A 288,358-nucleotide genomic window follows, 5' to 3' on the forward strand; every position below is an offset into this window, starting at 1 on the left:
ATAATATATTTTCAGTTTCCTAGGTGATCTGGAGGTGCCACAAAAATCACTTCAATTATGTAATTTATCATTGTTTCACGTTTTTCGGTATAACTAACCATAAATTAAAAGAATAAAAAAGTCTTTACGAGTATAAATGAATTTATATGTTTACATTAATGATTATTCAATTCTAAATATCGACATCACAGTATACTATACAACTTAACAATCCCAATTCAACAAAAAAATCTCTAATAATTCACGTTCGGCATATGCATTTACGACAGACGTATAAATATAAAAATAGATTGAACGTGCGAACAGAGCATCGTGCTCTGGGATTAGTATTGTCCGATCTTCGATAGAAAAAACAAGTATCAAACGAATATCCGTCGGAAGATTTTCAATCGGTCAATGTTTACGTTAACAGCGTTCGCGATGTTTTAGCGCAGTGTCATGGTGAGAGTGTGTAATATCAGACATATTGTGGCACCACGACAAAGGTGTCCTTCTTCGCAGTGAATACGTAAACCTGTGTCTTCAACGGGTCGAATTGAACTAAGTTCGATTCACCCCACTCGGAGATTCGCCCCAGAGAGTTCTCCATTTCAGACACAAGTTTAGATCGTCTCTCTTGCACCACGCTCCGAGAAAATACATCTTTTATATACGAAAGTGTTTAAAACGAACCTGAAGTGATTTGTTATTTAAAAAAAAAACTATAAATTCGTAAAACTATAAGTGACAATTATGCATGTGTGCATTTTATCGTATTCAAAAACTTGCTATGAATAAAAAAGGGAAATACGTGAAAGATATAGCAAATACAGATAAAATGACGTATTGAAACATATGTGTTGCAAAGTTATGAAAACGATATTACGTTTTTTTCATCACACATATCGAGAGATGAGAGGTTATTTGGTTTAAACGACGTTTCGCTTAATGCGCCACATTTATCCTTGTAATTAGAGGTCCGTTTTATTTGATACTAGCTGACCCGGCAGACTTCGTAGTGCCTCAATCGATAAATAAAAAACCTAAACTTTTGTATAAAATAAACTTAAAACAAACAAAAGGAATCCGTCCGACGGGGGACACATCAAAGGAAAAACAAAATTGTTTGTATTTATATAATATCCCGAGCTTTTTTATATTTTCTCACCTTTTAAACCTTTTCTGGATTTCCACGAATAATTCAAGACCGAAATTAGCCTGATCCAGCCGTTCCCGAGTTTTAGCGAGACTAACGAACAGCAATTCATTTTTATATAAATAAAGATTAGTATCAACATTTTAATATGTTTAATTGAACTTCAACCAACTTTTTCCGAATTTTAAACTTTAAATGGCCCTCCTGTAAAGTTACAAAAGTGTCGTTTAATCCTAATAGCTTTTCACCCCTCGATATAATAATAAACTTTTTCGGGCATATTCATAAAGTGCAAAGTGTATAGTGATTTAACGTTGTTTTCCAATAATAAATAAACATAATGAAGAGACGAAAAAAAGAGAACAATGTTCACGTTCGTTTTAACATCAGCCATATCGTGAGTAAATTTTATTAAGTAAAATTATTTAGACTTTGATTTTGTTATAGAGATATGAGATAGACTTTGTTAGTTATAGGCACTTACTAAAACTAGTTACTACTTTTTTACTGGTGGCAGGACCTCGTGTGAGTCCGGGCGGGTAGATATCACCACCCTGCCTATTTCTGCCGTGAAGCAGTAATGCGTTTCGGTTTGAAGGGTGGGGCAGCCGTTGTAATCATACTTGGGACCTTAGAACTTATATCTCAAGGTGGGTGGCGCATTTACGTTGTACATGTCTATGGGCTCCAGTAACCACTTAACACCAGGTGGGCTGTGAGCTCGTCCTCCCATCTAAGCAATAAAAAAAAGGATGTTATTTATGAGCTACTATCTAATACTCCGGTCTCCGTTTTTTGTTGTAGCCTAATCGCGTTATTCCTTTTTCGGGTAGATATTGATCCCTGAGGCCGATTAGTTCAGATCACCTGAAGACCCAATCGTTCGCGACCACAAAAACTATAGAGTACATATTTCATTAGAAAAATTGGTACCCGCCTGAGATTCGAACACCGGTGCATCGTTCAACACGAATGCACCGGACGTCTTATCCGTTAGGCCACGACGACTTCAGAATCCTCTAGTAAATACAATCACCACGTATCCAGGAGATGTGATATTTTGCAATATTTTTTTCTACTAGCGTATATGAGTTCACAGTTATTTAAAAAAATAGTTATAATCAGTTGGTAACTACCGTCATTCTGCATTTTTGACACTTTAAACAGAATTAATACGCATTTTTTTAAATTACCACCCAATCTTTAATCAGGGTCCACTCTATTAATGAAACGTACTAATCGAACCAGTGACTAATTTCCATAGCCAGATAAAGAACAAATAAAGCCACAAACCGGATACCCTTATCTTAGTAGTAAGAGGCGCTAACGAGAGCCTCAAAAAGTTAGTCGCATTATGTACCAACTAGTTGCCGAAAAACTCTTGACCGAAAAGAATAGAATGTAAATAAAAGACCTACCTATATAGTGAGCATTGGGTTTTTTTTATTGCTTACACGTGTGGACGAGCTCACAGCCCACTTGGTGTTAAGTGGTTACTGGAGCCCATAGACATCTACGACGTAAATGCGCCACCCACCTTGAGATATAAGTTCTAAGGTCTCAAGTATAGTTATAACGGCTGCCCCACTCTTCAAACCGAAACGCATTATTGCTTCACGGCAGAAATAGGCTGGGTACTTACAGGGTGGTAAGTGCGCGCAGACAGACAAGAGGTCCTACTACCAGTAAGTATATGTCCAGGTGACAGAGGTTGAAGAGAGAGAGAGTTGCTGGGTATGCGTCTGATCAGTAAAAGTGGTTCCATGAGTAGCTTCCATAAGACAACTGGACATCAAGCCGCCCGAGTTCTAATTTATGACTTTGAAAGTGCTTTATGTAATAAAAGCCATTTTATCTCATCGATGACAGCGGGAAATCGTAAAATGCGTTAATTCATTGAACTCTGACGATGTTTTTGACGGGAATTCGGTCAATAACAATAATTCCGGTGAAGCTATATTATTTTAAGTTATAATCGATTTTTTAAATGCATTATAATACCCACAGATGGCATTTGTACCGTTCAGGAATACTCACAACTGGCAATCTACTATTTGTTGTATGCTGTGGTATTGTTGCAGTATTGGCTACTAATATCTTCTCACCATTTAGGCCAAGCTCATTTGCTCTGCTAATTCAAATATATTTATAATATAATCTAAGTATTTACTTAATCTTGTTTTAAATTATCCAAACTGGTTACTGGTGGTAGGACCTCTTGTGAGTCCGCGCGGGTAGGTACCACCGCCCTGCTTATTTCTGCCGTGAAGCAGTAATGCGTTTCGGTTTGAAGGGTGGGGCAGCCGTTGTAACTATACTTGAGACCTTAGAACTTATATCTCAAGTTGGGTGGCGCATTTACGTCGTAAATGTCTATGGGCTCCAGTAACCACTTAACACCAGGTGGGCTGTGAGCTCGTCCACTCATCTAGCAATAAAAACTAAGTATTAACTGAACCTTGTTTTAAATGATCCAAACTACACATAATCTTTACTGTAGTGATATTTGTTGCTTTTTTTTGGTATTTTTTATTTTATTGCTTAGATGGATAACATAAGTATGACTTACATTTCCGTAACGCAACATTTCGTTTTAAACAATTCCAATGAAACGTATTTTTTGTTTACAAAAATGATCAAACGAGTGATGTTCTATATCTATTTACGTCATACGTATATTACGTTTTCATTTCAGAAGCATAGTATCGGCAATTTTTATTTATGAACTTAAATTATCGATTTTTTGTTTAAAAATATCCGCACTATTCGATCGCGTATTATAATGGTATTTATATTGGTTTTAAAAGCTATAGTTTACTTATGACTAATCTTTCAACGTCCTTCGATCAAAAGAGTTTTAAATTTAAAACATTGAATTTCAAAAGTGAACGGTTTAGTGGAAAATGAATTGTTTCTTGAGAGCAGGAGGCAGTTAAATCAATACCGTTAACTGCAAGACGAAAGCTCGACTGAAAGCGCACTCGCATTTATCTCCCAAAAGCACAACGATAGATTTTAGATCACTATTAGTTGTCAAACCATTGGTTAGAAGATTTTTAAATACTGTCTTTGTATTATTGTAACCACATAATAAAAAAAAAAGACGAATGTGACTAGGAGATGTATGGAAATGGTAGTGCAAGGTAGAGAGGGAAGAGGTAGACCGAAGAAGACATGGATGGAGTGTGTGAATGACGATATGAGAGAGAGAGGAGTGAGTGTCGAGATGACGGCTGATAGAAGAGAATGGAAGAGAAAAAATTGCTGTACCGACCTCACCTAGTGGGATGGAAAAAAGAAGAAAACTTCATATAAAATAAGTAGTCGAACTCCCGGCCCACCTTGGATTATGTCGTTATCACAATCAGACCGATCAGTCAAGGTCTCAATGGAGACCATTATGATCACAGCATGAACTCCGCCACCTACATTGAAATGAGAGGTTCATATCTCGAATTAAATCAAATTAACACTAGCTTTATTGACGTTGAACTAATTTATATGCCAATAAAGACGGTACGAACTAAATAAAAATACAACTCAATAAGCAATCCAAAAAACATACATATATAAAGTACAATAGCCGCGTCGATACAAGACTCGCGCAACAGAAATCTTTTTTCTCGGTCAAAATTCGAAATAGAACTTCTTAAACATTATTTAAACGATTGTCTAGTAAACTAGCATTAGCTTCAGAATAACATTAGCCTTTTTTTATGGCAGGCGCGTTCTACATATTCGCAAATTATGACGAATGAGTGTTTATATCAATAGGAACTCACGAACAAGAAAATAGGCGAACAATGTATTTAAAATATTCAAACATGTAACGGGTAAAGACAGCGAGCGACCTCTTTGCAAAATACATGCAAATTTAATATCGCTTAAGAAGCTCTTGGGACGTAAAAATAAAATTAGCTACAAGAAAACAAAAAACGTGTATTTAATTTGGCTAATTTTTTTTTAAGTCATTGAAATGGCCCTTACTAACACACATACTCCACACTACATACTATTGCTAATAATACTTTAAATGTGAATTTCTGTTTGTTTGTTTGTTTGCCCTTCTTTCACATCGAAACGAAGCAACGGATTTCCATGATTTTTAAAGTGATAGTTTTAAGTCCAAACCGTGACATAGGCTACCGTTTATCCCGAAAAAACATCTCTTTCCCACGGAAAACTACACTGACGCTCGTCCTTGACCACGCGGGCGAAGCCGCGGGTAACATTTAATGCATGACTTTTTTTCTTATTGGAACTTTTCAAACCGAAATAAATAATTAAGGTCTTAAGGTAGGACATATCGTGAGCCCATAGCGTGAAGCAGATATGTGTCTCGATTTGAAGGTTGAGGCAGCCGTTATACTACAAAACTAAGACTAAGAACATCATATCTCAAGGTAGGCGGCGGTATTTACGTTGTTGATAGACATCAATGATAGACATAATTATTACCACAGCCCATGACTATGGGCTATAAAACTAAAAACCAGGTGGTCTTTGGTCGTCTACCCATATAAGCAATAAAAATATTATTTACGCAACATCCTGTATATTTAATACAATGTTTTCGAAATTCACAAAACCAGTCAGTCGACACTTATACCTGATCAAAATTCTACACGAATCTAACATAAATCAGTGTGGATTACGTCGTGTTTATGACGTTAAGGAGATCTGAAGGCTTCACGTGACGATTCTTATACAAGCTGAGACGACACCCTTTATACTGTAACAAATTATTGTGAGCAATGCATTACTGAGGGCATTACTGACGCTTTTTTTAATTTTGTATATCAAAAATTATTATCGCTTTGATTTCGCTGACTTTGACTATTATGTTGTTTGTTACGAGAATCGTGATCGTAAACTTTTCAGAGAGTTAATGGAGTTTCCATTAAATCACCATAGCGGGTAAAGCTAATCTCACCAAAACTGCGTTTCTAGATTTTTCTGCCTTAAGCTACATAATAGCTTAAGCTATATTATAATACTTTCGGATGAGATCTCTTTCTCTAAATTAACAGAGCGTTATGAACAATAAAAAAATCCGTTGGTGTTGCCAGCTTCCGTGACCTAAATTAGGTAGTAACTATCAGTAATCATCATGTGACCCGCAACCTCCCCGGGCTTAATAGGAAAATGATTCCTACCGTTTACGGAGCCCTTAGAAACTACAACCTAAATACTGCAACTCAGCCTAAGACATAAGGTCTAATGTTCAGTGGCATGCCATATGAAGAATACCAGCGCATAACTGATTTTTGAAAATAACATTTACATGACTATCTTCAATCTGTACGATTTTAATGCTTCAATTGGTGCTGCAATTGAAGCCTTCGTTTCAATTACGGAGGTTTTTGTATTCAATTTTGATTGTATTCAACGTTTACAATCGTGCAATGAAATTTTAATGATTGTATGTCAGGTAGGCATTCAGAAACGGTAAATTAAAGATCTTTTGTATTTTTCTTTCATACTATAAAAAGTATATTATATTTATTTTAATATATTACTCAAATACCAATTTTTTTGCATGGCCTACTTAGTTTTATGTGGTTACCGGAGCTCATAGACATGACGAACATAAATACCGCTATCCAACTAGACACGAGTTCTGAGTTTTGGTTTTTACAATACAACTGCTGCCCCACCCTTCAAACCAAAACGCATTAATGCTTCACGACGAAAATATTAAAATTTTTATTGCACTAATCTCACGAGACAAAAAAAAATCCACCTTGTCACTGGCGACGAAGGGCTCGGCGAGTAAATTAACCCACAGACACAGCCCACTGAGTTTCTCGCCGGATCTTCTCATTGGGTCGCGTTCCGATCCGGTGGTAGATTCTGCGAAGCACTGCTCTTGCTAGGGCCAGTGTTAGCAACACCTCCGGTTCGAGCCCTGTGGGCTCACCTATACGCTGGGGTAACGCTGATATAGCCTCTCAAGACTACCAGCATACACCAGCAACAGATACTTAAAGAACATCCATGAATACTTGTGATTTTTTTTCGTATACTATAAAGAAACAACGGACGAGAGTTTTCGGTCAACAATGCTTAATATTTGCATATCATTACATTGAGTGTGTTTGTCTTGTCCGTCCGTAAGTTTGGTCGTGTTATTTTAGTAGTACACGTTTATTTTTTTACGACATTATGTCTCGAGAAATACAAGTATTTTATATTGATATGTTCAGCTGGTATATTTCTTACACCGATATTAGCAAAATGATTGGTGTTTTTAATACGCTTTTATTAGCTTCAGACGCATGTATGTTTGTAACGGAATCTTTGAACATGATTTTGACCCCCTTCAAAACGTCGGATTAACTCAAAATTTGGTATACTTATTAAGGACCGATGACAAGTCAATATTTAAAAAAAATATTGAAATTCAACTAAAAAATGAAAAATTAATAATAGTTTAAAAAAACTAACAAAATACGCTTTTATAGAAAATCCAACTAAAAAGTAAAAAGTAAAAAAATTTATAAATTTAAATTAAAAATAGTGTAAGAAAAAGTTATTTTATTGTAAAAAAAAGCGTGGGGTGCTTTTCAGGATATTATCAAAATAACCATTCTACTCATCTGTTCATAAAATATTTATAACTACTGATACCATGCACCCCAAGCTTTTTTATTTATATTAAGAATAAATTTGACTAAGCATTTCTAAGTTCCTTCCTGATTACGTCTACGTTTGATGAGTACCATAGCGAGTATTACAATGTGACCACGACAAAGAAGGGGCGGTAGATATAGATAGGATTCTGAATATTATAATGATTTGACTGACTCGATGGCGCTGTAGTAAGCGCCCCTGACTATTACGCGAAGGGTCGTTAGTTCGATCCTCCATCGGGCAAACATTCATATGATGATGAGGTTTGTTTGTTCTTTGTCTCAGTGCTTATTATCTATATATCTAAAATCTCGGTAACAAGAGTCAATGTTTCTAAAGGAACATGTACCGAACACGTGTTTATGAACGTCTTTTGCAATGAAGGTTTTTTTTATAGCCCTTGTAGGCAGACGAGCATACGGCCTACCTGATGGTGAGTGGTTACCATGGACTTCAGCAATGCCAGGGGCAGAGTCAAGCCGCTGCCTACCGACATGACATGACATGATATTGTATTATGAAAACGAAATTGCTTTTGAATGATTTGCGCTAAGGCTAGGCTGTATAATTAGGTTCGAACGGGTAGATACCACCAGGTAAGGCATTCTGATTTCTAGGGTAGGACGGTCTTTGTAGCAATTTAGATGACAATCTAGTCGGGTAGCTTATACATTGTAGTGTCGATGGATTGCGGTAACTTTTTTTTATTGCCCTTGTAGGCAGACGAGCATACGGCCCACCTGATGGTGAGTGGTTACCGTCGCCCATGGACTTCAGCAATGCCAGGGTCAAAGCCAAGCCGCTGCCTACAAACTAACCTAACGATGGCCCTGAAACTGCGATACTATAAGAAAAATATTTTTCTTGTATGGAAACTATCGACATCTTGTGGCGGATGCCCCTAAACTTATACGTTGCTAAAGTTAAGACATTTAATTATTGCGTGACTAAACACAGAAAATAAAAATAAAAATTAATAAATCATACAAGTCTTTATTTGTTATAGACAAATAGATTAAATTTTATCAATTAGTGGTTTTTGAAAATTTACAAAATCCTTAATTAAAAATAAAATATAGGATAGGCAATATGTTACTGGCATTTACAGGAGCAATGAGAAAACTAATCGAAGCGAAGCCATCTAGTGGTCGATGCCCTTAAACATTGTTGTTGAGTGCTTGAGTTGCTTATCTATAACTAGTTTATGTGTATTATCTGTCTGCCTAACATCGAGTCATCATGGCCCAAAGGATAAGACGTCCGGTGCATTCGTATGTAGCGATGCACCAGTGTTCGAATCCCGCAGGCGGGTACCAATTTTTCTTACGTGCTTAGCAAATGTTCACGATTGACTTCCTCGGTGAAAGAATAACATCGTGTAATAAAATCAAACCCGCAAAATTATAATTTGCGTAATCACTAGTGGTAGGACCTCTTGTCCGTCCGCACGGGTAGGTACCACTGCCCTACCTATTTCTGCCGTGAAGTAGTAATGCGTTTCGGTTTGAAGGGTGGAGCAGCCGTTGTAACTATACTGAGACCTTAGAACTTATATCTCAAGATGCGTGGCGCATTTACGTTTTAGATGTCTATGGGCTCCAGTAACCACTTAACACCAGGTGGACTGTGAGCTCGTCCAACCATGTAGGCAATAAAAAAATAAATAAAAAAGAGTATCTGTGTTCGTCTGTGCATCACTTCTCCGATCGTAACAGTTAAAGAAATGATTCTGTCATGATCATTTCTATCCGTTTTTTTTCTTTTTCAGACAAGCATGAACCGCGGCTCCAGAGAAGAGCTCCTGGGTAGCTCCCAGGAAGCCCTGAGGAACAGTCAGCATGACCTTCGCTTTACTTGCGAGCGCCCTCTGACAAGAGTCGAGAAGACATATCTGCTGCATGCTGACAGAGGGGACTACGTCACAGTAAAAAGGTATAAAAAAATTAAAAGTGATTTCAACTTGGAGTCTTCAAAGGCTCTTTTGTGTAACAATTTAAATTATTTTACAGAAATCTTATGTAAAAAATTTCAATTTTAATTTAAACTACAAATCTATTGAAGTTGCCTAAATAATGTCTGACAAATCGATACACATTTTTGCTCCGCTGGATATTTTATAAATTCGTATCTTATATTAATGAAATAACTCTGGTTGAACCTACTTAATATAAATTTGACAAACACAACTGTTTAGTTGTAGTAGTGTACTTTTACACTGATTCTAGTAAGCTCTCCTCTTTTTATTATTTTATACATTACTAGCGACCCGCCCTCGCTTCGCTTCGGAAACATAAAATTTTATTATTGATTATTTACGACATCACATTAGAAACCTCAAAAATAACAGTATTTCTCCACTATTTAATGGATGTTATTATACATATAAACCTTCCTCTTCAATCACTCTATCTATTAAAAAAAAACGCATCAAAATCCGTTGCGTAGTTTTAAAGATTTAAGCATACATAGGGACAGACAGATATAGGGACAGAGAAAGCGACTTTGTTTTATACTATGCAGTGATTGTATTTATGTTGTACAAAAAACGAAACCGAAAGAATATCTAAATTATGTACTGTTACATTATTCTGAACTGGTACGTAAGCTCACAGGGCTCGAGACATTGCTAACTAGTCGTTCGCTAAAAAAAACATTCTTGATACAACTGAATTCTAAGTTAGCATGTCTTGGTCTTTCTTATCGCAGATCTTAAATAACCTCTTATTTAGATAGATATTGAACTAACAACAATTGTGTTAAAAAGGCAAGAAATCGAATTGGATCAAAATGGACATTCAGTTTTTTCTTCTGTTTTTCACGAGTGGTAGTCATAATTACTAATAACTACCTATTCAATTAAAAACGCGACCACGAAAACTGCATAACTATTACTATTCAAAACATCGGAAATAGTGTTGCAACAAAATACGTGACTAAACCGTATAAATAAGTTTTAATTAAAGTTTTCTTGTCTTCGTTCTTCGAAGGTGAATTTGGAAACAAGTCTTCAAGTTAATCGCACATCTTGAAGCTAATCAAAATTAAGCTAAGCATTTCCATTTTTTTATTTTTTTTTATAGCTTAGATGGGTGGACGAGCTCACAGCCCACCTGTTGTTAAGTGGTTACTGGAGCCCATAGACATCTACAACGTAAATGCGCCACCCACCTTGCGATATAAGTTGTAAGATCTCAGTATAGTTACAACGGCTGCCCCACCCTCAAACCGAAACGCATTACTGCTTCACGGCAGAAATAGGCAGGGCGGTGGTACCTACCCCTGCGGACTCACAAGAGGTCCTACCACCAGTAAAAATATATTCCATAGCGTAGATATAATTATACATTGCAAGCTATACAATTAAATCATATTAAGATGCTATATAAGAAACAATGATTCCACAATTGTCAGTTGTACATATAACAACATAATGATATCTCAACGGCTGTTACGTACACAAAGAAAATTAATTATTAAATTAAAAATTTCGGAAAACGGAAAATTACCTTTATTTTACACAAAAACAAAAAAAAATATCCATCCTGCATGAAACGAAACCTTATTTTGAACTCAGCCTCGGGCAGTTTTCAAACATCGGAAACATTTTCCTTTGAAAAAAAAAAACATCGAACCTCTTACAATAACAAGTTAAGGTTTTTAACCGAATAGCATGTTGTGCAATTAATTAATTTTTCAAAAATATTCTTTATTTATCTGAGTTATAGTATTATTTTTTTATCTAGAAGATAATGGTAATACTTGATTGAATGACGATTCTCAGATCAAGTCGGTGATTAAAAAATAATGATAGGAACATTTTTTCTTTTTAAAAATATCTCCAAAATTTAAATTCAATCCAGATACCCATCGTTTGGGACGGCGGGATGGATGTAATACGCTCTGCGTAAACCCTGTCCCGCCGTCTCAATAGCTCCGACTGGGTTCCCGCCCGGTCCGGGGTAGGGCGCCGGCTGTGAGCGGCAGGAGTTTTTGGTGAGGTTCGACTCCCACATACCCCACCTGCCATGCGGGTGGGGATCCGGCGATTTTCTCCTGTGAAAAAAAAAAGATACCCATCGTTTAACCCACTTTTACCGCGAAGTTATTCATTAATATTAACGATCCTGTGATCCAATTTTAAGGGTTCCGTTATATGAAACAATTTAGACTTCAATTATACGTCTTAATGTATTCACTCAACGATTTAACAGAACTGAACTGAAAATTTGCTTAGTAATCTCTTAGCGCTAAGATGTGTTTTAATCTAAAGCGTCGCGTGCTTTGGAGGAAGCTGAGTCCAACAGTGGGCTAAAATGGGCTGTTATAGCACAATCCATAGCGTTACAAAGCACGTAACTCCGAACAAAAACCAAACGGTTGACGAATTGGAGCACGCAAAGGAATCCACGCGCTTAATGAAATTGATAAATAGGATTAGTCTGCTCTTGTAGTGATTCTGATCGGTTGTACAAAGAATAATTCCAATTTCGGAAAGCACTTGTAGGTTTTCGTGTTCAATTATGTACAAACGATGTGTGCGTACGATTGGAATCGAGTTTTTTTTCGCTGTTTACATTACTCGAATAAAAAATCGTGCTATCAATCTATTTTTTTATTTTTTATTTATTTATTTATTTAATCAACAATGTTTCAACAGCATTTAACTAGACACAAGGTACAGAGGATGTTTTCCCAAACATAAGCCAATTAAAGAAACACATTATGGTTCTAAAAAATGTTAACATAATTAATGAACACAGGTAGTCCAACTAAGGTAAAGGTAAGGCAGTTAAATAGGTAGATAAATTTTGTCGAATGATAACTTGCAGAATAAGTTTGAATATTTTTGAATTTTTATTTATCTTTAATTTATTTATTACTTTTATCTATATCTAGTTATTAATAGTCGAGCGGGAGAACAGAATCTTCCATTATTTTCTACCTAGTCCTTCCCCTAGCTTCTACCTAATGTACTGACATAACTGTACTTACTAGTTTACCATCACTGTCTTGGTTATAAACGCTGAGAAATAATATGTATTTTATATGCATATAGTGCAGGTGTAAAGCTAGTATTTTATTTTGTGTGACGAAAATACACATTTGAGAAAAAAACAAATGAATACACTAAGATATCGAATACTTGCTCATATAATTAATAAAAATCACGCCATAGATCGCATCGGATAGTAGGCTTTGGATTGACAGTACCTAAGCTAATAACCTTTAGAGGCTATGTCGGCGTAGCCTAACAAGTAAGTTAGTTCACGGGGCTCAGACCTGACGATGTTGCTAACACTGGCCCTAGCAAGGGCAGTGCTTCGCAGAACCTACCACCGGGTTGGAAACGCGACCCAGTCAGAAGATCCGGCGAGAAACTCAGTGGGCTCAACCAACATGGGTCCACTGCTGGGCATAATCCTCTGAACTGCACCCTAGCATACCGTAATCGGCATTCAGCGATTGTAGAAAAAAACTTTGAGTGGATACAAACACTATCCAATTGAGATTTCGATCTCATATCTCAATGTGGATGACATTCGCGTTGTGAAGTCTACGAGTTTTTGCGACCACCAAATATCAAATGAATCGCAACCCGAACACCCATCTAAAGCTAACAAAAAAATTAACATTCATATTTCAGTGACAGTCCATTAATATGTGTTGTAATGCGTCAATTATTTTTTAGTAAAAAAATGGTAATATCTATATATCTATATCTATATATATAAAAATGAATTGCTCTCCGTTTATCTCGCTAAAACTCGAAAGCGGCTGGACCGATTTGGCTAATTTTGGTCTTGAATTATTTGTGGAGGTCCAGAGAAGGTTTAAAATTTAGATAAATATGAAAATACTCGGAATTAAATAAAAATAACAATTTTCCGAACGGATTCCTTTTGTTTGTTTTAAGTTTATTTTGATACAAAAGCTTAGGTCTTTTGTTTATCGATTGAGGCACTACGAAGTCTGCCGGGTCAGCTAGTCGTTATATAAAAATCTCACCTTCCAGAAACGCCCTTACACAAATCATGAACGCGCCACTGAAATCGCGTAATCGATGTATCGAACGCGTTAGGTAGCGATAGATACAACGAGATGTTTCAATTGAAGATCAATTTAACTGTCCCATAAAAATATCGGCAGTCCGGCTAATGCTCGTGAGTGACATCAGTGTTTATGTTAGAAAACGTTTACCTAGCACGATGTAAAAATAGAAATATACGTCCGCAGACTATCCGAAGGAGACTAATTGCCGTTCAGTAGGCGAAAAACGCACGGATTTGAATTAAATTATTCCTTTTTTATATAATTTCCGTCCTTTTTTTTTTTTTTTTTTAAATTGTTGAGTGATTTTTGTTAGTTTTTATTTTCAGTTATATGTAACTAAGAGCATAGTTAGTAAAATTTATTTAATAAATAAAAGTCAGTCTCTAAAGACTTTTAACACAACCGACCTCATGCATGGTGTGTTCACATCCAAAAAGGGTAAATTAAATTGTGTATCAATTTTTTATATTTGAGTTAAATATTAATGTACGTAGATTTTAGCGGTAGGCAGCGGCTTGGCTCTGTCCCTAGCATTGCTGAAGTTCATGGGCAACGGTAACCACTCACCATCAGGTGGACCGTATGCTCGTCTGCCTACAAGGGCAATAAAAAAAGATTTTATATATATTATTATTATATTATTATATTTGTGCACCATCAAATAAATAAAAAATAATAAAAATATACACCAAGTAATTTTGATACTTACAGGAAGTTGAAACTAAAACGCCGGATTGTTCTAAAACTCAAAATGGGACTTTCTCTTCTAGTAGTGATTTTTCTCTTTACTAACTAAAACACTAAAAACATAATATGCCTTAAAATTGATATGTCATTATCTGAGAGGTATTTTTATGCAAAAAACATTCTCCCGCAGGTTGATTGAGCAGAACCTTGGAAAACCAGAGGTACTGGACATCAACTGTGTGGATCCACTCAATAGGTCGGCCCTCATCGCTGCAATTGAGAACGAGAATATTGAACTCATCAAACTACTTCTTGGATCGGGAATCAAAGTTAAGGTATAAAATGATTAATAATATATTAGTATAATAATAATATAGATAAAATACATACCAAACCCTTATGCCAAATATATAGATAAATCTAGAAGTTACAAAAAATCATGACTCGGAAAACGTCTACCGGCTTAGCAATGTTAAACAGTAACATATCAATGTCGGTACCCTTCAAATGATCTTCCGCCGACATTTGTGTGAGGGGGGGGGCGCCTTATGACCCCCTACTGCCTACTAATACTACCTACGGGTAGTAGGTACAACCACCCCGCCTATTTCTGCTGTGAAACAGTAAACTGTTTCGGTTCGAAGGGTGCGGCAGCTATTGTACTGTAATAACTGAGATTTAGAACTAATGTAGCCAGGTTTTGATATATATGGGCTTCGGTAACAAAAACCAGAGCCGTGAGTTCATCCACAAATATAAGCGATAAAAAAATAGGTGGAGTAATGTGCACACTAGCATCAGAATAATTAGAGTTCATTTAAAAGTATCACAATAACATTTTGAAGAAAAACCAATAACCATGTCATAAAAGACATGACAAACTACATTTGGAATTTCAATCTTAGCTTTTAACGGTAGGCAGCGGTTTGGATCTGCCCCTGGCATTGTTGAAGTCCATGAGGAACGATAACCACTCACCATCAGGTGGGCCGTATGCTCGTCTGTCTACAAGGGCAATTAAAAAAAAGCTCCTCAGCCACGAGTTCAAACCTTACAGAGAAAAAACACATACATATCTTAAACAAATCCCTTTTCATTGGACTCTGTAATTTTCCTTTTACTACCAACACAGAGCAAACTGTCCTGACGACCGTCGGGAGACCGCTTATGAAGGTCTTATACACTGGTTATTAGATTCCAAATAGCTGCTTGAACATTTGCTGAACAAAAACACGTAAAAATCTCTGACACAAATAGACTTAAATGAAATTTATTTTCATCTCACCGCGTTTTTAATTACAAAATATTTTAAATGTTGTTAGCTTGAAAATCGTTAATTAATTTTGGCATTTCTTAAATTGCCCTAGATAGATGAGAACGCTAAAGAGCCTTCTGATGTTATGTGGTTATAGATGTCACAACAAGAAAGCCATCGTGCAACCTAAGACGTAAGATCAAGGTCTCGATTGATTTGTATAAGGCCGTCCCAATCTACAAGCCGGCACGAATGTATCCTTCGCATTAGAAGTATGATGGAAATAGTTTAAGTACATTCAATATTCCTTAAATTTCAGGGCTCGTAAAAGAAATCATTAAAAATGCTTTCCTATTTACATTCACGTGCATCGCGACGATTTACGATGGTCGGTCACACACGTGACCACAAAAATTGCAAAGTACTTGAAACTTCGTTATAAAATGAAGAAAAAACGCGAAATTAAACCTGTCGATTATGTTAAACAAAATAAATGCAGAAACATATTTTTCTATATTTATGCAAACAAAGTAGCACTTATAAATCCGTTGCCCATTCGGTTTTGTCTCAAAAAAGGCGTATTTCTTAGTATTCGATTCGCGGAGATCTTTGTCCCGCGGGAAATCATTGCTCGGATAGTTTGCATGATCACATCTGCGGTATATTTTCATAAACGGCTACAGATGTCGATACAGTAACTCAGATTTATTCATATTTAGCATAGAGAACTATGAAGTATGGATTATGAGTATAGGGGCTAGGATTCTTGCTGATTCTTTTATTAGCGAAAATATAATATTGAATGGAAAAATAATAATGACATAATAACCTCTATAAAGACTTGAATAAACAACATCATGTCTTTGATCGTTCGTTTTGTCTTTTTTTCGCAAATGATGACAACAGAAGAAAATTTAAAAGTAATAGAATAGAAAATTATCTCATAGATAAGTAATGGTCACTTAAAGTTCCGGACTAGGGCTGTTCCAGCTATAACCCGGTGGAAACTGTTCATGCTTGGATAAGTTTGCCAAATATTATCTCCCAAATACTTTTTAATAGACAGTATTAATGGTTGACCCACTGTTTCTCGCCGGATCTGCTCAGTGGTTCGCGATTCAGATCCGTTAGTAGATTCTGCGAAGCACTGCTCTTGTTAGGGTTAGTCTTAGCATATTTCCTCAGGCTCTGAGTTCACCTACCAATCCGCATGTAGCTGCAATATCCTCTTAAGCTACCATAAGCGAATAGCTGGGGGAAAGATACAATAGAATTTAATTTCTAAAATCACCCTTTCCGCAGGTCGTTTTATGGCGTTATTCTCTCACATGTGTGCGACAGAGACTTTTATTTGAGCGCCTTCAACAATCAGATTAAAGAGAAGCTGGGACTGGTTTTAATTTTATTTTCAACATATGCGGACCACCTTAGGTTAATTTGTGTCGGAGCTAGTGATGTTTATTTTTACGATTTCATTATGATAGCGGTTGATAACTTATTATTCTTAAGACCCAAATAAATTCACTGTCAACAAAAAAGTGTCGCTTTCGCTTATCGCTTTAATCTTGGTCATCATCTGAACTATGTCTTTAAATATATCAAATTTAATAAGAGACACTTTGAAATGTTTTTTTTTTAATTATAGTCAACACGCCTTTTACCTTTCAGCCAAGTTACAAGTTTTACTGATAATATGCATATTAGTCGATGAAAGTGATGAAACGTAAGAAACCTCTTGACCTATGTTTGAGGTTTACTTTAAAATTTTACGCATACATACATAAACAGTGACAGAATTATGAATTTAAAACCCTAAACAGTATCTATCTACATCGACACTGTTTATGTATTCAGTTCTCTATTTTTGAAGAAAAATACATTTATTTTCCTATTGATTGTAGCTTGAGAGTTTGATATTTGGCGGGAATTCTAACGCTAAAGACGCTGGTTCAAGGAGTATTTTCCGACTTTAATATGATAGGATAAATGACGTATCGTAGGCCTGAGAAACCAATTATAACTAGAATTGACAACTGTCAGTTGCTCCGTAATTAGTAGCCTTTTAGCCAAGATTGACCAGACTTTCCTCGACGTGGATGATTTAGTCAGTGGCCCAGGCCCAGCCAGGCAAGACATCTAAGGACCGGTGACTAAACTGTGCCAGTTAGATGTTTAGATTTTTTTTTCCTACATTGTAACTTTTCAAATAAATCATTATTTGTAAGAATATTTTGTGATTCACAATAAACTTTCTTCGTATAATAAATACGTCTACACTAATTGTAAAGCTTACGAAATGACCCATAAATGCATCGCATTTGTAAATAATTAGTTTCAAAACTATATACATATATATGTGGGATTTTAAATTCGGGGTGGGCCAGTGAAACGCTCGATCACTTCACAAAAACTCGATTATTTATTTCGTCTTATTATATCGTCTTAAGTTACGTCTTTCGTCTTCCGGGTTACAATGCGTCTGAGTGTCGTCGCGTCCGGAAACTACTCCCTGTGTTGCTTACGCAATAAACTAGATGTTCCGCATTCATCCGCCTCCTTTCTTACTTCCTAACACGACATCTCCTATCTTTCTCACTCAGTCATGCTCCATATCTATCATTCCTCCATATCACTCCGTTCCGTTTCTACATACCTATATAGGTATATATCTATATATGTATAAACACACTTTGCAAGCAAATGGTGCGTTTAATATAAAATAGTGTAATTTACTGCTAGCCGTTGTTATGTTAATTACGGAACTTACTTTTTCTATGTAAGCAATTTTGAAAACCGTACAAGACATATTCAAAAATAAAATTGTAAATTTCATGTCACCGACTATTAGCGTACCGATATTCTCCAGTTTAACAATTTTCATTAAGGAGAGAAAATATGAGATACACGCAATCTGCCGCGTAAAGCACATACTTCATCCGAATGTTATTGGATTCTGTACACTGTTTCGCAAATCGTAAAATACTAATATTGCCGGAACTAAATCATAAAATAGTTCCATGAAAACTTTCTACGATTATTTGAGAAAAAAAATGATAATGAGATTCTTGTGGAAATCAAAATTCAAATAACAATTTTCTTGTGCCTGAAAAATACTTTTCATTGTTTTTCATAAGTTTTTGGATATTACAATCCATACTACAGATCCATATTACAATTATTATTACAAACACGATAGTGAGTTTGTTTGTTGAGATTTCACGGCTCGATTTCAATCACGTGCGTTCACGAACGGTTACGGTTTAATCTTGCTTTTATTATGGTATGATTGACGAAATTTTAAAGTCTTTAAATAGAAAAGATGTCTGATAGAAACGTAAATGTAAATCAGTAAGGTTATATAAAATTAAAAACAATAGTTATAACGCTTTAGATGTCTATTTCAGCCGCAAAACCATGGCATCGGGTTCATAGAATCTGATAAAATATTGTAGAACACATTCGTATTCCGACTTATTCCTGTCTGCGTTCAACACTTCTGTGGTTGCTCTGTCTGCAAGAAATATGATTGAATGTCTTACAACATTATTTCGATCAAAATATATAACGTTTTAAATTGTAAATACATATTAGATGATTTGAAGCCCTCATAAGAAGAAAAAACATTCCCTACTAAACTGATCTAGCCACGACAACAATGGACTGGCGTTGTTTCATTCATAATTCGAAATCTAAGAAACTTCGAATATCAAAGTTCATCTATGACTTCGCAGTCTTTAAACATTCGCAGACTCAAAGTAGCTTAAGAAATAATAACAATTTTAATGAGAAACTTTAGTTTTAAACGACCATACAACATTTAGTGATTGTTTGATGTTGAAAGACTTTTCATTACATTTCATCAAGAGCTGTGTTTCAATAATTGTTTAAATTCGCTTTTATTGAATGTATAAAATAATCAAAGAACTATTTCAAGTTTAAAATAGTTTGACCTATTGGGACGCCCGATGTATCTCGTAATAACAAGTGAGACAGTCTCTGATTCCTTATTAAATACGTATTGAAAGTAAAATAAAACTTCATCGTCGAAGTAACAATGTCGTGCTAATAGTATAATTGATGAGTTTCATTTCAATATATTGTAGCATAACGTAAAAATCCACAGGAACATGTGGTTCACTGTTTACTCATTACTTCTTAAACAACCTTATCACATTCTTATTATTCTAGGATGCTCTGCTCCACGCTATCAAAGAAGAATATGTGGAAGCTGTAGAATTGCTGCTGCAATGGGAAGAGGAACATTATGAGCCTGGAGAACCTTATGTAAGTAGATAAATCACTACATTGCAACATCTGCCGTGAAGCAGTAATGCGTTTCGGTTTGAAGGGTGGGGCAGCCGTTAACTGTACTGAGACCTTAGAACTTATATCTACAGGTGGGTGGCCCATTTACGTTGTAGATGTCTATGGGCTCCAGTAACCACTTAACACCAGGTGGGCTGTGAGCTCGTCCACCCATCTAAGCAATATTTGTTTAAAAAAAAAACACGTATTCCCTAAATCCGAGAAGTTTTCTAAAATTAAATGAAAGCCATCCATTAGCTGTTTTATATTTATACCGCTATTAATAAGTCGTCATAATCATAGTTTTATTAAACAATGTTTATTTTAAATTGTAAATGGAAAAATCGTTACTTGACCTTGTTACTTGACTTGACTAGAATACATTAGTAATATTTTCAAAGCAATTCCTCGTGCACTATGATTTTTATACAGAATTATTTCGGATTTTTTGACTTCTTGATCTATCAACGGCAATGAAAGTATTCAGTTTCGTTCTATTGTAATCATTAAACTAAAATAGAAAATACATTGATAAAGCAATACAAATTCATAGGCTTATTTTTGTTAGACCTTCTTGGAAACGGTTTTAAACTTTTACAAGAAACCGGTGCTTCAATCAGATAAAAAAACTGTTTTCGATAACTTACTGGTGCTAGGACCTCTAGTGAGTCCGCGCGGATAAGTACCACCGCCCTGCCTATTTCTGCCGTGAAGCGGTAATGCGTTTCGGTTTGAAGGGTGGAGCAGCCGTTGTAACTATACTGAGATCTTAGAACTTATATCTCAAGGTGGGTGGCGCATTTACGTTGTAGATGTCCATGGGCTCTAGTAACCACTTAACACCAGGTGGGCTGTGAGCTCGTCTACCAATCTAAGCAATAAAAAAATAAAACTTAATAACTTCTTATTATAGTGCCCTGCGTACCCTAAGTACCTATAACCGTACCCTACCGTACCGTACCCTAAGTACCTATACATATACTTACTGTTATACCCCTTCACAGGAAGGGATAATGCTTCTATGCAAGACTGTCGAGAGAAATCAGCTATCTTGCCGATTAATATACTCGATTCCAATCTAAGGAAGTTAGTCTGTTTCCCATCCCATTCGAGAGCGGTTGCCTTCTCTTAATAAAATCTCGTGTCAATTTAAGGTTAAATAAATATGTATATTTTTTAAAAAGGGATTTTTAAGTTCCCCTTTAACAGTACGCTACCAACACACAACAACAAACTACCAAAATAGCCGCGGCGCGATACTATTTACATACTATTTCTTTAAAAAAAACATGTAACGCAAATATCTATCATTAGTGCTTTACTTAAAGATATCTCTAAACATAGATTCCTCCAACTCGAAGATGTTCACAATGACCATAATCTATTATATTACGAAAGTAGGTATTTTTATTATTATAATATAATAAAATTAAATGAAACAGGTAAAGGGTAGTGACATAATTTTTATTTAAATAACTATTCGGCCTTTTTGGCGGGAACGCGAGGAGTGAAGTTGTGTGATTTGTTTTATTTTGTCTATTTAGTGTTTCTTCGGGTTTAAATGTGTAATAACGGTGGTTTATTAAGTGTTTAATATATGTAAAAGTGCACAAATGTGGGAAAATGAAACAAAGCCGCTGGACGCTTCTCGGGGTCCTCCAAAAAGTCCACTGAAAAAATCTTAGTAAATGACCACCATTTTAATAAGATTATATTTCATTCCATATCATCTCATTTCATTTAATTTCATCCGAGTTGATTAACGTCTCAAATTAATCATTTTCATTTCATTTCACTTCATATTATCATTTTTCATAAAAATAAGAATATAAATTAAAATAAGACATGACTTAAAGGTCTCAGTTACCAGGTCATAAAATCTCTTAAAATAAATAAAAAATAACTATTCAATTACATTTTGATAATAATTCGAACAAAAAGATGAAAGCAGACTTTCAGAAACAATTCTTAGTCGCAGCATTTTTTTTGTAAAAGAAGCAATTAACACATAACATTGATATGAAAGAATGTGTTTACTCCAAACATGTGTCTAAAAGCCGCCAATAAAATAAGGACAACATTTACGTTATTAGTAACTTCATATTACTCTAATAGAAATTGAATAAGGAAAAAAAAAGAAACAAATCGATCTCCTCACTCGAGATATTAAATGAATGTGCACTTACCTAATTAATTATGTAACGTATTATACCACGTTCCCGCCTTCAGCGCGGTGAGCTCTAGCTTCTAAGTCTCAGTTCAATAATACAACCCTTCAAATTATAACGCATTACTGCTTTATTGCTTAAATAAGCCGTTTGGTGGTACATATCCGTGCGAACCCACAAAGTAAACCACTTTGACTGAGTTAGTACAATTGCACAGATGATACAGCATAAATTTAATAATAAAAAATATAAAAGCAAAAAAATAATAAATAAGAATAATAACTGAAATTTAATAAATAGTAAAATATAAATACTTTTAGCAACGGCTTAATAATTTAAAAAAATAAAAAAAATACAAAAGTGGGTAGGAACGATCTACACAGAATATTAAATCTAAGACAAGTGAACGCTGCGCGCGCTGCTAGCCAAAATCATCCGAGGTGGCGTGATGTCCCCGCTGGTCGGTCGGTTGCCCCTCCAGATGACGTCACGAGTCCACGTGAGTGCTCGTCATCAATGGCTCCGCCCATCGACTTTGACTTAAGAGGAAGTCGCCTCTAATAATACATACAATAAATAAGCTAGCAATATACACACACACATTTTATACATACACAAACACGCACACAATTTAGAAATCGGTGATTTACTAAAAGCAGTCTACTTACAATGCTTGTTCTAAGATAAACTATTTACAAAAGATTTATGGTTTGTGGGTGGGTGGAAATTGTAAATGATGACTTCTCTTAATATCTAAATCCATTCAATAAAGATTCATGTTTTCTCATGTTTGTTTGCTACTATAACTAGTCGATTTTTTTAAATAAGACCTTTTTTCGATTTGTTGCCTAAATAATAATATATCAGTAATTTCGATCAGTGTATCATAGTATTATACCGTGCGAATCATTTTCAATAACAAGTCTCGGTTACCGTCCTCGTCGAACCCGTCGCTTGCGATGTAGGGCTCGACGAGCGAATTAACCCATAGACACAGCCCACTGGATTTCTCGCCGGATCTTCTCAGTGGGTCACGTTTCCGATCCGGTGGTAGATTCTGCGAAGCACTGCTCTTGCTAGGGTCAGTGTTAGCAACACTCCGGTTTGAGTCCCGTGAGCTCACCTACACACGTTAGAGTGAAGCTGAAATAGCTTCTCAAGGCTATCAGCATAGGTAGGAATAAAAACAAGTCTAATTCATATTAGGATATTAATGGCAAAGCTTAGCCTTGATTTAATCATTATTACTCTATTAACGTATTAATTTTATTAAATAGAGTTGGGAATCAGTGGATTCCGACGGTGCCACCTTCACTCCGGATATCACGCCCCTGATACTGGCAGCGCACAGGAACCACTACGAGATCCTTAAGATCTTATTAGACAGAGGAGCGACGCTCCCGGTACCACACGACGTCAAGTAGGTACAGGTCTTTCTGTCAATAATCACGTCTTCCAACAATAAAAAGTCTAGAAGTTAAACTAGTTTTTAAGTTGCCAGATACACATATACTTGAATCGCGAATACCCTTCAATACGTACTGTAAACACCAAATATGTTTATAATTTAAAAAAAAACCAGTCAAATACTTATTTCCTATCACGTAAGGCTGAAGGTAAGAGGGACTAAATCGCCTCTGAGATTCTGCTGTGGAAAGACACGGGAACCCACCACTTGCAATTTTCCCAAGAAAACCTTTACGCATGTATTCCGTAAAGGTCACGATCCTCAGCACTGAGGAACACGACGCACGGAGGAAGTGGCTAATGTTGGTCATAGACATCATTGATACTAGACGCCGCTACTGGACTGCCGCTGTCCACTCAGTCCTTTTCGAACCTCATTCGAATAAGAACATGAAAAAGCGCCCAGAAACATGTAGAGGGGAGTACAAATTCCAAAAGATTGCACGTGGTAAAAATGATTTGTTCAAAAGCATTACGAATTAATAGATTCTTGGTAATAGAAATTAACTTTGCTCTAGAGTGATGGGTGGTAATAAGTAAGTCCCTAATTTAATAAGACTGTTTGTGAGCTCCCGTGAACTATGAAAAGCTTGAACCATCACCGTCCGGTTTTGTATTCGAAAAATATTTACCATCACATTGTAATTTCTATAGGCTCTGATAACCAGTTTACGCCGGGGAAACATGAGGACCTCTACCCTTCAGCACCTACAATAAAAAAACTTAATATATTAATGCAGCTGCTGTTTCAACGCAATCGGTACTTCATTGAACAAACCAAGGATATTTGTGATCTGGATTTTCTAATTAAAGCTTTTAAAAACTATTCAATCAGATGCGGTTGCGACGAATGTGTGAAGTCCTCACAAGAGGATTCTCTGCGGCATTCTCAGGCTCGGATTAACGCATATCGCGCGCTTTCTTCGCCTTCACTCATAGCGTTATCGTCAGCTGACCCACTGCTGACGGCTTTCCAGCTGTCTTGGGAGTTGGGACGTCTGAGTCGAATGGAAACTGAGTTTAGAGTTGAATATAAGGTAAGCCTATGATAGGTTCTTTGTGAGTTTCCCGCTTCGCGATTTTGCTTAGGTGGGTGGACGAGCTTACGGTTCACCCAATGCTAAGTGGTTACTGAAGACCAGAGACATCAACAAAACCAAATGCCGCCACCCACCTTAGGACATCAGTTCTAAGTCTCAGCTTTACAAGATAACGGTAATATATCCTCACTGCACTGTTTGAAATTTATTTTACTGATTGTTTAATTCTATTATTATTATTTTAAAGTTCTACGAGATATAATGCAATGAGATTTTTTGGAACAATTCATTTGTTTCTTTACTTGCTTTTGGGTTTACGTTCACAATATTTGTGTATCATATTTTGATTTTAATTCAGGCTTTACGTCAACAATGCCAAGAATTCGCCACCTCACTATTAGATCACACCAGAACCTCAAAGGAGTTAGAGATAATGCTCAACTACAACCCATGGGATTTGGACTGCTGGGAGCCCGGGGAAAGGCAAACACTTGGACGTCTCAAATTGGCTATCAAATACAAGCAAAAAATGGTAAATCAATTAAAACTAAAACATAACGAATGGTGATTTGTGTAAAGTAAATTTTTTGATAACGAAAATTTCTGCATTAAATTTTTTTGGTGTCCTTGATACTTTTAAACAAATTTAAGTGGAAAATATCAAATAAATGATATATCACCAGATATTAAAACGATATCAAAATGTACTTATTTAAAGTTATAAGCTACAAGCCAATAACAAAGAGGATACTTTAACTTTTGCTCGTTATTATTTTTGTGTTGAAAAGAGGGTACCTTGTATCTCGTTTTTTTTTTATTGCTTCGATGGATGGACGAGCTCACAGCCCACCTGGTGTTAAGTGGTTACTAGAGCCCATAGACATCTACAACGTAAATGCGCCACCCACCTTGAGATATAAGTTCTGAGGTCTCAGTATAGTTACAACGGCTACCCCACCCTTCGAACCGAAACGCATTACTGCTTCACGGCAGAAATAGGCAGGGCGGTGATACCTACCCGTGCGGACTCCCAAGAGGTCCTACCACCAGTGATTACGCAAATTATAATTTTGCGGGTTTGGTTTTTATTACACGATGTTATTCCTTCACCGTGAAAGTCAATCGTGAACATTTGTTGGGTACGTATTTCATTAGAAAAATTGGTACTCGTCTGCGGGATTCTTATCCTTTAGGCCACGACGACTTGATTTTACCAGATGTCCCGGTATTACTTTACAAATTAAAAGTATGTATAATTTTGTCTTTGTATTACCATTGAAATCTACACCTGATTTTCATTACGCAGATACTTGAGCGCTTTAACTTGCTCTTGACAAGAAACAACAAGTACGAACCTAGCCCGTTGCAATTTGGACATAAAGTAAAAATTTACATCATGGTCTGAATTTTTAATCAATAGTCAAAAAATATTCATCAACTGTAGTCAATTAGTAGTCGACTAGTACACCAAATTTAATCACAATTGGATTATGAGCATATACAGCATCAATGGATCATAGCAATAATAATTACAAGCATCAATCAGTGATATTTATTCATTTGATTCCCATTATAGATAGACGAGGGCATGGCCCGCCTAATTAGACTGTCACCTGACAACCAGACACCTACATTAGGTTAATTAATGAAAAGCAAATTAGCAGTAAGCGTATTTAAAATATAAATAAATTTGAATTAAAAATAGTGTAAGAAAAAATGATTTTATTATAAAAAAGTGTTTTTTAGCTATTATTCGTTTTCCATTGTTTAGTTGAATTTTAATATCTTTTTTAAAATTTTTCAAAAATTTCATCTGAATCATCAGTCGGTAACTTATCCGAGAAATAGGTGATCGGCGTGCCTGGTAGTTTCCCTTCTTGGTCTTGACGCAGACACTAGTCAGTAGACAAAACACAAAAAATCACTAATCCTGATTATCCTAGTAAGGATAACGGATCAAACTGCTTAAAATATTGAATTGTCATCGATTCTTAATAAGTGTGCCAAATTTCGAGTTAATCCGACGTTTTGAAGAGGGTCATAATCATGATCAAAGATTCCTTTACATACGTAACATACGTATGAAGCTAATAAAAGCGTATTAAAAAGACTAACGCTCAGATAATGGTCGGATATTCACTCGAAGAGGAGGACGAAGTGAGGCACCGCTTTGTGCGTGTGTGCCAAAGCCTATGCCGCCATCCAAATTAAGATATGACGTGACATCATAGATAATTCCCTTCCAATATTCAGGAACAAAATTATAAAATTTGTTGTTGAACCTCAGCCTTGGCCTTGGTCTGAGTACTCGGGTATTACTGTCCTTGTTGTCTTTCTTTTATTTTATTTTATTATTATTAGTATTGTTAAATCTCTGTTGATATATTAATGTAATGCATGCTGTGATTATTTCTAATTAGAGTTGCAGCTATCAATTGCTCTATACATGTCAATGTTATTTTATGTCTTACTATAAACCCTGTTGGTAATCCTTAAATAAATAAATAATTGTCTCGATCAATATACTAAAATAGAGAATTGGGGATTGAAAATGTATATGGTAACTTATATAGGAAGACGTGTCGAATTCTATATTCAATACTCTTTTATAAAAATAAAAATAAAATAGAGAATCTTATAATTATTATTCAGTCGTTAAAAGTTTTAAGGATCGCAGTTAATATAGAAATTAATAAATTAATTATATTATAATTATATTTTTGTCTACTATAATTAAAATTAATTATAGTAGACAAAAATGAACCTTAAAAATGATAGTCCACAAATAAATCAATTTTATAAAGTCATATAAAAATCGGGAACGCATAAAATCGTTCGTAGATTCCTTTCGATGACCTAAAATCGGCGGAGCGACGTGTTTGTTTATTGAGATTTTTTAATAGTTCGATCTCTCTTCTGGATCAATTTAAATCTTCATAAACAAACATTCGAATTAATGGTCTGTTTACGATTGATTTCGTTTAATCCACCCGGCGTCGACGCGTCGGTCTGTCAGTGAGAATACTCAAACAAATCTGAACTAATTTTATATTTTATTTCGCTCCTTCGATATATTACTACGATACAGATTTGTATTATGTTAATTTTGAAGACAAAGAATCCTGTCTTAACAAGTTAAAGTTTTCTCAAGATCATTTTTACATCCAACACGTTGTTTGGTCGTTGCAAGACGTAATATCTAGTTGTTGTAAAGATTATTTTGGTGCGATGGACGGATTAAGGTCCTAAAACAAGTTATACGGTAACTAAAGTGCTTTAGCAAGCTGGCAAGAGCTGGATGAGTTGGAGAGATGAGGAGAGGCGTATGTCCAGCAGTGGACTGCTATAGGCTGGTGATGGTGATGATGAAAGCGCACTAATATGAAATTTGCTTTTTTTATATCAAATTTTACGTAGATGTTACGTTACCGAAGCCTATAGACATCTACAACGTAAATTCGCCACCCACCTTGAGATATGAGTTCGAATAACTCAGTATAGTTACAAAGGCTACCCTACCCTTCAAACCGAAATGCATTACTGCTTCACGGTATAAATAGGCAGAGTGGTGGTACCTACCCGTGCGAACTCACACGACGTCTTACCACCAGTAAAGACATTATGGCGAACAATCTTCGATTATAAACTCCTATATCAAATATGGAAAATAGATGTTGATTGTATGTACTGTTGACCGAAACGCCTAATGCAAAGTGAACATATCGACGCTTGAAAGGCAAACGTGACTAAGCGACAATAACTGATTTATACATAAATTCGATTCGACGCGCAAAAAAAAATATTTCTAGGTCTATTAAAATAATTTCAATCCTACAGCTAGATTCGTTAAAATATAATTTTTACAGGTATTTCAACTTTAAATTACTCTACTGTAAAGTTCACGCATTGTCGCTTAGTCACGTTTGCCTTTCAAGCGTCGATATAATTTTAATTTCAGTTTGTAGCACATCCTAATGTGCAGCAGTTATTGGGAGCAATCTGGTATGAAGGACTGCCGGGCTTCAAAAGGAAAAATATTTTCGGTCAATGCGTTCAGGTACACTATCTCTATATACTAAGTTTGATTGGTTATAGATATATATTTTTATTTGGTATACAGTACAAGACTCGATTGCTTAATTGCATTTAAATATATTTTGTTTCATCATCAAAACACTTAACAAGTGAACAACTCTTCTAAATATAAATTTTAATTTACAATCGACAAGTTGTTATTTTAATGCTCAAAGATAATTCAATTACAAGCTATATTTCATTTATTTTATATTGTATTTGTACTTGATTAATTTTTGCTATTTCGAGATTCCTTTTCAGGTAGCAAAATTGGGGGTGATGTTTCCTGTTTACTGCACAATATACATGTTGGCCCCAAACTCAGAGTACGGCAGATTCATGAAAAAACCATTCGTCAAGTTTATTTGTCACAGTTCCTCTTACATGCTTTTCTTGAGTGAGTTATTTGAAATAGTACAACTAAGTAACGGGAATCTTGATAAAAATATAGCCTAGAAACATTTGAGAAATTAAAAAAAAACTCCTTAGTAGTACACCCCAACATACCTGCTATATCTTTATCTGTCCAGAATTTCGGGTAAATAAACGGTTGTCTGGAAGACATCGCTTTTAGCGATAAGACCGCCTATTGTACAAACGTATCTGCTTGTTGACTGTTTTCTGATGTTACTTACTCTCTCTCTCCTTAATAAAATCAATCAATCAATTATTCCCACGATAGGATTGGCTATTAAATATTGTTTTTAAAACATGTAAATAGCTTAATGAATTTCAAGCATATTTCTTTTTATTTTATCAACTATGTGGTTGCATTCAACTCTAAATTGTTTCACTTCATTAGTTGAACATTTATTTTATTACTATTTAATTATTTTATATCAATATATTCGAATTGCTTATATGTTACATACTCTTTTTACAATTTGTTTCCCATTATTCTTCACTAAGTAACATAAACAATTAACTAATGTTCACCAACGATATTTTCCAGCGTTGCTCTCACTGGCATCCCAAAGAGCGGAATATGTAGTACTAGAGTGGTCCAATGTAAGCTGGCTACAGGAATTAGTGGGATACTGGAAGGACCACGAAAGAGGATCTCTGCCTGGAGTCATTGAGTTCGCCGTCATTATCTACATAGCAAGTAAATTTGAGTTTGTTGGCATGCAATCTTTAAATCAATGTTATTTTAATAGTAAATCTTCATCTTAAGCGTCTGCTTCTTAAATTAAAGCTCTGAGCTAAACAACATCATCAGGATAATTCCTTAGAGACTAATATTAACACGGAATGCATCGGTCTCTTTTGCTTTTAGTCATTGTAAAAAAGCCGTTGTGGCCTAAAGGATAAGATGTCTATTGTATTTGTTTCGACTGTGCCTGTGTTCAAATCCCTCAGACTAGTACCAATTTTTCTATTGATATACGTTCACGAATTACTTCCACGATGAAGGAATAAAATCGTGTAACAAAAAATAATATTCTCAATAATTATGTATAATTTTCGTAATTACTAAGTGGTAGGATGTCTTATGAGCTCACTTGGGTAGATATTACCATTATCATATTGGACCAACTGTTGTACTATAAAACCGTAGGTAACTTAGAACTCATGTCTCAAGGGGGGTGTCGGATTTCATCGCTAACCTCTATGGGCTCCGATAACTACTTAACAACATATTGTTTTTTTTTATTGCTTAGATGGTTGGACGAGCGCAAAGCCCACCTTATGCTGGAGCCCATAGACATCTACAAAGTAAATGCGCCACCCACCTTGAGATATAAGTTCTAAGGTCTCAAGTATAGTTACAACGGCTGCTCCACCCTTCAAACCGAAACGCATTACTGTTTCACGGCAGAAATAGGTAGGATGGTAGTACCCACCCATACGGACTCACAAGAGGTCCTACAACCAGTGACCGTAAGCTCTTTCACTTATCCTAAAAAAAATGCGGTAAAGCTTATAAAAGTACTTTATTAGTTGTTAAGTCAATGTATTACTCGTTTAGATATTTAAAATTTCTTAGAAAATTAATTAATATATTAATTAATTACTTAATTCTTAGAACTTCTTAATACTTCTTCTTAATACTTAGTTCTTAGAACATTTAAATAATTTTAGGTTTGATTTGGGCGGAAATCAGGGCTCTGTGGACAGGAGGTCTAACGGAATACATCAGCGATCTATGGAATATCGTGGATTTCATTACAAACATGTTCTATATCGCGTGGATTTCGTTGAGAATATCATCTTGGTATATTGTTCAAGTAAGCATCTCTTATAATATTCCAAAATTGATAAATATCTTATTTAAAATATTAATTTGAACAGTGTGCTCAGTGCGAGTTTTTTAACGTTCTCGATAGCGTAAAAGTTACCTCAAATTTGAAGGGAGTTGGAACGTTCGCCTACGTTTGCCGCTAGGGGCGCTGTTCCAATTGCATAGAAATTATAGTTAACTTTTACGCTATCGAGAGCGTAAAAAAAACTCGCACTAAGCACACAGATGCTTTATTGTTTCTATAAAGTAACTTCGAAATATCGTGAGCGCGTAACGGACTGAAGTTTTTTTCTTCAGCGAGATCACCACAGTGGTTTGGATCCTTGGTACCCGCGAGAACGTTGGGACTCCTACGATCCGATGCTGTTATCTGAAGGAGCGTTTGCAGCCGGCATGATATTCTCGTTTCTGAAGCTTGTTCACATCTTCTCAATAAATCCTTATCTGGGACCACTCCAAGTATCTCTGGGACGAATGATACTGGATATATTAAAGTTCTTCTTTGTGTACATGCTTGTGTTATTCGCATTTGGATGTGGTGAGTTTAGTTAAACAAATAAAGTCTGTATGTAATCGATCAAAGTTCCCCAATTGAAATTGCTAAAAAAATAAATAAAAAAAAAACCGGTTGTCTGTAAATTCGGTTTACTGACGATAGTTGAACGTGACAACGTCATAAGAAAATACTGATGGGTTGGTTTCATTTTTCAATTATCGCAGTGATCGTTGCTATAAACAATTGACACCACATTCGCTTTTCACTGAACTTCATACTTGACGAAAACATGTAAATGTACTAATGTATGGCAGCTGTCTACGCGGATGTATCGCTCACTCAAGTAGGAGAGAGACAGATGTTGAACGCTGCCGAACGCGGAGGCCGATTGTGCCTCTTTGTTGCTCGTTGCGCGCTCTCGTTTGCACTTTAAGCCTTAAATGGAACTCCTCAGAGCGAGATAGCACCGCATGAGTCATGTTTTTTCGTGCGTGCAACCCACGGAATAGTTAAATAAGGTTGGAAAGGCCTTTGCTCTAATTTTGTATTAGAACCAGTGTCGCCGTTTCATCCCCACTATTTTAATTTCTACACATACACATACTGTGATTACAAGTATTTCGCACACAACAAAAACACCCACACATAAATCTCAGGACAGATATTCGTTCGCAAACTAGAACAAAACACCCGTAGGCATACACACTCACACACGCAAAAAGGCAATGAAATGTTCATACACGCTAGTGCTTGATAAAATTATCTGATGAATGAATGGAGAAAATGAACATGAAATAAATATTGAAAAAGAAAACTATTTTACTTTTATTAATTACAAATAGTCACTGTCCCTGGAATAAAACGTATTTGTTAAGCAGTTGGTGCTTGCTATTAATTGCGAATGAATTTTTCAAAACTAAGTGTATTCTGATTTTTTTATGGTAAAATCATTTTCAGTAAAATGTTTAGAGCAAATAGTACTCGACTTTGTCTCCAGTTTCCTCTACCTGTCACGTCAATCCATTGTTCGCTGGCGTTAGGTTCTTTAGGAAACCTAAAATTTTTAATTAACTGCATAAGTCAAATAGCATTTTACTCAGATTTTAATACGTCTAAGACAATATAGTAAATACCCGTAAATGAGAGGTCTACATGTCCCTTTATATTATACCTTCACATTAATTCAATGATAATAATTCAATAATAATAATACATATTTATTTTACTCAAAATACGTCTCACTAAGAATATACTAGGTATCATTAATTAAATATAAAATAATGCAAAAATTATCCATGTCAAATATAAATATAGTCGAGAATTATGTCGATGATTTTATTTCACCACATGGTCACCTCACTATCGACAACTGCACCACGGCCAATCAGGGCAAACGCCGAAATTTCAAAGATTGAAGTGTAGAGAACGCAATGCATGTAGTACATTGGAAGCTGACTTGGTCATTGCGTTCATTGGGCGAGTACACATCGCGCAATGTATGCTATTTATAACTTGCTGCAATAATATTGTTAATGTTTGGAATTTCATAATGCTCAGTATATTTTTATGTTTTAGACAAATAATATTGTAATTAAATGGTAATTTCGACTTACCGATCGAAAGATATACCTCCTCGCTCTATACTTGAGGTCTGTTTTTTTGTTTTACAAGTTATAATTGCACAACACGGCACTATAAAGCGGAAATCTGTTCGCCCGAGTAGTCCGAAGCGCACTAAATGCGGTGAATGAAAGAATCGGTCGAGTTATGTTTGTATAATCATAACTGTGGCACGCTTGCCCCGCCTACATTACCATTCCAACCTTATTTATCTATTCCGTGGTGCAACCGGCTCCATCGAATTATAAGACGTTGTCACGTCAAAATCAAATAATTATAATCGTGTAAATTAGACGAATTTGCAAGTTTGTAAACATTTATTTATGAAATTCAGATGATTTCTGTCGATACTAACGTATATGTAAACTTCGCAGGGCTCAATCAGCTAATGTGGTATTATGCTGAACTAGAAAAAGACAAATGTTACCACCTTCCAAATGGGTTGCCAGATTTCGATGGGCAAGAAAGAGCCTGTTCAATTTGGAGAAGATATGCTAAGTTAGTACAGTATCTCGTGTTCTTTCAATCATCTCTTCACTATTTTAGAACTTATTTTAGAAAGGTTTTTTTTATTTTATGATTAAGGGTTTACTGGTGGCCCGAAGGCCTTTCCAGTTTCACAAGGACACTTGGGCGAGCAAGGGCTCAGCCAGAAGGGGCGGCATTTGCTAATAGCTACCCGAGCGCCTCCAATATAGAAAAGTAACACAGAATGAAATGTATAACAAACAGCAATTACCTCTCGGATTCCCGTACATGTATTTCTGTAGAAAAAAAAAAACAACCTTATTATTTTAATATACCTAAATAGTATTTAACTATAGTCCATGTTTATTTCACAAAAGTATTAATGTCTAATTTATTTTAATAAATCAAATGCTTTGTAGTTAAGATATTAGGGTCATGGTAATAGCGCTACATACTTCTTACAGTTTGTTCGAGACCTCTCAGTCGCTGTTCTGGGCTTCTTTTGGGCTCGTCGATTTGACGACGTTCGAGTTGACCGGTATCAAAAGTTTTACAAGATTTTGGGCTCTTCTGACTTTTGGATCGTATTCCGTTATTAACATAATAGTCCTGCTCAACATGCTGATTGCCATGATGTCGAACTCATATCAAATAATTTCCGTAAGTATAAGGAAACAGCTAAGATTCTAATTACATTTTTTTTATATAATAATATACTGATGTATTTAAAAGTACTAGTGGTTCTGTAGTAGTCGAAATTCGACTATAATTAATTGAAATTTGACTTTAATTAATTGAATTAATTGAATTTTGAAGTCGTCGTGGCCTAAAGACGTCCGGTGCATTGGTGTTGAGCGATGCACCGGTGTTCGAATCTCAGGCGGGTACCAATTTTTCTAATGAAATACGTACTCAACAAATGTTCACGATTGACTTCCACGGTGAAGGAATAACATCGTGTAATAAAAAATGAAACCCGCAAAATTATAATTTGCGTAATTACTAGTGGAAGGACCTCTTGTGAGTCCGCGCGGGTGGGCACCACCACCCTGCCTATTTCTGCCGTTAAGCAGTAATGCGTTTCGGTTTGAAGGGTGGGGCAGCCGTTGTAACTATGAGACCTTAGAACTTATATCTCAAGGTGGGTGGCGCATTTACGTTGTGGATGTCTATGGGCTCCAGTAACCACTTAACACCAGGTGGGCTGTGAGTTCGACCACTCATCTAAGAGATAAAAAAAAATTTATAGGTTTCAACATTATTATGGTTCTATTGTCAAAGACTATTTCTATATTTCTTTATTGACAGATTTCGGCAAGACCACACTATAGACAAATAATATTAAAAATAAACAATATTAACTTATTCTCAATTTGACCACAGACTTTAAGCAATAACAAAAATTTGACAATAAACAAAGAGTATATATAATATATGTGTGTGTGTGTGTGTGTCACATGGTAATGTGTGTAATGTACCCATTATTAATGCATAATTTTTAAAAAATATTAACATCCTGCACTCCTTCTCTATATGCTCTATAAGTGTGGGAAATTTCATATTACTCCATTCCCACAATTTTCGTAACAAGTGGTACAAAGTCTTTGCTTCACGTATTATTATATAGATTTCATGGCGTAGTCGGGTTGTTTTCAAATTTGGGGCCAAAAGCGAGTTATTTGATTTAATTCTCATCACCTTAATGTTACCGTAATTATAAGTACAGTAAATTTGTTGTCATGACAACAGGCACGTGGCCCTATAACTATAATTTCGTAAATACTGTGAAATTAGAAGTTATACATTAAAAACTACCCAAAATCTCATTCGTATCACTGGTTCGAAATTCATCTTCTAACTTGTTTGCTATTTTTCCAGTAATGCGTGTTGAAATTCGGCAACTTTATTTAATCAGTATATAATTCAACAATAATAAAGAAAAACTAACTGGATATTAGAACATTATTAAAAACAAAAGAAGTACGATTTGTAAGCTTTTTAAAAAAGTTCCTATTGGAATTGTCATTCGTGTTGGCGTTATCAAATGCGTAAAATGAAAAATATAAATGAATATTGCATAATATTATTAATAAATGAGTGATTTGATTGTGATGAAGCATTTTTTTATTCTCAACATGCCTAAATACAGAAAAATGATGGAAAGTTAGAGAAAATTTAAATTCCTGAAATAGTTACTTTTTTGGCCGCAAAATTGAAAACGAACCAGTTACAGACTAACTAAACCTTAAGTGTTGCTCTTATTCATTGTGTCCGGTTGATTCCTAAATTCCCAAACTTCATCTCTCCATTATTTCCTTTTAGGAACGAGCGGATACTGAATGGAAATTCGCCCGCAGTAATCTTTGGATGTCTTACTTCGAAGATGGCGACACCGTCCCGCCGCCGTTCAACATCATACCGACGCCAAAGCATTTCTTTTGCTGGATCAAAAGCTATTTTAACAAACGAGAAAGGCGTTCAATACTCGTAATTACTTTTAATTTTTCGACCTAAAATACACTGTTAAAGTTACATACTTTCCTTTCAAACTTTTCATATTTTTCTTTAGTATCCGCCTTGTATGAATATGAATTTCGATACAGAACGGCGAAAAAACATCACGTGTTTTGATTTAAGTTTACTTGTTTTGACTTATATAAACTTACTTATATATTAATAAAATAAATTAATATATATACATATATTGTGTGTATGGATGTATGTGTGTGTGTGTGTGTGTATATAAATATATTTCAATCGATAGGTACAGCGCGTGTAATTTGTTTCCTAAAGTGATTCTTGTCCACCTGATGGTTATCTGGAAGAGATCACTCTTTGCGATAAGACCGTCCATGAAAAAAAATTTTTGGTATTAAATGTTTTGCATTTTTATTTATTTTGTGTACAATAAAGCATACTATCTCTCTCTCTCTTATTTATTTATTAATGTTTATAATTATCAAGTTTCTAAGCTTCTAGGCCATCTTTAATTATTTGATAAAAAAAATTGGAAAACCTCTTGTAGATAGCTTAAGACGTTTCCATTAGGTATCCAAGTGGAAGCTGTGAAATAATCTATGAAACCTTAAAACAACATTTTCACAGAACAAATCTCGTGAAAAAGCTAGACAGGAACACGAAGCGGTAATGAGGATATTAGTCAGAAGATACGTGACAGCAGAACAAAGGGCTAGAGATGAAGTAGGAGTCACGGAGGATGACGTTATGGAGATCCGTCAAGATATATCCACACTCAGATACGAGCTCATTGATATACTGCATAACAATGGAATGAAGACACCAAGAGTCAGCTTGCAGGATACTGCCGGTAATAATTATAATCTTAAAATTTCGAATTATCTACACTACCCGATGATTGTTTAAGGACTCATAGATTCAATGAAACTATTTTTTATTGTATATTGTATACAAGTCCTAATCTTTATATTACTTAGTTGGATGGATAAGTTTACAATCCACCTGACAAATGTCACTAGCCACCTTGGGACTTGAGTTCTAAGTCTAATTTTTTTATAGTACAACGACTGTCTACCCTTTATAGTGAAACGCTTACTGCCACACTGCAGAAATAAACAGAGTGGTGCTACCTAATCATTTGGGCTCACAAGACACCCTACCATCAGTAATTACGTAAATTGTATTTTTTGCGGATTCGATTTTAATTACGTATTGTTACTTTCTTTATTGTGCAAGTCATTCGTGGACGTGCGTCCGGTAGGTATTGCATTACAAAGAGAGATTCGAACACTGGCACAGTTGCATCACTCGTCAAGAATGCGCCAGACTTATCCTTTAGGCCACGACGATTTTAGCTATGACCATTGGCATCCTCCTTGCGTCAATAATCCTCAATGCTGAGGGTCGTGGCCTCATGAGGCTTTTTTGGGAAAAAGCAATGGTGGGGTTTCGCGTTCTTTCTACGGAAGTGCTTCTGTCAGAGGTTTAGTTCTTCGTAACCGCTGAAGCCTTATTTGGGTCCGGCTAATTAAACGACACCCAACATTCGGCGTTGACTCTTTTACGGTGGAAAGGTCGAACACCAACTCAATCCTCCTCTTTTATCATCCGGGCTTGCGACCGGCAGATTAGACCATTAGCATGGAAAGCCTTTATTAACTATGCGCCTACCGCTGATTTTTTACCTTCAGCTTAATCAAAATTAAGATCAAAAATCAATTATTTTTTCACAGTATCGGGTAAAAAGGGAAAAGTAATGGAAAGAAGAATACTGAAAGACTTCCAAATTGGAATCGTAGAAGGAATAATCAAAGATGTAATATCCAAAGAGAATAAACCTAAGGATGTATTTAGTCAGATAGCGAAAGCTATTGTCAGAAGGTCAAGCACAGATAGGTACAATTATCAAATATTTATTTTATTTATCTATGTAATACAGACACCAGACGTCATTACGATCACGAGAGGTCACACTTGTAAGCTTTCAGTTTCAATTTCACTGTATGTCAAGCGGACAGTGTGTTTCAGAGTGCTCACAGGTTATTGACTATGTGTTTTACATTGACATTGTCATGACATCTGTGAAGATGGTTCTCAGTCACCTACGACTCTATTTTCGTAGATTACTTGTAGGAAAAACAAGACGTTGAATTGCCTATATGGAAAATAAACAAAAAGCTCAAACTTTTCAAATTAAAATTACAGCAAAAAACGTGATTGGAACGCTCTGGTTCGAACTAATACAGTACGCAGGGATCCTATCGGTACCGCCGCTGAAGCTGAAATACGAAGAAGTAGACAATCCCTAAGAGCTCATATCTTAGAAAATGTTCAAAGTCGTACCATTGACCCACAGAAGCTACTACGTATGTACTTTAAAATATCCATTGCTAGATTCAAAACACAGAGCATAGCTGATATAAATAAATCGTTAGACAGACTATTATTATATTTTAGAGGAAGTTATTTTTACTCGAAAGTGTTTAATAACACACGTAATTATAATAAAACTGAGATAATTACATTTTGATCATTCAAAGGCCTTTGAGAAATGTAGGCTTTTTTAATAAAAAAAAATACATTTTTCAATACTGAAATAATAATATTTATAATATGAATATTGGTTTTCAGAATACAATCCCAAACTATCAGAGCTGACACCTACTACGAGAGTTGCTTATGCCAAGTTTATGAGAAGCAAGCTTAGGTCCGATTTTAGTGAAAAAGAGCGAAACAAGCGAAAATCTGATGAATCAAGTCTCGACGGCGAAGATTTCAATGACGAAGTCCTCGAAGCTCCACAAAGACATGACCAAAAGCGACCAGGTACACTAAAAAATAATTTTTTTTTTTTTTTATTATAAATCTAAAATAGATTCTCAATTCCTACATATTTGTCGCCAGTTCGATCGTTTCGTAGCCGAACACCCATACCAGAAATGTCAGACGATGAAGGACTTAGAGAAAACGAAATTACAATCGAAGTCGACGTTGAAGACCAAGGTATATTGCCAATCCAATTTTAACAGCTTTTATTTTCTAATAATTTTAAGATTTCCGATATAAAAAAGAATATATATATTTATATATATATGTGTGTGCGTGTGTGTGTGTGTGTGTGTGTGTGTTTGTGTGGGTGTGCGTGTGTGTATATTGTACTATATCTTCTCGCATTTTTTTGTTGTCTTTATATTATTTCCAACCCTTCGAGTACTATACAGTTTTCATAGTCGTGTAAGCAGTTTTAAATGTGTTTCAAATTCTAAGCGAACCATATTTTTGGTAATTTTGTCTCTTGCTCACTTGCTAACACGATACTACAATATAATCCCCTACGATGCATTTCTAAGCATAACCATCTGTTTTTACTTGCTTAAATTAGGCTGGTAGGTTATAGAATCTGAAGCCTTGTAAACGATGATGCCCCCCATCAACCTTACAACGTATCCTCCAACGTATCCAACCTTATAACGTATTTATTAGTATAATGACCATAAAGACTACAGAGCGGTCGAAGTAGACAATCTATAACCAATTCATTTCTAATCGCAATTTTCCTAGTTTCAGATACAGACTCAATCAAGACAAAACCCTTGAAAATATATTCTGGAGATCATACAGAACCGAACACACCATCTATGGATGGAAACTATCATCATTTCCCATCACCAGAATCCCAAGATCATGTAATACAAATCGAACCCGATACACCCACCAAAAACCTCTTACTTATGAAGGAAGAAGAACGTAACTTACAAGACCCAACAGCTAAATCTCCTAGTTTAAAACAAAATGAACAAATATTATCAGCTTCTGCTTTAGAATCTCAATATACACAAGCAAGCTCTTCACGAACGTCAATCACTAAAGGGGGAACTGAAAAACTCCCATATAAATCATGTTTGAAATACACGAATGACACTCCAAAAAATGTAGAGTCTGCAATACCTAGCACATCAAGGTTGTCAAGAAAAGATTCTAAATTGGTTTCAGCCTCTTTACAGTCACAAATGGCTCCATCTAGATTTTCTCAGAGCAACGTAACTAAATCTCCCGATAAATCATTAGCTAGTTCTAAAACTTCAAGTCCCAAATCGTTGAGTCCGAGGTCACCCAGAGTTGTGCCTTCGTCTCCAACACCTTCTATAATGTCAGCGGGTAAAGGAAAATCCAAAGCTACTGGGCGAATAGTTTCTGGGTGGCTTTGAAGTAAAACCATATGTAGTTTTTTTTTAAAAACATTGTTTTACACAGCTTGTTAACTATTAAACCTCTTTCCTAGCTCTAACCAGTTTCACGATAATCGAATAAAGAGTATTTGAAACATAAGACCTTCTTTTTTACTTTCAAAGGGGTATTTATTTTATTTCTTTAACTACCTTGCCCGGTAACCCTGATACAGGTGTTAAAGTTTTAAATTATTGACTTATTAGTGAGATGCTACTGATATGCTGCTCGACACATGTATGTAGCAATAACTAGATGTATTATGACAGCGATCATTCTCCTTTAAACGTTTTTAACATGAAATTAAAAAATATAGTTTAATTTTAGTCTTATATAAATCGAACACGAATTGTCCTCCTACCGTATTATTATATTGATTTGGAAGTTTTGTCATAATAGTAGACTTTATAATATGAGAATTATATTAATTGATTCTGTCAATGTTTGTCTATGCAAATGAATCTGTCTCAGCAGAATGTAGAACAGTCTAGTCAATTACGTTTTCAAATATATTTTAAGTGCATTACACCAGTATTTATAAAATATCAAAGAGACATATTGAAAACCTGAAACCCATGTGCCTTATGAAGCAAATTATCATTGTTACACATAAAATTATATTTATATAATATTTACAGTAAATAAAGTTTGCTTTAGACATACGATGCGAGTTTTCTTTTATACTTTACTGGAAGTAAGTACTTCACAAGAACCTTGAAGAATTAGCCTGGCAATCAACAATGACATCGGCTCTATTAAACAGGATATTATGTTGATTTATAACATATAATCGTTTTGAGAATAATGAGAGTCCTGAACAAAGCGAAGCGATACTCACAACCGAACAAACACATGTTTTTATTGTCAAGCAAGCAGACGAGCATATGGTTCACCTGATGGTAAGCGGTTTTCGTCGCTCATGGACGTCAGCAATGCCAAGGGCAGAACCCCGCTGCTTACCAAGCCGCTGCCTAGCAACTTTACAAAGCACAACTCCGGCCTCGCATGGACCACTGCTTCCACCTCTGGGCCGGGGCTCCCAAATACCAGCTACTTCCATTTGACTTCATACAGAAGGGAGCCGTTCGGACTGTCGATGATCCCATTCTCACAGATCATTTGGAACCGCTGGATCTGCGGAAGGACTTCGCTTCTCTCTGTATTTTGTACCTTATGTTCCATGGGGAGTGTTCTGAGGAATTGTTTGAGATGATATTGTCAGCTCGGTTTTACCATCGCACCGCCCCGCCACTGGAGTAGAGTTCATCCGTACTTCTTAGAACCACTGCGTTCATCCACAGTGAGCTAGAAACGAGGCTCGTGGAGAGTAGGCAGCAGATTGGCTCTGCTCCTAGCATTGTAGCGATAGTAGTACGCTCGTCTGTCCACAAAGGTGTTAGTAAATTTAAAAAAAATGGGTAAGGTTACTTTAAGTAGTCGACATCTGTAGCATAGAGAGACATGATAAGGATAAAAAAAATTTATTAATTATAAAAAATAAATAAAATTATTAATAAAATTATTAATGAAAAACAAAAAGAATAGAACAAGAATACTTGTATGTATGTGCGCCCGCGTATGTGTCTGTGAGTATGTGTGTGTGTGAGAGACACAGAGTGAAAGACATAGAGGGAGAGAGTCAGAGAGAGAAAGAAAGAGAGAGAGCCTTTCCTGGGTCGTGATGCAGTCTCTGCAGCGGTTCCAAGTTGAAGTGTTTGTACGAAAGTAACACTATATCAGGCCGACTGCAGCACCCTAGTTCTGACCCAGTAGAGTATCCCAGGACACCAGGAGCAGCGACTGGAAGGCTTGATGGGCTGCGATACTGAGACGGCCGACCAGAGCTTTCGATTTGCCTCGAAGGCTCCGTTAGCCGGGCTTCCTTGTAGTGATCCGCGCATATGATTGTACTGTAGACCGCGGTAGCCTCTTTACCCCACCCAAGATCTGACCTCGGGGAAAATCGGCACCTTAGCGAGAGTGCAGAGTAGTCGTTTAATGGGTAGTGCTCTAAATTTCATTAAGCCCGCGGTCCGCTCCTAACATCTACGGACCGTCCAGTCCCACTTACCCCGCGCGCCCCCTAGACACACCTGTAGGAGGTTCGGCCTCGGCAAAATAAACAGATCTGGACTTCAGGATCGCTTCTTCCACTGCGTGGCGTGAAACATGGTGATGTTATTTCTTCGATTTTCTTCCAATTTTAATGACCTCAATATAGCTTCTACCCGAGTTGGTTTAATATGAACATGGAAGTCGTCGTGGCCTAAAGGATAAGACGTCCGGTGCATTCGTATGAAGCGATGCGCCGGTATTCGAATCCCGCAGGCGGGTACCAATTTTTCTAATGAAATACGTACTCAACAAATGTTCACGATTGACTTCCACGGTGAAGGAATAACATCGTGTGATAAAAACCAAACCCGCAAAATTGTAATTTGCTTAATCACTGGTGGTAGGACCTCTTGGGAGTCCGCACGGGTATGTACCACCACCCCGCCTATTTCCGCCGTGAAGCAGTAATGTGTTTCGGTTCGAAGGGTGGGGTAGCCGTTGTAACTATACTGAGACCTTATAACATATCTCGAGGTGGGTGGCGCATTTACGTTGTAGATGTCTATGGGCTCCAGTAACCACTTAACACTAGGTGGGCTGTGAGCTCGTCCATCCATCTAAGCAATAAAAAAATAAATAAAAAAATGGAAAAAACGAAATTTATCTTTTCGAATATATTTAGGTACCTAGGGTAAACTGTCCAGCCAGGTAGGTCCAACTTTCCAAAATAGGTCAATAGTCGAATCCAATTCAGATACGTAGAATGGAAATCTACATAGACTCTTCTGATCACAAATAGTACAATTTCTCAAGATACATAGAGCACTGAGACGTGGTCGCTCAGAATATGCCTTAAAAGAAGGTTCAAGGTCATGCCAAGAGTAGCGAAGAGAGTTATGCTTGGAATTTCCTTGCGAGATCAAATCAGCAATGAGGAGATTAGTGGGAAGGTCATGGTAGCCGACATAGCCCAAAGGATTTTGAGACTGAAGTGGTAGTGGTTAGGACACGTTGCTCATGGAACAGATGGCCGTTGAGCCAAAAAGCTCTCAAGTGGCGAATGCGTACCGAAGGACATAGTCTGGATAGACCTCCCATACACTGACGACCTGTTAAAAGTCATAGGAAACTGGACTGGCTGGACAGCTGGATGACGACAGTGCAGGACCGATCATCGTGGCCAGACTTGGCATATGTCTAGCAATGGACTTTTGTGAACTGAAAGATAGATGGATAGATATGTGGTAATTGTTTTAAATCATAAAACATAATCTTCATATGTACATACTGACTTTTTATTTTTTCAATCAATGGTCCATCATTGTGCATTAGTAATATTTGATAGGCATATTGTGACCCCTTATGTTACGCGTCGTATATGTCTATAGGCTCTAGTCACTACGCAGTCGAAATAAATCATTGATTCGTTTGCAGATATATCGAAAATACATAAATTACATACAAGGATTTGAAGATTTAAATCAACAATTAAAAACTTGTAATATTCTAATATCTAAACAAGCATACACGTTCATGATCCATAAGTTGGACATAATTATCTCTGTCTGTCACTACCTAAAAACATGATTCAAATAATATTATAGTTAGTTCACACAATAAATACATGATCAAACAAAAATCCATTTAAAAGAAATACCACAAGTATTTTATCAGCATTTGACTTTGAAACATATAAGCAAACTGCATGGAACTGGGTTTGTTTGTGTCGCCTTCTTTAATTGGATCAAACTTTGTATAAAAAGGAGGTGAGGCGGCATCGCGCAGGAGTGGCGTCTCGTCAGCCTTAGCGATTGTTTTTGTGAGTAAAAACTTTTTATTTTCACACGTAACGAACACAAAAAATGGTTTAAATTTCGGAATAGTGTTGGTAATAATCAAATCGTCATCATATGTAGTTTTTAATATAATGTAGTTTTTTTTTGTGTATTACACATCATTAATCGATTTATTAAATTTAAAAAAAAACAGTAGCATTACTGTAATAAGCTCTTGAATGATCGTTAAAGTCATTAAAACGCTTTGTTTTCAGTGGTTGACCACTAAAATTTAATCCAAATTCATGCTCGAGCATAGTAGTAGTAATAACACAATGCAAGATGGCGGATTGAGCTAGCTAGTAGTTGTTTTTAATGGGTGTAGACTACCAGCCTATCTGATGTTTAGCGATTAGTATTCCGTATACACTACAATAAGAATACCACCGATCACCTTGTGCCAGAAACATTGGTGGCACCCACGGATTCTTATAATATATTCTTGTTGTTTTTCACGTATATTATATATTATTATGTATATGTATTATTATTTCTCAATCTGATTTTTTTCGGAACGTTCCGCGCTTACCAAATATCTATGCTGGATTTTCTTAAATATTAAGCCATGCTATAATTAAAACATTTTTTTTAAAATATTTATTATTCTTATTATTCGTTTAATTTCGCATTTATTATTTTTATTATATTATATCCGGCTTTTCGACTATTTTAGTTTTTAAATATTACTCGTAGGTATAGCTTATTTTTTCGTCATCATGGACGACTAAGATGTTATTTAATCGTCGACATTTGAATATTCGATAAAAAAATAATTAATCAATTTAATTGAATATCCGGTTGCGGTATTCAACAGAAAATTAATTTTAATTATGTCTACGACTTGCGGAATCCAAATATTATAACAAGCTGTAAGCCAAGAGGAGACGCAAAAACTTACAAGATGTTGGGTGACATAGAATGAATATTGATTTTAGGTAGTTTTGAATTAAAACTTTAGTGACTTTGTTATGTGGCGTTTATTTAAGAGAATATTAATAATAGATTCTTCTCTTAATGCATCTCTTTCGGTAAAACTCCATATGTCTGGGTGAAAATCTGAACTTTCCTCCTTATTTCTCAAGGAGGACGGCGTCATTTCACTGTCAGTCTTCACACTCATGTAAAACGTGAACTCAAATAAAACGCGAAAAAAAAGAGAATGTTAAAATACAAAATGGCATTATTTGAATTATTTTCAATTATAAAAGATCAATTTTCTTGACCTTGACCTTGAACTTCAAATATTTCATTTCTTTATGTATATTAACATGGGCATATTATTCGTGATAGCATTTACGTGTTAAGTTGATATTCTCTGCTTTTTTTTTCGGGCCGGGGTCCTAACCTCATATGAGGTCCCCGCGCCTAGGGGGGGCGCGGGGTCTGTGGAACTTGACGATCTGCAAGGTGGCGAGAGCAGACCGCGGGCCCAAAGAATTTTAGGGCCCTACCGCACTAAACGACTCCCCTACACTCTTACACCCGACGTCCGATCTCCGTCCGGGGTCAGAACCCGGTTAGAGTAGAGGAGCTCCCGCGGTCAACACTAGAACCAGACTTGCGGCGGCACCCCGAGGACGCCCGACCGACAGGTCGTCGACGACCAACGACGCCGGTCTCCGCGGTACGGCGATATTCTCCGCTAACTCAATAACCGTATTCAATTTTAAATTTAACTTACTTGCTAAAACATAGGAGACATTGAATGTTCCACGCTATTTAAATATTTTAGCGGGAAATCGCTTGTCAATTACTTTTCAACAACGTTAAAATTCCATGTTTGGAAAAAAAATGAAAAATTGGGAAATCGGAGGCTTTCCTTATATCAGCTTTTTATCGTAATCGCGTTTCTCTTCTTCTTGAAGCCTATGAAAGTTGGTTCTCGTCAACGACCACTGAGCAAAAGTTTGCTAGGTAAGTAGGACGACTGGGTATTACTGGGGCAAAGACATCTAGTACCTCCAGTTTCGATAACCTAATCAAATTACAAGCTGACGACTGTGAGGTAATCGGCATGTCATAAAGGATTATTGCCTTTGCGAGGCTTCAGTTTACGAACGGCCTCCCTGTGTAGGTTTCTAGCAAAATTGTTTTAAATTCCAAGTCAGAATGAACAATTAGGTAATTATCACGATTTTATATGCCTTATCAGGGTTATTCTGTAATTAAATATGAGTAAGTAAGCTTTCTAGGGCTGTTGTATCTGAAGGATAAAAATAATTGGACGCATCGGGAATTCGAAAAATACACTTCAAGTTAAGTAAATGTGAAAATGAGTAGGTACTACAATCATATCTTTTTCTGCCGCGAATTAGTCATTTGGGTTTGAAGGCTGGGACAGCTATTATGCAAATCAACCTCATGTCTCGTAATGAGGTGTGAAATTCACGGTGTGGTATTTAACCATTTAACACCTGTCGGCCGTGAGCTGGTTGACCACGAAATAAAAATAAGACATGCCTCTTCCTTCACTTCCCTCTAGAAAACCAATAGACCTTTGTCCAACAGTGTGAAACTTTAACAGTAATTCATCATCATCATAGTCTGTACTCTTGGCAGAGCAGTCATAGTCATGTGGAATCCTTGTTTATTAAAGCCTTGAAAGTTGTTCTTCATAGTTCGCGAACTGAGGCTTGAGGCACGCACTCATTATGTAAGGTTTTGGTAAGGATTTTCACTTGATAAGTCCAGTGCATTAGGCCAGGGCTTAATCACGAGATCTTTTTCCGTTGACCCTACCCTTAACATTTAACATTATATAATAATATATAATAATAATAGCTAGTAGTCTAATAATAATATATGTATAGCTAGCTATACTTAGTCTGGCCATAAATACTGTTACAATTAAAAATAAACAAAATGTTACATTTGAATTTGGAATCTGTCATTTTTATATGATTGCTTATTGAGTTTTCTCATTTTGGCGCCAATACATTGCACAATATTTTGCCATATTAAAATGGAGTGGGGTGATAAGGAGAACCGAATCGCTGTGATTGCATTACACAAAGTAGGTATGGAGCCAAATGCAATTTTTAAAACTCTCCATACGCTTGGTATTAGTAAAATGTTTGTGTACCGGGCTATTAATAGGTGCAATAAGACCTCCTCTGTTTGTGACAGAAAAAAATCTTGCCGTCCACGTATTGTTCGTACGAAAAAGGTGGTCAAACAGTAAGGGAAAGAATTCGAAGAAATCCTGTCCGAAAGCAAAAGATTTTATCTCGGGAGATGAAGATAGCACCTAGGTGCGTTCTAGAACCATGTCGCGTGTTTTAAAAGATGACTTAGGACTTGCAGCCTATAAAAGACGTACTGGTCATTTCTTAACTGATAATTTAAAAGAGAATAGGGTGGTAAAAACGAAACAACTACCAGCAAGACGCGGCGCCAGCTCATAAAGATCGGTCTACACAGTCTTGGTTGGAAACGAACGTTTCGGACTTCATCAGAGCTGAAGACTGGCCGTCGTCTAGTCCCGATCTTAATCCGCTGGATTATGATTTATGATCAATTTTAGAGAGTACGGCTTGCTCTAAACGCCATAATAATTTGGAGTCCCTAAAACAATCCGTACGATTGGCAGTGAAAAATTTTCCCATGGAAAGAGTGCGTGCTTCTATTGATAACTGGCCTCAACGTTTAAAGGACTGTATTGCAGCCAATGGAGACCACTTCGAATAAGCTTTTTATACTTTAAATTGTTTTATATTTATGTATTAAACGAACACACTGTAAAAGTAATAAATGTTTTTGCAATAGATTTTTTTTTCCTTTGTCTCAGTATTTATAGCAAGACTAGGTAATCGATACGTAAATCGCGCAACATTCGCGCTTCTACAATTTCATGTAAGAATTATACAATGTAATAAATATAAAAAAATATGCAATCAACTCTAAACTTAAAACTAAAAACCTTACAAAATAACAATAATAATAATAATTTAATATATTACTAAAGGGACTCTCCCTTTAGGCAAGATTCCGAAGATACTGACAGCGTTGCCCTTTTGAATAGCTAGACTAATTCTTTGTCCAAGGTAGCTGCTAGTAATATATTATATTAATATAATATAATAATTAATAAAAAAGAAGGGAGATAGTATTTAACATTACTTAAATACATGACAGATCGCCTGGGGGACGGACGCTGCTTCGGCGACCACTCGAAGTAAACCATCAAAATGGCCGAGAAGAAGGATTTGGAAGCCGTAAGTAATAAAACAAATATCTTTTTAAACCAATACAACACCCGACTTACTCGTATCGAGCGATGTTTGTGTGGATACCAATTCTTCTAACAAGATATTCATCTAGAATGTGCTACGAACAAGTTCCGGAAATTTTACACAGTTTAATTGATTACAGAATATGTTAGAGGAAGTCTGAAAGTGGCACCTGTGACAGAGAAGCTGAGGAGTACGCGTTTGGGATGATATGGACATGTGATGAGACAAAATGAAAATGAGGTTGGTAAGAGAGTATTAACTATGAATGTGGAAGGATATAGAGGAAGAGGTAGACCTAAGAAGAAATTGATAGATTGTGTGAAAGATGATATGGGTAAGAGGGGAGTGAACGAAGAAATGATATATGATAGAAGAGTATGGAAGGAAAAAACATGTTGCGCCGACCCCAGGTGACTGGGAGAAGGGCAGGATAATGATGATGAATGATGAAGTTCGATTTTCCTTCCTTTTATTGTAACTATTTTGGTTAACAATAGACTTCGGCTTGTAAAAATTATTGTCAACCAAAAACTTCATGAGGTCGTAGTTTTATAGAACATTCTACTTCAAATCACTAGGGTTGTGGATTATAATAATCCGTAATAAACTAGACGCGCCTTAATATGCTTTTAATATGAAATATGTGATAGGGCGACCCTGAATTGGAATGCGTCCGGAAACCAATGCCGTTACCGGTGCTCCCAAAACCACTTACTTTGGAAGAAAAGAAGTATTTGCTGGCAGTCGAGAGAGGAGATATGGCAAATGTGAGAAGGTTAGGTCAAATCAATATTTTTAGTTTAAAATTTTTTTCTACGTCTCAACGGTGACAGCTCTGAATGTGGTGCTAACTATTTATCAGAATCCCAAAGAAACGAATCTCTTGGAAATAGAAAATGAACCACTATAAATAAACTCCCATCGCTGTTTGTCTCTGACAACCCAAAATTCTATATTAACATTATATAGATAGCCCTGTCTTTTACATTTTCACTCCCAAACCGTTGAAGTGATCTTCATGAAACTCCGTGTGGAAAACAGCTTTAATGCTGGGAAACAATATTTAGGCTACCTATGATACTCTTGTTCAATATGAATCTCACCCGTGCGACATAAATCACAAATCACGGGAACGTATCTTCGGGAAAGGTAGTTCTTGATAAATACGTAGGTACGTGTGGTCATTTTCTTGGCGATCTTTCAAGACCTCAGTCACCTTATTCAGACAATATCCGCATCGCAATATATCACTTGTTCAGTTCATTCAATCAGTAGTAATGGAGAGACATTTACGATTTTGATTACTTTATGCGACTTAGACTTTAAATATTTGTTTCAATTAACGAATAATACTTCTAATACGAGAAGTTAGAAAACAAATGCATTAAAAATTCGTTTTATTTGAACATTAATGCTAACGTAAATTGTTTCTAGTAATAAGCTTTACGGATTATTTTAATCCAATTGTTTGAATCAAATGTAATAAAATTAGTCCAAGTTAGTAGTTATGTTAAAAGCCAAGATTCAACAACAACGTGTACCTAGAAACTATATAATTTAACTGGCTGCTACCCGCGGCTTCGTTCGCGTGGTCAAGGGAAATGTCAGTGTAGTTTCCCGTAGGAGTTAGATGTTTTTTCGGGATAAAAATAGCCTATGTCACTGACGTGACTTATAGCTATTACTTTTAGAAATCATATCAATCTCTTGCTTCGTTCATTGCGAAACTAGATGATTTTTTTGATAACGCCATCCTGTTGTGTCTTTAAAGCGGTTAGTTGCCCTCAATTAAGAAAAATAGTATTATTATTCACCAATAGATGTCGGGAAGAGTTGATTATTGAAAACACGAATAAAACAACATTTTCTGAAAATAAATCGTAGCTAGATCGATTTATCGCCCCCGAAATCCCCTGTATACTAAATTTTATGAAAATCGTTGGAGCCGTTTCCGAGATTCAGATTATATACAAATTGCTCGTTTAAATGTATAAAATAAAGGTATAAGATAACAACAAATAAACACACTTTGTTTTTAATGCTTAGATGTGTGGACGAGCTCACAGCCCACCTGGTGTTAAGTGGTTACTGGAGCCCATAGACATCTACAACGTAAATGCGCCACACACCTTGAGATATAGTTCTAAGGTCTCAGTATAGTCACAACGGCTGCCCCACCCTTCAAACCGAAACGCATTACTGCTTCACGGCAGAAATAGGCGGGGTGGTGGTACCCACCCGCGTGGACTCACAAGAGGTCCTACCACCAGTAAAACACACTTTCGTTTACATTTACACTTACGTAAAACTATTTTAATTTCGTTGGTTTAATCTCGTTTTTTTTTGTCATTTAATTATTTCTGACGTTTTGAATATATAACAGTTGACGTAGTCACGACCAAGACACAAGTCGTCACTTTAAGTCGACTTTTGAAAATTGTTTTTTTTTCCTATCTGTTCGCTGGTAACTTAAGGGGCTATTCCAGCTACTCACGAACGAGTAGATGAGCTCACAGGCTCAAACTGAAAGAATTTGTAACACTACTCCTATCAAGAGCAGTGCGTCGCAGAATATACCACCGAAACGGAATCGCGACCCACTGAGAAGATCTAGCGCGAAACTCATTGGACTTGAATAACATAGTAATTAAAGTATGACACTGACATTTTTGTCGCCATTTAAAAAAAAATCGATTAACTAATTTAACTACTAACAATTTTAACTTAAGATATTACGAAATGTTCATAAGTTTGATTTCATTCAGCTTCTACAGTATACGTGAGGAGATACCCTACTACCCTATTATTGGCCAGTAAATCCTTGGACAAACAAAAAACAGAAAAGAAAAGCAATTTTCTAAAAAAATCTTACGTTGCCGATTGAAACCGTCATTCAATTACTTTCAAAAGACAAAAATAAACAATCGTGTATTACCGTCGATCTCTTTTTAATTAAATCGACCTTGTACGAAAATATTTCGAGAAAACGTCTTTGGCCTTAAGTTTTAATGGTATTTTCTTTAACGCCTATATTTTTAACTGTGAATCCTAAAATGAACACACGTTTGTCACCTTCGCCTTCGGCTCGGGTCGTAGTTTTACACGCGGTAGGAAATGTCCAACTTTTCTCCCTTGGTGCACATACTATTTTTTCTCCTATCAGGCCGAAAGTTCGTGGAGTACTGAGCCGGGGTCCAGGGGCGAAGCCCTGGCAGGGGTAGGGGGGGCGGAGCCCCCCGACTCATAAAAAAACAATTTAACTGTTTTTTAATTTTTAAATTAACTACTAATAATTAAATAAGAACTGTCGATGAACTCATCTTTGTTTAATACTTCACTATTAAATTTTATTGCCTTTTGTTTATTTCACTTTTATACTAAACACAATATTGCAAATTACCCGAGCACAACAATGGAGGAGAATTTTAGATGCGTGAGAGCAGACGTAGACACTAACGCGCATGCGCACTTGTACCCAGGAAGAAAAAGTAACACTTTCTTTCCTGTACAGCAGGAGGAAAACCGAACTTTCGGCGTAGGTAGGAGAATAAAAAATTATCCGTGTAGCTGGCCTTTTGATTTTATGTTGATATCGTCTAATTTACATATTATATTTCTATTGTACATATTATATTATGCATATAAATTTCAAACTATTATAATATATTTTTTATATAATTATGTATTTTGATTGCTTTAAAATGATTTTGTTTTACACAGATTACTCCAAAAAGGCCACCGCAAAAAACACATCGACATCAATTGCGTAGACTCTCTCGGTCGCGGGGCTTTGACCTTGTCAATTGACGGGGAGAACTTAGAGATGGTGGAACTCCTCGTCATCATGGGAGTGGAAACAAGAGACGCTTTGCTGCAAGCAATCAACGCGGAGTTTGTTGAAGCAGTTGAATTGTTACTAGAGCATGAAGAGTTAATTCACAAAGACGGTGAACCATACGTAAGACCGATATATTGTACATATGAATTTTATTATTTCTTAAAAAAAATTTTTTTTGTCGCTCATTACCCGCACTGAAAAATAAAATTTAAAATTTCCATAGTTATAGTTGCTACAGCTAAATTACATATGTAATCAATCAATCAGTCTGCTTTTAAAATTACAAGTACTGCAAAATAAATTTTAATTATTTTAACAGAAACTACATCTTGCCAATCAAAGTTTCTAATATTGAAATATGTTCTAATACGTGATAATAACTCCTGATTATCCAACAAAGCTAGAATGTCAGCTTAAAAATTGGGGAACCTGTCATCGCAATATCTTACATATTATGTATCTTAAGTTGGACATCTGCGTTGTTACTGAAATGGCTTACAAAACTCGTGGCTTTAAATGATTTGTGATATTTAGTTGTAAGTGATTTCCGGAACTCAAACACCACATGATTCATGCCCAAATTGAAATAGATGGTCGAAGTGTCTATACAATAATCAGTATGAAATTACGGTTATCCTCTTATTCAAACGGTGGTATAAGAACGTTCTGTAAAACTAAACAGGCAGTTAGTCTACCGAACAAAAACACCCGGTCGATAAAAGATTTCATGTCTGAAGTAATTTACTATTGACTGATAGAATTGTGATTTTCACACTAAGCTGTTACTGCATCACCAACATAATCTACCGCAGCTCTGACAGTCACTACGTCCACTGAAATACTGGTACTTATTATTACCATTTATAACGTACTAATTATAAATCCATTTATAGAGCTGGCAAAAAGTTGATCCAAACACAGCAATGTTCACTCCGGACATAACACCTCTGATGCTGGCGGCTCATAAGAACAACTATGAAATAATCAAGATACTTCTAGATCGTGGTGCCACTTTACCTAACCCTCATGACGTCAGGTAATTTTATCATCATCCCCTTTCTTTTGGCTAACTATTGCCAGTAGCCTCGAGACTTATTCTGATTTAACTGGGTGTGTATCAATTAAGTAAAAAGACTGAAAAATATGTATCAAATCTGTTATTTTGCTCTCTGATAGTGTATATTTATTCTTTATATTTTCTATCCTTTCTGCTCTGTAAAGATTGATATACATCCCTGACTACTCTCTATTTAATTATCTTTATGTTTTACTGTAAAAAGTATCTCTTCTCCCATATTACGAGCTTTTGTGTGTACCGTGTTAACTGTACTTTTATATCAATCCCAAATTTTCAAGATTATGTGTATGAAATAAGTTAGATAAAAATGAATTTTATTTTTATTTTTTTTATAGCTTAGATGGGTGGACGAGCTCACAGCCCACCACACACAGCACCCAGCACACAGTGGTTACTGGAGCCCATAGACATCCACAACTTAAATGCGCCACCCACCTTGAGATATAAGTTCTAAAGGTCTCGAGTATTGTTACAACGGCTGCCCCACCCTTCAAACCGAAACGCATTATTGCTTCACGGCAGATTTATGTGGACAGACTAAAGTATTGAATTTTGATTTAATTAAAAACAGTTTTCGATTAGATGTGGCTGCGAGGACTGTATCCGACAATCTACTGAGGACTCTCTGCGACACTCACTGGCACGCCTCAATGAATATCGAGCTTTGGCATCTCCGTCGCTCATAGCTCTGTCTTCTACAGATCCTATATTAACAGCCTTCGAATTGTCTTGGGAACTGAGGAATTTAGCCTTTGCTGAACAGGTTTGTGTCTTCGCTTTTTCATACCATATTTTCACGCCATAGGCAGGATATTGGCTATGCTTTTGGCATTGCTGATGTTCATAAGTGACGGTAACCACTCACCATCAGATGGACAGTCAGTTCGCCAGATTTCCATGAAAGTATTAAATTACGTACAGCAGTTGTTTTACTAAAAACAGTATCTAAGGCAAAATTATTTGTGAAAAATCACATCTATAGCCGAGCTATTCTTGGCTTGTATGTAGACAAATATTAAACTTGTTTTTTTAGGAAAGTAAAGCGGAATACCTGGAACTACGGAGACAGGCGCAACTGTTTGCTGTAGATCTGCTCGATCAATCCCGAAGCTCCCAAGAGCTGGCCATCATTCTCAATCATGATCCTGACGAACCAGCCTTTGTTGACGGAGAACACATGAAATTAGCACGTTTGGAATTGGCCATTGATTTTAAGCAGAAAAAGGTACGGGAAGATTTTTCCGATTTGCATTTAACGTTCTTACAAAATACTTTATACCAAAATGAACTCGAATAATACTAACAAGGATTATCTATTCTAAAAGGACTCAATGACACTTTATTTAATAATTGTAGCCACTGCTGTTTTCTTTCTGAAATCTATACAATACAATTTGTGGGACAGTACTTTCAATTGAATTTTTAACAGTTATATCTTTCCCGTTTTCATTTACTTTTTACTATTCTAATACTCCTCTCGTGGGTCTCCAGGAAGAGTTTTAGTAATATAGATTTTACACGGGAATTTCTTGAAACAATGTGTTGTCGTTTTCTGTGCGTTTATAAATTAAATGTTTGATTATTTTAACAGTTCGTAGCTCACCCTAACATCCAACAATTGCTGGCCTCTATCTGGTACGAAGGTGTCCCTGGATTCCGTCGTAAAACTACAATGGAGAAGATCATGATCATCTGTCGCGTCGCCCTATTGTTCCCTTTCTACTGCACTCTGTACATGATAGCCCCAAACTGCGCCACCGGAAAACTAATGAGGAAACCTTTCATGAAGTTCTTAATTCACGCTTCTAGTTACTTATTCTTTTTGTGTAAGTAAACAATAAATATAGCGCGTAAGATAATTGCTCCAATACACTAAATGTATTTGAGATGCAAAACAGGTCAACTAGAAGATAGTTTATTAGCAGCAAACGTCAATATTTGATTAGTTCCAATTCAAGCCATTGAAAACTCAGTTCTATGCGATCGCTGCGAAAATGTCCTATTGTCATAACACTCCAAATCAAAGCGTTAGCTAAAGGTCTCTTATATTTGAGATTTGGCTTATTCTTTCATGCAGTTTTTAGTATTGCAGTAATTTTAGTACTTGCAGCCTCTGGGCTACCAATCACCAGTTTCATCCAATTGATTCTATGGAGAATGAAACTGTTCTAAATATTAAAATAATACTGTTCATTTTCCTGATTAGATTTCGATTACAGTTGATAGCAACCTAGTATGGCTGATGTCTATAGGCAATGGTAACTATTTACCATCATTTTGGCGACATACTAATCTACTACTACTACTACTCTTCAAAATACGTAATAAAGCGATGTTTATTTTTCAACACTGCTAATTATTAATTCTTCTGACTTTTGTTATCAAAGGGTTATTATAACGGATCCAACATTTTTTGCAATTTTCTAAAAACTTCGTGAAGTCTATATTAAGTAAATACATTAACTAAAAATTTGGCCTGAAAATTATTGGTCTATTCTTGTTTTAAATGAACATGACGCAAAGGAATAAAACTATTAATTTTTTTATCGCACTGTATATAGATGAACTATCTCAAGACCAACCAGGTGTTAAGTGGTTACCTCAGACTTCACATCATCAATGTATCCCATTTTGAAATATGGGGTTGAATTCTTAATGTTATTATATAAAAGTTGCTCACTCCTCACACCAGCAGACATGGACGCTCCGTTGCAGAATTAATGAGGACGGTAACAAGTACCCGTGCACAAAAGGATCTACCACCAATAAATACTAAATTTAAAATTTGCGTGTTTGAATTTTATGACACAAATATTTTTTTGATACTTGAGAACTCATATCTGAAGTTGTGTGGTGGTACATCGTTGGGCTCCGATAAACACTTAACACCAGGTAGGCCAGGTAGGCCAAAATTGGAGCTCATCCACCCAAATAAATCAATAAAAAGAGCATTAATTATATCGCTACCAAAAAATAACACTATTTTACACTTTCCATAGTAATATTGATCTTGGTGTCACAAAGAGCAGAGGTACAAGCTATACAGCTCTTCGGGCCGGAGTGGATGGTGAAAGAATTAGAAAAAGAACTCCTGAAACAAAGGGGAAACGGACCTACATACTTGGAACTCGTTGTGGTTGTATATGTACTCGGTAAGTTATAATAAGCGGAACATTTTTAAATGTTATACCTTTAAACGAGCAATTCTTGTATATTAATATATATATAATCTGAATCTCGGAAACTGCTCCAACGATTTTCATAAAATTTAGTATATAGGGGATTTCGGGGGCGATAAATCGATCTAGCTACGATTTATTTTCAGAAAATGTTGTTTTATTCGTGTTTTCAATAATCAACTCTTCCCGACATCTATTGGCGAATAGTAATACTATTTTTCTTAATTGAGGGCAACTAACCGCTTTAAAGACACAAGATGGCGTTATCACTAGATGAGATCATACAGGTCTTTTAGGAAACTCATTTACTTTCTGAGATTAGACTTCTATTGTCGTCTATGTTCTTCAATATTCGTCGTACTATCTAAATCGCTGAAGTTAGCATAAATTATAATGAAAAGCAAATACATTAAATATTATATAAACAAATGCACACAGCTTTTTAATAAAAACTCCAATTGACTTAACTATTGAGCCGTTCATAGGCCAAGGTAACGGGCCTAATTGTCTATTTTTTTACTATTTTTTTATTGCATAGATGGTTGGACGAGCTCACAGCCCACCTGGTGTTAAGTGGTTACTGGAGCCCATAGACATCTACAACGTAAATAAGCCACCACCTTGAGATATAAGTTCTAAGGTCTCAGTATATTTACAACGGCTGCCCCACCCTTCAAACCGAAACGCATTACTGCTTCACGCAGAAATAGGCAGGGTGGTGGTACCCGCGCGGACCCACAAGAGGTCCTACCACCAGTAAAATGACCTATATGCCATCACTACATAGTATAAAACAAGTCGCTTTCTCTGTCTCTATATCTGTCTATCCCTATATATGCTTAAATCTTTAAAACTACGCAACGAATTTTGATGCGGTTTTTTTTAGTAGATAGAGTGATTGAAGAGGAAGGTTTATAATAATATGTATAATAACATCCATTAAATAGTGGAGAAATCAATAATAAATTACAGTTTCCGAAGCGAAGCGAGGGCGGGTCGCTAGTTTCTAATAAGTAAGAGAAGGTCGTCTTGAATCTCCCGGTTTCAGCAGCCGTTCCTTTCAGGCTTCATCTGGGAGGAAACTCAGGAGATATACATCGAAGGCATCCGTTCATATCTCCGTAATATGTGGAACTTCATTGATTTCACTCGGAACTCGTTGTACGTGGCGGTGGCTTTGCTACGTTTCGCGGCGTATCTCCAGCAGGCCGCTGAGATACGTAGGGATCAGCAAACGAAGTTCATACCGAGAGAAAGTTGGGACGCGTTCGACCCGCAACTTATCGCCGAGGGCTTGTTTGCGGCGGCTAACATCTTCAGGTAAAATTTTACGGGAACACTGTATTTATTTACCTTAAGTCTCCATATAGTACGTTAAAACGATTTAAAATATTATTATTGTAAATTATTAATATTAACTATTATAATATAAAATATTATTATTTTAAGTCGTCGTGGCCTAAAGGATAAGACGTCCGATGCATTCGTATCGTGCGATGTACCGGTGTTCGAACACCACAGGCGGGTACCAATTTTTCTAATGAAATACGTACTTAACAAGTGTTCACGATTGACTTCCACGGTGAAAGAATAACATCGTTTAATAAAAATCAAACCCACAAAAACTATAATTTGCGTAATTACTGGAGGTAGGACCTCTTGTGAGTCCGCACGGGTAGGTACCACCACCCTGCCTATTCCTGCCATGAAGCAGTAATACGTTTCGGTTTGAAGGGTGGGGTAGCTGTTGTAACTATACTGAAACCTTAGCACTTATATCTCAAGGTGGGTGGCGCATTTACGTTGTAGATGTCTATGGGCTCCAGTAACCACTTAACACCAGGTGGGCTGTGAGCTCGTCTACCCATCTAAGCTTTAAAAGAAAACGGCTGATAAAAAAAAATGTTTTTTAACAATACTGTCATTATTTTTCATCCTTCTTTAAGAACCATTGTTATTAAGTTATGTTTATTATTTATTAATTATTTACTTATTGTCAATCTGTCAGTGTTTTGTATTGTTGATCACTATGCTGGTGCAACTAAATAAATAAATTACGGACAGATTTATGAAAACGCAACACATTGTTGAATTAATAAGTGACATTATCATAGTTAGGACACACATATACGGGAAAGTAATAAGTAACACGATTTTTTCCTTAACCTGGTATATGATTTATATGAACTTAAAACGTTTGAACAGTTATAATAATATATATTTTTTATTGCTTAGGTGGGTGGACGAGCTCACACCCCACCCGGTGTTAAGTGGTTACTGGAGCCCATCTACAACGTAAATGCGCCGCCCATCTTGTAAGTTTAAGTTCTAAGGTCTCAGTATAGTTACAACGGCTACCCCACCCTTCAAACCGAAACGCATTACTGCTTCACGGCAGAAATAGGCATGGTGGTGGTACCTACCCGGGCGGACTCACAATGTTGTTGCTTACACTGTGTTAAGAACATCACTAATGTATTTTTCCGTTTAACAAGAATGATATGGGTTAAAAATGGTTATACTACGTGATGTCACATGTTAGTTATATTCAAAATTATCAAGCTTGGAGTCAAAGTTAGCAAGTAATTTATTAAAAACATCAATATTAATAAGACGACAAAAGTAGATGTAAGATAATTTAAATACGTCAAAATTTAATCCACAGTGCTCTGAAACTGGTCCACTTATTCTCTATCAACCCTCACCTCGGGCCGCTGCAGATTTCTCTTGGTAGAATGGTCATAGACATCGTCAAATTCTTCTTCATTTACAGCTTAGTGCTGTTCGCTTTTGCTTGCGGTGAGTACAAATTGAACTGAGCATTTAAAACAGATTTGACACATGTTTTTCTTCTTCGTCGCTTTCTTCATTGCTGAAGGTCGTGTCCCTGAAACTTGACCGTTGCCTGTCTCGTGAGCTATTTCCATCTCGTCCGGTCCTCAGCTGCTCGAATGGCGGTTGCGACTGGCAACCCAGTTAGAGCGGTTACTTGATCATACCAACGGCTAGGTAATCAGCCGCGGGTGATGACATGACACACTGCTTAATGCAGTACTCACACGCGTCACAGTTAGTATTATTGACAACTAAACAAATATTATTTACGCCCGTCAGCGACTTAATGAACATATTTGATTTTTTAAATTTATAAACTTTTTAAAATAAAGAAGAAGAATGAAATCTTTTATTTGCTAAGCATAGTGAAGATGAGTTATTACATAAGTAAGTTAAAAGCAGCGTGTATGCTTTGTCATTATTTGACATGCGAATTTTAGTGCAGTGCAAGATATAATGATATTATATAATTTACCATTCATTCATCCATAATTCAAGTAATAATTAAGTAATCTATTTATTTTCAATGTCGTGCCTAAGAAAATCATTTATGTGATAATATTTTTCACTAATAACATTATCTTTTAGTTCTTTCTTAAAATGAAAATCGTCTAGGTCTCTTAATTTCTTTGGTAATTGAAACTCAGGTTTAAATCAACTGCTCTGGTACTTCGCGGATCTGGAGAAAAAAAAATGCTACGTCCTACCCGGAGGACTTCCTGATTGGGACAATGCCGGAGACTCTTGCATGAAATGGCGAAGTTTCGGAAAGTAGGGACTTTTGGGTGTTTCGAATTAAAAGCCAGAAAACAGCATTTGAAATTAATTAACCGTCATGCTTATTCGAATTTGTATCAATTTACACACAGCATTTAAATTAGGGTTTTGAATGTTTACATCATTATTTTTCTTGTTAAAAAAAACATTGTAGAAATCGCTTATTTTAGCTATAATGAAATAACTTACGTAGTTGTATTTATGGAACGCATTGGTAAAATCATATCATGTAGAACGCATCAAATAGTTTCCATGGTGATAGTTTAACTGTTGTATCGATTGAAGTCAATTCGATTTTTGACAAACATTCCGTTGCATTGAATCATTAAACAATAACCAATTTCCACAACATAATTACAATTAAAATAGCTATATAAAATGGGCGAAGCACAATTCGGCATACGTAACGTAATTGGAGCACCAATCGCTACAACCAGACTATCAGAGCAGGCTTTAGTATGTATCCCACCAAGGGCACCAAAATTTACGATACACGAATGGAAAGTGAGCAACGATTTGCGCTGCAGAAATGCAGAGGACCAGCAACAACTAGCGGACAGGATCCTGGGCGAGTGTAAAAGAGTCCGAGAGGAGACTGGCGAAAGATCGGAAATCATGAAGGCCACAAGCGATAGACGAATCGAAGAACGAATCGGAGATATTGAGTTCAACAAAAGTGAATTGCAGATTCAAAGGAAAGAAATTTGTATCGAATTGGAAGCTCTAGGCGTGTACAAAACTCGTTTGCAAGATTGTCTCGCTTCTTTACAAGCTAACGCTTTGAATATCTGTCGAAAATGTCTCATGCTGAGAGATGGAAGAATTGGTATTGATTTAGTTGTTGACGAGGTTGAACAATGTTTGCAACAAGAGATCACTACAATTGTTGGAGGTCAAAGTCTTTTGAAACGTGTATTAGAACAACTTAACGAACAAATGCGTCGACTAAGAGCTACAAGATATTTGCTAGATCGTGACTTACAATACAAGCAGGCCGCTATCGATATCGATAAGGGTTCCTTGTCTCTGAAACCGACTGACTTGTGCCTTTCTGTATATGAAGGGTATACCAATCTTGATCCTGCCAATATATTTGCAGATGAATATAACGCTTATTCAGCTAAAAATATCCAAATGGCCGCTAGAGAGGTAACAAGTGCAAGACCTATTCGCATGTTCGTTGACACGATCTTGAAACAAGTAATTGACGATCTTTGGACAGCTTACAACAAATGTAATCACGCATTTCATGAAAGAATTGAAGATACAAAACGTACTAAGTCAAAGCTAGAGGACATGCACCGTGATACAACACAAAAGATTGTTGAAATGCAAAACAATATACTTCAATTGCAAAAGGCGTTATCTGATAAAGAAGGACACACGGCTTTAGCTCACACTAGATTGGGGAAAAGGGCTCAAAGAGTAGGAGCTGAGTTAGTGAGAGATCCACCCGGTCAAGCTTTGTACTATGAATGTGAAATGCTGCGTCACAGTGCAGAACAGCTCCAACAAATGCTGCAGGAAGCAACGGCTTCTCTACGCTATTTGCTGCAAACCCAGATACAGCTTGAAGAAGACATAAATGTTAAAATGAACACGTTGAAAATCGACGAAGTGGACTGCATGACTCTGAGAGCAACCATGGATTACCACGCTTATTAAATTAAATTAAGAAACTCGCGAAATTTATCACAAAACCACTTTTTATTCTTTAATGTTTGTAAAGGCTATTTTCGCAAGCACTTTCATATCACAAATTATTATGTTTGATATACACTTTTTTTAATGGTAATAAAGTCACATTTTCAAACAAACGTTTAACTGAGTTAGTAAATAATATACGAAGGACAATTAATAATACTGTATGCTAGTAATAAATAGAGCTATATTAAATACTACTGTATTAATAATATTTTAGGAAATTCAATTGAACCTAAAAACTTTTTAGTATCAAATTTTGACACAATTTCCTCTACTGGTTGGGAATATTTAAACAATAAACTGTACGTCTTTGCACCAGCGTCTTCGAAGCGTCACAATCTCTTTTTTGGGCGTCTTTCGGCATGGTCGGGCTTGAGAACTTCGAGCTAGCTGGCATCAAAAGCTACACCCGGTTCTGGGGTCTCCTGATGTTTGGTTCATACTCCGTGATCAACGTGATCGTCCTATTGAACCTGCTCATCGCTATGATGTCTAACTCTTATGCTATGATCGATGTGAGTACTAGATTTTTATATTTTCTAACTTTAAGTCAGTTAAGAACAAAGTTTGTTTTCCTATCTATTCGTTGGTAGACTAAGGGGGTATTCAAACCATGACCTGCGACCAGCTATGGCTCAGCCTGGGAGAGTTTGCTAACACTGACCCTAGCAAGAGCAGGGTTCGGTTGGTATGGGCAATTTAAAATTAATTTACTACCTTCTTAAAGTTCTAACTTGCCCACTAATATTTATATAACAATAGATACCAATGATAGAAAAATAACGAACGAGATTAAAATTTTAATTGCGAACGTGAATAAAAAATCTTGAAAATGAATGGTATGAACGCCATTCAAAGCAAACTACATTAATATAAAAAACTGTTTGATTTTCATTGAAAGGCCGAGGTATTTAAATATTAACAAATTGCAGATCCCGCCTTGAATGCAAGGTAAATAGAGTCAGAAGCTGCTTTATATTAAAGACATTTCACGGGTCAGAACTTGAAAATAGCAAAATTAATTACGTACAAAAGGCTCCTTTGCTGGCTTAAAATGAACGAGTGATTTTGACACTAAATAACATTTTGTATTCGCTTATTAACATGAACTTGCGAAACGGGATTGTTTTTATCTTTTTCCTTGAAAATTGCTTTTGGGGACCGACAATGGCAGAATTAATTATCAGGGAAGCTTTGTTTGTAGTTTCTATTAATTTTGGACGATATAAGCGTGTTTAACAAATCCTAGGACACTCCGCATTATACATGACTATTATCTATATATGTATTCTAAATATAATACAATAAATACACCGGCAACTTTAAATAAAATCTCATTTTTAATCCGCTTTTAACTGATATATAAATTTCAATAATACATTGATAATTAATATAGTAATATTGACCTGGCCTTATAAGGAACCCGGGAGGCGGGTGATGGAACCCTCTCATGATATAGCATTATATGCAAGACTAGCGACCCGCCCTCGCTTCGCTTTGGAAACATTAAATTTTATTATTGACTAGCGACCCGCCCTCGTTCGCTTCGGAAACATTAAATTTTATTATTGATAGCTGAGTTCCGCGATGTTACCCGCGGTTATTGTCGTACCGCAGGTGACGCGGGGCGAAGCTTGTCTTTAAAAGTAGCCTAAGTTACTCCTTATATCATCAGCTACATGTCAGTGAAAGTCCCGTCAAAATCGCTACAGCCGTTCCAGAGATTAGCCGGAACAAACAGACAGACAAAAATTGTAAAAAATGTTATTTTGGTGTATGTACCGCATATATATTCATATGCATGTAGTAAAAATCGGTTATTTCAATATTACAAACAGACACTCCAATTTTATTTATATGTATAGATATCAGAATATCAATGCCGCCTACGCACCCACCTGAAGACGTTAAGTCGAAATCTCAGCTTAACGTCTATTTCATCAAAACTCGAACGCACAAAAAAGTTTCGCGATAGAATTAGGCACGACAGTGGTAGTCGTGTGGAATTACGCTTTGTCACCTGAAAATTCTGTACCGATAAGCTTAAGTCAATTAGAAGCAAGAAATAATTTCAAATGATACTATACATGTAGACATAAATTCAGTTGGGACTTCCTTTTCCTTATTCCTTCCTCAATCCATCATCCACGCCATCTGTTGACGCTCCAAGAAAGAACTACGCATGTTCAAAAGATACCTAAAACACGGTGCCACAAATAAATTTAAACTATAGTGAGGGGTAGATCTCAGGGGTATTTAAAACTATGGGTTAGTCACCAGTATCGAATTTCGAATTCTTATCTTTCTTTAACACAAACAATTTTCAATTTTAAACGATAATTACATTCAGACGCGGGCGCACGCTATTCACACTCAAAACGTAAGCGCCCGGAACATAGATTATACACTGTAAAAAGATGGGCATAGATACTATGTATAGCGAGCGGGCATACGGCCGCGAGAGTGACGTACCGGTCGGTTTTGCTATAAAACTCAATATACATTCAATGACTATTTTAGATTAAAGCTATGTATTTAATTTACATTTGCTAACGAATGGAACGTTCATTCTAATATAGGATTTTTTTTCCCTATTAACGTTACCAGAAAAAAAACACTCCCCACAAACAGGCACACTTAGATCCTGAATAACAGATATTAAAACTTAATTATGGTTTTCGTTTGTACTCCAACATACATACCTACATGTGTGTATAGTTTTCTAGATATGTAGGTCAATATAATAATTTATATTTATTGTTGTATCTCCTTTTAAAATTGCAACACAGCGTAATGCAACATTGCGTAATAACATTATTTCTGATAATATTAAAATGAAATAAGAAACAACGCAGTTTCCTGGCTTCGTTGTCTGCACCTGTTCTTAGTGAGAGAAAAATTATCTTTGTTATGTGGACATTTTTCTGAATGTTCTAGATGCGTGAACGACTTTTCATCTGGTATTAACTGATTATCCTGAATACCGCCACTCATTTTGTGAAATGAATGTGGTTTAAATTCCCTTATTTTTTAGTATAACGGCTATTTGACTCTCCAAACTAGTGGTGGTACGTATGCCTGCAAACTTACACCGTGGCCTAGTACTAGTAAGAATATTGTATTTAATGGGTTTAATTTTGCTAGGCGATATTAAAACTGTATTAAAGCACTAGTGACCCGCCCTCGCTTCGCTTCGGATACATTAAATTTTATTATTGATAGCTGAGTCCCGCGATGTTACACCGCGAGGCGAACCTAGTCTTAAAAAAGTAAGCCTAAGTTTTTTTTTTTTTTTTTTATGATTGTAAGTTTACTGGTGGCCCGAAGGCCTTTCCAGTTTCACCAGGACAGGTGGACGAGCAAAGGCTCAGCCAAGAGGGGTGGGATTTGCTAACAACTGCCCGAGCGCCTCCGAAGGAGACCTAACAACTCAAGAGCAATTGTTTCGCGAATGAATCTACTACCGGATCGGAATCACGACCCGCTGAGAAGATCCGGCGAGAAACTCAGCGGGCTGATGCATGGGTTAGGTTGCACGTCGACCTCTTTGTCGAGTTCGACGAGTACGGTTACCGGGGTCCCTAAGCCTGCCCCTAGTATTAGAGCTGAAGGCATCTAATGCAAAGGTTATTGGATCTGATGGATCCGTAAGGACGTGTCTAGGGCGTCGACGGTGACTGGCTCCTGCATGATCAGGATTCGGGGAGTAGTCAGCGGCGGCAACGATAAGGCGATTATCATGACGCATAGCCTTATCGAAGTATCGTTCCGACGCTGACTTCATGTATTTCCGAATTGATTCGAGGCCCAGGTCGTCGTGTAGGTCAACGTTCCTCACGAACCACGGAGCCCCGACAGCTAACCTGCAAAAGCGGGATTGTAGGGATTGGAGGGTGTCTATGTGTGTGCGGGCCGCGTGAGCGAACACCACACTCGCGTAAGTCATGACGGGCCCTATGCAAGTTTTGTAAAGTGTCACCTTGTTCCGAAGGGACATTTTACTCCGCTTACAGATCATGGGGTAGAGTCTACCGAGAATAAACGCGGCACGGTCACGGACTGTTTTTATATGCGGGCGGAATGTCATCGATGCATCCAGGGTAACGCCCAGGTACTTGACCTTCCTGGCCCAGGGTATGGGTTGTCTAAAGAGAGTAATCGGGTGTGTGAGATTCCTCCTCCTAATACGGGAGGAAATCCGTGTGGAGCTTCCCCTCTGAAATAGCACCGCAGTACTTTTCGCTGGGTTGATGTCTATGCGCCATTTTCGGAACCACTGTCCTAGGGCTAGGGCTGCGCTCTGAAGCTTCTTCGCGATTAGGGACTTATTTCTACTAGAATAGTAAACAGTCGTGTCGTCGGCGAATAAAGCTAAATGGGTCGGCGGCGACCGGGGAATATCGTTGACGAATAAGCTAAATAGGAGGGGTGAGAGGACAGAGCCTTGCGGGACTCCAGCTGTGAGAGGTCGTGGGGAGGAGCGGGTTCCCTCGACTCGATATCGAAAAGAGCGGTTCGACAAGAAGTCCCGTATGATGAGCACGAGACTATCCGGCACGCCCATGTTGAATAGTTTGAAAATCAAACCATTGTGCCAGACTTTGTCGAACGCTTTTGCGACGTCGAAGAAGAGAGCTCCCGTGTATAACGGTTTTGGTCGATTAAGCCCCACAAGAATGTGCTCCGTGAGGCGGTGCACCTGTTGAACGCATGAGTGATTTGTACGGAATCCGAATTGTTCATCGATGAGAATGCCCTTGGATGAGACGAAGTCTCTGAGGCGTTTGTAGAGCAGACGCTCATACAGTTTGCCTAGAGACATGAGGAGGCTAATCGGGCGGTAGCTCGTCGGATGATTTTTTGGTTTACCGGGTTTATGTATGCCGATAACGTCCGCTTCTTTCCACACCGCGGGAAAGATACAGTTCGCCATAGCGGCATTGAAAATATATGCCAACATCACGATGAGTTGGACGGGTAGAAGTTTAATAACGCGGTTAGATATACCGTCGGAACCGGGAGCCTTGCGAGGACGTAGGTCTTTGATCAAGTCTTTAACTTCTATCGGGGTGACGGGTGGTAACGCATCCGATGGTGGCAAGGAGGCTCTGCGTTCTACCTCACTGTCTACTAATTCTACATGAACAGGGTCCACGGATTGAGTGCTGGGCGTGCACTGGGTTTGCAATGTATCGGCCAGCAGCTCTGCTTTTTCGTCATCATCGAACGCCGCGAGTCGGCCTGAGGGGCCTACGAGGGGGGGCATAGTTACTACCGTATCCGATTTGAGAGTACGAGCTAAGCGGTAGTAAGACCTTTGGGAGGGCGCGAGTCCTTCTAAGAAATCAGACCATCTGGTATCTCGGACTTCGGCGATGCGAGACTTTACGTCGCGTTGTAGGGCACGCATTCGAATACGATTTTCCGCGGTAGGATACCTGTCGTAGGCGCGTATCGAGGCGTTCTTAGCTCTAAGGAGTTCCCTAATATCGTCGGACAATTTGAAGCGGTGAAGGAAGTCCTCCGCTACAGCTTGTTTCGATGACCTATCTAATGTCGAGGTGATGTGTGACGTTAAGATGTCTATGGCTTCAGCGGTATCCTGAGGAGACGGGATAGAGTCCGGGTTAAACGGGAGCGATGGTGGATCAGATTCAGCCAGGCTGATGCCCAGCGTGTGCCAATCCACCACAGTCCTCGTGACGGGAACGGAATCGGGAGCGCGACCGAGCTTCATAACGACGGGACGGTGGTCTGAATCTAACTCTGAAACTACTTCGATCGAGTGTAAGCGCAGAGTTACGTTTTTTAATAACGCTATGTCGAGTATATCCGGGCGATGCGCGATATTTAGCGGGTAGTGAGTCGGGGTTAGCGGAGCGACGATATCGAAGGCGAGATCATCGACTAACGCGTCAAGCCACCTGCCATTCGGGGTTGTGGTGTGTGAGTTCCACCTGACGTGTTTACAATTTAGGTCGCCCGCCAGAATGACAGAGCTTCCCATGCCGAGCAGCGCCTCGATATCACTGCTTAGAACGATCTTATCCGGTGGAAGATAGACGGACGCGATAACGATCGGCGCGTGTCCAGTCAGTGAGATTTGGCATACTGATGCTTCGATGTTAGAAAGCGCGGGGGGGTCGAGAGGGACGCAGTGCAGGGCTCGTCTATAGTAAATGACGGTACCACCACCACGAGCAGAGAGCCTGTCGTTCCTGACCATGTTATAGTTCGCGATTTTAGGGTCACGGCGCGCGGGCTTAAGCAGGGTCTCCTGCACCAAAAAGATGTCAATTTGATGGTCACGCAAAAAATCACAAACCTGATCAAGTTGATTTGCGAGACCGTAAGCGTTAAAAAATCCTATCGTTACGGATAGGGGCTTTATTCTACTTATGTACGCCATTGATTACCGGCGGAGTGAGGGGAGGACGTACGTATTTAACGACGCGTATACGTCAGCGTATTCTTGCACAACGGCGATGAAGTGTTGTGCAGTGGAGGCGGCGCGAATGGCGTCACCCAAAGCATTAACACGCTCAAAGTTGATCGACTGAAAAAAGTCGATCGCTAGAGCGAGATTGTCGGACGCGGTCGGAGGGCAAGTCGCGGGAGAGGGACGAGTCGCGGGGGCGGGACGAGTCGCGGGGGCGGGACGAATCGCGGAGGAGGGAATTGTAGCCGTGTTCATATACGGCAGCGGTTTCGCCCAGGCCGAGACACTGGGCACCGGCGCCGGAACGAACGCTGGCTTAGCCTGCGACACAGAGGGTGCCGAGGCTTTGATGTCTGGGCCGGAAGCTCGGAGGCGGTTTTGGCGGGCGACGCGGCGATTTATTTTCGGGGCTCGGGGGCATCCGCGGTAATTTGCGGGGTGACCCTGTGTTTGACACAGGACGCAGCTAGGCGGTTCCGTCGCGGTTTTTTGGTCGCGAGCGCAGAGGGCCGTGGCGTGATCGCCCAAACACTTAACACATCGGGGGCGCGCGTGACAGTTACGGGAAGAGTGCCCGTACAGTTGACAGTTATGGCACTGGCTAGGAGTGCCTTTTTTATGGGGGGCTTCGACGGCGATACCGGAGAGCCTACAGACGGCCTGTGTGTTGAAGATTTTCTTACCCTCGGGGGTAGGCTGGAGGGTGACTAGAACCATATTATATGGCTCCCTACCGCGACCGGTGTGCATACGGTGCACAGAATTCACTGGAAAGCCCTGTTCTAACAGATCGGCCTTGACGAGCTCTACATCTAACTCTTTAGGGATTCCGCGTATTACAACGCGGAGTTCGCGCTCCTCCTGGAGCGTATACGTATGGAAACTTATACGTTCCTTACGGAGGTAAGAAGAGAGGGCCCTATGGTCGTCGGGTGTTTGAACCTTAATTTGAATGCCGTTCGCGAGGTTACGGGCATTCGTGAAATTTATATTTTTGGCCTTAAGGGCCAGGCAAACTCGATCCCAAGCTGCCTTCTCCTGAAGGATAACCGGGGGAGGGGCCTGGGTTTTATTTTGTGCCACCGGACGCGGCGACGGAGTGGCACGGGCTGGGGGCGCAACGGGAGTCTGAGGGCGGGGGCGCGACGCGTTCGCGGCTTTGCTAATTTTAGCGGCCGCGGGAGCTCGGGACTCCGCGGCACGCTTCTTACCCTTCTGTACCAGGGTGAATCCATCCGTCGATGAGGCGAGGGCGAGGTCGACCTCCATGTCCGAGTCAGAGTCGGAGCACGAGGAGGCGGGTGCAGGCGACCTACGAGCAAGTGTAGGTGTTTTAGAGGGCGCGACGGAGGCCGCGGATGACCGCTCAGCTGAAACGATGGTCACAGCGGACGACGCAGCAGCTTTACTCGCCAGTATAGGCGACACGGGAGCGGCAGGCACGACGGAGGCTGCGGTGCTCAATGCAGAAGCTTTGCACGCAGGTACAGGCGACGCAGGAGCAGCGAGCGCGGCGGAGTCCTCGAGAGGGCTCGCAGTGTGATTGGCCTTGAAGGCCAGAAACTCTGAGGCGAGCTGTGGGTGGCGAAGTCGGAGGAATTCCGCGAATACAGCGTCCATGATCGCTGAGTACCCAGGTGGGGCGGCCCCGGGTCTTGAAAACACTCGCCTTGCGGCGAGGCCCCAACTTCTCGGACCTGAGCGGTTCTATTGAACACAGGTGGCAATGCGGCGCGATTACTACAGGACAAAGAAAAAGCAAAACAAATCAGAAATAACAAAAAGAAACAAAACAAATAATTACTTGCAGGAAACCACTTTGTCGGCAAATGTTCCACGAACACAAAAATAACTAAAACAAAACAAATAAAAGCTTCCAGGAAAAACACTTGGTCGGCAGATGTATCACGAACACAGGCCGCGCGAACAATGGCCGGGCTAACAAAAGCCGGGCGAACAAAGACCGGGCGAACGAGTGGTCGATGAGCACGTCCGCACGTAACGGGTGCCTCTATCGGAATGAAGCCTAAGTTACTCCTTATATCATCAGCTACCTATTAGTGAAAGTCTCGTCAAAATCGGTTCAGCCGTTCCAGAGCTTAGCCGGATCAAACAGACAGATAGACAGACAAACAAAAATTGTAATAAAATGTTATTTTGGTGTATGTACCGTATATATATTCATATGCATGTAGTAAAAAGCGGTTATTTCAATATTACAAACAGATACTCCAATTTAATTTATATGTATAGATGACAAACACGTGTTAGGTAGATTTTTCTTCACAAAAATTGGTATCTGCCAGCGTGATTTGAGCACAGCATATTCGTATCGGTCATGATAACTACAATCGTAATGAAAATCTATTATTCTTTACTTCAACTCATGAACAAAATGCAACCACTATTTTAATTGCAAAGTTTACTCTCTGAATTGGATTTCCGACGAAGAATTAAAAAAGAAGGTGATTTAACAACCCTATTATCCTTTTTAAAGTAAACTTTAATTTTTTTAAGTGGTAAAACAGCTTTTGACTCCTGATAGAAAGTGGCCACGGCTATCCCTGGATACCAGGAATGCTAGGGAACAGCTACACTGCTTCCGTCAATTACAAATTTGTAATCCATGGTGTTGGATCCGTAGGAGCACTCGGATGTTGAATGGAAATTTGCCAGGACACGCCTTTGGATGAGCTACTTCGAGGAGAGTGCTACTCTACCACCACCATTTAATATCATGCCAACTCCGAAACTCTTCCTAAAGGTGCTTGGACTCCGAAAGAAGGATAAATTAAGAAAGATGAAATTAAAGGTATTTTCAAAATACATTAAAATTTTGTTATCGTTATTTTTACAATTTTAAAATCAAAGAAACAAAGTAGGTATATTTTGAAACAAAACCTTAAAGTTGGAACACACACAAATTTAAATAAAACTTTGGAAACTAAGATAATACAATTAATCCTTAAAAAAAATTTATACTGGCTGCAGATGTATTTGATTACCCGGGTGTATAGCATATTATATTGTATTTGTCGGCACAGCTCGTTTCTCTATCTCTCTCTCTCTCTCTCTCTCTCTCGCGGGCGATGAAGATGGACGTTCTCTTACAATTCCAATAGCTGCTACGGTCTAATAAGAAATGTACATATGAATGAGGGGTACATTTCCGCTTAAGATCATAATACGCTATCCATCTAACGCGTAAATGACAATGATCAACAATGATAATACATCGATTACCAAACGGGAGCGTATCGACTCAAATTAAATGATCTTTATCTAGAAAAGCGACATTTTTTTTCCATCATATGTTAATTTTAAACCATTTAAAATCGCTTCTACCAGGAACAAAAAGAAAAAGAACACGATGTCCGTTACACGGCAGTGATGCGTGCGCTGGTCTGGCGATACGTCTCCGCCATGCACAGGAAGATGGACGATGAGCCAGTGACAGAAGACGATATCAACGAGCTGAAAGGAGACGTGTCAGCGTTGCGATATGAACTCCTCGAAGTGTTCGATAGGAACGGAATGGATGTATCCTTCACTGACAAAAAAGAAAAGAGTAAGGATGTAGTATCTTACTGTTTTAATAACTTTGGGCTGGGGTAAATAATTGAATTATTATTTTATGCCACTATAACAAATGAGGCCGTATGCGCAAAAGTGGCCTAAGCTTATCATATTTAGTATGGAGATAATGGTTTGAATTTACTTTTACACTGCTTCGTAAGCAATAATATTATGCGCAAAAATATTGTTTCCAAGCCATCTGCTATCTTTGGGTGAAACTATGGATAGGCCGGTTTTCCATCAATATTTGTTATAATTTAAATAAATTGCAATATATAAGCAATGAATATGAAAAATTTTGGGTTAGGCCACTTTTGCGCGGATGGCCTCAATTATAGTAAGGTTCAACGTAGCAAAGATTATCTGAATTTCTGAATATCATTCTTATTACTTCACAGCTGTTCTCGGCAGCAAGCAAAAAGTTTGGGAGCGACGTCTAATGAAAGACTTCCAAATTGCCGTGGCGGGAGTCGAAGAGGAGAAGCCTGCAAATGAAGATGGACTCTCTAGGTTCCGCAGGATTGCCAAGATGGCGATCGCAAATACTACCAACGCTAAATGGGACCAGACCCTGGCGGGAACGGGTATTTCGTAAGTTAACATGCAATACAGAAACGTCTAAGTGTATTCTATAGGATACATAGAAGAATAAATTACTAATCTTGACTGTTTTTTGACGTGACAACGTCTTATAATTCGATGGAGCCGGCTGCACGCACGAAAAAACATGACTCATGCGGCGTTACCTCGCTCTGAGGCGTTCTACGACCACGTGGCTAAGCTGGCAATAAATTTCTCCAATTATTTGACGACAACAAAGACGCGATCATGGAACGCCGTAGTCAATTCGAGTCTAATTTGAACATTGAAAACGTCATGAGAGAAATTGAAGCGTTACGATCAATTCAATAGTGATTTCCATTTACCTCCTTCTCTATATCCATACAAAATATCTATCAAACAAATAAAATTAAAATTTTCTTTTGAAAAATGAAACCATACCATCTGTATTTTCTTATGACGTTGTCACGTTCAACTATCGTCAGTAAACCGACTTTACAGACAACCGGTTTTTTTTTAATTACATAGATGGGTGGACGAACTCACGGTCCATCTGGTGCTCCGTGATCACCAGAGCCCCTAGACATCAACAACGTTAACCCCGCCATCCACCTTAAGACACGAGTTCTGAGTCTCTTCTATGTTTCTTATACATATTTTTAATTAATCTACAATTAATCATACACAAAGTCTATTAATCTGTCTTATATCTCTATTTTTATATTATTGTAAAATAGTTCAAATATTTTGTTAATAGTTCAGGATCAACTCGCTTTTTTAGTGGTGATGAAAACCTCTTGTGACTCCGCACAGGTAGGTACCACTGCCCTGTCTATTTCCGCCGTGAAGCAGTAATGCGTTTCGGTTTGAAGGGTGGGGCAGCCGTTGTAACTATACAGAGACCTTAGAACTCATATCTTAAGGTGGGTGGCGCATTTACGTAGATTTCTATAGGCTCCGATAACCACTTAACAGCCAGTAGACCGTGAGTTCGTCCACACATCTAAGCAATAAAAAAACAAAAAAAAACTACTAGTTAGCACTCCAGTCACTTTTAGATCAACGATGATATTTAAGGAATTTTGTTGTCAACAGATCTCAAATCGGACGTTGTCGCAGTCGGGAATCCTTCAAGAATCAACAGAATCTACAGCGCGCTATGGAAGAGGCCAGAAAACTTGTCTTACGGTCTCCCCTACCAGGTACATGATTTTTTTTCCATTCGTATTTATGGTTATACATTTGGACGTAAGCCATGTTGGAGAGAGGAGGGGTTGTATTTGTTTGTATCCAGCGGATCCCCATCATGATGTAAGCCTTGTTGGGATCCGCTGGATGCAAACAGCGCAGGACCGATCAATGGGACTTGGGGGACGCCTGTGTCCAGTAGCAGATGTCTGTGGGCTGAAAGATAGACAGAGAGTTAGATTTTAGATGTCTCGGGAACTGAACCAATACAGAAGCTATGATATAATCAATAGCATCAAAGATTACGTGACTATGTCGCGGTTTCGTGTGTATAAATAGAAATCAAGTTAGGTAATTTTACTGGTGGTAGGACCTCTTGTGAGTCCGCACGGGTAGGTACCACCGCTCTGCCTATTTCTGCCGTAAAGCAATAATGTGTTTCGGTTTGAAGGGTGAGGCAGCCGTTGTAACTATACTTGAGACCTTAGAACTTATATCTCAAGGTGGGTGGCACATTTACGTCGTAGATGTCTATAGGCTCCAGTAACCACTTAACACCAGGTGGGCCGTGAGCTCATCCACCCATCGAAGCAATAAAAAAAAAGGTAAGCTAAGGAAATTATTTTCATTTGGTCTCGCACAAGAAAGTTTAAGAAATTAACAAGCAATCTCAAAGTGGACAAAATTTTTAGTGATTCGAAATTGCGACAGACGAAATTACCATACTTACTCATACACATAGTTACTCAGCCTGTTATCTAAATTTTATTTTGTACAGGTTCTCGCGCCGGTACTCCTATAGAAATGCCAGTGACTCCCGGACACACCCTGCTGGAGCTGATAAAAGATATCTCAACTGAAGTAGGAGAGCCAGTCGACATTAATTCTCCTGCCACTAAATCCCCTATGAAAGTTTCAGGTGATCTTTCGTTTTATTGTCTTATATAGTAGGTGGTGTTTAGTGATGATGTAGTATTATAAACCAGGTCCACCTCGTTAACGGCCCAAGAAAAGGCAATTTTGATTCAATGTTATCTTTCCAAATTTATTTTATTTATCCTATGGCATTCGTTTACACTGCGTGGTGATAATTAAAATTTACAATTTGTGATTAGGGTTTTATAATTGACGCAGTGTAGTTGTAACCGGGAGATCCTCAGGAGGACAGTTCGGTTGCCAGGTTGTTGCACTATTAGCACCACCCAGGCGTCACGTGTAGGGTAGCGGTGGGTAATCTCCTACGGACGTTATGCAACTTCGACAAATTAATAATATAGATAAGATTTAGATGTGCAGCTTTTGACGTGGACGATACGTAATCATCAAAATTAACCTTAATGGTATACATACCGAAAGGCTAATGTTGTTATTTAAAATTTTCATCTCACATTAGCAACGTATCAGACATTATTTCAATAACTTTAATATAATATAACTTTTTAACTTTTTAATACAATTTTGCATTGTTCTAAATCAAAGCCCCTCTAAATAAACATAAATAAGACTTTTATTTCCGGGAGATCTAAAAGACTTCAGTGATTGCCTAGAAGCAAGTTGATTGTCAACTTACTCGCCTAGTATTTACTTTTGTAGAAGTTGCGATACAAACATGACTGAGGTTGAAGATACGATTTACTTGATTTAGGAGAAGATACAGCTGGACTCCTACTGTCTGCTGGTGGAGCAAGTCGACCTATCACTCCCAAGCCACGTACTCCAAGTCCTGTGCCTCCCAAGGTACGATTTTTTTTTTTTACAAAACAATTACTAGTATTTAAATCAATTGATCACCTTTCTCGATATTTTTTCGGGTGACTCGCGAAATTTGGATTTTTTCAACAATTTTATATCTAGGGGCAAAAGGCGGTTTAATCGACATATTGCTTAAACCCTGGTGGTTGATGCGTTTTATTTGGTATTAGCATGAACAGTTCGAATTGAACTTCGATTGAGTTCACTCTATTGCAATAGCTGAAGAAGATTATATTTTTTAAAGTAAATTATCTTTTGTCCAAATTTTAAGCTTTAAATGGCTCTCCTGAAAATTTTGTAAAAATGTCGATAAATTTACATGTAAAAAGAAGTTATTTTATTATAAATAAACCTGAAAAATAAATCTTTGTAACTGAATATTGTTAACAGCCACTGGCGAAAGCGGCCTCGCCTGATCCATCATCACGGGGACCTAGCCCAGTGCCTAAAGTAGTCAGTCCGGTACGCGAGTCATCAAGTCCTGTGCCAAAATTGAGCAGCCCCACTCCTGAGGGAGCGACTTCTCCACAACCTGGTATATTCATTTTACACTTAAATATACAAACCAAATAAAAAGGTGATCCGTGATGCTTGATGAACGATTTGCACAAACAATCACATATGCATATGTACAAGTTCAAATAAAATTAGCTATTTAGTTAAATTAATGTCTTCCACCACAAAAAATACTTATAAATCTTATGATTTCCAAGCGTGTTTTAAGTCGAGTTCGTTTCTTTCGTAGAACCAAGTCCACTGAAGGCAAAACGTGTTACCGGCGAATCACCTCCGAAGGTTATCAAAAGGAAAACACCAGGACCCCCGTCACAAGGTGACCACCAGGTATGACATGAAGAAATATGCTTTAATGTAACTTGACATATATGTCGTTTTATTTTTTTATTGCTTTGATGTGGGGACGAGCTCTCAGCAAACCTTACGTGGTTACTGGAGCCCATAGACATCTACAACGTAAATACCGCCACCCACCTTGAAACGCAAGCTTTAAGTCTCAGTTTTGACAATATAACGACTGCTCCGGCCTTCATATCGAAACGCTTTACTGCTTTACAGCAGAAATAGGTAGGGTACCTACCCGTGCGGACTCATAAGACCTCCTACCACCAGTAAAAGTAATTAGGTATTATGTATAGGTAATAAAATAAAAGTGTTTTGTAAAAAGTTTATATTCTTAAATATTTGCGGCTAGATCTCATTGGATTTAGGTATACGACATTTTGCGCTGCGATGGTAAAATATGAACAGACAAACGGTTGATCCGGTTTTCCCTAGTATTTTAACGGTATCTTAAATAAAAAAAAACGTTTCTCAGTTTGGGTTTTATAAAATTACGTAAAAACTATAAGTCAGGTCAGGTCAAATGAGCGCAAATTCAGATGATGATCGGCTTAATCAAACAGCTTTAAAATATCAAAAACAAATTAGATAGTGGCCTTTACAAAGCAGTTTGCATATCAGCAGGCGTCAGAAACAACTGTAGATGACGGTAAGACGCCAGAGGATATAGCCGTCGCGAGACCAGTAGCCCCGGAGATCAAGCCTACTGAAGGTGCCATACCGCCTCCTCCACCGCCGCCAAGCAAACCAAAGGTAAGGAACAACACCTTTTCTCTTTTAGATTTTTCCAAAACTTAGTCAACATATTTGGGCTCAGAAGATAGAAGTTTTAACTATGAATGTGCAAGGACATAGAGGAAGAGGTAGACCTAAGAAGATATGGATGGATTGCGTGAAAGACAATATGTGTAAGAGGGGCGTGAGCGAAGAAATGGTTTACGATAGAGGAGTATGCAAGGAGAAAACATGTTGCGCCGACGCCAGGTGACTGGGAGAAGAGCAGGAGAATGATGATGATGAGAAGATAGAAGTTTTAATTGTATTATGTTACTATCTTTCTCTTCACATTAACGCCCGGCCACCATTACTAGCAATGGTACATTACATTACGGGCAGTGAAGAAATAATTCAGAAAGTAAAAGGCAAATCAGTAAATAACACTGATACTAGAATGAACTAGATGAATGTAGTAGACGCTAGAGGTGAATGAGGTCGTTTTTACATCTACCCTAATGAATAGCCGGACGCTGTATTACCAGGCCCTAAGGTCCAGGTAGCGTCCCACCTGATAAGCAGTAAATCCTTAAAACACGACTTCGAAGTCTTGTTCACAGTGTAAGACGGCCGCACCGCTCTCCAAACCAGAAAACATGATTGCTTCACAGAAAGAAGTTATTTATTGCTTAGGTGGGTGGACGAGCTCACGGCCCACCTGATGTTAAGTGGTTACCGAAGCCCATAGACATTTACAACGTAAATGCCGCCACCTACCTTAAGATATAAGTTCTAAGGTCTCAGTACAGTTACAACGGCTGCCCCATCCTTCAAACCGAAGCGCATTACTGCTTCACGGCAGAAATAGGCAGGGTGGTAGTACCTACCCGTGCGGACTCACAAGACGTCCAACCACTAGTACGTAATTACGCAAATTATAGTGGTACATGACCACGCGATGAACCTGCTTCAAACACGATCTATCAACAGCAACATTTTTAAATAACAACTGTCCTTTATTGACTACTGGAAACGACTGATGTGCCGAATCTATAGAAATACTGGTGATTCGTAATAGTTAGTAAACATAGCGAGTAAACAATTACAAATGTTCACAGGCGCCGCTAGCTCCAAGCATGGAAGTGACACCATGTACTCCTCCAACACACGCCCCAGCTCCAGTGACTGATTCCAAACCTCCTTCTCCACCGAAAGCTGTTACTCCAAAGCGTGCCACTTCCCCACAGCCATCGACTTCCACATCCACGGTATGCCACTAAAATCTGTCGTATTATTATTTTCTAACCAAATTATAACAGTATTAAGTTTCAATTTATTCTTTCAATAATTCGTTATTAATTCAATAATTACAACATATATTTAATTTATTAATAACTAGCTAACCCGGCAGACTTCGTAATGCCTCAATCGATAAATAAAATACCTAAGCTTTTGTGTAAAATAAACTTAAAACAAACAAAAGGAATCCGTCCGGAGGGGGGAGGGCACATTAAAGGAAAAAGAAAATTGTTATTTTTATTTAATTCCGAGCATCATCATATTTATCTACCTTTTAAACCTTCTCTAGACTTCCACATATAATTCAAGACCAAAATTAGCCAAAGCGGTCCAGCCGTTCTCGAGTTTTTGCGAGACTAACGAACAGCAATTAATTTTTATATAATATATATCGATGTAGATAATAGATAATTTACAGATTTACAAAATGTTTAGAGTTTTAAAATTTACTGCGTTTAATTGAAAGCTCAGCACTCAGCACTCAGTATCGATTCATTAACTTCAATCAAATTGCTAAATGTCATTACATTAGTAAGAAGGCTCAAATTACGCGCGAAAACATTTTAAAAATCCCTAAATGATATAATAATATTTTCTACGTTTAATTTATTTAATACAGCGACCACCGACCCCGCCTTCGCCACCGAATCGCCTAACATCAACATCAAGCACCGAGCAACTCATACCACCAGCATCGCCAGAGCCGCTCCGTCCAGTCAAGAAGATTGAAGAAGTCAAAACCATTAAGCGTCAACCGAAAACTGGATGGCTATAATTATTAAACATACTGCAATTGGTACCACAGTAAAATTGTTACAGAGTTTTTATAAGTTTTTTTTTTTTCAATTTTATTGTCCAATTACCAAAATACCAAATTTTAACCAATACTCGTCCTTTATACAACCTATTTTCGAAAAACCCAACACAAACCAGGTTGGTAAATAAAAAAACCTTTATTCACGAATAAAAATTGAAATGCATCAATAACATCGGAATTATCGGATTGACAGATGCGAGCTGAGTGGTAGTGTCAGAGCGTCAAATTCGCGACTAGTGTGAATGTCTGATAGACCGCCGATGTCGCTCTATTACACCCGACATTCGATATCCTATTGATCAATGACAATTTTTATGTCGTAAGGTTTCGGATCACGTCTACTTAAAATGTCGTTGTCGGTTTTCAGGCAAGGACAATCTTGATTTGATTTAAATTTAAATCAGACTTTTTGTTTCACATTTATTAGATTTCTTTTCGATCCGAAAAACATTTAAGAAAAAGCGTTTCTTCTGCCATAAAGCCTTTTATTTACTTTTTGATGTACATACCTTGGTTTTACTGCGTAACAATATTTTAAAATACCTAGTCTAATTTCCTGTTTATTTAATTTTAAACACACTGTCATGCTTTATGTTATCCTTAAGCTTAACGCATATTGAACTAAAAAAAAAATCATATTTAAAAAAATGTTTTGCGTTATATTTTTCTTCCCTTCGTAATTGGAAAGCATTTAACATTTCAATGTTCGACGGAAAATTTTAATGGCTTATCAAAGAACCCGTCACTAGACTTAAGAGCCTTAAAAATTCTCACTTAAAATTTATTTTCCTAAAATTTAAGTTATATTTTTCTTTGACGACCGTCACGGAGTCAAGTACCTATTTTATGTCTACTTGAGACAATTTTTTCTTTAAAAAAGCTTGTAGCGAGAATCTTAGAAACAAATAAATAATTAATCAGCATCATTTACAATTTTATTTTACGCGTTCACTATAAACATTGTTATGGCTAATTTTATTTGATCATTTGATAATTTACTTACAAATTTACTGTTATGGATTTAAAAAAAGATAACCCCAGTTTTATATTGTATCGTATCATGGAAAAAAATATGAATAAAAGTTTCCCAAAATTGTTGTTTTATTTAATACCTTATAACTTTAAACGAGCGATTCTTGTAAATATATATAATAGAATCTGAATCTCGGAAACGGCTCCAACAATTTTCATAAAATTTAGTATACAGGGGATTTCGGGGGCGATAAAGTAAGTAAACTAAGTACGATTTATTTTCAGAAAATGTTGTTTTATTCGTGTTTTCAATAATCAACTTTATCGATAATCAACTTAAACATAAACTTTTTTTTTATTGAAAGAAAATAATATAATATAATATCAATATGTAATTCGTATTTAAATATACATTCTAAAAAATACAATTTATCAAAAAAAAAAAAGGGCAAAGCTCAGTATTTTCAAAGTCATTATCTAGTGTAGGTATATTTAATATGAAATTATCTCACAATATGCTCAGTAAGAGTATTTGAGATTTAATTAATATTCAGTGCTATTTTCCAATGTCTTAGTAATACTGTCCTTCTCTTATTTACTACTTAACCTAAACGACACAAAGCCCGGTACGAAGGTGTATCGAGCGATAAACTGTGCTGGTGTTCGAATCAAACAGGCAGTTGCAAACTATTCTAATGAAATACGTACTTAACTTATTTCACGTGCTAATTAATTTGCTGGTGGACAGGGGGCATCTTACAAGCCCGCACGGATATATACCGGTTTGAAGGTTGAGGCAGCCGTTGTACAACAGAACAGACTTAGAACTCACCTCTCAAGATGGGCGGTGGTAGTATTTATGTTGTTGATGTATATATATTAGTTCCATTCAATACCAGGAGGGCCGTGGGATATTTTTTTTTTATTGCTTAGATGGGTGGACGAGCTCACAACCCACCTGATGTTAAGTGGTTACTGGAGCCCATGGACATCTACAACGTAAATGCGCCACCCACCTTGAAAAATAAGTTCTAAGATCTCAGTATAGTTACAACGGCTACCCCACCCTTCAAACCGAAACCGGACCGGTGGTACCTACCCGCGCGGACTCACAAGAGGTCCTACCACCAGATAGTTTGTCCATGCTAAAGAAAAAAACTTAAGCGCATTAACACATCCCAAATCTACAATTACCAAAGCCGATCAATCGGCTTCGGTAAGCTACTTTCTGATGTCAACATCAGAAAGTAGCTTGGTCATAAAACAATGCACATACCTAATAATAATTATATAACTTGCGACTGTACTTACGTAAAATGCGGCCCAAAATTAAAAAGCAATTTACAATTTTAAATCTTAAGAGTCTTTTGGTAAAAGTAACTATAATAAAGTGAATAAATTCTCTACATATCTCTCTCTGATCCTTGGTATTTAGATAAGCATACCCTTTTCATTCTTATCTTGGAGAACGCAAAGGATTAACTTCTCCACGATTTTAGTCAAGGTTAATCTAAGTATAAATCAGTCTATACATTGACGTATCGAAGAGAATTCGTTCATTGATTGAGGTAAAAGAATCTTAAGTTTCTAACAAAAAACAATTAATAATCAACAATGTAATGACAACCGCATTCGCAGACCTAGCTACAATCTAGAAACACGTAAAACGTGGTAACAAAACTCCAAACGGTTTTATTTCGCAGTTACGAATTTATTAGGCGAAGGGTGATCCATTTCACTTCAGTTTACGTCACATATAAACCGGACGTTATGTGAGGTTGGATATTTATAGATACTGAAACAAAAGACCATGTGGAGTAGTTAATTTTCATTACCATCAGTTAACGTTAACTTAAATTGTATATTGCGACCTGAGTAGGGTAATAATACAAAGGGTCTCAAAATGAAATAGTTTAGCTTACTGCATCAACGCATAGAATCTGAGGCGCGGAGGCATACTTGTATGTAGTCCCACTTGTGTAAAGCTCTCCCTCTAAGAACGGTTAGCTGGTAGATAACTCAATTGTTGAGTTAAGCTCGCCTTTTTTTTTATTGCCCTTGTAGGCAGACGAGCATACGGCCCACCTGATGGTGAAGGATTACCGTCGCCCATGGACTTCAGCAATGCCAGGGGCAGAACCAAGCCGCTGCCTACCGCAAATTTTATGACCTTTCGCAATTATTTTACTGTCTTAACTGTGTGTACAATTAAGAATAAAGAATAGTCTGGCTACTTGAAAATTCTGTCGATATGGAGCGTTTCTCGGGCTAGAGCCTTGATTTTGTAAACAACATACATATTCGGATAAATCTCATTATCACCTTAATGGAAACTGCCGCTATTGGGGTGCTACGAACCTAAAACGCAAGCATGAGAGGCCGGCCACTTCTTTCACCAAATGACAGTATGGATTGCAATGTCAGCGCAAAAAATTATTAGTCTTCATTTTTGAGAATGCAAAATATTCGGATACAATAAATTCAGAGCGTTATGCGAAAGTATAACCAAAGAATTTGGTTGAAGCAAAATAGGGCAGCCTCAAATACTCCAATGAATATCTGCCGCGAAATTATCGTGCTGAACGTGAAATTTTCCTAGGAGAGACGCCATAAACTGACCTCCACGCCCTCCTGATTTAACTCATTTGCTTTCTGCCATGGGATTATCTCAAGTCTAAAGTTTAATAATAAACTGCCTTTTCTGCCAAGTTTAATGAAAATTATTCACTACGAAATCGCAACCATCACGCAGTCGATCTGCCCAGCCGTCATTGGAAATCTTACCGGTCGACTAACTCAATCCCACGAACGCGAAGACTTACATTTACACGAACCGTTTTTATGAAATAAATTCCCAAATACTGTACTTTGAAAATTAATAAACATTTATTTATAGACACTTTATTTCATTGATTCAGACAAAATACTTTTTTAGACACCCATTATTGTCTCTGCATCAAGCCTTCGTGACTAATAAAAAACCTATTGAATATGCTGATAAAAAAAATGTTTATTGCTTAGATGGGTGAACGAGCTCACAGCCCACCTGATGTTAGGTGGTTACTGGAGCCCATAGACATACAATGTAAATGCGCCACCCACCTTGAGATATAAGTTCTAAAGTTTCAAGCATAGTTACAACGGCTGCCTCACCCTTCAAGCCGAAACGCATTACTGCTTCACGACAGAAACAGGCAGGGTGGTGCGCGGACTCACATGAAGTCCTACCACCAGTAATTACGCAAATTATAATTTTGCGGATTTGATTTTTATTACACAATATTATTCCTTCACCGTGGAAGTCAATCGTGAACATTTGTTGAGTACGTATTTCATTAGAAAAATTGGCACCCGCCTGGTATTCGAACGCCGGTACATCGCTCAACACGAATGCACCGGATGTCTTATCCTTTAGGCCACGACGACATTCAATAAGCCATGAAGTTGTTTAAATGAACTTTTGACAAACACCCTGAAAGATGAATGAATGTTTTGCTGAAGTCATGACCCGTGTCTTCTTCATCTTTACATTCACGAAAACAATTTTCTTTTGCCATTTATTACTTCGTGAACGCAAATATATACCGACATGTCGGAAGTCGGTCAACGGAGATACACGCGTCAGCTAATCTTTATGAATGTATTAGGGACAGTAGTAGTAATTAGTAATAAGTTTATTGTTCCATTTAACATTGTCTCTGCCTATTCCTTACAAGGAACATTAAAAATTATATATTTGCCATCGGGCATAGCTCGATTAGCTATCGAGCTAAACCATACTTATAAATATATAAACACTGTTACAAAGAATAATGATATAGCGAAAACTGAAATTATAGTCGATTGGGTTGAAATAAAATGAAATATCCCACTAAAGTGATGCAAGTTTACTGAGACTCCAGTGAACTGAACCAGAGAAGCCATACATGCCCACTTTCAGATGCCAAATACTATTTATTATTCGCGGTTTAAACTTCAAGAGACGCTAAAATAACAAAACAAAACTCTCAAAACAACAATTCTCAAAACGCGGCTCCTCGCGTTCCCGCCTAAATGTCGTTTTTCTTGTTACAATCCTCTTTAGATTATTTGCTTCTGCTCGTTTAAGTGCACAGGTAAAGGAAGCATAGTCCGTACAGCCAAATTTTGCGAATATGTATAAGGATTTCATGTGTATGTATGTTGGTGAAACACGAATTATACATGAACAAGATTGGTTCTGGTGGTTCGTATTGCCTTCTGCAGATATGTAATATGTGTGCCCAGAAGCCTCAGGGCGACACTTTTGCTCGCGTTCACCTCGGTTTTTTATTAGATTAGACTATATACTATATAAATTTTTTTATTGCCTTTGTAGGCAGACGAGCATACGGCCCACCTGATGGTGAGTGGTTACCGTCGCCCATGGACTTCAGCAATGCCAAGGGCAGAGCCAAGCCGCTGCCTACCGCAACTATATGCTTATATAGTGACGTGAATACCGCCATCCGATCTGAGAAATGGGTCAAAGTCGATTATATGATAATATATCGTCCACCCCACCTTTCAAACCGGAACACATGAATGCTGCGTGGCAGAAATAAGCAGGATAGTAGCACTTAGCTAAATTGTCTTAGAGTACGTCTTAACTCAAGTAAATTTTTAATTAACAACCTGTTGGGAATCCTAATCTTGAAATGAAATGTTATTAGGACTCAATAAATTGGGTTAAACGCCATTTAATTTCCCCAGGCGTCATACACAATGACCCGTACATGTTTGAAGTCTTACTCACAAATTATTATGGATTTTGTTTGTGACTATCAATCCAACTTATAATTTTTAAATTATTTTTTTATTAATTACCATTAATTCAAAGGGTTGATACAAAATAAAATATTCAAAAAAATATTTTATTAAACACACATTCTCTATTCAATTCATATTTAACAAACCAGACTATTATGTAATATGACTAGTGCAGTTCCAAGATATGTTCGTACATTTTAATAGGACAGTTTTAATCGCGCGCACTTAAAAGCATAGGTAAACTTATATTTTAGTAAAGTACAGGGTGTAAAGAGAACGTTCCCGAAGTTGGAGCAGGAATCTACTATTGTAAACAAGAAACATAATTGATTCACTATACTAATATATATACTATTTGTTTTAGTCTTTAAACATTTAGTGAATCTGCAATAAGACATGAAGGTAGTTGGAAAACGCCCCCTTCAAGACGGCGTTGTCCCCCGCGACACTTCATTTTTAATTACATTGCTTGCGATACAAAAACCATTAGTAAATATATTATGAAATGTTTTAGTGTCATCGTGTTCGAAGTTAAAAGCTCCACCTTCCTCCTTTCCTAGAAGTGTTCTACTAAAATACTAAATACTGAACTGAACAACCTATACTAATGCATGATATTGTGTTCATTACAATAATTTCACGTTCACAAATTTATTTATTCAGTGACTATTTAAGGGCTTTTTCCTCTAAAATCCATCTAAAATTTTATGGTAACACTGATAGGTATATTATAAGAGATGATACAATTATTACTTTTTATAAATTTCCAGCCCGATCCTACTTTCGAATGCTGTACAAGAATATAGTAGAGCTGAATAAGAAATGACAGGAACTAACTCAAAATAGTTTTCATATTTAGTCTTTTTTTTAATTTCCATATCCGAAATTCAATTCAATACATCCTCACTACTATATTTACACATTACATAAACTCTAACAAAGATCATCCCTGCAAAATTTTGAAAATTATTTACACAATTTTATGTTGCACATACAAATTTTGCTCCCTAAGAACGTAAGAATATACATATATTTCAAATAACTAGTTGTATGTTTTAATTATATAAAAATATATATGTTATTGAAGATTTTTCTAAATAATTAAAAAGCAAAAAAGAAATACAATGTTTCAAAATGCAAAATTATAAGATGTGTTGCCAAACCTTCAAAAGCAATCTACCTATTTAAAGCCAATTACATATAATAATTTGAATAACTAATCCAGTAGAATAAGATACCTATTACACAAACAGTATACTGTTATTCCTTATTAAAAACCTTTTTGTGAAAACAACATCGCATGCTATCTCTCTCTCACATAGTGACGTTAGTGTTCAAAAGTTGCTCACCACCAGATTTAGATTCAAACTAAGTAATGGATGGATTCTAATGGATCTACAATAAGATTTATATTTTAAATTAAATTTTTTATAAAAAAAAATTTGAAAAGCTCTAATTTTTTTTGCCAATAATAAATACATGGCGTTACTGCAGAAATATATTAATTATGTTTTAAAAACAGACACGCTATTCTGTATTAAAAGATTATTAGTTTTTCATTATTTTCGCAAAGACATCACATTAGACCTGAAGGAAGATTACAAAAATCCGTATTTATTATTTGGAACAAACTACAAGTTTTCGCGGCACTTACAAAAAAACACTAACTTTACAAACTGTCCTACATTAAGTCACCAAACGACTATCACAAAATATTGCACACAGTGAAGGAGTATAGGTACATACTAGGAACTAAAATTACATCTGAGGGTGAAGATGTGCAATCATATTAAAGCTTTAACGTATAAAAAAATTTCAAAAACATTTTTACAAAACTGGTTTTCGAATCTTGGCGCAAAAGGCGAAAGGCCAGGTCACACTTTATTAAAAAAAAATTAAACTTTACATCACGTACATTCAGCTCAAATAATTTGAAATATCGCGTCCCTTGTCCATAAAACGATTTCAGAGAAAAAAACTTTTTGAAATGAATGATTTAGAATTTCCGATACTATCTCTAATGGAGAGGACATATTTTATTATATTTATACCCGAACCACGAAACAAACCAAATAAATTCTTTACATTATTTACACAAATATACATTATTTTACACTATCTCACTTAATATCTTCATCTTCGTCTTCCGCGTACAATAAATCGTCCATTTTCGTCATGAATTTGCTGTTTAATTCTTGTTCAGTGGGCAAAGGAACATCCTGTAAGAATAAATAAAAAATATATAATAAATCGACATAGACTTACTCAACCTACGTTAAATAAATAACACAAAATATTTACCACGTAGACTTGATCAAACAGGTTTAATTGTCTTCATTTCATCATTGAAGTATAAAAATGCTAGCTGTTTACTTTGACGTAATCAAATAAACATATCGACGCTTGAAAGGCAAACGTGACTAAGCGACAATAACTGCTTTGTACATAAATGATAGGCAATAACCATATTTGATGCGCAAAAAAGATATATTTCTAGGTCTATTAAAATAATTTCAATCCTACAGCTAGATTCGTTAAAATAGATTTTTTTTTCAGGTATTTCGACTTTACATTAGTCTACTGTAAAGATCACGCATTTTCGCTTAGTCACGTTTGCCTTTCAAGTGTCGATATGTATAATAAATAGTATTACATAGGTAGGTATATTTATGCATTCAAAGTGACCAGACTTACTAAGATTTGGTCCGACCATATATTCCTTAAAAGATGGAATTAAATTTGATTGACTTTTCATTCTGTTTTAACTATAAACTAGAGGTCCCGCAGTAGTCGAAATTCGACTATAATTAATTGGAATTGTAAGCTTGTACACTATTAATATTGTATTTTATAATTCTATAATCATAAATTTCGCAAAGACTACACTATAAAAAATATTAAATATGACAAACAATATTTAATCTATTCTCAATTTGACATCAGACGTCAAAAACAAAAGTTTGACAATAAATAGTATGCATGCGTGTGTGCGTCAAATACATGGTATGTAGTGTGTGTAATGTTTTCTTTATTGATTTAATGTATCTTTTATGCATTACTTTAAAAAAACATTAGCATTGTGCACTTCTTCTCTATATTCTCTATAAGTGTGGAAAATTTCATACTCCTCCGTCCGCGCAATTTTCGTAAAAAGGGATACAAAGTTTTTGCTTCACGTATTAATATATAGATGAACCTTAAATGAATAAACGCGTTATTATACAAGCGTAAATAAAAACATTAACATGCATTTGAAACCTTTTATTAAGCAAAAAAAACCCTAGTGATGTCACAAATCAAAAGCCGTGCTGTAACTGAAAACATATCATTGTAAAAAAAACCCATCACGAACCATTAAAATATCCTGCCTAGGTTCAACAATCTCATAGACTATGGTAACAAAAATAAAGCTAAACGTAAAAAACGTAGCTAAACGTCCGATTTCGGTAAATGATTAAAATAAGCATTACACTAAGCCGTAAAGCTTTTTAATCATCTCCTGTCAATAATATAATCATGATACAAATGATCGCATGTTACCAATAGAAATCCGTCGAGAAAAAGAAAGGATGTCATAGTTCAAGCAATCAACGGACCTGTTTTTTAATGCATTTTAACCGGAAATGGCGATTAATTTAAATATTTTGAGCATAATGAAAAAAATAATTCTTCGTATCTCAAAGTCATTTTGTATAGCTTTTCTTTTATGTGGTCATTTTTTATTAAAAAAAATATATCAAAGATTTTTCTTTTTTAACTAAATAGTGATTGATAAATAAAAAATACATGCGATAAAAATACAAAAAAGCATGCGATAATACAAAAACCTAAAAAAAAAATTAATCATTCATCATAAGTTGTTTACATTCAAAGCTATTCTGCACATTCAATATATAGATTTAACATAGAACTTAATAAACAGGACATAACAAATTACTCAAAAAAACAAAATATTTTAAAGTTTAGGTATAAATACATACATGATTCTTCTAGAAGTAAGCTTTATTTTTATAGTTTTATAGTGCATTAAAACAAAAACATGCAAACATTAATCGGTTTAAAATGTTTAATTGAATATAACTTTACACAAAATAACTTAAATGTTATTATTAAAGTAATTGAATCACTAAAATCTTTATTCCATTCATAAAAAAAAAAACTTTAATTTATCTTTTAGGTTATAGTTTTTTGGCGCGTTTGGGAAAACAAATTATGTATATAGTGTGTATTTAACATGTAAAGTAGCCATAACTGACATTATATTTTTATTATAAAATTGATGCTACATTTATATAATTAGTGTTGAAGAGTAAATGTTTAAATGAATAAACACATTAATTTTGTTAATGTTGAGTAGGTAGGTGAATAATTCAATTACCGCAAATAAGTATAATTTTTAAGTGCGTATTTTTAACACGTTGAACGCCACATGAAAAATCGAGTAATTTCATTCAGGCCACGGTGTTCACCGGTGAGCCTTACCTTACTGAACCCTTCGGGCCATGAGGGTCACCCGTTAGCCGCGTGAGGGTTCCAACGTAAACACTTCCTATTATAAACCACAGATTGTAGCTATCAAACAAATCGCGTATGGAGGTGAGCCGCGTGGCCCTTTAGCCGAATCAAAAGCTTTAGTTTTCAAATCCAACAGAAATTTCTAATTATTATCAAGATTTAAAGACCTTTTAAAATATCCTAAAAATTAGACGGCAAAAGTACAAATTGTTATCTTCCTTGCAAATTATCGCATTTTTTTAATTTTAGAAAAAAAATCTCAAGTTGATAAAAATTACCGATTCCCTAATTTTAGCTTGCCCCGAATGGCATAGTACGCTAGGTCCACCGGTGGGCCGCATGGCGTTCAACGTGTAAAGTAAGTCCACGTTCTTGTACCCGCTGACGATTTAGCTTACTTAGCATTAAAATCTCAATACTATTTACACAACTGTTGGATGTCTTAACCTTCAAACCAAAACACCTGGTTGTTTCGCGGCGAAATCAGGTAGAATGGTTTGGTAAATAACCTGTTAATAACGAGTGCTCTTGAAATAATGTCTGCATGTTTTTGTTATTATATCATTTCAGATTGTACGAATAATAATTGAAAATAAATTTAAATTGCATTACATTTTAACAAATCAACGAGACACTAGTAATTGTTTCTGAAATTAAATTCAAGAAATTTTGTATACAGTAACATTCACATTAGTATAAAGAGTTGAGATCACAGCAATATTTAGGTTATGAATTCTTTATTGTTCGGCAACAGAAGGGTCGAGGTTTGGCTATAGTCGATCTTATAAGAATTAGACTATTTTTTAGACTGTTTTTAAGTTATTATTAATTCCAAATTAAAGCCAAATTAATTCCAAAAAAAAATTTGGAATACTTAATTTGAAAAATTATGTAGATTTTTCACCTCAAATTCCCCCTCTATTTTCTCATTTGTTGGATGTAGTTTGCGCATCGAAAAAAACAGTTAGCAAGCTAAAAGTGTTATACATCATGCAATGGAAATAGTAACATGCACTAGTACCGTTTTGTGAATAGCACAACTTTATTTTTTTATATCATTAATACGACACAATGGAATCATGGTGAGTACTTATTTTTTTAATATTTCATAACGGCAACACCGTCATTCCCATGGCACTCCTCAGTCTTACAAAGTTTCAAATAAACATCTTAATGTACTATTAAAAATGTATAAACACCCAAAAATAATGTTATGAAAGTACGAACCCACTATCTTTTTATAAATTATTGTTGATTCTAATAATGAATGTTGCCATCACCGGCTTAATTTTATTATTCTATAACAGATAATTTTAATAGTTATAAAAATTAATGTCTGTATTTTATTTACCTTAAAAAATAGGTAACGGTACCCAAGAACTATGGATTTGATAAAATTAACCAAAAACTATTTTAATTATTTGAATAAAATGAATAAAACAATTTAGGAGCTGGACGGGTTCTTTGTCTATTCAATTTACAATCCATTTTAATAACAGTATCATTTGAAGAAAAAGATTCAAAATTTAATGTTTGTATCTGTGCATTCAATCTGCAGCATGAACATAGAAAAATATGAAAACATTGCGTCTATACTTTGTGTAGTTATATCGATTAAATTAATCTCAAATTTGACTTTAAATTTAAAACAAAATTCTTAAAACATGCTTTTCATAACGAACTTCCAAGCTCCATGTAGTACGTAAATCATAAAATTTGCAGATGCGACTTCATTCTTGGGGATCGTCGATATAATTTTCTTATATATATATTCCACAAAGCAACCAAATGACAATAACAAACAATCACAGTACAGAAACAAAAATGTTAAATTAAGCTTGTGCATGCAGGTGGCGACATAAACACAAAAATGTTAGTTATACTGTGTACATGTTTTCTTTATTATATATATTTTTTTGTATTATTTAATTTTTATTTATTAAATATTCGCCAATGATTGTGTGCTCTGCGAGTTTTGAAGTAGCAATATATTTTTTTTTTCTTTTTCCTTAAATTATTATTTGTTTAAAAAAAAGTATCACAGTCAAGACATAGGTCTGTACAGTTAAATCTTGGTTTTCATTTAGGCGATTTTTTTTATATCAAAGTACATAGTACAATCATTTTGTGTTTAGTCTAGATATTTATTTCGTGCAATTGTATCATTAAGAGAATCGCCGGGACGGGGTGAAGCTCCAATAGCTTGCAGGTGTCGCTTGTAGCGACGTGTCCAAGTACTGATACGGACACTGCGAATTTGAAACGTGAGTTGTATTACTCGTGGTAGAAGATTATATATATACTAATATTATAAAGAGGAAAGATTTGTTTGTTTGTTTGTATTGAATAGGCTCCGAAACTACTGAACCGATTTGAATAATTCTTTCACTGTTTGGAAGCTACACTATTCCCGAGTGACATAGGCTATAAATCTTTTCTGAAAAAAATTAGGGATCCTTACTAAAACTCAAATAATATAACCCAAGGTGTAAAAAATTTACCTAAAATATTATTTACATCGCGTGATTTACGTCAAATATCGTTGAAATTTTTGTTAAAGACCCGAGCGGAGCCGGGGCGAACCGCTTGTATGTTATATAATGGCACAGCCCATGTGTTCCAATTTGAAACGTGAGTTGTATTACTCGTGGTAGAAGATTATATCTTATATAATGGCACAGCCCATGTGTTCCAATTTGAAGAATTACTGTCGGTTGGATATTATGTAAGGGAATAAATTTGAAAAATAGAACTATCGTTATATAATTGACTGATGTAGTATGGAATTGTTGGGGACTTCGGATTGTGAGGTCTTTACAGTCAGCTATCCACTTATAGACTTAACATATAAGTGTGGATCGGGAACAAAAAATGTTTGTCATGATCGAGTTTCATGACTAATTTCGAATAAAATATATGCGGTATTGTAATGATAAAAGTCGATATTTAACAATTAAATCTAATACGACAACATGACTCAGTTATTTTATATCTTTAATTTGTTATACTATTATGTTATACTATCTTAAAAGATACGACGTCATCGACACAGGATACAAAAATATGTACCTAAATATTTTTATTATTTTTTTATTGCATAGATGCGTGGACGAGCTCAAAGCCCACCTGGTGTTAAACGGTTACCGGAGTCCAGAGACATCTATAACGTAATGCCACGACCCACCTTGAGATATGGGTTCTAAGGTCTCAGTATAGTTACAACGGCTGCCCCACCCTTCAAACTGAAACGCATCACTGCTTCACGGCAGAAATAGGGGGTGGTGGTACCTACCCGTTATTTGTTAAAGATATTCAATATACATCGTCAAAAACACCTAACCCAATATAATTTTACTGTTCTACTGTCCCCATTCGAGTATTAACATTGGCATTTGGGTTTGTATTGGACAAAAATTTTATTATTAAAAAAAAAACATTATTTATTTTTTAGTTTTCATAGTTATGTGCGACTGACAACAAAAAAAAATTTGGAAATTATGTTTTTTTATTATTTTTTTATTGCCTAGATGTGTGGACGAGCTCACAGCCCACCTGGTGTTAAGTGGTTACTGGAGCCCATAGACATCTACAAATGTGGTAGAAAATAGTTTTAAGTATTTTTACGACACACAAAAACCAAACAAAAATACTAAAATAAAACATGCAAGAACATGCAGTATAAATTTATGAAGCAACACGCAATATCTTTTTACTGGCATTCCCAAACAAAGTACAAACAAGGTCACAGTCATAGGGCATAGCCGATAGCGGCTTTCATAGCTATCGCAGCGTAAAATGTCACGAAATGATAAACAATACAAAATCGAAGTATATACACAGTGGTGGTCGTATAATTAGAAATAATATTAACGGTCCTTGACATTATATGTAAGATACTTCACCGCAATCGTTTTTATTTTGAAATTAAACAATAAATAGGACAACAATATGTTCAACGATTTATTATAATAATATACTAGTTAATGACCGGTATTTTTTTTTTGGTAAATTGTGTTTTTTAGAAATTATATTTAAATACGAATTACATATTGATAATATGATGAAATATGAATATTTTTCGATCTTACCGACAGAATAATAAAAACATATGAACTGGTTATTTAAAGAAAAAATCTAAATTATCGATAAAGTTGATTATTGAAAACACGAATAAAACAACATTATCTGAAAATAAATCGTAGCTAGATCGATTTATCGCCCCCCAAATCGCCTGTATACTAAATTTTATGAAAATCGTTGGAGCCGTTTCCAAGATTCAAATTATATGTATATTTATTTATACAAGAATTGCTCGTTTAAAGATATAAGATAATATCTATACAACATATTTATTGTAACACTTTTTTGCGTTCTCTTACCGTCCAATTAACATATTTTTTTTGTGAATAATAATCACTTCTGTCGGTGTGCTTGGTAAAAAGCAGTACCTTTCGAGAGGTTCTTCCAAATAATTTAGCTTCCACTAAGCCGTATCAGTCTTGACGAGATGTTTCTCGGGTCATCAGGCGAAAAAAACTTCATTTTTAATCTGGTTGGAGCCTTTAATTGGGTCTTATTTAGCATTACGAACGATTAGCGTATCTTCTCTAGGAGAGGTTTTTCTTGGCCGAGCCTTCTAAGAACATTTTCAACAGTTCCACGTGTTTTTTTTTTTTAAAAAACATTAAATAAAAACATTAAAAACTTTCTTAAATTCAATTAAATTCAGTTAATTAAATTCTCTGAGTTAATTCAGCTCAGCTATTCTTCCGTACACCCACTTATTATCTATATGTAAATTAACAATTACTTGCTTAATTGACGCGTCACAACTTTTATTTTTGGCCATTTTGAACAAAATAAAAGTCAGATAAAATAATTTTTATTTGCCGCCAAAATAATAGAAAAAGCCAAAAAAGAAATGTTATTCTCCAATTTCAAAAAGAGAACGAGCTATGGATGATTTTTAAAATGTTTGTAAATACCTAGTCAGGTCATAAGTATTGTCACACAGTAAAAACTTTTCTTTTAGAATGCTGGCCACAAAAAAGTTTATTGAATTCGAATTTCGAATTGTTCATGAAAATAAAAATGTATACTTTTAGAATTTTACTCATTTTTAAATAGGGAGTGGACGCTTAAAGAAGACCGTGTTGCAGTTATTGCGTTGCATCGTTGCGGTTACGCGCCAATTCAAATTTTTAACATACTGAAAATTTTGAATATAACCAATTCAAATTTTTAACATACTGAAAAATTTGAATATAACCAAAAGCTTCGTTTGTCGTGCCATCAAACGATACAATGAAGACTCTAGTGTAGATGACAGGTCAAGAAGTGGTCGCCCTCGGTCTGTTAGGACTCCAGCAGTGATAAAAGCTGTGAAGGCGCGAATTCAAAGAAATCCCAAACGTAAGCAGAAACTGTTGGCTCTTCAGATGGGGTTAAGCAGAACCACGGTGAAAAGGGTGTTAAATGAAGACTTAGGGCTTCGGGCATATCAAAGAAAAACAGGACATCGTTTGAATGCTCGTCTAATGGACCTGAGACTGAAGAGATGCCGCGCTTTGTTGAAGCAGTACGCGGGAAAAATATATCGGGAAATTCTTTTTCGGATGAAAAAATTTTTACCGTAGAAGAGAGCTACAACAAACAAAATGATAAGGTGTACGCACACAGTAGTGAAGAAGCGAGCAACCGTATTCCGCGTGTCCAACGAGGTCATTTTCCATCCTCGCTCATGGTATGATTGGGAGTTTCTTATTGGGGCTTAACAGAGGTACATTTTTATGAGAAAGGTGTAAAAACGAATGCAGTTGTGTATCAAAATAGTCCTGACGAACCTTGTGGAACCTGTTTCTCATACCATGTTCAATAACAGGCACTGGGTATTCCAACAAGATTCGGCGCCAGCTCATAGAGCGAAGAGCACACAAGACTGGCTGGCGGCGCGTGAAATCGACTTCATCTGGCACGAAGACTAGCCCTCCTCCAGTCCAGATTTGAATCAGTTAGATTACAAGATATGGCAACACTTGGAGGAAAAGGCGTGCTCAAAGCCTCATCCCAATTTGGAGTCACTCAAGACATCCTTGATTAAGGCAGCCGCCGATATTGACATGGATCTCGTTCGTGCTGCGATAGACGAGTGGCCGCGCAGATTGAAGGCCTGTATTCAAAATGACGGAGGTCATTTTGAATAAACTTTAGTGTCATAAGAATCTATTTTTGTTAAGTTCATTTTTGTATATGAATGGTTACATAATGAATAAACTTGTTTCAATTATTTTACATTAAACATGTGACAGAATTTATGACCTGACTAGGTAGGTGTCCAAGCGGCCAGTAACAGAAAATAAACTCCTACATTGTGTTACATGTAGGTAATACTTACGTTGTAATTAAATGTAAGATATGTTTCATATTTTATGTATTTAATGAGTTTTTTTATTTCAAGGGCTATATTATTGCATGATTATTAATTATTGAATGTGTATTTATTTATTTTATTTATTTCATTTACTTCAGATTGCATCCATATTACACTTCATTACACTGCATTAACATTTCATTTATACTAGAATTAAATAAAAATAATAACTAATATTTTTTATGAACACATTATGTACGTTGAAGTTATACTTTCTTTATTCATAAGAAGTGTTTCTAATTATATGACCACCACTGTATAAATTAAGTTTCAAATGACCAGTATTTAGAAACGGGAGCTTCGTAGGTAAAGGTTCCTAATATCAACTATTTGGTACGTTTGATGCGTTCGCTAATCGGAGACTTGTACTATCATTAATTAAAAGCAGAATGACGGTACATAGAAATATATTCAGTTGTGCATAGTTTCGAATTGTTTTCCCGCCATATTTTTCATAGTTATTAAAAGCACTTACTACTAACACACGTTCCTTGAAGCCTTCCAGAACTTCACAGAAGAAGAAACTTCACAATATGTTTAGATACTCACATGTGGCGCCCCCCTCGGGAACGGCGACAGACAGACAATGACCACGGTCATGTTGTCGCAGCCGAGGCCGCCCGTCGCGCAGTTCGGCGCTAAACATCGCTGCATTAACGCCTCGCAGACCGCGGCCGGCTCCCAGCCGCTCAGCAATCGAACTCGACAAAAAGATATCACCTCCTGAACAAGATACGCGAGTGTCATGTGAATACATACACTACTTTTTTTCAAAAATACCACTATATAACTCGCGTGGAAGTTATGTATTGCCAGAGTATAGTTTATAAATATCTTCAGTTATAAATTTTTTAAGGGGTTTTATGACGTGGTAACTGAGACCTTTAAGTCATGTCTTATTTTAATTTATATTCATATTTTTATGAAAAATGATATTAAGGAGTGAAATGAATTGAAGATGGTTAATTTGAGACATTAATCAACTGGGATGAAATTAAATGAAATGAAATGGGATGAAATATAATCTCAGTAAAATGGTGGTCATTTACTAAGATTTTTTCAGTGAACTTTTTGAAGGATCCCGAGAAGTTACGTCCAGCGGCTTTGTTTCATTTCCCCACATTTGTGCACTTTCACAGATATTAAAAAGTTAATAAACCACCATTATTACACATTTAAACCCGAAGAAACACTAAATAGTCAAAATAAAACAAATCACACAACTTCACTCCTCGCGTTCTCGCCAAAATATCCCTACATGCACCTAGGAATCATCACAGATTTATGTGAGGTGATACTAATATTTTAATCACCTATATATTTGCATGTGTTCTGATCGTTATCAAAGCATAAAACCCAATCGAAAAAACAACAACATAATATTTTTTATTTACCCGCAATGTATATTAATATTAGGAAATCAATGTACAAAAAATTCATCTTATTCAAATTAAAGAGCTAAATCTAACAAACAACCTAATGTAACAATATTTTTAGTGACTGACCTCATTAGTGAGAACTTCCCAAATACCGTCACAGGCTATGACGATAAACTCCCAGTCTTCGTTTACATGACGCACTTGCACGTCGGGATAAGCTGTAAAAGTTTAAGATTGATTATTGTAAATTGAAAATTTTGTTTTTTAATATATGGACGATTCAGTTCACAGATTATCAGAGCCTGTAGGTTTAACAACGGAATGTCGCCACACATACCCGAAACAAGAGCTTAAAAAAAACAAGTCTCTATTATGTTGCATGACGGCCTACCGTTCAGAACGGAACGCAGAATGCTTCGCAGCAGAAATATTGACAATGGCGGTACTTAGCGATGGTATATTATGGATTATAAGAATTGGTACAGTTTGCATAAAGCTGTCCAAATAGGACAGACAGCCAAACTTACCAGTAACAATCTGCTCTTGAGGGGATAATCTATAATTCCTCTTGAACACGTAGTCTCCCAAGGCTCGAGACAATGCGAGATTACCATTCACACGATTCAACTGGACCCAACCACCACCAGCTATGATCCTACGTAGCTCCTCTTCGTTGTTGGGCTTGTGGTCATATGACAGTGTCTCCACCTGGGACACAAGTGATAAGTGATAAGTTAAATAATATGAAATATTAAATTTAAAGGAACGAACATCCTCAAAACACACCCTGCACTCCAGCTTAAAGAATGATCATTGTAACATTTTAATAGTCTCTGCATTTTTTTGGTTAGTTAAGATAAGGGATTTCATTTCATATTTTTTGTGTTATGACCTGGTAACAAAATCTTTAAACCAATTCAGGTCATTTTAAATTGACCATTGCAAAAATGAAGGGTGCATATTTAAAAAATTTAATTAAAAAAAACTTTAAAGATGACAAAAGGTAAAAATAATACTTCTTTATTTTGTTTTACATGCGTAAAAGGTTGCTTGATCTTTTTGTGAACCGATAATGCCAAGCCAAGGGCGAAATGTAAGCAGTTTAACACAAATTTTAAAACTTTTATTATCTCTGGGTGGTCAAATCGAAATTAAAAGCATTAGCATTCCTGTATATAAGTAACACTCATGGTCAAGGGGTGATTTAGTTAAATATGTCGCAAATTTAAATGGGGCAGCCAATATAAAAACAAATCTTTTAACATATTCAATAATTAATTCTTAACCTATTTAATGGTATGTTTGAATTTTTGTTTTATTGCTTATATAGGTGGACAAGCTAACAGCCCACCTGGTGTTAAGTGGTTACTGGTACCCATAGACAACTACGACTTAAATGCGCCATCTTGACATATAAGTTCTAAGGTCTTAAGTATAGTTACAAGAGCTACCCCACCCTTCAAACCGAAACGCGTAACTGCTTCACAGCAGAAATAGGCAGGGTGGTGGTACCTACCCGCGCGGACTCACAAGTGGTCCTACCACCAGTAAAAAAACATGCATATAACCATAAGAGTTCCTCACCACACCCCTGACACTAGCCACGGCTCTGGAGTCGCCTACATTAGCGCAGTACAATGTGTTGTCCTTGATAAGCACCACCACTGCTGTACTGCCTGCAACCTTTTCTTGCAACATATCTTCTTCTAGCATTGCTCGATCTAGATCTAGAAAACCCTGTAGACAAAACAATTTTCAAATGAACTTCTTCAATTTAAGTCGTTTTGCTCTAAAAGATAAGACGCCCATTGCATTTATGCCAAACGATGCAACAGTGTTCGAATCCCACGGGCAGGTACCAACTTTTCTAATGAAATACGTACTTAACAAACGTTCACGATTGACTTCCGCGGTGCAGGAATAAACTCGTGTAATAACAATCAAACCCGCAAAATTATAATTTGCGTAAATACTGGTAGTAGGACGTCTTATGAGTCCGCACAGATAGGTACCACCATTATCCTTATTTTTGCTCTGAACCAGTAATGCGTTTCAGTTTAAAGGGTGGGGCAGCTGTTGTACTATGGGCTCACTTAAACACCAGGTGGGCTGTGAGCTCGTCCACCTATCTAAGCAATAAAAAACTGGGTTATCTGATTAAATAAACGTGAGCAAAAAAACGACACGCCTTCTTGTTTTCTGATAAAAACTGAACTTTTCTGTGAATCTTAGCTAAAACTTAATATTAAATTATGTAATTTTATTAGTTTATATGATATGTTATGACTTTATCATGCAATTTTGCGGTTATAGTGTAATTAAATGAAATACAATCAACTAACAACCACAAAAAGTTTTCCAGTACACAAAATTGGCCAACTACTTACTAGACTACAACAGATTGATCCATGTAATTGGGCAGTACAAAATAGACATTTGAGATCATTTTGATTGTGATATCTATCTAATAGGCTTTGGCAACAACTTATCACCAGTGAGTATATTTTCATTATAAGTGAATAAAAATTACCAACAATTATCAACCACAACTTAATTCATTTATAATTAATATGTTTACCTGTTTCAATGCCTCTTCAATGTTACCAAGGTGGTACTCGGGTCGTGCTGTTATATACTTATGTAAATGTTTCCCAGCATGTTCTGCTATGTTTGAACCTTAAACAACAATATTGATAATATTAATTTTTTTGTTAAAATTTTAGTGTACCAGTTTTTAAATGTCTATCTATTGATGAGATCTAATGATCACTTAGGATTTTTTATTTTATTTTGAATAGACAGTTCACCAGGGTTAAGTGGTTACCAAGACTCAAAGATTCACAATGTGACTGTTGCTTGTGTGACGTTGTGACCTTGAGACACAAAGTCTAATTCCCATCTGTATAAGAGTACAAACTCTGTTCAAACTGGAAGGCAATACTACGTCACATCAAATATTGACAGTATTGGTTAGAAATACCTTACTGCTTAGGAGCAAGCGCAAGACAGGATCAAGTGGAGACAGCTTGTGAGGGCCCTGTGTACCAGCAGGGTACCCTAGGACTATAACATACAACAACATACCCATGCAGTAAGGTATTTTTATACTCATGCTCACAAAACTCCACTACAAAATAATTTATGCAGGTCTGATGTTTATTACACATGTTGTTCATTCACCATTAAAGTTATTTGTGAACATATTAAGTACACATTTGAACAGAAAAATTTTCACCTGCCTAAAATACCTCTAGATAATTATTGAAAAATCTATTCCTTTCAAAGCCTTTTAGAAACTATTTTAAATACCTCCATGACCATCGTAGACTGCAAAAAATGCAGTGCCCGGATCATCAGGTAGTGACAGTATATGTGTGTGTGAGTCATCCATGGACACTCGCCAGCCTTGCATGCATGATGATCCGACCAAGAACCTTGAATCTTGACATGTTGCTGACTGCTTCTCTGTCACAGGCTCAGAAAGGGTTTGCCCCATAACTCTGAAAAATAAAGGTTTCTTTTTATTTACTATATTAGAGCAAATCTTATTTAATTTAGATATTCCACTGAGAATAAAAAAATATACAAGAATACATGAAAAACTTAATAGATTGTTTTTACAATTTAAACTTTATTAGTTCAACAACATTATGTGGAATGTAAAGATCCTTCTGTTATATGGTATTTGCCATTGTATTCTCATATTAATGTTAATTGCACAAATGACAATTAAAACCTTTGTTTGTGCCATATTTAACCCAATATTTTTTTATTAATATATCTATATGCTTAGACATTTTTAATTTGAATTTAAGTAAATAGTCAAAAAAAAATTTCAACATCTCAATTATTTTAACTGCTAAATAGGAAAAGTATTTCAACAGCTCGAAAACATTATCTAGGGTGGACCCGTAATCCATTTTCATTTACCAGATTAAATGATAAGATAGTAGAAAATGTTTGCTACTCTAAAGTATCGAAGTTTAAAATGTAAACAGTGTAAAGTTTTGTGTTATAAAAGTGTACGCGGAGAGGTGCTAAATGCTCAGAATCATCAATGATCAAGATCTTTCGTGACTAACACCTGATGTCATGCACTCAAAAAGTAACAAAAAATCTATGTTTTTACTTTTTCTAAATATTAGAGTTTTTGTTGAAATAATGAGGATAATCTTTAAAAAGGTATTCCTAATGAACTTACAGGTAATAGTTTCCGTGCAAATTAGTGCTATGTATTATTAGTATTGCAACATAAACATGATAATACTACTTCAATTTCGTAAGTTAGAATGACTTTTTCGTTATTACTTGTTACTCACATTTATTTTCAAATGCACTTTTATGATCACCGGTTCTGATACCTCTGTTGATAGCTTATTTTACAGTTTATTTTTAACAATTCCTCCCTAATGCGTAGGTAAATAATGAAATGTACGGTAGGTACCTACCTCTACTCAATGAATATTTCAAAATGTCAAGTAAAATGTGACATTTGATTTTTTTTAAGGGATTTTATGACCTGGTAACTGAGACCTTTAAGTCATGTCTTATTTTATTGTAGATTCATAAATATGAATATCCATAATATCATTTTTCATAAAAATTTATGAAAAATGATATTATGGAATGAAATGCAATGAAGATGATCAATTTGAGACATTAATCAACTGGGATGAAATTAAATGAAATGAAATGGGATGAAATATAATCTCAGTAAAATGGTGGTCATTTACTAAGATTTTTTCAGTGTACTTTTTGGAGAAGTTACGTCCAGCGGCTTTGTTTCATTTTCCCACATTTGTGCACTTTCACAGATGTTAAACAGTTAATAAACCACCATTATTACACATTTAAACTCGAAGAAACACCAAATAGACAAAATAAAACAAATCACACAACTTCACTTTCAGTTCAGTTCAAGTGAATATACGTACTTATTACAAGCGTCTACCATTTAGCTTATTTGTGATTTTTTACAGCTCGGAAAAATGTCTCAGTTTTGCTTTATTTGCAATAAACTTTTAACTGAAGATAAAACAGTAGTGGTTGATCGTGGAATGCCAACTTTAATCGAGGCTAGTATCGCGAGAGGTGATGAGCTTACTGAGTATTTAAGAACTCAAAAATCCGTTACGTGGATTCCAGAAAATCATATACCCGGAAAACTTCAATCACTCCAGTAAAAAGAAAACCTGAAGAGGAACAGGCTAGTACTTCAAAAATAATTCCATGATGAATTTCCAGATGTCCTCATAATTGAAACAGCAATAGAAAAATTTAATGCAACAAACACAACAATTGTAGTTGAAGATGTTGATTTGTTAATACTACTTACTGCAAGAACTCCAATGGATAAAATTATTTATTTCCTGAAACCTGGAAGGGCTCAACAACAAACAGTAATATATTTTTCAAAAAGTTTATCTGCTTATTCTAAATGCCAAAACTATATTTTATTTTTACATGCGATAATCGACTGCGACACTTTATCTACAATGTACAGAAGAGGCAAAGCGGCAGTATTTAAATTATTCGAAAAAAACAATAATTACGGAAGGAATTCGGTTTCTTCTTGCGGCTTAAGGAGCTCCAAAAAAAATTACTTGCATTGATAAATTTCGTTACTTAGCTCTGGAACCGATTCAAACTTTACTCCCACCTGCTCCAGAAAAACTCCTCACACTATTTTTTGCAACTGCAAAAAAGGTTGTAGTGCCCAATGTGGCTGTAAAAAAGTCGAGTTGCTGTATTTCCCAGCGTGTACCAATTGCCAAGGTCAGTCTTGCTCAAATGTCCAGTTGAGTACAATAGAGGAAGAATCCTGTGATTTTAATGAAGAGACCAATGATTCAGCCAAATTTGAACAATTTATGAACATCCAGCAAGAGGAAGAGGAAGAATAGGAAATCGAAGAAGACATTACTGTTGAAGTAGACTTTCAAGAGTAGGACTATTTTTTGCAACTGCAAAAAAGGTTGTAGTGCCCAATGTGGCTGTAAAAAAGTCGAGTTGCTGTATTTCCCAGCGTGTACCAATTGCCAAGGTCAGTCTTGCTCAAATGTCCAGTTGAGTACAATAGAGGAAGAATCCTGTGATTTTAATGAAGAGACCAATGATTCAGCCAAATTTGAACAATTTATGAACATCCAGCAAGAGGAAGAGGAAGAATAAGAAATCGAAGAAGACATTACTGTTGAAGTAGACTTTCAAGAGTAGGAATCTGATTAAAATATCTAAAGAAATCAAAACAATAGCTAATCCAATAACCAATAGCAATATCAATAATCAATAGCAATAATAAGGTAATATCTAGAACTTGACGAGTATTGTTCCCTCTTAAAATTGACATGACAGTTAGTGGAGTAGGCATACAGGAGAAACCACGGTAAAAAAAAAATGCGCCGAGTACACTACCTCACAGGTGGCGTGGAAATGTGTGCATATCATGTATAATGTGACTCTTAGAATCGCGATATCTCAGGAATGGTAACTCTTAAGAAAAAAATCATAAAAACTATTTTTGTAGAGAATTTGAAGATCTACAACTTTGCTTTGAAGTTTTATTTTGATAAAACTTACCGTTTTCGAGAAAAATACAAAAAACCTCAAATTTTCACCTTTGACCTCGAATAACTTTTCTAGCACACATGGGATCGATGGGGATTTTTAAACCTTTATTTGTAATGATAAACCCTAGCTCTCCACCAATATTTGGCTCTCCGGCAATTTTTGTTATTTCAAATGTCTATATTGACCGGGCTATAGGGAGTAGGGAGTCCAACACTCATATAAATATTAGCTTAAGCCATTAAGTACATGAATTTTCTCCATGGATATCAAGTTTCAAGTCAATCGAATGCATGGTTCAGTAGTTATAACGGAACATCCGTAAAAACTGCTGTAGATTTATACATTAGTATAGATTTAGAAAATACGATATGAATAGAGATACATATATGTATAAATAAGGTTTGTTTTATTACCTAAAGATCCTCGATGCTGAATACATAGTCATTCTCGTGATATTTAATACTAAGCTGGAAAATAGTGCTTGATTAAGTTTGATTTCCCCACAGTAATAATTAACTTAGAAAAAATATTTTGGTTGCGAAAAAACACTTGTTACACAATTTTAATATCACAAAAAAAAACATACAATAACAAATAAATTTTGACACGCTAAATGCGTCAGTCAATCAACTAATAGAGAAAAGGTTATAGATTTAATTCTATTAAAAAGAATGTAAACACTCGGTGACCACATTCTGTATTGAGTTTATGTTTTGTATGAAGTTCAATAAAACCAACAACTTCTATGAATTCATAAGCTTCCACCTATCCGAGACGCAATAGCTCTTTGAAAATTTGGAACAATCCGGTCATAAGGTTGTTACGCCACTACAATCACAAAATGGGCCCGCTTTCTATGCTTTAAGTCCTTCATATAACGTAGTGATTACTTGCTCAGTGGTCCTTCCAAGCTCTTGTCCGATCACCGTTCAAGTCGAACTCGGCGACAAGTTTGATGTGCTAGTTAACTCATAGACAAAATACCTATACCGAGTTTGTCGCCGGATCTTCTCAGTGGGCTACGATTCCGACCCCTTAGGATATCTAACGAAGCACTGCTCCTCTTGCCCACAAACGATAGTGAAGCCAGAATAGCCCCTTTATTCTACTGGCAGACAATTGGGCAAAAAAAGTAAAATGGGTACTCTGGGTTATCTTGTCAACTTTCTTTTCCTACCTATGATAGCCTTGAGAGGCTATATCAGCGTTACCCTAGCGTGTAGGTGAGCTCTCGGGGCTCTAACCTGGGGGCATTGCTAACACTGACCCTAGCAAGAAGAGTGCTTCGCAGAATCTACAACCAGATCGGAAACGCAACCCACTGAAAAAATCCGGCGACAAAATCAGTGGGCTGTCTGTATTAACCTACACCTAACCTACTGTATTAAGCTACCGAGCCCTTCGTCGCAAGCGACGGGTTCGGCGAGGACGATGACCGGTGCTTGAGGTACCTAAAAGCACCGGTAATGGATCGGGACGATCCGTGATGACGTGTGAATGTAACCCTCAATTGAACGAAATTATAAAACTAAACTATCTAGTTGAAAGGAAACGAAGTTTAAAAAATATATTCTAATGGCTAATATAAAATATTGAGATTCAGTGAATCTCAATTAGATGAGTTTTGCGCAGGAAAACTTTTGAAAGAAAAAAAAATCAATGTTCATTTAAAATCATTTGCTAGAATTTCGGCCAGTTAAAAGTGAGAAAACAACTGTGTCATAATTTTCTAATTTATCGAACCAATCTCCATGAAGACCATCCATCCATGAAGATTCAAAGAATGCGGAAGCTAGGATTTATTCACACAGAGACTATGTAATTATAACGGCGCAGATTAATTTAATTTTGTTTCGAATAATATATTACCGGTCTATGTTCAAACTTCCTGCGTGTGTTATCAATACCATTTTTACTTAAAGCTTAAGGCATTACCCAGTTTATTTGGTTCTTTGTATTGACGAACTACGGGAAAAAATTACAGCCGATAAGGGTCGTTTTTTTTTGTCATAATTAAAATCAAGTTTCTCTCGTGGATACATTGCCAGTGGATTTATAATCGAATATAGCCGAAAGCTACGCTCAGTAGGGTATAAATGTAGCAGTTTAATGATGAGGTTTCACTCATTTTCGTATTTGCCTGAATGAATTACGACTTTATTAATATGATATTTAGATAAACGCATAGCGCAATGTGTAAGTCTACCTACAGCTCTTAAATATTAAGCGTATTATCTATGCTTATTGGCAACATTCTCGCTCGACCTACATTGTTATGGTCTGTGGTAGAGACAGAAAGCCCGCCAGAACTGAAACATGCAAAATTGCACTCATATAACAATTTTTATTAGAATATTGCATAATGTTAAATATAACTTCCATAATAATGGTTCTGTATATAAACGTCAACAAGAAAGTGATACGTCGACACTACGAAACGAGTTTAAGCGCCTCACTTTCCGGCTCACGCAGGTGCTCACTGGGCATGGTTGCTTCGGTGAGTTCCTGCACCGGATCGGAGCCGAGCCGACGGCAGAGTGCCACCATGGTGGTTGCGACTTGGACACGGCAGAGCACACGCTCGTTGCCTGCCCCGCATAGGAGGGGTGGCGCCGTATCCTCGTCGCAAAAATAGGAAACGACTTGTTGTTGCCGAGTGTTGTGGTATCGATGCTCGACAACAACGAGTCGTGGAAGGCGATGCTCGACTCTTGCAGAAGGAGGCGGCGGGACGCTTGAGAGACGAACAAGCCCGCCGCCGTCGAGCGGGGGCCAGGGAGGCGGATCTCGCTCAAGCCTTGGCCCTCTGAGTGTTTCGGGTCCCCTTCATATGTCGGTCTGGGGCCCGGCGAAGGGGGCCTAAGAAGACGACTTGCAAGCTGCTCTGCACGCGTTTTACGCAAGAGCATCCGGGTGATGGATGGCCGGCTATCCTCGACCCACGCTGGCTCTGACCCAGCCGGGTATTCCGTAGGATAACTAACTCTAACCGGCGCCATCTAGGCGGGCTTCGGACAGCCTGCCGACCGAGAGAGCTAGTGGTCGTGGCGCCGACGACCGCCGGTCTGGCGTCCCGAGGGGGATGGTGATGGGAGAGATGTGGTCCGCGCTAAACGCTTCACTCTCCCCCCTTTGCCTTTTCATGAGTTCTGCCTTATGAGAGGCTCGGACATGGGTTGTTGAGCGACAGGAGGTTTTAGTCGGTTTGACTTCGACATACCCCGCCCGCCATCCCCAGTGGAGGGTGGGAGTCCGGCGATTTCCTGTGTTTTTTTAAGCAAAGAGATTTTTAATCTAACCCGTGTTTTTTTTAATTTCCCCACAGTATAACCCTTCGAACATTATTCTTCGGTCATTTATTTATTTATTGCCTGAGTGGGTCGACTATATCACAATACATCTGGTGTTCATTAGAGGGACATGATTGCATACGGCCAACCATCTTTAGATTTAAGATAAAACTCTCAAATTATATTACGGCTATCGCATCCTTCAAACTACAACGAACAACCGATCATTAATTTTATAAATTTATAAATATTGCGTTTTTTTTTCTTCTATATTTTATTCTATTGTGACCGTCGTTTGAGAAAACGTGTTAAGTAGGTACATAGTGTATTTCTATAGAAAAATTGGGACCTACCTGCGAAATTAGAACATAACATAGTTATATCGATTGATACTATTACACTGTACATGTTACCTTTGGCCATGACGACTTCTTGTCATATTTTATGATCGTAAATAGTGAAAGTTTTGACTGCACTTGCCAAAGCGAATATTCGTTGAAGATAATAAAAATTAGTGAAGTCAAGATCTTATAACAATCAATAACCTTTAAGATATCTTCGGGTAAAGAGCCATTCCGGTTTAATAATTACAACGGGAGTACCTTCACGCTCCATAAATAACAACAGCTATTCAGTTTTGCCTTGACATTAGGGTCTTGGAGCTCTGAAATATTTCATTAAGTTTCTAGGTTCTATGGTCCTTTTTTCATACCTAATCATCGGTAGCCTCAAGAGAATCCGGCTTCACGTGACTGGTAAGCGAACTCACAGAGCTCAGTCTGAGAGATCTCCAAGAGAGTTGTCATGAAAGCTTCTTCTTCTGAGTATGGAGGCTAGAACCGGTTTTCCACGTGTCTCGTGTCACTTGTCACGGCATGCCGGTAGGTGGTCCTATCAGTTTTGACCAACGGGTATCAACCTCGAGGTCTTTTCCCATCGACATGACCTACTAACATTTCTGTGTAAAGTAGCTTAGTACGTGCTGATAACAGATTATAGACAGCCTAGTTACTATGTGGAGCTCTTCGAGAATGGACAAGTTTTTTCGCCGAGCGGTCTCTTTTTTTTTGTTTTTTGTTTTTGTTTTCATACCTATTTTAGTAACGTCGAGCGTTATTCTAGATTCACCGAACTAGTAGGTGAGCTTGCGGGGCTCAAACTTTTTGCTAACACGAACCCTAGCAAGAGCCGTGCTTCGCAGAATCTACCACCGGATCGGAAACGCGATCCACTGAGAAGATCCAGCGAAAAACTCAGTGGGCTGTGGCTGTGTCTGTGGGTTAATTTACTTGCCGAGCCCTTCGTCGCAAGCAACGGGTTCGACGAGAACGATGACCGGTGCTTGAGATACCTAAAAGCACCGTTAGTGTATCGGGAATCGGGAGGATCCGAAATAACGTGTTTTGGGCCTATTTCTCAATAATAGGAATAGAAATGCAAAGTATTGATTTCGAAATAATAGCATATTTATTTATTAAGTTTTAGTTATGGTTAATATTATGTCTAGTGTATTGTATTATTTATTTACTGGTGATGATAGGACCTCTTGTGAGTCCGCACGGGTAGGTACCATCACCCCACCTATTTCTGCCGTGAAGCAGTAATGCGTTTCGGTTTGAAGGGTGGGGCAGCCGTTGTAGCTATACTGAGATCTTAGAACTTATATCTCAAGATGGGTGGCACATTTACGTTGTAGATGTCTATGGGTTCCAGTAACCACTTAACATAAGGTGGGCTGTGAGCTCGTCCACCCAACCAGCAATAAAAAATAAAATAAAACACGTGTGGCACTTGGGGACTGCCGCGGTAAAGCTATTGCAAAGCATTTTTTATCAACTTATGCAATTACAATTAGACAATAATAATTTAATAATAAAACAATAATAAAAATAAGACCACGCTATATTTAAAAACATTAACAAAAGCAAAACATTAACTGTCCCCTTCACACTCATAAGCTAGACCGCGTGAGAGAGAGATGGGCAAACTTTTCATGATGCTCATGCAGTGCGGCGTCACGCGGCGCGCTTATTCACAAACACTACACCAGCGCAACGTATGAATGTGTTGAACGCTAGCTACATAGTAGGCGTAGTGGGGTGTCAGGTTATTTTCGTTACGGAATTTCTTGATTCAGTCGCCGTACTCAAAGTCCGCGATAAAAGCTATGCAATATCTTAAAAATCTTAAAATTTTCATTTACATTCCAGATATTGTTAATTAGTATAGAAATAATGTGTAGACGGAACCTATCTCGGTGAATAAACTCTATTTTTAATTTTCGCGGTTTTCACTTGTCTCGATTTCATTGGTTAGTTGGCGTCGTCAAACACCTACACAGAAGTTTGTAAAAAATATGTCTCCTATCGCACTGTTACTATATACTCGTACTTAAGTATATATCGATCTAAAGTACATGCTCGCACTTTAAGAGGATTTTTAAACCAATCGATTTGAGCTTGTATTTGCTCTGAGATAGTGGATGGGGAATTTAGCAACTAAAAAGTTTTAAATTTTGGCGTATTCTGTATTTATTCTTAAATATTTTCTAACAGCTTTCACAGAATTTGGAAGTTCAATTATTCGACTTAAGCAAATTACAAGCTTTGTCGTGATTTTCTAATGAGAACCTTTTTGTTTTATAAGAGCATGAGATTTTTTTTATCACTCGGTACACTTTTAAACTTCTACAAGTCTAGCTTCTCATTCGTTAAAACAAATTTTGTATATGTAGAATGTATTTACGTTCTTATCAGTTAAAATATGACGCAAATAAGAATCAACTTTTTGTTCCATTATTACGAAAGATGACGAAATTGAGGTCTACGTATAATCATTAATAAATAAATTTACCATTCTAATTACGGGCGTCTAATTTAATTACTGTTATTCGGTACGTACGGTATTGGACTTCGTTTGACTTTATTTATTCATTCGGTAATATGACAGGTTCGTGAAGTCAGGAAAAAAACAGAATATGATTATTTCCAATTGCGAATACAGATACACTAAAAACTTATGTTGAAACTAGCTTTTGCCCGCGACTCCGTCCGCGTGGAATAGTTCACAAATAATGCTTTATTTTAGAACAAATTTGATTAGCATAAATAACGTTATAGTGACCAACCTTAACATATAGACATGCTGTAGCGGACTTTTTTTAGATCTTTTAAAGGAGAACAATTCTGTCATAAATTATTTTAGCGAAACTTTAACCGTTTCTGAAGCGCACGCAGCGGAAGCTCTCAAAAGGTAAAAATAACCCGGATTTTGAAACATTCTTTATTGGTGCTCCGCTTATATTGGTCTTAGCGTGATGTTATATAGCCTATAGCCTTCCTCGATAAATGGGCTATCTAACACTGAAAGAATGTTCAAATCGGACCAGAAGTTTCTGAGTTTAACGCGTTCAAACAAACAAACTCTTCAGCTTTATAATATAGATTACAATTGCTGTCTAAGCTCACGTGCTGTACCACACTTGAAAATACGAAATTACCAGTGACGTTGTTCTGGGTTTTGACGAACTGGACGGGTACGTGCACAGGAACACGCCGTACTTAGGGACCACGGTCGGCCGCTGTGCCAACGGGATCGGCGGTGCGGAATTCATCATCGACGGCACGACTTATCAACTCGCTAACGACATTAGGAAAGATCATTTACATGGCGGGATTAACGGACTTAATAAGGTGATTTGAAACTGTTATCCCCTGTAATATCATAAAGGCAGCTTTAGAGTTTCTCGTCAAATCTTCTCAATAGGTCGCGATTCCGATGCGGCGGTAGATTCAGCGAAGCACTGCCCTTTTTAAGGCAAATGTTAGCAAATACTTTCAGGCTGAACCCCGTAATGTATGCAAAACAAAACGAGCGATGTAGGTAAGAAGAAAAAAAAAAGCAATACAATCTTTGGTACATACTACTTCAAATTTTCTTTAATAATTAACTTACTGGCGAACTTACTCGACGTGTTATCAGGCTCATACCGCAACGTTAATCATACTGCAGTCCACCTTCAGACATGAGGTTAAGGTACCCTTTACATTGTAATAACGGCTGTTCTGCCTATCAAACCGGAATGCGTCATTGTTACACCACGATTACACTAAGAATGTTAGCTCCAATATTTACCGGCTCACATCACTTCTTACCACAAGAACTGCTATGAAATTCAACGATGTTCGTCAGGATGTTTTTTTATGAATATGTTCATGATGTTTCAATTAGTAATAGATTGTAATTAAATTAAGAGAGTTCAAATTTTTATTTTGCTGCTAATGCGTCCCGTCTGAATGTTATTAGTGACTTTGCCTTTTTTTCTTTCCTAGCTATTCCTGCGTAACCGAGCGAGTAAGTGAGCTCTCGGGGCTCTAACCTGGGGGCATTGCTAAGACTAGCCCTAGCAAGAGCAGTGCTTCGCAGAATCTACCACCGGATCGGAATCGCGATCCACTGAGAAGATCCGGTGAGAAACTCAGTGGGTTGTGTCTATGGGTTGGTTTACTCTCCGAACCCTTTGTTGTAAGCGACGGGTTTGACGAAAACGCTAACCAAGTCTTTGTCAATGAAGCACAGTCGAAACACTCCCTCCATAATAATAATAATAAGCGGTGACCGACATGTGGAGGGTGGTATCTACAGAAATAATCCCGGTAGTTTTATCGGTGAATGGTTTGGTCCCTGAAAGCCTCTCAAAACATCTCGAGAGGCTTGGTCTCAACAAAAAGTCGGTGGTGGCCCAAATGCAAAAAGCAGTCTTGCTGGACAATGCCCGTATAGTTCGCCGGTTTCTCTCCCAATAGTCCCTAACGCTCCGGCTGATTGTTACCCACCTCGCCGGAGTGTATCCTACCGTCTTCCCAGGCGAGGCAGTGCTTAATACACATAATAATAATAATGAACCCACGTCTTATCTTATTGCAAGCTCGAGAACGATACTTTTCTTTGCGTGAGAGCTCCTTTCAAAGCGCAGAAATAGAAAGAAACTTTTTAAATAAACTCATTCGGTTTTCTCGTTCTAAATTCAACCATATTCCTTCGAGTTAAAGTAGAAGTCATGAATTTAATATGCTCTTCATGTGCTCTCTCACTCTTTTAACTATTGAATCGAGATCCAATAAGTTATTTTCTTTCATTCACTCACTGTCCGACGGCCACGCGGTGCACGTATCTGTGTCAAGTCTTGTCGCTACATTTAATCAATAATTATAATTAGTGAACTAAAAATAAAGTCAAAACAAATAGTGCATTGAAATGGCGTGTCCTATGAGGTGAGCGTTTTGTTGCTGATTGTTAAACTTTTTATTAAAATTTATATATTTCTTTTTATTGCTTATATGGGTGGACGAGCTCACAGCCCACCTGGTGTTAAGCGGTTACTGGAGCCCATAGACATCTACAACGTAAATGCGCCACCCACCTTGAAATAAGTTCTAAGGTCTCAGTATGGTTCAAAGTAGGATAGTGTTTTCAAAGTAGGAAAACAGTGAGTTTTCTATTTTTAATTAACAAAAGCTTACAGCCCGCCTGATATTAAGCGGCTACTGGTAGATAGAACAATATGAGTGTGCCTAACCCACATTGAGACAAGTAGAAAATGGATCTTGTATTTCAAACCTTCCTGATGAAACCGAAAAGGCCCTCGGGCCATAAGTAAACCTTCCGTCTTCAAATAATAAAAAAGTCAAAGCAACCATTATTATAAGGTTTTAATTAATTAAGATGTAAATAAATATATTAATACTTTATGAATCGTAGCATTTACTATGTTATTTAATTAAAAATTCTAACTTTATGACTAGTTTACTTAGCACGAAAACGCGATTCAATGTTTATTTTATCTTTACGACTTGAGTTAATTAAATAAAATTACTAATGTAGTCGGTTCATCGTATCGAAATTTGTCGAATTGTTTTCGGCCCCAATTTAAATTTTTTTATCACGCAATTCTACTTATATATGATACACTTCGGAAAATTCTTGCGTGTTGCAGTTTCAACGTAGCTTACTTCAAATCTTACATCATCGTCCCGAATGCCATATAAGACGGACATAGCTATTTTGTAAATAATAAAAAAAAACCTTTGAGTTATTTATTGATTACCTACCTATTTACTTCGGTTTTTAAGATGATGTTCTATTTTTTCAAACAAGCGACACAAACGTAATTAATTCCGTACAGCCTATGACAATCTCTAAAAATAAAAAATTTTGAAAATTTTTTTAATAAATGATTTAGATAAGACTATTTTTTTCAGAAAACAATATATTTTATACCTTTTTATATACCTTACATATTATATATCATTATAGACGCCTTAGATTTACGTAAAGATATTTATTAAGATTTACTAAGATAACAGAAGAAGAAAACAGTAAAAAAAAAGAATAGAATAAAAGGGAATGAACTGAACAAAATGTATTTGTGTGTAACTGTGTATTCAGCTTCTAAAGAAATTGCTAATTTACTTATTTAAAAACTCCGTCGTCATATTGCCCCAAAATTTCGGTAACAACAACGTGTTGTAATTACGAAAATAAAATTGAAAGAGGAATTAAATTGAATAAAGGTGTTTCCCACGGGCTTACCCTATTTTCATACCGTATTCCGTCAAAATCGGTTCGGGGTATCGCCGTGAAAGTGTAACAATCGCTAATTTTTAATCACTTTTTTTGCTACTTTTCATTCTAATGAATTCTATACGTTGCTCCAAATAAGCCTCTGTCTAAGTTTTATTACTATTGTATGTGAAAGCCCATACAATATTTTCGGAGTTACGCGCGAAAAAACAAACCGGTAGATCAACAATATAAATTAATATACACGATCGCTGGTTTATGTTCTATTACCCTTTCTAGCTACCCCCTTTCTGTTTCATAACCTTTCTTTAATAGGCACGTCAGATTCTGCAGTTTTGTCGTATTAATTGATTGTAAATTTAAATCAAATCCATCAATAATTTATTCAATAAAATATTGAAATTAAATGCTAACTTACTTACTGAATAATGACTAGACCCTGTCCGGAATTGTACCTTTAACTATACGAATACCGCTTGAATCTTTTTCTTATTCTAATACATATAACAAGGCGTAGCTGCAATATTATTACATTCCGTTTACAATCTGTAAAGGGTTTCGATTTTTAAACATGGAATTCGTAAGTCCATTAATGAGTTGTATAATTTTGAAGTCATATGACGTAGTGATAAGATGAGGTAAGATTATGGAGGTGAAAGGAAGATAGGGAAGCGGTTAGTAGTAGCTGGATATTGTAGAAGTCGTTGACCTGTGTGTTCCGATTGATTACACGATAGACTATCGCTTGACCTCTGAACTTCTATGACTAAATGAAGTATGTTAGCAATAGAATACCTACTAAGTTTTATAAATCTTTATATAAGTATATAATTGTATTCCTCTGTGCCTGTTTATGTGACTGCTCTCCTCCTAAGCGGCTGGATCGATTTTCAAGAGATTTCTTGTGTGTTTAAATAGATTCAAAAATGATTTAGATTCATAATTTGGTCAACTACAAAATGTTTTTTTTAAAATAGTATATAAGTGTTTAAAAATTTCAGATCTAAGACGTCTGTCTGTACAGCACGACGTCTGTCGAGTTCGCTAGTAGTAAAAATTGGTTCAAAAGCTATAAAAATAAAGTTGAAAAACAAGCCGAACTAGATATAAGATATTTAATAATGATATTTTTTCACCTTAGTGATTACGACTCTTTTCATAGGTATACAAATTTTCCATATAATCAGATGTTAGTAGTGTTTGTGCATATTATAACCCTTAGATATGTCTATTTCTGCCGCGAAGTAATTATATTAACTGAGATTTCGATCTCAGATGTCAAGGCGAACGGTGGCATTTAGGTTGTGGTGCCTAAAAGCTCCGCAACCACTTAACATCAGATGGGACGTGAGCTCGTTTACCCACCAATGCAATAAAAAACTTGAAGTCGGTGAAAATTAGATTAAAGGTTTCCGCTACACAAACAGATACAGGTCAAACCAATAAAAGTATGTTAAATAGATGTAGTTTTTTAATTTATTCTCTAGAGCTTTGAAGTCGTAAAATAGAGTGTATAGTGTACCTACTTACACAGCCTCAGACGCTGTTGACGAACAGGTAATTCAGGTTCATTATGTTTAAAAAAAATACAGTCAAAGGCATGACAGTTGAACGACCTGTGTGGTAACAAACACTCAATGTAGTTGTGACTTTATATTATTACTACATACTATACCAGGGGTGGCCAACTTTATTAGAACCATGATCTACTGTCTTCCGACGAAACACTCTGCGACCTACCAATGACCTTTCATGGAATTTAATGAAACAATGTAGTTCAGTATACAAATAAGTAGCATATAGTCTTCTATTAAAAAGATTAAAATAAACCTGAAATTATATATTAGAAGAGAATTATTATGTAGAAGAGAGGATGAATGATGTGACGTAACGGTCATTAACAAATGATACAAGATGAAAATGATGCGCGTAGTTGTTGGTGATTACGTTGCGCAGTCTGTTCTATGTATTTATATTTTTTGTCTTACCACGATCGACCGGTCGATCGTGATCTACCGGTTGGCCAATACACACTATCCATGTTTACACTTCGACTTTATGTCTAGATGTCTCAGGAAGCTATTATACTTAGACCGACCGGGGGCTGTCCGCTGGCCTGACCAAAATAAAGCAACAGAAAATTACGGATGAAAATTTAAAACAAAGAAAAATTCTTTGGTTTTCTCTATCTTTGCCAAAACAATTTTAATGACACCAAACGACCGTGCATTTCATATTTTTAAGCAAATATTACAAACACGTCCAATAAATTAAGCAAAAATACAGAAAAACGAATAAAATGTCATATTTTCTCTTCATATTTCTAGTGTGAATGTTTATGATAAAAAAAATACAAACAAAAACGGACTGAGTAAAAGAGACACCAAAATTCCCTCCCCATAGCATATTTCAATGATTATGCTACTGGTGATATAACACAAAGAGGGTTATCGTCAGACAGGCGACCGGTCGTGAAACTAATGCCTACTCCTTATGCAGTATCATATAAAGACTTGCTGAGTTGCTGCGCCAAACCCACGTAATGTGAAATAAAGACAAGAAGTAGAAGAATATAATATAGTTAAAATACAATAAAGTACGTTCATTTGCGTCCAATGAGCGGTGTCTCTATTAGTCTCCAATCATCAAGGCTCGATGATGAACGATCTCACGTTGCCCATATACAGCAGGTTTCCCCAATCTACATCACGACTTCGGTCCAACTTGTGTGAGGCAATCCAATGCTGGGTTGTCAGTTCGCGGTCGCCTCATTAATTTTTTGCCCTCCGCAGCCTTTACTTTAATTTCGAATAAATGTTTTTAAACTTATCGGCGTAAGGATAGTAAACTTCCCTAAGCTGCCAAAAGTAACCATACCGAGTTTCAAGTTAATCGGTTAGGCGATGTTCGAAAGTATAGATCACGAGTAAGCCTTAAATTTTTTATGAATCACATTAAGAGGTAGACGAACAACCATAATAAAAAAAAACCTGAAAATTCCTTGAACTGATTAGGTAAATTGATGTTTTAAATAGTTTTTAACGTTTATTGCTATAGTTTACATTTAGTAAAGAAAATGTTTATTTTAAGATCTATGATTTTTGTTATATGTTAAAAGTATATCTATTTTAAGACAAAATTTACCAATACCATCCGTAGGGTACACCATGTTTTGAATTAGGTACGGAGTTACATATTTAGGCTCTACAGGAATATGCTGCTTATGGGAATATGATTACGTCAAGGCTAATCAATATTATGTCAACTAACATTTAGCCGCCAATTTTATCGTATAGCTGGGACTAGTCAGCGGAAAATGGAAGGAGCAGAGCTCAAATCAAAAGCGAGGAGAATGTCCGGATCTCGATTGAGAAATCGTAGGTTTATTTCTGTACCAGCCATTTTCGGCTTTACTGAGTGTTATTATTAGGTAGATACGTTTAGGAAATGTGCTGTCATCTGTCGTCGTTGCGGATTGAACTCAAACTGCAGCATAGGAAGCACTTATTTATTCCAAACGCACCTTAAAATCGGATACATTGATAATCAACTGGTTTTTATATATTTGAATCTTTTGAAACGTAGAACGCAATTTTTATCGGTAGGCAGCGGCTTGGCTCTGCCCCTGGCATTGCTGAAGTCCATGGGCGACGGTAACCACTCAACATCACGTGGGCCGTATGCTCGTCTGCCTACAAGGGCAATAAAAAAAAAACATGATGTTTATCTCTCAATCTGACAGCCTGTCTTTTTTCTTAGGGAAGTCTCCCGTTGCTAGTGCTGTGTGTGAAAAACCATTTAACCAACCATAAATAATCATGGTTTCGAGGGATATCACCATCTGATTCTGTCTTAGAATGCAGCGAACTCTCTCCCTCTAGTTAAAATATGGTGAATCTCTCGCGAATAGGAGGGATTGACTTTGTGTTGTCTGTGAGGTTCGATAACCATTTGACAACCAGGTCAAGCCTGAGCTCACCACTCAAACATATTTTTTTTATATATACTAGCTGACCCGGCAGACTTCGTATTGCCTCAATCGATAAATAAAAGATCTAAGCTTTTGTATAAAAAAAACTTAAAACAAACAAAAGGAATTCGTCCGACGGGGGGCACATAAAGGAGAAACAAAATTGTTATTTTTATTTAATTCCGAGCATTTTCATATTTATCTACATTTAAAACCTTCTCTGGACTTCCACAAATTCAAGACCAAAATTAGCCAAATCGGTCCAGCCGTTCTCGAGTTTTAGCGAGACTAACGAACAGCAATTCATTTTTATATATATTATATATTTTTATATATTTAATAAATAGATAGATTATTTTGTACTCTTTGACACAGATCAGCGATCGACGAAATAAATGGCCAAGAAGGCGCGCACCTTGGTAACGAGGCCGGCATGCTATACGGGGAATATTTGATGCTGGATAAACTGCTGTCTGCGCAGAGGATGCTCAGCGCTGAGTCCTCTAAACCTGTACACGATGAGCATCTCTTCATCATCACACACCAAGGTAACGTCCATATCCATAAAAATAGATTACAGTTGCTATTTTTTACTGATGGTAGGACCTCTTGTGAGTCCACGCGGGTGGGTATTATCACCCTGCCTATTTCTGCCGTGAAGCAATAATGCGTTTCGGTTTGAAGGGTGGGGCAGCCGTTGTAACTATACTTGAGACCTTAGACCTTATATCTCAAGGTGGGTGGCGCATTTACGTTGTAGATGTCTATGGGCTCCAGTAACCACTTAACACCAGGTTAGCTGTGAGCTCGTCCATCCAACTAAGCAATAAATAAAAAACTAGCAGTCGTCAACGACGAGTAATTTAAATCTAGTTTCTTTAACCAAGGTCAATAATTACACTTCAATACCCATAATAAAGGCTTTATTAGCCCAAGTACACTATAATTACTGTATCACTACTTTTAAAATAGGTTTGCATGTAAAACTGATTTAAAAACATCATGTAAATTTCAGTGCATATTCCATATTCTTTGAAGAATTTTAAGTATAAGATCTTTCGTCCCGTTAAAAAAAATTAAGTACCTAAATGTATCTTTTGAAGCGATTTATTAATTTAGATTATATTTTTTACTGTTATCACCATATATATATGTAAATATTATGAAATAAAATACAGATATGTAATAAAATTCAGATAATTTTTATTGTTTGTTTATTGATATAGCGTCAAGAAGTTTTTATTTTTTATATATTAAATTTAAATTCACCGCTTAAACGCTATTAAATTTAATTAGATTGGCGTACCTACACATTGATCTGCGAGACTATACAACAAACGAGTATTCAAATTTGAAAGTATACTTTTACGTCAAAATGCATTTCCGACAACGTTGCGACCGAGTTACCGAATTATGACAACCAAGCGTAATTTACGTAATCGACCTAAATCACATACATGCTGTATATCATCAGATAAATATATTGCTCACCGAAACTCGTATAGATAATACAAGTGTGCGTATTTATAATTTAAAACAATATGATTTTGACACTAAACATACCGATAACGAGTCAAATGACCCATCTTGAACTTTTGCATTTAAAATTCACGTATCATCTTAGTGCTTTATCACATTTGACTTCCCGATTTTTTCTTACCAATTAATCTACAGTCATTATACTATTTTTTTTTTTTTTGTTTAGTTTTGTTTATTTTGAGTAATACTTGTCGTATACCGTTATCTACCCGCTATTGTACAAAAAGGTACCAGTGAGTGTGAATATGATTAGTGTTAAATAATTAAGCCCTGCCCATTTGTGCCAAAGTAGTGTTGAATTTCGATCGCATAGAAAGGACAGTCGTGTTTTTTTTTTATTGCTAAGATGGGTGGACGGCTCACTGCCCATATGGCGTTAAGCGATACAGGATGATGGTACCTACCCGTGCGGCCTCAAAAGACAATCAGAAAATTTTACTTCGACGGCGATTTGTCAAAGTGAGTGACGATCACTCATGCTATTTAATATAGCTTTATATACCTACTTAATAACAACTGAGTTGTCACTAACGATAATAATAAAAAAATCATTAATGTAGTCGAAGTCAAAAAGGAAAACTCAAAAACTACTAATCGAATTTTGATTAATTTCACATGCACCGGCTTTCAATTAACAGGATCATTGAATTCGGTTCGCCTACAAAAAAGTTCTGAGGTACACACATAATATAGAAAAATACAGGCGCACCGAAAACCTCTCCTCCTTTTTTAAGTCAATTAATAAAAATAATAAAAAGTTAGAAGAAATTATATTTCCGAAATGTAAGTGTAAAATTATGAAATATTTGAACCTCAAAAGATAATTAATTAAAAATTAATTCACACTTTCTCCATTGCGTAATAATTTGATATAATTTTTGTAAGTTTGGCAATGCGCTTGTGTACAAAGGCAAAGTGTACGCCACTTCAATGGACAAGTCATAATATATAAATGTAATGTAAAAAAAATGTAAACATTTCCTAACAGTTCCTTCTGGTTTACAACTGGGCTGGATATTTGTTGAATAACACTAAGTTCAGTTTCAACTTACCATCAGTAAATAAAATGGACACATTTTTAAATCTAATCCTCCTCCTCCTCGAGTCGTGTTCCTCATGTCTGAGGGTCGTGACCTCCATCACCCATGAGCTTCAATCTTAGGATTTTTTTCCACTCACCCCTGTCCACGGCGTCATGCAGCGCGCTGTACACTGTACTGTCCAAAGCGGTATATATAATAGACTAATAGAAAAATTATCTTATTATCAAAAATCTAATAGACGAACATTATTTTTGTAAGGGAACATTTTTCCCATTCTGTATATAGTAATCAAGTTACTCATATATAACCTGTTTCATAGACAAATTGCTTAATTGTTGCCACAGCCTACGAACTCTGGTTCAAGCAGATAATATTTGAAGTGGATTCTGTGAGGGCATTACTTAACGTGGAAGGCTTGGACGAAAGCCACACCATGGAGATATTGAAGAGACTCAACAGGATTGTGCTCATCTTGAAAGTGAGTATCATTTCTTATCACCTAAACTTCCGTTGTCAAATAAGTACAAGATGTTATTGTATTATTTGACGATAATATATCAGTAAGCATTGGAACAAATAAAATCGATTAATAACTAAAAACTTTACGAGATAGGATCATAAGTTTCAACATGCGGCGACGATCACAGCTCTATACGATGACCAATCGATTATGAGCTACCACTAAAAACATGTTGTTAAATTCATTAATGATAACGCATCCGTCAGTATCAAACATAAATATATCGAACAAGCTACGCATAACCGCCAAGATAAGCCGAAACCCTGACAGTTGACTCGAAACAATAAATTTTTTTTTTATATATCTAGTTCAAAGAGGTTGCGTTGCACGGTTTGTTTTCTGAAGTGTCTTCTAGATACACGCCCGTTCTATATACTAGTATTAACCGGTTGTTGTAGTAAGATTTGCCTATGTCCAGCCATTGTTGACATCTGTCAGGTGAACAAGAAGACAGAGAGATACCTACTTTAACCAAATAAGATCGGAGATTGTAGTACTTAACGACCGTCTGGTGTAGTGGTAAGTGACATGGTCACTACACAGGGGGGTCGCGGGTTCGAATCCCGCCAAGGGAAGATATTTGTATGATAAATATAAATGTCTTTTCCAGGGTTATGGATGTCTATTAAATATATGTATGTGTATAATAAAAATCTTACATGTATATCCGTTATCTGGTACCTGTAACACAAGTTCTTTACGAACTTATCACGGGACCAGTTAACGTGGCGTGATTGTTAAAAAAAAAAAAAACTATAGGACGCAATTTGATCCAATTTTCATGCAGACAAAGGAAAGTTAGCCGTCATCTTGTGGCAATGAGAGAGCTACATACATTTAGCCTCATTTTTCGATCCCACAGAAGCTCCGGTGAAGCTGTTATTGAAATATTTAAAACTACTAGAGGTCCCGCAGTAGTCGAAATTCGACTATAATTAATTGGAATTCTAAGTTTGTACACTATTATGATTGTATTTTATAATCACAAATTTCGCCAAGCCTACACTATAAAAAATATTAACAAAGACAAACAATATTTAATCTCAATTTGACAACAGACGTCAACAACAAAAGTTTCACAATAAATAGTATGCATGCGTGTGTGCGTCAAATACATGGTATGTAGTGTGTGTAATGTTTTCTTTATTGATTTAATGTATCTTTTATGCATTATTTAAAAAAAATATTAACATTGTGCACTTCTTCTCTATATTCTCTATAAGTGTGTCAAATTTCATACTCCTCCGTCCGCGCAATTTTCGTAAAAAGGGATACAAAGTTTTTGCTTCACGTATTTAATATATAGATTCTGTCACAAAAACGTCCAAGATGGTTAATCGTTATCAATATTAAATTAATGTCGCCGCACATAATGTGTCAGTATTTACGATGTTGTACGCAAGATAGCACTAGTGAACCTATTAATAAGCAGTTCTGTTTGTACTAATTGAATTGAACGCACTTTTACAAATGTAAAAGCGAATATTTATTTTCTATTTACCGCAAGCTGATATCTTAAATAGATTTACATATTATTATGTAAATATGATATTTATGGAGCGATGATCTTTATTTAATTTTAGACACTAGCGGATGACCGGATTTTTTGATAAATTGTGCTTTTTAGAAATTATATTTAAATACGAATTACATATTGATATTATATTACATAATTTGTTATTTTCTTTCAATAAAAAAAAAAAAAGTTTATGCTTAAGTTGATTATCGATAAAGTTGATTATTGAAAACACGAATAAAACAACTTTTTCTGAAAATAAATCGTAGCTAGATCGATTTATCGCCCCCGAAATCTTCTGTATACTAAATTTTATGGAAATCGTTGGAGCCGTTTCCGAGATTCAGATTAGGTATATATTTTTTTTATTTTTTTTTTATTGCCTTTGTAGGCAGACGGGCATACGGCCTACCTGATGGTGAGTGGTTACCGTCGCCCATGGACTTCAGCAATGCCAGGGGCAGAGCCAAGCCGCTGCCTACCGAAATTATATATATTATATATATATATTTATTTATACAAGAATTGCTCGTTTAAAGATATAAGATATATCGTATAATATTTTTTTTCATACGTTTATGGCTTTATCTTGTGAGTTAAATGTATTTATTGGTTTCAAAGAATGGGTGTCGTATATAAGGACGGATATCTATCAATAGAAATGCTTTAAATAACCATTTTTATATAAAGCTTTTTACGTAAGGAGTGGACCGTTGATCTTGAAAACCAGTACGAACATAATAAAAATTACTTTTACGGTTAAATCCCGCATTTTATAAAAAAAAATTACATGAACACTCATAAGAATTCGAATTGTCGTAAATATTATAATAACGATAAAAAAAAGTCATCCTAAAAAGATTTCGGTGGCCTGTCTGAACGAGGATATGCGAGAGAAGAGTCTGAATGCAGAGATGACGTATGATAGGTCTGAATGGAAACAGAGGACATGCTGCACCAATCCCATATAGTTCGATAAGAGGAACAAGAATAAGAAACCTGATATTAAGCCGTAATAACTAATTTGAATTGTGTCCACGGCTCGAGAAGACCGAAGAAACTATTAATTATGTAGTATGAAGATCAGTATCTGTTTCTATTTCTCCTTAGAATGTTGGGTCATCGAGACGTTAATCTATATATATATATATATATATATAAATGAATTGCTGTTCGTTAGTCTCACTAAAACTCGAGAACGGCTGGACCGGTTTGGCTAATTTTGGTCTTGAATTATTTGTGGAAGTCCTGAGAAAGTTTAAAAGGTAGATAAATATGAAAATGCTTGGAATAAAATAAAAACAACAATTTTGTTTTTCCTTTGATGTGTCCCCCGTCGGGCGGATTCCTTTTGTTTGTTTTAAGTTTATTTTATACAAAAGCTTAGGTATTTTATTTATCGATTGAGGCGCTACGAAGTCTGCCGGGTCAGCTAGTAAATAATAATCTTTAGCTCAGAAATCGAGGATAAATTCTGATGATTATGCTCCTTCAGAATGTAACTCGCCGATTTTATCTCAGACTATTCCGAGACCTGTGTCTACAAATTAAATAAATAGTTTGTTTAAGAACTTTAATTATGTACAATTTTATGTGGCGACTGGATTACCTAAAAGTGTGCGATATATTGCTTTTTTTATTGCTTAGAGGGATGGACGAGCTCAAGGCCCATCTGATGTTAATTGGTTACGGGAGCTCATAGACATCCACAATATAAATGCCGTCACCCACCTTGAGACATGAGTCCTAAGTCACAGTTTTACAGTACAACGACTGCCGAATGGTCAAAGCGGAACACATTACTGCTTGACGCGCAAAGATAGGTCGGTGGTACCTAGTAAAATGAAACCCGCAAAATTATAATTTGCGTAATTACTGGTGGTAGGACCTCTTGTGAGCCCGCGCGGGTGGGTACCACCACCCTGCCTATTTCTGCCGTCAAGCAGTAATGCGTTTCGGTTTGAAGGGCGGGGCAGCCGTTGTAACTATACATGAGACCTTAGACCTTATATCTCAAGGTGGGTGGCGCATTTACGTTGTGAATGTCTATGGGCTCCAGTAACCACTTAACACCAGGTGGGCTGTGAGCTCGTCCACCCATCTAAGTAATAAAAAAAAACTATAAAAAAAACCTACCCGAACTAGCTCATAAGAGACAACCTCCTGACAATAATAACGCAAATTAGAATTTTTGCGGGATTCAATTTTTATTACACACGCTGTAGTTTAAAAAGTAAAAAAAACACACTTTCAAAGCGAGCCGAATTAAAAATAATTACGTTTTTATTCTAATGATTCTGGTTTTAGCCAAATTATTGAATCTTTTTCTGTTATCGTGGGTCGTGTGCAAATTGAAAAATTCATTTAAATAAATAGATAGACAGAACGACGGAGGTCAAAGTAATAAATATTATAATTTTCGTTCGCGTTCTCATTGGCTTTAAAATATTTTAAAAGACATATTGTTTTTGCGTATTTTCATGTCTTTTTCATACTACTGTCTTTGTTACGGTAAAAGTAGTTTTTTTTTTATTGCCCTTGTAGGCAGACGAGCATACGGCCCACATGGTGAGTGGTTACCATCGCCCATGGACTTCAGCAATCCCAGGGGCAGAGCCAAGCTGCTGCCTACCGCTAAAATGTACACACATTTTCCGGTAAATATGCACAATTGCCTCCTCGTTTGGGTAATGTGCATACAACTAACATTTACAATTTCAAAGAAGGGAAATGTACATTGAATTCACAATGACCATGTCGTTTTGGTAAATGTGAGCATGGCATACAAAAAAACTAAATCGCAAGTGCTAATAATGTGGTGCGCATGAGCTTGCGCACAATTACAACCTAACCTAACCTACGACATATTATCATATAAAGAAAAGTATGCTTTGTTTGTCATTTATATTTTTGAATTAAAATAATTTTCGTTATTAAAGCCTTTTGTATTATTATATGTTTATTTAAATAAATATTTTTTTACTGCAACAACATTATTAATTTATTTGTATTCCAACTTTTCTTAAAAGATGAAAGTAAGAGTATACATTTATCAAAACGTGAAGGCAAGAGTACATACACATTTGTCGGGAAATGTACATATACATTGTATTCAGTTCACATATACCTAACTTTTTGGCAAATGTGCACATTTAGCGGTAAAAGTGTACATTTCCCAAGAGTGTACATTTACTGTAACATATGAGTCGACTATTATCAAAGCCGGCAATGTGACTTTTGGACAATTATTGGTAAATCAGAAAAACGAATTATTGACTTTGTATTCCATTGGCAGTCACAAAACTCTTCTGAACGACATCTTAGATAAATAACAGGTTAAGTATTAACCTTTATTTAATGCAGGTTTTGAACCGTATTCTTTGAAGGAGACGATTATATTCAAATTAATCTGTATTGACATATCAATAACATTTTTTTGTCCAAATGCACAGATTGCCACCTTTGATAATAGACGACTCATATATAACTAGAAGAACTTTGTGACGTGTACTTTGTTTATACATATAAACATACAGTATCAAATGTTAACTTTCCACTTCGACACCAGACACTGTCTTATTTCAAATTCACTTTCTTATAATGTACAACTATCAAATTCTCTTGCAATGTTGCTGCGATACGTGAAAATATTCTAACTATATAAAACTATTCACGAATAAACTCGTATTCTAAATATAGGGTGCAGTTTTTCTTAAAATATAAAATATAGATACAAATATAAAATATAAATATGCAATCCAATTTACTTTAATTTCAATAAAATTGAGGAACTTTTTCAAAATTTAATCAAACAATTAAATACATTTGTTTTGTTTCATTTCCTAACAATATACAGGATGTGATATTTTTAACAAAAGAATTATTTTTGAAAATTTAAAACGAAAGAATAAAATTAAAGGGTTTTTTTTTTGGGATATTTTGGTTTGGCTATTTGTTGGCTTCTGGTATCTTTCGTGGCATTGTCTATCGCAGAGCGCACTCGAGAAACAGCGGTAAAGTTAACTAGGGTCATTCGCACTGATGTCAATGGACTCCTATAACCATTCACACCAAGCAGCTCTTGTGCTATCCGAAGTACCAAAAACCTTGTATAAGTAGTTTAAAATAGTTACACCCCTTTTACAGACAGACTTTCATTTCTCTCTAGCTCTTAATTGAGCTAACCACCTAATTGATTTAAATAAATTAATATTCATAACATAACATCTCCAAATACATTTCCAGCTGCTGGTGGATCAAGTGATGATTTTGGAGACGATGACACCGCTCGACTTCATGGATTTCAGGCACTATCTCCGCCCAGCATCAGGTTTCCAGAGCTTGCAGTTCAGACTACTAGAAAACAAGGTTAACCAATACACTCTATAACATAAATAAACAGAGACGAAAAAATCAAGTACCATTTCCGATTTTGATCATTGAGCATACACTACCGGTGGTTAGACCCATAGATTATACACTTAATAGTTAGACCTCTTGTGAGCCCAGGGTGGTGGTATACATGTGCGCTATTTCTGCCGTGAAGCAGTAATGCGTTTCGGTTTGAAGGATGGGGCAGCCGTTGTAACTATACTGAGACCTTAGAACTCATATCTCAAGATGGGTGGTGGCATTTACGTTGTAGATGTTTATGGGTTTCGGTAAACACTTAACACCAGGTGGGCTGTGACCCCTCCATCAATATAAGCAATAAAAAAAATAAAAACTAATGTGCTATTTGGTGGTTAAAAGTTAGCTAGTTGTAGTGCCAATTGTAAGCCCGCTTTATCCGTATTTCTCATCCCGCTAATTGGATCGAAGCAGTCACGAGTAATTGTGACATTGCCGTTGTACATAATACACATGAAACATGGACTGCATTTGAAGTTGCGTAGGAACATTCGCGTTGTCCTGTATGCACCATAAGGTCAGCTGCGTACCGAGAGCAAATCACCAAATCGATACCAACTTAATCCATAAAATATACGCTTTAAAGGCGATTGCATGCAGCAGAGACACGAATGCTGCGATGGATGTGTGGAGTAACGAGAATGGATAGAATACGGAATGAATATGTTAGAGGAAGTCTGAAAGTGGCACCTGTGACAGAGAAGCTGAGAAGTGCGCGTTTGGGATGGTATGGACATGTGATGAGACGAGATGAAAATGAGGTTGGTAAGAAAATGTTAACTATGAATGTGGAAGGATATAGAGGAAAAGGTAGACCTAAGAAGAAATGGATGGATTGCGTGAAAGACGATATGGGTAAGAGGGAAATGGTATATGATAGAAGAGTGTGGAAGGAGAAAACATGTTGCGCCGACCCCAGGTAACTGGGAGAAGGGCAGGATAATGATGATGATACGCTTTAATGTTTTTTTTTAGCTTGGTTTGAAACAAGCCCTGCGCGTGAAGTACAATCAAAATTATCAAACCGTGTTTGGCGACGACCCTGAAGCTATGGACTCCTTACAAAAGTACGTTTAATTTTATCTATATTGTCTTATTAGAGGGCGTCATGGCCAAAAGGATAAGTGGACCGGCATACAGGTATCAAGTAACTATTTGTCTTCTTCTTCTATATCGTTCCGTCACTGCTGAGGATCGCGCCACATGTGACATTCTTCCATTGTGTTTGATCATGGGTGGCATGGACCGCATGGTACAGACTACCACCAAGTGCTTGTCTTACTAGATCTGACCGTCTGGCTGCCCTCTATGCAACTATGCCTGGGTTCTAATCCCGAATGGAAGCAATAGTTTTTTAGGTGCGAAATATCGAGACCTTTTACAAGAGCAATATTTTTAATATTTTTTTTTGCAAATTTTGTGTGACCTTCTGCGTGACTTCGATATTGAAAGACAATGAAGCTTGTTCTTTTTTTTTTTTTTTTTATGATTGAAAGTTTACTGGTGGCCCGAAGGCCTTTCCAGTTTCACCAGGACAGGTGGGCGAGCAAAGGCTCAGCCAAGAGGGGTGGGATTTGCTAACAACTGCCCGAGCGCCTCCGAAGGAGACCTAACAACTCAAGAACAATTGTTTCGCGAATGAATCTACTACCGGATCGGAATCGCGACCCGCTGAGAAGATCCGGCGAGAAACTCAGCGGGCTGATGCACGGGTTAGGTTGCACGTCGACCTCTTTGTCGAGTTCGACGAGTACGGTTACCGGGGTCCCTAAGCCTGCCCCTAGTATTAGAGCTGAAGGCATCTAATGCAAAGGTTATTGGATCTGATGGATCTGTAAGGACGTGTCTAGGGCGTCGACGGTGACTGGCTCCTGCATGATCAGGATTCGGGGAGTAGTCAGCGGCGGCAACGATAAGGCGATTATCATGACGCATAGCCTTATCGAAGTATCGTTCCGACGCTGACTTGAAGCTTGTTCACGAATGCTCAAAGTTGCCGCGCCATATAACATAGATGCTAATGCTTTGCGACATTACAAACTAGTTACTTATATCGTCTTTTGACATTAAAAGTGTACAATTTCCAAAAACATTCGAAATTGAATTAATATGCGGAATCATTTGAATACCAGTATTTTTCTCATAAATACTGTCAAGAGAGCGTAGTTTAGTTTTAGTTGTTTTTTTTTAATTTACCTATGCTTTGACTTCTATTATTAATTACAAACATTCAAACAAAATTAATACATAATTTTATCATTTTCATCTTACTTTAAAAGACAGATAATGTAACTGGTAAAAATAAAAAGAAATGTTGCAAATATGATTAATATTTAAAAGATCACATAAAACTTTAAAACACTCTCCTGTAAAATTAGTAAGTTTTGAGTTATATATATATATGTTAATATATAAAGCAAAAACTTTGTATCCCTTTTTACGAAAATTGCGCGGACGGAGGAGAATGAAAATTTCCCACACTTAAAGAGAATATAGAGAAGGAGTGCACAATTTTTTTTAAATAATGCATAAAAAATGCATTAAATCAATATAGAAAACATTAGGCACACTGCCATGTATGTGACACACACACATATCTATATTATATACTCCACTGAAGTATGATATAATCTTTGTTTATTTTCAAACTTTAGTTTGTCAAAAACTGTGGTCAAATTGAAAAAGGTTAATATTGTTTAACTTTAATATTATTTGTCTATAGCGTAGTCTTTGCGAAATCTGTGATTATAGAAGTATAATAGTCTTTGACAATATACCTAACCATAATAATGTTCAAAATTATAATTTCAATTAATTATAGTCAAATTTCGAATACTGCGGGACCACTAGTACAGTTTTAATGCGAGAAGACTATGTGTCAATTCAATTTATTCGACAATTATAGATCTGAACAAGAACCTGCACTGCTAGCGCTGATCGAGCGTTGGCTGGAGCGTACTCCCGGATTGAACACGCACGGGTTCAACTTCTGGGGGAAATTCCAGGCAACAGTCAATAAAATGCTGAAGGAAGATATAGAGACTGCTAATGTAAGTTAATTTTATGAATACCGAGAAACACAAGTTCTATATACAATACAATAATAGCTTCAGGACTTTGTTGAGACTTGCACCCTATTGTAGTGCATCAGGTATGTGCACCGATGCATATATTGATGATTATTTCGTGATAATACGCAAAAAAGGTCGCATCCAGTAGGAGGTAGCACCAACAACGTCTTGAAAGTATTAGCAAAAAGGCTGGACCGTCCCTGGGTAAGTTCATGCTCTTAGAAAAAAGGCTGAATGACCCGACCCTGGGTAGGTTCATCAAGTTGCACATTCTGCATGCTGCTTGATGAGGCTGCCAAGGACGGATTTGATATATTTAGATTTACTTAAATACTAACATAGTTCATTAAGTTATTTATTTATTTATTATAATAACACACTGTGAGACTATGATGTCCCGAAATAAAAGATTTTATTTATGTAGTTTATATGTAATTTGGCTAAGTTGAAACACAATATAAGTCATAACCTAACGTGTAAAATACTCTTATCAAGTTCAACAATTACGCTAGGATTTGAATTAGGCTGTAACCGATTTATTTAGTAAAAATGTCGGAACTTCAAAGATTAATGAATAAAATGTAATGATCTTAAAAAACACTGTTAAATCGTATTGAGACCATATGTCAATGATAATTTATGGAGTACAGCAGAGGGTGATAAGATATCACTGCAAGCCGTTATGTGCAGAATGTTTAAAATGTTCTTTATTAAAAAGAAATGACACATTATGCTATATATGCAGAAGAAATATAGGTATAAGAGATAATGACGCGTGTTAAAAGTTATAGAACGTTAGAAAGTTATAGCGGTAACAATATGGCGGACATATTTCGCGCGTTACGCATGTAAATTGTATTGTAATGTAAAATTTACAGCTTGAGTCCATAGACGCTGTGCGCCGCCATCGGCTTCAAGATGTGGAGAATAGAAGGGAGATTTATCGTTCGATATTTGATCCGACTGTGCATGACGCGCTCAGGTCCAGAGGAGAAAGGAGGTATGCAGATAATTATTTTAATAGCTCTTAGACCCAACCGTGAGGGGTTTTGTGGTAGGAATTGTCCAGTTGCGCGGGAATCTTGATGTTAACGTGATTTGATATTTGGTAAAATGTTGAACACATCAGTACCGTTTTAGATTGAAAATTGGTGTAAATTAAAAATAGAATTAACACAATGCTATTCCGTAGCTGAACTTATTAAATTTTGAATGGACCAGTTGATTGTTAAAAAGTGCGTCTTTCACGATTCAAAGCTCCATTTACTTAATAACGGTATTTATAATGAATTATAAGTACCTACGTTTTAAAGCTAGAACTATAATTAAGAGTTTCTTGCATGAAACTGATCAGTGAAATACAACGAATATCGCTTCTGTCGCCTATGAGAATATGGCTCTGACTATTACGCAAATATAAACGTTGCCAGTTTGAGTGAAGATGAACTAGTCTGGCAACAATAAAATGAAAACTATAGCTTGGTTGGTACATGGGTATTAGCAACGTCGGGATCGCGACGATGCTAATATCGGAAGGACTGTTAAAACCTCGTTTGAAGATTCGCAACGACCGCGCTTTGGAAACGCCAAATAAATCTAGAAGGAAGACACAAAATTTAGGGCGACACAAATGGTTTTTACTTTTTTTATTTTTTATTGCCGTATAGGCAGACGAGCATACGACCCACCTGATGGTGAGTGGTTACCGTCGCCCATGGACTTCAGCAATGCCAGGGGCAGAGTCAAGCCGCTGCCTACCGCTTAATACTCTCCACAAGCCTCGTTTGAAGAAGGACATGTCATAGCGCTCGGGAAACACCGTGAAACACCGCGTTCTTGAGAACGTCTCTCTTAATTTCAGGCTGTCACATAGAGCACTCCAAGGTGCAATCATGATCACGTTTTACCGCGACGAGCCTCGGTTCTCGCAGCCGCATCAGCTCCTCACTCTGCTGATGGACATCGACAGTCTCATCACGAAATGGCGTTGTGAGTTATTTATCTTTATACGTGAAGCAAAAACTTTGAACCTCTACGAAAATTGCGCAGACGGAGGAGTATGAAATTGCCCGCACTTACAGAGAATATAGAGAAGGAGTGCAGAATGTTATTTTTTTTTTAATTATGCATCAAAAATACCTTAAATCAATAAAAAAAAAATCATACATACTACCATGTATTTGACAGAACACATAATAATATATTTAAACTCTTTGTTTATTGTTTTAAATCTGTATTCAAATTGAGAATAGATTAATATTGTTTGTCTTTAATATTATTTGTCTATAGTGTAGTCTTAGCGAAATCTGTGAATAAAGAAGTATAAATAATCTTTGACAACCAACCAACCAATAAAAATATTCAAACTTAAAATTTCAAACAATTATAGTCGAATTTCGACTACTGAGGGACCACTAGTATTTGTAATTGTGAGAGCTGTTGCAATATTTACATGGCGTAAAAGCGTATGGATGCAGGTAATCAACCACTACAGATCATCTGAAGTTGCCGAAAAATATCTAAATCAGAAATTAAGCCGCATCCCATATATTTTTAAGGCTTTTTATACGATATATCGAGCTTCAAACTGAGACATTTATGTGAAGAAAATCCTTAAAAGTCCTCATCTCGGCAATACCTGTTTTCGAAAACGGTAAGCTATTTAATATATATAAATAAATATAAAGATACAAAATAGGCACTCACAATCACTCTCTAAAAAAAAAGTGATTGTATTTTCTATTCGCAGAATACGAAATAATTTAACGATTTTAAATATAAAAAAGTATGTTGAGAGCGGCGAGTTCAATTTCTTCATCAGTATTTTTTCCAGCAAATCGAATAAGTGAAGAGACGAATGAACAACAAAAAGAATTTATATTTAAATTTGTCGTTCGTTTAAGTAGTCGTGACTCTATTTTACAGACAACCACGTTATAATGGTGCAAAGGATGATCGGGTCGCAACAGCTCGGGACCGGGGGCTCGTCTGGCTATCAGTATCTACGGTCAACATTAAGGTAACTTAAAACATACGTTAATTCTCGCTATGACAGTACACTCCCAGGACTTAGTCACGTGAACACGTTTGAAGTCGTCGTGGCCTAAAGGATAAGACGTCCGGTGCATACGTGTTGAGCGATGCACCGGTGTTCGAATCTCAGGCGGGTACCAATTTTTCTAATTGAAATACGTACTCAACAAACGTTCACAATTGACTTCCACGGTGAAGGAATAACATCGTGTAAAAAAAATCAATCCCGCAAAATAGCCTTCCTAAATAAGTAGACTATCTAATACTGAAAGAGTTTTACAAATCGGACCAGTAGTTCCTGAGATCAGCGCGTTCAAACAAACAAACTCTTCAGCTTTATAATATCAATAAAGTATAGATTGAATAGAAATATTTATATATATGTATATAATGTATTTATTTATTTAAATCAAAATACAGTTTAGCTTTGTAAAACTATAGCAATTGAGTTGCTCTTATAAAGAGAAACAACATTTAAAGCTATTGCTTCACCATTATTTTTATATCTTTTTATATATTAATATTGCAAAAATGCTCTTTATATGTCTAATATTCTAATGTTTCAATAATCGAAATTCTATTTATGTCATCTATAGAAGAATGATATAAATAACATATTAACCTCTTTAAGGATTAATCGTATAGAGGTTACATATATTTATATATATTTATAACCGTTTATTTGTTTGTTTGTTTACGTAATAAATAAAAATGTATTTATTAATTACAGCGATCGTTACAAAGTCTTTCTTGATCTGTTCAATTTGTCCACGTTCCTGTTGCCTCGTGCCCTAATACCGCCACTGGACGAAGACATGAAACGCAGCCTCAATCTCACATGGGGAGACAACGTCAGGGAAAACGGAGATGAGACGACCCCGCAAAACGGCCTTGAAGCTTCTTTATAACGAAAAATTATAATGTGTCCTGACAATATTTTTAAGACATATTTTATTACATTTTTAATTCAAACGATGTATTTTTTTATGTATCCTCTTTTTTAACGCGAATGAAAACTTTTTTTTTATTGCCAAGTTGGGTGGATGAGCTCACAGCCCACCTAGTTTTAAGTGGTAACTGGAACCCATAGACATCCACAACGTAAATGCACCAGCCACCTTGAGATATAAGTTCTAAGGTCTCAAGTATAGTTACAACGGCTGCCCCACCCTTCAAACCGAAACGCATTACTGCTTCACGGCAGAAAAGGCAGGGTGGTGATACCTACCCGTGCGGACTCACAGGAGGTCCTACCAACAGTAATTACGCAAATTATAATTTTGCGGGTTTAATTTTTATTGCACGATGTTGTTCTTTCACCGTGGAAATCAATCGTGAACATTTGTTGGATACGTATTTCATTAGAAAAATTGATACCCGCCTGAGATTCGAACACCGGTGCATCGCTCCACACGAACGCACCAGACGTCTTATCCGTTAGGACACGACGACAAACCTTTACGAATACTCGGGGTTTTAACAGATCGGTTCATGTTCATGGACGCCGATTATATTATTATTTTATATTATATTGCAATCAATTATAATTATCCACCTAATAATATAGTTGATAGCACTGTGTGTCAGTACTCATCATGGCAGCAAAACAGATGAAAGTAAGTATTCATACTAAAATTTAAATTTTACTTTAAATACTATCTTTAATTTCCGAATTTATCTGACTAATTTGTAACTGACAAAAATATTGTTATTCTGTTATTACTGTCACATAAAATGTGAAGAGACTGCTACTGAAGATAATCTATATCTATACTAAAATATAAATCTACAGTGGTATTTACGGATGTTCCATTATAACTACTGAACCATGCATCCGATGGACTTGAAACTTGGTATCCATGTAGAAAATACATGTACTTAATGGATAGGGTAATATTTATCTGAGTGTTGGATTCCCTAATAATAATGACAGTCTATCTATCTATATATATATATATATATATATATATATATATATATATATATATATATATATATATATAAAAATGAATTGCTGTTCGTTAGTCTCGCTAAAACTCGAGAACGGCTGGACCGATTTGGCTAATTTTGGTCTTGAATTATTTGTAGAAGTTCAGAGAAGGTTTAAAAGGTAAATATGAAAATGCTCGGAATATAAATAAAAATAACAATTTTGTTTTTCCTTTGATGTATCCCCCCGTCGGACGGATTCCTTTTGTTTGTTTTAAGTTTATTTTATACAAAAGTTTAGGTCTTTTATTTATCGATTGAGACACTACGAAGTCTGCCGGGTCAGCTAGTCGATACTAAATTAGAACCTAATAAGACCTCTTAGTACCTTAAATATTTTTTTAACTTTTTAATACTAAATCATCAAAAACTTGACTGCTTTCGTTCATAACATTGCATGTTATTAATGACGAGATTAAAATCAAAAAGTTTCAAGAATGCAGTTTGTTTATTAGGTCATCGAAATCGTGCTCGTTCACGCAGGCAAAACAATAGGATACTGCAGCTTTTCTGCAGCAGCAGCAGCAAATCTGTACACCACTTTATGTTTATACACTTCGCCAGGATACAGAACTGCTCTCGGGAAATTCGTGTGATGGACAGCGTCCGGGTAATTTTGGGTCTCGAGACAGAACGCGCCGTGACGTCTGTAGCCAACTCCCTGTTTACCAACCAGAGCAGACTCTTGAGGAGCAGGGAGGGAGTTAGAGGTGTAAAACTGGACTCCGGGCTGATCGCTGTAGACTTCGAGAGTGCGTCCCGATGATGGATGAAGGATCCGAGACACGAAATTTAATGACTGCAATAAATGAATTATTATATTAATTAAAATTAAAGCCACATCATAATGATCATTCGTGTGTATGAGATGTTCTATTTAGGCTTGTTGAAAAAATATCGATACATCGAAATATCGATATTATTTTTTCAATTTATCGATTTTTTGAGCGATATTTTATATTTCGATACATCGATGTATCGATATAAAATTCCAAGTATCGAAAGGGTATGAAAATCGATATTTTTCAGACCAACAAACATTTATATGTTCCCGGGTTTTTATTTTTATGAAATTTCATGAAATTTCATGAAAGATTTTGAAATTTTATGAAATTTCAGAAAATTTTATGAAATTATACTATTAAAATTTTATAAAGTTTCATAAAATGTCATTAAAAATTATGTCTATTGATTAGCGCGAATATTCTCTGTCAAATCATACCGATATATCGATATTTTTTAATAAAAATATGTATCAATATCAATATTGATATTTTCAAAAAATATCGATCCGATATATATCGATACTTTATTGCATTTCAGACATCCCTAGTTCTATTAGAGCAGGGTTGGCCAATCGGTCGATCGTGGCAAGACAAAAAATATAAATAAATAGAACAGACTGCGCAACGTAATCACCAACAACTACGCGTATCATCTTCATCTTGTATCATTTGTTAATGACCATTACGTCACATTATTCATCCTCTCTTCTACACAATAATTCTCTTTTATTATATAATTTCAGGTTTATTTTAATCTGTTTAATAAAAGAAAACAAGCTACTTATTTGTATACTGAACTATATTATTTCATTAAATTTCAAGAAAGGTAATTGGTAGATCGCAGAGTATTTCGCCAGAAGACAGTACATCTTGGTTGTAATCAAGTTGGCCACCCCTGTATTAGAGCATACTCGAACCGATTGTACTCAATGTGCTTAGTGCGAGTTTTTTAACGTTCTGGACAGCGTAAAAGTTAACCCAATTATGTGTGCAGTTGAAACAGCGCCCCTAGCGGCAAACGTAGACAAAAGATCCAATTCCATACAAATATGAGCTAACTTTTACGGTATCGAGAACGGTAAAAAACGCGCACTAAGCACGCAGATAGTAATAAGTATTCGAGTTCTATTCGTCTTGTGGCAACCAGTTAACGAAGTGAACTCTCAGAGAACATCGCGCGATTTGCATAATTTTTTTATAAATATTATTATTTACATAACAATAAAATCAAATCTTAATTAATTCATTAAAATTAGCTGATATCTGATTATATGAAAAAATATCATCACGGAGCTATGGCCTCTTAATTTCAATGCTTTAACGGGCCATTACTGTTAAGTGTAACAATTGATCACCCTTACTTTATTTGTGTACGTTGAGATGCAGAAGTTGTCATCGAAACCGTTCCCAGTTTTATTTATGACGTCGCCGAGTTTAGTTGGGACGCGAAGATCGTAGGGCGTTCCTCCTACGCTTATAAAACCACCAGTCGGAATCGATCCAGAATCCGTCTCCGTGATCCTGAAAAGTTTTGTCTATTTTATCACATCTGTGAGGTTAACCCTGTTCATAATGTGGATTTGGCGATCCGATCCATTTCTGATGGGTAACAATAGGTGTTAGTTCACAGCAAAAGAATTCGGTATCGTGTCTATATAGGCAGGGTAAAGAGAACTGTCTTATATGAATATCAATCATCAAATCATAACTCAAAACGCTTTCGACCGCCACCGTTTTCAATCACAGAAATTGTAATCCTATGTTATGTCTATGTTACCTCCATAGTATATTACTCGTAGATGGTTAGATACGGTGCGTAGATACGGTGCTGCCACAAATATCACATTAAATACAGCTTTGAAATGTGTGAAATCTCACTTTTGCTGTTCGCAACACTTAAAGTTTTATCACGATGTACGCATTAAAAAGCAAAGAAACATATGCAATCTAAGACTGCAGATACCAGTGATTGCTTTCGCACTATCAATACCTACCCTGAATGTAATACTGAATATTAAAAACTGGCTATACGGACCACCTTGAAGCATGAGACAATATTCCATGGAATTGGCATAATATTTTATTTCCTTCGAAAGTGAATAAGGGTTGCTTCAAATAAATAAGAAGGAACATAATAGAACCGTGTTCACAACAAGCTACCTACCGCAAACGATTATGTTAGTAATTGAAAAATTTGGAAGAGGAATGCGATTTTCATGGAATTCACTCTGAACTTTCTTTTAGTACATATTAGTGATAACAGAAGATAGTTTATATCGATGAAAAATATTAAAGTTCGAATTGGAATAAAATAAGAACATATCATCATCATCATCATCATCATTATCCTGCCCTTCTCCCAGTTACCTGGGGTCGGCGCAACATGTTTTCTCCTTCCATACTCTTTTATCATATACCATTTCTTTGCTCACTCCCCTCTTACCCATATCGTCTTTCACGCAATCCATCCATTTCTTCTTAGGTCTACCTCTTCCTCTATATCTTTCCACATTCATAGTTAACATTTTCTTACCAAGCTCATTTTCATTTCGTCACATGTCCATACCATCCCAAACGCGCACTTCTCAGATTCTCTGTCACAGGTGCCACTATCAGACTTCCTCTAACATATTCGGAATAAAATAAGAACATAATAAACGCGAAATTTAAACATTAAAGTATTCTTAATTTAGCATACTATACATAAATACGAAATGTTTCAACTTACTTGTCAGCGTTTATAACAAAGATATGGTTGTAGATCTCTTGGACACCAGTTTCGTGGCCAGCCAAATTAAAATACGAATGGTTTGTCAGATTTACAACGGTCTTTTTAGTTGTCGTCGACATAAAGTCGACATGCAAGGCATTGTCCTCGGTAACTTCATAAGTAATGTTAGTAATAAGATCACCCGGGTATCCTTCTTCGCCGTCCTTTGATAGATAACTAAATATCACTTTAGTACCGTCAACGGTGGAATTCCAATTCGCCTGAAATTAATAAAAATAAAGCGTTTCTATTTTATAAATTATTTTTAGTAAAATAGCGCAAACCACACGAGGCCCGTATTGTTATAAAAATATCTATACGCAAACGCACTGCGGCTTTTTGCGTTATCAGAAAAATCGCACTTACAGTCGGTATTTGACGTGTCAACTGTAACAAATAGGAGCGTTGCAGCTGACAGGCGTAACTGACGCTGCAATACCACAGAGAAGTCGTTTCCAATTATTATCGTAACTAGAACCCATCAGCATCTTTTTTCACGTACTATTTACTTGCCTACCTATGCTGATAACCTCGAGGGGTATACCAGCTTCATCTAACTTATAGACGAGCTCAGGGGATTCAGCCCGGCGAATTCGCTAACACTAGCCTTAGCAAGAGCAGTACTTCGCAGAATTGCTGGTAGTAGGTCGTCTTGTGAGTCCGCAGGCACCACCACCCTGCCTATTTCTGCTAAAAAGCAGCCGTTGTAACCATACTAAGATTTTAGAACTCTTATCTCAAGGTGGGTGGCGGCATTTACGTTGTAACGTTGGGCCGTGAGATCGTCCACCCATTTAAGCAATAAAAAATAAAAATAAAAATCTACTACCAGATCGGAATCGCGACCCACGACCCACCCGCGAGAAGATCCGGCGAGAAACTCTAAAGTTACCTTTATGATATTAGAGGGAATAACAGTTCCAAATCACCTTATTAAATCCGTTAATCCCGCCATGTAAATGATCTTTCCCAATGTTGTTAGCGAGTTGATAAGTCGTGCCGTCGATGCTGAATTTTGCTCCGCCGATCCTGTTGGCACAGCGGCCGACCGTGGTCCCTAAGTACGGTGTGTTTCTGTTCACGTACCCGTCGAGTTCGTCAAAGCCCAGAACAACGTCACTGGTGATTCCGTATTTGTCCGGTACCTTGGTGAATTATGTTTGATATTAGAATTCTTTTTTTTTTTTGGAAATTTAATAAGCACAATAGTCTTTATAAGTCGTTAAACAAAAACCGGAATAAGGGAAAAATGCCTTTACTTTTACCTTAGGACATCTGAAATACTTATCTGCTTGAAAAAAAACTAAGAGGACCAGGTCAAGCAGCTCTGATTCTGACAGATAGAGATACATAGTTTTTAATCTAGTATGAACTTCAAATTAAGAAAAAATAGATAAGTCTTGAAATCGCTCGAGTTTGTAAAGGCCACCCAAAATATAATTTCTTTGTAGCAACCCTTTGCGGTGCTATCAATTTCGGTTGCAGAACCTTTAACGATCTTAAAAAAATAATCATCTAACTCGATAATTTCCGAGGAATCAAGACTGACACCGAATCAATTTATTTTCATTGTAAAAAACAAAACATATCATAAAAGGAACCATTCAAAAACGTGCAAAACGTGAACTTAACTCTAAGAGTTCGTTTTGCTAAGCAATGGAATTAATTTAATTTAATCGCATTAGATGATTGAATTAATTAGCAGCAGTTTAGCAGTGCCCAGGACATTTCTACAAAGTCTCTCAAGTCTAATTTCGTATGTCCAAAAAGGCAATAAAAAACACACGCTACGTAATGAGGTTAGCGATGCCGTAAAAGAGTATTATGTCAATTACCTGAATTGACTGTATGGTAGCCCCATATGAAATGACGGACACTGAGAAGCCATCAGATGCCCTCCATGTGAATTTTGAAACCGTCTCTCCATGATGCTGTCCAAAATCCTCAACATTCAAAGTCACCATGTTTATTATTCAAAACTGAAAACCGAGTAAGTAAAACAGCCACATGAAAAATAAGTATTCTTGACTAAATTTCTGTTTTCCTTGTATGTTGATGAACAGTAGACAGCAGCTTGACTGTTATTCTGTTATTGTCGAAGTCAATGAACGACAATAACCACTTACCACCGGCTGTACACCACAAATAAGCTCGTCAGCCTTCGATGATGATAAAATATGGTCCGTCGAGCACCATCTTAGACTGAACTAAATAAAATGTTGTGTTTGAGGAGTTCAGATTTTTTATTTCGCATCGAATATGACGAGAGCTAGAGACTGTGTAGTTAGTAATTGCTGATACTAAAGAGTAAACAGTGAAAACTGTCATAACATTAGTGATTAACAGCATTAACCTGATTAGTAAAATTAAATTACAAATGAATTTCGTTTCAGTAAGTTTATAAGAACAAGTAAGTTTATAATTTTGTTTTAATACCACAAAACTAAATTACAAAAAAAAACAATAGCATTAAAAGTAACCGGTCATGCTGCTAATAGCAAATTTACTTATAAACATATAATTATATGTATAATATAATTTTATAGGCAGATTACACAGAGCTTGTGTTATCTGCCTTTAAAATTATAAACACAAAGATACGTTCTACATACATATCCAATAAAAACTTATGACGACACAATATTGCGGATACAGAATAAGAATTAATGAAATAAATAAACTCATGGGATAGAAAGGAACAAGTTTTTTGTTACGAGCAATGTAATGCGTACAAAAGTATTTTACGAGCGATACTCGCGCTCTACCAAGTAGTGTATCCTGCTGCTTTCTACTAAATTAATTTCGTGTGTACAGTGTGCTTAGTGCGAGTTTTTTAACGTTCTCGATAGCGTAAAAGTTAAATCAATTTTGTATGGATTTGAAACGTTTGCCTACGTTTGCCGCTAGGGGCGCTGTTGCAACTGCATACAAATTTGAATTACTTTTACGCTATCGAAAACGTTAAAAAACTCACACTAAGCACACAGTTCAAAATATAATCTTCGTCAATGTAATTATACAATCGCAAAGTTTATATTATCTTAAATGTTTGCTGTAATAAAAACTTATAACACGATAACAAGCGAAACGAAAATTTATTTATTCTTTATTGGACACACAGTTAATATTACAGTAATTGCGATAAGATATAAAAATGGCGAGCTTAACTCAAAAACTGAGTTTTCTACCAGCTAACCGTTCTTAACGAAGGAAAGCTTTAAATGAGTGGGTAGAAGAATACAATCTAATCAATTTACAATCTAAACAATAACAATAATAAAAATAAAAATAATATATCAGACTACATATATACATACACACATAAATCATGAAGATAAATCATCATCATCATAAATTATGAAGAGCATTTAAAATACCATTACTCAATTATGTTCGACCGTACCACACTATTCAAGATCAATTAACAAGCTAAATTACAGCATAAAGACTAAAAATTACATGTAATTGAATATAGTAATAATTTTGTCATTGATAAGTATTTATTACCGACTCACCGAATGATTCAAGCGGCCATAAACAATTAAGAAAACAATCCTATGTGATGTACGCGTTCATCACGCGACTGGTGAATGCGAACTACAATTATCATGATAATGCCGGCACATATATATCAATATACGATACAATCAAACGGTGACAATCGATTGCATCGTGTGGGAAAGAAGTGTACGCTCCATATTCCTCCATTGTTTTTTTTAAAATATAGAATAAAATGCTAAGAAAAATACCAAAAGAGCCATAAACTGATAAAAATAGTGTAAAAAAATGTGTTGAAATGAAGTTGACCGCAATTTGATAGCACTCAGAGTTGAATGACCAGCTCCTGCTAACAATCTCAAGGTCACATCGAATGTTCGAGTGTAAATGAAAACATTGCTTGATGTTTGAAACACTGAGTAATATGCCTGAAGTGCTGCTCTGAAATTAAAACATAAAAAAAAACACAAAATTGAAATAAAATTTATAATAAAAAATATACTTTTACGATTTAATCTTGAATATTTGATTGTCATTTTATAATTTCCGGCGTTTCTAATACTTAATACTTTGAAAAAAAAAATACATTGATACAATATTGAAATGTCGACGAATAGCTCCTGTGACTACTTAACACCAGGTGGGCCGTGAGCTCGTTCACCCACCAAAGCTATACAAAAAAAAATTACTAACATCTTAGTCGTCCGTGACCACAATAACAGAAAAGTAGTATATTCTAAAAAAACCGAAGAAATTACTAAAATGGAAATAATACATTTAAGGAGAAGAAAAATTTTGCGTTCTATATTTTTTCAGTACAACAACATGGAAGTTGGTTATCAATCAGCATTTATTGTTCACTTTGATACCCAAAGACTTCTGAATGTATTATAATTGATATCGTATTGATACAAATTGAACGTTATTTTGTTCCACGAGTTCTGCTCATTAAACCTTAAATTTTAATTCTATGTATTTAGTAGGTATGTAATTGTAACATTCTAGAAATTATGACTTTCCTATTTCCTTGTTAGTACGTAGTCAACGAGTTTGCAAATGACTTAAGCGATGGATTCCACCTATGCAGGTTTATATTCATGGTACATATTTGATTCAGAAGTGTGTAACTTATAATTATATAGTAACTTTTTTTTCTATAGGGGATTTTCTTTATTCTATAGACGGTTAGACGAGTTCTAAACTGCCTAAGATTATCCCAAATATCCCAATAGTCCCAAAGTAAGTGACAGCACCTTGAAAGATAAGGACGAAGTGTCAATCGCTTTATACATATGTATAATGACTAATCCACCCTTCAATCTGGAAGCTGGCCAGATTGCTTCTATTGCAAGACTGGTTGATTATCAAAACCTAAGAGCAACCTACTTATGCTCAAAAAAGATCGTATCATATAGTGATAAAACATGGGGAATCTCAGTAAACATACCATATTAAAGTTTCTGTATCTATTTAATAAAATTGGTCCGCACAAAGCTGGAATTCCTGTAAATATGTAGAACAAAAAAAAATGTTAAATGTTTATGGTTTTACAATGATTGTAGTTGACCACATTTCATCTTTTGTACTATGTCGTTCAGAAATAAAACAACCCTATCTAATTATAGTGTATGCCTTTATTAACCAACAAATTATTTCAATTATAGTGACAAAAATATACCTACTATAGTTTATTGTTATGGTGGTACTGTATTATAAAAGTTAGTTGTTACATTTAAATTTTAATAGTATTAAAAGGGAAATACGAAATCAAAGCATGCATTCAATTCCTCTTCGAATATACAGTGACCGGCGATAAATATTGCTCTTCGACCTTTTGAAAGAAACAATCGGCTAATTTCGGCTTCATAGAGCGCTATCTCTGTCGTACAATTTAACGTTTGCGACAGAGATGCTTTACTATGGAGGGTAGTAACTCTGTATGTAAAAAGTGCCCGTTAAAATCTGCTAAATAAGGGTGGCACTACAGTAGCAACCGGGTAAATAAAAAAAAAGGCGCTGAAAGTTATTAGAATAAAATAGAGAAATAAAAAAGGACGAAAGAACTGTAAGCAAACTACAAAATCACAAAAGTATTCTATTTAACGCTGATAAGAAAATGCAATCGATGTCTCCACGTTTTACCACAGCAATAATTTTAGGTTATATTGACGAAATTAATTTGGACTACGTAAACATGTGAGGTCTTGTATATTACACTGTGACTAACTACTCTAGTCATTATATATATTAAATTTCCTAACTCAACATACTTCAATCAGTTAACAACTGCTCAATTCATATCATACCCTGTGCCTATGCTAGCGCCATTCTGGAGGATTTTTGAACTGTTATTTAGTGCTGAAAGTGGGACACTCTTTTAAGCTTCTCCCATATGAGACGATTCTCCTTACCTCTACCCTCCATACGCTTTACGAAGCCGAAGTTAGCAGATTTCCCAATTAAAACTTCCAAGATTATAATACTAACTAAATTAAACTAGCTATCTTAATTTCCTGAAGTTAATAATTTAACTTTGACACGTTTTAATAAACTGTCAAAAATGCCACATCATCAGCTACACCGCAAATGTTGCGGTACATGGCGAGCTTTACATAGCCCCCGATACCGAAGTCGGCACCGTAAGAATTGCGCACTATATAGTAGGGTACACTGCCCCGCGCGTTGTAGCCGACTATTTGAACGGCGTGATCCAAAGTGGCTCCGTCTTCACTGCGCCTATACACAGAAAAAACATAACTGAAATCTATCTTTGTGCTTAATGCGAGTTTTTTAACTTCTTGTTAGGACCTATAGGGATAGAGGTAAGGAGCACCCTCTTGTATAGGAGACAAGTTGCAAAAGTGGTCCATCTGTAAACAGCATATTATTGTTCGAAGATTACCGAAACATCGCTAGTGTAGGAAGTGGAAATGCTTTGAATATAGCAGTTTTAAACAGAGTGAAGTATGCTAGGTTGCACTGAAGTGTGATAGTACATGGTGCCATTTTTTAAATCTTTCCTCTTGCTACTATGGCGCCACCTTATTTGGCTCCGCTCCGCGTGATGATGCTCCTTACTTCTACCCTCCATAAATAACTAGAGTTGCCACGAATAGTGATTTGGCCGAATATTCGGCACAAAGTACATGTTAGTTAGTTGAGCGCGTAGAGAATAATACGACAGCTCGGGACCTGTCTCCATCGTGCGCGGGCGGTCCGGGCATTTGACTGTTCCAGTTGCGAGTAAATCACGTCATTTTTCGGCATTCGGCCGAATAATAGGTACTATTCGGCCGAATACCGAATAGTAGCCGAATATTCGGGCATGTCTAAATAAAACAATGAAAATTGCGTTTCTTTTCGCATACAAAGAACTAACACGGTCTCAAACTAATAACTATTTTTATAGGAAATTGAACGAATATTTCAATATTAAGGAATAACAATTCAGTCCGTGAGCACAAAAACTGTAACGCGAGCTTCAACTGTAAAGCAGCTTTTAACTTAAGATTTATTAGATACACTTACATACAACCGCGCTGGATGATGCCTCCAAGATAATTTATCCAGGGCTGAGCGTTCACCTTGACTATGACGGGTCCATGGTGGGCTATCACGCGACGTAAAATATTTTCATCCATAAAACTGTTTAACAAGACATCAACGAATTACAACAGAATTGATTAGAAATCGCAAATTTTATAAAGCGTAGTTCACCATTCTGGCTGATACAATTTAAAAATTTATTCTAGTTTTAACGGGTAGCCGTCTTTACATCTCAAGTTTGGCATTACGCCCGCGGGATCCGTGAACTCAAAACCACAACAATCTTATTGACATATTCAGCTGACCCTGCAATCCGTTTCAGGCAGATAATTGTGGTGGAAGAGCTCACAGCCCTCCTGGTGTTAAGTGGTTACTGAAGCCCATAAACATCTACAACGTAAATGCGCCACCCTGAGATACCAGTTCTAAGGTCCTAGTATAGTTATAACGGCTGCCCCACCCTTCAAACCGAAACGCATTACTGCTTCACGGTAGAAATAGGCAGGGTGGTGGTACCTACCCGCGCGGACTCACAAGATTTCCTACCACCAGTAAAGCATTTTAGAATAGAAACAAAATTTAGCTTCCGGACCACTCCCTTCAATATTTCTGCGTTTTAATGGAAACCTTATCCACTTGGGCTTACGTTTTTTTATTGCTTAGACCAGTGAAGAGTTCACGTCCAACATAACGTCAACTGTCAACAGGAGCCCCGTAGACTTAAGCACCGTAAATGCCGCCATGCGCTTTGAAACATAAACTCTACGAAGTACTACACAGTACAACGATTGCCCGTCCTTAAAATTTGTTGTTGTTTCGCGACAGAAATAGGCAAGACGCTGCTACATCAAGTTCCTTACCTGTAATGCCAGTACTCCTTTATCTTTCTGCCCTTAAATGTACTGGAGTTGCAATTTCCACGACTTATCCCAAGAGGATAGCTATCTTCTGTTGTAACCACGGTATCATTAATACACATTTCATTCAGAGCCTCCTCGACGTGGCCTTTATTACAGCCCTCACAGACACTAACGCAGTCTAGTAATTCCTAAAACAGATATCATTTTTAAATCAGATTTATTTAAAATCTAAATTTTGTTTGGGGCCAGGTATACTGAAAGACCCTCAAAGACTCCGTCTAGCGGGCGTCCTTGGTTGAACCGCGCGTCTGGTTGCAGTGTTGACTGCAGTAAACCCCTTACCCGGCCCGGGTTCTGACCTCGGGGTACATCGGAAGCTTACGCGAGAGTGCAGGGGAGTCGCTTAATGGGTAGTTCCCAAAATTACATCCTTAAGCCCGCGGTCATCTCCTAACACCTGCGGGCCGTCCAGTCCAACATAACCAAGGCCCCCTAGGCGGTGACATCGAAGAAAGTGGACCCCCGACCCAGAAAAAGAAAAGAAAAGGTTTACCGAAAGACCCGTATTCCATATATCGCGATGCCAAGTATTGTGAACCCGCCCACTAGATGAACTTAATCGCAAAAATAATGAAAACTCAATGAATACGGATTGCTTCAAACCAGTTCCTCTTAAAATTTGTGTACGTACGCTCGTAGCAGTAAACTACGTGTTATAAATTTATGAATCAGTAAAACTGACTTATTTCCTGAGTAATGTAATATGTAAAATAAAAACAAAAAACAAAAATCTTACGTTACGGACGTTTTTCCCGGTTAGGGTACCCCTCCGCATCGTCTTATAAGGAACTTCGTTCCAAAACTGAACTAACAATTAATATATTCTTATCCTGTTGATCTCTGTCATGATATTAGAGCAAAGTTATAAATTTATGTATTTTCGTCGATACTTGATGCGGGTACATATTTTCAAGTTAATTAACATGTACTTCTTCAAATGAGGTTTGCGGAGAGCACTCGGCGGTAGGCAACGACTTGCATATCTGACGTTAATGAGCAACTATAACCACTTACCATGACGCGGTACCTATACTCGTCAGCATACTGAGGAAATAAGAAATTATACTAAAATAAAGGCAACCTGTTTTGCTGTCAGCATAAAATGCTTAAATTAGCCAACCTGTATGCTAAGACGTGTGTGACTCATTTTCTGTTTTACAGCCATAGACTCCATGGTTTCAACTATGCTGTATGCCCAACAGCCATTGCAATTTCCTTGATTCAAAACAGGTCCGATCATTCCCTCTTCTCGCCTTAAATAATCATGTTTTGATAGATAAAACTTGATTCTATTTTTAAATTATCTCTCTGAATATGATAACCAAAAGACCGTGCAACAAAATCAATTCCTTTCGGAGTACACGACATCATGGCTTAAAATAACAATAGTGGAAATTTTGCTCCATTTTTAATAGAAAATAACCCTTTACCATACTGTTCGTAATAAACTAATTGACACACAATAATTGAAAACACAATAAATGCCTTAAGGAAATGACGTATTTATTTACTGTGTAGGTGGAAAAAATACAATTATATGCCAGTTAACATATTATAGACAATATTATTTCCAACGCCAGTAGTATCAACATTTAAGAAATTTGCATTTCAATAATTATTCTTGCATTCAAAAACAATTGATTTTAACGCATGGTATCTTTAAAACAAGTTCAATTCTGAAATTTGATTGAATATTTACAATAGAGTGTATGTTATAGTTCAATTAGATAAATTTTCTTTATAAAATTCTGAAATTGCTACCGTCAGTGATAAGCATTTTCAGGGCTCAACCCTAGTCACTGCATGTACTTCCAAAACTACGAGCCTGCTTCAGATAAGTCTGTACTCACCAATCCTTATAGTCCGGTAGGTCTTCCGAAAATAAATTGTCAGTAGCTAAATTCTGGTAAATTTTACCGCTGCAATTGCTATACGTGTTTTTTAAGCGCGGCGCTATTCGAGATTGAGTAATGAACCGTCGACGTATTTCCGCCTGAGATCGATCCGATAATACAGATAGACCATAAACGGCTCCCGTTTCTCGATTCTTTTTCGCGATATCCACCAAAGCTGCCTGCCGATAATACGAATTTTATTTTAGCCAACGCAATAAAATAGCGGGAAAACATGTTCGTAACTTGGTTCAAAACAATACTAAACGTGACTCACAAGATTACCATAACAACAATTATAGAACACAACATGTGACGAAATCAAATATATACGTTACTAATCGCTAAAGAAGTAAATAAGTAGAAAAAAATATATAAATAGCATTTTTTGGTATAACGGTATTGGTATATATATAAAATGCTATGTACAGCGCAGCGTTGGGCGTCCCCCTGCCCGTTGGACCGATGACTTGCGGCGATATGCTGGGAGAGATTAGATGCGGAAGGCGGAGGATCGTTCATTGTGGCGGACTATGGGAGAGGACTACACCCAGCAGTGGATAGATACAGGCTGATGATGATTATGCTATGTACATTTATATTTTTTATCAAATATGTTGTTTCAAACGGTAAGAACATGGGACTCGTATGTCTTCCCTATAATTATCTCTTAGCGATGAGTCGCTCGTTGTAGGATTTTTATTCAATAATTAACAATTGTGTACTAGTAGTACATTAAAAGATCCACTCACGTAATTCCAACGGTAAACTAGACCACGGAAAAACAAAAGAAAAAAAAGAAAAAACTCTGTCATACGAAGAATGCAACTGTGCGTTTGTAATATAATTGAGACTCAGTATTCGCTGTGCTTAGTGCGAGCTTTTTAACATTCTCGGTAGCGTAAAAGTTAACTCAAATCTGTATGAACTTGGAACGTTTGCCGCTAGGGGCGCCATTTGCATTACACACATACAGTGTAATATTTGAAATTCACTATATTATACACTACTAATTTTATCTATTTAATACAAAATATATAAACATGTAAAAATATATTTGTACTGAAACAATAGAAAAAAATAAAAAAAATAAACTTACCCTGAAATATTTCAATCGTATTTTGTATTCTGCTTCGGTGTAACTCTTGTTAAATTTCTTTAAATACGCATCGAATACTTTAGACGTGGGAACGTTTTCAAAGTGTTCATTTTGATCGAGTTCCCTCGTAAAAACAACGTTTAATATTAAAACACCACATAGGATCAAAATTAAAAAAGACAGGGGCACTACAAATTTTAATGTGTTTCTGTTCATTTTTATAGTTGCTTATATTTCAACTATAAGTCACTATAATGAACGTAACAGGATAATTTGCAAAATTAATACGACTATACGTGTACAATTATATATGTATGTACATGAAATACATTAAATTTATAGATTAAATGGGGAGGCTTATGTCTAGCAGTGAACGTTTGTGGTCTGAAAGAATATATGTATTAAATATTATATAAAAATGAACAATCATTTCAGTTTTTTTTTTTCACTTTACATTATTATTATTATTATTATTAGCGGGAACGTGAGCGGCGAAGATGTTTTTATTTTTATTTTGTTCATTTGGTTTCTCCAGATTGAAATATGTAATAACGATGGTTTATTAACTGTTCGGTATCAGTGAAAGTTCATGTGTGAAAGATGAAGGAAAGTGCAAGGAAGTACATATTTGCATGTTAAGAAAATGTGAAAAAATTAAATAAAGTTGCTGAACATAGCTTCATGGGTTCCTCTTAATGGTCCACTGAAAAAAAAGTCAATAAATAACCATCATTACTATGACTATATTTTATCCCGTTTCATCCCAATCGATTAGTCGCAAATTTATCAACTTCATATCATTTTCCATATTATAACAGAATATATGTATGTATTATACATATATAAGACTTGGCTTAAAGGTCTCGTATCCAGGCCATAAAATTATATAAAAAAAGGTAGTTGGACTGAGTGCAGTCGCTTCATTGGTTTTGTATTGCAACATAATTGCAACGAACTGAATTTATTAATATTGTCCGGTGTTCGCGGTCTACGTGATGTTTCTGGTCTAATGTGTTGTGTCAGCATATCATTTTGCAAAGAACCGTTAACCGTAAACTCCCCCCAATAGAGCAGCATCAAAAAATATAAATAATAAAACATTTACATAATTTTTTATAAATCCATTTATTGAACATTTCTTCATACGGTTTCAATATATGTATAATATGCAAAATATGAACTTGACCTTATTAAAATAAATGAGTAAATGTATATAAAAATTGCTTTATGAAACCGCTTATTTACAATCACAGTATTTGGCAAGGTTTTATGGCTTTAAATTCGTATTTATGATATATTATTTTATAAAGGCACTTCAATAACAAATAACAATACAATTAAAAATTATTAATCTAAAATGGTCCCACCTTTAAATTGCCTAACTTAATCCATCATTAAACAATACAGGACAAATCACCAACGATCATTTGGCCCTAAGCTAGGATTCCCTTTACAGAACCAGCACATATACATACATAAATATACAATTATATTTATACATATATAAATTCGTTTACATTTTCACTTCAAAGCATTTATGATTAATAAACGTCCATGTACTTTAATGATCTCAGGTCGCATGAATTATAAAACATGTCAATTTCATTAAAATCTTGGCAAGAAAACGTTAACTAAAAGAGTTCATAATTATTTAATTATTTCGAAAAGTTAAGAATTATTACTCATTTCAATGTGAAATAAAAATTAGCTGCATTTAATGACACTTTAAAACAAATCTTCGCAACAAATTTTAAATATTAAATATGTGTCATGTTAGATTACAACTTATATTATAATGTATCATTATTCATATTATGGCAACACTATACATGGCGTAAACAGTTTAGTAAGGTATGATTTGGAAAAACGACTTAACAAAATTTAAAGTAAATTTTACAAAAATAAGCCTTATCAACATATGTTTTTATGTAATGCATAATAGAAATGCACTGTGTAATTGATATTAAAAAATTTGAAATACTTGAAACTAATTATTAATAATCGAGTCCCGAAAATGTTTGTGATTTTTTTTCAGTAAAAATTTAACAATACAAAAATATCCAGACACGCGGGTTCACGACCTAGTGCGATGCGGGGAGCTAGCTGCCTCCATTTCAGTAAGCTGATTGACGAAATCTGAACTTATTAGACTAGTATTTACTCTGAAATTGGCAAACTAATTACAATCGTCATGTTAGTACATTCGTATTGAGCTTTAGAAATGATTACCCTACGCCCCGTGAACATTTGTAAAATATATGTAATATCAACAAATAAATCTTAACATTAAAAATACATACATAGATTAGGACGGAGTATTTATTGTCTTAATTTTTAGACTTTAACATTTTAGCTTTTATACTCTGTAATCGATCTAAAGGCGGTCCCTAGATCTAGCGATTACAAAGATCTTTAAACATAACAATCACCCATATTATTAAAACTAACATGGTATTCGAAAATGGTTAACAAAAATAACTAATTGCCCCATTTATATTTAAATCTGCGGTATCTGTTAATAAATGTCAAATATGTCAACGTCAACATACGTCACAACTTATCATAGATCACAATACAGATATCGGCAAATGGAAACCCAATTAGCTGGAAGTAGAGCATTAATTTCTCTCCTACGCTAAAACTATTACATAATTTTACAAGTCATGACAGACTTAATTATACAAAATGAGTATCCTTATTTGTTATAGAGAGAACGACGTTTACAAATTACTATTACAACAAAAACTATTAAATTATTACCTAAAAAAATGGTCCCAATTGTTCGAATCCCTTTATGTAATGAAAACTATTTTATAGAACGTCTACGGTCGCGACTTCGTTGGCCAGACCACAAATGTTGGTGCCCACGGCCAACATCAGATAGCCACCGTTTCCGTAGTCGGCTCCCCACGAGTTCTTGGCGATGTAGTAAGGCACTTCGGCCGTCAAATCGTAGCCAACAAGTTGGACCGCGTGATTCAAGTCAGCCGGTGCACCGCTGGAAAAGACAAATACGAGATTTGCATTCAGGATAAAAGGTAGCGTGTCTATTTCACTATGCTGTCAATCGTTTCGAAGTGAAAGAAGGACAAACAAACACATTTTCACGTTTATAATATTAGTATGGATTTGTGACTTTGGTAGAGTACACGTACTACTTGAGACAACATCAACCAAATCATATACAAATCTAAAGACGAAATGTGAAGCGCCAAGGTTTTGTTATCAGAATAAATAATAACTGGGTATAGAGTAATATTATGGGTAGGTACCACCGGTCTTCGTATTTCTGCCATAAAGCAGCAATTAATTCCCAATTTAAAGGTGGAGAGAGTTGTTATTTTTTACTGTTGAGACTTCTACCTAATGTCTCACGGCTAGTGTCGGTATTCATGCTGTCAATTGTGTCACTTGTCAGAGTAATACAAATTTGCTTTTAAATCGAAATATTTGTCATAGAAGGCCACGTACGGGTTGAAGTGTCTAGAGGATTTGATCGTGGAGCTACGAGCTGGTATCTATTTCAGTCAGCAATGAAACAACATTAACGGGGAGTCAATACCAAATATTAAACATGAAGAGATGTTAAATTACGATCGGCTCTATAGATTCTCTGTTATACGAAGCGCTAACAGTGAGACACCTATAGAGCTGTAAAACAATTTTTTTTTATTGCTTTGTTGGCTGGACCAGCTCACAGCCCACCTGGTGTTAAGTGGTTACTGTAGCCCATAGACATCTAGAACGTAAATGCGCCACCCACCTTGAAATATAAGTTCTAAGGTCTCAGTATTGTTACAACGGCTGCCCCACCCTTCAAACCGAAACGCATTACTGCTTCACGGCAGAAATAGGCGGGGTGGTGGTACCTACCCGTGCGAAATCACAAGAGGTCCTACCACCAGTTATGTTACTTTTCAATATTCGATTTATTGTCAGTTAAATACTTCTTAACGCCTATCAAAAGAACTTTGATAACATACAGACGAGTCTACATAAAACATGATTGTGAAACAAGCGCATATCTAAACTTCTATTGTTGTCGAGTATTATACCTACAAAAATAGAACGAATTATAATCTGAACTATTAACCTGCAATGATACTGTATGACTCCGCCGAGATAATTCTGCCAAGTTAGGGCGTTGACAGCGACCGTGACCGGGCCGTGTGTGGCCAACGCTTCCAATATCTTCTCCTCTGCACCGACGAAACTGAAATTTACATATACATAGTCACATAACTACCAGTATCGATAGTATATCGCGTAAGGCGAAAATGAATTAGCAAATTTAGTTTTTTTAAAGTAGAGATAATTTCTTATGGGAGGGTAAAGCGCTTCGTTACGTAACGCGTTACGGCGCCAGTCTCTCTGGCGTCCCTTTCTCGCACGCAGCAGCGCTACTGCGAACGTATGTAACTCCTAACTATTTATATATATTATTATTTTTTGCAATTTATGTTACAATTTTCCTTACATTATCATTTTTATATACATAAAACTTAAATAATAACCTAAGCTTTTAAATTAAACAATTTCAATATTATATAGTTCAACTTAGATCACTTTTAACGGCCATCCCGAGATGCAGTTTTTTTTAGATTTATTTGATGGCAACACTGTGCAACACGAATGATAACCTGGGCTTCAATATTACTCAAAATTACAATTTGAAACATGGTTGACTTATTATCCATTTTGCATCCGAGAATGTGAAATAATTAAACAAAATCTCTGGACGCGATTTATCGGGTTCTTCCAGCAAAAAAAACCACTAGAGTCGCTGGAAACTCCCACTTTTAATTTAATACTATTAAAAATATTGTTTAACTCACTCGTCACAAGTAAAAGTGGATATTCGCACGCCGGTCGCGTTCTTAGTGGCCTTGCATGCGCCGCTCATGAGACGGAGCGGGTACTCTTTCTCGTGCTGTATAGCCGTGTTGGTTATGGTCAACCAGTCTAGCAAAAGACATATGTCCCCACCCGCGCATCCGCTGTTGCCTAGACCGGCGCAGTCAATCACTTCCTGCAATACAATCCGTAAGCTTATTTATTTACCTATGCTGATAGCCTTGATAGACTATTTCAGCTTTTCCTTGACGTGTAGGAGAGCTCACGGGGCTCAAACCGGGGTGTTGCTAACACTGGCCCTAAACGCGACCCACTGAGAAAATCCGTCGAGAAACTCAGTAGGATGTGTCTATGGGTTAATTTACTCGTCGAGTCCATCGTCGCAAGCGACGGGTTCGGCGAGAACGATGACCGGTGCTTGAAGTATCCGTGAACTTGAAGCATACGTCCTTATAATAGCAGGTCACCGGGAAAGCGATTAGGGTTTTAGTCAATAGGGGTCCATTACACCTGTATGACTCGATTGAACACACCGGCAATGATCACAACCGAATGATACCCGATCCTTTCTGAAAAAGTTATTACCTTTTTCTTATTGCTTAGATGGGTGGACGAGCTCACAACCCACATGGTGTTCAGTGGTTACTAGACTATTTTGGAAAAAAAAACAAACAAACAAACATCCAACCTTCAAACCGAAACGCAATACTGCTTCACACACACAAAACGCTCAGAAAACTTCCTATCACCAATAATTACGATAATTCAAATACCTGCACACTGAGTGGCATTAGAGTGCCAGTCTTGATGGCTTGCATAGACTCGATAGTGCCAACTGTACTGAACGCCCAGCACGCTCCACATAGACCCTGATCTCTTACAGGTCCTATAACTCCTTTCGTTCTCCTAAAATTGTAATTCATAATTGGTTCATTTCGTCAATATTAAAAGCAAGTGTAAAGAAAAATTGAGTCAGCAGCAGTACAGCAGTAGAGAACTTGAGTATGACACCTGGCATAGCTAATGTCCATGAGCAGTAGTGACTATGTACTTATAATCAAGCAGGCCGTAGAATCGTCTGCCTGCTATGGCAAGAATAATAAAATAAATTAAATATTTCTAGCCATTTAGTTTACAGATGAAAAGTTTTCAACTAAGACAGAGAACACTTTTTTTTTCTAAAAGATAAAAAATGCCTGCAATCTAAATCTTTAAACCTAAAGTAATGCATTACGAGAACCCTAAAGAAGGGTTAGGATACACGTAACATTGATAGCCTTTACAGTGGGATTACATGATAAAAACAAAAGGTCACAGCAGAAATAGGATCCATTCCGCTTCTTAGGTAGGCGTATAGCGCGTGCTTCCCTAAAATGGTTATTGATTCTAATCGTTTCAGAATAACTAATTTTTTTAAGTTGGTTTTGTACAATGATATCAGCAAATGAGGTTCTTTAACACATTATGCGCGAAAAAGACAATCTCCTTGTCAATACGATCAAAATAAAGCCTCTGTTGTACGTTTTTATAAGAGAGGCCTACAAAAAGAATATCATCCACCGGGTGATTTTATTAGATCAATCAGAATGTTGTTCGGCACTTAAACATATGCAAATTTTCTCCAAACTATCGTTGGCGTGATTCGGGTTTTTTGATTGGATACTTTTAGATGGCAGACAGAATACCGCTACACTTCCATCACGGAATTTTATTAGTCGATTCGTAAACTTTTTTTGTAAAATACATTTTATATTTCTTTTAGAATAAAATAGCGGTATTTATTTACCTAAATATACGCTTAGCTACGACTTTTCGCTTAAATAAACTCGACATTATTTAATTACACCACTTATTTACATAGAATTAAAAATATATTATATAGTATATCAGATATTTTATTAAACCGCATAACGTAAATTTCGACAGCATGTAAATTAAAAGTAAAATTATAAAATTTAACAATTAGAATTTGATTTGGTCATAATATTTGCTTGTATTCTTTTGTGATAGAAGTGACATTCGAAATTTTAATAATGTGAGGACATCGTGATAGTCAAAAGAAACAAGTCTTTAATCGTAAAATAATCATTTCTAATTTATTTTATAGTTTACTCGTATTCGACAACAGGTTTGGGCGCAGACCGGTTTTTTATTACATCGACGCGGAAACTGGAGTTCTTGTTCACAATTATATTAGGTACTGTTATAATTTGGTTGTATGTTGTCTATTTCTAACACAAAGAGTGTATTATCAACCCGCAAGGTTAGGTTAGGTTAGGTTAGTTAGGTAACACCACCCTGCCTAATTGTGACAATGCAATCGTACGGCCCTATTGGAGGGTGGTAGGACAAAATTTATACTTTAGAATTGTAAACTTCATCCTCATGTCTAAAGGTGACTTATTACTAAAAAGCCATGACCTCGTTCGACTTATGTAACTATTATAATTTGGTTATATGTTGTCTATTTCTAACACAAAGAGTGTATTATCAGCCCGCACGGTTATTAGGTAACACCACCCTGCCTATTTCTGCGACAAAGCAATCGTACGGTCCTATTGGAGGGTGGTATACATTACAATTGTGAACTTCATCCTCGTGTCTCAAGGTGGCTTATCGCTAAAAAGCCAAGACCTCTTTCGTCCACCTATCTAATGTTTTAAAAAGATCTCAAGACCGAGTCACTAGGACAATAAAAATATATATTGTTATTATATTATTTAAATAATTTGCATTCATGGTTTAAATTATTAAAAATAAAGCCCTGAGGTTTGTTTACGAGAATTATACCTGTTATTGGTTTAAGGATCTGAGAAAAGTAATTAATCGGACAAACTAAGTAGGAAATTAATATTTTAATAATAATTAAACCAATTATTTGAGGTTTGTTGTGTTATATAATAGTTTTTGAAAAAATCACCCATTGTCTTTTTAAAGTGGATGAAATTCACGTGATCATTTAAGTTCGGTTTTAATCAGATACATTATTAAATAAACAAGAAAACAAGTTTCGATGTCTCTCAAGACTTGTAATATATTCAAATTTCGACAAACGACACCTTGGTAGATAGCTCAGATACACTTCTGTAATTGTGATATAAAAGTAATAAGCCTGAAATTCGAACGTAGGATCAATTCTCTTAAACATGTTTAACTCAACTCATTGAAATCGTTAATTGAATGCCTTTTACAATTATTAATTTACTAGCGACCCGCCCTCGCTTCGCTTCGGAAACATTAACACACATGAAACAAAAAAAAAATTAAAAAAGTAGCCTATGTTCATCAGGGACAATGTCGGCTTCTAATGGAAAAAGAATTTTTCAAATCGGTCCAGTAGTTTCGGAGCCTATTCGAAACAAACAAACAAACAAACAAATCTTTCCTCTTTATAATATTAGTATAGACAATTAATGGAAAACGTAGTTTAACTCTGTTGGTATATTGCCTGAAGCCGCCTGGCCCGATGTTTTTTTATTGCCTGTGTAGGCAGACGAGCATACGGCCCACCTGATGGTAAGTGGTTACCGTCGCTCATGGACGACAGAGCGTCGACGGTAGAGCCAAGCCGTAGCCTACAGGTTTGGCATGAAATACTATGATAACAATTACAGAAGTTAGACAACGTCCACAGGGACCTATTATTCCTCAATGTACATTGCCATGACTGTATTTCGCAGAAACCTTGCGAAAAAAAATACCATTTTATGTCACGTTCTAATATTAGAACGAAGTTCCTTATGGGACGACGCGGAGGGGTACCCTAACCGGGAAAAAACGTCCGTAACGTAAGATTTTTATAATGCACACAGTGTACGGCTTAACTTTGTAATAACGTACAAAAAATAATATATTTTTTATCATTCATTGACCACGATCTCAGAGCGTTTGTTTGCGCAATACACTAACTCTTATGCAAACAACCGTGAATGAAGTGTACCACAATAAGTTCGCACGTTACCGACTGAACGTGGGTTGTTGCAAAACCTCCAGTTTTATTTTCTTTATACCTCGAATAAAACTTAAAATTAATATTTTTATAAGGAACTTCGTTCGTATCCGGTGTCCCACGACATCACACATCTTTTTGTTTTTAAATTGCTTTTCGGGTAGTGAAGCATGCGAATCATCTTGCTTGGTAGTTACCGAAACGCTTACACGTCAGTCAGTCTGTAATTAGAAGATAAATCGGATACGCCCTGACAACTACGCTAAATTTTTTTATTGCCGTATAGGCAGACGAGCATACGGCCCATTTGATGGTGAGTGGTTACCGTCGCTCATGGACGTCAGCAATGCCAGAGGCAGAGCCAAGCCGCTGCCTACCGTTTAATACTCTCCACAAGCCTCGTTACTACGCTACTACGATCTTACCACAAGTCTTGAACCTATAGACACAGATTATTATATAATATAGATAATCATATTATTACCACTATTATGCCTATTTCTGTCATGAGGCAAGAATGCGATTCGGTTTGATTTATAAGATTTGCCGTCATTCCACTACTAGTTAAAGCGACATGTGTGGGTGTAATTTGACTGTATTTATATAGCTAAATCTTGGTCTGTATCTACTTGTGTAGTACGAATATAATTAATCGTATTCAATTTTTTTAATTTGAATTTAATTCCTTTTCTAAATTAGACCAGTATTTGAAGTAAAATATAAAAAATAAACTTTATTACTACGTCACAAACACTCCGAACGCAACATACGTATTATCTCTATTGCGTCGGAGCAATGGAATGTCTATGTTAAGCATACAACATCATAAAAAAATGAAATTTAGATATTGTCCAAAAAATATGTCGCATATTACCTACCATGCGGGATTCATTTTAAATGAAAGGACTACTACGTTAAAACTGAAAACTTCATACTTTCTTTCCTGCTACTAATCAAGTTTATATCATTAAAACTAGTAACAACCCCTGACAAACCCCTCCTGAGCAGTGACCTCGAGACACTGTTCGGTATGGGGGACGCGGTCATCCTGGCAGGCGATTTAAATTGCCACCACACTAGGTGGAACTGCCATCGCACGAATGTGAACGGTAGGCGTCTCGACGCGTTCATAGACGACCTCACATTCGAAGTATTCAACCCCCCGACCCCCACGTGCTATCCGTACAACGCCGCGCGTCGTCCGAGCACAATAGATCTGGTACTGCTGAGGAACGTAACTCTGCGCTTACGCTCCATCGAGGCAATGTCAGAACTCGACTCAGACCACCGACCTGTCGTCATGCAGCTCGGTCGCCCACTCAACCGCGAACCAGATACGAGGACCATGGTGGATTGGAAGAAGCTGGGCACGTGCTTAGCTGACACCGCTCCACCAATCCTCCCTTGCGGCCCGGATTCAACTCCATCCCCCGAGGATACCGTCGAATCCATAAACATCTTCACTGATCACGTCTCGACGGCGATCATAAGATCCTCGAAACAAGTCGATGTGGAGGACTGCTTCCACCGCATCAGACTTTCCCCCGAACTTAGGGACCTCGTTAGAATTAGAAACGCGGCAATCCGGGCCTACGATCGATATCCCACGGATTCAAACCGGACTCGGATGCGTCGCTTACAGCGGGAGGTCAAATCCCGCTTAAGCGACGCCCGAAACGAAAACTGGGATAGTTATTTAGAAGAACTCGCGCCCACTCACCAAGCATACTGGCAACTAGCTAGGACCCTCAAGTCCGAAACTATAGCCACTATGCCGCCTCTCGTACGCCCCTCAGGCCAACCACCGGCTTACGATGACGATGACAAGGCAGAGTTGCTGGCCGATGCACTGCAAGAGCAGTGCACCACCAGCACTCAACACGCGGACCCCGAACACACCGAGTTCGTCGACAGGGAGGTCGAGCGCAGAGCTTCCCTGCCGCCCTCGGACGCGTTACCCCCCATTACCACTTCCGAGGTCAAGGAGGCGATCGATAGCCTACAACCACGGAAAGCTCCCGGCTCCGACGGCATCCGCAACCGCGCGCTTAAACTGTTACCAGCCCAACTGATAACGATGTTGGCCACCATATTAAATGCTGCTATGACGAACTGCATCTTTCCCGCGGCGTGGAAAGAAGCGGACGTTATCGGCATACACAAGCCGGGCAAACCGAAGAACGAAACCGCGAGTTACCGCCCCATCAGTCTCCTCCCGGCGATAGGCAAACTATACGAACGGCTCCTTCGTAAACGCCTCTGGGACTTCGTATCCGCGAATAAAATTCTTATAGACGAGCAGTTTGGATTCCGCGCCAGACACTCGTGCGTCCATCAAGTGCACCGCCTCACGGAGCACATCTTACTAGGGCTGAACAGGCGGAAACCCATTCCGACAGGAGCCCTCTTCTTCGATATAGCGAAGGCGTTCGACAAAGTCTGGCACAACGGTTTGATATACAAACTGTATAACATGGGAATGCCAGACAGACTCGTGCTCATCATACGAGACTACTTGTCGAACCGTTCGTTCCGATATAGAGTCGAGGGAACGCGTTCCCGGCCCCGTCACGTCACAGCCGGAGTCCCGCAAGGCTCCGCTCTCTCCCCGTTACTATTCAGTTTGTATATCAACGATATACCCCGGTCTCCGGAGACCCATCTGGCGCTCTTCGCCGATGACACCGCCATCTACTACTCGTGTAGGAAGAAGGCGTTGCTTCATCGACGACTTCAGACCGCGGCTACCACCATGGGACAGTGGTTCCGGAAGTGGCGCATCGACATCAACCCCACGAAAAGCACAGCGGTGCTCTTCAAAAGGGGTCGCCCTCCGAACACCACGCTGAGCATCCCCCTCCCGACTATGCGCGTCAATAACCCCGCCCCCGCCGTTCGCCCAATCACGATGTTCGACCAGCCCATACCGTGGGCCCCGAAGGTCAAATATTTAGGCGTCACCCTCGACAGTAGGATGACATTCCGCCCCCACATCAAGACGGTACGCGACCGTGCCGCCTTCATTCTAGGACGTCTCTACCCGATGATATGTAGGCGAAGTAAAATGTCCCTTAGAAATAAGGTGACACTCTACAAAACTTGCATACGCCCCGTCATGACCTATGCAAGTGTAGTGTTCGCTCACGCGGCCCGCATACACTTAAAATCCTTTCAAATTATTCAATCCCGTTTTTGCAGGATAGCCGTCGGAGCCCCGTGGTTCGTCAGGAACGTCGACCTCCATGACGACCTGGACTTAGAGTCCATCAGTAAGTATCTGCAGTCGGCGTCCATGCGCCACTTCGATAAAGCGGCACGACACGAGAACCCTCTCATCGTGGCCGCCGGTAACTACATTCCCGATCCTGCGGACAGAATGGAAAGCAGTCGACGTCGCCCTAAACACGTCATCTCGGATCCTCCTGATCCACTAACGGTGCTTTTAGGTACTTCAAGCACCGGTCACCGTTCTCGTCGAACCCGTCGCTTGCGACGAAGGGCTCGACGAGTAAATTAACTCTCAGACACAGCCCACTGAGTTTCTCGCCGGATCTTCTCAGTGGGTCGCGTTTCCGATCCGGTGGTAGATTCTGCGAAGCACGACTCTTGCTAGGGTTCGTGTTAGCAACATCGTCAGGTTTGAGCCCCGTGAGCTCACCTACTAAAGTTAAGGCTACGCTGAAATAGCCGCTAGGGCTATCAGCTTAGGTAGGAAAAAAAAAAAAAAAAAAAAAGTAACAAATTCAAAATAGAGTAAAATAATCAATATTATTATGCCAGAAATATAATTTCGACAAATGATATAAATATAATCATATATAATCGTATCTATAAGAATAATCTATAAATATTTTATCTTTCTACCAAGTGTCACACTGTGTTACACATCCACATAGACATATGACAACAAACAAATATAAATCATCCTAGTGTAGATCTTGATATGTAATTTAAAACCAAATGAGAACTTAGTAATGCCCCTGACTGCAAGGATAACTGGCTAATGAATCCTAAATTAAACACAACAAATTCTAACATATGAATATTATTAAAATATCTTTTAAAAAACAACTTTTACATCATAAGTGTTGATGTGGAGAATAAAAATCACTATGCAAAAAAAGCAGCAAACATTTGACGCTTAAAGTCACTATAAATATAAATATAAATAAATATAAATATTTTACTAACAATCACGCCACGTTAACTGGTCCCGTGATAAGTTCGTAAAGAACTTGTGTTACAGGTACCAAATAACGGAAATAAATGTAAGATTTTTATTATACACATACATATATATAATATACATCCATAACCCCGGAAAAGACATTTATATTTATCATACAAATATCTTCCCTTGGCGGGATTCGAACCCGCGACCCCCTAGTGTAGTGACCATGTCACTTACCACTACATCAGACGGACGTTAAATTACTTACAATTTCAAATTCATTATACTCAAATTTTTATTAATATCATCATCATAGCTGATGACTTTCCTCCTAAGATTCGCCATATTGGCTAGTTATGTACTTTCCTATGTTCAGCAGATTCTCTTAACCTTCAACAGGTTATCAGTCTTTGTGCGAAGCCTACCCTTGCTACACTTTCATGTTTTGTCACCACCAGAGCACTAATAAGTATAAGATAATTAATGTTTTCTAGATGACTGTCTGATGTTTTTTTACCCAAAGTCTACTTGTTCTGCAACCACTGACATTAAATTACAATAATTTTTTTTTATTATAAGTTACCACAATTTTATGTGGCTCTTATAGGTAGACTGGCAAAAGTGTTATTCATAATAATTTGTCAAACATGTCAGCACTTTAACACAAATAGAGATACTGAATTAATTGTTAAAAGACAACTTTAAGTATACTTGACGTTCCAGTAGCTATAGTGCATATCTTTTAAAAACACAAATTTCACACATTTTGTTCTGAATTTACAAAATTTCGACAAATACTAAAAAAATGATAAACAGAATCCAACATTTATTTCCAATCTTGAAATACTGAACCTTGAAGTCATTGACTTAGGGCATTGGCATAAAATACAATTGGATAAAAATATCAACAGAAAAACAGTCTTATAGTAACTTCACTTTATCAATTATTAAAAACACTTATATTTGACCACTTTTTATTTTCATGAATCAATAAATAGTCTATAATTTTCAAAAGAGCTAATAGGCATAAAATGATGAAAAACAAAAACTGCGAAGTGTTTTTTACTGAAGTCTATGAGTACAACTATCAAAAATAAGATTGTTAATTATCTCAGGAATAAAAAAAATCTCAAACAGAAGATCCTTTTGCCTGCATTGAAAAAAGTTTAGTTGTGTGCATAAAGATAGTGATATCGATCAGCCCATACTAGTTCACCAAAATAGTAGAGATTCAAATATAACATATTTAAGTTAAGGCACAGGGGTTTCCAAACATAGGGATCAGAGGGTATAGCGTAAAACTGATATAATATTATATTATACATTAAGTAAACACTAAAAACTCATATTCAATTTTGAAAAATCTCTGTGATTTAAATGCTATGATGCCTTAAAAGATATTTAATGACTGAAGTGTTTTTTTAAAACACTATAAATATCAATTAAAATATAATTTCATTTTTAAACATTTCAGGAATGAGGTGTCAAGATTTTCTTATCTTCCCTAACACAGAGGTGGTAAGTCTAAAATTATTGAAAGTTTTTCAGACATCCATATGTTGGACAACATAAAATGTTAGCAGTTTATAGATTCTCCTAACCTCATAGGACTAGGTGGTAAAAAATATATGCTAGTAATAAAATTATTTTAATGCATAGATAGGTGAACACATGAGAACACAAAAGCTGCCACACATTTTGTGGCATAAGTTCAAAGTTCAAATGATTTTTAGAATAAATGTTTCTTTTATTGCCATTATAGGCATGAGGATATCGACCACTAGATGATAAATGATTATTATCACTCATGGACATGAGCAACACCAGGGGTACATGCCAGTCACGCCGAACTACTGCGTACTCTCAACAAACTTTGTTTAAAGAAAGACAATAAAGTTACACCATTTAAACCTGAATGTAGAGCTGCATTACTACTGAAATAGGCAGGCTGAATTTACAAAAGCTGATATTTTTATTTATGCTCTCAACATACTTTTTTAATATTTGAGTCGTCTATTATCAAAGGTGGCAATCTGTGCATTTGGACAAAAAAAATTATTCATATGTCAATACAGATTGATTTGAATATAATTGTCTCCTTCAAAGAATACGGTTCAAAACCTGCATTAAATAAAGGTTAATAGTTAACCTGTTATTTGTCTAAGATGTCGTTCAGAAGAGTTTTGTGACTGCCAATGGAATACAAAGTCAATAATTCGTTTTTCTAATTTACCAATAATTGTCCAAAAGTCACATTGCCTGCTTTGATAATAGTCGACTCATTTATTCAGTACAATTTTCAAGGTTCTACAAATAAATAAAAACTCACCAATCGACCTTCAATGGAAGAGTAGCACGTTTTTTCCTAATTATTACATAAACATTATTATGAGGTTCATTTGCACATGGCGTTCTATTTCTCTGGTGGCTGCTGTGGGGTGTATCATTATCATCATTTCCAACAGTATTTTCAGGTTTCTGATCTCTGAACTTGCTCCAACTCTTGCCATACAAATGAGGTGATTTCTTAAGTCTCTCATCTGATAAGTGAATCTCTTTGTATTCGAGCTTGGACATATCCGAGATTCTGGTTAAACCATATCTGGCTCTGTGCTCCTCAGGGCCACGCGCAGCCGCATTTAGTTCTTCAATTTCGCGCACAGATGCCTAATTTTTTCAACAAAAAGCACAGTTAGTGATTGAAGGTATTGCATGTTTCAAGTGTTTTATTAGTTTTTGGTGTGAACCGGCGAGGTGTTACAAAAGTAAAGTAAAAGGATTTTTTCAAAGATACTCACCACAAAATGTTCAAATCTCACTGCGTATTCATCGGGTTTATTTTTGTAACTTTTATTATACTTTTGAATATATTCATCAAACATCGGCTTTAACTCTTCTTTGCCTTTTTGATTGGACAACGTAAGAGGAACAGCTACGAATAATAAACAAATCAAAGCAAAACCGAGTACCCAGTTCCACCATTTTTTCATTTTGTAGAATAATTATAATTAGCACACGAATTAATATAAGTTCATTGGCCGAGCTTAGGATCAAAATCTAATTAGTAAAAAATTTGTGGTAATTATTAGATTGATTTAAGTTCAACAGTTGTTGTTTCAAGTTTCAATATTTGTTTATTAATAATTACTGCACACTGCACAGTTTCGTAATTCGCTGCGGACGGAAGGAACTATGTACTGAACTACTGAGTAAAAAAACAACTAACAAATTTTAATAAACAAACTTGTGAGTAGTTGTGACTTGTGAGTTGGGCGCGAAGGTGAACTTTAATTTTTTAAGGGATTTTATGACCTGGGAACTAAGACCTTTAAGTCATGTCTTATTTTAATTTATATTCTCATTTTTATGAAAAATGATAAAATGGAGTGAAATGAAATGAAGATGATTAATTTAAGACATTAATCAACTGGGATGAAGTTAAATAACATGAGATGATATGAGATGGACTTTTTGGAGCATCCCGAGAAGTTACGTCCAGCGGCTTTATTTCATTTTTTCACATTTGTGCACTTTCACAGATATTAAACAGTTAATAAACCACCATTATTACACATTTAAACCCGAATAAACACTAAATAGACAAAATAAAACAAATCACACAACTTCACTCCTCGCGTTCCCGCCAAAAAGTCCTGAACTTTAATTTTAATCATATGCACCATTAGTTGATACACTTATAATATGCACCATGTAACCGTACCATGGAGTTAATAAGTACCCTCTATGAACCGTACCTACTGCTCAAGTGCTTAAATACTAAGTATATTATCTATGATACTGACCCATAAATTTCAACGGACTTTTCATTTTTATAAAAATAGGAATATAACCTAAAATAAGACGACTTAAAGATCTTAGTTACCAGGTCACAAATCACTTAAAAAAAATTCAACTACTTTTTGGCGGGAACGCGAGGAGTGAAGTTGTGTGATTTGTTTTATTTTGTCTATTTAGTGTTCCTTCAGAATTAAATGTGTAATAGCGGTAGTTTATTAACTGTTTAACATCTGTGAAAGTGCACAAATGTGGGAAAATGTAACAAAGCCACTGGACGTAACTTCCCGGGATGCTCCAAAAAGTCCACTGAAAAAATTTCAGTAAATGACCACAATTTTACTGAGATTATATTATTTCATCCCATATCATCTCACCTCACTTCATTTAATTTCATCCCAGTTGATTAATGTCTTAAATTAATCATCTTCATTTCATTTCATTTCACTCCATGGTATGTATTTTTCATAAAAATAAAAATATAAATTAAAATAAGACGTGACCTAAAGGTGTTAGTTGCCAGGCCATAAAACACTTTTAAAAAAAATTACTTAAATTAGACAAATGTTGTCTATAAATATTGCCTACCATTAAAACAACAATAGAAATTTACATTATTAATACCTAGTTTTATTTTAAATTAGATCAATTTATAGATGTGGTAAGTGCTGAACTAATTGAGAACGACAATTTTTCGTTTCATCTTGTTGTTGCTTATATTCTTTTCTGTATCGCTATTGTGTCTTAATTCCTAGTTCCAATACTCTACCAAAAGAGTTTGAGAAGAAATCTGAGGTATTACCTTTTACTAAATATGGATTGTCTTCTATCGAAGAATTCAGTCGGGCAGAGGAAGAAGTGCGGCATTTAGAGTTACTGAAAAAAGCGGGTTTGACTACTGACGAGATCAAACTATATCAAGAGAATGAATGTGGTAAATTAAATCAGCAAAATAAAGTTGAGACGGGTGTGTTAAAGCAAAAATTGCATTATATTTACACAAGAATACAAAATCTTAAAGAGCAAGTGTGAGTCGTTTTTAATTTAACACTAAATAAACAGTCTTAAGTTATTGGGGTGTCCAATCTGGTAGAATTGGTTTCCTTGTAGGTAGGTACTTGAATATTCATAACAATAATAAAGTTTGGCGTTATCATAAAATATTTGGTAACTGAATTGAGTACATATATTATGTTGATAAATTTAATCCTATAACATTGTTTGGAAAAAGCAGGTTACTACCTATTATACAGCTCTGGTATGAGTATCATAAGTATGCATTTTTATTATTTAGTATTATTATTTACTTGATTATTATTGGAAGTGTATTCATTATCATAGATAATGTTTTTGATCTTTCACATCTACCTACATTATAACCACTATTATTTAATGGGTTTTTAGAACAATTTTCACCTTTAAAACATAAATCATAGTTGTAACTTGTCAACTATAGTGTTTACAATAAAGGTGATACTAGGGTGCCTGACCAACCACCACTAATAGTTCTTGAATTCTAGGTTTGAGTTCTGACTCTATTACTTTCAAAACTAGGTAACATGTTTTTATACCTAAATTGGCCAACTTGACACTGAAATAGTTCAGCATGTATTACCTTATTTATTAGTTTATCATCAATAAAACTAAACATCTTCAATTGCAATAAAGAATGGGTGCTGCATTTACTTTAATACAATTTAAATAATTATAATTTTAGAAAACAACAAAATAATCAACCTTCTACATCTAAAACTGATGTATCAATAAAGAATTTAGAGAGAAACATACCTAAAAACACATATTGTGATGGACATCCTATGAATGATATAAAAACTTTAGAGAATTGTCTCTTTGCGCATCTTAAGGACGACATTTTACCTTTGAGCAAAAGAAGAAAACTATTACGACGTTTAGAACGTAAAAAAGAAAGAATTTTATCTCAGAATAACACAGTTATACTTGATAACTCAAATAGAAAACCAGTAAATCGTCCAGGCAGCCTTTGGGATGTTAAAGAACTGCAACATAAGATAAGTGATCCAGAAAGAAATAAAGATAAACTCATTGGACCAGTAAAAAAGACATTATATACTATTAAAAATAATAAAATCGTAAGATTAGAGCCAATGGATTCTTCAGAAAATAGTGAAGACGAGTACAGAGCAGTCAATATTGTAGTGCCTATAAACAATGCAGAGGCACAATTGCTTGAGGGCACAAAAATGAGTATAGATGATATCAAGAAAATTGATAGATTTAAAGATTATGAACCTGGTACACCTTCAAAGGTATTTGTTTATATTTGTATTTTGTTATACACTATTGAATTTATTATATTTAAAAACTAAATTTCATGAGACATAGAATTCACCCATTCAATTTGAAATAATTCAGAAAATTAAAAGCAAAAGAATTGGATAGTAATTATTTTAGGAGATTAATTAGTGAATGATACATTTACAGGTTTTATATTTGAAGAATATAGCACCAACGGTGACACAACAACAATTGTCTGTGCTCTTCAATCAGTTTGTATTGGACAACGGTGGGCCTATTGATGTTCGACTTATGACTGGTCGAATGAGAGGGCAAGCTTTTGTGCGATTCCAAAGTAAGCTTATATCTCTAATTTATGTAAAGATACAAACGAAGTACTTTTGTCTTTATTTAGGTCAGTTAGTACTTTTTATTTTAACTTTATGATTAAATCCATCAATTTATTATAATTCATAATAATATGAAGCTTGTTGTGAAATTGTCTTTGGCTATGCATCCAAAAAAAAAACCTGTACTACCAACCATTGAGAAGTTCCCTGGTCAGGATTCAAACTTTGCAGCAATCACATCTTGGTAGGGTACCCTGGATCACATTTTCTTCGACTACCCCAACATCGTATCCCCTCTTTATGATATCCTTCCCAATAACATTCCCCGGTCTATTAATATTAATTGTTTATTAACTTGAGTCTATTCTAAACATGTAAATACTCTGTACATTTTTATCTGCTAATAATATTTATCTCGAAAGTAGTTAGTCTAACATATATTTGTGCTGTTCTTAAAACCACAGATTCGCGTATGGAAAAACTGACCAAATTTATTTGTATTTAGATTTAATTTTTTCCCTCTCTAAGCACCTGTCATTTTTGTAAATACTTTGACATTGGCAAAATCAATGCCAAAGGCGTTGGAGCCAAATCATTTAAATTAATTAAAAAAAAATTTTTTTTTATTAAAACTGCCTATCATGGCAAACTGTACCCAAAATTTCATGTTCATGCTGTTAACAGTTCAGTTCCTATACCTATCTGGAGTTTATGCTGAAGTCTATTCAAGACATGTTTACCATAACTAGGCAGTATAGGCAGGCAGTATTGTCGAAACTTAACAGGCATGTAAAATTCAACTCCATTAGAAAAGAAAGCAGTTTAAATTTATTGTAAGATTTGACCACAAATATTCATCCAAGGTTAATTAAATATAAGATTGCAAAATTATGCTTCTTCTTCTTAATGTACTCTAATAAAGCCCAGTAACCACCTAACACCAGGTAGGATGTGAGTTTCTATGAGTCTATGTAAATCAAAATATTATTATGTTAACCATTAAGTACATTTTAGTAACAAAACATTTAGGACTGGTTTACATAGGTACCACACTGCTTACTGCCTATAAAATAGAGTTCTTGAAGTGGAGTTTGTTGTTAAAAATGAATGAGGAATTAAAGTAGTTCAATGTATTTAATTAACACATATTTTTCACTGTGTTTATTTATTCCAGATGAGAACTTAGCTATACAGGCGCTAACAGAAATAAATGGTACAATTGTATGTGGTCGTCCCATCATAGCACAATTCGGACGAAATACCAACAGGGTACAGCGCCACGAGCGTTAAGAAACATAATCATTATAATTAATTTAAAGTGATATTATTTACTAGTTAAGTTTACTCTATTATATTATGTAACCGTAAATAAATTGTCTATGACGTTCTAATTGTTTTCTATTCTATCTTTTAAATTTAAGAATTTCCTTTATACTAACTTAGGGCTACCAATCTAATGTTTCGCCAAAAAATAAATAACATTTCAGGGCAAAAAAATAATACATACACAGCATGTTTTTGAGAGAAGCAAAATTCCACCTTTTTTTCTAAATTAAAGCACTAATATAATCTACATCCACTTACAACAACCAAGTTATGTAATTTTTATAATAATAAAAATATGGTGAACCTGGAAAGTTAAATTACTGTTAACCTCTTTTTTATATTTTTTGCATATACAAGTACACAGGCTTACAGTCTACCAGGTATTAAGAGATACTCGCAACCCTTGACCATCAAAATATGAATCTAAGCAATAAAAAAAAATATTCAAACTGGAATAGATGAACCGAAACCAATGTTCATGATTGCAAACAGACAGGATAGTAGTACTCAGCTGTGCAGTGTTAGAATACGCCTTACGATCTCTAATTCTATAAATTTTCATTTGTACCTACCTACATACCTACAGGATTGGAACACTGGCACTGTCGCATCCTTTGATACGAGTACACAAGGCTTCTTAACCTTTAAGCCACGACTTCTATATATTCGACTCATTAGATTCGTCTTAACGAGTACTATACACAAATGGTGCATTTAAACTACACTTTATTATAAACTTATATGGGTTCTTGCGATTTTAATCAAAACGTTGACATATAAAAATACTGAGAACATTCCCATCATGTATGTTACACTTTAATCCTTATTCAATAATTCTATCCTAATTCGATTTGTAATACAATCATTTTAACTTTTGAATTTGAAGAATAAAAATTTGATTTTGTGTAAAAAGTAATCTAAATGAAATTATGAACTGTGTCTCCGTTATAAAAGATTGTTAGGTCCCTCTCCTCACTTTTTCAATATAAAGGTACATCAACTTCGATAGTCAAAATATTGATCACTCAGTATAATTTTTCACTATAGTCTGTTCACTGAGTGTTGTCCTTCGGGGAAGGCTTGCGTCGTCTTTTGACGACGCGTTTAGGCGACGATCATTCATTCTCTTTCTTAGGCTGTGGCTCCTCCTCTGTGAAACAAATCATTTAATCAAATCATTGCTTAACTCAGTAAAGATTAAACACAGACGAAATAACACGACATGAACGCAACCATTTCTGTATTACTGTTACATAACAAAAACAAAATCGTTAGTCACCCATGCAAACGGATATGAATTAAGACCCAACAAGTGTTTATTTTCATGTGAATGATTAAAAAAAATGAGCATGCATATTTACAACCAAATACGTGTGAAAAAGTGCCGCAGTATTATTGATCACTTTTCTATGTTACCTTTTGGTTTAGATGTATATTTATCCGTTTATTGACGTCATGGCAGAAAGTTATCATGATCTCCTCTAACCATAGTCCGCTCGATGTCACTAGGGCATCTCGTGTATTCGACGCCTACCTGGTACAGTACTCACGTTTGACGTCGTGATGCTGTGGAGGCGCGTGGTGCGGTAGATGCGCGTAGTGTTCGGGCGGGGCGGCGGCGGGGTAGTATGGGTGCGGCGGGTGTGGGGGGTGCGGGGGGTAGGCACCGGGGAACCCGCCCCCGTACCCGCCGTAGTACCGGCCGCCGTACGGGGCGCCGTACGCCCCCACTGCGCGTACATTTCATACTTATTGTGATAACACGACTCCGATTACACCAGTCTTAGTGTGGCTCACAACGTTCTTTATCTGAGATTTTAACCTAGCATCCGACCGATCTTGTGTGATTTTCTATTAAATGAAATATCCTTCAGTTTTTTAGAAAAAAATGAGTGCCCACTATTAGTCGTCCATAATACTGACATATCTATTTTATTTGTATAATATTTTTAATAAAACATAGATACAAGGCATATTAATTAGTAAATCACTGAAAACTATTATAGATTATTTGGTTCATCGAGCAAACCTAAATTTTAAATTAATGTTTCTATGAACATTACGAATACTCATGATATTTGTTGTCTCTTGTATCTACGAAATTTGTATAGCACCATTGGTTTCTTAAGAACAATTCAGATTAGCTTTTCCATTGCATACCGTTAAGACAAACGACCATCATCATGAAGCATGTTTTATGAACCACAGCTGTGACTCCAGAGTGCTACCCGCAATATATTTGTGCGCATTAAAACTCCCTTATAAATGTGAATACCATATTTACACCGTGATGATAGAAAGACGTGAGAATGGACAGCGACCAAAGTGCTCGATTGATGTGAGAATATGTTAGTCACGAGTGAGTTTATAGTACAATATGGCACCTGTTGGCGGTGGAGGACCCCCGTGAGCTGGCGGGCCAGGATGCGGAGCAGTTGTAGGATTCGACGCCATCATCATTGCTGTATTAAACGTATAGTTATTAATAATATAAAAATGAATTTCTGTCCGCTAGTCTCGCTAAAACTCGAGATCAGCTGGACCGATTTGGCTAATTTTGGTCTTGAATTATTTGTGGAAGTCCAGAGAAGGTTTAAAAGGTGAATAAACATGAAAATGCTCGGAATTATATTAAAACAAACATTTTGTTTTTGCTTCCATGTGTCCCCGTCTGACAGTTTCCTTTTGTTTTTTTTTAAGTTTATTTTATACAAAAGCTTAGGTCTTTTATTTATCAATTGAGGCACTACGAAGTCTGCCGGATCAGCTAGTAGTTAATAACAAAATCAGTGGTTTAACAATAGAACATCAACATTTTCGAGTTTTTCGTGTGAAAATTAGTTACCGTGGTGTGGAGGCGAGGTCATGTGCGGAGGGTGCGCGGGCGGGGGATGCTGCGGGGCGGGAGCGGGTGGAATGCTTTCCTTGTTCTCCATTTTTACCTCTACTGGTTTTTCTTCTTTACGATCTCCTGCACATAAAAAATACTTTACATTTTTTAATCACTCCCTACCCCGTCCTTAACCAAGTATCTCAATGTTTTTGAAACAAAAAAATATTGGTACTCTACAGTAGTCAAATGTCGTGGAATATTGGGTGTATGTGTGACTGTGTGTGTGTGAACTCAATATTTAAACAATTTATTACAATTTAAATGTCATCAAAACATATGATTGCTGAATGTCAAAGATAAAAGGTCTTATCACTAGGATAGTCCTGGGAAGATTCGGCCAAAAAACACTGCGCGATAATTGGTGGTAAAGTTATGACAATAGAAAGTACTTGTAAAGACCTATCTATACTAATATTATAAAGAGGAAAGATTTGTTTGTTTGTTTGTTTCGAATAGGCTCCGAAACTACTGGACCGATTTGAAAAATTCTTTTTCCATTAGAAGCCGACATTGTCCCTGATGAACATAGGCTACTTTTTTTTATTTTTTTTTTAATATTTTTTTTGGTTTCATGTGTGTTTTAATGTTTCCGAAGCGAAGCGAGGGCGGGTCGCTAGTCTTGAATATAAACACTTCGAATTTGATTTACAATATTCCATCAATCATTTTTTTTAAAGTACCATAACTCATTTTTTTGTTTTTCTCTTTTACAAGGACATTTACATTTTTTTATAAAAATTACAAATAAAATATTAAACGAAACAGTTTGGAACAGAATCCTGCCTACATCATACTGTATGATAAATAATTATTGACTTAATAATTTAAAATTTTACACACTATGTTTAGTTAATAACTGAACATCTTGTAGGATCTTGTAGTATAAAAGCCCCCTAAAAGTTTCAATTATTTTGTGTATTCTTAAACTAATATTACATGTTGTGCGGTGTCGATCTGTAACAGTATTTAGTATAGTTTCTTATTATTATGTTTTCAGTCTCACCCTCGTCATCTGCCTGGCTTGGTCCATTTTCAGGTTCCTTTTCTCTTGGCTCCTCGACTTTTATGTCAGTTGCTATGGAATCAGGCTTCACGTCACTGGTAGACACTTTATCCACTTGAGTGGGAGGATGAGGTCCGTTTGTTTCTGGTTTACTTGGATTTTGATCTTGGTCCATCGGCTGTGTATCAATTTTATTTATTTATTATTCTTTAACAAATAAGACATAGTTTTATATTTATTTACATTGTTGCAAATGTTGTAAAATGATGGGTACCACCTCTCTATGGGGATCTATTTTACATTGTTTTTTGAGTTAACAAAGACAAGTTTTTAATAATTTTTTTATTGCCTTTGCATGCAGTGAGCATACGGCCCACCTGATGGTAAGCGGTTACCATCCCTAATGGACGTCAGCAATGTCAGGGGCAGAGCCAAGCCTTTGCTTAAAAATAAAATAAAAAATACATTAAAATAAAATAAAAAATACATTAAAATAAAATTTAAAAATGTTGGATAATAATGTATGTTCTAAAGTCCTTTTGGCAAATAATATTATTTGGTAAATCAGTAGACTTTGCAGGGAAAAATGTTTGTTGTATATTATACTTATTACATATATTTCCGTGAAGCATGTTCAGTCGATAGGTATTTTGAAAGCGATAGTACATTATCTCTTTTTCAAAACACTGATTGATATATAATAATTTATTTTATTTTATATGTATTTCTTATCTATGTATTTATTTATTTTGGAAAAGTAATTATAAATATTTATTTTCACTCATGTCTACTAGTGCTTTAAATTATCGCTATGTATTAACTTTATCACAGCTATGCACTTCTTGAATCTTTCACTTCATCTTTTTTTTTTCCTACCTAAGCAGATAGCCTTGAGAGGCTATATCAGCGGAACCTTAACTAGTGGTGAGCTCACGGGGCTCAAACCTGACGACGTTGCTAACACGAACCCTAGCAAGAGCCGTGCTTCGCAGAATCTACCACCGGATCGGAAACCCGAACCACTAAGAAGATCCGGCGAGAAACTCAGTGGGCTGTGTCTGAGGGTTAATTTACTCGTCGAACCCGAACACGTCGCGACGGGTTCGACGAGAACGGTGAGCGGTGCTTGGGGTACCTAAAAGCACCTCACTTCATCAACGAGGGTTAACTGGAAGAGAATGCCTGTCTGCCGTTAAGTTCGCCTTTGTATAATGTTTTTGTGCAATAAAGATTTTTCAATCGATCAATCAATTTTCGAATGAAGCATACCTCGTCTTTCTTCTCGGCGTGAGCGACGGCGCTGAGCGACTGCGAGGTGGGGTTGATCCCGCGACGCATCTGCTCCAGAGCTCGCTCCACCATGCGCTGGAATGTGTCCTCGTCCACAGCCGGCCTGCAGTGCTGGAAAAAATATTAACATTATTTCATTTTCCAAAACTAAAATGAATACCGGAGCATTTAATAAATTCACATTAAATAAGACAAAATTACTAGTTTCCTTTTTTTTTTATTGCTTTGACGTGTGGACGAGCTCACAGCCCACCTGGTGTTAAGTGGTTACTGGAGCCCATAAACATCTAAAACGTAAATTCGCCACAAGCTTTGAGATATAAGTTCTAAGGTCTCAAGTATAGTTACAACGGCTGCCCCTCCCTTCAAGCCGAAACGCATTACTGCTTCGTGGCAGAAATAAGCAGGGCAGCGGTAACTAGCCGTGCGGACTCACAAGAGATCCTACCATCAGTAAAAAACTACTTTTTACTATTTTTTAATAACTAGCTAACATGGGTAAGTGCTTACACGCTGATATTATCAATGGACGTAGACATGGAGGTCAAACTTTCAAACTGTCCCAACCCCACAAACTGGGAAAGATTACAAAATTACTTCGGAGACTGCATAATGGTAACAGTTCATACTTGCTTAGATTTCCATTAGGGACTTTAAGAATGGTATATGGGATAATACTTAAGTACTATAATATCTAAGTGATGCTTGAAAAATTTAAACATACATAATGATAAAATCGATTTTTGAAATAAATCCTAGGTACCTTCTTGAGTTCCTCTTGGAATGCTTCGCTGCTCTCAATAAACTTGCGTTTCTTGGCTTCGAACTTCTCTTCAATCTGTTGCAATTCATCTTCCAGCTTCTTCTGGTGCATCGTTAAGGACTGCACTTGTTTTTTCAATATCTGTGAGTCATAATTTAGTTATTGTGATATGTTTTTTCATTTATACGTAGCAATTTTTTTATTTATTGCTTAGATGGATGGACGAGCTCACAGCCCACCTGGTGTTAAGTGGTTACTGGATTCCATAGTCATTCACAACGTAAATGCGCCACCACCTTGAGATACAAGATCTAAGGTCTCAAGTATAGTTACAATATAGCTATATTTTATTACATTTATACTCATATGTTACAATACAATGAAGTATTCCAAGCTACTCTCTAAGTCTCTGACACTACAAGAAGGCACATATCAAAATAAGCTTTTACACTTTGAATGAACTTTAAAATTAATTTAATCTTGGTATAAACAGCATTTGTTGACAAACTTATTGTTGGATTTTGTTTTTAAGAGTTCTTGTAGAGATGTTATACTTCTCCGGTCTCTTTCCGTAGATTAAAAATTTTTCGCTTGTCGTTTGGTACATGGATGCTGCAGCGTTTTCCCCCTTACTATTTTGTCAACCAAGTGCGTTTTTTCAATATGTATCTTAGTTCCCAAGCTTGTTCATAGTATAGACGAAGTACTCGTACACACAAATTAAAAGGGGTCAGTTTTCTTATGACCAATCGCATATCGACGCTTGAAAGGCAAACGTGACTAACCGACAATAACTGCTTTTTACATAAATGATAGGCAATAACCACATTCGATGCGCAAAAAATATAATAATATATTTCTAGGTCTATTAAAATCATTTCAATCCTACAGCTAGATTCGTTATAATAGTTTTTTTCAGGTATTTCAACTTTAAATTAGTCTACTGTAAGGTTCACGCATTGTCGCTTAGTCACGTTTGCCTTTCAAGCGTCGATATGGTTTGTGAAGTAAACCAGGTAAAGTGAAAGCTTTTATTCTTCTATAATTTACCTGCATCCTAGCGGTGGTGACGACCGACCGCACATCCGGCACCACAGTGTCTGAGAATATTTCGTTGATGAGACGATGATTTCGTAAATAGCGAGCGTATGCCACATGCTTCACAGATAGACCTTCGTCTTGATCTGTAAATAAACATAACATTAAAATATATTCTCGGAGCGGTAGCTATCATAGAACATGTTATAAACACGCATATTTGATAAAGCCTAAATCGTGCCGACTAAATTTTCAAGATTGCTTGGATAATAGTTCCGAACATTGAGACCGTGGCTCTACCGAGCATTTTTAACCGGTAATCGGTAAATCTTCCTTTTGTTGATACCTCCAAACTATTTTGAAGTGAACGAGTTTGTATCATTAGATTAAGTATATTTCCTAGCCAGGAATTGAATGATGATAATGACGAAAAACTATACCTTGTATTATCAGAGACAAAAAATAGTGATAAAACTTAAAAAGGGTAGTCATTTGTATCGGATTCTTTAACAACATTTTTTTTTGTGTTTTATTTATCACATACCTTCCTCATCTTCAGCTGGTTGTATGTCAATTCGTCTGTCTTGCTGTTGTTGCTCTTTCTGTGAACTGCCCTTTTTAGTGGAGGTCTCTTCTTCCAAGTTACCTACTACTAATGCAACATGTGTTAATGATTTACCTTTGATTAAACTTTAGCATAGATATGATTTATTACAGTGCAGTGTTGAGAAAGACGCCACATTGAGAAAAAAAACCCATTATATTATGAGACTTTCCCTTACAATGACATTCAATGAATTGAAGCAAACAGTAGATAATGGCTTGTTGTGTTCCTGGCATTGTTGATGTCGATGAACGATGGTGACTATTTACTATCAGGTGAGCCGAATGATCATCTGCCTATAATGTCTAAAAAAATATACAAATACAGATCTTGAAAACAATTGTAACTACCAAACCAGATTGTGCAAATTAGTTAATAACAGCTAGCTGAGTGAGTATAATTTATCTTCTACTATTATCATATATTGGAGGAAGATAAACTCATCAATTAATTAAATTCTGCCGATACCAGTATTAATTTAAGATCTGCTATAAACATGCTTTACTTGAACCATTTTTCTTAGATTCTGAATTAACATTAGGAAATATATATATTTTTCACATCAAAGCCGATTCAAAAAACTATAATCAGTTAAATCATGCATCCCCTTACCTACGGCTTTATTTTTGGCTGCAATGTAAGCGAGGTACGCGGGAGAATTGTGGTACGCCTTCAAGCTTTTCTCATATTCGGACTAGTGTCGTTTCGTGTGACAAGTGCGCCCCGAACGTGCGATTATATGGATGGTGCATGTGAACAAATATACCCTTAAAATGTGGTGTATCGGTGTTAGTCACAATGTGCAGATGGAAATCAAGTGACTTTAATATTATGAATAAATATCAGTCTATTAGAGATCTTCTTGGAGTTATAAGCGAAGCTGCTTCCCTTTTTTCAAAGCTGTAAATTTTTTTTTTAAATAAATCATCTCTAACTTTAAGCTTTCATATATTTTTTTAAGTCAATTAATTTCCATCATTCAAATATATGCTTATCAACATAATGTATTGTATACAATGACAATGCTGAATTTCTTAATATCTTTTAGTACATGTATTTTTTATACTGACCAAAGTCAACGGCTAAAGAAATTCAGTGTGATATTATTATTTTTAAAATGGGAACAATACATATGAATACAAACATTCAACTGTTTAAATGTGTTTACTTCTTTTTTACCATGCAAGTATCAAAATATGAGACTCACATGTACGTAAATAAATCACATTAAAGATTATCTCCTACTTTTGTTGAAGCGTTTCCATAAACACATATAAACAGTAATTTCGAGAAAACCCAGCTAAACTTTGGTGTTAAATCAAGCTTTGGTTGTGATGCTGTGTACACAATGCCCTTATGTTCAGTTTATGAGGCACAATACCTCGGTTTTTGTGGGCCAGCCACTGTAAGTACGCAGGTGATGATTGGTAAGCTTTCAACAATTCTGTATACTGCGCCTGAATTCAAATGTTTTACTTTATATTATCTGTCTTTACATACATCTATCATATCTATGGGCTGAGAGTTTCGTTTACATCATAGAGATCCAATACTTGCTCTCAGTATTTAGCAGCAATAGTTAATAAAATAAATAAAAAACATTATTTTAAATGTATAATTGTACACAGAAATTGCAATTTGTTTCTTTAAGCATTTTTATATGTTACTAGCTGTGCCCGTCTGCTTCTCTGGGCATTTAAAATAAACATTATTATTTCTCACCCCCATAAAGATTCTCATCGTCAACACCCCCACAACTGGTGTAGGGAGTCCAACACTCATATAAATATTAGCCCATCTATTAAGTACATGTATTTTCTACATGGATACTAAGTTTCAAGTCAATCGGATGCATGGTTCAGTAGTTATAATGGAACATCCGTAAAAACCACTGTAGTGTATATTAAGTATAGAAGTATAGATTTTGCATCAGCAGACAGCCTCTCATACCTTTTCAGCTTCATATTCATCGACAAACCCAGCTTTCTCAGATTCAGGCAGGTCCCTCCACATGCCGCCTATTATACGTCCAATTTCCCATAGTTTGAGGTCTGGATGTGCTGCTTTTACACTGTCCCATACACGGCGTGAGTACCTCATGTACGGCATGAGAGGTTTTTCTGGAGGTTTTGGTGGCTTTGGTAGTCCGGCTCCCTGGGGTAGTAATAAATATGGTTTGTTATATAGGAAACAAAAATTTTATAAGTTAAGACAGTTTTTGGTATTTGTGGCTTTTTGTATTAATGTAAAGTGTATTTTGAATACAGTAACAAATAGTGATACAGATTATACTTACAACACCAGCACCTTTCCCGATTTTCTGAGGTTGGAATCCAGGATGTGAATGTACGGTGGATACAAATGGACTTGTCTTATCATCTTTGGCACCTTGTGAGGGCTGTGAGGCGGAGGCCGCGCGGCGGGCGCCCTCTGCAGCGAAACGGCCCTGTTGCTGGGGGGCGTGCCACGGGCCGTAGCCCCCCGGGGGACCCGGGTGAACCATGCCCCCCCCACCTTGGTATTGCGGGTGGTACTGATATTGGTTATGGTGCGGCGACGGTGCATTCATACCGCCTTCAAGCCAAGCAGCGGGCGGCAATACAATGAAAGAAAAAAAAAACAAAAAGCGTAAAGGAGCAGGACGGGAGGGGAGCCAACAAAAATTCAAATATGCACTAAAACATCTAGAAAAATTAAAAAATAAACGTTAAGAAAGTTATTTGCGAGCAATCTAGCTGTAAATTTTTTAGTAGGCTTTAATTAGCGAAAGACTAAAGAGGTGATGGCTTGTGTCGTTGAGAGAAGAGAAAAATTTTGTGCAATTATCTTTTTTAATAACCCCACAGAAATACCTAAGTTTTGAAACGAAAATGGGTGTGTGATACAAAATTTTGAATAGAAAGTCAATTTAGATTGTGGCATTACCTTTCATCATGCCGAAACTCATTGGGGGGCCCGCAATCATGTAGTCTGTATCATTATAACAAAACATGAAACAAAACCAACATAATGGAATGTAAGTCTAAAATGCATTAGGATAAAATTAAAGTAAGAAAAAAATAAGTTTTGTTACTGTAGCTTAAAAGCTAAGATATGGGAGTCATGCTCTAAGTAAAAAGTTTAAATGCAGTTAGATACCAGCTATATCAGGTACAGTTCTCAGCACTGCCAAGCTTGCAATGGCGACAACTTCACATGTTAATGAAGTTAGTATCTAACAACATTCTTACTAACAATAAACAATCTATTTGATAAAATACTATAACTATTGCCATTAATATTTTATTAAAAAAATCTAAACGTAATTAGCACTGCTATCATTACATTAGCTTATTACTAACTTATTTCTTACTAATTTATAATTTAAAATATACAGTGTAATGTGTTGATTGCCATCTTGTCCCTCCATTATTTTGCTGCAAGAAAACTCACAGCATATCAATGTAAATATGAAGAGGTCTCAGGAAACATTTAAATCAGATCAGACTTAAATTAAGAGAAAATCCAACAAAGTTTATATAAAAGGAAACATTTTTAAAAGATTAGTATTATCTAGTTTTTAAATAAAATTAGCTGTTTAGAACATATCATTACAAATTCAATGGCAGTCAACATTCACTACATTAATAATATTTAAAATTTAATAAAATATATATTTAAATTTTTTGTGATTATAGTTGGTAATACAAACGCGGATTGCTCTGAGGACTGGGCATTGACATCGAAGTGTTTTGTTTGTAATTGTTTTGTGTAGCCATTGGCACACCTGAAACCAAATTTTGAATTTATTCCAAAACAAGCATATTTATTGGCTTATCATTCTTTATTTTTTGTACTCATAGTTTATGAGCTAGTGTCATAGTCATATTATACATTTTATAAAACAAGTCTCACACCATTACAAACTCAATACTGGTGAAACTACTTCACAAGCACTTCTTGTTCAAATTTTTGGGATGTATATAATTACAGAAAGAACACCAGCTGTATAATGGGGATTATTTAAAAAATGTATTGCAGTTATGGCAATTTAATTTCAATCCCCTCGTTTGCATTTTATTAAGTTTCATTTAATGATTTCTAGTCTACATAAGGTGTTTGGGAAAACAAACAAAAATATATCCTTAATCTGTACTTAATACTTTTAATTAAAATGTTATAGGTGGAAATCACAAAACTGAAAAAAACAAGAGACGACGTCGATATTGAAAGTCAGTTCTTTTTTATTCGCTTCATTTTATAACCACTTTGTTGAAGGGAGGCTGAATGACTAATATTACAAATGATTAAATTGGAGTCTTATTTGGATAGGCTAATATAAAGAGGCTATGATCACGCTGTGTTTGCATTGTTAAACATCTTAATGAAAATGCCAACAGTACGGATGTATTTGAATTTAAAGATAACTTAAAATGTTTAATTTTTTTGAATGAAATTGCTTGGAAATAATGCAACAATTATTTTGTAAGTCTGTTTACTTTTTTGTTGTAATACGAACAAATCCGCTATCAAGATACATTGTTTATAAAAATAAAGTTTTATGCAACCATATTACTTACTTACTTATTTAGTAAAAACCAAAGAGTAAAGTAAGTTAAAACTTAATAAATGATGTATCGTACTACCTTATCGCTTTTATTGAAAGTTCAAGCTTGGTTTAATTTTTAAAAGGCTCGATAATGGCAACGCGTCTTTTTCATTAAAATACTAACGGGCCTATTTCAATCTCCATCTTTCATTCCATTTTTAATTTAATTGAACCAAATGACAATTGACGTTGTCAACGTAGATTAGAGTAGAGCAATTTATGGTATCAAATGTAACACATAGTTTTGTTAGTCGATTATTAAATTGTACGTTCATTCTAAGGTCGTTTTAAAATGTTGATTTTGGATCTCTTCGCGTTTAATTGTGTAAAAATTGTGATTTGTTAACTATTTGGCATTAGTGAAAGTGTATGTACAAATGTGGGAAAATTAAACACAAGCCACCGAACGTGGCATCTCTGGTTTTTCGAAAAAATCCACCGAACTTTCAGTAAATAACCACTATTTTGCTGCTCGTGGGTTGTTAGGTCTCTTTGGAGGCGCTCGGGCAGTTGTTAGCAAATCCTGGCTGAGTGTTTGCTCGCCGATCTGTCCTGGCGAAATTGAAAAGGCCTCCGGGCCACCAGTAATCTCTCAATCCTAAAAAAACTGTATTTTACGGAGACTTTACTTTTTTTTATCCCATTTCATGTCGTCTCTTTTAATTTCATCCCAATTGATTGAAGACTCAAATTAATGAAGTTAATCTCATATCGCACAGCATTTTTCATATAACGGAATAATAGAAGCTTTTATATACTCTGTATGTAGAAATCTTTTAAATTAAACTAAGATAAAAGAGAATGTAACTATTGGCCATAAATAAACATTAAGAAAACAAATGTCAGATTTAAAAAAAAAAGAAGAAGAAGAAAGAAGCTGGTTTGGAAGATAAAATGCCAACACAACGATACACGATAAAGGGGGTAATCGGATCGCGTTGTTGTTATGAAAAAACGTTACATTGTCTTCTTTTTTTTTACTTGCAAATAACGCCCTTGATGATTATTGTTGCTATCGTCACACACAATTTACATTAGAGCAATACCTACGCTAATGGTAAATACATAAAGATAATAACTGCTAGAATGCAGTTAGTTTCTTCAAAGCGCACTGAACAAATTTTTAAATTAATTTATTAAAAAATTAAATGTTATTTAAGTCACACCAAAATACATTATAAATACATGCAATGGTCATATAAACTCATTCACAACGAAGGGCTGTTTTGACTATGGGCGGAGTGCAAGTGAGCATTCATGGATTCGATAAAAGCTATCTAGCATATGAAGCTAGGGTACCTTTTAATATTATTCCGAGATAGGTGTGGCTTGACATTGCGAAATTAGTAGATGATAATAATGCTAATTGTCATGTTACCAGGTTTCATTGTTTGAGCCTATCTGTACATGTATAAACTAAGGCTACGTATTGTGTATGACTTATGTCTGCGGCTTTGGAAACAGAGTATTCAGATTCACTAGTGCGGGACAAACACGCTGATCGAGACTGTGGTTTTTTTTATTGCTTAGATGGGTGGACGACCTCACAGCCCAATTATATAATTGTGTACTATTGTTTTAATTCAGATGGTCCAACTCGGCTCTGTCTTCAGTTCTTCTTCGCTAGAGGCGGCGTACGAAGGGAAGCTGTTCCAACTCCATACAAATTTGATTTAATTTCTACGCGATCGAGCAGTTAAAACCCTCGCACTAAGCACACACGAGGTAGATCGTTGGCGACGTCCATCGATGGAAAACTGGTAACGATTTACATAATCTACATAAATCAATCGCTTTTTTAACGTTTCCATTATAAGACTAAATCTAAACGTATTTTAACTAAAAACTCGTTATTAAGATCCTAGAGGCTCCTTATTATCTAGAGGCTATTAAAGACATTTTCATCTTGAGTGAATTTAATCATGCAACATTGTTATAACTACTTTTACTGGTGGTAGGACCTCTTGTAAGTCCGTGCGGGTAGGTACCACCGCCCTGCCTATTTCTGCCGTGAAGCAGTAATGCGTTTCGGTTTGAAGGGTGGGGCAGCCGTTGTAACTATACTGAGAACTTAGAACCTATATCTCAAGGTGGGTGGCTATAAAAACTAAATGCCTACCTCATTCTAAACGCTAAGCCCTAATGGTATGTGCTCCGTGAAGCGTGCGCTTATTGTGTGCATGAGTGTTTAGAATGGAATCCAAGCTGGTTGAAGATAAAAGGATGCCCTCGGAGAAGACAAATCTCCGTGACACTTGCAGAGCAGATGCCCGTACAATTTATCTTGGGACATGAAGAGGCAAGGCAATAAAACATAATCGGATGGTAGCCTACTGCCTAAGACGCGGTCTTTTGTTTTATCAGACCCATGAATGCTGATAACGTTTTCTTCTTTCCACACCCCGGTGAAGGTACAGTTCATATTCATAGTATATAACAGTTACCCCTATATATGCAGTTCCCGAGATCGAGTGTCATTGTGGCCTTAAGAATAAGACGCCCGATTAACTCATATCGAGCAATACGACTATACTGTTGTTAAATGCCCAGAGGAAGATAACAATTTTTGTAACATACGTACGTATGTATTCACACTTATACGAGTAGGTATAATGTCTACGTATGACTTCCACGATGGAAAGAGAACGTTCATGTCCTTACGGATCCATCAGATCCAATAACTCTTGCATTAGACACCTTTAGTTCTAACACTAGGAGTAGAAATTCCGGTAACCGTACTCGTTAAACTCGGCCAAGAGTTCGACGTGCAACCTAACCTAAACATCAGCCCGCTGAGTTTCTCGACGGATCTTCTCAGTGGGTCGCGATTCCGATCCGGTGGTAGATTCATTCGCGAACCAGCTAGTTTTGAGTTGTTAGGTATCCTTTGGAGGCACTGGGGTAGCTGTTAGCAAATCCCACCCCTCCTGGATGAGCCCATGCTCGCCCATCTGCCCTAGTAAAATTGGAAACGCCTCCGAGCCACCAGTAATCTCTCACACATAAAAAAAAGGTATAACGTCGTGTATTTAATAAAAATCAAAACCGGAAAAAATATACAATTATTGATGGTAGGGTATCTCGTGAGCTCTCTCTGGTAGGAACCACCACACGGTCAGTTCCTGTCGCGAACCAATTATGTGTTGTTGGTTGAAGTGCGGCACAACCTTTAAATTATAAAATTAAGACTTAGACCTCACGTCTCAAGGTGAGTTATCATCAGCCTGCAACAGTCCGCTGCTAAACATAGGCCTCCCCCAAAGCTCGCCACTGAACCCGATCTTCGGTTCTACGCATCCAGTTACTGCCAGCTGCCTTGCGCAGGTCGTCGCTCCATCTAGCAGGAGAGCGAAGGTGATTAGCAACATTCAATTAGTGTTATCTATGGGGCGCGGTAATCATTTAACACTAGATGGGCCGTGAGCGAGTTTCACCCATCTGTTAAATATAAAGTAAAATAAATTATCTTGAATGAATGATTAGTACGTAATAGGATACGTATTGAGATGTTTTATTTAACACGAAACAGCGGCGTGTCAATTATTAGAACTTTGTGATTTTTCCTGACGAATCGGATTGCCTTAGATAATTTTATTAAGATAGCGAAATGATAAAACTACACACATAATATTATTATTATAATACTCTGTATTACGCGACTAGCGATGTCTCTGCGCGATATGTATATACGTCGTTTCATAATTATCTATACATAAGTACCTACAGAGTGTAACGGTTGTGTTTAGTGTGCTTAGCTTGTGAGTTTTTTAACATTCTCGATAGCGTAAAAATGAACAAAAATTTGTATGCAGTTGGAACAGCGCCCCTAGCAGCAAACGTAGGCAAACGTTCCAACTCCATACAGATTTGAGTTAACTTTTACGCTATCGAGAACGTTAAAAAGCTCGCACTAATCACACTGAACGTTTGGAAATTAACTGTTTTAATAATGACGTGTTAACTGTGTGCTTAGTGCGAGTTTTTTAACGTTCTCGATAGCGTAAAAGTTAGCCCAATTTTGTATGCAGTTGGAACTGCGCCCCTAGCGGCAAACGTAGGCAATTTTTTTTTCTTACCTACCTATGCTGATAGCCTTGAGAGGCTATTTCAGCTTCGCCCTAACGTTTGTAGGTGAGCTCACGGGGCTCAAACCGGAGAGTTTGCTAACACTGACCCTAGCAAGAGCAGTGCTTCGCAGAATGTACCACCGGATCGGAAACGCGACCCACTGAGAAGATCCGGCGAGAAACTCAGTGGGCTGTGTCTATGGGTTAGTTCGCTCGTCGAGCCCTTCGTCGTAAGCGACGGCTTCGAAGAGGACGGTGACCGGTGCTTGTGGTGCCTAAAAGCACTGTTAATGGATCAGGAGGATCCGTAATGACGTGAGGTAGGCAAACGATCCAAACTCCATACAAATAAGAACTAACTTTTACGCTATCGAGAACGTAAAAAAACTCGCACTAAGCATACTGTACGCATTTTAAGAAAAATCAGTTGACGTGTAATGGTCTCGTGTTTCGATCAGCTCATTTTCCTTTGGATTACGTGTTCACGAAGTACTTACTGACTGACTGATTGAAATGTAACGATTGTAACAGAAGATGATTTTAACAGAAACAGAAATAATTCCTGTTCCAACCTTAAGAACAATTGTTATTCTGTTTATTACGTTTTTCTTTGGAGTCCATAGAAATTACAACGTACACAACGAAGGGAGGGCGTCTTAAAAAGACTAGGACGGATTGTATGAAAGAGGATATGCGAGAGTAGGGTGTCACTGACCTATTATTATACGTCTCAATGGAAAAAGAGGACATGATGCACCAACCCACATAGTGGGATATCTAAGGGCAAGAAGAAGAAGAAGACATTATAATGTAAGCGCTGCCTCTTACAGTAGAAATCCAGGTTATACGAGTATTATGTAATGGCATTCCAATATAGTGACTGGGTAATTATAATAAAGCCCTGTCTTTGTTGTAGCAACCTTGACAGTAAATGCCAGTAATCTTGTTAAGCTATTATTTAACTATTGCGGAAAATGTCTATTACATAATGTGTGGTGTATTACATATATTTTCTGACTAGACTAGATTAATGGATCAATTCTTAGTGCACTCACAGCCTCCAGGTGGTCACAGGATCCTACAGAGACCACGGTTGACATCCATTCTCGCAGAGGCTTTTGATAACAAGGTTTGACAGTTTTTGGTGGGAAATGGCAAAGATGATTGCAGAAAAATCAATGCCTAAACATGACAATATAAATGCTAACATTTATGTTAAGGTTTCCTTGCCTTAGTTGGGGAGGTAGGGACTTGTGTGTTTTTTACTTCTACCACCGCTAGTTATAATAAATAACTACTAATTTTTGTTATTTTCGTGCTATGATTTTGTCGCTTAATGTTACAGACATTTTTAGGACTTAATAATTAAGATGCCTTGTGATGTCTCAAGATCTTCAAAATTTATCTGCTTTACATTCTATGTAATAATTCATTAAATTATCACATTTAATGTCCGTTTTATTAGCTATTGGTTTTCACTGTCTACAAAACAACTGTCGACATTAATTTATTCAAACGGCTAGTGTGGGCTAGTGTTACGCGGGCGCTTCAAGGAAAAAAAGTACGTAAGCATCTGGAACGTTCAAATTAAAAATGCACCGTTCCTTCCGTGTACACGGCCATAAAATCACGTAACAACTCAATAAAACTACACGTTGAACTTAATAGAAAAACAATTTGGCACGACATGCCTATTTACATTGCCCTATCGCTTGTTCGTTTGTTTTTGTTGCGCTCTAAATATAATTGGGTCTATCAGTGTGCGGCGTCGGACGTTGAATTGTTGAGCGAATACAAATCCAGTTAGTTGCGTGGCGTCATAGCGTGCGCTCGTGTTAAAAATGTTAGTGAAATTATCGTTCCCTTGCTTCTTGTCGGAATATCCCGACGTCGACATGCTCCGGTGCAAAGAAATTAACTACTTCGTAACGGAATGCGTGCTGCCGCGCCGACCGAAGCGTTGTCTTCCACCGCTCCCGGAGGACAAGGAATACAACAGCGGAGACTTGAAGAAACCAAACAAAACCAGGAGGAGACGTAAGAACAGAAAACAGTGTCTGACACTGCCCGCTTTACCTGAATATGACGAGAATTGAAGCTAAATTGTTTATGGAATTCGTCGAGTATTTTATGGCGAATCACCGTTTCATTTTCTTGTGAAAACAAGGGATTGTGATAAAGTGCAAATAATTAATAGTACCTTCATTTGGGTTTTTTCGTGGTAACCTTCGGATGCGTCTAGTCGATGTGCGTCGTTGGCAGTCAGCGATGTGTCAAGTTCCAATGGGATTTTCCTAATGATATGATGAGAATGCGTCGAATGCAATTGATAATACATCGTGGCCTAGTGGTTATTATTAATTACAAAGATATAAGTCCTTATAATGTGCGTTTGTATGTAAGGTATAATTAAAGATTTAATGTATGTCAGATTCAATATTTACTATAGTCATGATTATTGTATTTATTAAAATAGAATTATTGTGTTTTATGCTGTTTAAAAATGTTATAACAGATTTTAGGGATTTAAATAGTTTAGAATAAATCATTTTTGTAAGGTAACAGAATAAATTGCTTGATATCTATCTATTTTGCGCCGCCTTCGCCATTCAAATGTAGTAAATTAGTAACGTTTTTTAATGAAACTAAAGTAACTTCATATTATCCAAAAAAAAGTGAAAATTTATCCACACAATAAACATCCATAATATATTATGTATCATTCACTGTTGTTGTAATCCATGATAGGCAAAGAACTTATTTTTAATTTTAAGTATTCGCAATTGATGTCTGATTTTCTAGTTATGTCAATTAAAAATGATGTAGTTATGTACCTTTTATCTTTCTTTGAGGTCGCTTTGTACTGTATGCGATTTTGTAAGTGCTATTATTGATAAGAAAAGGAAAACGAAAACATTGTATGTACATTTCACCCGTTAGTTTGTTTTAATTTTATTTTTTTAACGCAAACTGATAAACAATCTTAATATTATTATTGTGACGTCAAAATGATAATTTGTTATCGTGTTGCGACGTGAAGATAGATAATTTCGACCACTAGATACTTTTATCTTGATTTTTTTACCAAAGATTCACATGAGTCGGTTTGTTATTTCTTGTTGTCATTTCTTTTCGGTTGTTTTTTTTCGGGAAATTTAAACGTTCATAATAGTGCTGCTTTTTTTTTTGAAGGCTGTTGTTATATACGAGTATATATCGTTAAAACATTGCCCAGCTCTAGATATCTGGATGGTTTTTAAGCATCGTCCATTTTTATAGGTCTGTTTAGCGATGGAATCAAGCTAGTTACTTGTAACGATCTGTGATACACATTTCTGTTTTAAATGTGAATTATGTGTAATTAAACTATGTGAAATAAATTTGAAACGTGATTTATTAGTTTTCTTAATCATTTCAAAAATACTTTAAGTTTTTTCCCCCAAAATAGGAACAAAGATGGCCTTTTTTCATGGTACAAGTGATGGGCTTGTAGACCCCGTAGTGTGAATGTCGGTGCCCACCCATAGACAAAAGAATCTGTTACATAATATGCCTTTCCTACAAATTAAACGAAAACGGATAATTGCTTCGTGGCAGAAACATACAGATTGCTAGTCAAACAGTAATATTCGACATACTTAAATGGTTAAGAATTAGGATATTAAGAGAAAATAAAGCTCATGTCTCAAGATGAGTAGCGAAACGTTTATATAATTAAATCTATAAAAAAAACGTTTAAATAGCCAACCGAACTAACAATTAATTTCATCCTATTTTATCGTATTAATACTTGTCAGGATATTAAACCAGTTACAAATTTTTTTCGTAACGACTATACAAGCTTGGCATAAAAGACATGAAGAGAGTCGCAACCAATAATCTTTGCTCGCCGGACCTTCTCAGCGGGTCGCAATTCCGATCCGGTAGTACCTAGATTCATTCGCGAAGCAGCTGCTCTTGAGTTGTTAGATCTCCTTCGGAGGCGCTCGGGCAGTTGTCACTCCTCCTCCTGGTTGAGCCTTTGCTCGCCCACCTGTCCTGGTGAAACTGGAAAGGCCTCCGGGCCAACAGTAATCTTTTAATCATAAAAAAAACCTATACTCTTAATAGACGCCTACAGCTTTAACAATTGGAGCAGGCATATCGACCCTGCTAACTCGTCGAACTCGTTAAGGAGCTCGACGTGAAACCTAACCTATAACATCTATCCGCTGAGTTTCTCATCGGATTTCCTCAACGGGTCGCGTTTACGATTTGGTAGATGTTTTCGTGACGCAGCTGCCCTTAAACTGATAAGTCTCCTTCGGAAAAGCTCGGGAAGCTATTAGCAATTCCCACCCCTCATGGTTGAGCGCGTGCTCGGCTTACTGTCCTGGTGAAGTTACAACCGCCTTCAGGACAAAAATACTCCTTCCTACTTAGAAAAAATAAAACAGGTTTTATTCAAAGCGAACTGTGTGCTTAGTGCGAGTTTTTTAACGTTCTCGATAGCGTAAAAGTAACTCAAATTTGTATGCAGTTGGAACGTTTGTCTAAGTTTTCCGCTAGAGACGCTGTTCCAACTGCATACAAATTTGAGTTACTTTTACGCTATCGAGAACGTTAAAAAACTCGCACTAAGCACACTGATGAACTGATTTCATTATGAAAACAATCTATTTAATTGAATGGACTATAATAGTGAGATCTATCTTAATTGTCCTAATAAATTAATTGAATTTTAATTAGTATTACTGTGAATAGTTTTCATTAATCCTGAGTCCGAGCTCGTAACAATATTGAGTAACTGACAAAAATAGCAATGATGCAACCTTAATAAATAATACTAAATACAATCTGAATTTATCGTGAAACAGTAAAATGATATCAAATTAATTGTGAAACAAGAATGAGTAATTTATTGATTACGAAAATAAGGCATAGTGAAACAAATACTATACTGGAGATCAGGTGTTTTTTGTGTGGTATCGTTGTGAAATTTCATATTCGTTCTAAATGGTTATGTTCGCGTGTATGTTTCTGATCCTTCCTTCCATCCTTCACAAGAAATTATCCTAATAGGGTAGTTGCATACTGTCGATGCACGAACATCGACGATCGCGCGGCGCGGGCGCCGGGAGGAGGACAGCCGCGCGGGGTAGCGGATTAACACCGGCTTCGTCACTTCGTGCAGCAACGCCGCCCGCGACACTTACTTGTTTTTATCTTGTTTTACTCTTTTTATAAACTTACCAAATAATACAGTCCACTCTTTTATTTTATATATCACCGGTCTACCCCAGAGCAGTTCGAGACACATACTGCACTTTTGATCATTACTGGTACATCTATATTATTTATATTTAAATTCTTCTTTGAATTGACTTTGATTACTTTGATTGACTTTGATTTGATTGTAGGACGGCCACCTACGAGATGGACCGACGACCTGGTAAGAACCGCTGGGTCACGTTGGATGCAGGTGCCAACGGACCGGCCGCACTGGAGATCACTTGGAGAGGCCTATGTTCAGCAGTGGACAGTGGACAGGCTGAGATGCTTTATGTAAGTTAAAAATAAACGTAAACACAGCCACACAACTTGACAAATGAAAAGTAAATCACAATCATCATCTCTAATCCCTCATAAACTCATCTCTAAAAAAATATAGTATTGTATAACGATTTACTTATACAATGACTGCTTCGCGGGTAAAACAGGCGGGATTATTTTAACACGTTTTTATTTATTTTTATTGCCTTTGTTGCCAGACAAGCATACGGCCCACCTGATGGTAAGTGGTTATCGTCGCCCATGGACTTCAGCAATGCCAGGAGCAAAGCCAAGCCGCTGCTTACCGTTAAATTTGCTTGGCATGCATACAGAGCAACATGCAAATATGCATACATATGATTATTTGTGTGTCTGCCTATTTGCCACCCTACCTATTTCTGCCGTGAAGCAGTAATGCGTTTCGGTTTGAAGGGTGGGGCAGCCGTTGTAAGTGTACTGGATACCTTCGAACTTATATCTCAAGATGGGTGGCGCATTTGCATTGTATATGTCTATGAGCTCCAGTAATCACTTAATACCAGGTAGGCTGTGAGCTCGTCCATCCATCTAAACAATAAAAAAGAAAAAAATATAGAATAAGGATCGCAGCGCATAAAATAAAAATTCCACTGTTCCAAAAGCTTCTGTAATAATAATAATTAAAAATTAATTATTAATAATAATAATTAAAAAATAATTACTATTAATAATTAATAATAATTAAAAATTAATTATTATTACGCCTTGATCATAATTTTAACCGTCTTCGCCATCTTTCTTTTCTCTGTCGTTCTGTATGTCATTCTCTTTTCCCTTTCTTTCCGTTTTCTCTTACTCACATCTCAACGCTCCGTTCCGCACTCTTTTCATACGTTCCGTTCTTACCCATCCTATACGTATGTAACGAAATCTTTTAACGTTATTTTCACAGACTTCAACATTAAATTAAGGACCGATGATAATAAAATATTTTATGATTTCCCTCTAATATTCTGACTAGTATCAACAGGATCGTTAAAAAGGGGAAATTAATTGTTAGTTCAATTTGCTAAATAAAGAGTTATTTATTTTTAGCGTGTGTAAACTACATTTATTTATTATTTTAATATTTTTTTCCTTCATCCTTGAAGTTTTTCGTGAAGTGACGCAGTTTTCTGAGGCAATACACGTAGTAGGAACGAACAGATAAATTCATAGGCAAAGTTCACATAGGCATACAAGAACGCAAACATCCTTGGACACGCTACATCTTCATTGAGCCGTGAAAATAATTTAATTTATAAAGGTTCAGATCTCATTTTTCCATTTGAGTACGTAACCCTAAAACCTAACGTTTTACGATCGAATTTTCCAGTTCGTAAAGCTATTACACCAGTTTCATTGTTATCATCATTTAATATCATCCTCGGCGTACCATGACACCGCCCACGCCTTATTTTTCTCGGAATAGACATCATATAGTATGAAAAGGGCAGCTTTCCTGAAAATTAAGTATAGATAATGTTCAATTCGTTTCCACGTGTATACATTTTACTAGGAACTGAATGATAACGAATAGGTTTTCTTTTTTTTTTATTGTTGTTTAGAATGACTTGTTTTATTACTGACAGAAACATAAAAGAGACATAGCGTCCTTGGGAACTAACTGTTTACTTGTTATAAATGGTGATCGAAGCCTATATACACTTGAACGCTATTCAGACATGGGGTCGGGGTATCAAATAATGGACCATAAAGGCGATTGTGCTACCTTTCAAACCCGAAAACTTTAATACTTGAAAACTCTTTTTTTTATTGCTTAGATGGGTGGACGAGCTCACAGCCCACCTGGTGTTAAGTGGTTACTCGAACCCATAGACATCTACAACGTAGATGCGCCACCCACCTAGAGATGTAAGTTCTAAGGTCTCAAGTATAGTTACAACGGCTGCCCCACCCTTCAAACCGAAACGCAAGAGGTCCTACCACCGGTAAACTCAAAACCTGGTGAATTAATCAGATTATTCAAAGGAATTCATCGGTAATCTAATAAAATAGGCGATTGACTTGACTATGGAGCAAACAAATAAGTAACGTCTGACGTTTACAAACATTAACTATTTAAAAAAAAAACATTTTGTATAAAAAAGTTCGAATACATTGCAGATGTAACAAAAGCGGCAAACTATGCTAAAGATTGATCTAATCAAGCCATCAAAATCCATATTTCGAGACTCCGCAATGTAATACGTGAAGGCAGCTGGCGAACGCCCCTGTCCCCCTCCGTTCCTTCGAACCCGTTGATACCGCGTATGAGTTGATTTTTAATTGTACGCATTACAATACGCGCAGCAAAAATTTCACTTCCCTTTTTTTTTCCTACCTATGCTGATAGCCTTGAGAGGCTATTTCAGCTTCGTCCTAACATGTAGGTGAGCTCACGGGGCTCAAACCGAAGTGTTGTTAAGGCTGGCCCTAACAAGAGCAGTGCTTCGCAGAATCTACCACCGGATTGGAACGCGACCCACTGAGAAGATCCGGCGAGAAACTCAGTGGGCTTTGTTTATGGGTTAATTCGCTCGTCGAGTCCTTCGTCGCAAGCAACGGGTTCGACGAGGACGGTGACCGGTGGTTGTATTACCTAAAAGCACCGTTAATGGATCGGGAGGATCCGTAATGACGTGTTTTGGCGACGTCGACTATTTACCATTCGGTCTACAGGATCGGGTATGTAATTCCCAGCAGCCACGACAAGAGGGTTCTCATGTCGTGCCGCCTTCTCAAAGTGGCGCAAACTTGGCTTTCAATAGCGGTTGCTACATGCCGCGTGCACTTTTTTGTATGGTTTTGCGTTCACAATAAAAGTCATAAAATTTTAACTTATACATAATCTGGCGCCACACTTATCTTTGATAAGATGATAACAATTATTTATCAGTATTTGATCAATGACTTACAGCTATTGTTGTATCTTTCACAAATATCAAGCTTAGTCATTTCCGAGAAGATTTAAAAGTTTATTATAATTTCTCGAAAGTGCAATCATTTATAATGCGCTTTATTTAAACTATGATTAAGGATAAGAATTTTTAAGTCATGAGTATTATATTTAATACATAATACATTTGTGGACAAATCTAGAGGATCCCTAAAAAGAAAACATAAAACAAAACATTAAGGATATTTGTGAGAACTTTGAATATCCTTATTATTGGTTAATTTGAAGGAAACATTTTTGTACTTAACAATTTCTTTTCAGGCGTACCTACATCCTTTTATTTTTTCATGTGATAGTAAGATCATTGTTGCCAGTGTCGAGATTTTAAAAATCTTTTATATTACATAAATACCTATTTTGAAAAAATGTGAAAAATGGAGGTGTGAAAAATGAAGCTCATTTATTTTAAAATTTTTACAGTAAAAGCTCTTTATTCGCAGGGTATAAGTCCCGTGCATATGCCGCGAATACAGAAACTGTGATTCCTCGTTCTGTGAATCTAGCAAAGCCCCTCGAGGTTACTAGAATAGCTAGAAAAATGAAATCTATGAATGTGGAAAAGCGCGCTTACATGCGCTTTTTATCAATGTACAATATGTGTACCGATGTACTGATTAGATCTGCGAATAAAGAAATCTTTAGCCGCAAATATAGGAATTGGGTCGCATTTTTTAAACGCAAATGAAGAAAGCGCGAATAAGGAAATTTTACTTTAATAATCCTTACTTGTACCTAACGATAGGGAGCGTCTTAGCTCGGCTCCTAGAATTGCTGACGTCCATGGGCGACAGTAACCACTCACCATCAGGTGGGCCGTATGCTTTTCTGTCTACAAAGACAATAAAAAAACTATCGGGACGATATAAACCGAAGGGAATGAAACGAGGTGAACTGAAATGATACAAAATAATGTTCCAGTAAATTTATGGGAATTTACTGAGAGCCACGGAAGGCAAAGCGATTTTAGTTTTATTTTCCCACAAATGTGAACATTCACAGATGCTAGACGCTTATTAAGCCGTTATTATCAGATGTTTTAATCTGAAGAAGCAAAACTAAATTAACAAAACATCGTTTTACGTTATGTATGTAGCCTAAAGGGTAAGACGTCCGGTGCATTCGTATGTAGCGATGCATCGACGTTCGAATCCCGCCGGCAGGTACAATTTTTCGAATGAAATACGTACTTAAGAAATGTTCACGATTGACTTCCACGGGGAACGAATAACATCGTGTAATTAAAATCAAACCCGCAAAATTATAGTTTGCGTAATTACAGGTGGTAGGAGGTCTTGTGAGGCCACACGGGTAGGTACCCTGCCTATTTCTGCCGTGATGCAGTAATGCGTTTCGGTTTGAAGGGTGGGGCAGTCGTTATACTGTTAAAAGTGAGACCTTACAACTCATGTCTCAAGGTCTGTGGCGGTGACGGCATTTACGTTGTAGATGTCTATGGGCTCCGGTAACCACTTAACAACAGGTGGGCCGTGAGCCGTCCACATACCTAAATAAAAATGTATAAAAAAAAAACAAAATGTGTGCAATTCACACGTGGTAGAAGTGAAACCTTCCAAAATTAAAATACAATTATCCTAAACGTCTTAAGTATATGTAAAATTTTGTCATTAGTAAATAATTGTAAGGTAGCGCCCTCTGTGAATTGATATTTTAATTTCACGTATAATCCTAAATTAAAATTCACTACAAGAGCTTTCATACACACGTTAGTATTAAAAAATCTCACAGATGGCGCTGTATTAAATAGTATGTATATTTCTGTCTCATTCTTTGCTGGCTTCATCCTACACATTTTTGTATTTGTGTCTCTTACCTGTCGTTTTTTCCGTTGCATCCGGTTTGAAATCACAACGATTCTAAAGAAGTTTTCACTTCAATAAATTGTTGTTTTCTTATCGTCATCTCTTGCAATTTAAACTCAGGGCATCCTACTACAGAATATAGAAGTCGTTGAAAACGAAAATAAAACCAAACTTCTTATCGCGAAACAAGAAAGTGTAAGAGGTAAGAACAATTGATGGTGTTATCGCGAAAAAGCATATCAGTTAATCCTAACCGATTATTGATTTTGTTATTTATGAAATGGAATGTTATTCTTACCACGAAACTACGTAGTTGTTCGTAATAATATGCGTCAGTAGCATCGACAGCTGTCATGTCCGTGATGCAAAGAATATAATTACTCTCTAGCGCCGCTATCTGATATCTAAAGTACTCTAAACTTACTACCAATTATTTACATCTACCAGTAAGTTCATGTTTTAGATTTTGGTTTAAGTATGTATGTAGTATTTTGCATTTATATTTCGCTTCATGCTTATGTTTATTTTTATTTGGTATTAGTAGCATTTGGCATACTTATTAAGGACTGATGATTATTCAATATTAAAAAATAAATATGATAAAATTGAAATTCAGCTAAAGATGAAAAATAAATAATAGTTTAAAAAAACTTAAAAATACGCTTTTATAGAAAATCCAAACAAAAATAGAAAATAAATTTTAATAAATTTGATTTAAAAATAGTGTAAGAAAAATGATTTTATTGTAAAAAAAGCGTGAGGTGCATGGTATCAGTAGTTATAAATATTTTATGAAAGAAAGGTTATTTTGATAAAATCCTGAAAAGCACCCCACGCTTTTTTACAATAAAATTGTTTTTGGAACGAAGTTCCTTATGGGACGATGCAGGGGTAGGCTGTTAGGGTAACCGGGAAGAAACGTCCGTAACGTAAGATTTTTATTAGTAATGCACACAGTATACGGCTTAACTTTGTAATAACGTACAAAAAATTACATATTTTTATTATATATTTTTTATAAATCATTGTGAATAAAATAAAGTTGATAACTTTGTAAAGTAGTTTTCTTTTTTTTATCAATAAAAAAATCACAATAAAAAATGTATAACCGAATAATTATTTTCTTTATACCTCGAATAGAACTTAAAATTAATATTTTTATAATAAGGAACTTCGTTCCTATCCGGTGTCCCACGACGCCACACATCTTTTTTCTTACACTATTTTTAAATCAAATGTCTTAAAATTTATTTTCTGTTTTTCTTGTCAGTTGGGTTTTGTATAAAAGCGTATTTTTTTATTTTTTTTAAGTATTATTCTTATAATGGAGACACGTGCCAACGACTTTGTTGAGTAAATTTAAATTAGAAACTTAAACATGTACGAGATAAAACTGTAATTCTATTAATTAAATAATGTCGATGACCTTTAAAAACCTAATATAATCTTAGTATCAAATAAAATAGAAAATGTCTAAAAATTGTGATTAAAAAAGATATATTATGGATCGCAAGAGTTAATTTAAAATATATTAGAATTTCTATAAGTGTAGATGTTTTTATATTCAAAATGTCATTAATATAAGTTGCTGTTGAAATATATAAGGATTAGTATACGGATATGTTCAAAGTTTATACATTGCTAATCTACGATCGATGTTGTTAATGATATGGCACTTCTTTATTTAAAGTTTTTTTTCACCTATAAATATACTAGGTAATTGAGATTTTATTATGAACTCTAACGCAAATAAGGACTTAGCTTAAAAGTCTAGAAAAAACCAGCCAGGGCAAGGACAACGATGACGCTATAAATAATGATGAGCCCGTCTTTATGTTTAAATCGCACGCAAGTAATATGGAAAGTATTAAAAATACACACACGAAACCACTTCAGTAAATAAATAAACAAAGTTTCAAATGTTATTGACTCTTCCTTTCTCGGTACGAATTCAACATAAGCATTGCGTACTCACAAATAAGGTACACGCGACGGAAAGCACGCGTTTAGCCGAAACAATGGAAATACAAGGTCGCCACGTGCACCCGACAGCCTGTTCAGTATTGCTAGATTAATGCCTGTTTATAACATAAGAACGAAAATTAATTGTTAAAAAAAAAAAATCAAATAGTTGGCAACATTTTTTTATGCATAAATGTTTGGACGAGCTCACAGCCCAACTGCTGTTAGGTGGTTACCGGAGCCCATAGACGTCTAAAATGTACATTCCGCCACTTGAGATATGAGTTCTAAGTTCTATAGTTACAACGGCTGCTCCAGCCTTCAAACCAAAACGCATTACTGCTTCACGGCAGAAATAGGCAGGGTGGTGGTACCTACCCGTGCGGACTCACAAGAGGTCCTACCATCAGTGTGTGGTACTATACCTTAACTGTGTCTTCAGTATTTGTCACTTCTATGTGGCTCACTTTGCAAACTTAATATCGTAAGTCATGAGTCTGCCATAGACGGCGTCTAGTACTTGCATGAAATAGCTAAATTACATTCGAAGTTTTGATTATGGTTTGATAAAGAGAAAATATTTGCAAAAGTAATCTAAAAGGGAGCTTAATGCAAAATAACAAAACTAATGACCAACTTGTTATGCATATTTTGCGGTAATCAAAAAGGGGTAAAACAAAGGCATTTTTTTATTTTCTTTTATTGACCTTGTAGGCAGACAAGCATACGGCCCACCTGATGGTGAGTGGTTACCGTTGCCCATGGACTTCAGCAATGCCAGGGGCAGAGCCAAGCCGCTGCCTACCGCTTAATACTCTCCACAAGCCTCGCTTGAAGAAGGACATGTCATAGCGCTCGGGAAACACCGTAGAGGGGAGCTCATTCCATAGCCGGATGGTACGTGGCAAAAAAGACCTCTGGAAACGCACTGTGGATGATCGCAGTGGTTCCAGGTAGTACGGATGAACTCTACTCCGGTGGCGGGCGGTGCGATTGTAAAAACGAGATGCCGGTATCATCTCGAACAATTCCTCAGAGCACTCCCCATAGAACATACGGTACAAAATACAGAGGGAACCGAAGTCCCTCCGCAGACCCAGAGGTTCCAAAAAAAGGCATGCTTGGGTCTGCCCCTGCAATTGATGACGTCAATTGCTAATGCAGTTTTGCGACAGTAACCACTCACCATAAGGTGGGCTGTCTGAACGCCCACCTAAAAGGTCAATAAAAAAAACTTTATTTAAAATATGTTGTAAATTACGTTATTGCACAAAATGGGTTAAGATTTAAAACACAATCTAATAATAAATACAAGATATACAAAGTAGCAAGCATTATAATTAATGCAAAAAAATCTTATGCAAATTCTCAAATTGACGCCAAATTAAGGAGTTCATGAACCCGATGCTAATGAGTTATTTTGGACGACGTTATTTTCGTGAAACCAAATAATAAGATTGACTGTTCATAATTTAATTATTATTCTTTATAAAACCTGGCAACCTCTTGCTTAAACCAAACAACAATGAACAAGCCAAGCAAATCAACGAGACACGTGTCAAGTCATGCAAAGTAAAGTCGTACAGATGTCTGTGTTTATTATCTTAAGCAAATTAATAATTACTAGAGGTCCCGCAGTAGTCGATATTCGACTATAACTAATTGGAATTGTAAGTTTGTATACTATTGTGATTGGATTTTATACTTCTATAATCACAAATTTCGCCCAGACTACACTATAAAGAATATTAACAAAGACAAACAATATTTAATCTATTCTCAATTTGACAACAGACGTCAAGAACAAAAGTTTGACAATAAATAGTATGCATGCCTGTGTGCGTCAAATGTAGTGTGTGTAATGTTTTCTTTATTGATTTAATGTATCTTTTATACATTACTTAAAAAAAATATTAGCATTGTGTACTTCTTCTCTATATTCTCTTTAAGTGTGCAGTGTTTCATACTCCTCCGTCCGCGCAATTTTCGTAAAAAGAGATACAAAGTTTTTGCTTCACGTATTAATATATGGATATTTTCACATATATATGAGTAAAGTATTATAATTCAACACGAGTCATCAAACTAAAGCTATGATTTTAATAATGAAATAATTTAGATGATTGGGACGACGATAACTTGAACTTATTCATCTTTTTGAAGCTACACGGGACTTCATGTAAAAGTTCATTCTGACAGGTGAGATTGGCAATATTTAGTAACGCAGGATAGCATAAGATAGACTGTCTTTTGGTAAGCGCTATTGCTTTGACTTTGAAAACGGTCTTACTCAAATATACCAATATATGTGATTTATGATTATTTCTTAAGCTATTAAAGGGCTGTTCCAGCTATGCTCAGAAGGGTAGATGAGCTCACGGGCTGGACCTGAGAGAAACTGCTGACACTAGCCCTAGCAACAGTAGTGCTTCGCTGAATCTACTACAGAATCGGAATCGCGACCCATTGAGAAGATCCGGCGAAAAACTCAGCGGGTCATGTCTATGAGCTTGATCGCACGTCGAACTCTTGCGAGAATGACGACCGGTGCTTGGAGAGCCTAAAGGCACCGAGAATGGATCAGGAAGAGGTTGTCCCGTCGTCTGGGTCGATTATGTCATTAGAGGCGGCTACATTAAGAGGGTTATCATGTCGCGCCGCTTTTTCAAAGGAATATGATTACAGAGAACTAACTTCTTTAACGTCTTTCTGGGCAGGACACATTGCTCGCAGAACGGATGGCCGTTGGGGCCAGAAAGTTCTTGAGTAGCGACCGCGTACTGGAAGACGTAGCGTGGGTAGGCCTCCCACAAGATGGGCCGACGATCTATTGAGGTTCGCAGGGATCCGCTGGATGCAAGCAGTGCAGGACCGGTCTTTGTGGCGAGGTTTGGGGGAGGCCTATGTCCAGCAGTGGACGTCCATGGGCTGATAAGAAGAAGAAGAAGAAGAACTTCTTTAAAAGGTCTTCCAAAGATAATGACATTTTATAAGTGACATTTTATTGAAGCGAAACGGGGTTGTTTCGTTTTTATGAAAAACGATTTTAGAAACTATGATGATGTCATACTCTTATTATTACACTCTTCAAAAAACAATGTTAAGATTATTTATGCCAACGCGGGCGAAATCACGCGGTTCTACGCCCCGCGAAAAATCTAGTAAACCATAAATAATATATATTGTACTGAAAACGCACATAAAATACTCAAGACTAAAAAGATTCGTCAATTTAAGCACAGGAAAGCCATCAGCATAATTTTAACGAATATACGAAAGTCGATCGTGTGTTTTGTAAATATTTACGTTACCCACCGAGTAATTACGCACGTAGCTTTTTTTGAACTCTTTTGCGTATTCATCGGCATCACGTTGAAGCCCCGTATCCTGTTATAATATTTTCACAGTCCCTCTTCATGAAACGAAATATGTAGTAGACTTCTTGAGATTCTCTTTAACCCACAGACACAGCCCACTGAGTTTCTCGCCGGATCTTCTCAGGGGGTCGCGTTTCCGATCCGGTGATAGATTCTGCGAAGCACGGCTCTTGCTAGGGTTCATGCTAGCAACGTCGTCAGGTTTGAGCCCCGTGAGCTCACCTACTAGTTAAGGTTACGCTGAAATAGCCTCTCAAAACTCTCAGCTTCAGTAGAAAAAAAAAGAGATTCCTTTGATATGCGAACTTGCAACTTAAAGCGAAGGCTTCTTTCTGGTTAGTTAGTGACCTATGTGTCAATAGTTATGTTACATTGCTTTTTTTACTTTTTACTTTTTTTTAATAAATAAATAGCTATTTACTAACAATCACGCCACGTTAACTGGTCCGTTCTAAGTACGTAAAGAACTTGTGTTACAGGTACCAGACAACGGAAATAAATGTAAGATTTTTATTATACACATACATATATTTAATATGCATCCATAACCCTGGAAAAAACATTTTATATTAAATTTATCATACAAATATCTTCCCTTGGCGGGATTCGAACCCACGAGCCCCTTGTGTAGTGACCATGTCACTTACCACTACACCAGACGGTCGTTGCGTAGATAAAATAGGCCTACACGGGTAAGTACCATCATTTTACCTATTTCTGTCGAGAGCTAGTCATTTCCGGTTTGATGGGTCGAAAAGCCGGTACAATTGAGACTCCGGCCTCAGGAATCAAGGTAGGTGGCGGCATTCGCGTTGTGTTGGCTATGAGCTCAGATAGCCACATAACATCAGGTGGGCCGTGGACTTGTTCAATAATTTAGATATTAAAAAAGAGTAACTTGATCAAAGTAATTCCTACCACGATGAGCGTCATGTCGCTCATCGCCGTTGGGAAGTGAGTTATTAAGTGAGCAGCCTGCTTTGACAGTAATCGTATACATAGGTTTATATTCTATGGAGGAGGAGTAATGATTTACTGGTGGTAGTACCTTTACTGGTGGTAGGACCTCTTGTGAGTCCGCGCGGGTAGGTACCACCATCCTGCCTATTTTTACCGTGAAGCAGTAATGCGTTTCGGTTTGAAGGGTAGCCGTTGTAACTATACTTGAGACCTTAGAACTCATATCTCAAGGTGGGTGGCGCATTTACGTCGTAGATGTCTATGGGCTCCAGTAACCACCCAGCACCAGGCGGGCTGTGAGCTCGTCCACCCTAAGCATGCAAGCAACATCTAAGCTATGAAAAAAAAAACTTGACAAATTTCACTACCAGTGGTGGGGGCTTCCGGGGCCAAGGCTTCCGTTTGATGTGGGCATAGTGTATTTAGCGAGATCCTTTTCTCTTTTCGCAACACGCATCGGCTAACTTTTAAGACCTATTACTCTATTAATTGTTCATTTTAACTTTGTTTGTTGCAATCATCCGCGATAATGTAGCCTTTTCTAATTAAGTAACGTATAGCGATTATGATAATTTTTCATCATCGCCACAATTCGTCACCACCATTTTTCATCAGCAAAATTTGACGTTCATTTTATTTACTTGTATTTTACTTTTCGCCATGTTCATGGCTTTTAAGTAATATTATATTACTAGCGACCCGCCCTCGCTTCGCTTCGGAAACTGTAATTTATTATTGATTTCGCCACTATTTAATGGATGTTATTATACATATAAACCTGCCTCTTCAATCACTCTATCTATAAAAAAAACCGCTTAAAATCCGTTGCGTAGCTTTAAAGATTTAAGCATACACAGGGATATAGGGACAGAGAAAGCGACGTTGTTTTATACTATCTAGCGGTAATGTGTATACCTAGGGGTCCAGCGCGAGCCCCCTCGGCCGGGAGGCCATAGGCCGAGGAACACATCGCCAATACCTTACGCCGCCTCTGTGCACTAGTATTGAGGCAAGATCTAAAAGTTCTTTAATTCCAACTAGTTTCTGCGTAAAACTACGAACTTACTTACGCACTGCAGTTGTATAAATATTTAGTGCGCGGATCGCTTCGTTCTAATGTTATGATAACACAAATTGATTGTTATGTTCTGCCGACATTCTATCTGGTCGATCCTTGAGCTCATTTCGTTTAGTAAAAATAAATAGGAAACCAATTATTTATACAGTTTTATTCTACAGTCAGTTAATCCAGTGTATGGTAGGGATTGTGAAATTTTTGTCGAATGTGAGGGTAATAGTCAGGTAAATGTAAATTTGTTCAATGATGGAATAAGGAAACGATTGAATGACGTGTGTAAATTGTTGTTATTGGCTACTGTGACAGTGTCTGCTCATTTCCTTTCCCATTTTCAATGTTATCATAGAATATTTTTGTTATTGTTGGATTGATTGGATTAAATGCATTTGAAAATTCGAAGTTTTTCTGTTATTGCTTAGTTGGGTAGACGAGCTCACAGCCCACCTGGTGTTAAGTGGTTACTGGAGCCCATAGACATCTATGACGTAAATACGCCACCCACCTTGAGATATAAGTTCTAAGGTCTCAGTATATAAACGGCTGCCCCACCCTTCATACCGAAACGCATTACTGCTTCACGGCAGAAATGGGCAGGGTGGTGGTACCTACACGTGCGGACTCACAAAAGGTAATTAATGATTATAATTATCACAGTAATTACGCAAATTATAATTTAGATATAGAACGAAATTACAACCAAATACATCGGTAACAGATACCTCGCTCTTACCGCTATTACTCCGAACATAGCTTCTCAATTTCGAAGGCTGTTAGGAATTACGATTGATTTGCCCACTGAGTTTGTCGCCGGATCTTCTTTGTGGTTCGCGATTCTGATCCAGCGGTAGATTCAGCGAAGCACTGCTGTTGATTGACTAATATTAGCAAATTCTCTCAAGTTGAGCCCGTGGGCTCACCTACCTGTTCGGACGTAGCTGGCATAGGCCCATAGGCTAGACCCTTTGATGGTAAAACATTTTTTCCTATCTATGAAATCTGTACATTTTACACACTCAACATGTTGTAAAATTTTGTTTTATTGCCACAATAATTTCATAATCAAAAGGTATTCTGTATGAAAGTTAAATAATTAAAAGGGATTATTAAACGATTCTCGCCACGTGTCAAAACCAATTGCACATATTCAGTTGATTGGCGGTTTCGGAAGGAGGACATAAAAACACTAGTCTAACGGGTTTCTGAAGTATTATGTATTCTCAACGGCTATTAATTCATTAAAGTTACGTATGAGACACATTTTACGCACACAAGTGAGACGTCACCTAGTCGCTGTGCTTCTGAGTACTCAACTTGTAACACCATTAACTAGTGTATGTACCTAACAGATAACCAGTTCCGCAGTCTGCCGCTAGATGGGTCTATTGAAAAGATCGAGCCTAGAATTGATTTTAAGATAACCTTTGGACAGTAACATTCAAAATGACGACTTTGACGCCAACTGCTGCACCCGGAATTCGGTGAAATCAACAGTCCGAAAAAACCGAGATCCAGATCCAAAAAACTGATTTTCTCTACATCTAACATGAAGTTTGTGTGCGAGAGAGAAGGTCCATTCATTAGGTACAGTTTTAAATGTGTTAGAAAGAATAAAACATAATAGTAGAATATCTGTTATGAGTCCAAACTCCAGACTATTCACACCCGGAATTCGGCGACTCAACAGTTGACGCATATCTTGTTGAACCCGGAATTCGGCGATTGCACTTTTGTTTTACATTTTTGTGTAATATTTTTTGGAGGGCTTCCATCATTTTTCCATTTAAAACTGTAGACGACATCATAATTGTTGTCGCCGCAACGAATAGTAATTTTCTATTGTGACGTACTTCTAGTAATTTTAATTATCAAATTCCATTTTACTATGAAATTAAAATTTGAACTGAACAAAAATTTTGAACACTATTGTGTGATCTCAAGTTGGATGTCGGCATCCACATTGTTATGTTTATAAAGTCCGGTAAACACTTAACATCAGGTGGAACGTGTACTCATTCACCCCTCTCGTCAAAAAAAAACCGCATAAGACAAAGTCAGGCCCTGTGCTGATACACCAGAGGTATCGCCAAGCCCACGAGTTCAGTAGTATCCAGAACCCCTTTTCTGCTTCCCGTGCGGACGAGTGATACGAAGATGGCCACCTCCATAGGGCATCGCACCATCGTCGATCTTACCCTTTTTTTTTCCATAGGTGAAAATCGCCGGATCCCTACCCGCGCGGCAGGTAGCTTATGTGGAAGTTGAACCTCACTAAAAACTCACGCTCACACCCGGCGCCTTACCCCGGATCGGGCCGGAGCCGAATCAGGACTATTGAGACGCCGGGGCAGGGTTGTTACATCCATCCCGCCTTTGATCTTACCCATAGCGAGCCTTTTAGATCACGAACGGAAAACGAGTTCTAATTTCACCAGAAAATTCACCACTTTTCTACAGAATTCCGGTAGCATGAAAAGCTTTTTCAATCCCACGTTTCCGACTTTTCAAATAAACAACTGTCTCGCTGGTGACACGTGACTCACACTAAAGTGTATTTTGATGGTCGCTTCGACTATAGTTAGCGTAAATATACGATATATTAAGTGCTCACCGTGCGGAGTTTAATTTTTTTTTTTTTTTTATGATTGAATATTTACTGGTGGCCCGGAGGCCTTTCCAGTTTCACCAGAACAGGTGGGCGAGCAAAGGCTCAGCCAGGAAGGAGTTTAATTATCTACTTATACGAGTATCGTTGCATGCATCAAATCGTTAAATTGTGTTAAGAGCTCTTATATGATAATACTTTGTACGGCTATCAAACATAACCCTTCCGGTTTGAGCCCCGTGAGTTCACCTACACGTTAGGGTGAAGCTATAGTAACCTCTCAAGGCTATCAGCATAGGTAGGGAAAAAAATATAATATTAAGATTAGGTGTGCGCCTCGGAGTTTTTTTTATGTCTTTGAGACAGACATGTTTAAGTCACACCAAAAAAGCAGTCTACAGCTACATTAACTTTTAAGGTTATCTTATGTAAGAGATCTTGTAATGGAGTTCAAGGGGAACTACTGGCACCATCAGCTGTCCGTGGCAGCCATTTATCTTGGTTACTAGTAATAGGCAATCCTGTGAGTCGCCGGGTACGTAACATCATCGTGTCTCGGTCTATCGCAAAGCACTGATGTGCTCCAGGCTTTAAGGACCGAATAGCCGTTTTATTGCAATATCGGAACTTTGATCTCGTATCAAATATATAGTTGACTAGCTCACCCGGCAAACGTTGTCTTGCCATATATAAGATTTCTAGAGAATTTCTAGTGTAGAAAAAAAATTACTAACTTGTTGGAAGTGTATAAGGATGTGGAATATGAGTGAAAAAGGCCTGGAGCGCTGTGAACGATGAGGGAATGTTGTTTAAAAATAACAAAACACCGAACATTAATTGTTTTAATTTATTAAAAGTAATAATTATATATATATATATATAAATAATTCATTACATAATATTAATCTCTTAATGCTGCAGCGTGAACAATATTTTTTGTTAGCCCGTCTTTAGCTAATACAAACAAACTTGATGGTTTACCCACTCGAGAGCATACAACGTATAATTGTCCGTGTGAAAAACATGGTGTGCTCAAATCTAAGCCACAAACAGACATTGTTTGGCCTTGGGATTTATTAATAGTCATTGCAAATGGCAATCTAATCGGAAATTGAATACGCTTAAATTGAATTGACACATCTGTGGGTATAATAGGTATTCGTGCTATCAATATATTTTCACCTCGAAACTTGCCATTTAAAATGGTGCCTTCGATAACTTTTTTCATTAATTTTTAATGACTAATCGCGTACCGTTGCATAGCCGTGGCGGGTTCAAATTACGAAGCAAAATAATTGGAGATCCAACCTTCAATTGTAAGTTATGTGGTGGCATGCCTGGCAAATCCAGTGAGTTCAAAAACTCTGTTGGAAAATTTACAGCTTCAGTGTCATCGCAAACTGTATCAATAGATTTATATGATACCAAGTCCCCTGGCAATAACTGTTGTATCTTCAGATTTAAAATGTCAACATCCACATTTTTTGCAGCTAACATTGCTCTTTCTGCAAGCCACTCGAGATTTATGTAATTCGTGTGTACATCGAGAAATATTTGTTCAATGAGAGAATTTTGCGAATCAATGATAGTGCAGAAATCATTCGCTAATTTTATGTATCCAGTTTCAGCTATAGTGACTTTTCCATCGCCGATATCTAAGAGTTGTTTTGAGAATGTTTCAGCGGATGGATCTTGAAGCATTTGAACGCGCATATTTACTTTCAGCTGTACTATTTCAACATTACGCCACAATGTCGATGATTTTAAGCAGGCGTTGATTTCACCAGCGTATGTTGAACGTGGGATGACGGGAAGTGTTTGTCTAAAGTCACCTGAAAGGACTAACCGAGTGCCACCAAATAGTTTGTCGTTGTTTTTAATATCTTTCAATGTCCTGTTTAACGCCTCAAGCGAATGTTTGTGTGCCATGGTACATTCATATTTTCCACTCTAAGCACCGCCATGTCACTGCCTTTATGGACATAATTGCAAATGTATTTGATGCTTTTCACAGAACTGCAGAACTCAACATTAATATGAGCATTGTATGTTTTGCTCAGCAGGGGTGAATATGGCACGACCTAACGATTTACAATATCAATGTCTGTGTTGCTGATGTTTTTAATAAATGATTGTCCGCCATTATCTGGATTCCTTCGACGATATGTTGGATATCCGTCGACATTTGTGATTGTATCGTTAGTGAAATCTTTAGGGATTTTTTTTGTAGATTTTCCATCTGACATGCAAGGCGATGAACTAAAAATGTTTAACTACTACGCTTGAAGCATAAACACTAATAATAGCCGAAAACTGTAGAGGTAACATCCCTACTCCGTGCTGTTTACTGGGTCAGAAGTGACACCTGTAGACATCTGGCGGGGATAACTAATTAAATGACGATTGATCAGTTTTCGACCGGAGAGGAAAAATGATTAAATTACTAAAATGGCTATTAAAAAATAAGGGTTGATCGTAGAAGGGTGAAAATTGAGGATTGTATGTATTTTTGTATGTTGTATCATAAAAAAATAGAAATTAAAAATTTTGTCTAAAAAATAAAAAAATAAATGTAGGGCTGGACTACCCCTAACATTTAGGGGGATGAAAAATAGATGTTGGCCGATTCTCATAGATACCGGATAAGCACAAAAAATTTCATCAAAATCGGTCAAGCCGTTTCGGAGGAGTATGGCAACGAAAACTGTGACACGAGAATTTTATATATTAGATTTAATTTCTCATCGCAACAAATGGGTGTTTAACTTTATAGATATTTCAAAGGAATTGAACAAAGTATTCATAATGGTTTAAACATTCTTAAGGTTTGTTTTGAAGGACAGCAGTTCTTCGTTAAAGCATTTTCAGATGAATGCGTGACGCTGGCCAAGGGCGAAATTATATGCAACAATGATTTTAATATGTTTGTAATTTTAACAGAAAATAATTATTAAATTCGTTTTGAGATAATTAATTATTCATAACTAGCGACCCGCCCTCGCTTCGCTTCGGAAACATTAAAACACACATGAAACCAAAAAAAAAATATAAAAAAAAATTTCAAAAAAGTAGCCTATGTTCATCAGGGACAATGTCGGCTTCTAATGGAAAAAGAATTTTTCAAATCGGTCCAGTAGTTTCGGAGCCTATTCGAAACAAACAAACAAACAAATCTTTCCTCTTTATAATATTAAGTATAGATATAGACAAAACCAATACTCCCGTTCTGCATACATCGCAATAGCCCAGCCGTTGGTATCTAGTTGCTAAGCTAATTGCAACGAATCACTAAGTAAACCAAATAATCATACTAAATAAGCACATACATTATGCAAATATGTATACGTACGTCACGAAAAAAGTTATATTAAACAGTTAGCGAATATTATAAAAATAAATCTTTGATCTATCGCCGGGATCGTGATGGAGAGACGTAGATCGACGTGAGCGATTTATTACGGTGAGCTTTTCAATTTAATAATATTATTTATAGACATGAATATGACAGGGCAGACACACTTCGCTTACTAGACTACATTATTCTGGATCGATATTAATAAGAAATACATCCATAGATTGGCTGTTGGTGCGGGCTGAGATTAACACGACCCATTGTTTGGCCGTGTATGACGTAAAAGAATCAAGATTATACCAGAAAATAGGTAGCAGAACTATCTGCGTACTATATCAGCGCACTGCACTCGCCAATCGATTTACTAGGGCATATCGTCAGTCAGCACGAGTGGATACCATCAGCTACGCCTGATTCGACTCGTCTGGTATCTAGTAGTCACTGGAGCTCATATACATAACAACATGAACTGCTCACAATGGCGCATGAGGTCGGACTTCCAATTTAATTGGATTAAGATTATCCTCTACTCCATTTTTACGACCTTAGATTATTTAAAAACGAATAAGTATATGGAGTTTCTGATACATGGTCTAAGTACACATATAAATGTTTTGGTTTATACTGTTAATTTGTAAGTAGACTAATTAAATAAATAAATAAATAAATAAATCTATGCTATTAATGTACCAATTATTTGTGACGCATTATTATAGTATGCTAAATAAAAAAACCTTTATATTATCATCCTCATAACATTATACGATACGATATTTTGTCTTTGTAAAACTTGTCATTTAAGGCCAGTGTGCTTAGTGCGAGTTTTTTAACTTTTACGCTATCGACAACGTTAAGAAACTCGCACTAAGCACACTGGTAACACTACGTTTCCCTCAAGGAATGTGGATTCACCTTTAAAATACGGTTTGGTAACTGAAAAAATTACAAAAGTACACTGCGACAATAAGTAACGGACATTCTCTGCCAGCTGTTAAGAAGCGGTCTTATTTTTTGCATTGCACGAGGGTTGAAGAGCAAGCTCGGCCGTTAACGAACAATAATTAATCCACAGCTGCAACTATTTCCGTCTGATATGAATTATTTATCTGTTTCTTTGTGAATGAAGAATGTGTGAATGCGTTTAAATAGCTTTAAATATTTGTTTTTTTTTTTATTGCTGATTCACGGTTGAACTTATGAGCAACGTTCAGACATGAGGTCAGAGACTCAGTTGATTTGTGTCACAGCTTGATTCCCAAATGGTAACAGTACAGGCTTACAGTTTTCCTACCACCACTGTCGTGGTGTGATATGTGACTTTATTAACGATTTTATCCTTTTAAACGTATTTTAGTATACGAATGTAAAGTATTTGAAGTTAATTTTAATTTATTATTAAAATCTTATTTTGTTGTAATGTATTAATAAAGTTGACGTTTATTAATTTATTAGTTTATTAATCATTTATTATCGTATATTAGTTTATTAATCATTAAAATTGACTTAGAAGAAGAGGAAAAGGTAGACCTAAAAAAATTTTATGGATTGCGTGAAAGACGATATGTGTAAGACGGGAGTAAGCGAAAAAATCGTATATGATAGAGGAGTGGAAAGCGAAAAAATGTTGTGCCGATTCCAGGTGAGTGGGAGAAAGGCAGGAGAATGATCATGATGATGATTAAAATTGACTTATAAAGAACTGTTTCTACCCTAAGACTTCATTCTCGGCATCGCCGCACTACTTTATACGTAACAAGCTGTACCCGTCCGCTTCGCTGGGCATTTAAAATTAACATTATTATTTCTCACCCCCACAAAGATTCTCATCATTAACGCCCCCGCAACTGGTGTAGGGAGTCCAACACTCATATAAATACTAGCCTATCCATTAGGTACATGTATTTTCTACATGGATACCAAGTTTCAAGTCAATCGGATGCATGGTTCAGTAATTATAACGGAACATCCGTAGAAACCACTGTAGATTTATATATTAGTATAAATATATATTAAAAGATGATAAATAGAGAAATGGACGTAAGCAGTTCCACTGTAAGTTGAATATGGTTTTCGGTTGTCAGAAGCATCGTGTAAGTCCAATCTGTCGATATTACGTAGAGATGGCGTTAATGAGATATATATGTATGTAAAAAGGATGGTTATTTTCGTTGGTCATGATATCTTTCGGCTACGTGCGTTGCCTCACGGTATTGTTGCTAAGATCGCCGAAAGAATAAGCACTTTGTGACGTTTTATTTTCGATCTGTCTACGCTCGTTCGCGTAATGGAATATTTATCCTTCTTGATCCGATGGACAGATGTGCGAATGCGAGATTGACGGCTCGTTAACGTTTCTATTATTTTTACGGCACATAAAATTTCGCAATAACTTTCATTTCACGAGAGCTTTAATCGATGCTCGGCGTTTTAGCGGTGTGCGTATTGTTCCGTTTGTTTCCAAAGACTTCTTTTGTTATTTATTTATCACCTAAGCTTTCAGTTTATGATTACATATTTTTAGCAATCGTTTTTTTTACGTGGTAATCATCCAGTTTTTTATCGTAATAAATAAATAATCTTGGCGATATACTACCTTATTGGATTGACTGCTTATAAGCCGAACTCACTAGCTTCCAAACTTCCAATTTAAATAGACACGATTGGATTTACGGAGATGATTGCATAGCCACGGATAGGCGCTTTCGCTGCGTCATCTGCCTATATTGTTTGGGAAGAAATTGGATGGAGGCAAAAGTGCGGTTAAATCTAGATATGATCGTCTACAAAAACTTAACTTAACTTTATTCATGATGTTTATTTATCTAAAGAAAAGATTTGTTATTTACGATTTAAATTTCGTATCAGTGCTGGAAGGGACTACTTTGGTAAGCAGACGAGCATACAATCCATCTGATGGAAAGTTGTCACTACTGCCAATAGATACCGTTAATGCTATGAGTACAGTCGCGCCGATGCCTAACACAAAATTGTAGTTACCAATTTATTTAAAGCTTAAACATTCCGTCTCGTCAGATTCACAAGTTTATTGACTATATAAGAATACGCCTTTCTGGGCTATTAACAAGCTCTTTTGAAATAGATTACACAAGATACAATTAATTTAAATTAAAACTTTTAGAAATCTTGAAGCATTGAGCTCAAAATCTGAAACATTGTCAATTACTCGCAATTTTTCTGATGGTTTCAATTTAACAATAACTCATTACTAAGAAAAACGATTCTTTCAAGAACAATCATTCGATTCTCGAAAAAAAAACCGAAAGGCTATTCGCAACGTGATGTCATCTTGTACGCTAATTCCGATGACAAAGCATTAGCGGAAACATTATTCTTTTTTCAATGGTTACCAGTTTCATCTAAGATTAATTGGAAGTGATGATTACTGGTCGCGTCTGGTTCGCGTGAGTAACACATGAACACTGAAGATCGAATAACTTAGGCTCATCAAAACATTGATTGCATACTAAATAAAAAAAAATGTTAAAAACGAAGAATTTTTTTCGGAGTTATTTTTTTAGTGTATCTATTATTGCTCAGATACAAAATATAAATTTGCCTATTGATGTTAGGGAGTATAAAAAAAACTTTTGGTCATACTACTAATATACATATTTCTATATAATAGTGAACCCAACCCTATGCTCACGAGTTTGATGCTTTTGTTTATGGGCTGAGGAAATCACTAAGGCGCACCAAGAACTTGTTTTTACAGTAAATTTACCTAATGTTATGTTGCGTCTAAATAAATTATGGAAAATTAAATATTATCTGACTGTTCTGAAAAGTATTTAAAATTCACAAATGTTTTCAAAAGTATAATCTATAGGCTTACTTAATAGACAACCCGTGACAGCTTGTTCATTCATCTAGACTAATCTAGAGCAAGGCTGCCTAAAATATGCCTATAATATTCCTAAAATATGCCAAAAATATTCTCGTATTTGTGCGTAGAAAACACTTGTAATAAAGAAAAATATGATTTATAACATTGATTTGAAAGAAAATTCTCTGTTCAAAAACTTTTTTTAATGAAAATATATGAAAATATCCAGTAGATTTTTTTAAAATGATTTGAAGATCGATTATATTTACTTTCACACCCCGTTAATGTCTTATTTTTTTTGGTCCCTAACCAATTCTAACTTGGACTACCTTGATCTAGATCTAGAGTGATGAAAAACAAAAAAGAAACGTTTGAAATAGTATCACCCTGTAGTTTGACCTGTTATTTTACAAAAGAGGTCGATAGAATACGAAATCCTTGAAAGTATCGATCCTTTTCAGAAAACATTAAATTGCTTTGCCCTCTTTATATTGTAGGAAACTCATTGTTTATCCAGGTCACAATTTTACATAGTTATGTAACAAATAGTATATTTGTTGTACACTTCTTATTATTATCATTTTTAATACCTATATTACATTTTGTATGTTGGAAGCGCAATAAGGTGCAACTATCCTCTCCTTTTTTTAAGTGAAGTTGTCAGATATTGCAGTTTGAAGGGTAATACTATGTATATAATGGTAATAATAATAGCAGATGGATGGTTCTAGGTTTATGATTCCTAAGGGTCATTCTACCCATCTTTAACATTTAAAGTTATGTAACATGCTCTGATTTTGCTTAAATCAGACGACTTGGAGCCATAATGTTGTTAAATTATGCTTTTTTATTTTAAAATTAAAATACATAAAATGATATAAATATATAGAAAATTAAAGATATATAAAATGAATCTAAATTCAGAAGTGATTTCAGTAACTAAACAAACTGTAGTAATGGTAGAACGATTTTATTAATCGGTCATTTTATTGTTACAATTTCCGACGTTTCAAATATTTCATGTTGTCACGAACGCACAACTTTCATATAAATCTATGCAAATGTTTTATTTATAGTCGTAAAAAAATTAATTGTAAGCAAGTCGTGACGCGACTTTGCCAGGATTACTAATTATTCAGTTTGATTGTTAACTATCGACAAATAGAATTTAATTACACAGACACCTGGACAATTTCCGTGAGTGGCTTGTTTTCCGTATTTTGTTTAATTGAAGACAATGATTTTGACAATTTACGATAAAAACAATATTAGATTAACTTTTTGTCAATCTCTTAAAGTAACCACAATTTTTAAATACATTTTTATTCCTCTATATGGGTGCACTAGTTAATAGGCCAATTTGTTTTAATTTGGACATCGCAACCACAACTTGAATGCAACCGTTAGCGTCGAAATAAGAGGTTGAACACGATTGTTTTTAAATGTAGCGATTGTTTCTTTGTATTGCTTAAATGAGTGGACGAGCTCACGACGCATCTTGTGTTACCTGGTTACCAGAGCCTTCAGACATGAGTTCTAAATCTCAGTTTTAAAGTAAAACGTCTGCCCCACCCTTCAAACGTCCTACCGCTAGTAGAACTACACTTCCTACACTAATGATGCACTATTAAGTAGATTTCATTATAAAGCCAAAAATTAAAGTGTTTTTTATTCATCTAGGTTTTAAAAGACGCTTTGAAATCGAATTAAAAGTAGGGCTTGCTATTTCTTTTAAAAGGTACATAGGTACATCGTCATGCAAAATTTGTTGCATTTTACGAATTAGTATACAAAAAAGTAAGACTAGAAATAAAACAGATCTACATTACTGAGGACTGCCAAAGATTCATTCAGCACTGCTGCTGTGTGGGACACAAACCCACACGCCTTTACGATTCACCTATGGGTTAACAGAGATCGCTGCTAAGGCACTTTCAATGTCTATTTCAAATCTGTTAAAGCCAAAATTTAAAACAACTCTGGAAAAAAATATCGTAATAAGTTATGTCCTGGCTAAGGAACAGGTTCGCTTTCTTTAGGCGATGTATAAGGCGTAACGAGCAACTGAACGTCTCATTTGTGACAAGCCTATGTCAGTACTATTTAATCCATATTAAGGTGTGTAACTATTGTGTAATGAAAAGAAACTTGACCCATGTTCTAGGCTGCGCGGGTCTATATTTTTGAAAACATTTTCATAAACATTATGTTCAAAGGTATTTTTTATTGTATTTAGGCCACATAATGATATTTTAAAATCTAATACAGTTGACGTCAATGTATCCTACGAAGTTGACATATTTTATCGATCTGTTTATAAATTTAGAATATTCCAGACGATAGCCGACGTAGATTATTATGATAGTACGTATGATAACTTTCATCAGATAAACCGTTTACCCAATTAATAAGTTTTGGTTTCAAATTCAAAGCACAAACCCGAGGTTTTTTAAATAAATGTAAGTTTATTTAAATCAGTTAATCATTAATTGTAAAGTTAAAGGGTCAAAAATCGTATTTTATTTGATAGCGTCGTTGGTATAGTTAGCGACTCTGACTGCACTCTATACTTGTACAACTTTCACACTACAAAGGGTGATGTAATGGGTAATGTCGATTCCTGACTACAGTTATTTTTTTTGTTAAAGAGATTTCGCATTTGGCATTGGTTATATAGTCTGTGATGTTTCCGGCACCCGAAACACTGAAAATACTACCTAGCTTGGACCCATCGGACGTGCAACGATTATCTTTCACCTTATTATGTAATTTTTTTATTGTTCTTGTAGGCAGATGAGCATACTCACCTGATGGTGAGTGGTTACCGTCGCCCATGGACTTCAGCAATGCCAGGGGCAGAGTCAAACCGCTGCCTACTGCTTAATACTCTCCACAAGCCTCGTAAATAAATTAAATAAGTAAATAGTGTAAATATTTTTTTATTTTAAAATGGAGAATTGTAAATCTGCAAAACAGCAAAGAATGTTATAAAGCATTTTAAATGAAATGCTACAGAATTTAAAATTAATTTAATTAATTTACATTTAAAAAGCATTTTAATGCATTAAACGAAAACCGCATTTCGCAATTCAATATGTGAAACTTAACAAAACTTGAAATCAGGTAAACACGAACCCACAAGAAAAGAACGCTTGTTTTCTTCGTATAGACGATATTTAAATCCTTCATCAGAAGATGGGTTGGTGCGCTGTCTTGTGGATTAAATGGATTGCGTCATCGAACGTTCCAGATTTTGCAAATAGCTGGGACGAGGGGAACGACCCCTCAATCGCCCAAGGATAATGTGATGAAACTGTAGATTTCGTAGTTCATTTTTTCTGAGAAAAGAAGACTGCTGAAACAATCTCATTAGGCTATAACGTTGTGCATACCACAGATAATGCTACAAAGTGATACTTATTTTCCATGCAAGTTTATCTACAATGGCAAATGTATCAAATATATAATATTTTGAAATGCAAACACATACCTACCACCTGATTTGTAAACATTTGTAGGTTTTTGTTCGTCCCCGCTAAAATATTAAATATTAGATAGGTGACAAAAGTGTCAGTTCAGTCCTGGACGCCAAATACTTTTCTTAAGGCACTGATATTTCCTGTATCCATTCAATTTGGTTAGCTCAAAAGATTGTCACTTTCAAAGTTTATAAAACTATACATTTATCTGATTAACCCTCAAAGATTATAATGCATACGATGAAAGATTTACTTAGTATTTTAATTTTCTAATTTAAAATCGCCATAGTGTAAAGTATAAGACCCTCGGTGCACTTGTAAATAGCAATGCGGTTATATAGATGTTCAAATCCCGCAGGCAGGTGCTAATTCTTGATAAGCACATGACAATACAAATACCATCATCCACTTTGAGACACTTCGCAAATGGTTTTTTTTTTGCCTACATCTCTGCTAGTAGTCTGGAGAGGCTGTTTTGGCTTCACCACGACTGGTAGGTCAGCTCACAGGGTTCGGCCTAAAAGAACTTAAGATCGGCCCTAGTAAGAGCAGTGCTTCGCTGAATCTACCATTGGATCGGAATCGCGACAAACTGAGAAGATCTGGTGAAAAATTCTGTAGGCTAGCGCAGATCGCAGGCACTTTAAGGGACCCACTAAACGACTGCCCTGTATTATTGCGCAGTGTCTTGCCCCAAGAAGGCTCATGAGGCTGTTTATCTTATTTATTTACTAATCTTTCCAGCAGTCATATTAATGATTAGTACTTATCGTCTTAGAACATACACACACACACATACAAACACAGAATTTAAAAATTGCATTCAATACAACATCTAATAACAATTTGGAAGTAATCGTTGCTTCAACTTGGTTCTGCGAATTGCAATCACTTAAAAACAGCACGTTCGTTTTCGATAAATTCAAACCGAATTATGTCTGTACTTACGTCAATCGCATTTATTTCTGTGCCCGTTAAACAAATAACCCAGTTACGGGACTATCAACTCATCGAAATCAGGTTATGGCTGTGTTTCCACCTAATTCCAAAGAAAATGGTTTGTCTAAGTTGTAAATCTGTTTTCAATGGATCGTTACGACATTCTTACTGACATTGTAAATTTGAAAAAGTCTATTCCTGCGAAGTAATTTTTATTTCTAAGTATGAAAAGAACGATGGTTGTTTTTTTCAGTTTTTTTTTTCTACCTAATCGCAGGTAGTCTAACGGGCTATTCCAGGTAAGCTCACGGAGCTCAACCTTCGAAAAGACTTGCTAACACTAGTAAGCAAGCAAGCAAGCACTAGCTTGCTAACAGCAATGTTTCGCCGAGATAAATTTTTTTATTGCTTAGATGAGTTAGTTACTGGAGCCCATAGACATCTACAACGTAAATGCGCCACCGACCTTGAGATATAAGTTCTAAGGTCTCAGTATAGTTACAACGACTGCCCCACCCTTAAAACCGAAACGCATTACGGCTTTACGGCATAAATAGGCGGGGTGATGGTACCTACTCGTGCGGACTCATAAGAGGTACTACCACCAGGTGGGCTGTGAGCTCGTCCACCCATCTAAGCAATAAAAAAAATGTATATTTTCCATTGACCCAAACAATGGCGCCTGGATGTCGGGGACGCAGAAAAATAAGCGAAACTAGGTCTCGTGGTTAATTAGTTAGTGTTTGTGTTTACACTTTCGGCCTCGTTTGTCGAACAATGGATTTTATCGGAGGAAACGAAACTAATTTTGCGTTTCATGTCCGCAATCGATTTATCAGAGCGTTGACTTCCTTTCTTTACTCCACTGACGATAATAAAACGATAGGCAGGGAATTTTCTATATCGGTTCGGTGTTGTGTGATTACCATCAGTGATTGCGACTAAGCAATCGAATAGATAATTAAGGATATGACCGTGTTTAATTAAGATCCTCAGTTGTTTTCTTTGGTTTGTTTTCACTTAATCTATATGTATATATATTAATTAATACGTGAAGCAAAAACTTTGTATCCCTTTTTACGAAAATTGCGCGGACGGAGGAGTATGAAATTTTCTACACCTATAGAGAATATAGAGAAGGAGTGCACTATGCTAGTATTTTTTTAAAATAATGTATAAAAGATACATTAAATCAATAAAGAAAACATTACACACACTACATACCATGTATTTGACGCACACACCTACATATACTACATACCTACTATTGGAACGAAGTTCCTTACGGCAGGCTTGGAGGGGATAGGGATTTTGCTGCGCGACCGAACTGAAAAAAATGTGATAGTAAAACCGTAAGAAAAAATCCGTGGAAAAAGTGCGTGGAAAAAATCCGTGGAAAAAAGTGCGTGGAATAAAACCGTTAAATGAGACGTGCGCAGGCGCGACAGTCTTATACACAAGCGAGTAGTGCATAATACCTTTCTCTTTCTCCCTCTTTCTTTTCGTTCTCTCATCTCTTCTCTCTCTATTTTGTAATTATTTCTATTTCTATGTAATTTTATGTTGTCAAACAAAAATAAAGAGACATATTTTGTTATTTTAATTGATAATTTGAATTACGATTTTATTTTTATTTTACGTAATTTATTATTTCCTAAAATACTGAATTTCCTAAATACTTTCCTGTACTTAAATAAAAACTAATCAGCAAAATTTAAGAGAAAAATCAAGAAAACCAACATAAAATTGAGCACGATTTTTTTTTTGCAAATTGTGTCGATTCTACATTAGCCGAAGGAACTTCGTTCCTACCTGGTGTCCCACGACACCACATTTTAGTTTTTATTGTCAAACTTTTGTTCTTGACGTCTGTGGTCAAATTGAGAATAGATTACTTATTTAATATTGTTTGTCTTTATTAATATTTTTTTATAGTGTAGCCTTGGCGAAATTTGTGATTATAGAAATATTAAATGTAAACAATCCTAATTAATTATAGTCGAATTTCGACTACTGCGGGACCTCTAGTAATTTTAAATTGGTACCTACGCATTATGAATATTAACTAGTACTATAACATAAATTAAGAGTCGAAGCTTCGGTTAATATTTGTCCAGCCCATAGCGCATAAGCCTGTAGCAGTATATTAATTGTTAAGCTGTAATAATAATTAGTAAACTTTACTGTTTATCTTTTTGAAGATTTAAATTTTAAGGTTCTAAAATGATTGGTACTTTCTGTTATTAGTAAAAAACAGATTATCGATTCATTTTTTTCTTGGTGGTAGGACCTCTTGTGAGTTTACTGGTGGTAGGACCTCTTGTGAGTCCGCGCGGCTAGGTACCACCACCCTGCCTATTTCTGCCGTGAAACAGTGATGCGTTCCGGTTTGAAGGGTGGGGCAGCCGTTGTAACTATACTTGAGACCTTAAAACTTATATCTCAGGGCGGGTGGCGCATTTACGTTGTAGATGTCTATGAGCTTCAGTAACCACTTAACAACAGGCTGGCTGTGAGCTCGTCCACCCATCTTAGCAATAAATAAAAAAAAAAATATTCTGACCAAGATCACTTTTAATCTATACTAATATTATAAAGAGGAAAGATTTGTTTGTTTGTTTGTTTCGAATAGGATCCGAAACTACTGGACCGATTTGAAAAATTATTTTTCCATTAGAAGCCGACATTGTCCCTGATGAACATAGGCTACATTTTTAATTTTTTTTTTTTTTTTGGTTTCGTATGTGTTTTAATGTTTCCGAAGCGAAGCGAGGGCGGGTCGCTAGTGACTAGATAAAAAACTACGCATTAGATTAACGATAGTAGTAAAAAAATAACATAAATATTAGTATTCATTTACACGTGTTTATATTTCAGGTATAATGTTTTATCGAAAGAGAAATAATATTATCTATGTTGACAAAAAAAATATGTGACGTTAAATGTAGTTTTATCAACACATCATAGGGCTCGTTTAGAAGATAATGCTCCTAGTAGTAATAACGCAAATGTAGTTATCAAACAGACTCGTATCAGTATCAAACAAGTAGATACTGGCAGATACTAGATACAAGTATCTCCAACTAATAGATTGGGTCTGATTGATACCGCCGTAATCCTGATATAAGTGGCCATTGTGAATTGTTTTCTGTTTTTTATTTATTATTATATTTTTATTTGTAGGTGTTTTTATTTTTCTTGTTTTTCTATTTTCGACTTAGTGTGCTGAAATCATAGGGCATGTTTTAGATAAAGTATAAAATAAATCGTGCTCCCGAAACCTAGTAATAAGTTGTAGCAGTATAGAAAAACATCCGTTGATAGATTCTGCGAAGCACCACTCTTGCTAGTGTCACACACAACACAAATTCACCAGGTTAAGCCCCGTGAGCTCGCCTACATATTAGTTGAAGCCGGCATAACATCTCGAGATGATTTTATTGTAAGAACGCGGGGGTGCTTTTCAGGGTATTATCAAAATAACCCTTCTACTCATATCTGTTAATAAAATATTTATAGCTACTGATACTATGCATCCCACGGTTTTTTTACAATAAAATCATTTTTTCTTACACTATTTTTAATTCAAATTTATTAAAATTTATTTTCTATTTTTAGTTGATTTTCAATTCTTTCAATATTTTTTTTAATATTGAATTGTCATCGGTCCTTAATAAGTATACCTAATTTCGAGTTAATCCGACGTTTTGAAGGGGGTCAAAATCGTGTTCAAAGTTTCCGTTACAAACATACATACGTCTGAAGCTAATAAAAGCGTATTAAAAACAACTTAATTGCATTAAACAGTGTCGCGTCTACAAGCGCGTGCTGTGATCGCGCAGCGTCCGTTGATCTCGTGACAACGAATATGGCAATTTTTCAAAATTCACTGTTTACAAACTCCGTAGCATTCAATGCCAATGTCACGTTACGTTTTTTAACAATTTATTTTTACTAATAAGTTAATTTGCGTGTTAGGACGCATTGGAGGCACAATTATCCTTATAATTTGTGCCGCCAAGTTAGCATAGTACAATAATAAAACGATTAAATTGAAATTTGTACCAGGTAGGGCTCGTTCACCCTCCAGCAACACAAAAAAATAAATAACATTTCTTTAAATTCAAATTCAAATTCAAAATCATTTATTTCAACTTAGATGTCAGTATGACACACTTGTTGAATGTCAAAATATAAATAACAATGTTAACTCTACCACCGGTTCCAAAAAAAGCCACAGTCCTGAGAAGAACCGGCGAAACAAACTCAGCGGGTTTTTTTTTTGTTTTTTTCTCAAATATTATCTTTTTTTTTATAAAATAAAAATATTTACAATAAAGGAAAAAACAAGTCAAAAAATACAATTTAAAATAATAATAATAATGAAAAATGAAAAGGCCAGGAGCGAACGCCTCATTCCCACGTAGTGCCATCTAGTAAATAATCCTTAACTTTATAATATGCCTTTTTTCTTAAATCTATGAACAGGTAGTAATTGAACGTTTAGTGGGATCTTGTTGAAACATTACAACTATCAATAGGTTCTTGAGGCACTACAGACGACGAGCTCATCCCAATAATCTAAATAAAATAATAAATAAAACAATGTTGTACAGTTTTGGACGAGTCATGTAGTAATAAAGAAATCAGGGTCATCACCACACGGCTAACGATTGAAAATTAATATCGAAAAAAACACGCGCATTTTACATCTGATTCGGAAAACATTTCACGACTGCGAATAATCGTAAGGAAATAGGAAAATATTTGATTTTTTTACTAATTAAATTATCTTTAAAATATATTTTCTTTACTATTTAAATTATAATAATTATACATTTCAACCCAGTATGCATTTTTTACTAGCGGTTACATACTATATGACTACGTACGACAATGCAGGAAGTAATTTCCGGACGGATTATCATGTAGGGTCCGCTGTGCCAATCTTAGAACGTTGGGCCACGACCAAGCGAGACTGTACTTTATTTCCACTATTATAAATAATGAATTTCATGTTATTTTTCTCTCTTGTTCGGAATGTGTTGTACTTTATTGGTTGCAGAGCGTATTCTAAGGCCACACCACCATTATGCCCACTCCTGCGACGACGCAGTCGTGTGTTCTTGTTTGAATGGTGGAACAGTTGCTTTATGACCATGCGTTGTAATAAAATTAAGACTACGGTCGCACATCTCAAGGTGAAACATTTTGTTAACCATGGGTTCCTGTAACAACTGTGTACCGTGTCGACTGTCAGCTTAATCATCCATTAGATAAATAAAATAAATGAATATTGCAGAGCGTATTTTAGGGCCGCACCACCATCATGCCCACTCTTGCGACGACGCAGTCGTGTGTTCCAGTTTGGAAGGTGGAGCAGCTGCTTTATGACCATGCGTTGTAATAAAATTAAGATTACGGTCGTACATCTCAAGGTGAAACATTTTGATATCCATAGGTTCCTGTAACAACTGTATACCGTGTCGACTGTGAGCGTAATCATCCACTACTAGAGAAATAAAATAAATGAATAATAAAACAAATAAGTCTTATTTGGATTCGGAAGTATGTTCCGTATTTAAATTAAGCGGTGTCTTCGTTGTTAACACCGCTAATTGAATAAACATAACATTGTTTACGAGCTACGGAAGCAAAGTAATGTACATTTAAACACTGACAATTCTGTCATACAAATTAGACGAAATATTTGGACGTGCAATAAGTTAAGACAAGGAAACGCTCTGTAAAGGAGACACAATGGAAAATTTGTACTGAGCACGAATTAAGAATTAGTATAGTGATTGACGAAGCGCGTTATTTGTACTGACACCTCCACTGTATCCCCATTTCCTTTCACCCTCGAGGCATAAAATTAACACAAGTTACGTAATAAACAAAAATACTGGATGTAGTAATTTTTTGTGATAAGTTTCATTCTTCCAATTGAATACATATTAATAATAGAAGGTATTCCTTTCAAAATGTTAGTCGCTTTGCAAGATCTGTCAAAGTAAACTATAGAAATAGTTAATAACAATTTTAAGAGTCAGGTTAAATCGTAAAAGTGGTTTAAATTACAAACGAACACGTTAAAAACCAAACATACATAATTCAGATATTTCAGATCAGGACGCATAAGCGGACAATTCTGCCTATTGCTACAGCAATGTAATGGTGCACTCCCGTTTCGATGAAGGTGGGGTCAATTTAATTTCAATCAATTTACTCTTGTGCATCGTCTTGCTTCATTTGTGTCTGCCATTTCAATCAGTCGCTCAATCGAAGAGTAAGGTCTAGGGTTTTATAACCTTGCAGTTAATGTTAAATGTACAAAGCGTGAATATTTCTTCAACACTGAAATAATTTGTGCTTTGCTAAACACTTTGGAACACAAAACATTTTCATTCCGGATTAATTTTGGGTAAAAATACACATAAGAGAAATAGAGGTACAGTACAGGTGCTAATTAGAAACAGTCAGTTATATCATCAGAAACTAATGAACGAATGATATGTATATTCTATTGGTAATATAAGTAAATAGATCAATTCTTTTGGAGCCAAGCAAACCAATAATTTGTGCTTTGCTAAACACTTTGGAACACAAAACATTTTCTGTCCAGATTAATTTTGGGTAAAAATACACATAAGAGAAATAGAGGTACATCATAGGTGCTAATAAGAAACTATCAGTTATATCAGCGGAAACTAATTAACGAATGATATGTATGTTCTATTGGTAATATTAGTAAATGGATCAATTCTTTTGGAACCGAGCAAACCATCAACTAAGACTTTGGTCTCTGTAACCTCGGTACCTTGTACCACACTTAGAATTGAGAGGTATGACTACTTTACGGCAGAAATAGGCAGGAAGATAGTACCTAAGCACGTAGACTTACGATATGGCCGATCAGTATTAATTAAGCAAGTTAATAAATTTTGCGAGTATTTCACGATGTTATTGGTTTGCCGTAGAAGTTGTTTAATATACATTCTTCAATCATTTTAAATTGTTTCTTTCTTACAATTTTCTACCCTTAATTAGTTTTCTTAATTTTTCTTTTGACTTTTTTTTTCCTACTTAAGCTCATAATAGCCCTGAAGAGCCGTGCTTCGCAGAATCTACCACCGGATCGGAAAAGCGACCCACTGAGAAGATCCGGCGAGAAACTCAGTGGGCTGTGTCTGTAGGTTAATTTACTCGTCGAGCCCTTCGTCGCAAGCGACGGGTTCGACGAGAACAATGACCGGTACTTGAGGTACCTAAAAGCACCGTTAGTGGATCGGAAGCATTCGAAATGGGGTGTTTTGGACGACCGCGTCGACTGCTTTCCATTCTGTCCGCAGGATCGGGAATGTCTTCTGATGAGAGTCGCAGCAAGCCTTGGTATAACAAAACCAGTAGGGATGTTGCACACCTCAGGCAGTCCGCATGCGCGGCATGCAGTGCTACGAGGAGCCGGAAAGACGGAAATTTAATACCGCTTCTAGGTCTTATAAGAAGGCTATTGTCACGGCGAAATCGGAGCACGTTGCGTAAGCGAATGAAGAGTTCTAAAGGAATTTATTAAATTATTGATATTTTAGATCTTAGCAAACAAAAAAAAAACACTAGGTAAATGTCAATAAACAAAAAAAAACGTATCTTCTAGTGTCACAAACATCTTGCCCTACATTACCCAACGCATACTTGGCACAGACAAAAATAGGTATCCTCGTGGCGAAACATAAACAGCAATGACCTCTCTATTAATATTCTGTTTATAGTGAACATGTTAAAAATAGATTTGAATGATATTATTATCAGAATAAAGAATCGAGTTCCGGATGTCTTTGTTTAAACAAATGACGCATATCTTGTATGTAATAAGCCTTCCGTAGACATGTTTACAATTTTATTTTTCATTACAATATATGTATAGACGTTAATCAATTTGGATACCTAATTCAATATATAATAATGAGTGTACTTAATAATCGGTTAACTGTTAACCACCCATCCTGTCTCACCCGTCAAACCATTACGGCTTCGTGAGCCTACAATAAGCCCTATATACCAGTGATTATGTAAATATTTTAGGTACTAAACAACTTTTTTATTACGACCATTGTATTTATTTATTTATTCCTTTCAGTTTGGCTGTATTTGTAAACAAAATCTGGTACCTGCCTGTTTTTTTTTATCCTACCCAAACTGGTAGCCTTAGAGGGCTATGCCAGCGTAACCGAGCGTAATCTTGCTAACGCTGGCCCTAACAAAGAGCAATGCTTCGCAGAATCTACCACCGGGTCGGAAACGCGACCCACTGAGAACTGGTGGTAGGACCTCTTGTGAGTCCGCGCGGGTAGGTACCACCACCCTGCCTATTTCTGCCGTGAAGCAGTAATGCGTTTCGGCTTGAAGGGTGGGGCAGCCGTTGTAACTGTACTAAGACCTTAGAACTTATGTCTCGAGGTGGGTGGCGCATTTACGTTGTAGATGTCTATGAGCTCCAGTAACCACTTAACACCAGGTTGGCTGTGAGTTCGTCCAACCATCTAAGCAATAAAAAAAAATTGTACTTATTCTTCTATCGGCTCGGGTAGCCGCTTAATATCAGGTGAGCCGTGAGTCGGTCTGTGATAACTGAATATTGAAAAAACATGAGTGATGGCTTCAAATTATCGAGTGAATGTAAAAAACAATGCGTTCTCAAAACGTCATGAAGACACTCGATGTCACTGTACACTGAGTCGAGTCTAGTCTGGTCTGGTCCACTGGGAACACCCAAAAACTAACTAGGAAGAGTATACACATATTTGTCTGCTCCTAGCATCCTACTTACAATTTTCGATCTATTCGTGATCATGAGACCCTTGCATTATTGCCAACTGATTAAACTAATAATAATAATAATAATTAATAAATATTTACTAACAATCACGCCACGTTAACTGGTCCCGTGATAAGTTCGTAAAGAACTTGTGTTACAAGTACCAGATAACGGATATAAATGCAAGATTTTTATTATACACATACATATATTTAATATACATCCATAACCCTGGAAAATACATTTATATTTATCATACAAATATCTTCCCTTGGCGGGATGCGAACCCGCGACCCCCTTGTGTAGTGACCATGTCACTTACCACTACACCAGACGGCCGTTAAACTGATTTACTGATTAAATTAATAAATTAAAAACCGTAATCCCTTTAAACAAATGCTTATAATTGGAAAAATAACTAATTCTTCAAATTCATTCAAATTACTTCCTGTTTTATAAAAGCTCAAAGGAAATAAACAATAAAATGTTGACCATAAGAAAATATAGATCACCGCTTTAAGTACCATCGCGTGCCACAGATATCTTTAGTCCTTACGGATCCATCAGATCCAATAACCTTTGCATTAGACGCCTTCAGCTTTAACACTAGGAGCAGGCTTAGGGACCCCGGTAACCGTACTCGTCTAACTTGACAAAGAGGTCGACGTGCAACCTAACCATTTTTTTTTTGTTTCAGGCCGGCGGCCTAACCTCCTACGAGGTCCCCGCGCCTAGGGGGCGCGCGGGGTATGTGAGACTCAACGATCTGCAGGTGTTCAGAGCAGACCGCGGGCTCAAGAAATTTTAGGGCCCACCCACTAAACGACTCCCCTGCACTCTTACACCCGACGTCCGATCTCCGTCCGGGGTCAAAACCCGGTCAGAGTAGGGGGGTTCCCGCGGTCAACACTACAACCAGACATGCGGCGCCACCCCGAGGTCGCCCGACCGACGGGTCGTCGAGGCGATAGTCGACGACCAACGACGTCGGTCTCCGCGGTACGGTGGCCCTACCAGGCCTCCCGGGCGGTGCCGCTGGTGTTCCGGGATACCCCGCTGGGCCAGAACCAGCCTGCCGGGCCGGAACGCGATACACCGCCGACCGAGTTGCTCTTCCATAGTATGTTCGGCGACGACAGCGACGCAGTCCGCAGCCGCCGACGCGCCGTCCCGTCCTCCTGGTGCCAGCGCGCTAGAATGACGGTAGCGTGCGGTGCAGTCTCAACCCCCTTAGGTCGCCCCGTGACCATCATCGGGAGGATACTGCCTCCTCGTAGGGGCAGGAGCTGGACAAACGCCCTCCTCCGGCCCCCAGCTCGGCGGCGGCGGCGGCACGGCGCCGAGAGGGAAGAAGAGCTCTTTTCAAATCCCACCCCTCCTGGCTGAGCCCTTGCTCACCCACCTGTCCTGGTGAAATTGGAAAGGCCTCCGGGCCAGCATTAATCCTTCAATCATAAAAAAATATTTTTAATAGTTAGAAAAAAAATTGCAAGGTTTCACAGATCACTCTGCAGAGGCAGTACCATCGAGAATTCGCGATCTCGATAATAGTTGTAAACCTGTATGTAATACGAAATTTGACAGTTGACAGCAATATTTGCACAAAATTCGTCTTCTCCTAATTGACCGCTAAACACGTAATACCTTAGTGGATAATCGCGATCGTCTGTTGCAATAATTAGGTTAAAATATTTTTACGTGTTATCGTATTAAAAGACTGTCGCGACGTTACTTATCTATGAAATCATTCGTTTTATTAAATTAGACGATGATGTCAATTAAATTATACTTTTAAAAATACTTTGAATGAAACATGAAGAAGTTATATCTCGTTTACATCCCAAAAGATGGAATATAGGTGCAATTAAAGGTTACGTTCTATTTGATATCGTTTATTTGTATAACTGATACATTAAGCGAAGAAGATGCACACTGACTGATTTACCACCTTACTTCCCGTCTGCCTTCGTAGGGTTCTGTTTCGTCCGAGATTCAGACTTGGGTTTTTGCAGACATGCGTTTCTGTCGCCTTCAACATCCACCATTCCACCTCCCTTCTCCAGACGTGCTCCTCATGTCTGAGGGTTCGGCTATTCGCAGAGTACATGATACAGAGGTGAAATCAATGGTGGTTAGGATATAGAGGCAGACCCACGCACTCAGCTGAGCCCCTAGTATATTTTTACATCCACTAAATCAGTGATCACCATTTTCTTTTCAAAATTCCCCCCATGTTTCATGGAAATTTGTCCGAAGTACTCTGTCTTGAGGCTGATGTCAGAAAGTTTTATTTACAGCTACGTGAGTATGATATTCCGACTAATCACCCTCAATGCTCAGATGGAAACCAACGATTTTCTCTTGACCTAAATAAAACACTATTATGATTAACAGTCCATTTACTGGAGCATAGAAGACTATTACCCCTTACTAAGCTTAGTCTTCAACTACTCTGATCTTGTTAATCTGATCAACGTAGAATATATAGGTACCTCCAACATATTTATTAATGACCTAATTCTACTAACTAATTACTAATACTAGTAATTAATTACTACTAACTAAATAATAATCAAATTAGTATATCGCGTTCCGTGAATCACACAATAACTTTATTACTTTAATGTACATACGACGATAAAATTTAATTCGCGCACACCGAATTAATCAGTATTAGGTCATTTTCGCACCCATTTTCTGAGAATGACCGCCACAAAACTATTCACTTCAGTATTAGCATTAAAATTTCCTAGTATTGAATGAAATTAATGAATGGACACACCTGTCGTAATTACTAGTTTGGAACATTATACACGGTAGGTACCTACTCAAAGGGCCGTCCCTTGACCTATTTAGATAAAGAATGAAATTGTTAATAGTTGCTGCGCAGTAGTGTTAAAGTGTATGAGTAGGTGAAGCTTGTATGTCAAGGTTATTCGAAATTAATTTCAATTTTAAATTTAACCACATTAGTGAGATATGATGGTAACTAGATCAACAAAACTTACCTTGAGTAAGTGTTTTATCGTGTTTTTGGAATGTATTCATATGCGGAGCAGAGACATGGACTATAAAGAAAGCTGACCGCAATCGGATTGATGCTTTCGAAATGTGGTGCTGGAGGAGGTTGTTGGGTATTCCCTGAACCGCACGCCGCACCAATGTATCCATCCTAGCTCAGTTGAAGATCCGGACTAGACTCTCCACCATTTGCATGCGAAGGATACTTGAATACTTTGGCCACATCGCAAGGAAAGACAGTGACAACTTGGAGAAATTGGTGGTCACTGGAAAGGTCGAGGGCAAGCGACCAAGAGGCAGGAACCCGACCCGTTGGACGGACCAGATTCGTGCAGCCCTGGATACCACAGTGCACGATGCTCTGCACTTAGCTGCAGATAGGAACAGATGGCGGTGCACTATAAAAAACAAACTGTTTCAAGGCCATGACCACGACCCTCAGTAATGAGGAAACCGACGCAAGGAGGAGGAGGAGGAATGTTGTTATAATAAATTTATATCAGTTGCTTTTTCGTCTAATTGTCCTTAAGTTAGTGTTGACTTGACAAAACATGTGTATACTTAAGCTGTAATTTGATGTGATATCAAGCCTAATGTTATCCACGGTCTAATCATAATCACAAACTGAATAAAACTGTCTAGACAGAGAACAAAATGAATAATATGAATCGAACTGTATTCTGATATTGTTTAACTTGTAAATGCCATTCGTTTTTAGTTAATCAATTATTTTCTTAAAGATCGATTCAATAAAAATCCCCTTAATGAAAACTATCGATCGAAAAATATCGATTATTCACAAGACATATTAGCGTTTGTGTTTTTCAACATTTAATTTTTCGGACGATTGGCAGTATTGGCCGTCATGCCTCTTTCGTTACTGATATCTACGAGTAGTTGTGACCATTCATTGTCAGATTGTCGAATCTGGTGCAAAACTCAACGTGAACCGTAAACAACGCTTTAATGGTATGACTGGTATGGCCTCTGAATGACATTGACAAATTAAGATAGGAATGGGATAAAATAAGAAGGAGGGAATTAACTAAGTAAATAAATTTACAACGGATGATCATCTTAATTTATGTATATCATAAAGTCATCGTGGTCCAAAGGATGAAGTGCCCGGTGTACTCACATCGAACGATGTGACCAAGCCGCAGGAAAAAACAATTTTTCTAATGAAATACGTACCTGTGTTCACAAATGGCTTCCAAGATGAAAAAAATGTGTAATAAAAACAATCTCACGTAATTTGTGTAATTACTACTGAGGGTTTTTTGTTGTGTACCTATCCGCTAGTAGTCTCGAGGGGCTATTCTGGCTTCGCCTTGGCCGGTGGGTAAGCTTCCGAGCTCAGCCCTAGAGAACTTGCTAACATCTGCCCTAGCAAGAGCAGCACCCTGCCTATTTCTGCCGTGAAGCAGTAATGCGTTTCGGTTTGAAGGGTGGGGCAGCCGTTGTAACTATACTGAGACCTTAGAACTTATATCTCAAGGTGGGTGGCGCATTTACGTTGTAGATGTCTATGGGCTTTAGTAACCACTTAACACCAGGTGGACTGTGAGCTCGTTCACCCATCTAAGCAATAAAAAAAAGCAATGCTTCGTTGAATCTACCATCGGAACTCAGTGGCTTCTTTCTGTGAGTAATGTTATTTAGAATGCAAGTATTAAGGTGAGTGACGTCACTCTCGCTTTTATAACTATAAGCCACCATTTAACACCAGGGCAGACCGTGTGTTCGTTCAGCCATCGAAGCAATAATAAATATCTGGTATGTAGCTTTATATTTCCTACCAACTTGCTTAGTCGGCAGGCCACCTGAGCGCCAATTAAAATTAAAAATAAAACTATTAAATATACGCTATAACTGAAAATAAAACAAACTTTCGACCAAAAATATTAAGTTTGTGATATAACACAACAAAACCTAATGAACGTATATTTTTATGGTTTATGTTTACTGCTAATAAAATTTATTGCTTTTGTTGTTCTTTTTATTGGTTTCTTATTATAATCTCATGCACAAGTTATAGCAAAGTTTCTTTTTTTTCTTGATCAGAAAGTGGAGATAAAGTTAGCAAATGCATTAATATTTATGACCAGTCTTACAAAGTTTGAATTGTGTACAATCCTTAAACATATACTGTATTAGAATCAAAATAAGACTATGATTTTATATTTTTTTATTCCGCTTATAGGCAGACGAACCTACGACCCACCTGATGGAGAGCTACCTTCGCCCATGGACGTCAGCAATGCCAGGGACAGAGCCAAGCCGCTGTCTACCGTTAACCAAGCCGCTGCCTACAGTTGTATTTCTTAGCAAATGGTGGTTTATAGAAATGCTTACTATATAGCACAACAAGAATGCTACCGTTCTCCTTGAGACATTTGGTCGAAATTTCAATAAAATTGTTGATCTATCAACCATGAACCATCAGATGAACGGTGAGGTCCTTCAGTCATGTAAGTAAGAAAAAAAAAATGTTTGTATGTTACGGAATTTTGGAATATCATTTTCACCGGCTGCAAGACGTCAGATTAACTTTAATTAAAATTTACCACACACCATTACATTCACCATCCAGGACTCCACTCATCCACGATTGATGAAAATCCAATAATTTTTGTAACTTCGCTAAATTATCCAGACCGGCATCAACAGGAAACAGAAAATATGAAATTAAATTATTAGTTTGGTTTGCTATTTTAGGGCGTTTTTTTTTTTTGTTTTTTAAATAAACATAATAATATTATTATAAATTTTTTAAGTTCATGTAAATAAGAGAGCGAAATTTTAAATTACTTCATTTTAGTAGTTTAATTTCACTAACGCAGAACCGTTCCGGTCTGTGAAGACGTAAAATTAAGATTAAAACTCATTTGTCTATCATGGTTTTTAATTAATGACTATAGTGGTGGTCAAGACTCAATCAGTTAGTGGTTAATGACCTTGACTGCAGAGCACGGCTCAGTTCGAGTCGTGGACTTAGTGTTTTTTTTTGGCGTTCGGATGTCTAATTGTACTGGTTATTTATTATATTTGTCTAAGTGGTGACCATTTAATGTGCTCGTGGTCACTTTTTGGGAATAAGTGACCACGGTAGTGACACGGTAGGCAGCGGCTTGGCTCTGCCCCTGGCATTGCTGAAGTCCATGGGCGACGGTAACCACTGACCATCAGGTGGGCCGTATGCTCGTCTGCCTACAAGGGCAATAAAAAAAAAACATGCATTGAGTATGCATTGAGAAAGTAATGCTCTTGATATTTAGACTTTTACAATTGATCACGACACACAACACAGTTCTTAGGTTGACTACTAGTCCATTAGCCATTTCTATTTCATTCTACCCAACTTAGGCTCTGCATACGTTTACAATCTCTCATTGAAAAATTTACTAATGACCCGAATGCGACTATATTATTTATGTTTTTCTCAGTCACGAAAAAAATTCACACTTGGATTTCTGTAGACAGGTACACTGACCAGACAGGCCGTAATTTATATTTAGGTACACCACCGGAAAAAATGCCAAGAAAAATGGCGTCACTATTGATCGCTATATCGATTCTTATTTATCCAGTCAACATTGGAGTTCGTGATGAAATATTTGCACGGTTCGTTTATATTTTGTCAACAAATTATGTACGTTACTTAGAATTGATTTGGCATGACTCCAGATAAATATTGACCGCCCGAAAACAGTACTGCTGTCTGTTGAACCCGACTTATCCGAATACTACTAAATCGTTTTAATAATAGTATCATGTTTAAAAATATAGGATTAACGTCATCGTGTTTCAGTGGTAGCTTATGTGTCACTTGCTTCAGAGATAACGGTTTCGGGAGTGGTTATGTGACCATTATTTCTGTTTTTACGGTGTGGACGGAATCTGATGTTTACGAGTGCTTTTGAGCGGTTCGGCAATAATAGGCAAGAGACTGTGTATTCCCAAAAATCTTAGAGTGTGTTTTCAGAGATTTTTCGCCACGTATCATTAAGCTTTGAAATGAAGCGTCTTCACGTTGTTTCCTGATTGCTATGACGTGCCTTTCTTCAAACGAGGCTTACGGAAAGTACTCAGTGGTAGGGAGCGACTTGGCTGTACTTCTTTCTGATGTCCAATGAGCAACGGTAACCACAATTACAATGCATAGGGAATAAATAAAAAAACAGACGCGCAACATGCTGTACCAGATGTAAGAGTCACTTTTTACTATAATACTTTAGGCAAATTACTAGAAAAGACAGCGATGACTTTGAAATTGAATCGCCGGTGAGATCGATGGCGAAAGCTCACGAGGTCTCAGTCCGATAATTTGCCCCAGTCAGGTTCGCATCACACCCGGCGCATCAATACGCGATGCGTTGCATGTCACCAAGGATAGTGATCGGTGGCGCAAGATTATTTTTTACTAGATGAGTCATCTTCATATTTTGTTTACAGTTGAACAGAGTTGATAAGACCATGAGGAAGGCGTGCCGCTTGTCACTCATCTGTACTACGATTTTGGCAAGCTTGGTTTCCGCCAGTCTAGACTTTATTTACAATATGCGTTGCGACGCGAAGACCGCACGCACGGCTTTAGTTTGATTGTAGTAAAACTATTACAATTTACAAAGTGCATTTTTTTTATTGCTTGCATGGTTGGACGCGTTCACAGCCCAAGTGGTTACCAGAGCCCATAGACATCTACAACGTAAATGCGCCACCCACCTTAAGATATAAGTTCTATGGTCTCAGTATAGTTACAATGGCTGCCCTTCAAACCGAAACGCATTACTGCTTCACGGCAGAGATAGACGGGCTCGTGGTACCTACCCGTGCGGACTCACAAGAGGTACTACCACCAGGTCCAACTCTACAAAATCGTATCCAATTTATCATCAAATGCGCTGATAAGACTAATTTTAATGGCGATCATCATGTCGAGGTCCTAAATATTATGTACGAAATCAGAAATGTTCAGCGGACAATGATATTAACGTTAACTTTGAATCAATTTAAAAGTTATGACCACAGATTACATTTTGATGAACTGTATATGATTTGGTTGATATAGACGAGGGGGCGAATTACGATCTAGCAGTCTATTTAAGTCTCACCTTAATGCGGTCAACTGGTTTTCCAGTGTAGTGCAATGCCAAATTTAAGTTGCATCTGGAATTTAAACACTAATCACAAGGATAATAGCTTCTGTTACCTCATTATTTGCCTATTTGTATATACGAATGTTATTCTCGAGTTTAACATTTGCTTTGGTAATTAAATTGTTTGATAATCCTTGACGTAAGTGTTGACAAAACTATTTAAATAGCGGTGCTTTTCTAGTATTTAGCATAAGAAATGTTGAAAACGAATTAGCCAAACAAACACTGCACCTTTTCACCGTAACATCAATCATAGTAGCCGCGTCAATGTTTATTTGCTTATTTAAATGCGAATATCTTTTTTTCCTATCTATTCGATAGTAGACTTATTGGCTGGTAGGTTGGTTGCGTCCAATTTTCAAGCAATGGCTATTCCAGCTACACTCGGATGGGAGCTCGGCTCAACGGGTTCAACCTGAGAGAATTTGCTAACATTAGCCCTAGCAAGAGCGGTGCTTCGGAGAATCTACAACTGGATCAGAATCGCGACCCACTGAGTAGATCCGGAGAGAAAGTCAGTGGCACGAATATCCATATCACAATTCTGATATTCCTGTCCATATATGATTGAGGTCATCAAAGGATGTTTCCTTCCGTCACGTCGTTTGAATTATAATTGATGTATGTTTAATGGACAGAGCCGCCCAATACCTGGTGATAATGTAAGACAGGTTATATACTTGGCTCATACCTGTGTCGACGTATACAGAATTTTTAACGACACTTCTATGACATTCTACTTTTAATACCTTTTTTATTGATGCTCCTATCCTACCTTTGCTTCCTTGAATTCTGGTCAGATATTTTGTTAGAGTGTGTTTCATTAAAAAAATATATTTTGTAATTCTAATGACATAGCGGGAAACCTACCTCGGGAAAGCTTGAGGAAGGGTCTTCGAAGTTCTCTAGAGGTTAATAGAAAATCTCGATGTCACTAAACGCCTCATTGATAATATAATTCCACTGATTTTAGCCATAGCACTAATTGATTAAAACGTGCATGTTTCAGTATTATCAACTTTGTAGTATAGGCTTTACGGAGCATCCTATTAAAGCATATTTTGTGATTTACCATTTCCTTGGACAGTTCGCCTGCGCGTCGGATGGGTATTGATTGTACTGTCTTTCTCTAGTCACCAATTACATTTATAAAATTACTCTATGACACTGATTGTTAGACTTTATAAATAACATTCAACTTTGAATGTTAATTCATCATACTAATTAAACCATAAAGTCAACATTCTTTTTTCCTACCTATGCTAATAGCCTTGAGAGGCTATTTCAGCTTCACCCTAACATTTACAGCTTGTTGTGTCATGTGAGCTCACGGGGCTCAAACCGGAAGTGTTGCTAACACTGGCCCTAGCAAGAGGAGTGCTTCGCAGAATCTAGCACCGGATCGGAAACGCGACTCACTGAGAAGATCCAGCAAGAAACTCAGTGGACTGTGTCTATTGGTTAAGACGCTCGTCGAGCCCTTCATCGCAAGCGACGGGTTCGACGAGAACGATGACCGGTCCTTGTGGTACCTAAAAGCACCGTTAATGGATCGAGAGGATCCGTAATGACGCGTTTTGGGCGACGTCGACTATTTACCATTCGGTCTACAGGATTAGGTATGTAAAGTCAATATTAGGTACTTCGTGCAACCTAAATTTGTGTGAAGGTTATTCATGCTATTTTCAACAAGAAAACGGTCCATGAAAATAGCTTTGATTAGTAAATAATGAAAACAATACCGCCGGTCGGGGGCGTGTCCGAGCCTCCGAGGTCATAGATTACGAATCACATTAACGATTTTGGCAGCAATCCTCTCCCGCAAATTTGGACGTATGAAAGATTTTATTACACGTTTTATTGATGTTTGGGTATAGCAGTGTGCTCACACCGCGAGTATTAGATAACATGAATATGACTGTGACATTTAACGTCACTCTTAACATATTTTTTTTATTGCATAAATGGGTAGACGAACTCACAGCCCACCTGGTGTTCAGTGGTTACCGGAACTAATAGATATCTATAAAGTAAATGCCGCCACCCACCTTGAGATATGAGTTCTAAGGTCTCAGTATAGTTACAACGACTGCCCCATCCTTCAAACCAAACCGCATTACTGTTTCACGGCTGAAATAGGCAGGTTAGTGAGTGATGGTACCTATCCGTGCGGACTTACAAGAGTAATTACGCAAATTTTAATTTTGCGGGTTTAATTTTTATTACAAGTGCTAGAAGGTCTCGTTATGCACCGTATTACCAACAATACTTTATGTAATCGTCGTAATTTCTCTGACTAATTACTTCTTATTGTTATTTATTATTAAGGCTATTTTAGGCTCTCAAAAACAAATTCGTAAATTCAAAATTTCCCTACATCATTTGCTCTATTCATTTAATATTTTTTGTGGGTTCAAACATAATTTGAATGGATAAAAATTGTATTCAATTATAAAGCTGAATAATTTTATAAATGTCGAAAACATTAATGTTGTTGATCGAAGAATCACCGATAATTTGTGCCACAGAAATATATTCTTATACGTACTGCACATAAATACTAATTTCGTGCTCCTCACAATTTTCAATGTTTACATTTGAACTAAAGATTGACCACGTACAGGCAGGCGTTCAAGGAAAAAAGTCTTCAAATAATTTTCCTTGTTTACTAAAGTCGACCTTATTGCCCACGTGATAGCGGTGGTCAATCTTATTGACATACTTATGCGTGTATGACTTGCACAATAGACGCTGACAATGTTTTGATTTTTCGTAACGTTTGAAAATAATAAAACAATTGGCACCTTTTTTGGGTTTACAAACTGACGGTCCACAAGGTGTTAAGTGGTCCCCTGTGCCCATAGAACTCAACAACGTAAATACACCTTGGTACCTGGTGGTAAGCATAAGATAAATAGGAATAATATTAAAATGTAGATAGCAATGTATAAATGGCAGGCACTGTTGATCCCACATACAAGCGAGAAGAAGACTATTGAAATGAAGTTATATTTAAATTATAACATTAACATAATCTATATACAGTCAAAACCGTTTACTGCGACATCGGTTAGAACAACATGCCGGTTATAATAACTTACAACAAAGGTCCCGGCTGAATGCTATATGACCGCCTTATTAAAAACATTGCTTTATACGACATTGCTTATACCGACATACCTCATAAAACGACCACATTTAACTAATATTTCGGAGAATTAGATCTGTTAGAACGACCGGCTAAGCTGTATTGTAAACAATTTGAATAGGTATCCACATTTGTCCAATGGCTATTAAAATCAGGAAAGAAAACAATAGGATTTAGTTTAGTTAGTGTAGGGTCTTTTCTAATTCTTAGAAACAAAACACGTGCATGCAGTAGAGTCAAAGCCCGCTTCTTCATATCTCTTCAGTTAGTTTGTTACTTATCTATACACAAGACGCACCAAAACTTTGTGGAGTTATTCGTGAAACTTTAAAAATGTCGCAATGAAAAAGAAAACAAATTAATATTGAAGAAAAATCGCGTATTATATCCAAGCTAGAGAGCGGAACTTCAAACAAAGACTTAGCAAAGGAATATGGTGTATCACATTCGACAATTGCAACCATTTGGAAAGAGCGATGACGATACGTTAATTAAAATCCAACGTGAATTATAAAATATCTATGCACAACAGAAGTGTTCCAAACAGACCAAATATACAGATTTTATGCTCACAGAAAAATAATATGCATGTTGTACTTATGTGTAATAAACAAAATGTACATAGTTGAAAAAATATATTTTTCCAATAATTCCCTATCGATTTGTTTGTACTTGCACGATACATATTAAACATCACCGGTTGTTACGACTATCGGTTTTTACGACTGAATATGAGCAGTCCCTTCAATGTCGTTATAACAGATTTTGACTGTAATCTCACTTGTCTGATTATTCATCAGAGAATACAGATGGGTATACCTTTAAGAAATTTATTGACATATTACTGGTAAAGAAAAAAATATAATAAGCAATATCTTGTTAGGCTTCTGGCAGACGTGTATGATAAAAAGATACACACATAATACCACCGCATTTTTAGGTCACCGTTAAGCACGTACTGATAATAAATAATATTACAAGAATGCAAATTACGATAGTCAGTAGTTGCGGCATGCAATCAGTACTTAAAATAATATTGCTTCCTGTAAACATCGGAATTTTTACTGTTTCTTAATGTGTTCTTAGAACTTGACGGTGTGATTACTTAGAATTATATATACAAAATAGAAATAAAACTATAGCTATTATGTAGAGACTAAATATACAAATTACTTTTACGATTTAAATTCCGTCCTTCATCTGTGATTACAAAAATTATAAAGTATTCGGAACGACCAAACTATGTACTATAATGACAATATCGAACACGAGATGTAGTTTTAATTAATAATGATTATTATAATCCGAGTCACTACAAGTTAAAATTAATGTTTAATTAATTAATTATTCATGTCTGCGGCTCGTGAAAACTTAAGAAAAACGGGCTTGGTTTTGTGGAGACAGACGCAATGTAGTCCTAGAGACTCCAAACGTTTCGTACCGGCAATCCAAACGGACTCTTTCTGTACGAACTCAAATGGAGGTAAGTGGTATTTTGATGCTTTGACAGAGATAAAAACAGTACTCCGCGTAATATCTTCTTCCTGTTTTTTTTATGATTGAAAGATTACTGGTGGCTCGGAGGCCTTTCCAGTTTCACCAGAACAGGTGGGCGAGCAAAGGCTCAGCCAGGAGGGAAATCTTCTTCTATTATTCATGGACAACGGTGGCAATAAAGTCGCTCGCTCCTCGCTTAGAAACATACACGCACTCACGCGTTGTTTGTCGAATCTAGAAACAGATTCGATACGCTGTACACCGGAAGTTTCGATAGTAAACGTGTACAATGTAATCTTTTTGTTTGTAAAACGATTATTGTTTTGAAAATAAATCTTAGTACATTTACCGACCAACACATCGCGTTCAAAACATTACAACATCAGCACGTACTTCATGAAACATTATTGAGAAATCGAATACTAATTTAATGCACGTTGGATTTAAAATAACAAAATTTCAAAGTAACGTTTGACTTGAAGTATAATTTATTTATTATTTTATATATTTATTTATGTACACACAGAAAAGAAGACATAGTACAGAGTAATAGGAAAATTATATTTATAATAGTTGTTGTTATAGATACAATAAATGTAGTACTTGAATTAAAGATTCGTTTTATTATCACGAATACATTATACGACTTACAGTAATAATTTATAATCAATTTGCATGTACTAGAATGTGTATGGTTATTATTCGTAATATAGATAGTAAGTGAACTTGGTATTTATTATATTATAGATAAAACAATTTTGATCTGCTACGTAATTTATTTTATCATTCTAGTTTAGCTTCGCTGTAGTATGACCAGACGCAGACGACGTAGAAACAGCGGAAAAAAAAGACTACGCATTTTTGTTTATATTAAAAATATATATATAGCAAATACAGCGTATTCATCTAAGGCACGTGCGTACATATTTCCTGGTTTTCGGAAAGAACGCTTTTCACGATGAATGAATTGTGTAATTGTTTTTTTTGTGTAATTATTGGTTGTGGGGTTGTATTGTGTGCGCGGGTATGCACCACCATCTTAGCTATTTCGGCCACGAAGCAGCTATGCGTCAGAATTGGAAGATTAGGATAGCCATTATACTGTGCGTAGAATTATTAGTTATTCGGTAGGCTTGGTTCTGCCCCTGGAATTGCAGACGTCCATGAGCGACGGTATCCACTAACCTTCAGGTGAGCCGTCTTCCTATACGGCAATAAAAAAAATCCACCGCTGCCAAAATCAGCAGCCATTCCACCTTCGTCAAACCACTTTTATTTTTTTATGGCCAGGGTAGGCAGACGAGCATACGGCCCACCTGATGTTGAGTAGCTACCATCGCCCATGGACTTCAGTAATGCCAGGGGCAGAGCCAAGCCACTGCCTACCGTTAAGTACTCTCCACAAGCCTCGTTTGAAGAAGGATAAATCATAGCGCTCGGGAAACACCGTAGAGGGGAGCTCATTTCAAAGCCGGATGGTACGTGGCAAAAAAGGTCTCTGGAAACGCACTGTGGATGAACGCAGTGGGTCCAGGTAGTATGGATGAACTCTACTCCGGAACTTAACACAAGGTGGTCCGAGAGTTAATTCACACGATAACGCATTAAATAAATACAATATAATTAACTTCGACTTAATTTTACAAGCTGGATGATGGCATTCGTCACTATGTCTATGGTCTGTAGCAGCTACTTAGCACCAGATGAGCTGTCAACTCCAACATCAACGTTCCCTGTATGATCAGATGCCTTTGCCTTAGTTTTGGGATTAAAAAGTAAAATTAATAAACTTGAAATGCCTATAATTATGATTAGAAAATAAAATTCATTATTATTTTCGGTTCGTTTTAAATTAGTATAATTATTTTCGTCGGCTGACTTCGAGCTTAAGCCATGTGTCCTGACATTTGGAACAATTTAAACACAATATATGTATAAATGAAGCTCTCTTGGCCCTTCATTAATTACATTTAAATTTCCCGCGCATTAGCTTCGACTATCATAATAGTATTATCTATGGTAGAAGCTATGTTCATTCTATAATTGGATTTGCTCTCTGGCTTAGGACATTCAAAAATATAACGTGCTTTCTTAATAGATTAAAAAAACTTGCAGATTTAAAAAAGGGTCTACATATTGAAGCAATATCTTTCAATGTATCTTTCAATTTCATATGTATAATCTATGCATAATCGCAACGTAACGCCCAAAATATAATCGTGATAACATTAATCAAGGACTATATTATAGATCAACACCCAACGTAAGACTGTGTGTTAGTGACAGATTTCAGAATATTCACAGTAATATTTTTGGTCCCTATGAATTTCCAAGGACTCTCTCCCTGCAAGATCTGATGATGAAACAGCAAATGAATAGTAAACCGAATCCAGTTTTCTATAAAACAACAAGACCTAGGCTATTTACCTATATTACTTGTACCTACACTACAGTAACCAAGACACATATTTAATAATAGTAATTCAATTTAGATTAACGTGGGAAAACTAATAGATATGACATACCACGCATTTTTAGTTTTTACATATTACGTATTCCAACAAAAGTCCCCAATTAATTTTCCGAATCACGATCAGGAAAAAACTTGCACGCAATTAAATATGATTTATTTGGCGATTAGTCCTTTCAAGAAATTCACGTGTATTTTTTTCCAAACGATATTTATCAAATGTCTGGAACGAGATCAAAGGTACCCTTGACTGCCGTTTAATGACCCCGTTGATTGCAAAACTGTTTCTACACGAGTCGAAGTAGACGGTGCGTGAAAACCTGGGTGTAGACATCGCGTCTCGCATTCAGATTGTTATTATTAACTTCTCGATTTTTGCTCCTATCAAGCATCTACCAAGCGCGCTCTGGACTTGCGAGATCGTAAGCCACGAATCATTTGTACTCTACGCAACGCATCAGTATTTTCTGTTGAAGCGATGTGCTGTTCTTATTTACTTTAATTTTAAAGGAATTTTTATTCGCTAAGAAGGGGTTGCTAAGCATATAAACATCTGCCCAAATGACTACTCACAGCTATACCCTTGAAATCAGAACGCATGTTAGCTTTGTGATAAATATGATGGTACCAGCTTGCAGCATTCACAATCAACAGATAAATCTGCCGTGTCACGTCCCGCTATTCCATATGGCACTATGATTCGGAATACTCAATACCTTCGGCCTCTGCCAATTAACAGGAAGCAAGTACTTTAATCCTTGCAGATGTAATTGATTTTAGTCATGTGCGAAGTCGGTAGGCTTGCGTGCAATGTCCAACCAATGCACTTAAAGGATTAAGCGTTAGACAAAATCACAATTACATACACATTACATACAATTAAACTGCCAGCCTGAAAAAAACGTCGCTTAGTCCTTAATAAATTAGAAACCGCAAAATCGTCTATCCTGACTGACTGAGAAACCTATTAAACCACATGAGCTATAGAAGGAGTTTAATATATTGTGATTTATTTATACTCTCAAACTTTACACAATGTTTAAATGTCGAAGTGACCACGAAAACTGTGGAGTATGCGAAACCTCGAAAATGATTAAATAAGAGTAAAAATGCGACGACTCGCGAAAATTTATGAATATACTACTACTACTACTACTACTACTACCACCTCTACTACTTTATTAACCTATAGTCACAGCCCACAGTTTCTCGCCGGATCTTCTCAGTGGGTCGCGTTTCCGATCCGGTTGTAGATTCTGCAAAGTACTGCTCTTGCTAGGGCCAGTGCTAGCAACACCCCCGGCTTGAGCCCCTACACCTCAAGGAGATGCTGAAATAGCCTCTCAAGGCTATCAGCATAGGTAGGAAAAAAAACAACTACTTCGACTACTATTAGGTAGCCTTTTTCGCCTCGAAGGCTCCGTCGGTTGGGCGTCCTTGGGGTAACCCCCCTACCTCATCCGGGTTCTGTCCTCGGAGGGGATCGGACGTCGGGTGTAAGAGTGTAGGGGAGTCGTTTAGTGGGTGGGCCCTAAAATTCTTTGGGGCCGCGGTCTGATTCCAACACCTTGCAGACCGTTGAGTCCCACATACCCCGTGTGCACCTTAGGCGCGGGGACCTCGTAGGAGGTTCGGCCCCCGGCCCGAAACAAAAAAAGATAGTCTATTTCCACCGCGATTCCTATTTTCTCGAAAATTGGAATTGGAATAGTTTTAACCCTGAAAGAGATGCATACAAGCTAGCAAGCGTTTCTATCCACGAGATGATAATGTATAGTCCACACAGGCAAAGCAGCGGACGGATCGTAGTATGTACATTTGTAACGCGCGTTCGCTGAGACTGCGCGGCGCCGATTGACCTTAGCGTTTATTTTAGTTTTATTCCGATATAATGACGCAAAAGCATCAATGTTAAAGCATTTTAGGTGAGGTGGTCTGATATTTATTTCTGGATAATATGTGGGTTAATTCGTTTCGTCTTAAATAAATAAAAAACAGAGACGGAACATAAAACGATCTAAAAACTTTGGTAGATATTATAAATTATTGAAAAACAAATCAGAAAGTACAAAAATGAATAAGCAAATTTAGAATAACTAATTATGACATTGATCAAACCCTTTTTTGGTATACAATATTATTTTGTATTCATAAATAAAGCAAGGTCTAAACGAATAATAAATTCAGATCAATCTTCATTCTCTAGCTTTTATTCAAAATAATCTAATTGTAAATACAACACAGTTTTTTTTAATTCAACTAACACATTAATGTTGCAGTTATTATAGTCATATTCATAAAATTACTTTTGTCCAACAATTAATTTTCTATGCCCCAAATGAGAAAATTACAGGACAAATTATTTCACTTAACGAAATTCTCGTGAAAGGAGGTCGCTGTGAATAATAAAATTCCTGAATTAGCCCAGAGCTCGATTCAGGGAAATTTTTCGGACACGTAAAATTGAATTTCCTCGGGGATTTCAATAAATTAGTTTCGGGAAACCGATGATCGTCACGCTGACGTGTCCGAAACTAATTTCTTTAACATGACATTCGTTAACATTGAAAACATTAACAGCATTTGCATAATGTATTTTTTTGCTTTGAAGTTTTCAGTATTATAAATATGTAATATTAAACTCACAGGATTTTAAATTAAATAAAAACAATTTAAATTAAAACAAAAACAGTCCATTCGATTATTGATGAGATGGTGTGGGAAAGCAGATATCATTCCACGGTTGATGCTGTCCTGTGCTATATGGGAGTTGATAGGTAATTTTCGTCCTTGTCCAAAGCAGCTGCTTGGTTGAGCATAGCATTACCGATGTCCACGGACGACGGTGGTCACCAACCAAGAAATGGGTGTTACACTAAACTGTCTACAACGGCCATAAAAATAAAACTCAAATCACATTATATATCAGTAAAATTATACGTGAAAACTTACCGTTACATGTTTCTAATCCATTTTATCTCAGCACGCGTAACATTTCAAGAAAGTTCAAGATTTCGAATCCGAAATTATATGGTTTAAACATTATGTTAACGAACAGCGTTACTTAACGGGTCCCCGCGTACAGTCCGAACACAATAAATAATGCAACGTTTCTATTTCAGTGTAGGTAATTGTAACGGTAAATAACTGTTATTCGTATCTATAACGTGTTTACATAACGAACGGGATATTACAATTGATACTAACAGGATAGCTGATTTCAATTTAGATCTAGGTCATCGGACTCTTTTCGCGCGCACGTAAAATAACGCGTCAGGTTCGTTCAGAGCTTGTGACTGAAACTCACTTGGTTTAATAAGTTCCGTTTCAAGAAGGCTGACTTCTGACCCAGGCTACCCAGAAGAATTAATTCAATAATATATGATATATTTTTTAAGTTTAACGTTAATGTGTGTAGACTTTATCCAGTTGTGTGAATTTGCCCAGTACATTTATGTGAATGTGGGCGATTCATGAATATCGTCTCTGTAGTGTGTGACTTTTTTTTTTATTGCTTAGGTGGTTGGACGATCTCACAGCCCACCTAAGCGATTACTGGAGCCCATAGACATCTACAACGTAAATGCGCCAACTACCTTGAGATATAAGTTCTAAGGTCTCAAGTATAGTTACAACGATTGCCCCATTCTTCAAATCGAAACGTATTACTGTTTCACGGCAGATAGACGGGCTAGTGGTACCTACCCGTGCGGACTCACAAGAGGTCCTACCACCAGGTCAAACTCTACAAAATCGTATCCAAATTATCATCAAATGCGCTGATAAGACTAATTTTAATGGCGATCATCATGTCGAGGTCCTAAATATTATGTACGATTTTTTAAATCAGAAATGTTCAGTGAACAATGATATTAATGTTAACTTTGAATCAATTTAAAAGTTATGACCACAGATTACATTTTGATGAACTGTATATGATTTGGTTGATATAGACGAGGGGGCGAATTACGATCTAGCAGTCCATTTAAATCTCACCTTAGGCATAGGCAGGGTGGTGGTTCTACCCGCGCGGGCTCACAAGAGGTCCTACCACCAGTAAATTTTCGCGAGCCTCCCTCGACTGTTATCGTGACTCGACATTTCTCATCAAAACAAGATTTTGTATTGACTCCTCAATCCGTCACCGTCCTTAGGACTCTAAGGTCGACATGACCTTTATGAATAACGTGATCATGGAATATCATTACGGATGTATGTGTTTGTCTCTTTTTACTGTCACTTTTTCGTTGTATCGAATTTCAAAATACAACCGTGCTAAAGAAGTTTTCACTCTTAGATGCGCGGGTTTTCAACACACATGCTAGCAATGAAAACTTCAGAGGTTTTCTATCTCATTTTCTCGCGGGCTAAATCTTGTATATAGATATATATGTTAATCTCTTTTTCAAAGTTACTTTTTCATTTCATCAACTTTAAAAATCACAACGGTGCTCAAGAAGATCTCACGTCAAGATTAAACTTAATGTAAATTTTCATGTTACGAGTTCCACTGTGAATGTCTCATAAGTATCTAGACTAGTTTATCTAACATCAGACACGAACGTGATTTAGTTTTGTTATCAATCATGACACTTCTATCAAAAAACTGAATGATTGCTTAAAGATAATTGGGAGATAAGAAAACTCTCGCTCAATTAAGCGTTCTCACGACCTTTATAAGACGTAAATAAATAGATTTCGGAATTTACAGTTACGCTATTGAATACGTTACAATTTTAAACAAATGTGTTAATTTCTTAAAAGACAATTTCAAAAATAGGTTGAATGTAAGTTCGTGAACTGTTCCCAAAATTATTTTACTTGAACGAAAATAAGTCACTGCCATTTATGAAACTGTTTTAAGACCATTGACAAACAAACCACAACATTAGAAGCAATGGCTATTGATAAAATGATTTAGAGAGTAGAATTTAAAATACAACAGAACAAATCACGAACCGTTTTTTTTTTCTTTTTTTTTTCTCAATCCTATCACTAAATTCTTCCACCTGTAATCTTGCCATACTTACACGAGATGAATTGATTAACACAAGTGTGCGTATCGGATATCCGGCACTCGAAGACCGTTTTTATTGACGTGTGGAGTACCGTAACAGTTTTACGTACACGAAAAACAAGGACGCTCGGCTGAATTATTGTTTTTTATATTGCTTAGATAAATGGACGAGCTCACAGCCCACCTGGTGTTAAGCGGTTACTGGAGCCAGTAGACATCTACAACGTAAATGCGCCACCCAGCTTGAGATATAAGTTCTAAGGTCTCAATATAGTTACAACCGCTGCCCCACCCTTCAAACCGAAACGCATTACTGCTTCACGGCAGAAATAGGCAGGGTGGGTAAACCAGGTAGGTGTGCGGACTCACAAGAGGTCCTACCACTCGATCTGGAATCTGATTTCATCGTTCGGAAATTATGTGAACGAAGGAGTTTTTTAGTAGCTAATATCACCAATTCACAGCTAGTTATCAGATAGATAGTATAACAAGTTTTATCTTTGTATTTACGTGCAAATCTTACATTTATTTTCTATCTTTTACATGTAAAATAATGAATTCATAGTTAAACATGTGTTTTCTTTTTTTTCTAGTTTCATTTTTTTTTAAATTTTTATTTGTCATTTTTTTCTGTTTTCATAAATTTTTTTGTGATTGAAATAAGCGGAGTGGTAGTTATCTATCCGCGCGAGCCCACAAGACTCCTCAGTAAGTAAGGAAGTAGTGTGGAAAACAATTCATGAACTAATATCACAAAATCAACATCAATTAACATTAAAAGTGACAACAAAAACAGTATTTATTTATTTAAAGTTTCAAAGTGAAACTTATCGATTTCGTTCAGTGCAACGTTAAAGCAAAGCAACCAAATAAAAAATTGTAATTCGAAGGCCGTCTCCATTGTTCGAGGCAGCTGTGCAACTGAAAAGTACTACATATTTCGATTTAAACAAAAAAAAAACGCAATATTGATCATTAAAATACCTTAGGTTTTAGGTGTCGAGATTTTACTGACTTTTAAGGGAGTGACCGTTTGTAAGATAATTAAGCTAGTAAAGGTTTTTAATCGATTTAAAAAAAATCACAATTCGACTATTTTTATGTAACTACTTCTTATTTCATTACGTTGAAGTCAGTTTTGTGTTTTGGATTTTTTTCTTTGTATTATTGAAATCAAATCAAATCTGTTAGAACGACCGGCTAAGCTGTATTGTAAACAATTTGAATAGGTATCCACATTTGTCTTCAATGGCTTTTAAAATCAGGAAAGAAAACAATAGGATTTAGTTTAGTGTAGGGTCTTTTCTAATTCTTAGAAACAAAACACGTGCATGCGGTAGTCAAAGCCCACTTCTTCATATCTCTTCAGTTAGTTTGTTACTTATCTATACACAAGACGCACCAAAACTTTGTGGAGTTATTCGTGAAACTTTCAAAATCTCGCAAAGATAAAGAAAACAAATTAATATTGAAGAAAAATCGCGTATTATGTAAATATATTTTTCCAATAATTCCCTATCGATTTGTTTGTACTTGCACGATACACAATAAACATCACCGGTTGTTACGACTATCGGTTTTTACGACTGAATATGAGCAGTCCCTTCGATGTCGTTATAACAGATTTTGACTGTATAAAAAAAAAAAAGAAAAATCTTCCAACCCGGTTGGTCACCGTGGAAGAATACGACCAAAACCCTCCAATGAAGTCATCAATAGAGAAAAAAAATACCATAGGTAAATATAAACTAAGGAATAATGGGCATCACTGGAGGAGGCCTTCACCCAATCTGGGGTTCCGGTAGATTAAATAACTATATAATATTAAGTAAACATAACTATATAATATTAGCTAAACATACTAATTATATTAAGTAAGTGATAAAAACTATATTAAACATTATGTAATATTTAAATCCACTAATTAAAAAAAAAAACTAACACATAGATAGATTTTAAGTTATGTAAATTTACCAGAAATAAAAAGGCTTTATTATTATTATAGTGTATTAAACACTGCCACGCCTGGGAAGACGGCAGGACACACTCCGGCGAGGTGGGCAACAATCGGCCGGAGCGTTAGGGACTATTGGGAGAGAAACCGGCGAACTATACGGGCATTGTCGAGCAAGACTGCTTTTTGCATTTGGGCCACCACCGACTTTTTGTTGAGACCAAGCCTCTCGAGATGTTTTGAGAGGCTTTTAGGGACCAAACCATTCACCGACACAACTACCGGGATTATTTCTGTAGCCACCCTCCACATGTCGGTCACCTCGTGCGCCAGGTCCAAATATTTGGTCTTTTTATCTGCCTCGGCCCGCACGAGGTTCTCGTCGTAGGGGATGGTGATATCCACCAGAAATACCCGAGACTCCGTCCGGTCCATCAGCACGATATCAGGCTTATTCGCAAGAATAGTCCTGTCCGTAATGATGGGCCTGTCCCAGTAGAGCTTGGCACGGTCGTTTTCGAGTACAGCGTCCGGCTGGTACTTATAATACGGTAGCCTCTGTTCGATGAGGCCATACTTAAGGGCGAGCTCTTGGTGGAGGATTCTGGCTGCTTGGTTATGTCTGTGCAAGTACTCAGTGTTAGCAAGCATAGAACAACCAGAGGTGACATGTCTGAGGGATTCACCCGGTCGGCGGCATAATCGACAGATGTCAGCTGTCCCATCCCTCAGAATGTGCTTCCTATAGTTGTTCGTCCTGATAACCTGATCCTGTATTGCACAGACAAAACCCTCGGTTTCCCCAAAGAGGTCACCGAATCGCAGCCAGTGCACGGAGGCTTCTTTGTCCACGTGGGGCTCATGCAGTGCCTGAAAGAAGCGTCCGTGCAGCTCTTTCCCTTTCCATATGGCCTGACGGTCAGAGGTACTGAGTACCGCCGGTGATTGCCACCCGTCTCTGGCCAGGGCTAGCGGGGTCAGTCCTTTGTCGCATTCCATGACCTCTCTGTGCATCACACTGTCAGCCCTCGATAGGAAATATTTCCTGAGACTGCACACCCCACTGTTGTGCATGACCTTGGCGCTAAGTAGGCCCCGGCCACCACACTTCCGCGGAATGTACAATCTCATTACCGAGGACTTCGGGTGGAGCATCCTATGGAGGGTCATAATTGAGCGGACTTTTCTATCCAGGGCATCCAGTTCGGTCTGAGTCCACCTGAGCACGCCGAAGGTATACAACAGGACGGGCATCGCCCAGCCGTTAAACGCCTTTGTCTTATTCACGCCCGACAAAAGGCTCTTACACACTTTTGTCAAACGTTCATAAAACAAGTCGCATGCAGCCTGTTTGACGACCGCCACGTCAATACCTAAATTTTGCGACATGCCCAGGTACCGGTATGTTTCTCCCTCGGAGAGTGCCCGAAGGTTTATCCCATCGGATACAGGTAAACGATCCGATGAGACTATGCTCCCTCTCTCTACATGGAGAACCGCACACTTGTCGACTCCCAGCCTCATCCTAATGCGACTACTGAAATCACAAGTGATGTCAAGCAGTCGCCTGAGGCCTGCAGCATGAGGAGCGTACAACTTGAGGTCATCCATGTAGAACAAGTGGGACACCTTCAAGCCCCCCCTTCGAAACTGAAAGCCTGTCCTCGAAGCCTCCAGTAATGAACTAAGAGGATTCAGGGCCAGGCAAAACCACAATGGACTCAGACAATCACCCTGAAATATACCCCGATTCACCTTTATTCGGTCTTCTACAGCCGACAGCCGCACACCGGATAGACTAAGCATTGTGCTCCATTGCCCCATACAGGCACCGAGGAAGTCTCGAACTGTATCGTCTATCTTATACAGCTCGAGGACCCTCTTCAGCCATGTATGGGGGACCGAGTCAAATGCCTTTTTATAATCTATCCAGGCGGCAGAGAAATTTCGTCGATTGCGTTTGACCTGCTGGCCAGATACCGCGTCGATCAAGAGGAGTTCCTTAGTACCGCGGCTACCACGCCTACACCCGTTCTGGGCACCAGACAGTACTCGACAGCTGTCTATGTGGTGTGAGATCTTAGTTTCCAGAACGGATGTCAGTGTCTTATAGGTGGTAGGAAGACACGTTATTGGCCGGTACTGTGCCGGATCCGCGGTACTTTCCGATTTTGGAATGAGGTGAGTGATCCCAGTAGTGAGGAAGTCGGGGAGCACTTTTGTATCTATGGCTTCCTGGAACTGTCTGGCGAGGGTTTCGTGACAAGCCCGGAAACTTTTTAGCCAGTAAAGCTGCAGTCCGTCGCAGCCTGGAGACTTCCAGTGTGAAGAACTACAGACTGCAGCCTTAATATCACCTTTGCTGATAGTTACCGGGCTCATCGGTGGTATGCCCGCACACGAGTCCTCAATGACCTGCATCCAGGAGCCCTCCACATGCTCCACAGGTCTTGACCACAAGTTGCGCCAGAATGTGACCATCTCCTGTCCAGCTGGACGTTCAGTGACGGCGCTAACATTGGTCTGTTCTAGGGACCTGTAGAACTTCCTCTGATCACTCACGAAGAGGCGATTCTGGCGATACCTTTGAACTCGTTCCGAGTACCGCCGGATGCGCTTGCTCCAAGCAGCCACCTTCTGCTTCAGGAGGTCTATGCGATCTGCCAGCTGTTGTGCATTTGGCACTGCAGGGCCCAAGCCACACCCCGCAAACGCAATTCTGACAAACCGCAAGACTCTCGGCCTCGTGTTGCCCGTCCTGAAGCTAATCAGTTTGCCGATAAGGACTCTAGCGTCACTGATACGACGTTCAATTCTGCGCTTCCAAGCAGGCTCGGCATCTCTCACACGCTGAGCGTCGGCAGCTGTCACCTGCCGATTTGGCTGGAGCTTGGCGCCAATACACCGACATACTGCCATTGCGGCGCCAAACAGGATTGAATTCGTATCAGTGAGGCTGCTGCTGTTCTCCAAATATGGAAGCAGCATCTCGTTAACGGCCTCAACGACATTCCGATTATGGTGACTCTGAGCTATTCTGGGGATCCGGGGTCTCGCGTCGAGAGGCATCTCACGCACTTCCAAAATCGCCTCTTCAAGAATCCTCTTGATCTGCTCGTTGTCCTGGGAAGCTATTCCGTCCGCCCCTCCGTCAGCAGCCAATGGTTGATAACCAGTGTCTACCGCACCGCCGACATTTAAGTCCTGCATAGATGCGATAGATACACGTCCTTCAGCTGGTGCAAGAGAGGAGGCCGGAACAGCCTCGAGTCGTAGTTGTTCGAGTTCGTTTGCGCTGAAGATGTTAGAGCGCATTATGAAACGAACTCGGTCGGCTAGGTTCTGGTCTGTAATGTGTGTCAGCGATGGCTCAAGCGCTTGAAAATTACGAAGCAGTCTTGCTCGACGCCCTGTGCCGCCTGTTTCTCCCCCCACAGCCCCAAAGTGGGCGCGCATGACATTGGAATTTTGTTCACGAGTCCATCGCATGCGCCGCCCTCCACCGAGTGCGGGTGCCTGTTGCGGAGTCCTTGTGGACTCTGCAGGCACCAAGCCTCCCGGTGGTGATGATGATGGGGGTTCGACCCGCTGAAGTGGTCTTAACGAGTCAGATCTTTTGTTTGTGTTATAGGTTTTACTCATCGTTGGGCTTTTATGTGGGGTCTAACAGTCGCTGCAGACAGAGCCCCATATCTGCAGAAGGCTAGAATACAGTGGAGGGTCGCCAGTTACTCCAAGGGGACCGTTCACGACCTAGACTTAGCGCCCTAGGCCATGCAGCCGCTCGGCACGGTGCCTTACACCTTCGGCTAGCGCTGGTTGCTTGCGCGGATGGAACAACCATCTCATATTGATTGTTTCACCCGCGGGCGATGGGGTCACCACTTCCCTACGCCATTTTATTTTATTTTATTATTTTATTATTATTATTATTATTATTATTGAAATCAGCATTTTGCTGTTAAATTAAAATAGCTATTGTACTTGCATACGGACCATACTATATTTTCCGAGAAATTCAATCTAGGAATCTCATTAAGCGTTTTGGTACATACATACATTCGAGTGGATATGTTTATTCTAATGGTTACCATATAAAATTGTATCTTGTAGCGGTTGAATTAGCAACTATTGAACCTTAATCTGTTTTGTAGTTTGTAGGGATAGTCTTCCTATTTAATTGAGTTTTCCATTTCGTGTGACGACAATAAGGGACGGTCGTTAAAACCAACAAAATGTTGTGTTTTGACATTATTATATGCTTTTCTGTACCTAATTTGTACATAATAAGAGTTCAGAATCAGATTTTTAAGATTTTTTTAAGCTATTGCATAGCTTTTATCGCGGGCTTTGCTCGCGGTGACCGAATCAAGAAATTCCATAACAAAAATAAAACCTAACACCCCCTACTCCGCCTACCATGTAGCTCGCGTTCAACACATTCACACGTTACGCTTGTATAGTGTTTGTATTTAAGCGCGCGGCGTGACGTCACACTGCATCCGCATCATGAAAAGTCTGCCCATCTCTCTCGCGCGGTCTAGCTTATGAGTGTGAAGGGGACAGTTAATGTTTTGCTTTTGTTAATGTTTATAAATATAGCGTGATCTTATTTTATTATTGTTTTAATATTAAATTATTATGATCTAATTATAATTGCATAAGTTGATAAAAAATGCTGTGCCACACGTGTTTTTTTATTTCATTAAATAATGGTAGGCAGCGTCTTGGCTGTGCACCTGGCTTTACGGATGTCCATGAGCGATGGCAACGACTGACCATCAGGTGGACCATGTACTCATCTCCTACAGGCGATAAAAAGAGTTATCATAATATCTACACTAATATTATAAAGCTGAAGAGTTTGTTTGTTTGAACGCGCTAATCTCAGAAACTACTGGTCCGATTTTAAAAATTCTTTCAGTGTTAGATAGCCCATTTATTGAGGAAGGCTATATAATAGGTAGGCTATATAACACGGTAAGACCAATACAAGTGGAGCACCAATAAAGACTATTTCAAAATAAAGGTTTAAATAGCTCCTTAACATTTTACAATTCAAAAATATTTTCACTTTCTACGTAAATAAAGTGGGGAGCAAAATTCAGCGTTATGACAAAGTAACTATCCCACGTAGACGGAGTCGCGGGCAAAAGCTATAATATTATATGATATAGGAATAGTGAATTATTTTTTTCATTGAATAAGTATGTTCAGTATCGTTTTGATGACACACCCTTGATATGACGTGGGTCGATGTTTATGCTCTTCCCGAAATAGCCATAACACAGGACGCTTCAATGATAACGCAGTGCTGCACCCGTATCGCGACGCAATTGTTCTCTTAAATTCACTCATCCCGAACGCCTTAGGATAAATACGTGCATATTTTGTAGGTAAATTTAAACGTATTTTGCGTTTTTAAATTAAAGTATATTACGAACAAAAACATTATATTTCTTGCATTGCAAAGCTTCTGGTTATTTATTTATAAAAACACAGTATTCATTATCATATTATCCAAGTTGGTAAGTCGAAAAAAAAAGCTCCAAACAGTCCCGTCAACGAGTTCACAAGAGAGGCCACAGCACGCGAGCAATGGCGACGTCTTGTGAAGCGCACCACCACCCGAACTGATGACCACGACCACTCTGCCATGAGTGCAAACGACTAAGAAAAAGTCGAATAAATAATAGTTTAAAAAAAGTAACAAAATATGCTTTAATAGAAAATCCAACTAAAAAAAGATTTTATTGTAAAAAAACGTGGGGTGCTTTTCAGGATATTATCAAAATAACCCTTCTACTCATATCTGTTCATAAAATATTTATAACTACTTACAACATGCAATTTGTAATTAAATATTGAATTGTCATCGGTTCTTAATAAGTATACCAAATTTCGAGTTAATCCGACGTTTTGAAGGGTTCAAAATCATGTTCAAAGATTCAGTTACAAACATACATACCTACATACGTCTGAAGCTAATAAAAACGTATTAAAAAATGAGACCATTACATTTTGATTTTCCATATAAATCTGTGCACGTTCCGATATGAAGGACTGAGTCAGCCACTAGCCAGTCACTAAGCAATTCCGACTTAACTCTCATGAGGTATAAGGTGTTTTTTTTAATGGTCATGGTAGGCAGACTTACCGACGCTCAGTCAAGCCGATGTGTATATTTGAGGGCAATAACACGTCTGCCAATAAATTCAGTTTGCATAATTCGTTTAATTGAATAGCAAAAAATATTATTGTTTTTTTCACTACCTAAGCCACCCTAAGCGTTGTTAGCTTATAAAGCTATTCCAAATTTGCATGGGTGGATAAGCTCACGGGTCTCAACCTGGAAGGACTTGCTAACACTAGCATTAGCGTGACCAGTGCTTCGCTGAACCTACCACCGGATCGGATTAACGACTCTCTGAGAAGAACCGGCGAGAAACTTAGTAAGTTAATTATTGGACTTAATTCTCTCTTTTCGCAGAAACCTCTGCTTACTGTGAAGCGGAACAGAATTATTCAATCAAAGTTTAAGTAATTGATTACAATGATTGATAATTTAATTATAAAATATTGAATTTAAATCCAATCCTCCAATTTAATGGAAGGTAATGCTGCTATATATATTCATTTTTTTTGTTCATAGAAACAATCTGTTAACGATAAACTGGAAATTTAATGTCAACAAGAAGTGGTCTGATCGCATTCGAAGGATTTTGTTTTTAAAACTCAAGGTCTAAATAATATTCCTTAAAGTTGATATCCGATAATACATTTTTAATCGACCGCTAACTGTTTATTGCCAAATTAAAATAGAAACGATAAATCTCGAACCACTTTGCCAATTATTTTCTACCAAACTCTACGAAAGCAAATAATTATAAATCAAGAGATTTATTAAAATAAATATTTCAAACATACATATTTTAGTAAGGAACCGATGTTTTAAATTTACTATCGGCTATGACGGAATATGAAAACAAACAAAATGGTGTAAGCAGATAAATTGTGGTTTTGTTTTAGCTATCGACTTTCGTGCATTTTATTTAGACACTTACTCATTTGTTGGCTAAATAACTGCTATAAAAATTTGCTTAATACCCAAAATAAAACTCTTTTTGTATAAGTACTCATTCAAGCAACGCTGGCAGCCAGCGGTGTCTTGGTCAATGGTCAATGTCTTGGTCAATCTTGTGTCAATGACATTGCAAATGTCCATGAACGAGTGACTACGTACTTACCTTACTACCTTTCGAACCTACCGTCAACCACATATATGTACATACGTCTCCTTACAATGACAACAAATTATATACCTACAAATAAATAATAGTTTAAAAAAACTAACAGAATACGTTCTTATAGAAAAAAGCGTGGGTTGCTTTTCAGGATATTATCAAAATAACCCTTCTACTCATATCTGTTCATAAAATATTTATAACCACTGATACCATGCACCCCACGCTTTTTTTACAATAAAATCATTTTTTCTTACACTATTTTTTATTCAAATTTATTTTCTATTTTTTAGTTGGAACTTCTAAAAAAGCGTATTTTGTTAGTTTTTTTAAACTATTATTTATTTTTCATTGTTTAGTTGAATTTCAATATTTTCAATATTTTTTTAATATTGAATTGTCATCGGTCCTTAATAAGTATACAAAATTTCGAGTTAATCCGACGTTTTGAAAGGGGTCAAAATCATGCTTAAAGATTCCGTTACAAACATACATACGTCTGAAGCTAATAAAAGCGTATTAAAAAAGCCAAATACAATAAAGCCAGATTTAAATTTATTCACTATATAGTCAAGTAGTCTTTCAATGGCTTAGTTACTCACATTCATAATTATTTCTATTCTGCGTTACCATTTTTTTTTTTTCAATAGATATACGAGACGTGTTATCAGCAGAAAAACACCCCCGCAATAGTCTGCCCATTTATCTGTGGGAGGCAAAAGAATATTCCGGTGCGCAGTTTCGGTCAAGAACTTTTCAACAGCTATCTTTTTTTTTTCTTATTGCTTAGATGAGTGGATGAGCTCACAGCCCACCTGGTGTTAAGTGGTTACTGGGGCCCATAGACATCTACAACGTAAATACGCCACCCACCTTGAGATATAAGTTCTAAGGTCTCAGTATAGTTACAACGGCTGCCCCACCCTTCAAGCCGAAATGCATTGCTGCTTCACGGCAGAAATAGGCGCGGTGGTGGTACATACCCATGCGGACTCACAAGAGGTCCTACCACCAGTAAAATATCTGCGTCACGAGCAATTTGCTTAGCGGTTAACGGACTCACATCACGTGAATTTCTTTTTAATTGGCTTATTAGATAGATGAGCATTCGGCCTGATGCTGAGTGGTCACTGACGCTCATGATCATCAGCACGGTGCACGGATGAAAACACTGCCACCATTAACATTAATTGGTTACCGAAGCCTATGAACATCACAACGATTCGAATCAGAGTGACGTAAAGTCGAGTCTGGTTGTATTGTAAATAGCGTGTTGTCGTACCAACAAGTGAGAGCTCATAATACTTTTACCACTCATAATACGCCCATTTCATTTTTATTGCACAATATTTCCCTTCATCGTGCAACTCGTTCGTAGTACAGTTAAGGTACCCATTAACCTAATAAAAATAAGGTCCCTGCGATTGTGTTACATACTAGTAATAGGTATATACTAGGTTTAATAGTGTTGCCTAAGTGACACCGATTATATGTATTATATAACGTATTATAGTATTAGGATACATATATTATAGTATCATCACTTCATACGAGCACACAGTGTGTTTTACATTGTAGCTCATCGATTTATATCATATTATCAATACTATTTTACTCAACGAGAATATAATGAATCTGACGAATTTATTAGGAGCTGGTAACATTCGGTTTATTAATAAATGCGAAAATCTAGATTGGCAACACGCCAAGGACCAATGTACGATGCACTTCTCGGGTTGGTGTCACCGTTGCCAATAACGTTCTCGATTTCAGGAAAGGATGTGTAATTTTCATTTTTAGGTCAAATATGTTAATGTGATGATACTTGTATATTTCAAACAAGATATGTTAGAGGTTGTTATAACGAACACTTGCGCGAATAAGAAATAAGAAACAACGATGCGATATAGCAGAAATTTGGAAAAGTAATACACGTCAAAACATATTGGATTATACAATTTCGACGGTAATAAATTGAACATAGATAATAATAACTAATAAAAAATGTATAGTCAAGAACCTGTTTTGATGTAATATATTTTTGACAGGTGTCACCTGAATTGGTTTTGGAACATCATCAATTTACATAAAGTCTTTGGTTTTTTGTTTATTGCATTAATGAAATAGCATAATATTACAATTTGTTTTAATTATTGTCATCTGTAAGGCATCGTTCGATTAAACTCTAGTTTATTTATAAGCAACAGGACCACTGTAGCCAATTCATTCAGCAAATAGCGTCTCGGTATCAATGACAATATACTATAATAAATATACTTTTTAGACCATAAAGAGTGAAAGGTTGTTTTGTTTAAGCGACGTTTCGCTTAATACGCGCCATTTATCTTTGTAATTAAAGGTCCGTTTTATTCGGTATTAGTATGAACGATACGACGTTTTTATTTGAACTTCAATTAAGTTTACCCCATTCAAACAGCTGAAGAAATTTCTTTGTTATTAAATTTGTTCCAAAATTTAAACTTTAAATGGTTCTCTGGTAAAGTTGCAAAAATGTCGTTTAAACCAAATACCTAGCTTTGCATCCATCGATATGTATTTTTATATTTTCGTATCCATACAGGCGGACGATCGTAAAACTCATGCGAAATCATGAAGCATGTTAACAGGATACGCTGCACTGACCCCACATAACAGTGGAGAGATGTGGGCAGGCCACATAACTCGAAGATTGGACGGCCGATGGGACAGAAAGTTCCTAGAGTGGAGACCATGTACTGGCAAATGCAGTATAAGACGGCCACCTACCAGATGAACCGACGACCTAATGAGAATCGCTGGGTCACGTTGGATGCAGGTGACAACGGACTGACCGCACTGGACATCAATTGGAGAGGGCTATGTTCCGCAGTGGACTATTAGAAGACTAAGGTTCTCTTGTACATCGAATCATTTATGCCGTGAACTATTCAACAGCTCCTTTCAATTCGATCTGAATATGTAAACTTTGGCCCCGTTTCTAAAAACTTCTGAGAACAATCGGCGAATTCTAAGGGTTTTGTCATAAGATCATTATTAAGAAAAGCCGCTCCTTAAACCTGCTCCATTACAAAATTGATTAGTTATTTATCTTTCCGGTAAGTTGTTCGGGAATTCACTACAAAATCAAATTTCCATCGTTCCATATATAGGTTTTCCTTAAATAATTTGACAATGATTCATATCGAAAAGAAGTTTTTCAAGTCTCAAACAAATTAATTCATACATTAGTGGCATGTGTATGTATATACATAAACCATTAAAATTCATCGAGTCAAGCAACAGTAGACTTCTGTATTTATGTATGACTAATACATCCCATATGGTGTACTCGAGTGGTGCCTTGTATATAATATGGTGTTCCGATGCTATTAAACTTAACAACTATAACTAATACGTAACAAATCGTGTTAGGCTTAGTTGGAGCAGACCTGACTTAAAAAAAAATTTTTTAAGAGATTTTATGACCTGGTAACTGAGTCCTTTAAGTCATGTCTTATTTTAATGTATATTCATATTTTTATGAAAAATGATATTATGGAGTGAAATGAAATGAAGATGATTAATTTGAGACATTAATCAACTGGGATGAAATAAATAAGATGATATGAGATGAAATATAATCTCAGTAAAATGGTGGTCATTTACTAAGATTGTTTCAGTGGAGTTTTTGGTGGATCCCGAGAAGTTACGTCCAGCGGCTTTGTTTCATTTTCCCACATTTGTGCACTTTCACAGATATTAAACAGTTAATAAACCACCATTATTACACATTTAAACCCGAAGAAACACTAAATAGACAAAATAAAACAAATCACACAACTTCACTCCTCGCGTTCCCGCCAAAAAGTCCCTGACTCAAAAGTCCGCTAGATGACCATAGATTAACCACTGAAATAATAGTTGGTTTTCATAGGCTAGTTTTGTTGAAGAGGAGCTGAACAACTGATCCAAAATCACAACAGTACTATCCTATTTCTAATATCGAACTAAAACAGTACTCATAGACGATATTACTTTTAATGTACAGGGCGATCTACAAATAATTAAGATACATAATACCCGAATATACTATTAACACTTAAGACCTTCAAATTGACGTTATAACTATTAGTATACGTAGTATTCCAGTCGACCCTATTGATTGTACGCCGCGCCTTTTCTAATTTTAACATCCTATTCTGAGACAATTGAATGATGGTTTCAATCTTGCCATTGTATTTGCGCGTACTTCCTTCCTAACAATGAAAATGATCATTTAAATGACGGCAGAAACTAATCGAACTTCAATGAATTATTTCTAAAAAAAGAGTCATTATACAATAAGCGCAATTGAGAGATCAACCTTATGTCTCCAGGTATTTACGTCTGATATAAATAAATAAAATTCCCAGTTCAGTACAAAAAACAGAACAATAAAAAAAAACCGCTGTAATATTACCAGTAGGCAGGCAGTAATTAGTAGCTCTGCTAAGGTCACACTTATCGCATTTACACAACAATTATTGCGCAGTATTTTTACGAAAATAGATTTAAAATTATTTTAATTAAAGTTCTCTGCGTCTTATTTTACATTCAGTGGACTATTCTCATAGGCATTTCTGATTTCGTCAGAATTATAAGATGAAGACTATTTATTGTATGTAAGTGGTTTGAGTACCAAGCAAGCAAAATATGTAAAAGAAGGTACCAAGTAAAATATGTAAAACAAATGTAAGTACTAAATGCATTAATATAAGCATTGATAGGACGAAATAATAACATTTTTTTTGTGCGAGAGAAAGACAAATCATTGAGATTAAGTGCCTATTTGAGCTCATAGAGATTGTTACATGTATGCAGTCTACCTGAAGACTCCGAAGCCTCAAATATTTTTATAAAAATATTTTAATAGCAACTGGTTCACCGTTCAAACAGAAATCAATGATACTTTCGGAGTAGGTAAAGCTGGGATAGTATCTACATATCAGTGCCACCTCAATATACGCACGCTACTAATGAATTAGTTACACCGTCATGATTTTGTACTAAAACAAGCACGTGACGAATTTAAAAATAAACCATAATTTAGGAAAATTGATCTCGATCTATAATGGTCTGTCAGTACAGGCGAGACATTTTATTAATAGATCTCGTATAACAGTGACGTGTGTATTAACTTTTTTATTAACGTAATTGTAGTCACAGATCAAGGTAACGTTATTAATATAGAAAAGTATTTTTTGTCGTCCGTGCGCGTTGATTGTGTATTTGCGTTAGAGATAAATACCTACACGTAATGATTTAATCATTAAAACTGCCTTTACGATTATAGTCGCTTTTTTTATTGTCATTATTCGTTGGTCGTCCCGTGACCATAAAAACTGTTAATTATTCGAAACGTCGCAATGAAGACGATGACAATCTTCTTCCTATTCGTACACTCTTGACAGAGTGGTCGTGGTCATGCGTCAGTCGGATACGACCTGCGCATGACTCTCGTGGGAAATTAGTGCAGTGGTTTCCCGTTGCCTTCTGCACTAGCATTTTAGGGGGTATTTGATCCCCAAGGTTTCTGACGCCTCTTCCGTATAGGTTGTCCTGACTGGTGTATGGTTATACCGCCATTGCCCCGTTGGTTTTCTAGCAGGGAGTACCACGGCAACCTGTTGGTCGCCGCCGCCATCCGGCGCGTGCAGGTGGGGTTGACGATTGGGCCGGTGAAGGTAGCATTTCGATCTCCCCCTACTCCCCACGATGACAATAAAATTTACAAAAACCGAAGAAAATCCTACTTTTTATTTATTGTTTAGATGGATGGACGAGCTCACGGCGCGTCTGGTATTAAGTAGTTACCGAAGCCCCTTAGAAGGATGACAGGGACATAGGTGGTAAATACCCGTGCGGACTCACAACACGCCCTACCATCAGTATGTTGGTTGATAAACGAAATAGGAGACTGCATACCGTACCGATCCTCCTAGAAATTGAAAATATATACTACGTAGGACGATAATTGTCTTATATTTTAGTGTTGCGACTGATTTACAGCTTTAATTAAATTTAGAGTTTTACATGCCTTATATTCTAATTATCCATAGGCTCTTTTTTTCCGGCAACCACACAGAGAAAATCCCTAAATCCGCTCGGTGGCTCCCGCCAAATCAGCAATTGAAATGTGACGAGAATACGTAGAAAAAAATATCTGGTGTAGGCCTGGAAGCAAAATAAATAGAAAAAGCGCTCCTTCATTTCCTTCTCCCCATATACCCATATATTACATTACAGACGGCCCGATGTCACTGACGGTGACGATGTTACAGAATTTTTCCAGTTAGATTTCCACCCACTTTTTGTTTCACGATGACACTCGGAATGCAATTTTCAAACGCATTTTCGTTGAACATTTAAATTTTCGTTGGTATCACATTATTTTCGTCCTCGACGGGAAAATGCTCAAAAGCATATTCGTTTCCAAATTTTCTAGCAACAACTTCGCCAACTGCAGTTTATTTAAGAAACAAAAGATGTTTTAAGTCCTGCCTATCTAAAGTTAAATGCGATAAAACAGTTTTTTCCTACGAATACATAGCTTCTTTTTCTGAATTAATAATAATGTTATGTGGGAAATTAGTGACAGAAAGACTAACATTTAAGTGGTTCTGCTATCTTACCGCACAACTATAGTACCTACTCTGAAATTTACCAACCGCGGTCTATGTATGATGTAATAATAAGATTAAATATACAAAAGTATCATAAAATAAAATTGTAATAATAAACAAGACTTAAAATTATTTTTTGTTTCTTTCAAACAAAATTATTTATAATACCAACCGTGTTTCATTGTTTTCGAAAACCGGGTTGTTTTGTTGTTATCAAAACGATGACACATAACATGTCGCCGTGTTAAGAGAATAAGACTAAGATAAAATCTGTCTAAATTTAGACTGCGATAACGTAACTGCAGAATTTAACAATAAATCATTATGATTAAACATTTTATTTTCTCTGAGTTAGTTATTATCTTAAACAGAGATTTTTTAACAGTAGACACGGAAGGTCGAATTTCAACAAACCTGTGATTTAAAAATTTCGAATTCTACATTTATAACTGCTAGTAATTATATTAAATATATTTTAAAATGTCTGTGTTTAGAATTTTTTTTTAAGTACGTAGTGTGCGAAACTTAAAAGTAGGGTACTCCTAGACGGATCGCGGTCCTTTTGTCTATAGGTAAGTGGACCGTGATCTCCACTGCCCAGCTTTGGGTATGAGATGAAAGTTTCAATGCCGTTGTAATACGACTACCCCACTCATATAACCGCATTACTGCTACGCGGTATAAATAGGTGCTTAACTTGAAACATACCTAGCTCGAAAGATTGTTATGGGAATCTATGAAATTTATATTTACTAGTGGTCCCGCAGTAGTCGAAATTCGAATATAATTATTTGAAATTATAAGTTTAAACATTATTATGGTTCTATTGTCAAATACTATTGTACTTATATAATATAATCAGAGATTTCGCCAAAACTACACTATACATAAATAATAATAAAGACAAACAATATTCATCTATTCTCAATTTGACCACAGACTATAAGCAATAACAAAAGTTTGACAATAACTGACAATAAACAAAGAGTATATTAATTATATGTATGTGTTGTTTCAAATACATGGTAGTGTGTGTAATGTATTTTTTTATTGATTTAATATATTTTTATGCATAATTAAAAAAGTATATTAGCAATTAGCATTCTGTACTCCTTCTCTATATTGGAGAATAAGTGTGGGAAATTTCATACTTCTCCGTCCGCGCAATTTTCGTAAAAAGGGCTACAAAGTTTTTGCTTCATGTATTAATATATCGATAACACTTGATGGTTCGTAACAGTCGTGCACGATTCATCGAACTTACAGATGACCGTCACAGAACCAGTTTCACTGATCAACACATTCGTGTAGCCGAAAATGGATATCAATTTCAACTATTGTATTAAACTTATACAGTAGATACTTTTAAACCATACATAATACACATATGTATATATACTGTTTAACAATATAAAATATGTTTTTGTCCGTTATATTATAATTAATTTTTTTTTATTTTTTTTTATTGTTTTTTTATTGCTTAGATGTGTGGACGAGCTCACAGCCCACCTGGTGTTAAGTGGTTACTGGAGCCCATAGACACCTAAGACGTAAATGCCGCCACCTACCTTGAGATATAAGTCTCAGTATAGTTACATCGGCTGACCCACCCTTCAAACCGAAACTCATTACTGCTTCACGGCAGAAATAGGCAGGGTGGTGGTGGTACCTACCCGTGCGGATTCACAAGACGTCCCAACACCAGTAATTACGCAAATTATAATTTTGCAGGTTTGATTTTTACTACACGATGTTATTCCTTCACCTTGGAAGTCAATCGTGAACTAATTTAGGGGCATAACACAAAATAACCTCAAGGATTGAGGTGCTCAGCTGTGATCGACATAGCTCCTTAAATAATTAAAATAATCTCTGCTCATCATAAAAATACGTAAAGCAGGTTCGTTTTCAAATTAAGTCTCACATAGAATAGTGTAGTAGTAACAATTCGAGATGAATTCATAATAAATATATAATATAGTTTTCTTAAACAAATACAACTTTAACATTATAATTAAAATGAAAAAATAATTTATAAATGACATTTAATGATATATAAATTTAATTAAAATGAGAGTAGCCTTAATTTATTATATATAATCACGTCAAAGATGCGTGCTGTTATGTGTATGACGTGTTAGGTCTGCTCGTAAATAAGTTATTATTAAATGATAAACCAGTGCGCCATTATTAAAGCACACACAGTTTGAAAGAACGTGCATTTTTAATTTTCTTCAACAAAATCAATAGTTACCTTGACTTAAGCTATCCGTTGCACGTGCAAATCAATTTTCGTCACGATCGATAAAATGTCATTGTGATTAAGAGATTTCATCTTATTGCTGCAACGTATGTGGTGAAGTTTGTGTCATTACACTTTGATAACGAAAAACATTCTGTCTCTCTCGATCGTGTTTGAAAATGAATATTAATACAAAAGACCAGCTGCGAATGTTTACAAACAAGTTTTATTAAAAAAGGCTGTTTAAGTGATACGTATTATAATCTTAATCTATGGCGTGGACGCGTGCGCGATTGCGTCAGGTGAACGTAAAAACACGTACATAATATGTTAGCCTACTTAACATTGATGACGTAAAATGGGTATTGATATGGAAATTTTAATTTTCGTATACTATACTTTTAAATATTAGCACAAGTAATTCAAACAGAGAACCACAAGATTTTCTATTCAAAGTAATATACCTATTATACTTTCAATAGAAATGTACGGAATAATGTATTTTGAACACACACGCACGCTTATTGTTTCATTCATAAATCGTGTTCACGTCTCACTTGATCTGAAGCGGAGTTCATATCAATGTGTACTCTGCAAAGGATTAAGACTATCCTTTCTTCTGACTGGGACAAATGATTAGTTCTCGACAGAAACAAAGAGGAGCTCTTGTACCAATCCCTACTACAGACTAAATAATGTGCTTTATCACTATCCGACTGCAAATTACGATCTTAAATAAAAGTTCATTGACTCTTATTAACTGGATTATATAAACTTTCTTTAAGTATCTATAGAAATGACGACTTTATTAATGCTCGGCTCCTACGAAATTACTTTAGAGCTTCTTGAATATGATAAGTCTAAATTACAATACATTAAGCAATAATGCTTCACAACAAAATACTTAGAAGAAAAAAATCTTCACTTAAAAAAAATCTTAAAATAAACAAAACATTTGAATCTACTGTTTACCTGAGTGAAGGTTGTTCAACAGAGAACGCTTTGTAATTATTTAAACATTACTTTTCAAACACAGAGATAATTCCCTCTTCCACGAAATTCGGTTTTGATAATTCTAAACACTAAACATAATACTTAAAGCCCGTAGCCTAAAAGATAAAAACCGGTGTGTGTTTGGATCGAGAGACGTTACTATGTCGAGTATCATATAGGTATTTTTTTTTATTGCCTTTAGCAGACGAGCACACGGCCCACCTGATGGTGAGTGGTTACTGTCACCCATGGACTTCAGCAATGCCAGGGGCAGAGCCAAGCCGCTGCCTACCGCTTAATACTCTTAATACTTATACTTAATACTTATGTTCATGATCGACTTCCAGGATGAACGAGTGACTTTCGCTGGATCTTCTCAGTGGGTCGCGTTTCCGATCTGGCGGTAGATTCTGCGAAGCACTGCTCTCGCTGGGGCCAGTATTAGCAACAATTCCGGTTTGAGCCCCGTGAGCTCACCTACACGCTAGGGTAAACCTGAAATAGCCTTTCAAGGCTATCAGCATAGGTAGGAAAAAAAAACGAGTGACGTCGTTCAGTGTTATTGGTAAAAAAAATTATAAACTTGCATGCATTTATTAGTGGCAGGATGTCTGCCTTGAGCAGGAGCGTGAGTGCAGGCGAGTCGTTTAATAGGTAGGCCACATATCCAGGTAATTCCCACATATCCAGCGCGCCTGCTTAGGAGTTGAAACAAGAGCTTCGGACAGCTCTGGCCCGAAAAGAAAAGAGTACAATTACATAGCAGCCATGCGTAGAGTTAGGGCTTGTGCACACCACGTTTTTTAAACGCGCTGTCGACGCGCGTTTGTAGCGATACAGACGCGATACGCACGCAAGTCAGACGCAGCTTGTAGACCTTTGCACACCTGTATCATACATTCAAATACGCGTTTGAATCGATACACATGCGCGTTTGCATCGCGTTTGTATCGTTACAAACGACAACAAACCACTCTGTACGATAAAAGCGCGTTTAAAAAACGTGGTGTGCACAGGCCCATAGAAGGGGGGCAGCTGCTACATAGTAGAATGGAGACTTAACCTCATGTTTCAATGTAGATCGCGGTATTCACGTCTTTGATTATTTTTTTCCTACCTATTCGCTGGTAGCCTAAGGGGCTAACCCAGCTACGCGCGGACGGGTGGTGAGCTCACGGGCTCAACCTGAGAGAATTTTCTAACACTGGCCATAGCAAGAGCAAAGCTTTGTAGTATCTACCACGGGATTGGAATCGCAACCCACTGAGAAGATCCGGCGAAAGTCACTCGTTCATCCTGGAAGTCGCTCATGAGCATAAGTAGTAAGTATAAGTATTAAGAGTATTAAGCGGTAGGCAGCGGCTTGGCTCTACCCCTGGCATTGCTGAAGTCCATGGGCGACAGTAACCACTCACCATCAGGTGGGCCGTTGAAGTCTTCGTGGCCTAAACGATAAAACGTCCGGTGCATTCGTGTTGAAGCGATGCACCTGTGTTCGAATCCCGCGGGCGGCGGTTGTAACTATACTGAGACCTTAGAACTTATATCTCAAGGTGGGTGGCGCATTTACTTTGTAGATGTCTATGGCTCCAGCAACCACTTAACACCAGGTGGGCTGTGAGCTCGTCCACCCATCTAAGCAATAAAAAAAACTCAATAAGTTTTATCTATGGGTTAGTTCGCTCATCAAACTTTTCATTGCAATCAATGAGTTCGAAGCACTGCTCTTGCTAGCAGTTGCTAGTGTTGGCAACACTTCCGGTTTGAGCCCCGTGAGCTCGCCTACACGTCAAGGAGAAGCTGAAATAGGCTCTCAAGGCTATCAGTATAGGTAGGAAAAAAATGTCTATAGACATCTAATGTTATTAGATAAACATTCACTTACAGAAAACACGGTGACCTTCAAAATCATTACTGACAAACGGTCGGGGCGAAAATGACAAAATATTATGTTTTGTGGAGTTTTTATAACTACGTGGAATTACCGATGCTTTAAAAGCTAACAAAAAAATGTTTGTTACCTGCTGTTATTATCAGAAACATACAAGGTCTCAGTACAAAGTACAATTATATATAACTAATAAGGTTTACTTTTTAAGGCTACGTGGAAGATTCCTGTCTGGTAAACTTACTCAGTATTCAATTATGCAAGCAAGCAGTTTTGATTTCAGGTACAAAATTAAATGTTTACAGAGAAAATAGTTTAGTATTTGCTTCGGTTTTCGCTAGTCATTTATTCGTAACCATCTGACCCGGCAGACTTCGTAGTGCCTCAAATGAAAAATAAAAAACCTAAACTCTTGTATAAAAAAAAAACTTGAAACAAACAAAAGGAATCCGTCCGACGGGAGACACATCAAAGAAAAAACAAAATTGTTATCATTTTCATATTTATCTACCTTTTAAACCTTCTCTGGACTTCCACAAATAATTCAAGACCAAAATTAGCCAAATCGGTCCAGCCTCGTGGTCGAGGCGATTGGCCAACCCCACGTGGGGGCTACGGACCGTCGAGGCGGTTTACCCGGTCTTTGATGACTGGGTGAATCGTGGCGAGGGACGTCTCACCTTTCGTCTGGTGCAGGTGCTGACCGGGCACGGATGCTTCGGCAAGTACCTGCGCCGGATAGGGGCTGAGCCGACGACGAGGTGTCACCATTGTGGACACGACCTGGACACGGCGGAGCATACGCTCGCTGTCTGCCCCGCTTGGGAGGTGCAGCGCCGTGTCCTGGTCGCAAAGATAGGACCTGACTTGTCGCTGCCTGGCGTCGTGGCGTCGATGCTTGGCAGCGATGAGTCATGGAAGGCTATGCTCGACTTCTGCGAGTGCACCATCTCGCAGAAGGAGGCGGCGGGGCGAGTGAGGGAAAGCTCTCCTCACTACGCAGAAACCCGCCGCCGCCGAGCAGGGGGTCGGGACCGGGGTCGTATCCGTGACCTGGCCCCCTAAGAGCTAGGGGTCCCACCCGTTTTGTGCGGGGAGAGACCCAGACGTGGGGTGGCGTGCTTGCACGCTCACCCGCAATAGGAAGCCGGGTGATGACAGACCGCGTTCCCCCGACCACTCTGGGGGAAGGTGTAACGCGGCGCCATCAAAGCGGGCTCTCGGCCCGCTGAACGAGGGAACCGGTGGTCGTGTCGCTGGCGGCCACCGGTCCGGCGTCCGTGGGACGGTGGGATGGATGTAATGTGCTCTGCGTCAACCCTGTCCCGCCGTTTCAATAGCCCCGACTGGGCTCCGGCCCGGTCCGAGGTAGGGCGCCGGTTGTGAGCGGCAGGAGTTTTTAGTGAGGTTCAACTCCCACATACCCCACCTGCCGCGCGGGTGGGGATACGGCGATATTCTCCTGTGGAAAAAAAAAAAAAAAAAACGGTCCAGCCGTTCTCGTGTTTTAGCGAGACTAACGAACAGCAATTCGTTTTCTATACTAATATTATAAAGAGGAAAGATTTGTTTGTTTCGAATAGGCTCCGAAACTACTGGACCGATTTGAAAAATTCTTTTTCCATTAGAAGCCGACATTGTCCCTGATGAACATAGGCTACTTTTTTTATTTATTTTTTATTTTATTTTTTTGGTTTCATGTGTGTTTTAATGTTTCCGAAGCGAAGCGAGGGCGGGTCGCTAGTTATATATATACAGATTAGAACTACTTTTACTGTTTAATTTTAATTCGAGCGTTGACATTTAATTTTGTTTAATGTACTCGTTTAAGACAAAATTCAAATATTGACGAATAACAAACACCTCAGAAAAACGTAAAGTATTCGATTTCTCAGTGACCCCGAATACCGTAAAACATTCAAAAGGTCAGAAATAATTTAATGACAGTAAAAAACGCAAGACCAAACCGTAAAAATAAGTTTCGCAAATAGCATTCTGATCTTAGCTTCTAATCTCGTGATGTGCGGATGAGATTAGGCTGTTAGTTTTATTTTATTTTATTGATAGCATTTCATGTTGTACACCGAAAATAGGACGCTCAATTTTTCTTCAATTAAATTTATAATTTCCATTTTAGTAATTTCTTCAGTTTTTTAGAATAGCAGTGTATTCTTTTCCGTTTCTTCTTTTCTGTTTTTGTGGTCACCACGGACGATTAAAACATTAATAACACCGTGTAACACATAAGCAAACCCGCAAAATTATAATTTGCGTAATTACTGGTGGTAGGACCTCTTGTGAGTCCGCGCGGGTAGGTACCACCACCGCGCCTATTTCTGCCGTGAAGCAGTAATGCGCTCCGGTTTAAAGGGTAGCGCAGCCGTTGTAACTATACTGAGACTTTAGAACTTATATCTCCAGGTGGGTGGCGCATTTACGTCGTATATGTCTATGGGCTCCAGTAACCACTTAACACCAGGTGGGCTGTGAGCTCGTCCAACCATCTAAGCAATAAAAAAAAGGATATACTTATATCTTATACAATACCTTTGAGAAGTCTTATGTCTCAAGACGTACTCACGTTGTGATGTCTACGGGCTTCGAAAACCACTTAACATCAGCTGGGTCTTGAGACCTTTCACTGGTATATGCAACCAAAACGTAAATTAGATAAACGCGTTTGCAACCCATCTAATTATATGCGAGTATCGAAGTCAAAGTATGTATATGTCGCGATATTCCTTGACACTTGTAATAGATTTAATGCGTTGGGATTGAACTGAATTTTTCTTCTTTACTTGGGATCCAGAATATTATATAATATACAACAAGACCGAACTGAGAAATTAATACTTTAATTTGTTTATAAACGACAAACTGAACACAACAATACAATACATTAAGTATATAATACGGTTATTACATATTATCTGTCCTACAAGTAATGTGTCAATATTTGTTAATCTAATTATCGCACAGCAACTAATTAGAGAACGCAGTAACATCATGCTATTATGTAATTATCAGATGTCAGGGTGACATTTACATAATGCGTGACTTTTAACTTTATTTAATTCAAAGGTTAGTGCATATACACTTTTTGGAGTATGGTAAATAACAATTATATTCTGAGTTGGTTCCTATTCGTTTATTAAAATCATCGGTATATTCGTAGCCTAACAATTAACCTATGTTAAGGTGTATCACAAATAATCGTATCTTATTATAGAATTGCTTCGGAGATCTGGACGCCTCTTTCAAGCACTGGAAAAAGAAAAAAATCCAGACACTCCACACACAGAGCCATTGTTTGCTTAGAGTACGTGCAGCTAGTGCTCAATATACTTTTTTATCTTTTTTTTTCAACCTATGCTGATAGTCTTGAGAGGCTATATCAGCTCTAGCGTCTAGGTGAGCTCTTGGGGCTCAAACCGGAGGTTTTGTTAACACTGGCCCTGTCAAAGGGCAGTGCTTCCCACCGGATCGGAAACCCGATCCACTGAGAAAATCCGGCGTTAAATTCAGTGGGCTGTGTCTGTGGGGAACAATATACGGTCCAGGCTTTAATTACATCGTATTCCTCTAATTAAAACATAACCTATTAAAAGCATTTACTCATAAAAAGGCCAATTTTGTTTGCTTGACGGCGTTGAGACGTCAAGCTAGGAAGGTTCTGATATAACAAAACTACGTTTAATTCTGCAGTCCTCGCAGGGTTCGCGGCTATCCTGTGCTATGCGATTTCGGGATCCCCAGCGAAGAATTATCTATTGTATAGCGTAACGGCTACTCCATTCTTTAGGCCGGAACACATAACTGCTTCCTACCTAGAAATAGTCAAATAGTCAAAATGGTGGGTATCTACCTGTGCGTTACAATACGTTCTACGAGAAATCACTTTTTTTTTGTGATTTTGGGTTTGATTTTTACTAAAATATTGTTCCTTCATCGTGGAAATCATACTTGAAAATTTTCTTAAAAATATGTATACAGTCAAAATCTGTTATAACGACATCGAAGGGACTGCTCATATTCAGTCGTAAAAACCGATAGTCGTAACAACCGGTGATGTTTAATGTGTATCGTGCAAGTACAAACAAATCGATAGGGAATTATTGGAAAAATATATTTATTCAACTATGTACATTTTGTTTATTACACATAAGTACAATGCATATTATTTTTCTGTGAGCATAAAATCTGTAATTTTGGTCTGTTTGGAACACTTCTGTTGTGCATAGATATTTTATAATTCACGTTGGATTTTAATTAACGTATTGTCATCGCTCTTTCCAAATGGTTGAAATTGTCGAGTGTGATACACCATATTCCTCTGCTAAGTCTTTGTTTGAAATTCCACTCTCTAGCTTGGATATAATACGTGATTTTTCTTCAATATTAATTTGTTTTCTTTTTCTTTGCGACATTTTTAAAGTTTCACGAATAACTCCACAAAGTTTTGGTGCGTCTTGTGTATATATAGATAAGTAACAAACTAACTGAAGAGATATAAAGAAGCGGGCTTTGACTCTGCTGCATGCACGTGTTTTGTTTCTAAGAATTAGAAAAGACCCTACACTAAACTAAATTCTATTGTTTTTTTTCCTGATTTTAATAGCCATTGAAGACAGATGTGGATACCTATTCAAATTTTTTACAATACAGCTTAGCCGGTCGTTCTAACAGATCTAATTCTTCGAAATATTAGTTAAATGTGGTCGTTTTATGAGGTATGTCGTTATAAGCAATGTCGTCTAAAGCAATATTTTTATTAAGGCGGTCATATAGCATTCAGCCGGGACCTTTGTTCTAGGTTATTATAACCGGCATGTTGTTCTAACCGATGTCGCAGTAAACGGTTTTGACTGTATTATATGCCTGTCTGTAACTAGGTAGTTAAACATTGCGTTTTAACTTTTATATCACGACGACTTTAAGGTATAGATTTGTGTAGTGTCGGTCTAGCATACGAGACGATACGCTCACATGCTGCTCGGTCGTATACGGATTACCGTGATCCACCCCTAAGATATCAACAAACTAAGGCAGGTGGTTTACTGGTTTACTGGTGGTAGGACCTGTGAGTCCGCACGGGTAGGTACCACCACCCCGCCTATTTTCCGCCGTGAAGCAGTAATGCGTTTCGGTTCGAAGGGTGGGGTAGCCGTTGTAACTATACTGAGACCTTAGAACTTATATCTCGAGGTGGGTGGCGCATTTACGTTGTAGATGTCTATGGGCTCCAGTAACCACTTAACACCAGGTGGGCCTTGAGCTCGTCCATCCATCTAAGCAATAAAAAAAAAATAAAAAAAAAGGACCTCTTGTGAGTCCACACGGGTAGGTACCACCGCCCTGCCTATTTCTGCCGCGAAGCAGTAATGCGTTTCGGTTTGAAGGGTGGGGCAGCCGTTGTAATTGAGACCTTAGAACTTATATCTCAAAGTGGGTGGCGCATTTACATTGTAGATGTCTTTGGGCTCCAGTAACCACTTAACACCAGATGGGCTGTGAGCACGTTCACCCAACTAAGCCTTTAAAAAAAAAGAAAAAAAAGCTGCAAAATTTGTTAGATTATCCAGATTCGTGCACATAGGATCATTACAATATGAAGAATAGACGCATTTTTGGATCTCCGTAATAATTGAGACTATCACGTTTAACATTACCGGCTTATTTCCTCTGTAAGTTAATTCTACGAAGGGCAATTAATTGGTGATAAGGCCACCTATTGTTCTCGTTTTCATAGTTAAGTCACCTTTTGTTGTGTACAGCACCGCGGTGTCTCAATATAAAGGTGCATAATTTGTTTTCTATTTCTTGCCAAATTTAGCGGTTATTTTTTTTTAAATTGAGGGCAATTTCGAAATTTAAATGTGTTTTTATTTTAGTTTCGACCTGGAGTTTTGAAATAATATATGGAAAGTAAAATTTCACAAACAATGATAGGCATACAGATTATATATAACAATCAACCTATTTGTAAAATATGCATAGATAATACGGTAATTTTTTTATACTATATTTTTGTCGACCGATGTTTTTTTTTATTTTCTGCATGTTATCTACATATCTACTGATATGCTTTAATATTATCAGTAAAAAAATTTAAACAGCTTTCATTTCCACTTGGTTCGACGAGCGAAACTATCCCATAGATACAACCCACAGAGTTTCTCGCCGGATCTTTTTCAGTGTGTCGCGATTCTGATCCAGTCGTAGATTCGAAGGAGCACTGCCCTTGCTAGAGTTAGCGTTAGAAAATTTTCTCAGGTTGAGCCCGTGAGCTCACCCACCAGTCGGAGGGTAGTTGAAATTACCCTTACCAACGACTAGGTAAGCAAAAAAGTGCCTATGTTATTATGGTTTTTACAGTTTACTGGTGGTAGGACCTCTTGTGAGTCCGTACGGGTATGTACCACCACCCCGCTTGTTTCTACCGTGAAGCAGTAATGCGTTTCGGTTTGAAGGGTGGGGCAGCCGTTGTAACTATACTTGAGACCTTAGAACTTATATCTCAAGGTGGGTGTACAATTTACGTGGTAGATGTCTATGGGCTCCATTAATCATTTAACACCAGGTGGGCTGCGAGCTCGTCCACCCATCTAAGCAATAAAAAAAAGTGTATTTAAAGTTTTACCAAAAATCTTATTGACAGCCTCCGCCATTACATCAAAAAACAGAGTTTCACCGAAAACTTGAAATACAAAAATCTACAGATAACCACAAATTTAAAAAAAACTCTCCCAGTATTACAAACAGTCAATAATATTTTCAAGGATGAACGAGTCACCGCCGTTTAATGATCCTCAATCAACATTGTTGTACCGGTGCATTATCTTTGTTACAACGCGAATTTATTTAATTCGAATATCACGATCTGAACATCTGTAACCTTCATGACGGATTCGTGTTTATGGAATGATGTTAATTGTGACGTCGCTTTTGTCGTGTACTTTATTAATCACAGTGATAAGAAATAAAGCTGGATTAACGTGATCGCACGCGCCAGACCGATTATTCGGGCGACGTGTGAGTGAGTGAGATAGTGCATTGAAATGCTACATTTTTTCGGCCTTAACGTGCGTTTTTTAGAGCAATGTATTTTTCTTGATGTGTAAGGGATTTAGTATAAGCTTAAGTTCAAGTTTGTGAGGTCGCCACCCTTGTATCCCGGCCGCCATCTTGGAAAAAGGCGTGCAAAGGGTTTTCAAGCGATATCTCGTCCATCACGATCAAAAAAAAAATTTATTGCGTCCTGTGAAAAACGCAACTGTAAATGTAGCTTTTCAATGGACTAAAGCTATGCTCAACGATCGTTCTTACACCCGAGCGGACCGCGGTCCAACACACGACATTCAAATGAAATGTAAAATTCCAACCTTGACTTATATTATGTTGTAGTTAAGTACAAACACTCAATGACAATGAGACTGTGCATAATTATTTGGTTCGGTAAAGGTAATAAATTAGCAGTGATTTCACGGAACAGCGACCTGGTGAAGAACAGACTGTATAGATATAGTAAAATAAGACATATGCATTTTCGTATGGTAATTACACCTTGACTATAGTAGGGTAGAAGGGGTAAATTAGGTACAAATCAAAATTAGTGCACATATACGTTTCAGAGCTTTAGTGTCCTAGGAAACACTACGCTTTGAGAAGGTACGAGACTACACACGACGTGAGCCGTAGAAGACTGCAGAATCGACTAAGCCCCATCGATCTCCACAACTCCGGTGTGCGCGTGGTGGTTGTGGATCGATGGGGTACAGTGCGCGACAAAGTCCTTTTTCGCCGGTACCCGTCGTGATTATAGGATGGGAGACACCGGGGGCAGCGCACAGAAGCCCAATTGCGTCGTCTCACCACCGGACCGACAGCCGAGCGCCGAGTGCCCTCACGTCCGACACCAGACGGTCCCTACGGGTGCTGTGCGAGGGCTTCGCGCCTGCTCGCCTTACCTTCTGCGCTGAGGAGCCGAAAAGGGATCCCACTCTCGTCCACGCTCTTCAGCCTCACGGAGTGCTAATATGCTAAAAAGGTCGCGATTACGATCTTACCTCCATTACGAATCCCGGATCGTCGAGCGTGCGCCGGTGGGTACAACCTACTGCATGAGGTTGATGCCTCAAATGCATTGTATAAATGGCTGCCCTATTCTTCAAATAGGTAAGGCGTGATACCTGCCCACGCGAGTACAAAGTAAGCACTATAAATGCTTGTGTTTTCATTTATAATCAACTAAAAAGATACATAAAAATAAACGAAATTAAGCGGTAAAACAAGACTTATTAAGTTGAATAGCTTCGTACGATTCAAATGTTTTATTTTTTAAACTCGATAACAACTTACAAAACAATAATTTTGAAATGATTCGAGAACGTTCCATATTGTCATGTTTTGTAGCTATCAACGGGTTCTCAGAGCTCGTTGTCAGAAACAAAACAAAAAGCATCTCGCGTTGCTAAGTTAACAAAATCAGCGTTTAAAAATAGAATACAAGCAAACAAACACTTAATTTTTATCATTTCAAAAGCATAATTAAATACTTAATACCTATATATTATTATTGTTCTTATCTGTTTGTTGTACAGGAGAACGCACAAAAAACATTAAGAAATGTGTATCAGCTCTTCGAAATATTAAAGGCAATTTAGAAAATAATTTAGTATTCTTCTACTGCTACACGTTTGCCGATTTCATGTCACGTTTCACGGGCTATGATTGACACCAATAAAGTGCAATGATTTGATAGAAGAGTATGGAAGGAGAAAACATGTTGCGCCGATCCCAGGTAACTGGGAGAAGGGCGGGATAATGATGATGAATGATGAAAGTGCACGGCCGATTTATCAATACAATTATTAATTCGACCTCATGTCTCAACATTGATGTTGCGATGCATCCGAGAACCAGTAGGCCAGTAACTTGACTGTAAATGAGTCTCTCATCTCCAGTACTAAAGAAGATAAATTTATACCGTCATGAAACACAAAATCGTCACACATTCGTCACGTGCACTGAAATAGAGCGAAACTAACTTAGCTAAATATAAATGAGTGCACTCCGTTTTCACAGAATTATCGGTCGTGTTCCAACTCGGCATAGCCCATATTTCCGCAGCACGATTACTTATTTGTCATAATGTTACATCAGTAATGTTGATCCTATTTAATCGTTTCAAATGACTAGTGTTTTTGATCAAAATATACGTGAGCGAAAATTTATTCACGTACCAAATCGTTTCATATTTTCTTTTATGTACACTTATTACATCAAATTACGTCATCGTCAGCTGTTATTTTCATGGAGGATAAGATTTGTTTACATTAAAGCTATGATTAAATTATATTTTGCGTAGCTACAGAATTCTTATTGTATTAGAACCTTGTAATTGGCGGTTACATACTATATGTCAACTGGATATATATATATACATCCTAAAATCATACACTTTTAGGTTCCATAGCCGAATATTAACCCATGCATCAGCCCGCTGAGTTTCTCGCCGGATCTTCTCAGCGGGTCGCGATTCCGATCCGGTAGTAGATTCATTCGCGAAACAATTGCTCTTGAGTTGTTAGGTCTACTTCGGAGGCGCTCGGGCAGTTGTTAGCAAATCCCACCCCTCTTGGCTGAGCCTATGCTCGCCCACCTGTCCTGGTGAAACTGGAAAGGCCTTCGGGCCACCAGTAAACTCTCAATCATAAAAAAAAAAAAAAGCCGAATATTATACCATAAAATGTAACATTTGTCATTTCAATTCGTCCCTTAAATGGGTACTTAAATATAAGTACACGTTTAAGGGACTATACTTAATAAAGTATAAACTTTGAACATACCATTTTATTGGTTTGGTTGGATTGGTCTTAATGTTTTTATTGCCATATTCAAAATCTACGGTAGAGTTTAAATTTTGATTAATAATAATATTAATAAATGTGTGTGTATCAGTCTTTCTTAAATAAAGAACATTCAGCTTTCAATTTCCGTTCGGTACATCTATACAAATAAATAAAATTGGAGGGTCTGTTTGTAATAATAAAATAACCACTTTTTACTAAATGCGTAAGTATGTGTACCACACAGTACATATGCCAAAATATTTTTTTATTAATCTTTGTCTGTTTGTTCGGTCTAATCTCTAGAACGGCTGGACGAGACTTTCACTGATAGATAGCTGATGGTGATGATGATGAGTAACTTAGGCTTTTTAGACTAGCTTCGCCCCGCGGCATCACCCGCGGTACGACAATAAATGCGGGTAGCATCGCGGGACTCAGCTATTAATAATAAAATGTAATGTTTCCGAAGCGAAGCGAGGGCGGGTCGCTAGTCTATTATAATAGTATAATAAACGCGAAAGTGAGTTTATTTGTTACGCAGGTCATCAAGATTTTTTCCAGGCACGTTTTCAAGGATACATAAAAAGACACTGGCTACCTTTCATGTCGAAAATATATCTCGCCTAGATATTACATTTTTTACATTCATGCGAGTAACGCCACTGGTAAAAGCTAGTAATGCACATTTGCAGTATTTTTACGTTTATGGAGTAATTTAGTTGATCAAACTATATGGAAATATGTTGCTCATTTTATGGTAGAGCACATTTAATCAACAATTTGTGATCCAAGTTTGACAACTATCAACTTTGAGCGCTCGTGACCATGTTCATGATTGATTTTACGTTGACCATAAATGTTCCAACTAAAAACATAGCGGTATGCCTTCAGCTTTGAGTCTACGACCTCTTTCGTCGCAGAGAGGTCGTCGAAGAGGTCACAGCTCTTTAGTGATAAGAGCAATTGCTATCGCTGCCGGGCCGTATTCAAGAGTGCGTAACTGTGCAAATAAACACATGACTGGTGCACTACAAATCTACACTAAAAACACGTGTGGCACTCTGGAACTGACGCGGTAAAGCCGTTATATAGCATTTTTTATCAAATTATGCAATTATAATTAGACAATAATAATTTAATATTAAAACAATAATAAAATAAGACCACGCTATATTTATAAACATTAACAAAAGTAAAACGTTAACTGTCCCTTTTACACTCATAAGCTAGACCTCGCCAGAGAGAGATGGGCAGACTTTTCATGATGCGCATGAAGTGCGACGTCACGCTGCGCGCTTATTCACAAACACTACACAAGCAACGTGTGAATGTGTTGAACGCGAGCTACATGGTAGGCGGAGTGGGGGGTATTAGGTTTTATTTTCGTTACGGAATTTCTTGATTCGGTCGCCGCGCTCAAAGCCCATGATAAAAGCTTAAAAATAAAAATGAACAGGAGATGCTATGGTTTTGTTAAATATCGTTTCATTAATTTATATTTTAAAGTTTTAACACTCTTACTAAAGATCGATTGATTTACGTGTAACAAACAACTGAATAAAGTTTTAAATAAAACAATAACAGTTCACAGGCTAAAGTCTATGAATCAAATGAATCATTGTTTGTCTGTTGTTTACATTGAAAACGTGTGATATTTGAACAAACGAACTATATTATTCAATTAATGTTTTGATTTTATTCATTTAAACATTATTATGTTTTATTTGGGGGTAAAAAGCGAAATAGAGGAAGACAGCAACGTAGATGGGAAGATGACATCAAAAAAGTGGCAGGAACGACTTGGATGAGAAAAACGCAGGATAGAATATTATGGAGAACCCTTAGGGAGGCCTATGCTGTACAGCAAGACGATCAAGAAACCGGTGTCAAATAATAAAACTAGATAATAAGTGTATTAAAAATGTAACTTAAATTAGATTGTCAATAAAGGCTTATATTATTATTATTTTTTATTTGAATGAATCACTTTGAAAATGTATTCAAACGAGGTTAGAAGAGTAAGTATCTTCAAGATAAATCGGCTAGAACGTCAACAACTATTAAGTTTGTTTTATGTTTTTTTTTTAAATCTAAATTGTGACCGTATCAAAACGATCGTACGTATTATATCATTGTCTAAATAACAAGTGATAGCATCACGAAAATATCGTTAAAAAAAAACACCGACTAACACACTGACATAATAACATCATTACAGCGAAAAGATCATCAAATGATAAACTGTAATGCTACTATTTCCTACTGTTTTTTTTGTCGTAGGCTTTGTAATCACTAATAAACTTTCCATTGATATAAATAGCATAACATTAATATGTTATTTAACAATATAATTTGATAATAGGATATCAAAAAAATAATTAATCACTACGTACTACTTACTACTCCTCATCGAATCTAATTGAAATCCAATGTAAAAGTGTGTCCAATAAGTTTTAAGCCACCTTTATTTTTAACTTAACCGTATTAAAAATAAATTAATTTAATGATTAAGCGATGATTGAACATATTAAATTGGTGTTTGTAACAATATGAAAAACGAATTACAGAAAACAAATACTATTATCCAATTACGTATGGAGATAGTACACAATTTTAAACAACTAAATAAAATTAGAATATCATCAATGGAGCCCTAGTCAATTATAATATACTAGATGTTTTTTTTTATTTTGATAACGTCATCTTGTTGTGTCTTTAAAGCAGTTGGTTGTTCTGAATTAAGAAAAATGGTATTATTATTCGTCAATAGATGTCGGGAAGAGTCATAAAGTTGATTATCGATAAATTTGATTATTGAAAACACGAATAAAACAACATTTTCTGAAAATAAATCGTAGCTAGATCGATTTATCGCCCCCGAAATCCTCTGTATACTAAATTTTATGAAAATCGTTGGAGTCGTTTCCGAGATTCAGAGATTCCGAGATTCCGAGATTCAGATATACAAGTATCGCTCGTTTAAAGATATAAGATAATAATAAATAGCCCCACATGAAAATCACCAGCTTCGAAATAGAAAAGAATCATCAATCGATTCATTTGTTATAGAGAAAAATTCCGAGTACAAAAGCTCCTTTAAATAAAATGCAGTCGAATTGGGAAAGTCATCCTTTTTTTTATAGCTTAGATGGGTGGGCTAGCTCACGGCCTACCTGGTGTTAATTGGTAACCGGAGCCCATAAACATCTATAACGTAAATGCCGCCTCCCATCTCGAGACATGACTTGTAAGGTCTCAAGCTTTAACATTCCTAAATTATCCTCTAAAAATCATTCCTATCATAAGACCCAACGTACCGTAGAAAAATAAGGTGAATGACATTTGCAACTATATTCCTATGATTCTGAGCTCAATCGGACAGAATTAATTTTGATTTAAAATATTATAATTGACAGTGACATGTCCGTTTTCAAACGTGGCTTGTGGAAAGTATTAAGCGGTAGGCAGCGGCTTGGCTCTGCCCCTGGCATTGCTGACGACCATGAGCGACGGTAACCACTCACCATCATGTGGGCCGTATGCTAGTCTTCTTATAAGGCAATAAAAAAATATTAATTTTTAATATTGCAAGAAAAATTATAATTTTATTATGTTAGAAAATCCGTTATTATAACAAAATTTAAAAATGAACAAGCAATCGGCCTATGGATCTGAGAGTCACGGCCGAGAAGGACTCTATTACATCTAGGTATTAGGCTCGCGGCTTACCTGAAGTTAAGTGGATAGCAGAACCGTGAACGTGACTCTCACTCAAGCCGTCGTAGCCTAAGGGATAAGACGTCCGGTGCTTTCGTGTTGAGCGATGCACCCGGTGTTCGAATCTCAGGCGGGTACTAATTTTTCTAATGAAATACGTACTCAACAAATGTACACGATTGATTTCCACGGTGAAGGAATAACATCGTGTAATAAAAGTCAAAACCCGCAAAAATTATAGTTTGCGTAATTACTGGTGGTAGGACCTCTTGTGAGTCCGCGCGGGTGGGTACCACCACCCTGCCTATTTCTGCCGTGAAGCAGTAATGCATTTCGGTTTTAAGGGTGGGGCAGCCGTTGTAACTTACTTGAGACCTTAGAACTTATATCTCAAGGTGGGTGGCGCATTTACGTTGTGGATGTCTATGGGCTCCAGTAACCACTTAACACCAGGTGGGCTGTGAGCTCGTCCACCCATCTAAGCAATAAAAAATAAAAAAAAGCCTATGTCCACTCAATACTGAGTCTAGGTCTCTCCATACGCACTCCATTCTTTACGGTCTCTTGCCTTTCGCACGTAAACGTGAATAAGTCCAAATTGTATTGAATAGCGACCGTTGCATCCTTCAGACCGGAACAAATGGCTGCTTGTAGTACCAATGCGGGCTTATGTTACCATTCCATGGTGGTAAGCACCAATGTACGGATATAAAGTCTATTAAATAGACTAGACTACAACAATACTCAGTTTCAAAAAAAAAAACCCCTTCCCTTGATTAACCATTTCTTAAAAAGAAGCAAAACATAATTGAAATGAAGAAGTTCTACGAAGCAGGTTCACCCCAATACAAAAGCGACCCCATCTTTACCCGTGGGAATGCTATACGCAACAAAGAAATACCAGCTGTCCTTACAAATTTGTCTTTATTGAAGACATAAAAGGGAATAAGATAATCCAATTTTCGTAATAAATTTTGAAAATATCAAATACTTATTTAAATCATCTATTAGTGCACTTAATGACTTAAATCTGGGAGCCTATAGCTATATACCTATATATATTTGAAATTTATTAAAATACTAAATAAATTGTGAAATGTTTTTGTTCTAGAACGAAGGAGGCATTGATGTTTGGCAGTAAATCTTTATAATACCGAGAAAAATAATGCCATACAAATCACAGGACATAAAATTTATTTAATTTTGTTTCCGTTACATTTACTTCAAAATTGTTTCCTTCGATTAAGTCATACCTGTTATTAAGTGGTTATCGAAACTCATTGACATCAACAACGTAAATCCCGCTACCAATCTTACGACATGAGTTCTAAATCTAAGTTCTATAGTGCAAAGGCTTTCCCATCCGTAAAACCGGAACGCATTACTGCTTTACGGCTGAAATAGACAGATCAATGGTACCCACCCGTCCAGGCCCGCAAGACGCCCTACCACTAAGCAGACGTCTTCAACTCCTCTTATGAAGAACGATTTAAAATTAATTAATTTAATCTTGTTGCTTTGTGCACGTTGTACACAAAAACCGGTAAAAACATAAACAATGTAACCGCTTGTTAATACTATTTCGAATTGTACTAGTCAGTTTTAGTGAAGATTAATCTCAGTCAATCAGCTGTGCCGATAATTATTATTATAAAACAGTGATCGTGTTTATGCAATATTTTATTGTGAAATGTGCGTTGTATAACACGTTATGTGTTTACTAATATTGATTGAGATTTTGTTATGTATGAATGTTTCTTTTATATTATTAGTATTACAATGTTGGTAAAACTGATGGTTAATTTCATTGATAGCAACAAATTTTGTAAAATCTTTCAAATTTTAGTAATTTTTTGTCGTTAAAATCGCCTGAAAAACTTGAATATTCAATCTGTTGCAGAGATTTGAAACAGAAGTTTTCATCTACAAAACTCACCAATCGTAAGTGTAGTAAAGAAGTAAAGAAGATATACGTATTAAGAATAACGCATTTATTAAATTTTATACAAACAATACAAATTACAGAATTAGCCGTAAAAATACTTTGATTTAATTTCTTTTTGATTTCACTTCACAAATTGTCTGTAGAACACAACACCTTGTCCATCACAGCAAACTGAGGTCAGAGCTTCGAACTCAGAAGCTTTAAGGGGCTTCTACCTACAGAGAAGCTACCATACATCTCGTCGTGAGCTTCAAAACTTCATTCCTGCTCGGCTGCATGAACCGTTCAAGGCTCTTCATCTTCAGAAAGCGAGGGCAAGGCCAGCTGACGGCGTAGTCTCTCACGACGCTGCGGCGACACGGACTTCTGTCTCAACAACCTCTCTGAGTGCAGCACAAACGAATGCTGCTCTTCCTGGTAGACCTCTTCGGTTTCATCTTCGACCAGCGCAGGTAGGGCGGAGCACCGAAGCTTCTGTCTTCTCGGGCAGTCGGTAACGATCGTGTCCATGTCACGGCGCGATTTCGTCGGGCACATGTTTGTGTACAGTGAAGAAACGTTTTCTAGTTTCACGACCATTTTACTTATTTGTCAAAGCGCGAATAATGCGAAGTACTCTAAATGAATGCTCAAAACAGAATGCGGGGAGGGCGCGCGGTTTGCTTATTTATAGTCTCGCCGGCACCGCGATAAATCGGCCTGTATGTATGCTCAGCATTGGCGTCACAATCTGCGTTTGTGTGCGTTCGTACTGAAAACGACTAATACTCTATACTGAATAGTGACTACTGCGTCGATTCGTGCATCCTGTAATAGTGTATCCATGTCGTGGATTTAAGAGATATAACTGGTTTATATTAAGAAATGATTGTAATCGTGGATTTCGTCGGGAAACGACTCAGACTCTCATTCATTAATAGGTTTTCCTTGCGGTTTTCCCCGACTTGCGAAGGCCTACGCTGACTTATCAGGTTTTTTACATTCATTGTTTAGTTTGATCCGGTTGTAAGATACGCTAAATCAAAGTTAAACTGACAATAAACTTAAATTTAGAGTTTATTGAATACATGTAAATATTAAATTAAATACATGTAAATAAAAAAAAATGTTTAGTTTTATTTCGAGGTTGGTTTCATATATTGTATCGGTAGAATCGAGCATACGTACAACAGATTGTGTGTATGTATTATCCATTTATTATGGATTATGCTGGATATTTATAGTACATTCGAAGGGTGCTATCCTAATTTATTAAAAGAAATTATTGTATGCGTGTAACTCGTCTCTACCTGTCTGTAACCTTTAGAATATAGAGCGATAAACAGAGTTATTATGTTTATGGTTATTAACCTACTGTCGACATCTTGCTACAGTCGTCCATTAATTAATTATTTCATTCATAGCAGCATAAACGTTATTACGTAAAATTGATTGTAACATCACCATAGTCGGTTACTCTTGGCAGAGCAGTCGTGGTCATGTGGAATTCTTGTAAGCGAGTAAAGTGATTGTAACACTTGCTTGTAAAACTTGTAATACATATCACTTGTAAAAAATTGTAACAGAATTGTTTTTGTGTTCGGAATAAACAGACAGAATAATTTTACTGGTGTTAGGACCTCGCGTGAGTCCGCACGGGTAGGTATCACCGCTCCGCCTATTTCAGCCGTGAAGCAGTTATGCGGTTTGAAGGGTCGGGCAGCCGTTGTAACTATACTGAGATCTTAGAACTCTTGTCTCAGGGTGGGTGGCGGCATTTGCGTTGTAGATGTCTATGGGCTCTAGTAACCACTTAACACCAGGTGGGCTGTGAGCTCGTCCACCCACCTAAACAATAAAGAAAAATAGGAATACCTACGGAAGACTTAGACAATGGTAGTAGTAGATCTTGATTATTTTAAAGAATCGTATTCCTTGATTATACCTATTATCATCGTGACATAGATAGAGATAGAAGAGGGATATATTTATGGGATTGTGATATATAAGAATAATAGGTTCATTAACTAATAACAAGTAAATATAAGGACAGATAAAAATGTGTCAGCAATCCAATGATCTGGGATTTCCGTAATGACAGAGAGTTCTCCAACGACAAGGATGATATTAATATTAATAAAATGTCAAAAGCTATCCTCGACGAGCTCAAACTTACATGTATAAGTATCGTAAAGATTCTCGTGTCTTGGTGGGATTCTAAATTCGCAAAACAAGTCTCTAGAACGACTACTGTTCTGGGAAATGGAATTCGTTTGTATCGGGGAAAAAAGCGTCATTCATTAGCATGTTATGAAGCACACGTCAGCTCAAACCTCTATATGGAAATAAAACAATAAGTGCGGACAGGCGAATGAGAATGTGGGTCACAGTAATTTGAAGGTCAGAGGAATTGACCTCAATTCGGGATGTCAGATAGACACACGATTTATAAGATCTATATGCCTATGCTTCATGATATTCATTCGTGGGTCTCAAGAATCATAAGATTTAATTATATCTTTTTTTTCTGAGATGGGTGAACGGTGGTTGTCGGAGACCATAGACATCCAAAACGTAAATACCACACAGACATGAGATTTGGGACATGAGGCATTACTGCTTCACGGCAAAAATCGGCAGGGTACAAATTGGTACAAATTATAATTTTTCTGGGTTTGAATTTTATTACAACTTTATTCCATCATCGTGTTAGTTAATCTTGAACGTTTGTTTAGTAAGTAATTCATTAGAAAAATTGGCACTTGCTTGCTGGATTCGAACATCGGCACTGTCGCATCGCTCGATATAGATGCGCCGGGCGTCTTATCCTTTAGGCCACGACGAATATCTATACGATAAATTGTGTGACCTGTTCCTCTATTAATAAGCACAACATTGACTTGCAAAACTGGGATTTTAACATCAAACCTGCTTTATTAAATTAAGTATATTTGTGAGAATATTTGTAAGAAAATAATGTATCTTTTGTTTAATATAATAATATGACATATATGCCTTTCTTCAAATGAGGCTTACGGAAAGTAGTCAGCGGTAGGCAACGGCTTAGCTGTGCTCCTGGCTGCTACTGACGTCCATGAGCGACGATCTTAACCCACAGACATAGCCCACTGAGTTTCTCGCGGGATCTTCTCAGTGGGTCGCGTTTCCGATCCGGTGGTAGATTCTGCGAAGCACGGTTCTTGCTAGGGTTCGTGTTAGTAACGTCGTCAGGTTTGAGCCTCGTGAGCTCACCTACACGTCAAGGAGAAGCTGAAATAGTCTCGGGGTGGTGGTACCTACCCGTGCGGACTCACAAGAGGTCCTACCACCAGTAATTACGCAAATTATAATTTTGCGGGTTTTGATTTTTATTACACGATGTTATTCCTTCACCGTGGAAGTCAATCGTGAACATTTGTTAAGTACGTATTTCATTAGAAAAATAGGTACCCGCCTGCGGGATTCGAACACCGGTGCATCGCTGGATACGAATGCACCGGACGTCTTATCCTTTAGGCCACGACAACTTCAAAATATTGGTTTATTGTCTATATTGGTCTAAAATATTTGGTCTAATGCTAAGATATGCTGTCCTATTAATATACATAGTCAGGTCATAAATTCTGTCACATGTTTAATGTAAAATAATTGAAACAAGTTTATTAATTATGTTACCATTCATATACCAAAATAAACTTAACAAAACATAGATTCTTATGACACTAAAGTTTATTCAAAATGACCTCCATGATTTTGAATACAGGCCTTCAATCTGCGCGGCCAGTCGTCTATCGCAACACGAACGAGGTCCGTGTCAATATCGGCGGCTGCCTTAATCAAGGATGTCTTGAGTGACTCCAAATTGGGATGAGGCTTTGAGCACGCCTTTTCCTCCAAGTGTTGCCATATCTTGTAATCTAAGGATTCAAATCTGGACTGGAGGAGGGCCAGTCTTCGTGCCGGATGAAGTCGAATTCACCCGCCGCCAGCCAGTCTTGTGTGCTCTTCGCTCTATGAGCTGGCGCCGAATCTTGTTGGAATACCCAGTGCCTGTTATTGAACATGGTATGAGAAACAGGTTCAACAAGGTTCGTCAGGACTGTATTTTGATACACAACTGCATTCGTTTTTACACCTTTCTCACAAAAATGTACCTCTGTTAAGCCCCAATAAGAAACTCCCAACCATACCATGAGCGAGGATGGAAAATGACCTCGTTGGACACGCGAAATACGGTTGCTTGCTTCTTCACTACTGTGTGCGTACACCTTATCATTTTGTTTGTTGTAGCTCTCTTCTACGGTAAAAATTTTTTCATACGAAAAAAGAATTTCCCGATATTTTTTTCCCGCGTACCGCTTCAACAAAGCGCGGCATCTCTTCAGTCTCAGGTCCATTAAACGAGCATTCAAACGATGTCCTGTTTTTCTTCGACATGCCCGAAGCCCTAAGTCTTCATTTAACACCCTTTTCACCGTGGTTCTGCTTAACCCCATCTGAAGGGCCAACAGTTTCTGCTTACGTTTGGGATTTCTTTGAATTCGCGCCTTCACAGCTTTTATCACTGCTGGAGTCCTAACAGACCGAGGGCGACCACTTCTTGACCTGTCATCTACACTAGAGTCTTCATTGTATCGTTTGATGGTACGATAAACGAATATTTTGGTTATATCCAAATTTTTCATTATGTTAAAA

The 288,358-nt window shown here is 36.8% G+C and overlaps 8 protein-coding genes and 9 long non-coding RNA genes across 55 annotated transcripts; 8 read left to right on the top strand and 9 right to left on the bottom strand.

Moving 5' to 3' along the window:
* The first annotated feature begins 325 nt into the window (after positions 1 to 325).
* Positions 326 to 41,009, top strand: LOC101740441 (transient receptor potential protein). 2 transcript variants are annotated; one of them, XM_021352038.3, is made up of 22 exons: positions 326 to 441; positions 1,426 to 1,532; positions 9,537 to 9,700; positions 14,697 to 14,841; positions 19,950 to 20,045; positions 23,512 to 23,654; positions 24,537 to 24,738; positions 25,100 to 25,273; positions 28,700 to 28,798; positions 29,077 to 29,212; positions 29,768 to 29,920; positions 30,898 to 31,043; positions 31,355 to 31,595; positions 33,548 to 33,671; positions 34,106 to 34,301; positions 35,964 to 36,128; positions 36,747 to 36,969; positions 37,853 to 38,015; positions 38,325 to 38,485; positions 38,751 to 38,945; positions 39,024 to 39,122; positions 39,681 to 41,009. In XM_021352038.3, exons 2-22 carry the CDS (start codon positions 1,476 to 1,478, stop codon positions 40,325 to 40,327), a joined length of 3,729 nt encoding a protein of 1,242 aa, XP_021207713.2. In that variant the 5' UTR covers positions 326 to 441; positions 1,426 to 1,475; the 3' UTR covers positions 40,328 to 41,009. The 2 variants fall into 2 exon arrangements, with proteins under 2 accessions (XP_021207713.2, XP_021207719.2); XM_021352044.3 differs by having other exon boundaries at positions 339 to 441; positions 39,687 to 41,009.
* A 3,175-nt stretch (positions 41,010 to 44,184) lies between these two features.
* Positions 44,185 to 80,176, top strand: LOC101735306 (transient-receptor-potential-like protein). 3 transcript variants are annotated; one of them, XM_038015436.2, is made up of 24 exons: positions 44,185 to 44,220; positions 48,371 to 48,450; positions 49,119 to 49,243; positions 52,189 to 52,426; positions 53,200 to 53,342; positions 53,967 to 54,147; positions 54,418 to 54,609; positions 54,976 to 55,210; positions 56,384 to 56,536; positions 57,628 to 57,883; positions 59,229 to 59,362; positions 60,046 to 60,169; positions 62,199 to 62,394; positions 70,963 to 71,130; positions 71,667 to 71,886; positions 72,293 to 72,485; positions 73,551 to 73,657; positions 74,422 to 74,562; positions 75,289 to 75,380; positions 75,786 to 75,930; positions 76,141 to 76,238; positions 76,875 to 77,006; positions 78,086 to 78,235; positions 78,886 to 80,176. In XM_038015436.2, the coding sequence occupies exons 2-24, from the start codon at positions 48,424 to 48,426 to the stop codon at positions 79,039 to 79,041; spliced, it is 3,606 nt and encodes a 1,201-aa protein (XP_037871364.1). In that variant the 5' UTR covers positions 44,185 to 44,220; positions 48,371 to 48,423; the 3' UTR covers positions 79,042 to 80,176. The 3 variants fall into 3 exon arrangements, with proteins under 3 accessions (XP_037871364.1, XP_037871365.1, XP_062528031.1); XM_038015437.2 differs by having other exon boundaries at positions 76,878 to 77,006; XM_062672047.1 differs by lacking the exons at positions 44,185 to 44,220; positions 48,371 to 48,450; positions 49,119 to 49,243 and adding an exon at positions 50,871 to 51,120.
* LOC134200097 (uncharacterized) lies at positions 54,436 to 64,265 on the bottom strand. The gene is made up of 4 exons (XR_009974857.1): positions 64,157 to 64,265; positions 63,967 to 64,076; positions 54,988 to 55,149; positions 54,436 to 54,542 (listed from the first exon to the last, which is right to left on the bottom strand). It is a non-coding gene; the product is annotated as an uncharacterized LOC134200097 (long non-coding RNA).
* Positions 76,567 to 78,754, bottom strand: LOC134200096 (uncharacterized). 2 transcript variants are annotated; one of them, XR_009974855.1, is made up of 2 exons: positions 78,538 to 78,754; positions 76,567 to 78,243 (listed from the first exon to the last, which is right to left on the bottom strand). It is a non-coding gene; the product is annotated as an uncharacterized LOC134200096 (long non-coding RNA). The 2 variants fall into 2 exon arrangements; XR_009974856.1 differs by having other exon boundaries at positions 76,567 to 78,250.
* Positions 80,177 to 84,933: 4,757 nt separating the features above from the next.
* LOC101740712 (probable protein phosphatase 2C T23F11.1) lies at positions 84,934 to 104,345 on the bottom strand. 5 transcript variants are annotated; one of them, XM_021352062.3, is made up of 8 exons: positions 104,151 to 104,345; positions 100,477 to 100,667; positions 99,746 to 99,843; positions 98,752 to 98,904; positions 97,695 to 97,875; positions 97,294 to 97,385; positions 96,338 to 96,511; positions 84,934 to 87,062 (listed from the first exon to the last, which is right to left on the bottom strand). In XM_021352062.3, the coding sequence occupies exons 1-8, from the start codon at positions 104,180 to 104,182 to the stop codon at positions 86,964 to 86,966; spliced, it is 1,020 nt and encodes a 339-aa protein (XP_021207737.1). In that variant the 5' UTR covers positions 104,183 to 104,345; the 3' UTR covers positions 84,934 to 86,963. The 5 variants fall into 5 exon arrangements, with proteins under 5 accessions (XP_021207737.1, XP_062528036.1, XP_004922656.1 ...); XM_062672052.1 differs by lacking the exon at positions 104,151 to 104,345 and adding an exon at positions 101,616 to 101,650; XM_004922599.4 differs by lacking the exon at positions 104,151 to 104,345 and adding an exon at positions 101,487 to 101,629.
* On the top strand, positions 99,515 to 133,683 carry LOC101741137 (tryptophan 2,3-dioxygenase). 5 transcript variants are annotated; one of them, XM_062672049.1, is made up of 11 exons: positions 99,528 to 99,661; positions 111,359 to 111,495; positions 117,955 to 118,127; positions 120,506 to 120,639; positions 126,443 to 126,565; positions 127,583 to 127,674; positions 129,513 to 129,657; positions 130,557 to 130,678; positions 131,540 to 131,667; positions 132,604 to 132,697; positions 133,442 to 133,683. In XM_062672049.1, exons 3-11 carry the CDS (start codon positions 118,013 to 118,015, stop codon positions 133,617 to 133,619), a joined length of 1,131 nt encoding a protein of 376 aa, XP_062528033.1. In that variant the 5' UTR covers positions 99,528 to 99,661; positions 111,359 to 111,495; positions 117,955 to 118,012; the 3' UTR covers positions 133,620 to 133,683. The 5 variants fall into 5 exon arrangements, with proteins under 5 accessions (XP_062528032.1, XP_062528033.1, XP_062528035.1 ...); XM_062672051.1 differs by lacking the exon at positions 99,528 to 99,661 and adding an exon at positions 101,124 to 101,272; XM_062672050.1 differs by lacking the exon at positions 99,528 to 99,661 and adding an exon at positions 111,041 to 111,056.
* Positions 133,684 to 135,129: 1,446 nt separating this feature from the next.
* LOC101741280 (galactose mutarotase) lies at positions 135,130 to 142,108 on the bottom strand. Its single transcript, XM_004922603.4, has 6 exons — positions 141,771 to 142,108; positions 140,091 to 140,234; positions 139,185 to 139,400; positions 138,214 to 138,476; positions 136,847 to 137,006; positions 135,130 to 135,499 (listed from the first exon to the last, which is right to left on the bottom strand). Exons 2-6 carry the CDS (start codon positions 140,217 to 140,219, stop codon positions 135,176 to 135,178), a joined length of 1,092 nt encoding a protein of 363 aa, XP_004922660.1. The 5' UTR covers positions 140,220 to 140,234; positions 141,771 to 142,108; the 3' UTR covers positions 135,130 to 135,175.
* A 1,259-nt stretch (positions 142,109 to 143,367) lies between these two features.
* LOC101741653 (uncharacterized) lies at positions 143,368 to 165,468 on the bottom strand. The gene is made up of 12 exons (XM_062672239.1): positions 164,983 to 165,468; positions 164,514 to 164,851; positions 154,838 to 154,970; positions 154,046 to 154,239; positions 153,304 to 153,423; positions 152,024 to 152,208; positions 149,211 to 149,437; positions 148,070 to 148,293; positions 147,340 to 147,472; positions 146,160 to 146,347; positions 145,282 to 145,398; positions 143,368 to 144,489 (listed from the first exon to the last, which is right to left on the bottom strand). Exons 1-12 carry the CDS (start codon positions 165,172 to 165,174, stop codon positions 144,297 to 144,299), a joined length of 2,244 nt encoding a protein of 747 aa, XP_062528223.1. The 5' UTR covers positions 165,175 to 165,468; the 3' UTR covers positions 143,368 to 144,296.
* Positions 165,469 to 166,472: 1,004 nt separating this feature from the next.
* On the top strand, positions 166,473 to 169,976 carry LOC101741512 (RNA-binding protein 41). The gene is made up of 5 exons (XM_004922605.4): positions 166,473 to 166,640; positions 166,735 to 167,007; positions 167,697 to 168,267; positions 168,443 to 168,590; positions 169,760 to 169,976. The coding sequence occupies exons 1-5, from the start codon at positions 166,636 to 166,638 to the stop codon at positions 169,873 to 169,875; spliced, it is 1,113 nt and encodes a 370-aa protein (XP_004922662.1). The 5' UTR covers positions 166,473 to 166,635; the 3' UTR covers positions 169,876 to 169,976.
* Positions 169,701 to 182,286, bottom strand: LOC101741792 (SWI/SNF-related matrix-associated actin-dependent regulator of chromatin subfamily E member 1). Of its 27 annotated transcripts, none has more exons than XM_062672054.1 (15): positions 182,128 to 182,286; positions 181,194 to 181,268; positions 180,428 to 180,472; positions 179,799 to 179,932; positions 179,453 to 179,656; positions 178,115 to 178,196; positions 177,443 to 177,547; positions 176,911 to 177,044; positions 175,861 to 176,001; positions 175,077 to 175,208; positions 173,808 to 173,985; positions 172,757 to 172,882; positions 172,296 to 172,373; positions 171,462 to 171,641; positions 169,701 to 171,061 (listed from the first exon to the last, which is right to left on the bottom strand). In XM_062672054.1, the coding sequence occupies exons 2-15, from the start codon at positions 181,258 to 181,260 to the stop codon at positions 171,027 to 171,029; spliced, it is 1,641 nt and encodes a 546-aa protein (XP_062528038.1). In that variant the 5' UTR covers positions 181,261 to 181,268; positions 182,128 to 182,286; the 3' UTR covers positions 169,701 to 171,026. The 27 variants fall into 27 exon arrangements, with proteins under 27 accessions (XP_062528038.1, XP_012551406.2, XP_062528040.1 ...); XM_012695952.4 differs by having other exon boundaries at positions 177,443 to 177,550; XM_062672056.1 differs by lacking the exon at positions 178,115 to 178,196 and adding an exon at positions 178,884 to 178,959.
* Positions 182,287 to 185,214: 2,928 nt separating this feature from the next.
* LOC105842562 (uncharacterized) lies at positions 185,215 to 189,549 on the top strand. The gene is made up of 2 exons (XR_001140153.4): positions 185,215 to 186,068; positions 186,202 to 189,549. It is a non-coding gene; the product is annotated as an uncharacterized LOC105842562 (long non-coding RNA).
* Positions 187,959 to 190,948, bottom strand: LOC134200100 (uncharacterized). Its single transcript, XR_009974861.1, has 2 exons — positions 190,892 to 190,948; positions 187,959 to 190,574 (listed from the first exon to the last, which is right to left on the bottom strand). It is a non-coding gene; the product is annotated as an uncharacterized LOC134200100 (long non-coding RNA).
* LOC134200098 (uncharacterized) lies at positions 190,890 to 192,776 on the top strand. Its single transcript, XR_009974859.1, has 3 exons — positions 190,890 to 191,478; positions 191,557 to 191,701; positions 192,621 to 192,776. It is a non-coding gene; the product is annotated as an uncharacterized LOC134200098 (long non-coding RNA).
* Positions 191,077 to 202,103, bottom strand: LOC119629500 (uncharacterized). The gene is made up of 2 exons (XR_005245494.2): positions 196,498 to 202,103; positions 191,077 to 193,169 (listed from the first exon to the last, which is right to left on the bottom strand). It is a non-coding gene; the product is annotated as an uncharacterized LOC119629500 (long non-coding RNA).
* A 2,312-nt stretch (positions 202,104 to 204,415) lies between these two features.
* On the top strand, positions 204,416 to 210,513 carry LOC134200099 (uncharacterized). The gene is made up of 2 exons (XR_009974860.1): positions 204,416 to 209,925; positions 210,041 to 210,513. It is a non-coding gene; the product is annotated as an uncharacterized LOC134200099 (long non-coding RNA).
* Positions 210,514 to 254,597: 44,084 nt separating this feature from the next.
* LOC134200101 (uncharacterized) lies at positions 254,598 to 265,468 on the bottom strand. Its single transcript, XR_009974862.1, has 2 exons — positions 265,303 to 265,468; positions 254,598 to 254,833 (listed from the first exon to the last, which is right to left on the bottom strand). It is a non-coding gene; the product is annotated as an uncharacterized LOC134200101 (long non-coding RNA).
* Positions 265,469 to 273,904: 8,436 nt separating this feature from the next.
* LOC119629505 (uncharacterized) lies at positions 273,905 to 279,988 on the top strand. Its single transcript, XR_005245500.2, has 2 exons — positions 273,905 to 274,507; positions 279,761 to 279,988. It is a non-coding gene; the product is annotated as an uncharacterized LOC119629505 (long non-coding RNA).
* Positions 279,989 to 288,358: the final 8,370 nt, after the last annotated feature.

The sequence above is a fragment of the Bombyx mori genome, chromosome 14 (genome assembly GCF_030269925.1).
Source record: "Bombyx mori chromosome 14, ASM3026992v2".
Lineage (NCBI taxonomy): Eukaryota > Metazoa > Arthropoda > Insecta > Lepidoptera > Bombycidae > Bombyx > Bombyx mori.

What these genes read in the sequence shown, in the direction of transcription:
- LOC101741280 (XM_004922603.4), bottom strand. Translation starts at nt 140,219, where the DNA reads ATGGTGACTTTGAATGTTGAGGATTTTGGACAGCATCATGGAGAGACG. An exon ending in GGATTAACGGATTTAATAAG is followed by an intron (nt 138,477 to 139,184) that starts GTGATTTGGAAC and finishes TATTAATTTCAG; the next exon opens with GCGAATTGGAATTCCACCGT. An exon ending in TCTCAACGTACACAAATAAA is followed by an intron (nt 135,500 to 136,846) that starts GTAAGGGTGATC and finishes CATTTATTGCAG; the next exon opens with TCATTAAATTTCGTGTCTCG.
- LOC101741653 (XM_062672239.1), bottom strand. Translation starts at nt 165,174, where the DNA reads ATGAAAAAATGGTGGAACTGGGTACTCGGTTTTGCTTTGATTTGTTTA. An exon ending in GTCATACAGTATCATTGCAG is followed by an intron (nt 152,209 to 153,303) that starts GTTAATAGTTCA and finishes TGTCTTTTCCAG; the next exon opens with CGGTGCACCGGCTGACTTGA. An exon ending in AAGGAGTACTGGCATTACAG is followed by an intron (nt 145,399 to 146,159) that starts GTAAGGAACTTG and finishes CTTGTTAAACAG; the next exon opens with TTTTATGGATGAAAATATTT.
- LOC101741512 (XM_004922605.4), top strand. An exon ending in AACCTGGTACACCTTCAAAG is followed by an intron (nt 168,268 to 168,442) that starts GTATTTGTTTAT and finishes ATACATTTACAG; the next exon opens with GTTTTATATTTGAAGAATAT. An exon ending in AGCTTTTGTGCGATTCCAAA is followed by an intron (nt 168,591 to 169,759) that starts GTAAGCTTATAT and finishes TATTTATTCCAG; the next exon opens with ATGAGAACTTAGCTATACAG.
- LOC101740712 (XM_021352062.3), bottom strand. Translation starts at nt 104,182, where the DNA reads ATGACTATGTATTCAGCATCGAGGATCTTTAG. An exon ending in AGTCTACGATGGTCATGGAG is followed by an intron (nt 99,844 to 100,476) that starts GTATTTAAAATA and finishes TTGTTGTTTAAG; the next exon opens with GTTCAAACATAGCAGAACAT. An exon ending in TGGCTAGTGTCAGGGGTGTG is followed by an intron (nt 97,876 to 98,751) that starts GTGAGGAACTCT and finishes CTTGTGTCCCAG; the next exon opens with GTGGAGACACTGTCATATGA.
- LOC101741792 (XM_012695939.4), bottom strand. Translation starts at nt 181,260, where the DNA reads ATGGCTACACAAAACAATTACAAACAAAACACTTCGATGTCAATGCCC. An exon ending in TCCAAGAGGAACTCAAGAAG is followed by an intron (nt 175,209 to 175,860) that starts GTACCTAGGATT and finishes TATTTTTTCCAG; the next exon opens with CACTGCAGGCCGGCTGTGGA. An exon ending in ACGCCGAGAAGAAAGACGAG is followed by an intron (nt 173,986 to 175,076) that starts GTATGCTTCATT and finishes ATTGATACACAG; the next exon opens with CCGATGGACCAAGATCAAAA.
- LOC101741137 (XM_004922602.4), top strand. An exon ending in GGATTGTGCTCATCTTGAAA is followed by an intron (nt 120,640 to 126,442) that starts GTGAGTATCATT and finishes ATACATTTCCAG; the next exon opens with CTGCTGGTGGATCAAGTGAT. An exon ending in AGGTCCAGAGGAGAAAGGAG is followed by an intron (nt 130,679 to 131,539) that starts GTATGCAGATAA and finishes TCTTAATTTCAG; the next exon opens with GCTGTCACATAGAGCACTCC.
- LOC101735306 (XM_038015436.2), top strand. Translation starts at nt 48,424, where the DNA reads ATGGCCGAGAAGAAGGATTTGGAAGCC. An exon ending in GCGGCGGCTAACATCTTCAG is followed by an intron (nt 57,884 to 59,228) that starts GTAAAATTTTAC and finishes TTTAATCCACAG; the next exon opens with TGCTCTGAAACTGGTCCACT. An exon ending in CGTCACAAGGTGACCACCAG is followed by an intron (nt 76,239 to 76,874) that starts GTATGACATGAA and finishes TTTGCATATCAG; the next exon opens with CAGGCGTCAGAAACAACTGT.
- LOC101740441 (XM_021352038.3), top strand. Translation starts at nt 1,476, where the DNA reads ATGAAGAGACGAAAAAAAGAGAACAATGTTCACGTTCGTTTTAACATC. An exon ending in TCAAATACAAGCAAAAAATG is followed by an intron (nt 25,274 to 28,699) that starts GTAAATCAATTA and finishes TTTTAATTTCAG; the next exon opens with TTTGTAGCACATCCTAATGT. An exon ending in AGTCGACGTTGAAGACCAAG is followed by an intron (nt 39,123 to 39,680) that starts GTATATTGCCAA and finishes CAATTTTCCTAG; the next exon opens with TTTCAGATACAGACTCAATC.